This window comes from Larimichthys crocea, chromosome XII (assembly GCF_000972845.2).
Source record: "Larimichthys crocea isolate SSNF chromosome XII, L_crocea_2.0, whole genome shotgun sequence".
NCBI classification, from domain to species: Eukaryota; Metazoa; Chordata; class Actinopteri; family Sciaenidae; genus Larimichthys; species Larimichthys crocea.
Genome location: NC_040022.1, coordinates 6,908,255 through 7,192,080, shown reverse-complemented (window position 1 = coordinate 7,192,080; position 283,826 = coordinate 6,908,255). Strand labels below are relative to the sequence as shown.

General features: G+C 41.0%; 20 protein-coding genes and 1 long non-coding RNA gene across 39 annotated transcripts in view; 14 read left to right on the top strand and 7 right to left on the bottom strand.

Annotated features, from left to right (window-relative positions):
* LOC104926098 (kelch-like protein 11) overlaps positions 1–2,819 on the top strand; it is a 4,386-nt gene extending 1,567 nt beyond the window's left edge. For all 3 annotated transcript variants that reach the window (XM_019258645.2, XM_019258646.2, XM_010739878.3), the window contains one exon: positions 1–2,819. This exon is cut by the window's left edge and continues 375 nt beyond it. In XM_019258645.2, the coding sequence (XP_019114190.1) occupies positions 1–1,210 (1,210 nt within the window). In that variant the 3' untranslated portion in view covers positions 1,211–2,819.
* Positions 2,820–3,337: 518 nt separating this feature from the next.
* On the top strand, positions 3,338–6,057 carry LOC104926108 (cytosolic 5'-nucleotidase 3). The gene is made up of 9 exons (XM_019258647.2): positions 3,338–3,490; positions 3,837–3,935; positions 4,020–4,089; positions 4,191–4,237; positions 4,611–4,696; positions 4,784–4,873; positions 4,955–5,117; positions 5,203–5,403; positions 5,584–6,057. Exons 1-9 carry the CDS (start codon positions 3,488–3,490, stop codon positions 5,704–5,706), a joined length of 882 nt encoding a protein of 293 aa, XP_019114192.1. The 5' UTR covers positions 3,338–3,487; the 3' UTR covers positions 5,707–6,057.
* A 201-nt stretch (positions 6,058–6,258) lies between these two features.
* On the bottom strand, positions 6,259–10,812 carry fkbp10a (FKBP prolyl isomerase 10a). Its single transcript, XM_010739901.3, has 10 exons — positions 10,469–10,812; positions 9,823–9,968; positions 9,553–9,742; positions 9,315–9,460; positions 8,642–8,831; positions 8,419–8,564; positions 8,137–8,326; positions 7,765–7,907; positions 7,507–7,670; positions 6,259–7,403 (listed from the first exon to the last, which is right to left on the bottom strand). The coding sequence occupies exons 1-10, from the start codon at positions 10,663–10,665 to the stop codon at positions 7,215–7,217; spliced, it is 1,701 nt and encodes a 566-aa protein (XP_010738203.3). The 5' UTR covers positions 10,666–10,812; the 3' UTR covers positions 6,259–7,214.
* A 2,658-nt stretch (positions 10,813–13,470) lies between these two features.
* Positions 13,471–18,433, top strand: p3h4 (prolyl 3-hydroxylase family member 4 (inactive)). Its single transcript, XM_010739912.3, has 7 exons — positions 13,471–14,016; positions 14,901–15,050; positions 15,128–15,299; positions 15,388–15,516; positions 15,631–15,776; positions 16,269–16,352; positions 17,850–18,433. Exons 1-7 carry the CDS (start codon positions 13,573–13,575, stop codon positions 17,997–17,999), a joined length of 1,275 nt encoding a protein of 424 aa, XP_010738214.1. The 5' UTR covers positions 13,471–13,572; the 3' UTR covers positions 18,000–18,433.
* Positions 18,434–18,963: 530 nt separating this feature from the next.
* LOC104926489 (disintegrin and metalloproteinase domain-containing protein 11) lies at positions 18,964–38,457 on the bottom strand. 5 transcript variants are annotated; one of them, XM_019258735.2, is made up of 26 exons: positions 37,809–38,457; positions 36,894–37,084; positions 33,832–33,908; positions 33,373–33,439; positions 31,343–31,425; positions 31,148–31,211; positions 30,961–31,021; positions 30,183–30,364; positions 28,627–28,698; positions 28,250–28,416; positions 28,053–28,137; positions 27,684–27,774; positions 27,094–27,145; positions 26,434–26,533; positions 26,069–26,140; positions 25,835–25,927; positions 25,567–25,647; positions 25,418–25,468; positions 25,273–25,336; positions 24,659–24,764; positions 24,289–24,408; positions 24,006–24,174; positions 23,479–23,590; positions 22,519–22,609; positions 21,318–21,335; positions 18,964–20,987 (listed from the first exon to the last, which is right to left on the bottom strand). In XM_019258735.2, the coding sequence occupies exons 1-26, from the start codon at positions 38,005–38,007 to the stop codon at positions 20,972–20,974; spliced, it is 2,484 nt and encodes an 827-aa protein (XP_019114280.2). In that variant the 5' UTR covers positions 38,008–38,457; the 3' UTR covers positions 18,964–20,971. The 5 variants fall into 5 exon arrangements, 3 of the variants coding, with proteins under 3 accessions (XP_019114280.2, XP_019114281.2, XP_019114282.2); XR_002041948.2 differs by lacking the exons at positions 18,964–20,987; positions 21,318–21,335 and adding an exon at positions 22,972–23,084 and having other exon boundaries at positions 22,566–22,609; XR_002041947.2 differs by lacking the exons at positions 18,964–20,987; positions 21,318–21,335; positions 22,519–22,609 and adding exons at positions 22,797–22,818; positions 22,972–23,084.
* Positions 38,458–40,500: 2,043 nt separating this feature from the next.
* Positions 40,501–43,485, top strand: 42sp43 (P43 5S RNA-binding protein). Its single transcript, XM_010740372.3, has 9 exons — positions 40,501–40,790; positions 40,888–40,988; positions 41,061–41,157; positions 41,308–41,396; positions 41,633–41,706; positions 41,943–42,023; positions 42,114–42,343; positions 42,572–42,625; positions 42,937–43,485. Exons 1-9 carry the CDS (start codon positions 40,656–40,658, stop codon positions 43,198–43,200), a joined length of 1,125 nt encoding a protein of 374 aa, XP_010738674.2. The 5' UTR covers positions 40,501–40,655; the 3' UTR covers positions 43,201–43,485.
* Positions 43,486–59,923: 16,438 nt separating this feature from the next.
* Positions 59,924–82,098, bottom strand: LOC104926510 (SH3 and cysteine-rich domain-containing protein 2). Of its 2 annotated transcripts, XM_010740383.3 has the most exons (11): positions 81,447–82,098; positions 73,132–73,480; positions 71,290–71,384; positions 69,186–69,270; positions 67,187–67,302; positions 66,286–66,355; positions 65,978–66,066; positions 65,785–65,873; positions 63,073–63,124; positions 61,941–62,078; positions 59,924–61,075 (listed from the first exon to the last, which is right to left on the bottom strand). In XM_010740383.3, the coding sequence occupies exons 1-11, from the start codon at positions 81,531–81,533 to the stop codon at positions 60,977–60,979; spliced, it is 1,269 nt and encodes a 422-aa protein (XP_010738685.2). In that variant the 5' UTR covers positions 81,534–82,098; the 3' UTR covers positions 59,924–60,976. The 2 variants fall into 2 exon arrangements, with proteins under 2 accessions (XP_010738685.2, XP_019114291.1); XM_019258746.2 differs by lacking the exons at positions 66,286–66,355; positions 67,187–67,302 and having other exon boundaries at positions 81,447–82,095.
* A 3,595-nt stretch (positions 82,099–85,693) lies between these two features.
* On the bottom strand, positions 85,694–99,033 carry fbxl20 (F-box and leucine-rich repeat protein 20). Of its 4 annotated transcripts, none has more exons than XM_027285602.1 (16): positions 98,197–99,033; positions 97,729–97,918; positions 93,794–93,855; positions 92,953–93,007; positions 92,733–92,807; positions 92,478–92,572; positions 92,266–92,334; positions 92,086–92,181; positions 91,761–91,887; positions 91,080–91,163; positions 90,523–90,653; positions 90,157–90,217; positions 89,926–89,970; positions 89,779–89,835; positions 89,448–89,660; positions 85,694–88,218 (listed from the first exon to the last, which is right to left on the bottom strand). In XM_027285602.1, the coding sequence occupies exons 2-16, from the start codon at positions 97,768–97,770 to the stop codon at positions 88,111–88,113; spliced, it is 1,320 nt and encodes a 439-aa protein (XP_027141403.1). In that variant the 5' UTR covers positions 97,771–97,918; positions 98,197–99,033; the 3' UTR covers positions 85,694–88,110. The 4 variants fall into 4 exon arrangements, with proteins under 4 accessions (XP_027141403.1, XP_027141404.1, XP_027141402.1 ...); XM_027285603.1 differs by lacking the exon at positions 98,197–99,033 and adding an exon at positions 98,019–98,167; XM_027285601.1 differs by lacking the exon at positions 98,197–99,033 and having other exon boundaries at positions 97,729–98,012.
* Positions 99,034–99,974: 941 nt separating this feature from the next.
* On the top strand, positions 99,975–113,186 carry cdk12 (cyclin dependent kinase 12). Its single transcript, XM_010739933.3, has 14 exons — positions 99,975–102,087; positions 103,235–103,921; positions 104,436–104,615; positions 104,709–104,848; positions 104,960–105,130; positions 105,957–106,146; positions 106,982–107,038; positions 107,329–107,430; positions 108,285–108,362; positions 108,475–108,591; positions 108,682–108,813; positions 108,993–109,216; positions 109,318–109,740; positions 111,421–113,186. The coding sequence occupies exons 1-14, from the start codon at positions 100,907–100,909 to the stop codon at positions 111,834–111,836; spliced, it is 4,098 nt and encodes a 1,365-aa protein (XP_010738235.3). The 5' UTR covers positions 99,975–100,906; the 3' UTR covers positions 111,837–113,186.
* A 26,571-nt stretch (positions 113,187–139,757) lies between these two features.
* On the bottom strand, positions 139,758–144,009 carry LOC104926148 (neurogenic differentiation factor 2). Of its 2 annotated transcripts, none has more exons than XM_010739944.3 (2): positions 143,515–144,009; positions 139,758–141,122 (listed from the first exon to the last, which is right to left on the bottom strand). In XM_010739944.3, exons 1-2 carry the CDS (start codon positions 143,793–143,795, stop codon positions 140,051–140,053), a joined length of 1,353 nt encoding a protein of 450 aa, XP_010738246.3. In that variant the 5' UTR covers positions 143,796–144,009; the 3' UTR covers positions 139,758–140,050. The 2 variants fall into 2 exon arrangements, with proteins under 2 accessions (XP_010738246.3, XP_019114254.2); XM_019258709.2 differs by lacking the exon at positions 143,515–144,009 and adding an exon at positions 142,666–143,436.
* An 81-nt stretch (positions 144,010–144,090) lies between these two features.
* Positions 144,091–149,425, top strand: LOC113746993 (uncharacterized). Of its 3 annotated transcripts, none has more exons than XR_003463272.1 (4): positions 144,091–144,391; positions 147,286–147,387; positions 147,748–147,853; positions 148,988–149,425. It is a non-coding gene; the product is annotated as an uncharacterized LOC113746993 (long non-coding RNA). The 3 variants fall into 3 exon arrangements; XR_003463271.1 differs by lacking the exon at positions 144,091–144,391 and adding an exon at positions 144,927–146,821; XR_003463273.1 differs by lacking the exons at positions 144,091–144,391; positions 147,748–147,853 and adding an exon at positions 144,927–146,821.
* A 4,332-nt stretch (positions 149,426–153,757) lies between these two features.
* ppp1r1b (protein phosphatase 1, regulatory (inhibitor) subunit 1B) lies at positions 153,758–174,535 on the top strand. 4 transcript variants are annotated; one of them, XM_010739957.3, is made up of 5 exons: positions 153,761–154,244; positions 166,896–166,979; positions 168,163–168,238; positions 169,454–169,582; positions 172,191–174,535. In XM_010739957.3, exons 1-5 carry the CDS (start codon positions 154,131–154,133, stop codon positions 172,352–172,354), a joined length of 567 nt encoding a protein of 188 aa, XP_010738259.1. In that variant the 5' UTR covers positions 153,761–154,130; the 3' UTR covers positions 172,355–174,535. The 4 variants fall into 4 exon arrangements, with proteins under 4 accessions (XP_010738275.1, XP_010738267.1, XP_010738259.1 ...); XM_010739947.3 differs by having other exon boundaries at positions 166,896–166,985; XM_010739973.3 differs by lacking the exon at positions 169,454–169,582 and having other exon boundaries at positions 153,758–154,244.
* A 2,068-nt stretch (positions 174,536–176,603) lies between these two features.
* stard3 (StAR related lipid transfer domain containing 3) lies at positions 176,604–184,080 on the top strand. Its single transcript, XM_027285673.1, has 15 exons — positions 176,604–176,750; positions 177,743–177,981; positions 178,091–178,168; positions 178,429–178,506; positions 178,607–178,660; positions 178,980–179,097; positions 179,188–179,289; positions 179,417–179,472; positions 179,562–179,654; positions 179,902–179,964; positions 181,134–181,229; positions 181,318–181,397; positions 181,521–181,625; positions 181,765–181,858; positions 182,262–184,080. Exons 2-15 carry the CDS (start codon positions 177,769–177,771, stop codon positions 182,382–182,384), a joined length of 1,353 nt encoding a protein of 450 aa, XP_027141474.1. The 5' UTR covers positions 176,604–176,750; positions 177,743–177,768; the 3' UTR covers positions 182,385–184,080.
* Positions 184,081–184,754: 674 nt separating this feature from the next.
* LOC104926187 (melanoregulin) lies at positions 184,755–187,729 on the top strand. Its single transcript, XM_027284894.1, has 6 exons — positions 184,755–184,963; positions 185,122–185,420; positions 185,640–185,802; positions 186,101–186,191; positions 186,277–186,440; positions 186,854–187,729. Exons 2-6 carry the CDS (start codon positions 185,323–185,325, stop codon positions 187,058–187,060), a joined length of 723 nt encoding a protein of 240 aa, XP_027140695.1. The 5' UTR covers positions 184,755–184,963; positions 185,122–185,322; the 3' UTR covers positions 187,061–187,729.
* Positions 187,730–190,113: 2,384 nt separating this feature from the next.
* On the top strand, positions 190,114–192,080 carry tcap (titin-cap (telethonin)). The gene is made up of 2 exons (XM_010740007.3): positions 190,114–190,441; positions 190,675–192,080. The coding sequence occupies exons 1-2, from the start codon at positions 190,290–190,292 to the stop codon at positions 191,063–191,065; spliced, it is 543 nt and encodes a 180-aa protein (XP_010738309.1). The 5' UTR covers positions 190,114–190,289; the 3' UTR covers positions 191,066–192,080.
* A 1,571-nt stretch (positions 192,081–193,651) lies between these two features.
* On the bottom strand, positions 193,652–205,443 carry LOC109138486 (proline-rich protein 29-like). Its single transcript, XM_027285791.1, has 6 exons — positions 205,364–205,443; positions 197,018–197,117; positions 195,994–196,109; positions 195,265–195,437; positions 194,433–194,506; positions 193,652–194,180 (listed from the first exon to the last, which is right to left on the bottom strand). The coding sequence occupies exons 1-6, from the start codon at positions 205,403–205,405 to the stop codon at positions 194,134–194,136; spliced, it is 552 nt and encodes a 183-aa protein (XP_027141592.1). The 5' UTR covers positions 205,406–205,443; the 3' UTR covers positions 193,652–194,133.
* Positions 205,444–208,953: 3,510 nt separating this feature from the next.
* Positions 208,954–210,493, bottom strand: rprml (reprimo-like). Its single transcript, XM_019258678.2, has one exon. The coding sequence runs from the start codon at positions 210,019–210,021 to the stop codon at positions 209,686–209,688; it is 336 nt and encodes a 111-aa protein (XP_019114223.1). The 5' UTR covers positions 210,022–210,493; the 3' UTR covers positions 208,954–209,685.
* Positions 210,494–216,500: 6,007 nt separating this feature from the next.
* On the top strand, positions 216,501–227,750 carry itgb3a (integrin beta 3a). Its single transcript, XM_010740030.3, has 15 exons — positions 216,501–216,683; positions 217,665–217,750; positions 218,105–218,309; positions 218,516–218,768; positions 218,896–219,058; positions 219,188–219,349; positions 219,462–219,557; positions 219,677–219,766; positions 219,889–220,023; positions 220,108–220,537; positions 224,125–224,347; positions 225,106–225,206; positions 225,448–225,567; positions 225,846–226,012; positions 226,184–227,750. The coding sequence occupies exons 1-15, from the start codon at positions 216,527–216,529 to the stop codon at positions 226,247–226,249; spliced, it is 2,454 nt and encodes an 817-aa protein (XP_010738332.3). The 5' UTR covers positions 216,501–216,526; the 3' UTR covers positions 226,250–227,750.
* A 1,429-nt stretch (positions 227,751–229,179) lies between these two features.
* mettl2a (methyltransferase 2A, methylcytidine) lies at positions 229,180–233,061 on the top strand. The gene is made up of 9 exons (XM_010740049.3): positions 229,180–229,411; positions 230,222–230,310; positions 230,723–230,991; positions 231,527–231,576; positions 231,661–231,721; positions 231,823–231,962; positions 232,054–232,160; positions 232,309–232,374; positions 232,469–233,061. Exons 1-9 carry the CDS (start codon positions 229,260–229,262, stop codon positions 232,630–232,632), a joined length of 1,098 nt encoding a protein of 365 aa, XP_010738351.2. The 5' UTR covers positions 229,180–229,259; the 3' UTR covers positions 232,633–233,061.
* Positions 233,062–233,290: 229 nt separating this feature from the next.
* On the top strand, positions 233,291–244,993 carry tlk2 (tousled-like kinase 2). Of its 3 annotated transcripts, none has more exons than XM_019258742.2 (21): positions 233,291–234,000; positions 235,087–235,169; positions 236,662–236,739; positions 236,826–236,895; positions 236,981–237,024; positions 237,190–237,288; positions 237,823–237,924; positions 238,153–238,245; positions 238,441–238,551; positions 238,691–238,827; positions 239,162–239,314; positions 239,436–239,502; positions 239,601–239,698; positions 239,792–239,873; positions 240,377–240,468; positions 240,609–240,698; positions 240,849–241,018; positions 241,229–241,367; positions 243,026–243,137; positions 243,366–243,473; positions 243,714–244,993. In XM_019258742.2, the coding sequence occupies exons 2-21, from the start codon at positions 235,089–235,091 to the stop codon at positions 243,885–243,887; spliced, it is 2,100 nt and encodes a 699-aa protein (XP_019114287.1). In that variant the 5' UTR covers positions 233,291–234,000; positions 235,087–235,088; the 3' UTR covers positions 243,888–244,993. The 3 variants fall into 3 exon arrangements, with proteins under 3 accessions (XP_019114287.1, XP_027141083.1, XP_027141084.1); XM_027285282.1 differs by lacking the exon at positions 233,291–234,000 and adding an exon at positions 234,431–234,449; XM_027285283.1 differs by lacking the exons at positions 233,291–234,000; positions 237,190–237,288 and adding an exon at positions 234,431–234,449.
* Positions 244,994–247,310: 2,317 nt separating this feature from the next.
* On the top strand, positions 247,311–271,347 carry mrc2 (mannose receptor, C-type 2). Its single transcript, XM_027285444.1, has 29 exons — positions 247,311–247,623; positions 252,857–253,264; positions 254,953–255,126; positions 255,302–255,466; positions 256,209–256,322; positions 256,606–256,749; positions 256,861–257,052; positions 257,520–257,674; positions 257,829–257,933; positions 261,232–261,347; positions 261,472–261,620; positions 263,206–263,423; positions 263,640–263,782; positions 263,894–263,990; positions 264,068–264,197; positions 264,394–264,426; positions 264,555–264,721; positions 265,027–265,195; positions 265,275–265,417; positions 265,658–265,766; positions 266,101–266,267; positions 266,357–266,465; positions 266,579–266,817; positions 266,912–267,074; positions 267,262–267,411; positions 267,683–267,796; positions 268,216–268,395; positions 268,624–268,647; positions 268,779–271,347. The coding sequence occupies exons 1-29, from the start codon at positions 247,497–247,499 to the stop codon at positions 268,997–268,999; spliced, it is 4,425 nt and encodes a 1,474-aa protein (XP_027141245.1). The 5' UTR covers positions 247,311–247,496; the 3' UTR covers positions 269,000–271,347.
* Positions 271,348–283,826: the final 12,479 nt, after the last annotated feature.

Genomic DNA, 283,826 nt, shown 5'->3' with positions numbered 1-283,826 from the left:
AAATGAACGGCTGGTGGCCGCCAACGAGGCCTGTCTCCGGCTGGTGTCGGAGGCAGTGGAGGGTCACGCTATCCGCTTTGAGAACCTCAAGTCAGCTGATATGGAGTTCTGGTCTTCGCACATGGCCTCCTTTCAGCCACGCTTTGGCCAGAACATGGACGTTATCATGGTTGTAGGCGGTGTGTCAGAGGGTGGGGACTACCTGAGTGAGTGTGTGGGCTACTTCATTTACGAGGACCGTTGGGTCAACCTGCCGCACATCCACAACCACCTGGACGGCCATGCCATCGCAGCTACAGAGTCTCACGTCTACGTGGCCGGCTCTATGGAGCCAGGCTTTGCAAAGACGGTGGAACGTTACAATCCTAATCGCAACACCTGGGAGCAGGTGAGCAACCTGACCACACGCAAGCACTCCTTTGGCCTCACTTGCATTAAGGATATACTATATAGCATCGGTGGCCATGGAAACTTCAGCCCAGGTTTCAAAGATGTAAGTGTATACGAGCCTGAGCAGGATAAGTGGCACAATCTGGAGTCTGCACCCAAAATCCTGCGGGATGTGAAGGCAGTGAGTGTGGAGGACCGCTATGTGTACGTGACGGCACGCACGCCTGTCGATACAGATAATGAGGATGGACTGAAGACAGTGACCACTCGCTATGACACAGAGAGCCGCCAGTGGCAAGATGTTGACTCCCTGCCCCTTATTGACAACTATTGCATCTTCCAGATGGCCGTGGCTTCTACTAACTTCTACCACACAGCCTCCTGCTGCCCCAAGAGCTACACAGTGAGGGATGAAGTTGCCAAGCAGAAAATAAGTGTGCGCATCTCTGATGAGATCCTGGAGAGCCTGCCACCAGAGGTTACCAGCATCGAGGGTGCTGCGATCTGCCACTTTGATGAGGACGTCTTCATCATCGGAGGGTGGAAGAACAGTGATGATGTGGACAAGCAGTACCGCAAGGAGGCCTACCGCTACTGTGCTGAGAGGAAGCGCTGGATGCTGCTGCCGCCCATGCCTCAGCCTCGCTGCAGAGCTACCGCCTGCCACGTCCGCATCCCCTACCGTTTCCTGTATGGCTGCCAGCGCTACCCCATGCCCCAGAACCTGGCTCGACAGCGAGATCGCATGCAGCAGATGCAGCAGCTTCACCGGCGCACGCTCACCCTGCGCCGGCAGCTCCAATCACAGATAGAGTGTTGAGCAAGTCGGAGTTGGCTCCATCAAAGAACTACGTGGCTCTACGTGAGGCCACCATTCCATTTCAGCCACCATCATCGACCCCCCCACTCATACATAACACGCTGCAGCGGGTCTTGTGTTGCTCCCATACTGGATTTCATTCATCTGAACCCTGTGCCATCGGCTCTCATGCTGTGTTGTGTTAATGGCTGATTTGTTGAAAGCCATGAAAAGTGTTGGCAGATGTGTGCTGTCCAGCTGGTGGTCTGTGAGGACGGAATATGGCGAATGTAAACATGTGAATAAGAGTGTTATATAGCAGCCAACAACTGAATATCCTTTTGTCTGTTGGTATGTTGGTATAGATGCTGTTTATCTGTTTGTACATAATAAGTATAAAGCTGTATATGTAAACATTTATATGGATATTTTACATTCCTTTATTGTATGCCCGTACTGAGATGGCATTATTAATAACTGCATTCCTCAATCCAGCTCGCTTAATGAAATCTCATTCCATTGTAACACTGTGACAATCTCCTCATAAAAGTTTGACATCGGTCCACCCACAAAGCACTTATAACATAGTTGCTCTATTAGGATGGCTCTCCTTGTTAATGTGCAGCCTTAACAAGTAAATATGAAATTAATCAGAGAGGCTGTTAATCTTAAAACCTTGTAGACTAGTTTGCTTTTAGATTGCAGTTTCCCTTCAACAGCTGTACTGAGTATATTTCTGTCATTTTTGTTGTTCATGTAACATTTGAAAAGTAGTAACCTTCCTCCGGGTTTCTGAAGAGGTGAAATGTTCAGAGAATGGTCACGTCGATAAGATGAAAACATTCCTTTTGAGTTATTTTTACAATTGAAACGTTCTATATGGCCACCGCATTAAGCACCGATCGTTGGCAGTGGCTCAATCATTCCTTTCTTTTGCACTTTGCTCAATGTTTTCCCATTCATTCGAGAATACATAGAAAATGTGTATGTGTGTGAGTGTGTATGATTTGTGTTTGCAAAGCAGAGCTTCTCTACAACTGCACTTTTTTTGACATCGATTTGGAAAGTCTTACATAAACGTAGGGATTTTATTTTGCTACTGCACTTTGCTTATTTCATTAGCTCCATATCAGACAAGATGATTGTATTTTGGAAATGCTTTGTTTTAGCCAGATTCCAGCCAGTAAGTTATGATCCTCTTTGGAAAAAAAAAACTAACATGTTATCATTATTTGTGGATTTGTTTCCAGCATTAAATGTCTTGTAAAACCTTGTGTTATCGTACTTCACTTCCAGCTGGGTGTATTTTAGAGATCTGCTATGTTGTGCTGTGGTCTCCTTTCACCCTCCGAAGAGACTTAGAAATACAATGAAAAGGTAAAACAAGAGGGATTGTTATATGAATGTGATGTGACTGACATTCAGATATTGTCCATGCAGCGCCTATTCCAGCATAAAGGTTACAGAGCGCAGAAATGATATTCATTTCCACTTTCTAACAAAAATACGTTGCAAATATTAGGTGGAATAAGCTATGTAATTTGCTTTGCATGTGACATTGTGTGCTTATATTGGATGTTAAGAAATGCTAATGTCGTCACTTGAAATTAAAGCTGTTTTGTAAGACGGATGGTTGCACACATAGTGTATTATTGCTTAACAAAAGAAGTCAATGTAACCTGCATCTACTAACTGATAGGTTAAACATCATGCTCCGGTGGTTACTGGTGACAAAACTACACTCTTATGTAATGAAGTTTTGACTTTTATGATTTAATATTTTTATATTTTATATTTTAGGCTCCTGCAGAGAAGCACTGAGGGGTAGAGGCAGGCTTGGAACCTTTAACCAGGGGCTTTGCCTCTTTGCCTTGGTGGGGGGAGAGTTTACACCGTCCCACCTCAAGTTATGCAAGTAGCAGTGCTGCTTTCAGGTGTTCCTCGTAGGCTCGTACTTGTGGACATCGCGAGTGAGCCTCATGCCAGAGAAAATATGATATCTAAGTATCTTTAGCTTTATCATAATTAGTTTCCACTCGATTTCTAATGGACGTTACAGCTCAGTCACTAGGATATGATCATAATGTGCACTCCGCCACTTCTGTTTTGTCATTAAACTAACGACTTCTTAAAAAAACATAAAAAAATCCGTCACTTTCGACAGCCCCTGAAGGCAGCAGAACCGTTCCAGCTTGAATAGCAACATCAACGTTAGCTACACGTCAACGGAGGCTGACACCCGATGACAAGCCTGTTGTCCTAAATAATCTGAACGAAGTGGCAACAGATTTCAAGAAAATGGTAATCTTGTTCGGCGAGTTTTTAACGGGAATAACAAACAGTAAAATAAAAAAAAAGAGTTGCACAGGAAGAAGTGGTCTACGAGCTAGCCGAGCGCAGCTAGCTTGCCTTGCCTGCAGTGTGGCTAACGTTAGCTCACGTTAACTGGTTTCTCTTTGTTAGTTGAAGCCTCTCGGTAAATCACAGCACAGGGGACTGGTTATTATTGTTATTATGGTCGTGTCAGTGTGTTGGTGCTTGCAAATGCGCAGGTCGAGAGCTGAAAGGTGTTAGTCAAACCTGACTGCTTAGCTAAAAATCGCTGTCACTGCCTCTCGTTAACACAAACACATGCTTCAATGTTCAGCTTGCAGAGTTGTCCAACCCGTCAGTGTGTATGAGGGACCCTCAGAGGGTGCAGGACATCCTGCAGTCCATGGTGAAGGCTGGCTCCAACACCGTGCAGGTAAACATCCACGTCTGCATGATTCACTGTCTCCACGTGTGTGTGTGTGTGTGTGTGTTTATTGTTTGCTGTGTTTTCATTCAGGTGATCTCAGATTTTGACATGACCCTGACGAGATTTGCACACAATGGCAAAAGGTGTCCCACCTGTCACAGTAAGTTCACTGACAAGTTAGCAGCAGTTTGTGGTTGTCATGCATATAATGGTTAATTTCATGGCTGTGTGTTTGTGTGTGTTTTATTTTTTATTATTAAGATATTCTCGATGACAGCAAACTTATCTCCAGCGACTGCAGACAAAAGGTAGGAATGAAGCTTTGCTCAAAAGCAGCTTTTCTATAGTGTTTTTCTCCACGTGTATGCCACAGTATGAATACAAAACATTTCAACTTTAAGAGATCTTTATGTACAAATCTGAAGCAGTAGAATACCTACAAACTTTTAATTTGGTGAACCATCTATCATCTGTATGCCCTCATTCATTCTGTCACTCATATGTAGTTTGTCTGCCCTCTAGTGGGCGATAGTAAATATCAAAACAGACTAAAAAAACAGAAACCGTACTATGATCTGTGGCTTGAATTCTTTCAGCAGAAATGTGAAGCCTCCTTGTTGTAGTCTTCTTGTTGTTAAATTTGTTTTTCCTGTATCTGAATATTGTCCCTGTCTCCGTCAGCTGAAGGAGCTGCTCAACACATACTACCCCATAGAGATCGACTCCTCGCGGTCAGTCGAGGAAAAGCTGCCCCTTATGGTGGAGTGGTGAGTATCTAATGCGGCTTCTACTAAATATATGATAACCTGTACTTAAACGTGTTCATAAAACTGTGCTGCACTGATATTTCACAGGTGGACTAAAGCCCATGAAATACTGGTAGAGCAGAAGATTAGGAAGGACCTGCTGGCCAGTGTGGTGCAGGAGTCTGATGCCATGCTGAGGTCAGAAAACCTGCTGCCTCTGAAGACCATTTAACAGATTGAATTAAAAAAAAGATAACTTAATGAGTTGATGTTTAACAGGGAGGGCTACCAGCTCCTCTTTGACCACCTGCATGAGCACAGCATCCCTCTGCTCATCTTCTCTGCTGGAATAGGAGACATCCTGGAAGAGGTTATTCGTCAGGCCGGGGTCTTCCATCCCAATGTCAAAGTCTTCTCCAACTACATGGACTTTGATGAGTCTGTGAGTAGCCACACAACAAACTACAATTTGATCCCCGCAGAGAGGGTTTGATATAATGTATTTAACTCTTAATGTGTTGGTACAGGGAGTGTTGAAAGCTTTCAAGGGAGAGCTGATCCACATCTACAATAAAAGGGAAGGTGCGCTGCTCAACACCGGCCATTTTCAAGAGCTGCGGACGCGGCCTAACGTGCTACTGCTGGGAGACTCTCTGGGAGATCTGACTATGGCTGATGGGGTGCAGGACATGGAAAACATTCTCAAGATTGGATTCCTCAATGACAAGGTGAATAAAAAGCACACATGCAGCTTGTGTTCATCAAAATAATTGGATAATGTCCAGCACTGGCTGCCCTGAGATGAATATTTATCCTCTAAGAAAATAATATGTTCCCATTTTTTTCTCCTGTTAAATAGTCACAATGTTAACACACTTCTTGTGTTTTTTTTTTAATTGTTTTCTTAGGTGGAGGAGAGGAAGCAGTCTTACTTGGACTCATATGACATTGTGTTGGTAAAGGATGAGACCCTGGAAGTCCCTAATGCTATACTGCTCTACCTCACTGGCAATAAGGGAACTGAGAATTGAAAATACCACAACCATTGGTATTGGGCATTCAAGGGCATCAGCTGAGGAGCCCCCTGCTCAGAAACTGCCAATTGAAGGCTTACTGACAACCAGCTAAGAATGTGTCATTATTTTTTATTCCACAAAACTGTTCACCAGTCCAGTTGACAGCCGCAGGCCTCGCACATCTCACCCTTTTATATCTCTGTCCACTGGCCTTCTTCTCTTGTTTATTGTTTAAACTATACTGTATGTGATAGAGGCCAGATTTGCACTGCTCATCTTCTGTGCATCATGTCAAGTTTTTGTTTATTTGGGGGAATATTGGTGTTCTCAAACGGTTTTGGTATTCATTAAGGATGTAATGGTAAAGGGAACGAAAAAACGCACAACACAAATGGCAACACTTGACTCTGCATTTGGTTTGAAAGTGATTTCCAGCCTCTTACATGCTCATTTTAACCCGAAGTGTTTAAAAAGGTTTAACTTTTCTATTACAGTGTCAAGTCTTCCAGTTTCTGGTTACACTGTCAAGCGTAACACTGTCAAACGGTACAGATCGTATTTTTTTAAAATCAGTGCAACTTGATTTTAAGAGTTAAATAACTAGCTGAGCAAAAACAAAACTTCATAGATATAATTTGTAAGAACTAACTGCTACCTCAGAAGTTTTACTAAAACTAACAGGATGTTGGTGATTTTACCTTCAGTCATTCTAGCAGTATGGTTTCAAAAAAGAGATTAAAGTTAGTTAGTTTCTAGACTGCAACAAATACATTTCCAAAAGTGTAATAACTGAGTCTTAACACAAAGTCATCCAAATGACTTTTCTTTTTTTGCTCTGTTATCTGTAGAGTTTGCCACGTACAGTCAGTTCATTTTTTTGTCCAAACTCATTTCCTCTTCATGTTCCAACCTGAAATAAAATGTGTTTTCATCTCTTCCCTATCACTTTTCATTCAAACATTTTGCAGTTTTTTTTTCATTAAAATTCAGGCCACTGAATTAATGTCTGTCAAACTAATTTTAGAAATATGTGTATGTACATGTCCATTGTGGAAGAAATAAAGTAAATGATCTCTTCATTTTATTATAAAACAGTTTATTTTATGTTTCACAACACACTAGTAATATAACTTTTTTTCACTCAGAAATATGCTGTACAACCAGTGGTTTTCATCATTTTTATGAGGCACTTTATTCATAACTAATTTCTGTAAAATGTATTCTGGATGAAGGGCCCAGCCCAAATGTTTGAGACAGTTTCAGTACTGACCAGTTTTCACATTTTCAAACACCTGTTCCTTGTACACGTCATACTGACCCCTCAAACACAGATGTTTTCTTAGACTGTTGTTATTCAGCTCCATTACAATGACTGACTGGTTCAACTAGCTGTGAGATGGCATTGATATATTTGAACAGAATCTTGCAAAGCCAATTATCTGACTGTCTAAAGGCTCAACAATGTTTAAATCTACACAGATGCTAAGATGACCATCACAACAACAACACAGCATGCGTCCCCTTTACAACTCATCTCGTTTTACTTGTTCAGAGTCCTCAACCACTTTAGATGTCAGTTCATCTTCTACGATTTTCCCATCTTTATTGTGGTCCTGGTTATTGAATATATCCTTAATGATGCTGTCACTATCGATCCCCGGACGAAGACGACCATTGCCCTGTTCAACTTGGAGCATGATGAAGGCTGAAAACTGGAGTAAACATGACACGGTTGCACTGTTAAAAACTTTTTTGTTGCTTTAAAAAATACATTTAGCAGAGGAAAAAAATACTGGGCCAAGCTTGTCTGCTTACCTCCTCTAGAGGGACCTCTTTGTCACCGTTGAGGTCCATAGCAGGAAAGAGGGGATCAGGACTGTCTCCTAACCACACAAACATGAAGCCTTCAGGCACACCCTTCTGCAGCTCCACTAATTCCAGCTCAAAGAAGAGCACTGCACTGCTGGGAACTCCTCCAGCTGCAGACACCAAGACAGGGGAGTGGAAACATGATTCTGGGTCGAAAGAAAGTGTGTGCAGTGTTGTGTAATCTAAGTTGTTCCAGTGACTGACCTCCACTTTCACCATGTCCCCAGTGTGGTGGAATGACCACCTCCCTCCTCTCGCCCACACACATGCCGATCAAACCTGTCTCCAGACCCGAGATCACCATGTTTGCTCCGAGGGTCGTAGTGGATGGTGAGTTCTGATTGTCCCTGGAAATGAACACATACCCTGTCACCACTCTTAATTTAAGTAAATAAATAAATTAAAGCTAAATAAAACTTTCTCATGTTTAAAATACCAGGCCATGCAGGAATGCGTGCTGTCTCATGGATACGTAAACATTATGTTTCAAGCTGACAAGTATCCGGCAATGATTACATGCATGAACCGGGAGGAGGAAGATGCAGTGCAGCAGAGTGAACAGCAGAGGGTGCTCACGAGGAGTACAGCAGGGTGCCATCCATCAAGGAACAATTATATCGATACAGAATCAAGTCGTCAGCTTCACTGGTCATTTTGCATTCCTCAGGCTTGTGGGTAACTTTGATGTCGACCGGGTCTTTAGGGTTGTGGAAATCAATGACGTGAATGTCAAAGATCAGAACAGCAGAGCCAGGAATAAGGTCTCCTACAAAAAAAAAGAAAGTTAACAGGAAAGCATGGTGGTTTGTTGGTCCATTCCAAGTGTCCTTTGAATGTTCCTGAATGTGTCAAACTCACCAACTCCATCTTCGCCATACGCCAAGTGAGGAGGGACGGTAATCCTTCTCTTCTCTCCTATGCACAATCCTATCAGGGCTTTGTCCATCCCTCGGATCACATATCCCATGCCGATGTAAGTGTTATAGGTGCTGTTTCGCTGGTAGCTGACAAAGCAAGTGTTAAACTCAGAGTTAATACCACTTACATTTATTTATTGAGAAGGGAGAACTTTCTATTTTACCTTGAGTCGAAGGCCGTGCCATCCTGGAAGGTCCCGTTGTAGTGGTAGCGAATATAATCTCCGGTCACTGTCCTGCGGGTGCAACCTTCAGGCACCTCTTTTACCTCCACGATCAGATCATCCTTAGGGTTGAATATATCAACCATCAGCACCTCGAACACCAGCGTAGCCTGAGGAGGGATCCGAGTTCCTGTTAGGAAAAAGGTAAGACGCACGGTTTCAGGGTCCGCACCAATTACATATTGTTCACCTGAAAGGATTGGTTTGAATGTTTGAAGTGGGGCCATATGAAGTACTTCCATGGTCAGTGTCTGGTGGTCAGCGAATCAGTATCAGTTCAGGCTTATATTTAGAGCTTTTTCTCCACCTTACCTTGCGGTCCAGACAGCCTTTTCTGAGGGGATACTGTAGCGTTTATATCACTCTCTCCAATCACTTTGAAGAGAGTATAGATTGATATAAATGCTTCAGTTTCTCTTCGGAAAGGGCTGACAACAAGCTAAAACGGACGCGCCCACTGTTGTTGACTGCAGGTAACACACTGACCTGAACTAACTCTCTAACTCTTTTACCTTTTTAAGCACACTTTTAGGATTAGTTCTGAACCTTCTGGGCAGACCTTTGACAATAAAAGTGTAAATTATTACAGTCATCTTGAACATTATGTTAGTACCAGAGCCGCTCTCTCCATATGCCAGGAAGGGTGGGACGATGATGACCCTTCTCTCCCCAACACACATGCCTAGAAGACCCTTATCCATGCCTCTGATGAGGTGGCCTTTTCCCACGTAGGTGTCATAGGTTTCATTCCTCGAGTAACTAAATTACAGAAACAGAGAAGACATACTTGAATGTTCATCATCAATGTTCAACTTCCCAGCTGAAAACACTACACCAGACTGCAGCCTCACCTGGAGTCAAAGGGTGCACCCGACAGCAGGGTGCCGTTATAGTGGTAACGGGCAAAATCTGATGCCACAATGGTGCGGTTGCACCTCGTGGGTTTACTCAGTGTGCGGATCTGGACCTTGTCCTCTGTGCTCCATATGTCCAGCAGGACAACGTCATACACCAGCACAGCATCAGGAGGAATTACCTCACCTATCAGACAAACACCAGTTCACATAAACCAGCACTGATAATGCATCCAACAAAATGCCTTTACATGCGCTTAGGTGCACCTGTTCCGACGCTTCCGTAGGCCAGGTGTGGAGGGATTATTATCCTCCTCCGCTCATTGACACACATGCCCTGAAGACCTCGGTCCATCCCTGTGATAAGTCTGCCCAGGCCCACCTGGCTGATGAACGCCTTGCCTCGGTCATGACTGTTGGAGGATTGGTGGATGAGGGAGTATAATCAATGAAAACCACAGAAAGTTGTAATAAAACCAACATTCAATGTTCCATCCACATCAGCAGTGTTATAGAAATGGACCTCATCTCCTTCTTTTAAGTACCTAAGTGGTTGCTTGAGGCATGGCAACAGATATTCATCACCACAACTACAGAAAAACTACTGCAAAAATATATAAGGCGTGCATATTGCATAATGCTCAGTGTGACACAGGGAGTTTACTTTGACAAGAGATGTTGACATATTTGCAGTTGTTATTTCAGCTGCAGTAAAACGAGCCTGCATGCATGCATCAGTTTCTCCATTATATCAAATAACTCGTTTGGAGAGGTCTTACTGCACCATTTTAATCACCACTGGAAACATTTTCTGATAATTACATGCTGCATGCCAACGTTATAATTTCGCCATTTGCACATGAGAACATTAATGTAGAAAAACATTAAACAGTGTGTGTCGCTGTAACTTCACCTGGAGTCAAACTTTTTCCCGTCTGCATGTAAAGAGCCGTTAAAGTGATACCGGATGAAATCTTCTGTTTGCACCTCTCGAGGACAAACTTTGGGCACGTCGTACCGATCAACAATAACATCCACAAACGGCTCCGTGCTGCACTTCACAGTAACTACATGAAGGAGAAATAAAACCAAACATACTGTCGGATCCATTCCAAAAGTCGTTACAACAACTGCGGAAGCTCGCACAGTAGAAAGACCCGTCTGCCAGCAGGGAGATGCGGCTGAAGTGGAGAGAGAAGTACCGCAAGAAATCTGGGACCATGGTGGAGCTGTGTGAAGAGTGCTGGATTAAGATAGACTGCTTCCGGTTACTATTACAAAATAAATGCCTTCTCAGAAATATGTAGAAGGTTAAAACGACTCTTAATGTTTAAATAAATAAATAAACAAATGCATGCATATAAATTGATTTCTTAAAACCTCTTCTAGAAATGCTGGATGTGATGTGTTTTTATTCAGTTATACTGGGCTCTTGGTTTCCTTCAGATGAGCCACAAAGTAGCTTCAAGGACTTGTCAGCTGATGCAGAAACTAAAGGGGTAAACTTATTTTAAGGGATTAAAGTTGCATACCTAATGCATAAAAGTAAACTGTTGTGGAGAAATTGCTGAAGTCAAAGGTCAAAGGTGAGGTCAGGAGGGAAGAAAGTGTTCAGGAGCCTCTCATGTCTTATGCTGTATTATTTATTGAGGCTTGGCCAAGGAGAATTAGAGACACTTTCAAAGTACATCGTCTCGCATTCTGACGAACTCGTGATGGTGAATAAACTTTAAACCCAAAGATCACACCCCAAATACTACACGCCCAGAATTAGTCAAAGAGAATGTCTTTACACATGGAGGTGTTATTGTCAGCATATTCTAGTCTGGAGACACAGATGTCTGTTTACACAGATTGGAACGGCAACAACAAGCTATCTATTATGTCTAGGAAGGCAGCAACAGGTCTCTTCAACCCCAGCCACCACAGTGTTGAGATATGGTGGCACCTAGTCAAAGACAAACAATTAATACTGCAGAGGACCTCAAGGCCCACACGTGACCTCAAGTAACCTAAGGATAGAAAATTCCATAACATAAACGATAGATGATTAGATTCAAAATGTTGTTCAGATGTCTAAAATAAGATTTATAACTCCCCCTTTCTGGTCACCAACCCAATTTTTGATCCTAATGTTACATTATTTTGAATTAGACTAGGGTGTCTTTTAATTTATTTTCAGCAACACCAGTATGCCTTTGAAAGTAGAAATATAATAGGCCTTTATCAAACAGTTACTGTGTTAACCAGTAATTTCCTGTATATACAAATCATACAGAAATACAGTCACAAGCACACACACACACACACAAGTCTCATAGACATGCATATGCTGAGAGATGGTGGAATGATGGGCAGCCACACAGAGCAGCACCCTGAGAGCAGTTAGCAGTGCCCTGGAGGTGAACTGGCACCTCTCCAGCTACTAGTCCACCCTCCATACTTCCCCTCCAGTTCCCAAGCCAAATCCCTGCAGACTGAGTCACTGCCAACAATATAATAAATAAACAATCATAGGTATACTGCAGAAAAACAATGACAACAAATATAATGTAATTGCAATTCAATTCGAAAATTACTTGAAGACTGTGCATTTGTTTTGTGCTTTTATTCTCAAAGGAGATTCGACAAAACTTCCGGCCTGGTTCAGTCTGTGTCTGTCTTACTTAACGCATCTTTCAGGTCATGGACTCCAAAGAGCAGCAGCAGGAGGAGGAGGAGGAGGAGGAGGAGGAGGAGGAGCAGTGGCCCGCGGGCCCCCACCCATTTTTTAAAAGAATTCTGCAAACGTGTAAAGCCTGGCTCAGAGGCCTGGCCCCATGATTTCACTCACGTATGACATGAGCTGAAAATAATAAAGTGCGGCAGGTTTGCACTGCTTGAGTGTGTCTACCTCAGGAAAAATGACATTGAGCTGCAGGGCTGCATGGTTTCTAACATTATGAATGTGCAAAGTTGCAGATTTTTCCTATGGGGGGTTAGATTTGCCCAAATGTGATGTGTCAACTATGTGAATGGATGTTTAAGCTCATGTCCCAGCTTGTCAGTTTGCTCGGAATGTAGATGCAAATCACAACCACGCTGAAAATACAAGAATCCCTCAAACTATTCTGTTTTATAAAGATATTATCCTACAGCCTGACAGCTGGACACAAAATTTACCAATTTATTAAATTATAAAAACAACAAGATCCTTATATAATATAGATAATAATATTATTAAATTATTTTTGGTTCGTGAGTCTGGTCGGTGCTTTGACCCTGGAAACTGAAGGAAACCTGGACCCTCTTCTAATTTTTGAAGCCCAAACTCAGACTGTGACGTTTCTGTCAAGCAAGCAAGAGTTACCACAACTTATACCGGAAATTCACACGTATTTCTTCAAAGTAAACGTTTGTCAGCTAAAGAGTTCATCACGTATTTCTTCAAAGTAAACGTTTGTCAGCTAAAGAGTTCATTCATTTTATACATACAGTACACATTTATTTGTATTTTTTATACATTTGACATGCTTAAAGTTACCAGAGCCAGTAGTTTTATTGGTCTAACATGCAGCCACAATATAAATTTAATCATTATAGTTTTGAAGAGTTTTTTTTTTTAGATAAATCAGCAAAGTAAACACAATATGTGCATTTTTTTTTTGTGTGTGTGTGTGTGTGAAATAGGTGTACAATGCACCACAGAAGAAAATCAATTCATTTAATTTAACAATTAAATTTGTGATTTATCTTAAGAGGTATCTCTAGTATACATGTGGAAAATAATAAAGGGACACATTACTTTACTTTACTTTAAAGGATGCCTGGCTGTAACATTAAATATCTATGAAATTTGGTTTAAATATCAGTGGGGCTTTTATTTTGAAATCCTTGACAAGAAGCTCTTGTTTTCAGCCTGTAGGTTTCTCGGTTTCCAGCCTACGTGCAGACAGGCATGAGCATTCCCTGGTAAAAGAGGAAGTTTCTTGATCCATTCAAAACAAGACCAGTCTCCAGCCGGATCCGGTGGAGGTGATGATGCTCCTAAAGAGCCTGTGTCTGGCCTTGCTCCTCTCGGCCCTGGTGGATGCTCAGTATGAGAAGTACAGCTTTAAAAGTTTCCCCCAGAAGGACATCATGCCTCTGGACTCCACGTACGGATACGCGCTGGAGCAGTACGCGGCGCAGAACTGGGCAGAAAGCATCAAGTTCCTGGAGCTCAGCCTGCGTCTCCACCGGCTGCTGCGGGACAGCGAGGCGTACTGTAGCCGCAACTGCAGCTCCGTTAGCCGGGACAACGACACCCAGCTCGTGGATAACACTCTCCGCGTCGTGCGCCATATCCTGCTGAGAGCTGCGTGCCTTAAAAAGTGCAAAGCGGAGTTTCCAGTGTTTAAACTCTCCTACCCAAACAGAGACACACTGGAAACTTTCGAGAAAAGGGTGCCGTATCGGTACATACAGTATGCGCACTACCAGGTGAGACCAGGGGCTTCTGGAGCACAAAATAAACGCAGGCCTTTACCACGAAATCCTAAAGTTACACTGAATACAGTCACATTTAATGCAAGTTCTAGTTTGAAACCAAAGTGGGGCTTATAGAAATGTAATATAAAGTTACTGCAGGACATTTGTTGCTGTTAAAAGCTGGCACAGGAACAGATTTAACTACTATAACCGTGCGTAACGGGTCACTCCATAAATTCTGCGATCGGTTCCTCGACGCAGACTGACTCGGTTTGACTCACCGAAAGGAAATTTCTAGTCGGCTTCATGTGCAGTATAATTTCCCCTGCTGCTTTGTTGCGCCCTCCAGCCGCCCTCCTGGAGTTGAGTATGTGCCACGTCTCTTCCAGTGTTCCCCTCAAACAATCCCCTTATTCTTCTGTCAGACGGGGTGATGAGGACCGGGTTTGCTTCTGCAGCGAAAACACTCGTCTCATTTTTCCCCCCGTTTCTAGAGGCGTTAGTGACACTCACCACATCAAAGGACTTTGTCTGAAAGCTTTAAACTGGACTTTATGGTTTTGTCTGTTGAATAAAGTTCTACATCTAAGCTGACATTGATCCTACTTAGTGTTTTATGACACCGGACTGTCTGTCCACCTCTCTGTGAGTTAATCTTTTTATTCAAGGCTTCCATATAAACCTGCAATTGTCTCTTATTTTTACATTTCTGCATCACAGCACCACACTGGTTTTCCATTCATTCATTCAACTTCCAGTGATCCACATCTGTTAGTAGTTGTAGGAGCAAAGGGGTCAAAGGTCATGTTATCCTGTAAAAATTAACAGAAGCTGCTGAGAGTGATTTTGAGAAAATCCTGAAAATATTATCCAATCAAATTTCTATTCTTCCTCAGCTCAACAACCTAGAGAAGGCTGTAGCAGCAGCCCACACCTTCCTGAAGAAGAACCCGACTGATCCATCGCTGACCAAGAACATGAACTACTACAAGACGCTATTTGATGTGGAAGAATATCTCATCGACCACGAGGAGCAGCCCTATGAGGTTCGTAGATGATCATCCTGATCCATTGTGCAAATTCAAACACATGCTCAACTCTAATCAATCTCTTTGTTGTCCAGAGTATTTTCCTGAAGAGTGTGATGCTTTACAATAACGGAGACTTCAGCAGCAGCGCTCGAAACATGGAGCAGGCCATCACACAGTACTTTGAAATATACAGTAGCTGCTTGGCAGGCTGTGAGGGCTCATATGAGATTGTAGAGTTCAAAGACTTCTATCCCACCCTGGCAGGTAAGAAAAAAACAGATTGGGTTCAGTATGCTTTAGATGAGAAAATAACAGCTTGTGTTACTCACGTTCTCCCTCCTGCTTCCCTCAGATCTCTACGTTGAAGTGCTGAAATGTAAGGTCAAATGTGAAGAGCACCTGACACCAAGCGTCGGAGGCTTTTTTGTGGAGAAGTTTGTAGCCACCATGTATCACTACCTCCAGTTTTCCTATTATAAATGTAAGAACTACAATAACTATGAGAAATCTGTGTAAGATCCTTATCCGGGGCTAAAGAGAGCCTTGGGTTAATGCTTTGGAACTCACACATGTATTCATTTATGATCCTTTACAGTGAATGATGTAAAGAACGCTGCTCCGTGTGCAGCCAGCTACATGCTGTTTGACAAAAAAGACCAGGTGATGCAACAAAACGTAGCGTACTATCGCTTCTACCGGGAGCAGTGGGGACTCGAAGAAAGTGACTTTCAGCCTCGGCCTGTGAGTGAAACTTTATTACTCTTCTCATTGGGTCCTTCCAGAGACTTGGTGGTTGAAGCAGTGGCTTTGATGATGTAGTTTGGATTGTTTAGAGGCAGCAGAAAATTCACACTGGCTGTATTTAACCAAAGCTATAGAATGAAGCGGTCTTGGCGTGAACATTGACACAATCTCGGGGTGGTAATTAGAAACCCATATACTCTCTCATAAAGACAGACTTGTTTTTTTCACTTCTTCACTTGATGTTTTTTGGTAGCAGCTGCAGTGTGCCCGCTCTGTATAATTGAACCTGGCTATAAACATCTTTGTCTTCTGAAGGTACTGCTGTAAATACTTTAAGGCTTTCAAACTGAGAGGCAAAAAAAAAGCAGTAAACAGAAGAACAGGCCAAATTTGTTGTTGAGCACAGAGCTATAAACCAGTCAGAAGCTGGTTTGTACTCGCCTGCTGCTCGGGTCAACAGGAGAGCTGATGTCGCTTTTATTTTTTCAGGAGGCTCTGAGGTATTTTAACGAGACAACCAAGCAGAAGGAGATGCTGGAGTTTGCACTGAACTACCTGCAAACAGAAGATGAGGTATGTTGCTACTGTTCTGCCAAGCAGAGGGATATTGTGAGGAAAGCTGCGATGCTTAAAGTCCAACTGAAACGACCCGCTGGAAGGGTTGTGTCTGTGTTTGACAGTTCAGTTCAGTTTGAATTTATATCATATTATTTAAGGAGACCCAACAATTCCAACCATGAAGCACTCTGTGTCAGTGGCAAGGAAAAACTTCCTCTTACAGAGGGGGATAGTTGGACACTTGATGAAAAAAGCTGCCACCATACCTTACCTTCCTCCAAAATCAGCCAGTCGCAAAATACAAATTCAATAGCAAAGTTCCAACCAGTAGAGGGAGGTAGCTATTCATATTTATCACACAATCTGTGTAATTGAAATACTTTGTGCTCAAGATTTGGACCTGAATCGATCAAAAACACTACTAAATACCTGTATACACTGGTTTTCATAAAAAAAAAAGTGGTTTAAGGGTTTAGTTACACTTTAAGAGGGAGAAACCAAGAACAGAACCTGACTCAAGGTCTGCGGCCATCTGTCATGAATGGTTGACAGCAGTTGGCATTTGATTGACTATAGAAATAAGTTCGCTCTCTATAGGAGGTCTTAGAGGTCTATGTAGACAGACAACTGATGGTACAACTGATGGTTTTTAAGTTAGTTGAGCTGAGTATCCACTCTGTGAGTGTCGGTGCACAGAGATTTCCGTAAAGAAACAAATCGCATCGCTATACTCTATACTATAATCTGTTCAGTAGTAAAATTATACATTCAGACAGAAGAAACGACCCAAATTACAGGTGTGTTTTTCTTTCCACTTACTTCAAGTAGTAGTGTCTAGCTGTGCTGATGTTATCTAATCAGGTTTTTAGCATGCATGCCCTGACATCTTTTTTTAAACTGCACAAACAAAATTCCATCAAACTCCATTGTTGCTGTGGTAGCGGTGGAGGTTTCAGAGACAGACATCTCAAAACCTCAGCAGATAAAACTCAAACCGTCTGCATGACTAGACAACCCTAGGGGTACTTCAGTATGAAAATATGTTGTGACACTTTGAGTTTGGAGTTTGCCTCCTTTCCAAAGTACAAAATAAACATTTTCAGTATTATTTTTTATAAGTCAGGAATATTGAAATATTAAAATATTATGTTGAGGTTATGAAAAGGGAGCATGAAATCTGAGGATGAAAGGGACAGAAAGAGGGAATGAAGACTGCGGAAGAGAGAACAGGAGGGGGGCTGTGTTTTCCTTCACCGGTGTGTGGTATGTGGCCGGGAGGTGTTGGCCACTGAGGCTGTGCCACATAACTCAGGTCAGCTCCTCCCAGCTCTACACACTGCCTGGACCTGAGAGATGGGGAGGAGGACTAGGCTTGAATTACAGGGTACACATGTGACAGATTTATAGATATAAAAAAGGAAAAAAATCTGAGTTCCGCCAGATAGAATGGAAAAAGGTAGCAAAATGCTTGCTTGCTGTTGACTGAGAGTATTTTGTGTTCACTTTTTTAAGGGTGTGGTAAGTCCAGAAGAAATTGGCATCTCTCAATCAGAGAATCCTGACTCTGAGTTCGAGGGCTTAGGGGACTACGAGGAGTCTTTCGTGGCTGAGTGGTGGCAAGAACCCAAAACGAAATGGGACACCGGAGAGGTCACAGACTGACATCTGTCATTGTCTCCTGTGCAGAACGCTTCCTCATCCAGTTCTGTCCCACCACGACAACATACCAAAGGATGTTGACCACCCTACAGACAGACATTCCCAACAGTATTTAGCAGAAAAAGCACAACTCACAGCTGTGTATTTTCAACAAGCAACTTATCCATCATGTTGATCGAGATCAGAGATTGACATATTCTGTCTTGGCTGTCATCAGCCTTTTAAAACTTTGCTTTTTTTATAGTCATTGGCCTTTATGCCAATACTCGTTAATGACTTTTCTACAGTTTCTATTTAATGAAAGCCTCTGTGCCATGGTATGAGGAAGCTGACATGTAGCTTTTCTTATGTTCAGCGATTTGTCAGCCACCAGTTGGGTTGTTGTTGTTGTTGTTGTTGTAATAATGTGCTCATGATTAAAGTAATATTTTAATATACTTTTTCTTGTTTTTGTGACTTAATATCAATGAAATCATCAGAAAATGGAGGATGTGCAACAACCAATGTGATTGCAGTAGTGATGAAATAAAAAGTTGATTCATTTTGATGTAATTTTATAATGAAAAATATGTCCAAAAAACCTTTGCATTGGTTTGTTTTACTGTGTTTTTTTGTTTGTTTGTTTGTTTCTTTATTATGAATTGAATAACTCTGGGTTTTGGACTGATTCAGTGACAAAATTATCAAGAGTCAGTCTGTGATGGTGATTTTATAGAACTAGTTAATCAGCTAATCAGAAATATAAAAAAAACAGATACAGTAATTGATAATAAAATAACCCAGATTGTCGTACCTCTACATAATTTATGAAAACAATATTGACGTATAGTTTGACGCAATTTCAGCCTTAACATGTCCCAAACATGAAGATGATTATAGTATTTTTTTTAAAAGTCAGACTACTCCTAACCAGCTATTACAACCAAGAAATTTCCAAAACAGTGAGATGTGAGAGTAGGAGGTGTTGTTTCGTGTTTTAGTACTTTATTTTCCTTCCATTTCAAATCAACTACAAGCTTTAGTTTGTTTCATTCTTTTTGTCTCAATTCAAAAAGATAGTGTCTAAAAATATGGGATAAGATGCATCTTATTTTCTTTTTTCCCCCCCGTAAACTTCAAAATCAAACAGATTGTACTCGATACCAACTCTGTACATATTGTCATAATAACAATAGTGCATCTGCCATAGTGCAAAGCTCAAATGAACCAAACTGACCTCATACACGCGTACAGTTTCAGACAAGCTGCCTCTACACCCCAGACTAGATCTCTTTAATCTCATTTACAGCAGGGGATCATTACAGAGCCTCTGGGCTGAGGCGTTCGCCCAGAGCTCGGGGCTATCAACAAATGTACAAAAGATCCATGACTTCAAGTGATAGCTGGAATGATAGGAGAGATGTGAGACAGCTAGCCTTGCGGCTACGCCACATTTAAAGATGTGTGGACAGTAGTGACCATGTCAAGAGACTGACGGCTGTATGTTTGCAGAAACAGATACAACTCTTTTTTTTTTAAACATAGCTTTTAAATAAATCTTCATACAATGCATTTAACATTCATTATATCTTGCACATATTTACAAATAGGTGTGCATACAGTTGGCTAGTGCTCATTTTCTGTAGTTACATAACATAAAAACTGTTGAATTCTTTATTAATGTGCTGCCTTTATGGTACCATGGCTGCAGCACACAACAGTTTGTAGAAAGAGATGATATTCTAGAGGTAAAAACCTGCCTATCTACCTGTGATAGGAGGAGTGTTAAGGTGTACATGGACACAAAGTGCCCCTAACACTAATGTAAACACGCAAGCATTCTTCCTTTCTTTTAAAAATCTCATACATTCACTCGTGAACAGACATACAGATTAAACCTCCTATGCGTACAAACTTTTGGCCTGAAAGTAGTGAGCACTCACACAGGCAGATATCATGGAATGTATGTTGGTCAGTCTGTGGTTGAAAACACTAAGTTACGGTCTCTGCTGCTTCAAAGTTCAGTGGTTTAAAGTGATCCCAAAACCATTACACCTAACTTCCCTTTTTGTACCTGAAAATGTGTGGGTGGGGGTGAAGAGGGGGTGGCAGGTAAGATGCCTTAAAGTTAAAGACAAATAACAAAGAACATAAAGTCAGTTTTCAGTCTGGGCACTGGCTAAAGGTTTTTTTTTTGTTTTGTTTTTTTGAGCCATTCCTTCATGTGATCAAGAGTTCTTCTTCTTCTTTGGAAAACATGCTAACAACAGTCCAATGTATGGTATCTTTTTTTTTTCAGTTTTCTCCATGTTGCCAAACTTTGTATATTAAAAACACAAATTGTCCACTTTGAGATTCAAGGCCAGGCCTTAGAGGCTCTGCCTTAGGTCCTTCTCCCTTTTAATAAAAAGGTGACTATTCAGATCCTTTTACATATGTGCTAATCCAACACTTTACTGTGGACTCATTTGGTGGCCAGTTTAGTTTTCTGTGCAGGCAGGCAGGCATTGGAAAGACGTGTCTCTTATTAAATTGGCCCACCGTTGATATGTTCTTCATCAGACTGTCACAAAATGTGAGAAAAGGAGGTGCACAAACACTGAAGCACATTCTTAGAGCCACCGGACTGGAGGAAGACCCTGGTGGCTCCCACAGGGACAGCCACCTGCTCGCTCTAGGCGTGGCCCGGACACAATCCTCATTGGCTTGCTGGCAGCAGCCACACGAGTATGATCTGGCTGGTATGGTGAGAGAAGCTCCGCAGGCCTAGAAGAGGACGGAGCCAGGCAGGAGGACAGACGGAAGGGGCAGACGGGAGCGTGGAGGAAATAATAATCGGAAGAAGGTTTGGAGAGATTTTGGGACGGGAGTGGAAGACTTTTTTTTTTTTTTTTTTTTTTTTTTTGCTCCCCTCTTCTCCGATGTGGAAACGACACAGTGTGAGGAGGAAGACAGGAGTAGACAGGACACAGAGACAGAAAGACATGACAGGCATCTTATCCTCCACCAGATCTGAAAGGGAAGTGAAAACAGAGTCAAAACAGAGTGTCAGCAGAAATATAAACAAATAGACTGTTGCAGAGATGAAAATTCCTGATAAATGGAAGATGATTTACAATGTTAAAGGGAATTATATGGGATTTGGGATTTAGCAGGAATTGAAATGGGATGAAGTATTAAAGCAAAAATAGGGAGTGAGACACATGGTGCTCTGTGGGGATGAACTTCAGATGGTGGATGAAGGAGTACATAGCCATGCTGGGGGAATTAGGGATGAGACGGGATGTTCTGATATGCCACCCCACCGACAGCATAGTTCCCAATATTCCTGCAAGGTCATACCTTCCTCTTCGAATGTTCCTGCATCCCATGAGCACGCATTGGGAGAAAAGACGAAATGTCAAAACAGATCAATGACGATAACAAGCCTAACTATTTTTTAGAAGCATGTTATGATGCTGAACATCTTGCATTACAACTTATATTTAAACAGTATTACTGTACAAACAGGCTTTAATGTGAAACCAGTATTTGAATTTTCTTTCGTGTTGGACTGGCTATATAGTTGGGATTTATCCACAACAAAAACATAAATCAAACAATGACAATGTCATATATAATCGATTATTCATCCACCAATCCTCTCCAAATTCTTTCTTGCCAGATTATAGTGATGACACCACATGCAGCAGGTCTACAGTAGTCATGGCACTGACCCTCTCAGCCCCAAAGAGTTTGACAAGGCGCTACACCAAAGAATATTACATCCACCCTCTAAGTCAGAGGTCTGACTAGGAAGAGAAAGCTTCCTGCTTACAGCTCATGCACACATGCACAGACACTTATCTCTGGCCCTAAAAGGACTGACAAAATGCCATGTGCTTGCAATTGATTTTCAACTAACTGTTTGTTTTTTCATCAGCCACAATGATCTTCTGAATTTAACTGTGAGCAAAGCAGGATCTGTCCTTTCAGGTCAGAGTATAAGGAGTGAACAATAGCAAGCATGCACGGGTGGAACAGTGCAGAAGAAGCACTTCAAGTGAGGGCATTTGGGGTTAGGATGCTGCCAACAGGATAATGCAGGCTAAAAGAGCACCAAGAGTAAAATATATTAAAATAAAGGATGTTTGTGTAAATCCACTGTAAATATTACACTTTTTCCACAAAAGGCTAATAAATCTAGTGGAGCTGAAAGTCCTGCAGAGGTTCCTGGCAGATAAACATCTCGGTCCTGCCCTGTCATTACAATAAAAGGCTGGGTGGGGTTTGTAGTAGAGGAAGGAGGAGGAAAGGTGCAGGATGGACGTAAGGGGGTGATTAATATTCGATCAAAGAAAGCAACCAGTTCGCACGGATTTTAACGCCAGGAGTTGTTTGAGCATTCAGGCTCAGACTCGGTTCCCCGTCTCCCCTCCCCCGAGCTGCAAACGGGCATATATATATGTATATATCTATATATCAGAGGGGTGAGAGTGGCAAGGGCAGGGGTTCCTTTTAGGTAGAAGCAGACAGGTACACAAAGGCATGCCAGAACTCTTACTTAAATCCCCATCCTGTTCCCCCTAGGACTATAGCTGCCAGGAGAATAGCACCTGCGATGGACCCTATTATGATATTGGTGCCACTGGGACCTGCGCAGAGGAAGGAGGAGGGAGGAAGGGTGCGGAGGAGGAGGAGGAGGAGGAGGAGGAGGAAGGGGGGGAGGAGGGGCAGAAACAAAAACAACACCACTAAAAAAACACACGTCAGAGGACAGCATCAACACCGTACATCAACAACATCAACTAGAAAGAGAGAGAGAGAGAGAGATAGAAAGAGATAGAGGCAGATGGTAAGATACCTGCAGACAGAAAGAAAGAGAGAGATGGAGGGAAAGAGGAGGAACACGTGGGGTGGAGGTGGGAGAACGGGCAGGTGAGCGAGGGAGGTCAGGGAGACAACAGTTACAAAAAAACAAAACAAAAAAAAAACAAAGGAGAGAGAGTTTTATTACTTTTTTTTTCTCATTCCCCCTCTCCTGCTCTTTCAGCTGGACACCCTCTTGCTCAGGGTGGCTTTTTTGGCCCTATGAGAGCAGCTGCTCAATTGCTCTGTGTCATTGGCAGACTGCAAGAAAGTAAGGAAGACACTTGAAGGTGACAGGGCCTGCAAGACACACAGTACCACCAAACAGACACTCATACGCACACACACACACACACACACAGAAAACAAACTGTACATGCACATATGCTCTAATGGATAAACGTGTCTCAACACACACCCACACTCTTCCGACATAAAAACCAAGACTCAGCAGGAAGGAAAAAACACTGTGCGTTCTAAATATCGATGTTCTCACAATAATCAGGTGAACTACTCTTTGTGTTTGAGGACAAGACATGTGTGCTCCTCTTCAGTACACAGAGATGCTACAGTGATGATGGGAAGAGACTATGAGGGGGATATGAGAGGCAGACAGAAAAGAGAGACATGGGCAGTTTGAGGGGATGCTATGGACCTTTCTTCTCTGGGCCCGTCGGGACTGTCGGCTCAGGGATGGGATCAAAGACACTGCAGTCCTTCCCTGTGTAGTCCCTGTCACAGATACACTTCACCTCATTACTGCAGGTCTACAAGAGAGAAAGATGAAAATCAAGTGCAACAGCTGCTACAAGAAAGAGATGAGCAGAGAAAGATGTTAAACCCACCGTGTAGCTTGGAGGTCAAAAGATGTCTATGAATCCAGGTTAAAACTGGGAATTAGAATTTAAGTCTATTTTTTTCTGTCTGTCGTCTTTCAATGACAGTGTTTTAACATGTGATTTAAACCTGTTTCACATTGAAAGATAGTCATTTAGATGCTGTTGAAACAAGCTCATTACATTACATTATTTTACATTACTTTTGACCCATTTTCTTCACCTGTGTGTCACCTATATTCAAATGTAAGACAGGAATGAACTTGAACTCTATACATCTTTTGACCTGCAACTCACCAAATCAATGCTTGCTGGAAAATTGTGAGTTCAGGTTTTTTTTGTTTACCCCGTGGTCGGAACAGATGCGTCCAAAGTTAGATCCTGAACAGCTGCTGAGGTTGAATGCCGCCACAGGGAGGCAGCGTCGCTCCAAACACATCATGTTGGGGCCACAGGGAGTGCCGTCCTCCACATAGCCCAAGTCTGAGCCGTCCTCCAGCAGAGCATGGCCACCTCTGAGTGAAGCATCAAAACATGTCAGACAGAGGAAGGGAAGAACTAGAGACACCTTATTCTAACTTTCTCACTCTTGTTAGTTGTAGCAGATCAGATGGATGTGACCCACTTACCTGCAATCCAGGTACTTGTTCTGGTGGTAGAGGGTGAAGCTGGTGACCTCACCCTGCAGGTCTCCAAACTTTGGCTTCACAGTCACGTTGGCACAGAAGAGGAAGCCACATAAAACATCCCTAAGCAGGAAAAAGTGAAGTATGGCCCAGAGGTGTAAGCTATGCAGACATACAGCACTTAATAATAGAAAGAACGAATTGTTAGTTTTGGTCGTTTTGTAATATTTGTTGAAAATTATAAAATAAATTCAGCTTTATCTTTTAATTCAGTGACGCATTAAACCTGAGCACTGTAATACCTTCGCAAAATTCACTGAGGTACAACTATATTTGCATATCAGCAAGGAGAAATCAGGATGGTGTTACTCACGGCTTGTTGCACTGCAGCCAGCCCTGGCCTTCAGGTCCTGGACCACAGTTGCCTTTCTCTGTCCCCTCAGCATTTAGCTTCTCGTAACAAAACCTGTCTGCTGAGTCTGCAAGAGCAAACAAAGATTACAAATTAGACTCTCGCAAGGAGAAAGAGATTACGAAGCCAGGCACGAGTACGCTTAGTGATGAAGTGGTGCCTGGAGAAGCAATACTTTTAATTTATGCCGCAGTATTTTTTTAAAGCGGCCTGTCCAGCAAAAGATAAATGCCCTGTGTTATAAGCAATGAAATGTTAGACTACTCTTGCATATTTAGCTCTCCCCAAAACAGTATTTGCATATTGCATATATACACTTAACTTCTGCTGCTTGACTTTAGGGAGTAAGGAGCATTATGACATTAATACTCCATCCACTCATTAAAATTGAACAAATATGTCATGCCTTCATCATTTTAGAAGACTTAAAAGTGGGTATACCCAATGCCAAGTAAACAATAAGTAGGGATACTCTGTGTAAATACCCTGTATAAGTATACTGTGTATATATACACAGTAATATGACTATATAATATATAATTTCTAGGTACAAGGAGCATGTGTACTATACTTACTATAACCCCAGAGTCCCCTACACTGTCCATCACGAGTCCTGCATCGTCCACTGTAACAGCGGCCCTGAAGGCATGACACGAGAATAATTAAGTACACATCACAGCGAGCTGCAGACTAGAAAACATGCCACAAACCAGCACTTACCTGACTGTTATCACACATGTAGCCGTCCAGCTTGTGGACATTATGAGGACACTGCAAAAAAAAAAAGAGAGAGAGAGAGAAAAGTACATAATGTTTTTGATACTCTGATTGATCTTGCATTTTTTTCACAGTGTTACAGTCGACTCTACCTGGCTGGAGTCTCCGGTGCAGGTCTCTGGGATATCACAGTCGTTTACAGCGTCTCGACATACCACGCCTCTCCGCTCATACTAGATCATAGGATGAAAATGTATCAGGTAAACACTGGATAAGTCACATCAGTAATCATATTTCTAATACATGTCAATGCACTGTATAATCTCTTTGAAAATTTCGATATAAGCAGCATAACATCTGCTTTCATTGCTTTCAGTTTAACAGTTTCATGCCCTATATTTGTGATATAGGTGGACTCACCTTGCACCCACTGCAGCACAGTCCATTACTGCACATGGCATCATGGGTCAGTGTGCACTTTTTACAGCAGGTTCCTCCGCTACGGGCACACTCCTGCAGCCACAGACGTGAAAACAAATCCATCAGCTCTCTGTTCCAGGACACACCACACCCTCCGGTGCTCACAAAAATACAGACCATCTGCAGAAGGTTAAACAGTTGGCTTTCATGCATAATGTCCAACTGGATACTCACCACCTGGGATCCACAATCACACTCTTCCCCTGGCTCCACGAAGCCATTCCCACACTCTGGAGGGTCCAACAGCTGAGAGAAACAGAGAGGGACATATATGAGGACATATATAAGTAGGAGACAGATGGACAAAACAGAGGGAGGGACTGAGGGATAAAATCTGCCAGTAATATCAGAGACTGTTGGCTGGAAGTACACAGATATGAAGACAGAGGTAGTACTTAAAGGAAGAAAACAAATATAAACATGATCCTGTAAGTAGATATGTGTTACGGTAGAAATAAGAATAATTAATTAGTCTGTAAATAATGATACTCAGATGCAGCTTCTTTCACACACATCCTACATCACCACATGGCCCTCACCTTGTTGGGCTTGTTGAAGAGGCAGCTTCCACCCCCCTGGAGCAAGAACTGGATGTACTCATCAACACTGCAGCGAGAAAACTTTCTGGGCAGATAGTATCTATGTTCACACACGCACACACACACACACACACAAGGATCGAGACCAGGACATGACCAAAAAATAAAATCTTCTTTAATACTGCCAGTAAGGAAAGCCAGATCTACTGTGGGTGTCTGTGCCACCTTGCAATCTGACAGAAATGTTACCATCTGTACTAAGATATTACTCAAATTAATAATCTGTATTGTTCCATCTGGTAAGGAGAGCCAAATCCAAATCACTCATACTGTATAGTAAATCCTTTTAGTTCAATTTTTAATTCGTACACAGTGGTCGGAAACACTGATGTCTGATGTTCCAAACAAATTTGCTTAAAGCATCAAACACAAGCTGGCTTGGCTCATTAAAGAGTGAGTAAAAGTCACGGCACCCCTCTGTTACAGGTGTTTAATTGTCTAATGGAGTGAAATGAACAGAAAGAATTGCAGCTTAGAGGAAGAGCGACAGGGAAAGAGTCCTGCTGTTATATCATGTCAACAAACAGAGAGAAGATGAATATTACAGGTGTGTGTGTGTGTGTTTTGTTCACTTCTGTGTGCTGTGATGTGGATCTTTACCCGGTGTCTTCCATGATGCAGCCGAGCCAGGCATCCGGGCACCTGCAGTCTCCTGTAAAGATGAGAGAGGCAAAATTGACACAGGTAAATAATAGAAAAAAAATAATGTGGTGCTCAGCATTCAAAACTGGAGCTGTGACACTTCACATGTTGCAGAAAGTCGAGGGAAAAAGATTTACGAACAACAAAGAAGGAAAGACTTCATAGACCTGCTGGTGACAGAGGTATGGTAGCTTATAGTGTGTGCACTGAGCTCTTGTCCTGGCATTGAATAATGGACCTGATGGCTCTTCAACATTAATCACTGGGCCCATTGTTCAGTGGCAGCAATGCTCTAACCACCACCCCCTCCTTCATGGATGCAGGTGACTAATCACCTAATGGAGAAGTCTAATTAGAGAAAAGAACTGCTGGACAGGGACACCAACAGCTAACCCTCTCTCTAACACCCCCCCTCCCCCAGCTATCAATCTCATCCCTTACTAGTCCTCTGCTTCGATCCTTCCCACACTCACTCACACTCATCTCGCTTTTTTCCTTTAAAATGTGTATTCAGTATTGAATTATAAGGCTTTCATGATGTCTTTTACCTGCAGAGTTGCGTGCGTTGTTCCACCTCATGCCAATGTTCTGGCCAAGACTCTGGCACAAAGTGATGGCCATTGCACCAACATTCCCATACTGAAACAAATACACACCAGAGAGCTTTGTTGTGAGATGAGAATAACATAAAATCCTACGGGTAATTTGGGTTGAACCAGGACATACACAAAACCAGGAATAAAGGAATAGTTTGACATTTTGGGAAATATGCTATTCATTTTCTGGAGTTAAATGAGAAGATCTTTAACACTCTCACGTTTTTACAACAAATATAAAGTTTGCAGCCAGTTAGTTTAGCTTAGAACAGCTAGTCTCTGTTGGTGCTAAAACATACAACCACTTTAGATTTTCCTCACCTCATTGATACCTCCTCCCCTTGTTAGAGAGCACACTCCTCCTGTGTAGGCTGTCCCGCTGCGGCTACTGTGAAATGTTCGTCCTCTGAAGTGCACAGGAAAGATGCCATCATTTAAAATAAAACCTCAACTAGCCAAACCTCAAATAAACCTTTATTCTACAGTTATTAGATTTTTTTGATTTTCAGTCCTCTTACGAGAAAAGATGGACGACATCACTCTGCTCTTTGATGTTGTCCTTCCTGTATTTCATGAAGTTTTGCAGCGTTATCAATGGATCTTCCACGACTGGTATCATATTTTGAGAGCTCCAGGTCTCCATGGCAACCAGCACGATCCTCGTGTTCAGCTGTTCCTTGTAGATCTGGGGACCAAAAACGCCCATCAGTCGACTGCTTATTTGGCATACAACCTGTGCTGTGAACTGTGTGCTATCTGGGATAAATCATTTCCAAATGTGGAAGTAAGCACACACAGACACACAAACACACACACACACTTCTTGGTAGGTGGCACTGTGTGTATGCCGAGTTTAGGAGTAGGAGGATTATAATGCTACAAACAAAGCTCTTACCGCATCTGCCATGTTGACCACGGCTTTGGCAAAGTTCTTGGTTTGGCTGCTCGAGCGACGCAGCTGTACAAACTGTGGAGACACAGAGATACACAGATGGTGTAAGAGACGAATCGATCTCTCTCTCACACACATACAATTGTACTTCTAGTAGTAAGTTTATAGGAATGTTTTACTGAATTTGTTTCCATGAATTACGCAAAGCTAACTTAGAAAACAACTTTCTTTATTTTAGTTTGAACAGGATTACATAATAGAAATCTGTACTGTGTGTACTGCATGGATCTTTGATAATCCATTCATCTTTTCTCTTGAATAAAAAGTTAGACAGGGCAGTCATGATGAAATAAAAATGAATAAGCATTTATCCACATACTTCACTTCCTATAAAGTCTGTAAGTTGGAGAAACTGTTTCTGGTCTCTGATTGTGCTTGAACAGTAAAACCTTACTTAAAAGTTTACTGGCAATTGGCACATAAACCTCTTTAATACTAAGAAACGAGATAAACACTCATTTAGTTTGACTGTGCATATACTGCCTCGCTTAAGTCTCAAGTCAATTTCAGTGAACTTTACGCCATTAGACCAGGAGAGATAATGAGATTATTTATTAGGCATTCAGTCACCATGTTATTTTAAAATGGCAAAGGAAGCTTGTTTTTTGTTTTGACAGTAATTTTATTGATCTCATTAATTACTGATTTTGGGGCGCCACATGCAGTTAATAGGTTTACTCTAAATTGTCTGTGGTGTGTGTGAGTGTTTTTTTTCTTTCTGGGCCTTTTGAACCTTTATTTAATAGTGACAGGAAATTAGAGAGAGAGAGTGGTAATTGCATGCAGCATGCCACAGGTTTCAGTCAAACCCTGGTACACTGCAGCAAAGCCTAAACCATTTTACCCCAAATGGGTTGTTGTGTGTCAGCCTTGTGATGAACTAGTGCTCAGGGTCTACCTTGCTCAGTGCCAGCTGGGATCAGAAAATGCATGGATGGACATAGTACACATAGTTATAGACACTTGTATAGTTACAGATTGCAACCCCCTCACATTACCATGTCCTTTCTAGCGTTTCTAGCTCAAACACAATGCGACCTTTGGGTTCATCGCACTCTGCACTAATCGAAGCTGCTCATTTATGGTTTGGATCCATTTTAAAACTTTTGTTTATTTCCAGCTATGTTTTGTCTGACATCTATACATGTATACCTCTGTGGACAGCTGTAACAGTACAGTTATATCAATGAATCCATAATGAAATTAGTCTGTGATACACAGGCAGACTGCAGCCTTTGCAACACACTAATTATGTTATATAACTTATTATGTTTGTATATGGACAACTGTGTAATAACATCTTATCTGGTGAGGTGAATATGGCTGGCATTTAGTGTAGCATGTTGGTGCCCGTATGGAGCTGTAAAGTGTCTTTCCCATCTTAAGCAGTCCAAATGTAGTCTTTAATTTCATGTGTTGACATTTGTAAGGCAAGACAAAACTCAGACTCAGGATGACAGTACCACCATAATTAGCAGCAAAATGTGCTTTGAACTCACCATTTCATTGTCGTTGACCACCATCAACTCAATATATTTGGTCTCAGTCTGGACAGAGGGCTTGCGAACAAATCTCTTGGATCGCCTCAGCCCCCCAGACACCTGCTGCTCCCTCATTTGGTCCAATCTATTGTCATCTACGTCATCTCCTCTGCTTTCCCACTCACTGTCCTCTGTACAGTCTGGACACACAGAGAAACATAGTTGCAGGAAGTTAGAGCACTCATTTCTTGCACTGGTAAGGTGCAACAGTACAGTACCACTGCTTTATGTGATTATGTTTTTTTATGATAAATGTGTTGGTATAACTGGCTTCAACCAAATATTTCATTATTATTATTATTATAGTTTGGCTTGATCTTAATTTCAGCCAAACATTAAAGTTCCTAATAAAAAAAAGCTGTGACTGTTATTATCACCCTATCTGGACTAACTAAAAATGACGGCCCATTTAATTTTCACATTTGAATTGTCTTCTCTTACTGTTGTGAAGAAATTCCATCTTTTTGGTTTCATTGAGAAGAGAAAAGAGTTTCATGAACATGAGAGAAACTACAATTCCCAGTGTGAGGTTTATATGATGAGGTTTATATGATGACGTAGAATATTATGTTACGTTTATTTTGAAATTATTACAACAATGGACAGGAGGTTGGATTTAATTTATCTAACTGAAGTCATTATATTAATATGTGATAAAGATAATAAGGTAAGAAAAGACTTAAGGGCAGTTTAATCTAATATGTCAATAGCTTGTGCTTTAAATCCACTTATGTACCTGGGCAGTGGGAGGAAAGTCTGATATCAGGCATCCTGCGGATTAAGTGAGCACCATCATCCTATAACAGAATACACCCAGATCACATTAAAGACATTAGGACCTAAAAACAATAAAATCATCATCCAGGCTCCATTAAATTCTCTATAAAGCTGGTCAACAACAAAAAATATCCACTAACTATTACCTGATCACTCCCATTGTGAACAGGCTCAATCCCGTAAGAGAAGAAGCCGTCAGAGAACATGCCGCTAAGAACCAACAACCAGAGAAAAACAGTGAGATGCAAAGCAGTAATTATGTGTGCAGAAAATGTAAGCATAGCATCATCAGCATGCACAGGTATGTCATTTTATGAATAGAAGTTTACTGTCACACTCACCACAGGCCGTGGCAGGTGGAGAGAGCTGCCCAGGACTCTGGTAAACCTCTTAACCTTCCCTGATAGTAGCAGTGCTCCCCTCCCTGTGGACACAATGCACCACAGTTTCATGATACATAACTCTACTAACACACTTAAAGCTTTGCTGGCACGCTTTCATACTTCATTGGGCATCAGCTCTGAGGAAAAAACCTCTCACAACCTCTGTATGTATGACTCCCCTCTCCATCTTTCCCCATGATTGCATTTATGGCACAGTTTGTGACCTACTTGTGTCCTGTACTCTTCTCTACCCTACAATGCTTCACTGACAATAGAGGTGGAGGTAGACTCTTGACAAGGATCTCTTGAATAAATCAACACTCATGTTGCCCACACAGTTAAATGTGAGAATTTAACATGGAACGGCTGTGCAGTAGGCAGGCTGCAACTCAAAAAGATGAGAGTAAAAAGGTAATTGTGCTCTGTTCTGTCCTGCCCTCACAACAACCTTGACTACTACAAAGGAGCCCTAGCTTTCATCCCCAGCTGACACTCCTTCAAAGGTGAGCACGCTGCTTCACGAGGTCACAGTGGCGGTGATGAACCACCAGGAAAAGTGAGAAAAGTGAGAAGCCTGGATCAAATTGAGTTCAGCATAGTGTCTCAGCCTTGCTGCAACAGCTCAGGCAAACGGCACCTTAGCACATCGAATGGTAATGAAAGAGTTTTGACGGCAGAGATCGATCTGGTGACGTGCCGCCTTGAACGCATCGCACTGTCCAGCAGCAGCATCAGAGGCATCACGTGAGTCCTCCATCCAGCTGAGCGACAATCTGGCTTGACTACAGGTCTTCATCCCCGACCCTGCAGGCCTCCACTCCCTCTCACCACTCTGGGAACAAACGGATACTCTAGGAACACTCCCTCCTGAAATTTCTCCTCCTCGTTGCCAAATGTCATCATGCCTTTGTATTAAGTGGCATTTTACTCCTCATATTCTCTCCTCCTCCTCCTTTCGTCAGCTCTTCCCTCCCTCTTGGTCTTCTTTCATTCTCTTTGCTGCCAAGAACTTAATGACACAGCTGAGCTAACTCGTTGCTATGGAAACAGGCTTGTGATTGGTCGGGAGGACTAAGGGAGAGTTTGGAACGATTGTGGGTGGGGACATGGAGTGCTAGCTGGATGGGTGGGTGGGTGGCTGCTTGGGGAGGGGGGTACAGAAAAAAAAAAAAAGAAGCCATCCCTTATGGCTAGCAGAACACAGTGACATTCCTCTGGTCTGTCATGGCAAATACACGTCACATTAGATGTCAAGGCTTTCATCCATTTTCCCGTTATCTCTTAATTCTCTCTGTGAGCTTGTGGTTTGACACCACAGGAATCCACTGGCTTTTTTTAAACTAACTGTCAGAGAAAGGCCACAGCAGAGCGGCATGCACGCACGCACGCCGCTGACAGGCGAACTCATTTATGTAGAGCACGGTAACATACTACATACTCTTAATAGCTGCATGGCAGCCTACGTGCGAAGCAGGGAGCACACGATGCACGTTCCATAAATAGATAAAACAGGAGGACGACATCGAACTTCAAAACATTACAGTCACATAAATAAATAAATCAGCCTTAAAAGATAGAAACAAACAAAATCATGTCTTATGTTTATAAAATTTGATTTTACTAACTGATCTAAATATATATATATATATACACACACACACACACACACACACACACACACAAACACACACACACACACACACACACACACACACACACATATATATATATATATGAGACATAAGAATTATGTTATATAATGAGCTCTAGACCTTGTGAGGCATCGCATATGACAAACTTTGATTTCATTTTAAGGCTTCACTGGCAACAGCACTGGTGTAAAATGTGACAAAGTCTCAGTCTCTACAGCCAACGAACTGAATGCTCCACCACCGCTCTGGTCATCTCATCAATATGCTGCCTTCTGTGTGCCAAAAGACAAGTTCGCTCAGTCAGTACAAAACCCCACCCCACGCAAACAGTCTTACCACAGACTGTGAGGGTCTGCCATCCTGGTTAAAGTGCCGTTCCACGTATTCTGAAGACAGGAGGTGACTGCAGACAGAAGAAGAAGAAGAAGACAGAAGAAATGCCATAAATATCTCTCACAGCATTAACGCTATCACCATGTAATCATAATTGATTTCATCAGGGATATTTTTTCCTCCGCCAAATGAATTTCACAAAGAATAAGTGACCATATTTACGTATTTATGTAGTGTTAATAAAATCAGTGGAACCTCATACAAGTGCAGGGGTGTGCGTATGTGTGTGTGCCACATTGGTGTTCCCCATCTCGTCATGTAACATAATAGAGCTGCTAAGTGCATTTGCTTAAGTGCGGGAAAATGCTAATGAGAGCAGCTGCAGTAAATTAAGTGCATCTACTGATACAAGCGTGTGCAAAAAAAAAAGTAGATCTGATGATTTTGGACGGTTTCACTCACTGGTTTAGCTCCAGGTCCAGAGTGAAGGTTTGTCCAAAGGCTTCCACTTGGAAACAGCTCTGTGCCAAGTGGACTGGCTGGAAAAAGAAAAAAACAACAACACAGTGACAGAGACAGATTTGATAGTTGATAAATTGAAGTGTAACAAAACAATTGTGGTTAAGTGTGGCGCTCTGTAAATGCCACAGAGTGATTTTGCCCCATGAATAACTCAACAGAATCAATAGTGTGTATGCACTAAAAGCATCCAGCAGCTGAAATATTATGATTGATAAAGTCTCCATTGATCGACATCAGGCCAGACTGCAGAGAGCTACAACTGTTTAAGAGGTAAGCTAGAATTTCGTGATTGAGATGGATGGAGAGGGGCTTCACTAAAGAAGGGGGAAAACTTTACTGGTGTCCTCTATATTCAGCCATGCTGTGCCAGTGTTTCTAATGGACAGCTGCCAGAGCTGGGGAGGTGAGGAGACAGCAGAAAACAGAGAGAGAGAATGAAATTTAGTGCAGACTAAACATTGCGTCTCTTCAGCAGCTCTGGTTGTGCCAGCATGGCTTTGATGTCAGTCTGGAGGAACCAGGCTGCAGTGAATCACTGGGCTTTTACAATAAACATGCATCACTATCCAGGAATTATTCCCTCCAGTGAATACGGACAACAGATTTCTTACTACTGTCTAGAAGAGGCTGAAGCATGGCGCCCATCAGTGCTCGGCCTCTGTACAGTAACATTGTTCCCCAGATTTATGTCAGTAGCATTTGTGTTCTGATCATTATGTTTGACTCTCATCTAACAGACCTGTTGTCTGTTATAGAATATTGCCATTGAGCAATACCTGAAGTTGCTCATTATCCTCTTATTCTTCACATATAATCTTGTATCTTGTATAAAAATAGAAGAAAGATGGCTCCTTCTGAGGTTTAAATGGTTTATTTGGGGTGGTGTGTTCCTTACCTTAATTGATACAGATTCCTGAAGTCCCCTGAGGTGAATTGTGATTTGTGATTCTGGCCTATTTAAAGTCTGTGTAAAGTAAGAATAAATATGTGTTTCTGAAATTAGCGGTCAAAATCCGGTAAAAATAAATTCTCAGCTCCAGGACTGTAGGGGCTTGTCCACAGAATTAGCTGAAGCCACACCCACTCATGGGAGACGTCAAGCAGCAATTTTGAAGCGACTGAAACATGTCAAATGAGTTCAGGAAAATTACATGACTAACTTTGAAACACTCTGAGCGAAATGAATTAATCTCTATCTCTCTGCTAGGGGTGTAGGGATATGCTCAGGGTGGCCTTGGCGTGTCATCGAGCCACTCTTTAGGACCGCCCAAAAAACCTTTATCTCCACATTTCAGTAATATATCGTTCAGTCGTTTCACATGTTTTCAGAAACTTTTTTCCAACATATTTAATGTAATTTGAAATAAATATCAGTATTGTCTTTACACAGACTTTAAACAAAATGTGACTTATGTGACTTTCTTTATATGAAACAATAAACTCTATGGAAACGGGTCTTACAGTGAGCTTTTTCTGTATCATTGCTTTATACTTAGTATTGCTTCTTCCATGGCATGAGAAATTAAGGCCATTATTCAATAAATAAAATAAATTTATCAATGACATCCATGCACCAACTAATATTATCAATATTCTGGTACAGCAATAGCCTTAAAGTCTCTCAGTGTCAACTGAACACAACAGCATACATCACAACAGATAAAAAACATAACGCAGCATGATGTGACAGAAAAAAAAGAAAAAGCTCAGCTCATCCTTTCTGATTCTAAATTTATGATGTCCTTCTAGCATCTTAAATATTTAAAAAAACAAAACACAGCACGGCTAGACAGCCCTGACAGCTGAAATGGGGACATCTGTTTACTCCAACAGTGTCTTCATTTGTAACTTTTAAATGTGAATTATGTTAACTGTTGTTTATTTATTCACCCAAATAGTTTCATTCTTGTTTAAGACAGCTTCTACTCCAGCGGCAATAACATTCATCTTAACTATAGTCCTTAAACATGTGACTGTGTGTGTGTGTAAGGAGTCTAATGTACTTTATTATAATACTTATATGTACTACATCATATCAGTATGACAGAGGGGGGGCAGGGATGTGGAGTGCTCAAGCCTCTTGGACCATGCAGCACTTCTCACACAGGCCTGTTTCATAATTAATGGGGACATACTTCAACACACCACTGAATAATGAAGAAGTCGGGAGCTCAGTGCGATACCCGGGTGATTGGACATGATGACTGTATATTTCAGGTGGGGCTAAGCTTTGTCATGTGGAGATGAGGGCCACTACAAAACACACACACACACACACACACACGCACACACACACACACACACACAAACAAATGAACAGCTCTCTGATAAACTGTGTATTTGCATAGTATACAAAGCAGGTCTGAGGGTTTTAGTTTCAGAACTTGTTGCCAGATGTTACAGTTTGAGTTTAGGCAAGAATAAACAGCTGGAAATCCAAAACATGTCTGTCTTGGTTTCATCTAGCCGACGTTACTTCACTGTGGACATTCGAAGGGCTTTGCGGTGACTAACTGGGTCAAAATCACAAGGAGCCGAGACTGCTGCAAAGATACTACCCTGCACTGTCATTCCTGTTAAGCAGGAGCCGCATGAGCAGCAGAGAGCTACACACACAGGAAAAATGAGGTTCCCATCAGCACAAAATCTGTCTTGGTGCTGTCACGCCCATATATGCCCACACAGACCTGCTAAAACGCCACCAGTAGTGAATCCTCCATAAGGATGCATGCTGAGCACTATACTTATACCTGAACTTATTGATCTGCACATTCAGCTGCAAACCCCAGTTCATATGAGAAAAAAAGACCCATGTGAGACAATAATAAACCCTCTGATTACAAAAACAATATTATCCAGCTGGGATACTTTTTCTCAGCTGGCCAGTGTATGAGGTCATTCTGAGAGCAGAGTGGTGCAATGTGAAAATAAACAGCATTTGGTATATGAGAGTGAAACCTGTGGGGAAAAAGAGGAGGGTGCTGTTGTTGGTTGCAACTTACCAAGATGTCCCCAGTGCTGTTCTTCACTCTGGTATCCAGGTGGTCATGAGCCATTTCCTCCTCTGACTTGATCTGCTGCACCAGCCGCTTTGGATAGGTGATCTTAGTGACAGTGTCCCCGCTGTCCGGCTGCCCTGCTGGGGTAAACCAGTCCCACATGCCTCCATCCTGCACTGGGCTCCTGTCCACACCTGCGTGGAGCACAACAGGGACACTCATTATAGGCTCACAGGCTTAACAAGGCAGGGACACGCCTGAGGCTCCCTAAATTGCACCTGGCAGTGGTGGAGAGAGCAGAGCAGAAAAAATTGATTTGAAAATTATATATTCTTATTAAGTCACACTGTGTGAGCATCAGTGTTTTTTTTCTGTACGCTGATGGTTTGGTGACCTAATTTAATCACACTGAGCAGTCAATAACGTTTCATCAGTCACTGCTCTGTCTGCAGAGATTTAGTGGATATAGTTAGGTTTTGGTGGGAAATAATCAATGCATTCATATATCATGGTTTATATAGTAGAGTGACGCCCATTCTGACAGGTACACAGCGTTTATAAATCATAGAATCAACAACCATCAATCAAACATATTGCCATGGTGATTGACAAGTTATAACGTTACATTTTTATTAAATAAAGCGGCTGGAAATGGTTATGGGTACGTTGGATATAGGCAATGGGGCTGCGATGGAAATGTGTTGATGAAGCAAATTTACCGCATCGTAGAGTGCTCTCGGGCCAGAGGGATGCTTGGCACCGAGTTCCCGTTACAATAAAATCAAAGTGTACACTGGGGTTAGAAAAGTGCTGGTGCAAGTGGAAAAAAATTGTGGATGCAAAGCAAAAGAAAAGGGTACTCCCGCTCTGTGTCCAAACCCCGTCTCTCTCCCTCTCTTCTCTCTCTCTCTCTCTTACCTGAGACTGCAAGCCTCTCGCCCACTGCAGCAAAGACCATGAAGCACCACACCGCCAGCATGATCTTCACATATTCCCCCGGATTACAACATCGAGAGCCGCAAGCTGTCACGAACCCAGCCGATGGAGGGGAGGAAAAAGACCCAAAAAACGCACAGCAGAAATGGTGGCGAAGCTCGAAAGGGAATCTGCTAAACATCTGATGATGCGCGTCCTCTCATCTCTCCCTCTCTCTCTCGCCCTCTCAGCTCCGGCCAACAACGCTATTGAGAATTTGGATTTGCATATCAGTATTGTGAAAAAATGAATCCTGACCTATATGGAGGAGACAATCAATACAGGCGTTAAGATTGATCAGTGAGAAAATGACGGGTGAGTGCGCACCGCGGATGCATAGCTCCGCAAGGCTGCGCGGGTGCGTATGGATGAGGTTGTATGTGTGCGTATATGCGAATCTGCGGTATGCGGAAACGAAGGGATGGGAAAGCGAAGAGAAATGCTTTGGGTCTGCAGTGAGGAGGACACGTGGGACCGTGGTACCCTCCCTCATCTCGAGTAGCCTCCTCCTCCCGTTGCCATGCAGCTCTGTGCAGGAAGAGGATGCGACAGCCCGGCTGCTGAAGAGCACGAATACATAGAGGAGACCAGGGTTTCACAGTTTATTCATTTTCTCAATGTAGGGGCGTGAATGGCGGAGAATCATAAAGATCACAGGGCTGCAGAGGATGAAGGTGTGTCCCGGCTGAAGACAGCTGAACGCAAAAAACACATCAGACTCCTTCATTAATGTTCCAACAGATACTCTGTTTCTGTGGTAACCGACTCAAACAGTTTAGGATATTTCTTTGCAATAAAACTGCAATTTTGCTGTTACACTTGCAGACAAGTCGCTACCATTCTCTGCTGTAAAAATATAAAGTCAAATACCATAAAAATGAACCTTTATAATAACAAATCATCTTCGCTGAGATCAAATAAAAACTGTGACTGCTGCAGTAATATCAAAATGGCTATAGTTTGATATCTGTTCAAATACAAATTTAAAACATGTGCATTCCTAAAACCTTTGTGATGATTGAATAGAGGTACATTTCCCCTGTTAATATTTACAAAAGGAAGCTTTAAAGGATGTAAAGGCTGTAGGAAAAAGTGCATCAAGAATGTTCGACGTCTTGACAAAATATTTGTGTCTCATGAGCAAATCCAGAGTGTGTTTAGTAATAAAGCAGCACAATATAACCATATTACTGTGTAAATCCACACTGACAACACATTTAGTGATATTGTAGTAAAAGACCATACAATCAATATTGGGAACCATACATATAGTACGCTGAAACTGGAGACCCGCAGTGCACTGCTGTCTCAGCCCTGTGACCTGTGTGTGAGGTTATAGCTTCCTTGATGCGGTTTGGTCTTTCTGCAGCCATCCTACAACACATCCCACTAATGGAGGCACATTGTGCATTGACAGCCGCTTCTAAATATTTCATCCCCCCCTTTGAGACTAACAGGGATCCAGAGATAGTGGGTAAAATATGGAGGGGAAAGCAGCATTAGGAGGAGTGCAGCATCAAGGGCCAAATATGAGCTCGTCCTGTCCCTCCTCCATAAAAATATGAAGGCTGACATCGAACAGACACCAGTTCAGTACGGACACCACCTTTCTACCGTCAGTCTGCATTCAACACATCATCACCATTAACGTCTTCACTGTTTCTTTGAGTGGCTTTCATTTCAAAAACATAGAATGGCTGCTGACCACAGTGCTGATGCAGTCAATTAAGTATTCAGCAGTGGTAGAGCTGAGCAACAAAAACTGAGAGGAGAACTACAAAGAGTCAGGGCTGCAGAGAGTGGCCTGTGTACCTAACTTTCAGGATCAGTGATTCCAGTAAGAGAGATTCCATAAAGAGAATGACTACTTTAATCCAAATAACTTTCGCTATTTACAGCAGCAAAAAACTTTGATCACACAGGTTTGATGTCTGTACTGTCTTTGAATGGGCGTCCTTCCATTTCCTGATTAAATCCTATTTTTAAATCAAACATAGATGCTGTGTAAGAGGGGATTGATAATCTCAGATAAATATTATTAAACAAATGTGAACAGTGGACAGTCAACCAGATGGCAGAGCCTTGTGAGGCAGAGACACAGCACTCTCTACTGTGCGGAGAGCTGTATCACACTTCCAACTAAGTGTACTGATCGCTTATAAAAACAGACTTTCCATTGTTTGGGCCTAAGGTATCATTTTACTTTTACTAAGACTGAAGACTGCATGACTTTAAGTCGTTATATGAAGTCAGTTGTGCCAGAAATATCCAAGCTTGGGATAAATAAAGTTGATCTATCTATCTATCTATCTATCTATCTATCTATCTATCTATCTATTTTGAATTAAAGGTGGAGGGCTTATTTTGTAGACTAATTATCACTATTATGATTAATTTCTATCATGATGTTTTGTATAGCATATAGTGTCCACGCCCTGACTTCTGTAAACTATCCAACATTGTATCACTCCAGTAAAAAACAAATTATTTAACAGTGACAGGTAACAGCTGTCTTACTTTGAGTGGTTGGTACATGTCTTGACTTGTCCACTTGCACACAGCTGAGCTTAACAGGGCAATTAAGACAATTAGTTTCAGCTTTACTTCTTGAGAATCTCAACGTGTTGAACGTGTGGACACACTGTGCGCATAGCCTGACTCAACACCTGGTGACGCGACGCTGCCAGTTAACCAATTAAAATCTCACCTGAGGCTATAAGACAGGCTGACAAAAGCGGCGGCCTTCCCATTAAATATTTGGTTGGAGAAGTGTTCGAGTTATCGAGGAGAATGAATGGTGTGCGCAGCGGGAAGGCTGCTGGCGGTTCACCGCTGCAGCTGTTCAGCTGCACCCATGCGAACTGTGGAGCGACTTTTAACAGACAGTGGAGACTGAAAGACCACCAGACTGTGCACACCGGAGCGGTAGGTTGATATTTAAATATGAAATAAGGAAAGCTTGCGCCTTATTTTGACTTCTACAACACTTGAAAGTTGTAAAACTATTATCAAATGTCCACAGCGCCCGCATCCGTGCGCAATTACTGGCTGTGACCGTCGTTTCTCCAGAAAGTCCCACCTGAGCCGCCACATGCTTCAGCACAGAGGAGTGAAGCAATTCCAGTAAGTCACAAGTCTCAGAAGTACAGTCGCATCTCTCAGCCATGACCTCGTTTTTAACTTTGTTTTCTGCAGATGCAACAAGGCAGGCTGTGCGCAGAGCTTCCTCCACGCAGCCAAACTGAAGAGACACGTGCTCTACGCCCACGGAGACAAAACCCAGTATTTCAAGGTGTGTAGTAAAGAAATCTGGCCACGAGATGGCGTCAAAATGCCACATTGTAACAAACGGCAATCCCCCCTGAAAGCCACTGCTCTTGATGTTAAATAACCAATTTTCTTTAGTGTCACTTTAAGCACTTGAATGTCTCTTCTCCCACAGTGCAGCCAGTCAAACTGCCCATTGACCTTCAAGAAACGCAGACTGTTTAAACTGCACTTAAAGGAGCATAACATGCCTGCCAAGTTCAGGTATGTGTAAAAATCTTGTGGTGTATAGTAGCCACGTACTGTGAGTTAATGAAATGCCTGAGATCAGATGGGTCTAAACTGTTGAAAGATTATGCACTCGTTTTAATTAATCAGATTGATTCCTGGAGTACAGACTGTAGCAGATGAATTAGTGGTTACTGGCTGAGTGGGTGTGGCCCCAGTGAATTAGTTAAATTTATTTTTTTACCTCTGCCTGTCCCCGGTGGGCTACTTAGATGTTCGAAGGATCGCTGCACTGCCACGTTTGACTCCCACATTGCCCGCAAAGCCCATGAGAAGAAGCATGCAGGTTAGTCTATTTTAGTCTTAGTAGGGGTCCTTTTATCTTCATCCCTATAAAAAGTCTTTATTAAAATTGGGTTGTGGTACCATTTGCATGTAACCTTTCCTTGTGTAAAAAAAAAAAAACTTCGACAAATGACATGCATGGTATATGGTTCTTCAAAGACTCCCAGAAGGGACCCAACTAGTGATGATAATCCTTTAATTTCCTGACTAACTGGTCATCTTGTTTGGTCCCTGCAGGTTACCGCTGCCCCCATGCTAACTGCCAGGTGCTTGAACACACCTGGGGGAAACTTCAGAAGCACATGGCCAAACATCCAGGTACATAAGTTGTGATCATAGTACAAAATCCCTGAAATGTAACCCTTTTTTAAAAAAAATTGGTTTGCTTTTGTTCTTTGTGTGATGTAGCCACATTCACATGCCAAGCATGTAAGAAGGTGTTCAAGAAAGCAGACACTCTGCGGAGGCACAAACGGATCCATGCCTCCCATAAGCCTGTGCTGGTTTGTCCCAGAGACGACTGCCAGGCCTACTTCTCCACAACCTTTAACCTGCAGCACCACATTCGCAAGGTGCACCTTGAGCTCCTCAAGTACAAGTGCTCCTTCCCTGACTGTCCACGCATGTTTGCTATGAGGGTAAGTAACAAAACTTGGTCCTTGTGTGGAGATATTGGAATTGTTTCTTTGAAATGTGACTTGCATCATGTAGAACATTTTTAGTGGTATTATTCCAAATAACACTCATGCAAATCTGTAATTTCTTAAATAATTCTAAGCATTGAGTGATTTGATTCTGCATATCTTACTGCTGTTGTAAAAAGTTCAAAATTGTGTATGATTTTCTGGCTCTGCTCTCTTCCACAGGAGAGTATGACCAGACACCTGCTTCGTCATGACACAAGCGCCACCATTCTGAAGGTAAGGCCGGTGTCTGTACCCCACAGTGCAGATGTGGACTAAAGCTGCCACACAGCAGTGAGCTCAAAGCTATCTGGCCAGGGGTACTATTGATTTTGGAGTTCTCTTTAAACCTTTTTAAAAGCAGACTCCTTTGTGCTTCTGGCCAACTGGCGCGAATGGCTTGATGGAACTGGAGGTTTACGTGATTTCATACCTACTCATATCAAATTTCTAGTTTTTTTTTCAAGGTTTGTTTTTTTTTTTTTCCAATCAGTGGCTACACAGCCAGTTCAAGCTTGTCTCCAACAAAGTTTTTGTAATGCCAACAGAGACATCAGCGGCCTAAGAAGTTCTGGCAGAAGCGTTTGGATGGACACCATCTGCCCCTTGTGGAAGAAAATTTGGGCCGCCTCTTCGCCTTGCGTATGCGGATCTCTCGACGTGTAAAAATAGAGACCAACCTCTCAGGCCTCTTCAATGAACGCAAGATCCCTCATTACGTCGACCCAGAAGTCAACCTGCGCAACCTGTTTGGTATCAAAAGGCCCCGTCCTTTGGACGAGAAGCCTGAGGTTTTGCCACTAAAAGATTAAATTTAAAAACCTATTCATGCTAGCTGTGCATGCTTTTAAGTTGGTTTCTTTCATTTTTGGAAAAGAAATTGGAAGTTGGGTCTCTTTGGTTGTTTTAATGTAGCTGACATACATTAAAATATTTATATTTCAAAGTAATTATTTGAATGCTGTTCAACTCATTGACTAGGATGTCAAGCTTGAGAAGTGACTGAATTCTAGTTCTTGAAGACAGCACATTGTAGAAATGCTTGTTTTGTAAAATGACACTTGTGGACCCAATAAAATAAGTTACATTTTGATCAAGTGGTGCATTTTGTTTTTGTGTTGACTATTTCACATTCCATTGAGTGTTCATCTCAACACTGCTGGAGGTCTGCCCTTCAGTAACAGCTGCTGCAGAAGTGTGATCTCCAGAACTAAGATTGGTTTAGTCATTTAATTGCACTGGACAGAGCATCTTACTCGGACAGCTGTTCTCCTGCAGCGCCTATTATTTTGCTTGTTTTGGCTTCGCATATTGGTTGACATTTTCTGGACATGTTGGAGCTCATTAAATATGAACAAAGGACAACACATGAGTAAGAGCTGAGTCACAGAAAGCATGTCAGTTTGGGGGTGGGTGAGACTTTGAACACAAAGTAGATGAGTATCTGTTCATCTGAGGTTGAGCTGTTGCAGTTTATATTATATTTTAGCCTTATGAACACTTACACAAAAGACAGTGATGCATGCTACTGTGTAAATGTGAGTATTTCACCACTTAATCTAGTGTTATTTCTTTATCATTAAGCCAGTCATTTACCCTGTAGGGCTTCTGTTGTAATGAAGCCATAACACTGAAAGCTCTCTGGTGTTTATCTCTTATTTGTGTTTTCTTGTAATGAAATGGCCTATTGGGCATGTACTATAACCTCATAAAGCCTACAAAAATGTACTTGACAGGATGAATAATGAAGCAGGATCTCCATGTAAATAAATCCGCTGCAGCTTTTTCGTAACAGTTGTCCCTAGCTTAATTTACCAGAACTTTAAACTAGCAGTTTAGCTGTTGATGCAATAGGTCAATAAAGATGAACTTTAAATATCTACTTATATCTACAGGTAAAGACTGGCCTGATAGTGTGAGGAACAAAATATAAATGTAACTACAATAGTATGGGACTAATGAGGTAATGGTTAAACTACACCCACCTCTCTTCGTTCTCTATTTGTTTATTGGATGCCCGCTAAGAGGTGAAGGGGTCAAATGGAATTCATGGACGTAGCAGAAGATGACCTGAAACAGTTAGGGCTTTGCTTTGAATATTGTATACAAGCTTGGGGGCCTTTCCAGATAGATATTAATTATATTCTGAGAGATTTTGTGTAATTGTGTAGGAAACAGTATGTGACCTGATTACAGAAAATAGTGAAAAACGTCCAAGGTGACCTCTTCAAATGATTTTTTACTTTAAAAATGACCTTAATAATTAATTAGCTTTTATAGTTTTAGCTTTTGTAGTGTGTAGCCAGGAGCAAACATTGAACAAGGTTGTAAGAGTAAGGCTAGATGTGTTACATTTGCTGACATTTAGATACAGGTTGAAAAAATGTATTACGGACGCTTTGGTATTATCAGAAGATTCTTACGTGACCCTGTATACAATATACATTTTAAAATGAAAACGTTTGGAATACAAAACATTTGTTTTTGTTTCATATTCTGTTAAATGGCTCCTTTTTGTGTATAAGATTTCTTATTTTTTCCAGTCCAGTGGAGCAAAGCAAGTACCGTAGTCAATTTCATATCTTCCGCTAAGCTCCGTAACACATTGTCAGTTTGAGTCCGGACAGTATCTTTACTGCTGTGGTCTGCTCTAAAGGTCATTCTCTTGGCTTTGCAGCCTCAGGCTTCATTCCTTTCATCGCTGGCTGCTGCTCTGCCTCTTTACGTCCCATACATTAACCTGTCCTACAACAGCTGACCTGCAAGCTCCATCAAACTGGGCATGTTGCACACAACTGAAGCAGTGTCTTTTACACAACCATAATTACCTGCAGTTATCATATATTGTATTTTATCTACAAAGCGCAGATGAAAGCAACAATCAGACAGTAAGTGCCTCTTAAGATTGTGATGTTGCTTTAGATGTGTAGCAAGGCTTTCAAAATAAGCACGTCTCTGCCAAGCAGGAATTTTAAAGAATGGTCTTGTTTCTATGGTGAAGCAATACAGTAAACAAGATTTTCTTAACTGTTTATTATGTTCCTTGTCCGTGCCAGTGCAGTTTCTAGAACAAATGAGACTGTGCTCGCAGGTGTTCAGCAGGTGTGGAAAGTACTTGAATGATTAGAGGTTCCTTGTTGACTGTTTTCCAGTGGTGCCACAAAGTCCCATAAGAGTGCTGACGCAGCCCGGTGTCATAGGACCCAGTTGCTGGACTTATACCAGCAACAATATCAAACTGAATCACATACAGTTAACCACAACCTCACCATCACCCTGTGGCTCTCTGGAAAGGTCATGCCAATTATCCACATGGAGAGCATGACCTTTGGTGTGACGGGATGAGCTTGATTTTTGCAGCGTGTGCATCACAGAGCAGGACAAAGGCAAACTCACAACGTTACCATCCCAACAAGAGAAGCTGGGACATTCATTCCACATTCATGGATGCCTGGTTAGCGCCAAGGAAACATTTAATAGGTAAAAGATATATATATAAGATATACGTTTTTATAGCCCCATTAAAACAAGTCTTCAATCAGAAGATAATGACAGGTCAAAAACACAGTTAATTCTGTGTCTGCCAATTCACCTTATTTTATACATATTTCTAAAAAGAGGAGTTCATCATCATCATCATTTAATAATTTTCACTCTACCCTCATTCCAATAGTCTCATGTATGTGGACTCACATTCAGGATCAAATGTGAGATGTTTAGCTCCTGTGTTATAAACGGTCCTAATGACCTTCAGTAAAGTTTGACAGGGCTGGAGGGTTATTAATCCAAATCTCAATCTTCCCCACAAATCAACAGTGAACATCTGTGATGTCAAATCTGCAGCGAGCTTTGGCTGCTGCTGACGACAGTTTATCTACAGGATTTGATAGTTTGTTTCTAAAATAAAAACCCTTTGTGACTCACGCAGAATAAATACGAGTCTCTTTACATAAATCTTACCTTTGTGGCTTTAGTTGCGGGTGGTATACATTCCCTGGATGTTTTGCCCACTCAAGGGCAAAAAAAGCACCAATGAAACATCTGAATCACCTTAATCCTGTTGTGAATCATTTTTATCCCAATGACGACAGCTTCTCAATAAAAGTGTCAGGACCAGCAGGAACAAGTACCGCACTGAGTGCCTTGACAGGCAACAAAATGATTAAACGTCTCAACTACAGTGAATAACAACACTTTTTTTTGTTTTTACCACAAACACAATAAATACTAAAATGGGAGTTCTGTTTGTCATACTTTTATAGATATGCCAGGAAACAGTGTAGATGGTTTGTGCTTTGCAGTGGTTCAACAAAAAAAACCAGTTATTATGTTTATTTGGCAGATTTCATGCAAAAGAGTTAAAATAGCCTCCATAGGAGGCTATTTTAACTAGATGTAGAGACTATTTTGCTAGATGCCATCAAAAATTGTAAATGCATCACTCCAAATCAGAAAAACAAGAGGACATATTTAATTACTCCAATCACAGGAAAGCAGATCCAGTAACATGATTTATTATTGTAGCATTACAATAAATACTACACCTCTAATGTCATTTCTGGGATAATTTTCGTTTGTGTGTTTTTCACCTTTTTAAGAATTAAATGGAGCCTTCATTCCACAAATTTCTAAATTGAGTAGTAACCCTTATTTATCTTTGCCTCTCTCATTCAAAAACATGCAGGCAGTCACAGAAAGAGCAAACTGTGCTTCAGAAAATCCCGAAACAAGGAGATAAATCGAAGTAGGTTAACCATACAGTCGTCATGCCCTGATTTAGCCGGCTTCCTCCAGAATAGATGACCCAAAACCTCTACTCCCCTCCCTTTTTCTCCCTTTTCCCATGGCCCTATTTGCAGTGAGCTTTTCATAGCTTTAACACAACTACATGCCTGATAAACTGACAGGGTTAGCAACATAAGCATAAAATAAGGGGCCTTCTGCACAGGTGTAAACATACTCGGCTCTTATGCCTGCATCAGTGCATGACACTGCAGCCCTTGGACAAATTGCACCATGGAAGAAGGCTTTTACAACTGTTGTGCCAAAAATAAACCAAGCACCACCAACTTTGGGCACAAATTCTCTAAAATGAGGTCAGATCTGACATATGACCATTTCTTACTTGAGTGGATTATTTAAAAATGCTGGAACAAAAATTCTTTGCTACTTTAATTTTACAGAGGCTAGCAAGGCCAGACTGATCTAGATGTAAATGGTGGATTTCAAATCAATTTCTGAATAATTAACCTTACGTGCTTGTGTTTTGAATACCTTTGACGCTATTGCCTCAAGGATGAATTAAAAATAATATTTAAAAAAAAGACTCTACAGCCATGCAAACAGCTCTGATATCACCAAAGTTATTACAAATAACCCTGAGGGAAAATGATAGTATAAAAATGTGATGGCAATCAATAGATAGCTGTGGGTGGCTGTGTGTGTGTGTGAATGGATGAATGAGATATGTAGTGTAAAAAGGCCTTGATTGGTTGGAAGACTAGAAAGGCACTATGTAAGTACAGAAAATTTAACAGTTTTTATATTTCAGTCTGGACTAAAGTGGTGGACCGACCAACTGACCGACTGACATTGCCATCCCTGGAGCCGTGCTGCTAAAATAGTAGAATGTGACTTTGGGGATGAAATTTTAGCTTTTAACCTGAAGCTTTTCTTACACACAGATGATAAACCTGAGATCCAGTTTTATTTTTTAACAGGGAAATAAACCGTTGAACACAAGATACAACCTGTTGCATTATTCTGTAGGGGCATTTGCTCCAATCTGCCAAGAGATTAACGTAAACTTATAGTTTTTCAAATTAATCCAACATTTCCCACAGTCCTCAACACAGACCTTTGCTTGAGCATAATCATGCATTAAGTTTTTCCATCATGTGATTGCTTTTTACCTCACTTAGCGTTTACTTTAATTTTATATTCCTTCATAAATGCTTGAACAGGGAAATTGGCTGTAGGGGCCAAAACCGCCAACATTTTAATATTAGCGCTTGTTTAGATTGACTCACTTCTGCAGCCTGTGTCATGTGGCCATTTATTATTACAGTTTTTAGCACTTTGCATTGGCTTTATTTCCCAGCCATGGAGGTTGCTGATTGGACACAGTGCATCTTTTGTTAATGCAGACAAAATTTGATGACACAAATTCATTTGGGTTACAAAATTGGAGGCAGGAGGTCCCAGTTCCTAAGAAACTGGAACAGACACAGCATTGTCCAGGATGTTCAAAGTCATCCAAAAGGGCGTAGATTGATAGTGTTTGTTCTGAGGCTGCTTTGAAGTTGTGAATTCAGAGGACAAGCTATTCCCTAAGCTGGACCTGCTTAATTGACTATTTTGTCAGCGGCATGGCAGGGGAGATCTTGTTTTTCCTCGCATCGTCTTATTGTGAACGCCCCCCTGTGACCTACCATCAGCAGTAGGCTGTTTATCATCTTTTCTTGATCATTAAATCATGTCACATCATACATCAAAGCTTTCCTTTGCCTCTCTGTTAATCTTCACAGTCTCTATTTGTCTTCTGTTAGGGTAATTTTCATGGCAAAATATTCACTTGCAAATTTTCCACTGCTTCCTTTGTCTGCATCTGCAATTTGTCCTCGCAGTTTCTCTTCTTGTCATGAAAAATTGTGCAAACATAAATTCATTGAGAAGGCATAATAATAAGGTGATCGTATTTCTCTGTCTGAGACACAGGCGGTGACACTGGTCATTTGTCTTTTTTGCTTAACAAATCACTTGGTTGTGGTGTAGATTATATATTATGCTTCCTGCAGCACCAGACTGAAGTGACTCTGAATTGCATTACATGAGTCACATGTCCACAGGCTGCATGGTAAGAAAACCCACATTGGTTCCCTTCGCTGTGACAAGGATTTGCATATGAGAACACAAAACGAGTCTCTCAAAATGAGACACTGACATGATTTATCTTGGCAGACTATCAGATGTGTTGCCTGAAATGAGACTTGATAACCAGAGATGACAATTTAGGGTTGATTACACTTCCTTTTGTTGACATCAACATGAAAACATCCAATGCTGTCCTTATTTCCTCATCTTCACCATGTTCGCCGCTTCATCAATCAAACCCTGGCTTCCGATAAGTGCCTCATCGTGCGTGCTCCCGTCAAGCTCCACCACTAATTAAAAATGCTGCAAGCGAGCAATCAGGAAATGCAACAGCTACCTAGTATTACAAGCTTGTTTTATAATGACCTGCCAAACTGTATGGCTTTTATAGTTGTTTATCAGAGCTGCCAAACAGTGAGAACCTGATTAAAATCGTTCTTGATATACTCCACATTTCTATACTTTTTTTTTTTGTTCTTCAGTTGAAGTTTGTTTGTCTGCGTGTTTGTCTTGTGAGACATTCAACCTGTCACTGATTGATTTTGACCTGCTGTTTAATTATTTTAAAGGAAAATACACACAGAACAGTGGGTGGGCCAGTGTTCAATTAACAGCCCTGTAATCCTGAATGATTAGTTTACATGAGCTCAACAGCATGAGAAAAGGAAAAGGTTACAGAAACGTGAACCAGCAGAATGAGAGAAATATGTTTTATATGCAGTTCTCCATGAACAAAATTTTATTGATCCCTCTGGGGAAATTGAGTCATCGTGGTGGCAAAAGTAATTCAGCAGGGATCAAATGAAGTGGGAGTTAAGCACAGAACAGAGTACAAAAACAGACAGAAGAAAATAAATAAATCAGTTTTTAGCTCTGCTGCAGCAAATATCCATATTGTTATGTCAATATAAGTATTGTTTAATTATTATTATTATTATTTCAGAAATATCAGGGCTCAGATGAATACAATGTTGCCCATAAAGTTGGAATAATTTGGTCTTTCTCTTCCTATTTATACACATCAGGTTAATTGTAGTTTAGTTTTCATTGTAAAGTTTAAACACTTTAACAATTGTTAAAGTGTAAATTATAGAGATTAAATGGCCTCCTAATATATAGTGATTTAACACGCTGCTGATTGCAACCCCCTCACCTGATCTTCCTCCTCCTTCCTAGTGTGAAAAAGAAACTACAATGGCTGTGAGCCGGTCTTTAGCATGTCCATTCTGGGGTAGTCTGTAGATAAAATGTTCATTCTAAGGTAACGAAAACATGAGGATTCTTATGTCCAGGGGATTATACACCAATGAATGGTTATGCATATTCCATTAATGCCACATTCTGTATATAGAGCACCTTAAATCTGACACACTGGACCTTTAATGTAAATGATACAAAGGCATTTAGATTGTGTATGTGAGAAACAGAGTGCTTCTTGTTCTTCATCACCAGGCTCTCACAGTTTCATTTCATCTATCTGCTGACTAAAATAAAGGTCAGCTGTGTAGAGAGAAAGATGACGTGAGTTGTTCTCTATAACAGTTCATCTGTGTGTGTTGGTCTGGGTGTGTGTGCTGCAGCAGCTCCAGCTCATAGAGCGGCGCTTCACCACTAGCGATGCCTCTGGCTCCAACTTCTTAGAGAAAGAGAGAGCGAGAAAGTGTGTGTGTGAGATAGAGAGAGAGAGAGAGAGAGAGAGAGAGAGAGCTCAGTGGGCATGGTGAAGTTCATGTTTTATTAATAAAGCATATCATGTAAAGTCTGTGTATGCATGGGGGATGCAGGGTCACAGTTGACTTTAATTAGAGGGAAAAATGTTTTAAACAAATGTAGGGCAATCACTGATTCACAGGAGCATGGCGTCCATGTTAGTCTACCTCTAATCAGTGCTGATCAGGGGCAGAGCACACTGGGTGAGATGAGCCCTGCTAACTGCATGAGACACTGAAGAAGACTGATGAGTCAGTAGCCTGTTTGAACCATCAGTCATCATTACTGACTGAGTGCTGCATCACAGTCAGACCAGCATCTCCGGGTATTATTTTCCACAGAGGGACGCTGAAGCTATCAGCTGCCGCGCTGCCTATCTCCCTCCTCGCCTGTCACTAACTTCTTATCATCAGATCTGTAATAACCCCTGACTTCTGTCTGGTCATGGAGTGACCAACCTCCCTGGACACTTGTCTATCTGCCTGTCCACCCTGTCTCTCTACCCACGGGATTTACTATTGACAACTGCAGCCTTTGCTCTGCTGCTAAGAAACATTCACAGCCTCCACAGAGATGACAGAAAACAACAACCTGTTAGCCAGATTGATATGTTGATTGATATGTTGATGTGGTTTGTATTTTCCAAAGCAAGAAAGCTTATTTTTTAGCCATCTTAGCGGCATGGCTCCAGGGATGGCAATGTTGGTCTGTCAGTCCAGACTGAAATATCTTGACAACCATTGGATTGATTGACATGAAATTTTGAACATTTGTGGTCCCTTGAAAATGAATCCTACTGACTTTGGTGAACCATTGAATTGTCCTCTAGCACCACCATGAGTTTAACATTTGTGGTTTACAGTGAAATGACATAAAAACTTATGGATGGCTTGTCATGAAATTTCCTACAGACATTCCAGGGCCCGTGGTGACCAAACGTCCAGCTTTGTCTTTGTCCCACTTTCAAACTGGGTGTCCTGACATCCGAAAAATATCTGTAAAACACTAGAAAATGCACCGCACATCTGAATTCATCGCTGAAATGTCTGTAATGCTGTGTTATGCCATCCATTTTGTTAAGTTGTTACAGTCCCAGTCTAGTGTGGCTGTGGCTCAGGAGTTAGAGGGGGTCAGCCACTAACTCGATGATTGGTGGTTTGATCCCCAGCTCCTCCAGCCTGCATGTTGAAGTGTCCTTGGGCAAGATACTAAACCCCAAATTGCATATGAATGGTTAGCTCCCAAAAAACTGATGAGCAGTTGGCACCTTGCATGGAAGACTAGAAGTCCAGTCCATTTACCATCTACTTGATTTATTGGCATACAAAACTTTGTGCAGACATTCAAGGCTCCTAGTTTCTACTGACTTTGGTGATCTCCCTTTCCTTTTGTGCCAAAAGAAACACAGTTGTTTTTGCTGAAATATCTCGGTATTGGAGAGACTTTCATGGAATTTGGTTTAGATTGGTACACATTCATTGCAAGTCTCTCTCTGGATGAATTGTGATGACTTTGGTCACCCTTTAATGTTTTATCTAGCCATCATAAGAGCAAAACCTTAGTTTGTCCAATACCAATAGTTTATGACTAAATACCTGCAGAACATGACATGTAATTATTACTTTCTGTTTAGCGCTGTTTGGCATGATGATGTTATTTCTCTCTAAAACAAACATCATGTCATCATAGAACCACTAAACTGCTTGTTGCATGCTTGTTTTCAAAAGAATGTGAAGAATTATTTTTTAATCAATATCAGGCAAAGAACCATCTGTGTTCATGTGCATTCTCTCACCTTCAAAGCTGGTGATTGTCATATTTTCTGAATTCTTTCATTATTCTTTTGTCAGCTTACCGCATCGTATAGTCAATATGTTTGAAATAACGAGTATCCAACGACAATGTGAATACAATTTGACAATGTGAACCAATCTGCAGTGTTATAGTGAGCTTCAGCTCATTGTTTAGCTGTTCGGTCACTGTTTTGTTTCTCTATGCTCTCAGTGTTGTGTTCGGTCACAGCAGGCAGCTGTTTTCAGCAAAAACGCTCAGAAAACCTACTGTAAACTACCTGCTCAGCACCCAATGTCAGACAGACACTGTTCATGACGGGCTGGTAAACATAGTAAAGCATTTAGCAGCTGAAGAGCTAGATAAGCTTAAATAAAGTGAGCTAGACTTGCATTTACCAGGTGGACACAAACATGACTCCAAATGAATGATGATGTCGCTCTAATGCTGCTCTTTTTTTACCCTTCCCCTGAGTTTAAACATTGAACACTGAACATTGAAATAAATTTGTATCAGTCTTGCCTATCTCACTGGGTTCAGGCTCCTCAAATGTCAGGATGAAATGTTTAACACTGCACTTCAATTCAGAGTGCATGCATGTTGAAATGTCAGAATAAAATAGACCTGAAATATGGTGTCATCGCCAAACTTCAGGGCTGCTAAATTTCAAATCTCATTTTCTCATTTTTCTCATTATCACTCATTATAATGTATGCTCAACTGTAAGCACTGAGAGCACCAGAGCAAACAATCTACTGAACGCATGAACGATGATGTTTATATTCTCCTTCTTTCTTAAAAGCGAAGTTGACCCGTGATTCAATCTCGCCCAAAATTTTGTTAATCCTTCTGATGAATCTCTGCCGCATAGTCACACAGCACTCTTAATCCCTGATTTATATGCCCATGCTGCTGGAAAGACAGAAGTATCTTGTCTTCTACAAGCGAGTGAGAGAAAAAAGACAGCCAGTCGTCCCATTAAAAGGATTTTGTTGTCTCTCCAAATTTGTTCTTTATGGACTGTATGCACTCGATGCACCTCAGCCTCTGTCTTGTCATTGTGTGCACAGTGTTGGCATTTGTCATCACGTTTTTTCATCTGTTCTGTGCATAATGTGAGAGGAAATGGGAATGTAACTGGAATAGTGTGGATGTAAAGCAAGAATGAGATGATAAACTTCAACCCCACCCCTGTGCCATCTATAAACTACATAAAAGTGACAGGATTATAAATTGCTTTTTTGTCTTTATTTCTCTCTGTCTGCCCATGCTTTCTTTTGTGTGTGTGGTAGCTCGATGTCAAAGACAGATTATTGCACTGCATTTGTTCCTGAGTGGGTGAAGTAGAAAGGCTAATGGTATGTTGTAGCCTACTCACAGCTGAAGAAATAATTCGTTATGCTTCTGTCAGCTAGTCTCAGTGATAGGTCTGTGTGTGTGTGTGTGTGTGTGTGTGTGTGTGTGTTTATATTTTAGCAACCTGTGATTACAGGTTATTCTTGGAATGACTATTCATTTAATCAGCTCTATTTTTACATTTGGATTCCCCTGACAGCTGCTTTTATCATTATTTGCATTGCTCCGGTAATCACTCGCTTCCTCCCTCTCAAAACAGAAAGTGTGAACTGAAAACTGAAAATACTTAAAGAAACACCAAGGAGGGGAGAGCCTCTGTGTATGTGTGTGGGGTGGTGGCTGAGAGGGGTGATATTAATATAATAATAATAATTTGTCATATTAACATAATTTATCATAGATTAGAGGATGTTTCGTGATGCTTTGTAAACATGTAAAAGAAGAATTAGCTGATTCTGGGGTATTGTGACGATATGTCTGCAATCTCAAATGTACTCTGTGTAAGCAATTATTATTTTTATGTGAGATTACTTGCTTAGCCACACTTCTGAGTGTCAGTTCTGGTTTGCCGTAGTGCTTATGATAAATGCTTGAGCAGTGAGAGGGATATTAAATTGCTCTAGAGAACCATTTTGTATCAACGCTTTCAGGGAAAGGTTGACATTTTGAGAAATATGCCTGTTCACTTTCTTACTGAGATTTATTTATCCATAATTTCTCCCAGCCAGGAAACATTTTTACATTTTGTATAAATTGGATATACTGTATGTGTTGATAAGGTGCTCCTCAGCAGATTTTGTGGATTTGTTGACTGAGTCAGGCTTGCTCTTTCCCTGTCTTTGCACTAAGCCAAAGATAACTGGCTGCATACTTGCCAACCCTCCCAAATTTCCCTCCCAAATTTCTCACCTTTTATGATACATTTTCAGTATCACAACCTGTTTCTGGCACTGTACAATGTGAATAAGCCCTTTTTTCTATGCTGCACCAAATATAATTTCCTGGACTCTACGAATAAATGAAAGCTGATAAATATTAATTTAGGTTAGAGATTTGTGTAAAAAAAAAAAGTATTTAACAGAAAAATTCTGTTGCATTGTACTACTCTATTATTGGATTATTGGATTGAAAATTGGAGTTCTTTATGCTAGCCGGCTGCTCACAGTATAGCTTCATATTAACTGTAGAGATGAATTTTCTTAGAAAGCAAATGGTATTTCCCAAATATGACATTTTTTCTTGAACACGAATGTCTAAAATGTCTATTGCTGTGCACATTATGTCATCATGATTACATGTACCTGTTAAAGTGTTTCGCTATTTAGAAATGTTCCTGATTTCTACCTGAACACTAGTAATTTACAACAAAGCCGGAAACTTAGATTTAATCCTTTGGCTCTTGCTGTCTTTGTGGTTGCTGAAATGTATGTTAGTCAGCCTCTGAGCAGCGTGATCAGTGAGTCACTTTGAAATCCATTTATTCCCGATGGAGGGGACCGGGCACTTGGCTACAGTGGATGTTCAGCTGATGGTTATAGAATTGTGGCTGTATCACCTTGAGGATCACTAGCTCCGAGATAAGATTAAATACTTTTTTTCTCTTCACTTTCTATTAATGCTGCATGATTCTTTGTCAGCTGCCTATGACTCAACATACATATATACGATTTTGGACACCACTGTAACCTACAGCACGAACAGTTTGATGTTAATAACTAAAGAAAACCACGTGGATGAACGATAAAAGAGGAGGAACGCAATGTTCAGAACAACAGCTGATGCTCTGTCTATAGCTCTTGTTCTTTCGTCTCTCTCGCTCTCTTCCTCTCTCTTTGTGTTTCTATTAATGTTATGGCTCTCTGTTCATTCACCTGGACCAGGACAGAAGGCGCAGAGGCTGTTAGTTGTGACACTTGCTTGGAGGCACCTCGAAAGGTCATGAGACGTAATAATAACAGCAGGGGACATTCTAAATAATGATAGTGGACATTTATTATACAGGGGCACAAGCAAACCCCTGCAGGGTCTGTGCAGGGTCAGCCACATATGACACTGAGCCAGATTTCAGAAATAGCCACATTTACACCAAGCCTGAACTGTACCCCTCCTGTCACTTTACTACCTTAGAAAGTTGACATTATGGCCAAGCTGAGCTGCAGCAGCCAGCTGAAATGAGGCGTTATTAAATGCAATTTCACTTTCAGCAGCTTCCCCACCTCCTCAGATATTACTCCATAATAAAATCAGGAGAGGTGAGTGCGGATAGAGCCTCCTTACAATAACTTTAATCATAAGTAATGTCAAAACAGGAGCCAGGTAAAAGAAGAAAGAAAATAGACTGTCATTCCCTGGTTTGCTTCTCTCAAGTGTAACTCTGAGCCAGGCTGATGCAAGAAAGAGAGACATCGGCATGAAGGGAGTGACGGAAACTGATAGAAAGAGAGGGACAGAGAGAACGACTGAGTTTAAGATTACAAGACAGTGAATGTAAGGAGAGAGTGTTTGTGGTGTGAGGGTCTAAAAGTAAGAAAGGAGGCAGGGAGTGATTGGGAGAGGCAGATCAAGCCAGAAAAATGAAATGAGTGTATTAGAGGAGACTGTTCAACGACACTCTCCCACACTGGCAAAGTTTCATCAGCTTGAGAGGACTCGCAGTGCTCTGAGTCACAGCAGATGGTCAGCACTTTTAAGTGTTAATAGAGGTATAGCAGCCACTATTGGTACAGTAGCAAAACTCGCACCACTGTTTAACTGGTGTTAAACAAAAGCCAAATTTACACCCCCCAAAAAAGTTGGCCTTAAAAATAAAATAAAATACTCAGCCAAAAATCTAAATGGTTGCCATTGTTTATCTAGAATTATGTCAAAACATTAGCAAGTCAGAACGTGGACTAATTCCTCAGAACTCCAGAAAAGACCCAAAAACAACATCTGTCAGCAGCCTAGTCCAAATATCCTCATGCCATATACGGAGTTTCTGATTAGACTCCAAGATTAATTCTGTACTTTACACACTATGTGTGAATATGTGTTTACACATGGTGCAAAACAGTGACAGCTCTTCTCCAAATGTGACTGTTATAATGCAAAACACACACATTAACACTAAACTGACTTTCAAACAGGGACGAAATCTTAACAGTACTCAGTGTTAGGATTTGGAGGAGAAGGTAACATGCAGGCAATAAACAGTTAGCTGTATCTAACAAACTTGTATAGACACCGTACAGTCTGCAGAGTTGTTACTGTTGGCAGCTTGAGGCGAGTAAAGACAGAAAGACACAAATGGGTCATCATCCAAATTTGTGCAAATGATCCGAGTCATGAATTTGCTTCACTTTCTGCATGAACACACTTATAACATATTTAAGTCTACTTCAGTGTGCTGTCTTCCAGGGAAAATATTTTGATAGGTACAGTATGCACTATGTGCAGTATGGAGAGCAAAAAGGGTCAAATTAGTCTTGATTGAGAATGTTGTTTGAGCTCTTTCAGTTTGGGTGATGTACATCTCTGCACATACAAGTTGAGCCATCATTTACATCAACTATAATGAACAGGTGCATGCCACTTTTGAAAACAGCTTAGAAGATGCTTTTGCTTGCGCTATATGACCTTAGACTGCATAAATAAAAACATAGTCACCACAGGTTTTCTGAAGAGCCATTGTGAAGCTCAGAGTGTCGCTTGCTGTCGCCATCTTGGCAGTCCTGTCTCTACTGGCTCCTGGCTAATCCAAAAATTGGCAAAAAGTGTGCTGTCCCCAGCCATGCTCTTAACTATACATAACTGTAAGCGTTAATATAATTTGAATGGGTGAGTTATAGTTGGACATTGACGCATTTTGCAGCCAGCCTCAAGTGGAATGAGGAGCCGGAGTTTTTTTGGCACTTCAGCATTAAAGAAGTTGCCCCTTGTACATACACTTGACAAAAGGGCATTCTCTAATCAGATTTTTTATTTTTTGCATCCATGGCTATTCATTCCAATTGCTTCGTGAGCTCTTATCACATGAGCGACAGTCGCCCTTTTCCCTCCAGTTTTATGTCCCTGTTCAGCTGTTCAGCTAACACCAAGACTGATCTAGCTAATTTGCTGTGCCGACAAACAAATTTTACCGTTGAGTGAGTGAATAAGGCCAGAATTTTCATTTTTGGTACAAATCAAACCAAATAAATGAAAACCAGATTGTGTAAGTGGTTTGATCTCTGTTCATTTGCTAAAAATGCAATTACTTTTTCTTTCTTTTTTGTGACTGCATGTGATTAAATAAAAAGCTCTGAATTACTTTCCTTCCAGCAGTGCCATTACGTGACACATTATGTGTTTTGAGCATCCTTTTGGTCTTTGTCTGTACACAGCAGTGTGTGCTTAGAGGATGGTGCATTATGCATGGATGCCGTTAAATGTGCCATTAAAGCCTTGCTATATAGGCTAAATAGGCTGGACTACGTTCACAGCTTTGCTCAACAGCATTCACACATACAGGACTATCTTCAGTGTACCAGTTTACATATCATGTCACATTATGCACACATGAAAAAGGCAGAGACTGTTTTGTAAAATCTTTTATTGAGGTATGCGACCAACCAATGACTCTGGACTCAGGATACGACCAAACACATACTTTACATTTTGATTTCTCAAAGGTGTGAACACATGATGCTACATAAAACTAGGCACAATGCAAGATAAGTGTTTGCATGGGTAAAATCATGAATCCAGTTCTGCTTTGTTTTTCTCCAAGATAGTTGCTGCTGTGTAAATTCTCAGTTTTTTCCATTTTTGATATTTTTTGGAAACATCTGACACACAAAGACAAGACAAACCAAAGAGCTCCACGGTGAAATGAAAGTGAAGTCGCAGGTAAAATACGATCACTATGAAGGGGATACCTCAACAAAAAATAAAGTGCTATTCTCGTTTCCACAAGAAGAGAAGTTTATCTCTCACAGTCTCTTAATGCTTTCGCATATATTGAAATGTAGACTAAAGAAGGATCATATTAGCTAAAACTCTGTGCTTTGAAAGAAGACATGAGTTATATGCGTGCCATCGATTTACTGTTGTATTCTGTGCTGACATTTTCTTCATGTTCATGTGTGTGTATCCTCTCTCTGAATCAAAAATTAAATAAAGCTTCACTGTTGTTTAATAAGAAATGGATGAATAAATTTGACAGCAAAATCAAATGTATACCAACATCCAAGAAAAAAAAAATGCCTTCAGTGCTTTGTCATAACTGACTAGTCACATCAATGAAGTGACAAGGAGAGAGGCAAAACGGGGAGCGGAAAATGAAGATGACAGGCTGACATTTGATCAATGATGACTCGTGGGTACAACACTACCTGCATGCACAGCGCATACACTGACTCATAACGGTTCAGCACTGATGTCATTCCTCTCACTGCACCTCCTACTCCCTGTGTTTTCCTGTGTCCTCCTCTGTGCTGTCAGTGGAACTTAGACTCGTTGTCATGGTCAGAAAGATCCCGATTGTGTTCTTGGTTTTTCTGGCAGACTGGCTTCGGTTTATTTCCCGCTGTTCCAGCTCGAGTGAAGTCATGTTAAAATGCTGTGCAACTCTTGCAACACCCGCTGTAGTTTGTCTATGCAGAAGCCAACCTTTTTATGCTCACCAGTCCTTTATAGGAAAACACGGGAACAGCTCCTGCGATATATAACTTACTCTGGAGATTTTGACACTTCTTCTTGCTCAGCACCACCATTCGTAGTTTTCCTAGAGCAAGTTTCATCTACCTTTCTAGTTTTTCTGTGTCGTCTTTAAAAAAAAAAAAAACCAAGACAACAAAATATAGACCCTAGACAACCACTGCTGTTTCTGTTACCTCAAAATACATTACACCAAAATGTATTCCCGGAAGTTTAAGTTCTTGTCTTGTGGATTGTTGAAAAGGGAAACTTTGTTTTGCAAAACATTTCTCTTAGCGCAAATGCTGAAAAAAACATATTCTGACACATTTTCGTATCATATTTTCAGTTATTTTATAATGAAAAAGTCAGGAAAAAAAGTTTTTGAGTTTCCCCTGAAAAGATCTTCAGAGCCTCCAATTTTCTTTGAAAATCTTCTCATTTCTGCACTCTGAAGGTGGCGAGCGCAGTTATAACTCAGCTTGACACTGCTGAGGATTTACGGATCGTGTGCACTCCTTTCATCTGAGTCTCTGGGCTGTCTGAGTGGCAGTAGCTTTTTCTGGCTGGCAGTGTCTTGTCCTTGGCGAGTGCCTCATGTCATGCACCAGCCTATATGAAGCTGATATCAGTCCCCAGGCTAGAGACCCTGACATGAGCAGATAGGGATGAGACATACGCAGTGGGTAGAAACAAGAAAAGGACACTGACAGAAGCATCATGTTCCTATTATAGGCCTCGTCTCACGTTGTAGATATTGTTTGATGTGGAAAAACTAAATTTGCACCATCATCCAGCAAGCATATTTATATACTTATATATACATATAAAGCATTTCCAACTTGTGCACCCTAAACATTTATTTTTGTATTAGAAAGATAAAACTACAGTAACGCTAGACTACTGAGAAACAGTTCCTTTCTAAAAGCAGGATTACTGCATAACTGTACACCTGTATTAAAGGCAGTAAACCAATTCAACCAGAGACCATGTGTTCATCAGGGGCTGTGGTTCCAGCTCTTTACAGAGGTGTGTGTCCAGTTTCTCTGTGTTTGGTTTAAGTCAGTAAGGACTGGGCGGAGAGGCTTTGGCTGTCTTTGTGCCAAGGGGAAGATGGGGGAGGAGTGATGGTGCTAGTTTAAAGATGTATGCGTCCGAGGGGGGGAAGTAGAAGTGGAAGGGGGGTGGTGTATGCACAGAGGCTCAGATCTCCTCTATGGAGTCAGCAGGGACCAGCCCTCTCTTCTTCCCACTGCTCAGCTTCAGAAACACCTCGCCGTCTTCGAGCTTCCCCACACAGATCTAAAAGGAGCAGACGGAAAGTGAGTTGCTCTATTTTCTGTCAAGTAACAGATGTTGGAATATAGAAAAAAAAACTTTTTTCTACATTTAAGGAATTTGACAGTAATAGATTTTCAAGAACATTGGTGTTACTAGGGGAATTGCCTACAGGTGTATCCATTTTGGCAGCAAAATGATGTGACTTAATATCATAATCTTTCTCTTAATATTACAGTTAATACCAGTTGCATGCGGTTATTTAATGTAATTTATGCGAAGAATAGCTTAATTTGTCAGAATTCATTAGTATAAATGTTAAAAAAGCACTCTACTACATAATTTAAAAATACTAATTCATAACACAGGCTCGTATTTTGACTTACTGAGGGTGCATAAACAGCAGCTCATTTGTGTTTTTTCAACATTTTAATTTTAATGTTGTAATTACAAGAAGATTTAAGGACTTCTGCTAAAGGAAAACTCTTAATGGAAACTACAGTATAGTGTCAGTGCACAGCTTCTTGCAGCAGGAAACTTTTTGTATTGTGGAGATTTAAATCATGGATGAAAATTTGTTTAAAATGGTATATAGTCTTTACAAAGAATCCGTGTATTTTCTTGTAAAAACTAAAGATTATGAGAGTTGACACACAGACAGAGATCATTTTGGTGCCAATCTTTTGATCATGTCCTGACCAGAATGTGCCCCGTCTCTCACCCAGTGTGTGCTGGGAAAGGCGCCCAGCCCCTTGCAACTCTGCACCAGATAAAGTCGGACCCACAAACAGATACATAGAGTAGATGGAACCTTATGATCAGGGTAAGGGTAGGGTATAAGCATATATGAGATGAAGAAAGCAGAAAATAGAATATAATATTTGGATACCTGGGATTCCTTCACGGCCATGTGTCCTCTCTCTCGGTTGCCGGGAAGACCCTGGACAACCCGCCATACTCTCTCTCCTGGCCGCACCCTCTGCACAAAGTTGGCAGGGAAGAAGCCCACTTTGTCACCACTCTTGCCCTTAAAAACACAGTTAGTCATCATTTAGAATATATCTGGATTATTTAGTCACATATTTAATATTAAAGAAGCACTAAATTTGTGTTAAAGCCGGTTTAAATATGTGATTCACTTTGTCTGCACCTATATATTAGTTTTTTATGGTTGTTTCAAAGCTGGCCACATGTGGTGCAGGGCTGCTGATGAGCCAGATGAATGTTCTGACTGGCTCCCAGACTGGCTGAACCTTTCTGAACTTGTTTCGCTGTTGTCATCTTCTGTTAAGTCAGTAGAAACAAAGAGGCAATTTGTCACCCTTTATTCTGAATAATAATGGGAAATTACAGACAAAGTGAGTCAGGTAGTAACACATTTCCTCACATTTCTGTGTGTGCTGTAACAAATCATTGTAGAGAAATGCTTAAAGATGGGACACTTCAGTGATTAGAGTAATAAGGTAATAATTGTTTTCAAACGCAAACAAAAAATTGCTCCACTCTACTGTCACATTTGTTTAATGTCTATTTGATAAAAGACAGATTCTGGTCTTTACTTAAGTTACATGCAAGGTACACCTTCCTTTTTCTGTGACTGAAACACCCACACACACACACACTCACACACACACACACACACACACACACACACACACACGCACACACACACAGATGCACGTTTATTTCTTTTGGGAGTGAGTGAAGCTCATTACACACTCAATAAAGACCTCTTTGAGGTTGCAACACTATTCATTATGTTAAAATCGGTAATTTTCAGAGAAAATTATGTTCTATTTCTGTCTGTGCCTGCGTGCATGTTTATGACAGGCACGAGTGGAGCAGGTGTAATGCATTAAAGGCTTGATTTAAAGACTCGATTTAACACATGCGCACAGTGAATGCACGCACACCTACTTCTGTACACTCAAATACACAATATGCACCCAAGAACACGGGTAATACACACCAACTAGCACACGCGTATGCATGCTGATGTTAGCAAATGATTTATTACCCACCTTCCACCACTCTTCATTAGAGTCGTCAGTGACCTGCACCCGATCACCGGGACTAGAGGAGATAAGACAAGAGAGAAGATGGAAAAAAAAAAAGGCGCATGAAAGGGAAGGTGATTGAGGTGGAGAGGAAAAGGGGATGGGGAGATGAAGAGGAGGGGGGGTGAGGGAGTGAGAGCGGCAGGCAAGAAAAGAAGGAAAAAAAGAGCTGAGTGTGAGCACAAAAGATAACATTATCAAACTGCCACAGAAAGCTGTTGTACCCACAGTTACAAAGCTGTGGAGGTTAAGATGTGGATGAGTCTTTGTGTGCAGCTGACACCAAGGTCTACGACTCTGTAGAGTCTGCAGTGGTGCAAGGCTGGACCTGATCCGCAGCCAACATGGCCTGCATGCCAATGATGCTCCCAGTTTTTCATGTTACTTTTCTACACACACACACACACACCACACACACACACCATGTACCCTCTGTCCCAGATACACAGGGAGAAACTGCTGTCCCAATTGCACTTCTGTACGTTGCGTCTCCTGGGTGTCTGCTCTCACTACTGCCCTATATGATTATCCATGAGAAATGCAGACACATACAGTAAGTTTGCACATAGTTACATAAACTTACCAACTAGGATGAGACCCATATATCTCAAGTGATACTGGCAATTTATTTAATATGAAACAAATTATTCTGCTCACTGAGGTTTCTCCCAGGTGCACAGCTACTTAAAGCCTAAATGACAAACTCGTCGATGCCTTTTTTTAGGTCTCTGCATGCAATTTGAAGGTGTATGTTCAACAGCGGTATTAGCCTAGTTTAACTTACGTCTAACAGCAGCTTTGTTCATACATCTTTATAATCCTCCAAGAATGGATAGTAGGTACAACTTAACAACATGTTATAATAGATATTCACGCTTTGACCTATATAAAATGCTGCTCCAGTATTTACTGTTTCCGTGCACCAACAGCCAGGGAGGCAGAAACAAAAGCTGCTCCAGATGAGAGTGGGTGGGTTTAGATTTTGCAAGTTTCCTCTGAGAGAAAGACAAAAGAGAAAAAAGCATTTCCTACTTTTGAAAGCAGCTGCTACACGATTATATCAAACCTATAAATAAAGCTAAACTAAGCTGCTCTTATTTCACCTTCAAACTTCAGGTTTAAACATAAGCAAGGTCCCTAGGAGACGTATCAAAATTCACCCCAAAACATCACACCCATGTACCTTTTTTTCCACAGCTATCATTGTCATAAGCTATTATTATGTTATTTTGACTCATCAGAGCAGGAAAAACACAGACAAATTTATTTAACGATGGCTCAGTTCCCATCCCAGTAAGCCATGACAGTGAGCCAGCATGAATAATACCAGGAGCTCAGTCATTTTTAATGCGTTCAATTTGTTTTTCCGGCTATGACAAGACACCATGTCTGCTGGAAAAACCTTGTACATGCACACCAACTGCACAACCAGGTATTTTCACATAACCTGCCTGATTAGACGTCTGCTCCAGACTGTGGTGTAAAGTCTCCTGTTCGTTTTGTTGTAGCTATTACGGGCCATATTCAACTTTACTTTAACTCTTAATAGTACATGTGATGTGTCTGAAATCACTCCCCTGTTCAGTCTGTCACGACTCCATATACAATAGACAGAAATTTACTCTATAGTGAGCAAGAAACCGAGATTCTGGACACTTATAAATTCTCATTATACTGGTGCCTGACTGTTAAATTGCAGCGTGGGATTGTTAGCAGAAAGAGTTTCTTGTTCCACTGTTTTAGTTAATGAATTTCACACATACGCACAGACAATGCCGACACTCAAACATTATGACAGTATGAAGAAAATGTAATTCACTCTAGGGCTTTACACTGTAAGTGTTTTCATGATGCAATGGAGATTTGGTGACCTTGATTACTAGCGTACCTAGTAACTGCAGAATAACTGAAAATACATGTGTGGGTGTGCAGAGCTTTTAAATTCAAGTCAAGTGCTTATATTTTCTGTAACTCTGTCACGTAGAATTAACGTATCAAGAATTTTCCTCACAAATGAATCCCTACAAATGAATGCAGTCCATCCCAGTCCCACCCTGACGGAGGCACATAGACACATAATGCTTTCATCAGTTCAGATACATCGTGCAGTCATGCACACACCTGCAGCACAGATGGCCGCTAACAATCGCATGGATCTTCTACCTTTGTGAAAACTGTCCCCTAACCATCCATACACACACCTCTCTCTCACACACACATACACATCCTGCCCTAATTTTACTTAGTCCTCCTTCATCTTATAGAGTTTTTACTTCTATATTTGTGCTTTTCCCTGTTTCTCCCACCCTCTCAAACTCTCTCTCTTCATATGGTAATCTTCAGCACTATGCCATCTCGTCTTAGGCCCTTTCATCTCTCAGTTGTTCAGTGTCTCTCCTCTCTCCTGCTGGGAACATAGCTCAGTTGCTAGCTCTACAAAAGAACAGTGATGGGCTCTGAGTTTATAATTAGTCGTCCTTAAGGGCGCCCCTGCACCGTCCTTTGCAGATGGTAGGGACATTTTCATCCTGCAGGAACAAAAGCCGGGGCAAAACAGAGGGAGGGACAAAAAAACACAAAGTACTCACACACTCACACAATTGGAAAAACACAATACGACATAAGTACTCCTGCATGTGTACACACATGTAGGCAGTCTGTTTGGCTTTTACTCACTGTAGTTCCAGGTCATTCTGTTCCTGAGGCAGAAACTTGTAGAGCGCTACATAGGTGTGGATGGAATGAACTTCAATGCGTTTGGGCACCTGGACACAGGGAGACACGGGGAAGGGAGGTAGTGACCCAGAAATATGTGCTTGTTGAGGAAAACAACTACAGTCTGCATAGGAGGATTACAAAGAGGGGGTACCTTCACACTGTTATCCTCTGCAGGAGTCTGAACTTGGCCGCTGCTCTCTTCTTCTTCCTTCTCGATCTCTGTGTCGGGGACAGGAGTGTCTGGAGGTGGTGAGACTTTTATTTAGAAGGTGCCAGGGAAGCACGTAACCACACATATGCAATCAGAGCATGTCATTTTTCCAGACACAGTAAGTCTCTCTCACGCAGCAGACATGCACAGGTAAACACAACTTATGCACAGACACATATAAGCATGGACATACAGCATAATGGACATAATGCACATTCAAAAAGACACAGACACACAGTGATGTTTACCCCCTGTCTCCTGAGTTATCTCTTCCTCCATGCTGCACTGTCTCTGCTGACTCTCCTCACCTCCCTCCCCCTTATCAAAGGTGGAAATGAAGAGAAAAAAATAATAATCAAATGTTAGTGCCCGATGTCAAAGAGGATTCATTTTACAAGACTTTTATTCAGCCTACACGCCACATAGATCAGAAGTTCTCAGTGTCAGAAAAAGACCTGTATATATGACCTATATACATGTACTGTTAGGCCATGTATGAGAAAGTTTTGGGGAGGTTAAGCGAGACTTGCACACTACTTCAACTACATGTTTAATAAGAGGAACACACAGACCAGTGTCATGAGTTATGCTCCTCGTAGATGATACTCCTGTGTTTAATTAAAGCACTTCACCATATGCCAAGTTGGATTTAATTGGGGGCTGACATAACCTCAGAAGAGAGAACATGTTTAAAAAGAGGATTCTCAAGCAGGAGTTTGACGTGGAGAATTGTATTCACTTTCTGGTGAACAGCAGCAAGAAGATTGGTACCACTCTGTCATGTTAGGCTACCATCTGGTTAGCTTTACTTTAATAATCCAGCACATAACCACATATAAAATGGCAAAATGTCTTTTGTGTTTTGTATAGAACAATAAACAGGGTATAACATACAAATTAGTAATTAGAGTTTCTCTATTCACTGTACAGACCCAAGAGTGGTATCGATCTTCTTAACTTACTGTCAGCTATAAAGTGAATAGACATATTTTTCCAAAACAATTTCTTTAAAACTTAAACTCTATTTTAATTGTTTAGGGTTAGGCTGCTGTATCTATAGTCAATACTTAACCAACATGTTGACCAATGGATCAGCACTGTAAAAACCATCTGTCCTCTGCCCCCAACCACTTGGTGATGATGTCATACCAGGCTGCGTGTTGGTGACTCTGACAAACTGCCAAAACTGGAGCGGCTCATCTGCGCCAAGGACGTCCCGTAGCGCAAGGCAGCATACACAGGGTCTACACGCATCCGCGCAGCCTCTGAAACCACACACACACACATTCATGAACTCATGCGCGCACACACTTCTGTTCACTTTATTTGCAAACACGCAGGTAAAGTATTCACGCAAAGACACAGTTCCACACACAATACAATTTGGATTATGCACTGTACATCATTATTATTATTGTGCCTGTGCCAATCTAGGAGAACCAGAGGGTCTAAATATAACCATAGTACCACAGTCAGTCTTGGACCAAAGTGACCCACTTCAGATCTAAGAGAGGACAGCAGCCAAAAATTAAGGAGACATCGAAATATTCCAATAAATCTACAGCCTTTGATTTATTTATACGTTTTCTTATTGGCAAGAGATGTGTCTTAGTTTTAATAGCTGTAATATCTGGAGCTTGCTAGCTGACTAGAAAGAGAATATAAGATGAGATTTAAAATATGGAAATCCTTAGAACGCCTTCATTGCTGCATTTCATGGAGATGGCAGCGCTTAGTGCTATCAGAGTATTTCTGAAGTTAGGAATTAGAGTTTCCAGCTCGAATGTGCTGTGTGTGTCAGTGCAGGGTGAAGTCGAAATGGTTTCATATTGAAGTCAATGCCTCTGTGGAAGAAGGAATTCAGCAGCAAGAATATCTTTAGTTGACCGATGTAAGTATTTCAAAGTGATAAAGACTTAACTTTAGGCTAACACAAATCTTTGTATGCATCATTTCAATAGGTAATAAAATTGTAACTGTCATTTCAAGATTACAACTGAGGGCATTAAGTGGTATATACTTCAACCTCAGCAGCTACTAGACTCCAAACCCTAATAAATAAGCTTTAATAAACAATAAACTGATTTGCCAAAAGGCATGATGTGAAATTATAGGGTCTGTAAGTGAATCCATCATAAAAATTGCTATCTAATATAAATTTGTGTAAACATATCTTCCAAGCCTTTTGTTAGCAATAATTATGAGGACACTTTGCAATGTGTAAATGTGAGTTTGGCAGGTTGCAGTCTCAGCTGGATCTGGCAGAATCCCAGGCGTCATGGTGCTGAGCTCGGAGAGATGACTGAGCCGTAGGTTAATTGTACCCTGATTCATGGGTAGTACAAGGAAGTGACAGCATGAGGTGCTAACCCCGATTCAACGAGGCATACAGTATGTGAGATGAAGGACGGTATCACCTACATATGTTTATCTTATTAACAGTATGGCAAAGAAAAAACAAGCTCCCATTCAGAGACAAAAAAAAAGGAAGAACAAATTCAGGTGCTTTCAGATCAGTGAGTCGATAAAAACAGTCTGTAATCCTATGATTACCTTCAGCGAGTTAAAGTGACAGAAACAATTAAGTGAAAAATGTTTGTTTCCATAATTGTATAGCTCTAAATAAAAATGTGATTGTTATTCAGAATTGTTCTATGTGAATATGCATAGGTGTAATTTATGATACAGAGAGTTGGTCGGGACCAAAAGGAAGCATTTAAATATTTATCAGGCTTTAAACATTGAAGCTGCAGTGCCAGACATTAAATTCATACCCTGCATCAGTCCAAGGATACACAGAACAAATCATAAACAGAGATATAAAAACATAAACATTAGAACTTATAAATATTTATTCACATACTTTCGGGGTGCAGACCGTCCATCAGCCTCCAAGAGAAGCTGAATTTGTTCTTCCTCTTTATATTTTTCCACTTCATGCTCCTCGGTTGTCAGGTGAGATGGAGACAGTTCTGGTTTTATTACAGTACGCGCACAAGCACACACAAAATCTAAAAATAAATCAAAAGGCTAGACAAGAGCAACATCACAAAACAAAAGCACATGGGACACATACATAACAATGCACACATGCACTCACTCATAAACGCGCACACATACACACACTCTCTCGCTCGGCTATGCTCACCTTGGCTCGGTTGAACCTCCTTGACGACAGTCAATTGGTCATTGACAAGCATCGGCGAGCTGAAGTTTCGCTTGAACGCTCCAGACTAATGGAGGAGAGCAGAAAGCAGAATTCTTTTCAGTTACCGTCCTGTTTATAGGCCGAGCCGATGGGGGAACAGGCTCCATGTTGTGACTTTTACGACAATAATAGAGTCATTTGAAAATTGCTGAATCAGAAATACATCAAGGCACACTGACAGGCATGAGAGGCATACACGCTGCAGGGAAAGAGCTCATTTCTGCCATTAGGTCACAAACTGAAGGCAAAGTGCTAGCTCTCTTTGATGCCAATTATGAACAATGAATACACTCGTGTGCATATGGCTTACATGCAGACATGGATGTGTGTGTCTGCACGACTGCAATTTCACACTGAATTAAGCTGTTTCAGCTGAGATGTTGTTTTTTCTTTGCCTTGACTTGCAAATGAGCCACTCACTTTGTCATATTCTTTTGAAGAGAGAAACATTGTTGATGATTTTTTACCTTTCCTTTGACCTCATCATTCCCCTCCCCACTCTCCCTCTATCTTTCTGCCTCCTTTGAACCATCTTGAACACAGTGCTCTTAAAATTTTCCAAGTGGCTCGTTTGTTGCATGCTAATATCCTCTGCCCTACACTGGAGGATGAACACAAAATCCCTGCCTGAAATCAACCCAATCTATTCCAGTGTGAATTATAATCACCTTCTACCATTGTCCTTAACCCACCATCCAAATTTAAGATGCACACATTTCCACCAAATCCACAATGCAAAATCTTTCCTGAAGTATGAAAACTTGATATCAAAGGGAGCAACAATAAAGTGTTCAAGCTAAAGATCGAGTTTGGTTATAAATGTAGATATTTTAGTCTTTTTGGCCTCAAAGGTAAGGTGTGATTAATGACTTTGTTTCAGCTACATCAGCACTTTACATCTCTTAATAAACTGAAAACAGCATCATGCTCTTTATCACAATGCATCTGTGTCCTCTCAGCATTCTAACACCATATGGTTGGTATATTGAGACGGAGTCTGCCCTCAGGTCAAGAGTGTTTACACAGTGTGTGACTGTGTTTGTGCATGTGTGTTGATGAAATGGATGGCTGTGTGCAGTGATGTAGTGATAAAAAATGAAGCAACGTGTAAATGCATGACTTGTGGCTGTCCCAGACTGCTATGAAACAATAATGATTAAACAGATTTTTGCATTTTCTGTTCTGCGTCCAATCACATGATTGCAGGTAAGATTCTGAGTGGTCCAGCAGTCCAGATATTATGGTAAAATTACCATGGCAACAGTCTCTTCAGGTTATTCAAATCATGATTGCAGCCCAAACTTATTATTGTTATTGGTGTTTTTATAATGTGGCTATTAAAAATGTCTGGGTAAAATCAGAGAAATGGCCAGTCAGACTGGGTTGAGGAAGAGAAGAGAGTACATTTCTTTTTTTCTACATAAATGTAAAAACAATTTGACTTTTTGTTTAGTTGAGATCACTTGTGTCTTGTATCTTATGTAGTTCCCCTTGTTTTAATATACTTTTACATGTAGAAAAAAAATGTACTTCAAATTAAAACCACTCTCATATGTCATTATTTGTATTATTCATTAAATATAAAGCTACAGCCAGCTGAAGCTCTTCTGTCTGAAGGTAACCAAATCTGAATAATAATTTATAGGTTGTTCCATTAATCCTTAAATTCATCCAGGGGTTATATGCTGAGCCGTTGCCAGGCAACCAGCACTAAAGACTCCAGGTAGCCAGGAAGTAACTTCCACCCTAAATTAGTGAACTTGTTGTTTTAACTTCAGATTTTGTACAGTAACTGGGTACTGGGACGATAGAAAATTTTCATCAGAAATTGGAAGTGTCTGTTTTTTTAACAGAGTAAAAACTGGGTAGTTATGACCACCATGCCTCAACAGTCAAAGACAGGTTCACCACACTCAAACAAGAAGAAAAGACAGTTGATACACAAATAAAAGCTGAGAAAACAAGATTCAACATTTAGTCAGTGACAATGTTGAGGAAAACTGCCAGTGCTATAAGACAAATCAAATTCAGAGTGTATTCGCACCTTCCCATGACATGGCTGCTGCGATAGTTCTGAGGTGCACCACAGGTGAGCAGCCATCTTGCACGTTTTACACCGCAGAGCCTGTTTGGAGTTTCCTGCAGAGAGGGACAGAGACGAGAGAATGAGAACAGGGGACGGAGACATGGAGGCAGCCACAAAAAGAAATACGCAGCAGGCTGCAGATCCGCAAAGGGCGGAAAGAGCTAACAAACCAAAGTGGTCTTCAGATCATATGAGCAGGTTTCTCTCTGCTCAGAGAGGGAGTGTAATCAAGAGCAGTCCCAGGTTTATCAAGCTGGCACTGCTTGCAGAGCTTCATAATCAACAGCTCCTCTTCCAAAACAACCTGTAGAGATTGGAAACCAGCTGGAGATATTTCAATCATAATCGATTTGGAATTGAGTCATCTTATTTTTTCATCTTTGTTTTAAAGTGCATCAGCAATATAAAACCACTGAGTATTGAGATATTTTCCCCTTATTTGTTAGGTTTGGAAAAAAATCCTGTGTTGTTGCTGAATGTTTTTATTTATTATTTTTATCTTACCAAAGATAAGATGGGGATCACATCGACAGGTCTGTTATGGAGCAGATGTCCTAATAAAAGTGCTGCTTTTACATTGAAGAGAAAAAATGGATTTTACTTAAGCGGCTTAACAAGGAGACAAAGGCTGGACTGTGTTTGGGGACTGCAGAGAAGTACAGCTAAAATGAAGTGATGCATTACATAAATAAACTCACAATGCATGCAAAAACCCAGCACAGACTCAAAAGCAGAGGAGCAGGTTGCAGTCTGTAATCAATCATAGTGACAGGAAGTAGATTTAGCAGAAATACTAAGAGTGGCCAGTAGTTCATGGAAGCAGAAAATTAGGAATAAAAGCACTCACACATCTGCACCACAGCAAGCCCTGTTAATAATCTATGGTTTCTTCACAGTTAGAAACACTGAGAGCGATACGCTGAAGACATAAAGTTCAGTTCTCAATCTAATTTTCTCAAAAGGAGTAGAAGAAACATCAGTGACATGAGATCATTTATAAAATTTCTGTTTCAAGTGACATTTTGGGAAATATGCATATTCACTCTCTGGCAGATAGATGATATGATTGATACCGCTCTCACATCTGCATGATAAAGACAGCTAGTGGCTTAGGGCTTATATTTAGCTTAGGGAAAAAATATTGGGGAAAACAGATAGCCAAAGATAACAAAATCTGCCAACCAGCACCTCTTAAGCTGTGTTGTTTTAGGTGTGGACCCCTGGAGGATTAACTGATTGCCATGGCATCAGCCAATTGGTACCCTTTACATAAACGAATAAACATTATATTTTGTTTGTAAAAAAAACAGTTTATAGATTATTGTGTAACAAACACTCACAGTCCAGATCACTCACCTCATAAATATTTTATATACAGGATTTTGTTATGGATGAACAGAGCCATGTTTTCAGTCTTTGTGCTAAGATAAGCTCAACTAAGCTAAGCTCAACTAAACTAAGCTTATCTAAGCTAAACTAAGCTAAGATAACCAAGTGCAGCCTTGAACTGAACTGGTAAAATACTAAAAAACTGGAGTGCTATTGATCTTCTCATCCACCAGAAAGCCAATAAGCGTATTTCCCAAAATGTTGAACTTTTGCTTTAAGACTCATAAATCCTACTGTGATGATAAAACATTGTTCCTGTATAACAGTTTTAAATGTCTTTTACATAAGAGGCGATGTTTTTTCCATGAAATGTTTGACCTAGATTGGAAGCCACATAAACAGAGACAGGTAGAAATCCTGTGAAAATTGCTCCCAAAAATGGTAGAGAATCCAGGGAGTTGAACACCTTACCGACTATCATGTGCTTGCAGTGCTGGCAGTTGGTGGGCTTGCGAAAGACGTGGTCCTGGAAACAGTGGGTAATCTGAGGTCGGAGAGGCTTGGTGGGCAGTGATGGGGAAAGGCTGAGAGAGGGGGAGTGGGAGGAGATGGAGGGGTTGGGGCTGAGAGATGGTGAAATGCATGGTGAGCAGTCGCTGACGAGAGGAGAACCAGGTAGTAGTGGAGGAGAAGGAGGTGGCGGGTCAGTGATGAAATCCGGGGGCAGGCGAGCGTCGCTGTAGGACCTTTGGAAGAAGTTCTCCACGCTTTTGCTACGCATGATGGTCTTGAAGGACAGAGAGCGTTTTAGTCTCTGGAGCTGCACACATTGACAGAGACACAGAGAAAGAAGACACACTAAGAATAAACACAAGATAAGCAAGAATACTGTGCCACATTTGGGAGCAATAACAAATGTCTAATACGCCTTCAGGACAGCACAAGCAATATCCCGGCATCCATAAACACAACACTCTGCACCATGGAGGGGTGACTCATGAAATGCAATATCACCTCATAAGGAAACGACACATTAATAGCAAAGCTATCTGAGACTAAGCATATTATTTGCACAGGCACATTTAACGGAACAGCTTGTGCATTTGGCCCATTATTAAACAAGATAGGGCTTTTCTCTTTTAAAACACCCACGGCCATACATCGAGGAGCACTGTGAGTAAATGGAAATTCCTTGGTATTGGTGGCAGGGGGGCTATTTTGACCGAAACAAGACAGTTTGCTCAGAATCTTCATTTATCAGCAGCCTCTCCTCAAGGCTCTTAATCTGATGGAGTCTGTACATTGGACCAATTGATCCCACCACTGGTTTGCAATAAAAATACAGGATCCCTCCACACAGGGCCAAACTCTGAGCCCACAACATGAAACTATATCAAATTGCATTTACCTTCTCTCACGTATATTGACATAGACAGCTGTGCTCGTATCTTGAAAGCTGTATTGACCAAAGACTCTTAAAAGAATTGATGGTTGCTGCATTTCAAAAGCCAAACAGACGACAAAACGTAACATCAGCGGCTGTCGTGTCTGTAAAGCTCTGCTCTCCACAGCCATCTAGCATTGATTGGCTAGATAAATGCACGTTTCCTGACATTTCCCTCCGGCTCTGTGTACAGATGATGATGCTAGTTTATCCTGGGGGATGTTGACCATTTGTTACCCTGACATGCAGTGGCAGTGGGTGAGCGGTGTGAGGGCGTGGTCGTGTCGCAGGGGAAGAATGGATCAACAGACAGACATGCAGACAGATAATCAGTAGGCCACAGACACTCTGTGCACACATGCTCCGTCTGTCTGCTTGTCAGTGCTCACTCTGCTCAGTGCCAAACATAATCACTTTACAGGGACACGCTGTTTACAGCTCCGTGCGTCTGGGAATAAGATATGAAAACAGTTTGTCTATTTGAGTTTGTGTGTATGTGTGTTTGTAAGGGACACATGGAGGTAGAGCAAGAGGAACAAAGGCCTGTGTCAGTGTGTGACTGAGTGCAGGTTTGTGCAGTCCATATGCTTCCTGTAAAAATCTCTATTAGTAAATTCATCAGATTACACCAGCAAGCTAGAGTAGACTAATACAACACATTATACTGCTATTATAGATGTTGTTACACAGAATAGTGCTATTCTCTCTGTATATATGTAATGTGAACCGTATAAAGGGTTTATAAGTTGTAAGTTTATCAATAATTTAAAAGGGACAAGAAAATATTGTGGTCTAACTCTGGTAGCAGATTCAGAATCAGAAGCACTATCAGCATTCATTCATATCTATGGCAGTTAACTGAAAAGATGTTGTTACCCGCAGACGATGTGCAGCATGCCTTCGATGCTCCTTGTGCATGTACTGTAGATGTCTGGGACAAGTGTACTAGAGACTGTTTAGTGTGTTGTGTGGATGTATTTGTGGTTTCAGTACGTTTTGCACATGTCTCTGGTTCTTGAATTTGTTTGTGCTTAATATTTCTTCTGTAATTAGAGCTGATATGCAGCACAGTGAAGCCCAGACAAATTTCCTAATAGGGATAATAAATTAAGTCATTACTTTGCATCACAATTTAAGACTACAATTTAATTCTCACCACAAGGACCATTTCTGGAGTTTGCTTTAACATAGTACTTAGCAGATTTAGCATTGCACTTCGATAATATTGTGGAACTCACTTTTCCTCCTTGTCAAAACCTGGTGCCTTCACAACCCACAATGCAACTCAACCGCCAACGGTTAAGTTGGGGTAGGTCGTGCCAGGAGCAGGTAATGTAGCTTCGAGCCACTAGCCGCAGGCAAAGGACTGAGGTACAGAGATCTGATAACCTTGCTTTTTTCTAACCACACACCTCAAGATTTTTTTTCATTTTAAAACTTGTGGTCTTCAGTCCCAACGGACACTGACTCAAGTCAGTCAGCCAGTCAAGAATTTATTAGATTCCCCAGAGTTCTATTTGGCACAAAAGGCTTTATACAACTTTTCCCCCAACACTCTCCACCCACGTGTTTCCCCTTAAGGTGCTCAGAAAAATTCAAATTTGAACATCTACATTTTTATGACAGCCGTGCAAAGTCCAACTACTGAAACATTACCAAGCAATGCTTAACACATCTAATCATTACAACTTATAAACTCTTTATGTGGAATGCCTTATTAGAAGGTGGTAACCATGTTTGTTAATGGTACTGTACAATGCTTTGACACATCTCCACATATTGTTTGTAGTATCACAGTCCTGAGCTAAGCTCTCTTAACCAGAGCAGATGAGTGCGTAACAGCTCCGGCTAGAGCACATGTCTCAATTACAGCTAATCAAATCATCTGTCAGTGTGCTAAAAAGCATTCCCGTTAGCTTCCACGTGAGCATTAGCTGAGAGCGTCATACTTCTGAGTCAAAGCCAGTGTGATAACACGTTCAATTCAGGTCATCAGTACACACAGTCTATTTATGTGCATGAATTTGTGACAGGTGAGATGCAGACATCGATAAAGAAGATTCAGTCAACCATGCCTTGCCACAGATGGGCGTGATGTATGATAGTCCCTTATGTATTATTGATGATCTCCTGGAATTTCATGACAATGCCTGTTCCGTAGAGCAGGACATATGTCAACTGTACATCAAGTACTAAATAAAGCCTTTCAGCTGCAGAAAAGAATGATTCTCCCAAAAGGAATATTTGGGTTTGGTTTAACCTTGATGTTTCTGTCTCCACAAATTATTCATGTAATTCACAAATGACTCACAGTGCCATGCAAAATGCAAAACTTTGCCCAGATATACATGCACCTGCGCAGTCAATATTCTTCAAGCGGCAACAAACACACTGCTGCAGATTTTCACTGAGCTGTCTCAGCGGAGCTATAAAAGCCCATCATTTTCACATCTTCGATCCATATACTAACACACAGTCATTCGCACAAAGGGTCACATAAATGTCCAAAGTCAGTGCTCCACAGAGCGACAGCAGGATTTCAGCAGACATAATTCAATGATAAAGCTTTGGCTTTATCCGAATATGTAGCTCTCCTTCCCTCCATCAGAATTTAATGGGGCCAGAGGCCAGGCTGAGATATATATGGGCTGCTCAAGCCGGTCCAGAGGTCAAGACTGAACAACAAAGGCTTGGTCCCAATGGAGATGTGACCATAAATACAGCGTGTAGCCATAATGTACTTTAGTGTGCATTATTTTCACCCAGTAGAAAACATTTCAAATGGAAAAGCTTAAACACGTACTCTAGCTCTGCCTTTAGAGGCTGTAAAGGTCAAAATATACAGTCTCTCAAGCTTCAAGAGTCTGAAATTTTGAGAAAAGGTCCTGGTGGTGGGGTCTGCATCACCTAAGGTTTTGCTTCTCTCTAAAACCAACAGTCAAAAAGCCATATCACTTGATGTAGAGAGTGGCCAGGTGTTATAACAGATAGATTTGTGTGTTATTTGTTTTCCAATTCCCTCTTTTTCCTCTTCTACCACTATCCATGTTCAATTCTAAGAAAAGAAGAGAAAAAACAACCACCACAGTTGATACACCCCTTCACTCCACGGCTTTATATCACAGTGTTAAAGCAAGTGCATGTATGTGACTTAAACATGTAATCATTTATTTTCTGTAGCCTGTCATTTCTATTTTAAAATTCTCCAAGGCCTCTATAAAAATTTCATATCATAGTGTTCAACCTTGTTGGTAGTGAGGATATTTCATACTTCAGAAGGATAACCGTGCTGTGAGAGGCACAGTTTCCTGGTTCAATTCAATTCTAGGTCATCAGCCGAATATGTGGTTTCAGAGGAAATTATCATCCTCAGGTACATGATGTATTTAGGGGTATAATTATTTACACCTACACAATTGTTTTGGGCAGGTGATGTAAAACAGAAAGAAGGGGGCAGGAAACAGCTGGAATTGAACAAGGATGACAGAGCAACCTGAGGGCTTTATTTCAGAGAAATATAAAACAGCAAAAATCGCAGGGAGAGAAAGAGAGAGACAATTTACACATATCATAAAATCTCTGAACAAAACAGCTTATCAAGCTTACAAGGAACCAGTTTCATGTCCAAACAATTCCCCTCTTGGCTAAAGTTATGCACGGCAGCCTGACAGAATCCAGCTTTGAATACCAGATAAGGGATGCATAATCACAGGCTGCTACCATCATTCTGTCCATATAATTCATGCATGTACACACACATAGTCATTCATGCGCTTGCTCACACACCGAGACTTCTTTGCCCCTCTCGCTATGATTGTTTAATGGAGGAGAAACTCTGTGTGAGCGTGGATTACAACCATTCCCCTCACTGGAGTGCAGTGCTGTGTCTACATTTAGCTAAACTCACCATGCCGCTTTGCCCTGGCAGCTCATCATCCACCCATTTTCACTCACCCAACCCTTGTGATACACAGCACCCCAAGCACAACACAAATGCTGCCAGACTGCGACCCCTGAATGAGCATCAGTGGTGACGAACAAATCTCCCTAGCAGATACTTTTCTTCCCCTCATCATTGATCCACAAATAGATACACAAATCTAGTTATATTTTTAGTTACTTGTAGCCTCCTAGTGTCCGGTAATTCAACAGCTCACACCTTTGTCAGTGGTGTCACATCAATAAACACCACAGCAGTGAAGGTGTTACATTAATTAATAAAGACCTTGGCCCACTTCAGCCTCCATCTTTGACTTACTTCCTTGCTCACGCCACTCAAATCTGTGTCATAGAAAGAGAGGTGACAGTGTGGGTTCAAAGAGATGTTGGGATATTAACTCAGTGGTAAGTTTTGTAGTTTATAAATAACAGCACACACGTCAGATATCATCCACCTGTACCCTGTAGATCATTAGCAGCACCTATTCGTATTCATGACGATGAGTGACTGCAGATGACTATAATTAACGCTGTCCTGTGTAAACAGGTGCGTGTGTGTGTGTGTGTGTGTGTGTGTGTGTGTGTGTGTGTGTGTGTGTGTGTGTGTGTATGTGTGTGTGTGTGTGTGATAAAACCAAACCACTTGCAATATAAAAGATGAGTCTAACTAATCCAGTCATGAATGTTTCAAATGCATTTTGTTTCCTAAAGCGCTGATGCATTATGTCAGGCAAAACTGTTCAAACATGTAAAAACTTCACTATTCATTTTGTTACTTACTTATAAGTTATAACACAATATGATCATACCAAAAGACTACAAATGATTATATAAAATTTTTGCTCAGCCCTAAAAGAATATCATTACAACTTTAATGGTTAATTTCCAGTCAGGGACCTCTCTCTATCTTCCTAATATCTGCGTATACCTTGTGTAAATTTCATAAAAATGCCATAAACAGTACAAAATACCAAGAGTTTTTTGCTAAAGCCATTTTATGCGGGACATGGCTACACTCACTCTGTGTTCACATGTTGATGTGAAGCACCAGAGTGAAATCATCTTCACGAAACAGCTGGTCTTGGCTACAAACTGTATGATGCATGATTACTTGTCATTTAGCATTACAGCTGCAACAAGTATTCATTTTCACACTGTGGGCAATGCCAGTCACCTCTCATCACTCAACTGGCTGTGTGCATGCTCACATTGAGCGAAAAAGATTGAGTGACGAGTCCAAGTGGGGGATGTAGATAAATTGTGATGTTCTTGTCACACTATGGGGAAGCTGACAAATGGGCCTATCTCCCAAAAACATGGAGTAGGGTTATTATTTCAAGTCTTTATATCTCGGCACTCTGACAGTATACTCAATTTGGAGAAAGAAGTGGTTCACCTCTGCACTTCTATCACAAAGAAAAGACTCCCAAGGCATCAACAGCCCCAAGAAATCAAACAGCTCTCAACCGAAAGGGCCACTATTGGCTGATGATTGCTGCTCAGGCATCTCGTCTGCTCCACCACTCACGTTTCTGCCAGCCTTGGCAGTAGACCACAAGTACATTGTTGGGAGCAAGGGAGAAAGTCCATGCTTCCTTTCCTTCTAATCCTTTGGCACTGTTTTCCTCTGTTCCCGCGTTCTGATATTCATCTTTGTGGGAAATTTGCTGCTGGTGGATTTCAAGGAGCATCTGTTATCAGAACGAGTCACTCCCTCCCTTTCTCCCTGTCATCCTTATCTAATTAAAAACACCATGGACTCATGACTATGTGTCTGATTAGATTCCTTCAAAAATTACACCCTGTGGCAGATTTTTATTTTATTTTAGGAATGGTCTTGATTGAGTCTTTAAAATAGATACGGGTGGAATATTGATGTGCAGGATTTTCAGGTCTCCTAAGACAAAACCTGACATCAACTTCAATACACTATTCTTTTGCAAATTCTATTGAATCCTGAGCATTTAAAGGAAGTTCAAAAGATGTTAATTCATTCGTTGTTAGTTGACATTACACCTGAATACTAAACATCTATGAGCTTTAGAAGGAGCATGGGGGCTGAAGGTTAAAGTGAAATCTATTCCAGCACAGAGCCCTGTAATTTAAGCAGTGCAACCTCAATTGATTGGAAGAGCAGAGGGAGATGAAGAACCAGACTCGTGATAGATTGGCCAGCTCAGTTAGTTAGTGGTATAAATGGTTGTGATGTGGTGAAGCCAGAACACCCAATGAATCGTATGAATACCAACCAGTCTGGCTTGAATATCAATATCTTTGGTAACAGCTGGTGAGTAGTGTTGAGCCACAGTGGAAAGAGAGTAGTGATAAAACAGCTCGCAACAATGCCGGCTTTTATGCTACTGACAGAGGACATCAAATATTTAGATGAAGCTCAGAGGCAATCAGCTGGTGAAGTATCTGACTGTGCTGAGTGTCGCTTTGCTTCAGACATGTCTATGGCATGTGTGTTTTTGTGTGTGGGTGGCGAGAGGACACATGAGACGGAGACAGCTTAGGGGAAAGTTGTACCAAGTGTCTAGGCGTAATGAATCAAGTGTCCTATAAGCCTTCCATTAAAAAGCAGACATTGCGAAAGCTTTCACAGCTCCTGCACTTGGAGGCGAGCCCTTGAAACCTTTGTTTATACAGTCATGTCAACAAATTAAATGGAATCATAAGGACACTTTGTAAGGACACTTGAGGGTAAGACAGGCCTACACTACACTACAGCAGAAGGACCTAGTTCTGCACATTAGGTACAAAATGAACATATAAATAAACATGCCCATTTTTGCTTATTGAAATATAAACTTCCTTTCAGCACAGAATAAAATCTTATTTGACATAGTGTGGGAGTGCAGCAGTGTGGAAAAAGGGAGACATGACTGAGTCAGTAGTAGTCATCAAATAAAAAAGAAAATAGAAAATAAAATCACAATAAACACATTTCTAAAAAAGTATTCACCAAAATCATTCTTCTATTTAAATTCACAGTGTGAATAAATCCTCTTTTATGTGTGTCTGTTTGTGTGTGAGTGTGTGTGTGCGCGCAGGAAATGGGTTTGGACAGGCAGAAGAGAAAGGGGGAGAGAATGACATCAGACCTTACGTGTGAGGTTACATCTAGTGACGCAGTCATTACGAACTGCAATTGTGAAGTGTTGTTATCAATGTTCCATAAAGCAGTGGAATAATACAGAAATAACAAGCTGCAAAATCGCAGTTAAAGAACGTGGAAGAAACGCTCTCCTTAAACAAGTCTGCGATCATTTTGTTTTTCAGTATGTGGAGGAAAGTTCACAGCTTGAATCTGAGTGAATCTGGGTGCCTTATTTCTCCTCGTTTCAGAGATTACGAGTATGAACTGTAGGGCAGGTCATTAGAGAAAACTCTGGGTACTTGCCTTGGATGTCATCGGTTGGATGGACATGGTGCTTGGAGAGCGCTGGAGCTGCGTCTCGCTCTCCATCTCATTGTTCTCAGTCATCATTGATACCGTGATGGAAAAAGTCGTTGAAGACACACACACACACACACAAAAAAAAAAAAACTTTTATCTCCTCAAACTGTGTCCGGTCGGTAGGAAATCTCCGGCTTTAGTCATACAAAAGCTTGACAAAGTGTAACAGATCCACATCACAGGGACTTGTGCGCGCTGGGAGGTGGACGCCTTATGGCCATTTACTCTCCACACACCAGTTGCAAAGATTGAAAAGATTGATTGAACAGTTACAAAACACACATGCACACATACATACATCAGCTGTTTATATTTGACTCATGCCATGCAAGGACAACAAGCATTCAGGAAAAGGTTGAACCACGCGTATGGATAGCATGTATCGTCCCTTGAAGCGCAACAGAAAGCTCCAATGTGGCACAATTCCGTCCAACAGTTGCAAAAAAAAAGAAGAAAAAAAAGGTTCAAAAGAGCAAAACATCGATGTGAAAATATCAGCTTGATATGATTACATCCAAAAAGAGGTTGTGCTCTAGAAGGCACTGGCTGGGTATAAATCCAAAGCGAACTGTGCGTTTCGCCACTGCACAGACTTAAATTTAAGCGCAATCTGAGGCACGCCTTCCCGTGCGTCTGAGGCGCATGATTGGGGCAATTTTTACAACTCTGCCAGGATTCATTTAGCTTTAATAAGGATTTACGGTCGTGGGCGGGGGCTCATTTGAAGACCAAACATAGAATAGCGCAAATAGAAAGCTGATTTTCTCTTTGAGGTAATGAGTTTGTAATAAAAGCAGGATGTTCTCTTGTTACTATCCCGCCGGGTCCCTGCATTGTTCTGTTCTTTTCTTTCTTTTTCGGAGACTATATATTTTTCTATGATTGATGGTTGAGCCTTTGATGGACTGTGAGTCAGAACAGTCATCTTCTTTATCTGAAAAATGGCTCATTTGGACTGAGCTGGACTATTTTTAGATCAGATTATATTCTGAGTTTTGAACAAAATAGTTTTTAGCCACATTTGTAGTCTGCTATCTTTCACTCCTTTTTAGTCATTTGCAACCTGCTCTCTGAAGCATGAAATACAGGAGCTGTGGCTGCCATACATGTGCTGCCTTCAGAATTAGAGCCACATCAGGGTCAGTATAATTTGTGTAAAGCACTTACAATAAGGCCAGAGCATTGGTACCTCTGATTTCAAATGTAATCTCGTTTCCTGCCTGTTTTACCAGCCTCCTGGGGTTAGTTTCTATGGACTCCCTCCTTTAGAACACATGTACTACACCTGATAAAAGAGAATGAAGCAATAAGGTTGTGGTCCCAACCACTGATTCCTGTATTAACCAGATGAAAGCAAAAGACAGGGAGAGTTAAGGTAATAAGCGGTATGTTAAATTGAGTTCTATGCTTATAATGCACAATTCACAGTGTGATACAGGGAGCAAAGACGTCTAACTGTGACTAAAGTGGTTTTTCTATCTGCACTGCATTATTTCACCTAAGCCTGACATGAAAGTTTCCTCTAAGCTGTCAGAAAGTCTTTGGGCGTGGGTGGTGTTAGAGAAAAAAGGGTAGACAAAGGGAGAGGACCTCTGTTATCACAATAATTATTGCTTCACTCAAGAACCAGGGCACAGCAGATAGCAGAGTGACTACTGAAAGGAACACTCTGCGAACACAAGCAAAGTCAAAAGTTGTTTAGTGTGTAGCTGTGGTTTGCTGTCAAAAATAAACAGAAACACAATGTCTTGGTGGGGCGGTGTGCAGTGAGCTGTGATCTGATCCGTCTGTGTTCACACACAGAAAACACAGAACAGTTGAGAGTATTTCTGTGGGAAGGAAACACACACACACACACACATTTTCTCCCATCCTTCATCCTCCATGTGATACCCTAGGTGCCGGAACTGGGCTGCTAAAAATGAACATTAAAACAGGGCTAAAAAACGCAGTGATCTCTCAGTGGTTTAGAGACATGGGAAACATAAGGAGGATGCGAGAAACAAAATGAGTCCCATGTGGCAGGAGACAGATCCCAGCCTTGACAGTGGTCGTCATGGTGCAGTCACAGGACCAGAACTGTTGCTCTTCCTACTGGGATAAATGGATACTGATTGCTCATATGTGGTTTTCACCTCAGACATGTACGCAAGCACAAGACCTGACTCTGCATGCAGTATGAGCTCCAAGTCTACCATGTCTCAAGCCCTGAAAGAGTCACAGTTTAATTCACAGACACCAACTGATAAAGGTTGTGCTCTTACAATTTGTTGGTAGTGAGCTTTGTAAATTCACAATTTTGCAAGTCTGTCAGAGGACTGTAATTCTGGAAGATTTCTTTAAATCAGACTTCTTTTTGCACAGAGTACTGTGGATTTCACCCCCCTCATCGTTTACATTAAAAGTATACTATAAAAAGATATTTTAATGGCCAGAATGAGCATGAGGATTAATTACAGCAAGCAAAACCTGTTTCACATGCATATGAGCACCTGAGACAGACTTGAAAGATTCTTTAAATTCATCATTCATTCACCGATTGCCAGTTTTAGTCTTGCAAGAGCCTCAAACATACACCAAATGAGCATCTACAGTTTAATCTAAATTACTGTCGGAAACCTCTTCCCACAGTTCCAGTAGAAGTAAATGCATGTCCATGAGTGTGTATTGATGCTACTTTCATGACCAGGTCACTCTTGACCGCACCTGAGGGGAAAATAAATTGTAACATCTAATTCACAACACATACAGCAATTTTTACAAACACGACAAAGAAGTGGTTTGGAAAAATGGCTATATTTACAAGCAGCTATAATAAAACACAAACAGTAGTAATGTTAGGACTGACCATGCACATAAGAGAAAAATAAGTTTTTCTACCGATCATTTCCACAGACAGGCAGCTGTCGAATGTTTCCCTTTAGTTGTAGGCAATTTGTTTTTAGTAGAAAAACAGTGTGTTAATATTAAAGTTAGGGATGACTTAATTGCTGCATCAGTTTCAGCATCCCGTCATCATGCATTGTAGCTCACTATCACACTTGAATACAACAGAGCAATCATGAGTTACACTTGTGCTTTTCCTGCAGTGACCCCAATTTTCTTAAACTGTTTAGAAAATGGCTAATATGGTATATATATATATAGTTTGTTCTGATAAAGTTTTATTTTTCTGATTTATACAACCTGAGAGCTCAGCAGTGATGGAAAAATCATTGAAACTGGCTCATTGCTGCCATCTGCTGCTCCGACAATGCTAAAGAACCATTACCCTTAAAAGTTCAACATCAGAGAGAAAATCAGACAAGTCTTAATAATATAGGTATATATTTATTCATACGTACATATTCATTTATATCGGTTAATTGTAAAAAAAAAAAAAAAAAAAAAAAAGGAAAAAATTTACAGTAATTATATGAACTACAGTCATTGTCAAAATTGTTTTTGAAATTTCTCAGGTGTCAATCTAGCATGAACACACACTGTAGATTCACCTCTTGCCCTCTAATCCTCAACCTTACTCCAGTGTTTGGGACCAAACGTGCACAAAACAAACCGATCCAGAGTGTAGTAGTTCAACTTCTGTGTAAACTGGTGGGAGGTGACAGAAAGACACAGAGATGTGTGAGGAAAAACAAGTCTGGCGTTTTGCTTTGTATAGCCTGTAGTGTATTTTGTACCATGAAAAGACTGATGACAGGTTGTTTCTTTTGCGCATATAAAACCACCAGGAGCGTGAAAGCCTTAAAAATCCCATGTTGATGATGACTCAGCCTGTGCCACATACAGTGTGTGAAGAGGGCAAGCAGGTGTTACAACTGCGCTTACTTAAGACATTTCCTTTTTCCTCAAGTTAACGGTCTTAACCCTGAAGCACAGTGACAGAGTACATTAGATATCTCTGCCATTTGACTCTTAGTTGTTGCCTAATCCCCTGTAAAGCACCAGTCAAAATAAAACAGATCAGACTGGATTACACTGGATTCATCTCAGCTTGTATTATCCTGCATGCCGGAGTTGGCAAATTAAAAGTGAATAGAATCATTGCCAGCGTTTTGTTTGCCTGCTGGCGTACATCTTAAACCAGAACGGGGACATCTGAGAGTGATCAACATTCTATACTGGGTTTACCCATTTCTGTCTTCTTTGATGTATTCGGGCAGGGTGCATTATGGATACGGGGCATTTGAAAAAGCAAGGCATAAAACTTAGGTAGAGGAAAGTACGCTTATGGGAGAAAAATCTGCTAAAGCGGCACACGATGCCTGAACAGCCATCCTGTGGACTTCTCCTTGATGGAAACATTCAATAAGTAAAACCTACATCATACATACATGTCATCATGAACTCCTCCTCAACTCACATTTAAAAAAAAAATCCAACTTAAATTTGAACATTTATTACAATTGCACTGGCGCCAACACTTCCCCTCAACAAAGGCTACACTCTGGACATTTAGTAACAATAAACTCTTAATAAAAACACAAACACCATCAGACCAAAACTGAGGACTGGAAGAGGACTCAAACTCAACTTGGAGACACTGAACTCATGACTTCAAACACAAAGCAGGCGCAATCCAAACCACACCAAAAACAGAAATGCTAAAGAAGAGAAAAGGTAGAGATCCAGAGGAAATCAGACAGAAAAGCAGTAAAAGACACAATTATAAAATTAAATGAGAAGAGACACAGAATAAAGCAGGTGCAAGTGCAGGAGAAGATAATCCATAAGAAAAGGCTTCAATACTTCATAGGGCGAAGGGCTGAAGTCCATTATAGCCCTCCGTTGTGACAAAAATGTCCATCATATCTGTCAGTAGGCCAGAATTGTGCACTCAAGATTCAGTTGACTTCCTCTTGCAGTGACTGCACCAGTCTGCTTAGGACTTTACCTCGGGCAGTGGTCCCAGACAGACCGGGGAGGTCACAGGTGGCAGGGTGCAACATGCTGTCACTCCATCCCCTGCAAGGCCTCATAGTAGTTGAGGAGTCACCGCTGTCGCTCCGACATCAGGCACATCCACTCACTGCTGCGCGTGGTTCACCAGTTCCTTGTCATCAGAACCGTCACCGATGCGAAAACGAGAGTAACTAAATGAAACCAAACTAACTGAAAAATAGATGCACTTTGATTGTTTTCAGTTGGCTTTTTCTTTCCATTGTCCTGGTCTGACAGCATGAATTCATGTAGTGATGTCAGACTTTTTTTTTTTTCCTGTCATATGAATGTCTTAAGAACTTTTCTGTGTTGACATGAGTTTTCACAGGCCAGCACCAGTTCTTCTGTCAAACTCCAGATTAAGTACCAGTACATTTTGACTGTCCAAAGCTCCAGCAAGTATTCTAATACACATCTGTACTTAAACAGGCATGTGTGAGCTTCGCCATAGTTCCCTCAGAAAGACCAGTCGACAGCGGTCTCATCTCATGTTCTGTTGTTTAGCTGGCTTCGACTCTCAGACTCCACAGTCATATATTTACAATTAGATTTTAAAAAACTAGAGTTGTTACATGCAACATTTGGCATCTTCTCGAGTCCCCACTTGAGTCTTAATTGGTGTCCACTTTTAGAAAAATATTAAACTTTGTCTTTTTTTTTTCCTCTTCAGTATATTGAAGCTTCTGATTGTAACAGAGAGACAGAGAGAGGTGAGGGTACAGGTGTAGCAAGCTCAGTGTGTGCATGTAAGTGAAGATTTGTATTTGTGTCGTTAGTAAAATGCCAGCCTTAAATTCTGAGATGGCCATCTTTGTAAAGTGTCTCATCATTGCTTTACTGTAAGTGCAAATAGCTGCAAGTATGCTTAAAAAAAAAAAGATAAAAAATAGGCTTCCTGCTGCTTTCTACGTGTGTTGGGGGTATCGGCAGTTTATCGGCTGCAATGCTGTCCCCTTTTTTTGAAATAAGCAGCCTGCAGAACAAAGCTAACACAGGTCTTACTCAAGTGCAGTTCCCATCTAGAGGTAGCTGTTAAGTGACCTTCAATATGGAGGGAAGTATGTGTGAGAGGTTAAGAGGGATTTTTCAACCTTTTCAATATTTTGTTGAGAAGCTATAGCTGTTTTTGTCTCAAAGTGCTAAATAAGTAAGGAGTATAGCTCCACTCAAATAGAGAAATACAGTTATTTGACATGACTGCGGATGCATTTCCACTTTTTTAATTCTTTTGTACTTATTGAAGACTTAAATCCCTTAACAGTTGTGATCACATTTCATTTTTTTTTACATAACCCTCTTTGTAATACTGGTTTGTTCACTGAACACAGACCAGGAATGTTCTGACATTCATCTCAGAGTTCATCTGTGAGTGTGTCTGCATATCAGCTTGTGTCAAAGCCTGTTGTACATGTACTGTATTTGTGTGGTTGAGAGATTCGGGAATGTTTTTTGGAAAAGTTACCCGAGACCCTGTAGCGTTATTTGGCTCTCTCCCTCTCTCTGCAGCTCCAAAAGGGGGTGGGGGAGGGGGATGGGACACACCAGCATGTACAGCATGACAGGGGGCCGGGAGGGGGACAGCAGGTCAGGGTTCAAGTGACGGGCTGCGGGAAGCGTGTACGAGGGACACGGGGAGAGGAAAGGGGGGGGGGCTGGTGTCGTTACATCATAGCAAAACACAGCAGCGACAAAACCTCTGACGACTGCCCCCGACAGAGGGGGGCGGAGTGACGGGAGCGAAGTATGCATGCACTTTGATGTTGGGCAGATGGGTCTGCGGAGAGAAGACAGAGATGGAAATATGTTAATAGTTCATACAAACACCTGCAATACATCTATGACTGTAATTAGCTGCAACACATAAGTTACTTAAATGTTACTTCAACGCCCAGAAATTGTATCAGGTGTCAATAAATGATGTTGAGTTATTGACGGCATGTGTTTTCCAATCAATTCCAGTCAGGCTGTGATTGATTATATGTACCACACTAATTTATGTTCAAATTGAAGACAGGCATGAGATCTAATGCTGATGAGACCAATTCTCTCTGTTCACTCACTGCTGTTGAGCAGACAGTTATAGTTGTATTTCATCCCTTAGTTCTGATGCATCACTTCTTGTGAGTGGAGCAGTGAGAGGTGAATGAACATGAACATTCACAAACACATGTGGCTGTGTCGGACTGATCCACAGCTGTCACACTGCTTATCACGGTCCACTCTTTCTTCCTTACTACGAGACTGTTGGGCTGAAACTACAACGCACCAGTCTGTGGTTGTACATCGGTATTGTTGACTTCTCAAAAAGTTTGTTGTAAGTCTGTATCTTACTCTTCTGACAGGTTGTGGTAAAAAAAAATGTTTTATTTATTTTCATTAACCAAACACACTGTGTATCCTTGGGCGTCTAACAAACAAGTTGAACAAATTTCCTCCCTTGTAACATTTGCACGAACTATTTTTTGAAAACCGCACTGTTTATATCCATGTTTACTCGCTTGCAGTCTTCTGTATTTGTTGGTGCAGTGTTAATCTACTGGAACAAATGACATGTAAAACAAAATGGAAGATTGTAGTCAAAAGTGAGGTCAAAAGGTCCAGAAGGAAACACTGTGATATCTAGCATGACAGCCTGGATCGGAGATATTGTTTTGCACAGCGAGATACATTCACCAACGTGCAGTGGTTGCACACCAGATGTGATTTTATGAGAGTTGACTTGTACTAATCATCTATGAGCAGTGAGAAGCTGTTTTGTGGTAAAGACCTGTTCTGCTTTAATTAATACCATTTCCCAATACCAAACACAACCTGGGCCAAGGATAGAGAGCATTATAGACGTAGGGGTTAACTTAATTGTATACATTTGTGATGTTTATCCATGAATACATTTTTGCACCAAAATGGCGTATATTGAGTTCAAAGACAATCAATATTTAAAAAGGATGCTGTACGTATGAATCAGTGCTTGCTTACTCACTGGTGTTAGCCCACACAACTCACCCTTAGTCTCTTGATGCCTGCGCGGGTGATCTGCTGGCAGTCATAGAGCTCAATGCGATCCAGACTATGGCAGCTCTTCAAGTGCTCCAGTGAGGCGTCTGTGATCAGGGGGCAGTTGTCCAGCTCGATCACCTCCAGACGGTCGTGAGCACAGGGGCCGCTGCCGAGGTGTCTGATGCCATCATCAGTGATCAGCTCACAGTGAGACAGGCTCTACAGGAACACAGTAGTAGTAGCTCCATTAGTCAACTGTCTGCTCGAACAAGCTGCCGCATTGTACTTATAAATGCTACAGGAGCAAAATATGCTTAAGTGGCAGGCACACACTCACCAGGACTTGCAAACGAGGGCAGTGGATAGACAGCTGGATGAGCGTTCCATCTGTGATCTGATGCAAAAATAAAGAGAGAGAAATGTCCAAACTGTAATCTCCACACAACAGCAGTGGAATCTGTATTTATGTAGCTCGTTTATTTACCTGCACACATTCTTCTAAATCCATCTTCTCGAGTTCATGACAATTCTGCAGCAGAGACAGAGAAAATAAACAGAGAGAAAGTGTGTCATCTAATGTGGGTTTGTGGACAAGGGTTTTGTTTTTTTTAACATGTTTTGAGAACAAAAACAAACATGACCTGACATTAAAATATGTGAAACTGTAAGCAGAGTGTGTGTTTGCATGTGATCAGGAGGCAGTTGACACACTCACCCTTGCTAATGTAGTGAAGCCCACGTCTGTAAGCTGAGAGCAGCGAGCCACTTCTAATATTCTGAGAGGAGGAGGAGAGAGTTATACAATGGCATCACTTACAGCCAGCCTGTCACTCTTTGGGACTTGGAACTGGATATACAGAAGCAAGACTGGAGATAACATTTATTCATTCCTTGCCCCAATCTTCATCATTAACTCCATGTTTAATGTAGGCTTAAATCATTAAATTCATTTATCAACCTATAAGTCTAAAAAATTAGCCATAGTAATTAGAAATTTTTAAAAAATGTGTGACAATAGCACATTTCAGAAAAGCCTGTCAATCAATCAATCAATCAATCATTCTTCAAAAGGTGTAGGTACCTGAGGCGAGGACAGTTCTGTCCCAGAGCGTGCAGGATGGCGTCTGTGATATTGGCACAGCCCGACACACAAAGAGACTGCAGACGGTGACAGCCTCTGCAAATTGTGATGAGTCCCTCGTCTGTGATCTGCTGCTCACAGAAAAGAGAGTGAAAAATGTTTTGGGTATTGTTCAAGCAAACTTTGTGCAGATAGAGAACAGGTGAGAAAAAAGTCAGGGAGAGCTAAGGAAGAGCAGACAAAAGTAGTGTAACAAAGATAAGGAACAACTGGGACAAGATGAGATGATGAGTTCCTGAGGTGTGAGATGAGACGGAAAAATTTGGAGACAGAGAAAAAAATGTCCATTGTGTGAGCAGGCTTCACAGGCTATTGCCTATCTCTGCGGATGTTTACAATGGGCTGTGAGTTGAAGAGCACAATGTGTACTTTGTGTCCATCAGTCTAGTAACTAACAGTGTTCTCACACTTTTGTACTTTTGCCAAAGTCCAGGTTCAGGTAATTTGGTAATTAACATCAGGTAATTCAGGTAATATGGTTCATCTTCAAACCTTACTGGACTTACTGAACATGTCTGTAGGTTGAGTGTGACCAGTTCTGGACAGTGAGCCCCGATATGTTTCAGAGCCTCATCCTCAAGCTGTGGAAGAGATGTCAGAGGAAAGCTAGTTAGCTAAACATCAAACTACACTTATCAAATGTATAATAAGATTTTCCCATCAAACAACTCTATTGTCACTGACAGCATAATGGAAACACCTCACAAACTACAGACTTTCACTCAAGAGCCTCGAATGACAGTGTATGCTGTGATTTGTTTTGTTCTTTAAATTCACAACCCAAAGCATCATGACTTGATAGAAATACATGGTTGTCTTTTCACACTGTACTGTTGACTGTTTATATAACAGGATGGTGCTATAAGAAGGCCTGTCTTTCTTCAGTTAACATCCTCTGTTGCAAAGGAAGTGATGCATTTTATGTTTGCGGTTTGCAGCAGCTGAAGAGGAACTTGGTAGTTAGAATGAAAAGTGACGGTCGTCAGGCTGTCACTCTATGAATGCTGTGTTGAGCAAGTATGACTGTGCACTTAAGAAGTCACTAGTGGTGGTTTGTTCTATAAAATCAAGTTATTTTCAGGTTTATCTATGTATGTTTTATTCTGACTATACATTATGCTCCAAACAACTTCAGCCCTGGTCTGCCTCTCCAGCTCATACTAAGCCCTTCACCATACCTGTGTGCATCCCTTGAGGAAAAGGCCTTTGAGTCCAGGGCAGGAACGCACCAGGGCCTGGATACCATCCTTGGTGACCTGATCACACCAGGAGATGTTTAGCTGCTCCAGCAGGGGACAACCCTCACTGACAGGAGGAAAATAGAAATAGATGAGTGAGAAGTGGGAAAAAAAGCAAGTTAAAAAAAGAAATTATTCACTGAAAGTCAGTTTTTTTCCTGATTTGGATCAAATATTTAATATAATAAATCAATGAGGGTTAACAGATGGTATTTGGCGGTGTTGAATAAGGATACCAAATATGTTCTAAATTCATCCTACATACCTGAGAGCTTTGAGTGACAGGTTGGTGATTGAGGTACAGGAGGAGAGGTCCAGGTGCTTCAACTTTGGACAGAACTTACTAAGGCTATTACATGTGCTGTAGAAGAGAAAGACAGTCAGGGTTTTTGAAGGTTTTCAAGTGGGGTTTTGATAGACTAGCATCCCTGAAAAATAGATGTACCTGTCAGTGATCTTGGTGCAGCCGTTCAGACTAAGTAACTCGATGTTCCTGCAGTTCTGCGAGAAAGTCCTGCAGAGAAAAAAAACATTTATGCAATGGTGATCAAACTCAACTTGCAGGTCTGGTCCTTCTACAGGGTCTGAACTAGAACTAAATTTTATATAATCATTTTAATAATTATTTCTAACAGGTTAAATCCTCGCCAAACTCACCTCAGAGCGCTGTCACCCACACCTAGGCAACCCCGCAGACTTAACTTCCTAAGGAACCCCCCACATCGCTTTGAGATGTTCTCCACCACTCGGCCCTGCAACAAAAACAATCCACTGAGTCTGCTGTATTTGCCTCTACATTTACAATTTGGAGTAAAGATGGATTAAGAGTGAAATGTGCATAATGTGGAAGAATTATGCAGCAAAGACTGAAGTTACAGGAAAGATAAATACATGGAGATCAGATTTACTGACCTCAATGTCCCTCTGAAAGTCAAAGAGGTCGATTCTTTGCCAGTTGCTGCCATCCAAGGCCAGAACATTCCAGGACTGAGGGCAAGGAGGGAGAACAGACATTTAGGGTCAAGATTTTGCTCAGATATATAACAGGCACACACTAAAAAACATAGACAAACACGCACTGTCACACACACATGCACGCACACATACACACACCTTGTGAACACAGACTCACCCGTGAGACCTGGGCACAGCGACACAGTGTCACCACATCCAGAAAGGAGAAGATTCTGGAAGACAGACAGGGACGGTTTAGAGACCCTGATCCCCGCTGCCAGAAGCTTCCTCTTTACATTAAACTTTGCCCTCAACTGCTCCCACTCGCAGCACAGGGGTGTGAGTAAATCAACTAATACTGTCTTTGACTGTCAGCAGGATAGATGTGTTTACTCGGTTTGCAGGATAGACTTGTTTACTCAAAGTGAGGTCTTGGTGAGGAAGCCACGCAATCTGCTTCTAAGAACCAGCGCTGGAAACGTACTATAAAAAACCCTCAATGCAGCAAAAACTGTATCAGGGGTGGACCGGGGTGCAGTGAGTCCCAGCATAGCCTGCCAAGCAGCACAGAGTCAGCAGCCGCAGCACAGGCAACTTGGCTGGCAAGGCTGAGGCTTGAGTTATGGCCTTCATTTTCTGTTTGCTCAGGGGCTGGAGTTTCTTTTTTTTGCCTGAAATCAATTTAAATGCTTTATAACCTCAAGCATCTGTTTTTAATTACAGTTTTAGCATTGGGGGGTGGGGAATGAGGAGAAATTGGCATCCTAGTGGTTAGTTTAGTTGAAATATTTGCTAAAGGGCAAGAGAACACACAGTATATGATCATGAGATGCACAATGTGTGTGTGCCTGTGTTGGCAGCAAGGCCAAGTGTACCTTTGTGAATGATTGGGTGTGCTGATCGGGACAAAGGCAGGAAGGTGAGTGTGAAGTATGAAACATGCCATTTTCACTCGCAAATGGAAAAAAAACCCCAAACCTGCAGACAATCTGACTGAAGTGTTTTGAAATGTCACTCACCGTAGCAACAGCTCCTTAGGCAGCTTCTTATTGATGACTGCCTCATCACTGTTTGTGAACATCTGAAAGGATGCAGAGGATAATATTAGTCCCGGCAGTCTGTTTCAACATAGCAGAGGCCCCCACCTCCATCCACTCACCTCACTCAAGGACAGCCCTAGCATATCAGCAAGGATAAATGATCGTAATCTCATCAGCTGAGATAGATTCAATGTCAAGCCTTGGAAAACTAAGGGTGACAGAAGATAAAGCAGCACAGGAGAGCGGATTTTGTGCCTTCTGAGCAAAATCGGCAGAGTAGGACTTTGCACTGTTGACTACAGGCCTGCGATGGCCTCTGCTTTCTTGTTATCTTTTCTGCGAGCATATCCTCGCCTTGCTTCCTGTGTTGTTTGCACTGTTCAATTAATATCAGCATGTACTGGAATTAGTTACAATGTATCTTTTGTGATGAACTGCTCCGGCTTCTGCAAATAGCTAATGGGTTTTCACACAAACACTTGCAAGCTGTGTGAACGCAAATACTTGCCTATAATCCACAGAAAATGCCTCAGTCAGTACACATAGGAACAATAAATAAGCATTTATTATGATCCAGCTACTTAGATACAGACACACCTACTTACTGAGGACTCCAGGGTTCCTGTAATTTGCAGGAAATCGTACTCTGCTAGATTGTAAAATTCAAGATGTTGAGATGATGACATTTGGGAGTATCTCACAACAAAGAAAATAAAGCAAATCTGGCCCAATTATTTTCCTTCATAGATTTAAAAAGAAATCTAAACCAGGAACAGGTTAGCTGAGGAGTGGGGGGTTAGTGTGTAAATAGAAAGTGTGTAAATAGAAATGTTATTTAAAAAGAGGCAAACATCTGTGAAAAGATCAACAAGGAATTTGCAAATCCTTATTTGTGCTTCCTTGCAGGAACAAATGTGCTATCTAAAATCTAAAAATACGTTATATTTTTATTTGTTGTGTTTAAACAAAAGAAATAATGAATGGGTCCTCACGGAGTATACTCTGTGCTATTTTGATTATGAGTTTCCATCCTAAAACCACATTCACAATAGCTTTTTAGCTCAATAGATTTTGAGGGACTTACACACTTAAGCAAACCTATTCATCAGCTCACAAAAACAAACTGACAGGTCTGCCTGTTTAAAAATCCAGTCAGCTCCAGGTCAAAGCTTCTCTATGTCTGTCTGATAAACATACAAACTCCACACACACACACACACACACACACACACACACACACACACACACACACACACACACACACACACACACACACACGCCTATGCAAGAGCTGCCTGCCAGTGCAGACATGTAAAATTTTGGGGGAGTAAGAAGGGACAGACATTTTGCATTTGGATTTAGGACAAAATGACTCCGACAGCTCGCCTTCCATGGTGTTACTTTTTGGCCAAATAATCCAGGGCCATTTCCAAAGAACCAGATGCGCATGGTCAATGAGAATACACTGTCCCCTTTTGTACTCCAACATAAAATGAACCTGATGCTGCATGAATGTGAGCATTATGTTTTCTCCACTGGTCAGCTATAGTCAGTGAAGCAGGCATGGCGGGAGGTAAAAAGCCGGTTGAGCTGTAACCTCCAGCTAGAGATAATTAGAAAGAAAAAGAGGTATTATTTTTAGAAAAAATTTATGTTGTTTCCTGAAAAGACATGATCCTCTAATTAAAATTAGATCAGTTTTAACATTATATAACATAACTAAATTGTTTCAGTTTTTAACTGATATGAGATACTCTTTACCCAAGAGACAAGACAACAATTAACTTGAACGTTTTCTTGCCTACAGTTTAAATTGCTTCAACAACTCTTAGACCAATACAGCACGTTATGCACAACATAGTGGTCATGACAACCACAATATGATTATTATTTATATATTCCTTTTAACTTGGAAATAGAAATAAGGGTCATTAATGCCTATCTAGTTCTCAGAGTGCTGTAGCCTTTTGTTAGGGGCTGCTACACAACAGATCAGTATCTACTGCAGAGCAGTAAAGCCAGACAGAGTATAAGAGAACATTTCTGGCAAAGACTGTCAAAATAAAACTCTCACTGGCAGACAAGTAGCGATTGGGTTTGACCGCTGTGCATTTTTTAATTACCTCCAGTAACCTTTTTGTGTCTGATCTCTTACAATTAGCCTTCTTGGCCAATTCTGAGCTCAGTTTTTAATGGACTTCAATATATTAACAAATGAAGTACGCTAATAGATTGTATGGTGCTTTTATCCTATACAATTCCCATTATAACCATTGAAGGGCATAGAGAGACTCTATTTATAGTCAATATTAATTTTGGTTTATCTGTTCCTGACAAACTTAAAACAAAATTAAATGTTAATGTTAATGTTACAAACAAGCTAAAAATGTGCAAGTCATTCTCTATATAGGGACACAACCTGCTACACTTACTCATTACCATTTGTATGGAATCTTCACTCTACCAGAGATTGGTTTACAATAACAGCTTCTTGTGGACTGCCAGCATAGTGATTTAAATATAATACTGTACATACACCAGAAGGTAAACCAAACTGTATCCTAGGCGTGAATTTCACTGACTGGATGGATTTTTCAGACAAATAGCAAATGTAACGGTTTAGGATAAGCAATATTTATCATAGTATTGTCATAACTGATGTCCCAATTTGGGCTTCCACAATGAAAATTCGGAATATAAACTAACAGACTGTGGATTTAAACAACCCTAAAGAGATTGTGCGGTGAAAAAGGCTGTGGCTCTGCAACTCTATACACAATGTCACCCTCTTCACCGTAAAAATAAATAAATAAATCATACTAGACAACTTGAAATGATGACTGGAAATGATCCAAGTTTTACTTAAAAGCTAGAGTGACTCAACAGGAGGCCACCCCCAAAACAAATCTTCAATTTTATTTTGAAGGCAATGGTACGCAATTTCCGGCATTCTCCCAAATCCGGGTAACTTGACCAGCAGCTCTCCCGCAGCTGTTGGGCCAGAAGGTATCGGCCTGAATCTTCTGAGTCGTCAGCTGTTGCACCGTTAAAAATAAATAAAACCACACACAAATCCCACGCTAGCTAGGGATTAAACAGCACCCAAGTGCTCTGGCTACACGGCCCAATGTCACCGTCCGGATACACAAACATTTGAGAACAAGTTTTCACCAAAATACTCAACTACGCTCGCGGCTGCGACACAAAGTTTATGGTAAATGCTGCAAAGCAACACTGTAATGTGTGTGTGTACATGTGGCCCTTCTGCTATCAGTAAGGGTTATGGTGTGTGTGTTACGTTGTGTCAGCTTGGGCCTATTTGTTGATATTTTTGTGCTAATTCGGGGTACATGTAGCAGCAGTCACAACCCGAGGCCCCCACAACCGCAGCGGCCATGGGTATGCACAACAACCCGGCTCGTCAAACAAGTCGTATAAAAACAAAATCCACATCCAAGCAGACATGAAGGCACATTTAAAAACAGCTTCTTCGTAAAGTGAAGTCGACACATTCATCATGATAAACATGTTAACGTGTGTCGGAGCTGTCCTCGGCGTGCACCATGTAGCCTCCGTGTCTTTGTTTTGACGGCGCAAAAGGAAACGAGGACAACAGTTGAGGACCTTTAAAAACTCAATTTATTGATTAACAGCACAACACACTTGGAAAATACCGATATGTCTCCTGAACGAAACAATTGCCAGACTACAGGCCATATTCTGCTTGAACAAAACAACAGCGTTTGACCTAATCCCAAACATTGACTGCGGAAGCTGCATCAACAGCCTCACCATAAGCGCAGTTTTACATTAAATACAGCGACAGTCATCACGTAGGCCCATATCGTAACGCTTTAAACAGCTACGTTGAATGTGTGGCAGTAGCTGTCAGCTGATACCGATAGTCAACTCACCTCAAACCGGCTCCGTGAAACACCATTTCCCTCCTTCCCCATGTCGGACGCAGGTTACCGACTCAATGAATTCGTTGTAGGCGAAGTAAAATGCAGATAAGGGCCCTCTTCCTGCCGCTTCCCCTCCACGACTATCATGCTACCGTCCTCTCGGTAGCTCCTGGGGGGTGATATGTCGTTGTTTTTCGCCCTGTAACACAAGCGACAAGACCCCTTGTTTCTAATAAAATGAGCTACAGGCAGCAGCCAGCCAATAAGCCAGTTCTCTTATCTGCTCGGTTCGCCCTCACCTCCTCCTCCCCCTGTACAGCTTTCCATCCATGCACACAATAGCCCGACAGGAATAGGAGCTGGCAACCTAAAATGGTGCTGTTCTACGCCTACATCACTTAGAAATAATAAATATCACAAAATTGCGCCGAGGTATGTATTGCCCAAACAGAAAAAAACAAAAAACAAATACCTTACCAACTTGTTGGCTGGTCCTTTAACTGAAGCTCGCAGTGCGGCCCTGTGCAAGCTTAGGAGCAAAGATAAAATCAAAGTGGGTTGTCAGTCTGTCGACTGCCCACGTAGCCTAAATGACACAGGATTCAAGGCTGGAAAGACATTTAATTTTTTAAAAGTTTGATCTCAGGTGATGATACATTCCAGCATACATACCAGCTATGTATGATAGTGAGTGTACATATATGGTAGCTGACGCTTCTCCACATATAGCCTACCTAAAATAACAAATAGTCTCTCTGAAGTGCATGTTTAATAAGAGTTATTTCTACTTGAAGGCCCTGTCATTGAAGAGTGGACAAAAGCGTTAATGTTGTTGTTTTTTGTCACAACAGGGTTGGTGTACTACGACCACAGAAACTGAGGGTTTGTCGTCGTATGACATATGAACAATTTAAATGCGCATTGGCTTTATTTAATTGTACTTATTTTTTTTTGTCAAACATACATTGCACCTTTGTTAGTATTGTAGGGAAACGCCACTTCCTCGTTTCTTGCTGAACACGCCCCAGATAGACAGCGCATCCAATCAGCATCCACGGCGGCTGCACGTCACACGACGTAATCATACCGGGGGAATATACACGCTTGACAACAACAGTTCAACGTCTGGAGTGACATAATAAAATGTAACCGAGGGTACTTCTTACTTTCTGATGTGTTTCCTATGTTTCGGTCCACCCCTTAAAAAAAATCTGAGGTAGACCTGAAGTGTTTTTAAATGCTTTTTCATTAAAACATCACCTACAGTAATTATAATTCCTACTGCAGTCTTTGGAAATGTTTGTCAGAATAACAATACATGCTATAAATGCAGGATTAAAGTTTCAGTGAGATTTTATTATCATGGATTGTGGGGGTTCTGTTGACAGAGCAGACACTTGTTATTGTAATCCACCTGGTTCTGTTGACAGAGCAGACACTTGTTATTGTAATCCACCTAAGGACAAATGTAAATGTATTTATTTATTTTAATTTTTTAATCATTAAAATTAGTTTCTCCACTAGTCAGCAATTAGTTCAGTGAGTTCGGTGTCTTGTAATATGAGGCCAAACTAAAATTCAGAGAAACAGGTGTGACTCTAGTTATTATCGTACTGACATTTGGCTCACTTTCTATGCAGCAAAACTTTACAATGAGTTCTAGTAAAGAGGAAGTGGGCCTACAGAATCTAGAGAAAAGGTGCCAGACTGGATAAAAGTAGCACTTCTGCCTGTGTTTGTGTGGTTGAATATTCAGATCCATTGATCATCAACCATAATTTTAAGATTTCATATTCCGGTGTTTTTATACAGTCTACTAGATCTAACACCTAATCAGGCTAATTTAAATAATATAATATGCATTCCATTGTGCAACATCAAGACTGGATTAACCTGAAATTAATTAAAGTCTTAAAACTAGACTTTGACACAAGGGGTCACCCCAAGATATGGTTTTAAAATTAAGTAGTAAAGCAGAAACTAGTGTAAAGGCTCTTGTTGGGCCACTTGATATTGTTCTTGGTATTGCATATTCCTAAACAAATCTGTAATGAAATTAACCAGATGACTGATGACACACAGAAAACCTTGGGCTTTCAGGGCCCTGGGGCAGTTGCCCACTTTGCCTGTTGGTAATCCAGCTTTGCCTCTGTTTCCTCCTGCATGTTTAAAATTCAAAACACAACATGTACCAGCGTTGTGTGTTCTCCATTAATCTGAAATGTGTCATCTATAATATCTGACTAGTTAAAACAAATGTTCCCCCTCGTGCAGACCGCTCTCTGAACAGTCTGCGTCGCTGGCGCGCGACCACGAGTACAGTAGGCGGGCTCTGTGTTGTGATAGGCCGTTGCTAAGATACGCCCAAGATTGACAGCGTTCCTGTTTCCGGTTCATTCCGCTGTGCGCAGAAGTTGCTAGTCACAGGAGCCACAATGGCGTTTGTAGTCTCCTTCAGATAGGGCTGTGGATGATATTAAATCCACTAGCATCGCCCTAAATATAGGCCTGGTTGATTCCCAGAGCCATTGATAATAAACTGGAACATCTACTGCACACGAAAATACTATGATTTCTAATCAATATTGAATTTATAGGGGATAAAACTTACATTAAAGGGAACATGTAAACAGTACCAACCGGGTCAAGTTTTCATTTTGTTCGAGAAACGAGCGTCTTTTAATGAAGGCGTTTGCTTGTTTCTGAATGCTAAGACCGTAATTCTGTGGAATAAAAACACCTTTACTTAACTTGGCACCGGACAAGGACACCTTTCACAAAGGGACTTTTTTTCTTTTTTACGAGTCAGCTCGCTAGCCGCCGAGCATTAGCTAGCAGTGCTAGCTAAATTGAGACGGAGACGACACCACAATGCTCCGATGTTTGGTTGGGATCTTTTTCATTCACTGACTAACTCAAAGTACATACTTTACAGCACTGGGAAACCACCTTGGCATTTTTCTTCTTTGACGAGCTATGCTGGAGATCTCAATGGAATGAATTGGCACTGAGGAGGACTGGACGTGAGCGGCCTGGTGTGTTTATTTTGTGTATGTTCCTGCCCTGTTTCTGCTTAGTAACACTTTTTTTTATTTTGGCATTTGGAGTAGCTACTGTTTTCCTGTTAATGAATTGCCTGGACCACCGAGGCCCAGTAGCAGGAGAGGAAAAGACGCCGGCGTGAGGGATGCCTGGGTCGGACCGACACCATGGGACCAAGAGGAAGCCGGAATCTAGCAACAGCGGTGTACCACACCAGACCCAGGCCCCGAGTCATACCTCTGCGGGAGACAAGACGAGCAAAGACGGCAAGGTGCAGTTAAAATCTTCAATGTCCTCTTCCTCTTCAAAACGCAAACGGCATAAATCAACCAAACATAATCGGGAATCCTCGGCGGCACCAGGACCCGAATATTTTGCCCTCGGCGATACGGCGCCACCTGGTGTCAACACGGTGAAGCCTCTCGTGGAGTACGATGATATCAGCTCCGACTCGGACACTTTCTCGGACCCGCCGTCCTCCAGGCCTTCTGAGAGGGGGGTCGGGGAGCGACTGGAGCCCTCACCAGACTACGACAGGGACGATATCGACAGAGAAGACGGGGGTAGAGAGAACACGGGGCACAGGCACCCCCGGAAAAAGTCCAAGGATCCTAACAAAGTTAGAGACTCTGGGAATGGAGAACGTGGGTACAAGAAAAAGAGCAGCAAAGACCGTGAGAAGGGGAGCTCCGGAAAGAGCAAGGAGAAGGCGGCCTCATCGGGCCTATCATCCAAACGCCAGGTCCAGCCAGAGGGAGAGTCTAAACGCGGGGAGCTGATGCTCTCCTCCCAGGTACAGCCTGCAGCTAGTGTAGGTAGCACTACTTCCTCCACATCCTCATCTCGCAGCAAGGAGAGCAGCCGCTCAGGGAAGTCTCGCAAAGACAGGCAGCAGCGGAGAGAAGGCCGAGGGGAGGGCAGCCGCAGCTCCTCCCAGAGGAGCCGAGCAGATAGGAGCCACCGCAAGTCCTCCAAGAGCCACAAGTCAAGCCCTAAGGGCAAGTCCTCGGGTAGAGGTAGCCCCCGCAGGAAGGGCACCGGCTCTGCTCTTTCGCCAAGTCCCAGAAGAGGGGCCGGCAGCGAGAGTCCGCAGGGCAGTGGGTATGGCCAGCAGGGGGACGACAGCTACTCCAGGCGAAGGGCGGCCCAGCAGAGCCCCAGTCCGTACGGGGACATGTCTCGCCGCAGCAGACAGAGATCAGACAGCCCTTACGGCAGCAGACACAGGTCCTCCAGCTATGAGCGGGACAGCAGCCCTTACTCAAGGAGACGCTCCATCAGCCCCTATGGGAACCGCAGGTCCTCCAGCACCAGCCCCATGTCTCGGTGAGTATGTGCTGTATAGGGCACCCTGAAAATATTTGGAATTTTTAAAATATCTTCTGAGAAGTAAAATAGCTTACACCCACATTTAGACACCCATGCTGACAGGTGGAAGTGTAGAGGCCATGGTGAGTGTTCATGGAGCTTTGGTAGGAACATATTTGGTAGTATTTCTGTGTTCTTATTCGTCTATTAAATTAGACAAACCTGAGCAACGTGCATTGTAAGTTTTAAGTCAGGCACACCTGTTGAACTTGCAGAGACCTTCTCCCACCATCAGAAAGATTTTTCCTCTTCATGACATGGACAATAGACCGAGGGTGAGAAAATTTAGGTGGGAGGATGTGTCAAGACAGGCTGGTGCTATCACCGTTTGCCATTGAATTTTGCTGTGCACCATGTCCGTAAAACATGAGCTCAGACGATGGCTCAGCATTTGTGCCTTTCGTGTGATCGTCCGAGACTTGAACGTTGATCTTTACATCTGAGTCGCACAGCAGATACAAGCCACTGTTTTCTTCAAAGCCAAATTAAAGGCAACTTAAAATAAAACCTGGCGGCTGGTGCTGAGAACATGACATTGTTTTATAGTTAACAGGATAAAAGTTATATATCAATGCCATGTTTTGTTGAAGGAATAGAGCTCCGTCATGTGAGTTCAAAAGTTTGTTTTGCAGTGGAGAGATTATTATTTGGAGTAGCAGAATACCACAGACTTGAGAAATGTGGACATGTCTTAAGAACTGCTTAAATGTTCTTTACCAATTTAGCTAGTTTTCACTGACTCAGAGAACAGCGCTGTACATCTGTGACTGGAATGGGATTTCAAACAAATGTGGACTAGGATAGACAAACAAAATGAGGATCAAACTCAGTCTATCAGACGTGTAAATCCAATATGCCCTTTAGTTCTGCAACAGTTGTTTCGCAGTTCTGCTCTCAGATTTCACATCTAAAGATCCACATGGTTTTGTTTTCATTATGACGTGATCAGCGGCCATTTTATTTTTCTTTTCTTCTTGTACCCTCTCTGTTTTTTTAAACATGTTTATCCTCTTCTCAAGCATCGAGAAGAGGCAGCAGAAAAAAAGTGTTTGACATTTTAAAAAAATGTTATTGACATTTTAAAAAATGTATTTGTTTTATCTAGACGGTCCGGCCGTTCCAGGAGTCGCTCCCCTCTGCACTACTCTTCTTCTCGTCGCTCCTCCTCTCGGTCCCGTAGTAAGAGGCATACTTCCTCCGGTGTTGCTGGTGGCAGCTCCCACAGCAGCCGGCCAGCTAGCCGCTCCCCTCCCTCCTCTCGTCTGCCACTTAACTCCAGCCTTGGAGCAGAGCTAAGCCGAAGGAAGAAGGAACGGCAGGCTGCTGAGGCTGCTGCTCGTGCCAGTGGTGGTGCTTCCCCACTTCCACCAGCACGTAAATCCACAGGTCCCTCTTTTTCACGGTCCACTAAAGCTGAGGCTTCACAGCCAGAAAGAGACTCTGCAGCAGTAGCAGAACCTCTGCCCCCACCACCTGTGTTGTTACCCCAGGGCGCGCCCAGTGGCGAAGATCAGGTTACTGCCCCTCTAGCTGCCTCTTCCACCTCCTCTCCGGCACCTCCTCCTCCTCAGCCTTCTCCTCCTGTGCCACCCGGTCCAGCCACCCAGATTCCACCACCGCCTCCTCAGGCAGAAACAGGTGTTCAGCCTCCTGCACCCTCCAACACATCCCAGGCCAAATCGCCAGCTCCTGTTCCTCCACGAAGCCCCGCCCGCCAGACTCCGCTCCACAAGACCTCGACTCTGCCTCCCCTGCCTTTACCGCCTGCACTGCTGGGAAACGCTCAGGGCAGGTGAGAATCCTCAGACAATGCACACATCTGGAATTCCCTCTGTGGTTAAAAACTGCAGGAAAAGCTGATGATTGTTGATGTTTTCTGCAACTACATACTCTAGCTACAGTTCTGGCTGAATTACTTCTCATACCAGCAAGACAAACATTTCCAAATGGGAGTTAATGTTGTCAGTTTACTTACATTCTATAATTGGCACATGTTTTTGGTTTTACTGTATGGCAAGCCCTTATGGTCAACATTACTAAACAGAGAGTAAATAAGAGGCACCTGATAAATTTGATGATGTGCTGAACTCCCGTTGATTTAAGGTTGAAGGATAACATTCTTTTCTGCCCTACCCATAGAATTGCATGACTTCTCGTGCATAGTGTGAGCTTGGTGAAAATATGGTGATCTCTGGCACGCAATCAAAGAATGCATGTTTTGCATATATATCTAGTTCTTGCTTCTTCTCAGTCTTTCATCAGTTACACTTTTCTCTAAAACTCTATTTGGTATTTTCCACTGTCAGTCCAAAGAAGTCCACCCCTCCTCAGAGGCTATCAAGGAAGGACAAGGAAATTCGCAGTCGGCCATCACTCATTGACCTTCCTTTACCACCTACTCTGCCCGGAGGTGACTCCTCACCCCCACAGTCCCCCATCCGCCAGGCTCCACCGCTACCCCAGCCAGCCCTTAAGAAGAGACCAAAGTCAGTTTCTTTTATAACTCACCCACGTCCAATCTTCCTTTTCCTGACCCCCACATCAAATCTCATTTGTTTTATTTTTTTGATGGTTTACAGGATTTGCTGCCCGCGATATGGCGAGCGCAAACATACCCAGAGTGACTGGGGCAAACGCTGTGTAGATAAATTTGATATAATTGGCATCATAGGGGAAGGCACCTACGGCCAGGTGTATAAGGCCAAGGACAAAGACACAGGTAAGGAAATATGACCTGGACTTTAGTCAATGCTCATGTCTTTCAAGTTAAAGAGAGCAGAGAGAATTCACATTTTGACCGGTTCTCTAAATACTCTTTTCAACTTTCCAGGTGAACTGGTGGCTCTGAAGAAAGTGCGCTTGGACAATGAAAAGGAGGGTTTCCCTATCACCGCCATTAGAGAAATCAAGATTTTGCGGCAGCTCAAACACCGCAGTGTTGTCAACATGAAGGAGATTGTCACTGACAAGCAGGATGCACTCGACTTTAAGAAGGACAAAGGTAAGAGGGTGGAAAGACTTGCCAGGGCTGCAGGAATCTGCTGCTTCACTGCTGTCTTTAGACAAATTATACTTCAGGCTATAATCAGTGACACAGGAAATGTTTCCCATCAGCTGTGCATAGCATTCATTTAGATACTGTCAACATTTAAATTAATCTACAGTAAAACCATCTAAGCTGAATTAAAGGAAATTTGAGGTGAATTGAATCAGATTAACTTTAAATCAGCGTATCAGGTTGTAGATCTTGTTTGAAAATATATATTAAATTATCTGAGTGTGGTAAATATACACCTGTTGTAGTACATACAAGTAATAGACATAGTTTTACAAATATTACTAATGTAAAAAAAAAAGTTTGGCACCGTCAGAATACATATTTAAAGCAGTAAAACATAGAAAATCAGAAATGATGTAACATTTTCTTGCTTTTAATACGCACACAATAATTTAAGAAAAAAAAACACAAACAGAAATGTTGGTTTGGTTATCTGGGAGCACAGTGATAATTCATTTTAGCAGACCTCCTTTAATGTTTCAACCCAGAAATAGCAATGCTGCAGGAGTTTTATGCCCTATGTGGAGATGATTTACACTCTCAAATTCATCACAGTGCTGGTTGTGCAGCTGTGGCAAAGCACAATATTTGCACAGTTTCAGTATAGCACTTGCTGTTTTCTAACTTACTGAGGAGCTAGGTTCAATTCTCTGTGTTGGTCTTGAGTACGTATCAGCCCATCCATCGCATGCCTACTTCTCTAACATCCAGACACGTGGTTCATTTTTGTAGATGTGTTTCTGAATTCTGTATGTACATTTGTTTTCAGGTGCTTTTTATCTGGTGTTTGAGTACATGGACCACGACCTGATGGGCCTGCTGGAGTCGGGCCTGGTCCAGTTCTCCCATGAGCACATTCGCAGCTTCATGCGCCAGCTGATGGAGGGTCTGGACTACTGCCATAAGAACAACTTTCTTCACAGAGACATCAAATGCTCTAACATCCTACTCAACAACAGGTAAGGAACAGAAGAAATGAACACCAGGAGTGAAATATTGTGAAGACTGTGAAGGCTTTACCAATCACAGTTGTTTAGCTGTAACATCTGTTTAAAGTTTATTTTTAAGCGTCAGTGACACCCACAGGTTGTTGATCTACTGACAAACATCAACTATAATGCAGCATTATCCACAGCAACAGCTTGGAACATCACTGCAGCTGGTTAAAATGCAGCTGTAGTCTGTAAACACTGTCTCAAGACCAAAAGCAGGCTAACTTTGTGTGTCCAAAGTGTTTTTTTAGGTGCATCAGAAGCAAAGCGAATTACTTTACTACTAATTTAATTGGCCACTTCAAACAGCAATGAAGGGGTACAGCAACATCTCACCCATGGTGCAATTTCTGCACTACAGGATCGAAGGGAAAACTCTGCTAAAAACAAGCTGCAATACCTAAAATGCTACTATAGCTGAAAATGTGGACTCACTCACTGCCCACCTACAGTACAACTGACTGCTAATAGACTCGGAGTTTATACATTTGTTAACCCCACCTATGCTGACAGGCTGAGTATGACAAAGCACTTTATGATTTGGCTTTTGTGTTCTCAATGTGCAGTGCCCATTTTTCATTTTTTAAGTAAAGTGATGGTTTTTATCAGTATTCCTAACTTTCAGAAGTTTGTCTTGTTTAAATGAAAACTAGTTCTCAGGCAGATGTATGGTTAGATTTTGTGAATCCGGGTTAGATACTATAGTTCTGAGTAATTTTCAGTTGTTGGCAGAGCATGTTTTCTTATGCTTAGTGTTGTGCCTAATCATTGGATTTTCGTTATCTGCTTTTCATTCGTACAGAGGTCAGATCAAACTGGCTGACTTTGGTTTGGCCCGGCTTTACAATTCAGAGGAAAGGTAAGACAAGAATGTTTGTCATCTACATATTTTTCTCTTAAATGTATGCAATATATGGGGACCGCATCTGGTTGCCTCTGTTATTCAAATGTATGATTAGATGTGTTTTATGATGATTGAAGCAGTAATTAAACCTCACAGTGAGTATGAAGTGAGTATGACTCTCCACAAGGTGGCAGTGTCTGTTAGGTTGTTGTCCCTCAGAGAGCTCTGAGTTAGTGAAAGCTGAAATGTTTGTGTTTGGGCCCTGTGCGTCTCACCGTCCTCTCTCTTTCCTTCCTTTCCCCCAGTCGGCCGTACACTAATAAAGTAATCACACTATGGTACCGCCCTCCTGAACTCCTGCTGGGAGAAGAGAGATACTCTCCAGCCATTGATGTATGGAGCTGTGGGTGAGTATGGCATAGACATGATAGCACATCAATCTGTTTTTCTACCTTTTTTTTTATTTCCATAACCCTTTATTTTATAGTATAGATAATGTAGTATAGGCCTCATGAACTCATGTAGATTTAGACTAATATTTTATTAGGTGACCTTAAATATTATTAAGGTAACCTTGAATAAACACATTTTCATCCAGATATGACCTAATAAATCTCTAAACATTAAATACTATAAAAAACTGCAGCACCTTTTAAAAAAAAAGAAGTGATTTATCAATCTCTTAGTAGATTACAGCTTCCCTCCCACCATGGTAAACTGTACCAAGGTAGATACCATAGTTGTGCTTGGAGATATTTTTATGTAATTGGAGGAAGACTTGCCAAGAAGATATAAATAAGATGTATTATAAGTATCTTTTTTTCTTGCCATGTAAGCAAATGTGCTTCCAGCATTATGAGTGGACTGGATGTTTTCAGCACACTCTGTCTGTTACATTTTAATCCTGCTGCACCAAAAGGCAAATTCAACTCAGTGAGGCGAGAATTTCTTTTTTCTCCTGTGCTCTGCTGCCAGATTTTAACTTGGTTTATCACATCAGTGCAAATTGTTTGTTGTTTTTCTAGCAGTATGTAAAAAAATAACATTAATTCTGAACCTTTGCACAAGCCATGAAATTCCACACATTTATATTCACACACGCTTCTTTGTCTATCTGATTACTGATGTCAGAATCAGAGGGAAAGTCTTATGGGATGTGAATTGTTGGAAATGTATCTTATTCAAAAAGTTTTAACTTAGTTCAAGTTTAATCTGTGTAAATTTATCCTCTTACCCCTACACATTCTCTGTCGTGACTCAGGTGTATTCTGGGAGAGCTGTTTACCAAGAAGCCCATCTTCCAGGCTAACCAGGAGCTTCTGCAGCTGGAGCTGATCAGGTAGGCTTCCCTTTCCTGAACACAACACCGAAGTAATAACCTCTGCATCGACCTTCACACATTTATCTGTTTTTTTTCATTACTCTATGCCTCCCTCTGCCATGTCCTTCAGCCGTCTGTGCGGGAGTCCCTGTCCTGCAGTCTGGCCTGACGTCATTAAACTTCCCCTCTTCAACACCATGAAACCCAAGAAGCAGTACAGACGACGGCTGCGGGAAGAGTTTGCCTTGTATGTAGCCATGCTGCACTGCCTTAAAGTAGCTGTGGTCAACCCTCCATCTGTTCCTACAGTTGAAAAATCTCTCTCTCTTCTATGCAGTTTACCTACTACTGCTCTAGACTTGCTGGACCGAATGCTGACCCTCGACCCTGCCCGACGCTGCACATCGGAGCAGGCTCTCAATAGTGACTTCCTGTGTGACATTGAGCCCAGCAAGATGCCGCCGCCAGAGTCAGTAGCCCTGAAGCTTCAGCTTGAACCTTTCATCTATTATAGTATCGGATACATTATATATTTTTTTCTCATTGTGAGAGATCTGTAAAAATGTTTTAAATGCACACTGTGAATACTTTTTATTTCACATAGATCTTATATTAATTGATTAATTAATCTACCTGCTGTGCCTCCAGTCTTCCTCATCACCAGGATTGCCACGAGCTGTGGAGTAAGAAGAGACGGCGTGCACGTCAGAGTGGGCTGCCTGAGGATGTGCCTGTGCCCAAAGTGCCCCGTAAGGATGCGACAGGGACCTCCACTGGAGAGAATAGCCGGCCCCAATCCAGCCCGGCTGCAGCCCCGCCGCCTCCACCAGGAAAACCTCCTTCCACCGCCAATTTAGAGCGTGACTTGTCAGGTAACAGCTGCTATCACAAGCATTTTAGCAGCAACACACATGGACATACAGCATGTTTTGTGTTAAATGTTCTAATATTGTGGGTGAATGTGTGTGTTCAGGCCTGGGAGCTGCTGCAGAACAGTTGAACCAGACAGAACTGGCAGTGCTGCTGAACCTCCTCCAGGGACAGACGGACCTCAGCCTACCCCAGGTGGCTCAGCTCCTCAACCTGTCCAACCCAGAGGCTCTCAGCCAGTCGCTGTCCGCACTCAGTGAGACCTCTGACCAGCAGGGGGCTTCGGAGGACCAGGCTCCGTCTGCTGCCAGGTCCCAGCCCCCAGAGCCTCCTCCTGAACCCCAGGAACTCTCACCAACATCCGGAGACCCGCCACTCAGCCAGGAAGACCAGGCCAATCTGCTGGCTCTCATTTTAGGTCACATCATCAAGCCACAAACCGAGGAGCAAGGCGATGAGAGCAATGGCGTCCAATCAGAGGAGGCACTAACGCGCGATTCGTCCGCCTCTACTACTGATCGCAAGGGCAAGTCTGGGTTTAGTCTCTAGAGGGTGGAAAAAGGGGGAACCAGATTTTGATGGAAATCACTGGGGACTGCAAGAACGAGGAGAGCAGGGCAGAGAACAAACAAAAAAGCTGACTTGAGTTTTGGTACTCAAAATTACTGTATACTCTATCAAATTAATTACACTTTAGACTACCTGATGAAATCAAAATGATCAGTTAACCAAATAAATTTGGCTATTAGGCTTATCGTGCATCCCCCACCCTTTCTTTTGTCCCCGACATTCCTTAAAATGCACACACTCAACCATTGTCCCCTTTTACCACCTCGCACATTGAAAAATGCAGAAAAAAACCCCCCAAAACGTCTGTTGAGCTTTTGTCGTCATGTGATCCTGGTAACCAGGCGAAGGTTTGTTGCACTTGGACATCTCTCACTGGTGTACTCAATAAACCAGAAAGAAGTGTAGTATTATTCATTTGAGTGAAAGGTTCACGCTGTATTGTTCCCTTCTACGTTTCTTCCTCTTCCTTGTTTCTTTCTCACAGTCTTTGTTACTATATCTGTCCCATCTCCACACGTGTTTTTTCCTTCCTCACATCATTTTCATTATAAAGCAGGTGTCATGGATACTTCACAGGAAGCTATGTTGCTTTAAACAGTCTGTAATGTCAGCCTTTTTATGAAGTCTAATAAATTATCAAATGAAAATAAATGTTTTGAATCTTTAGACTTCACCTGCATGTGTTTCTTTTCATTTTGGTTTGTCACACATTTTTTTTTTGTTTTTTTTGGTTTTTATTTTTAACTGTTCACTCTGACTCAGATATTAGTTAAAATGTGATTAGCAAGTTGAATAAAACCGTTGACTATGCTGCTGACACTGGAATGGTAACAGTCCTGTTTTCTTCTGGTTATTTCTTGTCAAGGCCACTGAAAGCTTTATAGCATTGGACATTGGAGAACAAAAAGACTAACCTGGTTTAGTAATCTTGTCCTTACCTTTTTTTTTTATACTTATAATGCTTAAATTTCTCCTGCATAATTCACCCTTTCTGTTCATTTAGCTGTACATGCCCTTCCTAATGTTTTCTCACCTAGTTCCTGCATTTTTCTTTTTTATTTAAGGTGGTTGCATGGAGGAAAAGCAAATACAGCTGTATCTGTTTTACTTACATTAATGCAATTATATTGCCTGGTTAAAGTTTGCACACATATAGTAAAAAATAAACATTCTTTAATGGCGATGAGCAGTCACATTAACACTTTTAAACTTTTTTCTTCCATTAAGATTTCCGATACTAGCTGCCTGATTGTATATTTCTTATAGTCCAAACATATCTTTGTTTTGAGGTCTGAATATTTGTAGTATTTATTGTACCATATCTATGCAATGACCTTATACAAAGTTAAGTTTTTGCAACAATACCGACACGGTACTGGGATAGACTTGATGTGAAGATTAACTTAGAGTACTCTGCCTCCCTCTTGTGGTGAAGGTAGGAATGTCAACATAGTGTAACTCCATGTCCGGTCACTTTAACCAAAATACATTTTTACTTCCTGTAATAGCAAATTAGATCAAGATATAAGACTAGACATTATTGTACAGATAGCTCAGGTATTTAAGTTCAGTGTTCTATATCCCATAGACCTTATGATCTAATGTTTTGTCCTCTTTCTTCGTCTGGCCCCTTCAGATGGTGCAGCATCAAAAAGGAAACCGCTTGGGGCCAACCAGATACCTCCATCTGGTGAGCAGCGTCCACCGTCTCCACCAGGGCCACCTCCATCAGCTCTTCTTGGAAATGCCCAGCAGGCTGGGTCTGAAACCCAATCCAGTCAGGACATCAGCCCTGCCGTGGCAGCCGCCTTGCTCCAGCTCATCTCTCAGCAAGACTCAGAATCTGCGGCCCCTCAGCGCAGTAAGGACCCCTCGCCTGCTGTGGATGCTCCGGCCCGGGGACAGCCACCTCCACCCTGGGTTGCAGATTCTTCACCTAAACCCTCAGCTGCAGCTGAGGCCCCAGCAGCACTGCTGACTACTGCTGCTACCACTGCAGCACAATTCCCTAAGGACCAGGACCTCCGCTTTTCCCATGGAGCCGCCCGCTGACCTTCAATCCCCCGGTAAGACAGACCTAGGTATCTTGGGATGGCTCCAGCTCCCTGGCCTGAAAGGAAAGGCAGAGGGACACCTACAGATTATGACTCACTGGACCATGAGCAGGTAGCTAAAGTTGTATCAAAGATGTTGAAAATGAATGTCTGAAAGAAAGAGATTAAAAGCCTTTTTAGGTCGTGGAGATCACTGCCCACTGAACAAGCTGTCATGTTGTGTTGGAGGGAGTGTTTGGACCTGCGGTCGGTCTGACCTTTAACAATCTAATTCGTTACAGTCGCCACCTGCAATTCCTTGCTCTTTCTTGTCCCCTGAAGGTCCTGACTTGAATGAAGTTTAGCTTCCAAATTGACACTCAACTTAAAAAGCAGCTGTGATTTTTCTTTTTTCCTTTCTTTACTTTCAAAACAAATGATTGTCATGTCCACTGCAGTGCCCACAAGAAAGAAAGGTATCATTGTTTTGGAGAATTGAAGTCACTGTCCTCCACTCTGTCATGAAGTGGTGTCTGTGACAAAGTGGAAGATTAGCTGGAGCTAAAAGACAGTATATGGGTATATTTAAGGGAATGAGTGTACCGTGAAAAGCACTAGAAGACCACAAACCCTAAATGCTGGCTCGCTTCCCTGTTTTCAGCCTTGTGCCTCCTTTGTGACTCCCAACAACCCCCGAATGATCTCAGCCAAGTGGGGAAGTGTGGATTAAGTTTCTGTTTGGATGGCACCTACAACCGTGTACATCTGCAGGACTGTATTTTTCTTTTCATATTACCTAAAGGCTGTTCCATATTGCATTCTGTTTGTCATTAACCCAACTGAACTGCAATGTGCTCTCGGCCACATTAAGATTTCCTTCCTTTTACATGCGGCAAACCTCTGTGTCGTAACAAGCCTAAGCCTGTAGTTCTCACTTTCCTGTCTCAAATATGGATTAAACCACTACATAATGATCAACTGCTCCATAACACACATGCAATTCTGCTAGTCGAAGTATAAAGCTCTAAACATATATACACAAACACACTCATACAGAAACTGACTTCTCAAGCTTTTCCTGGTGGGCTCTCAAAGCCTCCTCTAATACATCGTCGCCTCCCTGCCAACTTGTGCAACAGAAGCTTTTTTTTTTTTTTTGGTGCAATTATTTTCTACATAAAGAAAATGATACATGCTTAAAAAAATGGTCCATGGTTCTGTTTCCTTTTTTTTTTTTTTTTTTTTTTTTTTTGGAAAAGGAAAGGAAAGAGAAAAATGGTTTCAAGTGTCTGTAAAAAGGAAAAAAAATATTTTGTAATATGTGTTTTCTTGGTTCAGTTTATTAAAGGAAGTTATGCGACCAGTTGAATTGTCTCTTCCAGCGTTTCTAAATGTTTCTCTAAATTGGCCACTAGATGGTAGGCGTTCACTCATGGTACAGTTCAAACTACAGGAAGTCCTCACAGTCGGGCCTTGGCAAAGCCTGACTGAAGTTGAAAACTGCAGCATGGGCCAAGTGCTGGTTTATTTTTCATTTATTTATTTTCTTTATTTATATTAATAGCACAATCCATTAGATTACAAAGACTTATCTTATCTGAATACTTGTGGATTAGTATAAAATCAAACACTGAAAATGTTGTACATTATATTAAAAAATGGACACACAAAGTTTTAAATTCCCAAGAACCCCTCTTTAAACATCTATTTTTCAATGGAAATAAAACACATTTTGCATATTCAGCATTTACAGTTCAAATCATCAAATCAAATCACCTTTATAAAAACGGTACAGGTGACACTACAGGTGTACTGTGTGTATTTTACAACAGGTTTTTGTTGCTGCTTTTTTCTTTTTAAATAAAAGGCCACCTGGAGGAATTTTCTCTCGTAAGAAAAGAAGCACAGCATGAGATTTACACTGTCCCCCTGTCGAGCTATAGATCCTAGAGGGTTGAAAAGCATTGGTTATCATGAAGGTAATCACTGACTATAATCTATAATCTACACATTTTTACATATATAATCTGGTGATTATGTAATTGTCATTACAGGTAATCACTTACAATCCAACACTGTTGATCACAAAAGGACACAGGTAAAATGACTAAAAGTGAAAGAAAAGCACCAATAATTCATAATTTCAAAACACAAGATCTATCTAAAAATCTAAAACTAAATAAAACACATGCACAATGACTACATCTTAAACATGGAATATATTTTATTTAAGGTTAGACATGTCTTTTGTTAGTTGTGTTTCAGTCCTGTTTAATCATTTTGTTACATTAATTTATATTCATTTTCATTATTTAAGATTTTGTCATTGTTGGTAATTTCTAACATAATATGCACATGTTTTTTATTTTTTAACAGATACATAATCTGTTTGCTATCACGGTTAGAGGTAAACAGTATGAAACTAGATATTTGTGGCAGTTGTATGTAGTTTAATTTTCAGAGTAAAGTGCAGTGAAGTCTTTACAATTAATTGTTTCCCATACACTGACCCAGTCAGACAGTGACGTGAAGTGCTCCCTATGCATCAATCTTATTTATATGCTGATTCCTTTACCACTTGGGTTGATCTCTTTATGAAGATCCTGACAGCCAGACAAGGATCATAAACTGCAGATTGGCAAAGACAGAAGCCTGCAAGGTTCATGCAGACTGGCTGTGTGTGCACACTCTTGCACGTGTGTGTGTGTGTGTGTGTATTAGGATTGGCTTCATGCATACCCAGACCAGTTCCTCACTTGGCAGGCTTACAGAGCCGCTTACCCCTCTGGCCCACCAAGCAGCTGAGCCCTCTGGGTGAGAGATCCTTTCAGAGTGGAGGCAGTGGGAGGCTCACCTGCCCTCTAGCACAGGCCCAGTGTGAGTGAGATGAGATGGTGCGGTGTGTGCACGTGTGTGTATGGGGGTGTGTACGTGTATGTTTCTGTCTGATGCTTTTGCCCATCGGGACTCCAAATAATAGTGAATGTGCCCACAGGGAGTTTCCACAGGAGAAGTAGTGGGCAATGCCAGTGCCAAGTCACAGAGACTAGACGAATAAATCAGGACTGAGGACTGAAGAGAGGGAGGTGCACGAGGCTGTGCCATCAATCAGAAAGGCACCTTATGGGGAATGCCCATAAATGTGCCATGCTGCCAGTCTGAAGCACGTACTCGCCATGGCAGAGACAGGCGGTGGCGGCGGCATTCAAAATGGAGGCTCCATTTTGGATGCCGTCGCTTCACTGTCGGCTACAGTGATTTTGGTGGACTTCCAGACAAATAGTGAATTGATGGACAGTCCATTTTAGTCAATTCATACCAAAATTTTATTCATGCCGTTGTATTTTTTGCATCACTGCTTGGTCCAACTTTCTCAGTTCCTGAGCACAAATTTAGACTGTACAACATACTATAATCTCTGCAGTAAGACACCCTCTGTCCTCTATAAGAAATCTGGCAGCCTTTAAAAAATAGTAGCTCCCTCTAAAATTATGTAAAATGACAAACCCAGCTCTCAAATCACACATCTGCCTCGGAGCACAACCGTCTACAAAGAGTGCTTTGGGATGTGTATCCTTCTGCTTAAATGCACACCAGCCACTACACAAAATGATGATGTATTTTGGGCAATGGCAATATATCTACTCTACCAGGCACGATTGCCAGCAGTCAATCATATTTTTATAAAGTTTGAGTTAAAGCTGTGAAAGAGGATAGTGACCTTTCAGATGCTGATTTCAACCTGAAACTTTCTTAGCCACAAAGTTTATCATTTTTTCAGCTTACCAAAATAATGTAAAAATCTAAAATGCCTAGAATATCACTCTGTCTGTCTGAACTGGTGCTACATTTTAATTTGGCAGCAAACTCATTCAGCATGCAAGAAAAAGAAGAAAGAGGGCAAACTGAGATGGAGAAGATGAGATTGATGGACATGGAAGGAGGGCAAACACTGGCTCTGGAGGAAAGAAGTAAGCAGTTCTGCATTTCATTTTTCTGTTGAACACTAAGGGATATTTTACACACATATATATTTCCATACATATATTTTATACATTTATACAGCATTTAGAAGACTTGTGGCTGCTTTTCAAATTCACATTGAGATTTATTAACTCAAGTCCATGTTAACCACCACATAACCACCACTGAGATCTCCACATTACTATGAATTCTGCAGCTGAAGCATCCATAAATGCAATCACTCATTTTTATCGCTTTTACTCGTAATAAATTCTAGATTAAATTTGTAGGTAAAAAACAGGAACTGTACCCGTAAACGTCTCTTAACTGACTCTTAAAAACAAGTTAATTTCTGTGGCTCCAAATGCAGGTATTCTATGTGCGTGTCTTTCTAATGTGTGTGTGTGTGTGTGCAGCAGTGAATTCTTGCATGCATACATGTGTGTGGTAGCTCCTTTGTGTAGTAGAAATCTGGGCCGCTGTTGTCTCTCTGAGCCATGCTATGGTTTGATGTTGAGTTTGATGACTGAGGCTGTTTGATCAGTGACTATGTGTAAACTCAGTGAAGGGAGAAAGGGAGTCCCACATCTAAGACACACACACACACACACACACACACACAGTGAGTGATCAGCTAATGTGAAGCAAGAAGAGCAAACTGAACATGTAGTTATATCAACAGTTTTTAAAAAAATGTGTTTTTGAATGGATATTTACACCTTTTCACTCTTATAGTTGAGCAACAGGAAAAAAAAACATGTAATTATGAATGCATCTTGGGTAGTGAACGAATTGTGCTGTCTTCATCAGATCCCTTCTTTGTCTTCTATCAAACAAAATTTAATGTCAGTCATTTCGTTTATGGCTACATCTTTATTTATGTGATATTTCGAAAATTGATTGACTTTATCCCAGCAGTGATATATGTTTTAGTGCTGCAACAGCATGCTTTATTGATGCCATAACACCATCTCCATTTCTTCTCAGTTTATAGTTTTGTGAGAAAATGCTGTCACACACACTCATTATTTCTTTATCGCTCAACAGCAGTGAGACCAACCAAAGAGAGTTTTTAGGAGGCTTTTGGATTGGCCAGATGATTCAGATGTGTGTTGATTTTATGTAAAGTCACTGGTGCCAGGTCATAAACCCATAATAACCTGGACTCACATTGACTCCTTTGGTATAAATTCCACCTGCACTGAAGTATTTGTTTTTATCTGCTCTATCAAAAAACGTTAATAGAAAAAAAAGCTCAAAGGAAGAAGGCACTAGCTTTTTAAAAATCTTTCTCTGACCTTTTTACAGTGATCTCCACTTCAGCCAAAGACACATCACCCTCTCTGCATGATGCTGCACTTCTGCGAACCAAAGTGCTTTTGCAAGGTCTCAGCATCTCATTACCAGTTTCAATTCAAAGAGCTTCATGAGCAAGGCAAGATTATTGTCTCTCTCTCTCTCTGTCTATGTAGATGCTGCCGCTTTAAGGGCAGAGGGGCTGCTGGGAAAGCAGTCAGTGAGGGTGGTGAGAAAGGAGGAGGAGGAGGAGGGTGGTGGTGTAGGGGGGGAGTTTAGAAGGGGGTGTGGGGAGGTGGGGGGGTGGACGGGCCCTGCAGGACCATTTGTGCTGAAGCTCATTTGCGCAGCGACACTTAATTGGCTACAACAATTAATTAATGTGTTGGAAAGTTGGCACAAAAAGTTCATTTAAGAGGGTTTTAATAAGCAATTAGAGGAAAAGCAGTGAAGAGGGGGAATTACTGGAGAGGAAAGAGAAAAGCAGAGATGGAGTAAATGTCTGGCCAGTAGTAGTGTGTACGCCCTACTGTAGCTGGTTGCAGTGCTTTGTCTCCATCACTGACCCTTCAGTTTTGAAGAGCTGATGAAGGATGAGGCATCATTATAATGCCATTATATGTCTTTCTGAGGCTCTTACTGCTGTTCTTAAGTGGACTTGAAACCCATGGTGCCCTTATATTGTATACATATCAACCCCGGTGGCCCCTACTGCCCCTCCCTTCCCTACCTCTTGTCCCAGCGCCCAGTGTAAAATATCGCATGACTAATGAGTGGAGCAGGTTGGAATCCTGGGGAAGATGTCCTTGGAAGACGAATGCATTTTCAGCAGAATAATTAACTTAATTAACAAATTCACATGCATATTCATCAGCCTATTAATGTCTGCTCCGCACTGCTTGATGAGCAATGCAATAATAACCGTTTCATTTGCATATTTGCATTCACACTCACACCCTTCTCCAAATAATTAAAAAAAAAAAAAGACACAGAGTGTAGGAAACTCAAAAGACAAGCGAGTCACTTGGTCTCACGCTGTGTTTTGGAGGCACTCTCCACCTGCAGCTCACACACAACTGCACACACATCCACACATATCTTTGGAGTGTGTTTCCATCTTTGCCAGTTTAACTTAAATGAGATCAGAAGTGTGTGTGTGTGTGTGTGTGTGTGTGTGTGTCTGTTTCTCCCTGCCTCCACCTCCAGCCTCCTTCCAAGTATCACTGCATCTCCCTCTCTGCTTCCTGTCTTACTGCTGCACACTCCGTATCTCCTTCCTGTTTTCGTCTCCCTCTCCTCTTGTTATTTATTCATCCCTATCAGACTCGTCTTTAATTTATTTCTTGCTTTTGAAGTTAGGCTCGTCTGCCTGTCAGTGTATGTTTTGCTGGAGAACTTGTATGCATGCGGCTGGCTGTGTGAGCACTGCTGACAGTTATGTTATTATGCCGGTTTTGAAACTTAAGAAGCAGCTACTGGGGTTCGAAATAAACAAATAAATGTGGAATGTTCATGTCCTTTTATTTCTGTTCATGTTTTAAGGGCTCATCAAGTATGTGTGTGTGTTTTCTTTCACACTAGATTTGTATTCTGAGTGGCAGAGATGCTGTCTCTGTGTCTCTCAGCTACTGTCAGTGATGAAATGTGTGTGTCTGGGAGTGAGTACATATTTCCTGGGAGGCTGTAAGCATCTCAGTCTTTCATCACTGTGTGTGTGTTTGTATTTTTCTCTATGAATTCAACGTGTACTATGCCACTGATGTCCCTCGTATGTGTTTGTGAATTCCTATCCAATATTTCAGATGACAGTGATGTGAAAGACAAACGTGTGTGTTGCATTTAAACTGGACATGGGGCGGTTGTGTGGGTGTCTTTCATTGCCTATTTGATAGGGGGTTCACCGTTGCATTTGTGTGCGTGTGTGTGTGCGTGTGTGTGTGTGTGTGCGTGCGTGCGCGCATGTATATGCTGCCAGCTTGTGTTCAGACAGCAGCAGTTTGCAGAGCGAGAATTAAAAGTAGGGAGAGTGCCAAGTGAGTCCCTGGAGACAGATACAGGGGACAGAGAGAAGAAAGAGGAAATAAAAAGGATTTCTCTTTCTTTCTCTCTCTCTTGCTCTCTCTCTCTCACACACACACACAAACACACACACACATATAAAGAAACCTTGCCTACTAGTAGCCTGTTACAAAGCAACACACTCACACATTAAGAACGTTTTTTCATTATGTTTGATGTCAGTTTTCTTATCAGTTACATCATCTGGTACCTTCATTAGCTTCATCACAAACATATTGCACTCCCAAAACATATTCTAAATCTAATTCTGGCCTAAACTCTTAACCTTATAAATAAGGCCTCGCTTTTCCCCTAAAGGTCTAAAGGTCTAAGTCCTCACAAAGATAGAAATACAAGATCTCTCTCACACACACACACACACACACACACACACACACACACACATACAGCTTGAGATAGCTCTCTCAAGCTATCTCTCTCTCTCTCCCAGCCTGGTGAGGTGACACCCTGTGTGCAGTGTGACACTGTGCTGTCACCTCCCACTCTCTGCATCACACCTCTGCCCCCTGCTGGGCCAACCCCGTCACAACACCCGGACACCCAACTAGCCTCTCCTCCTCCACTGGCATGAAAACTGGCAGAAGTGAACATCACTTTTCCATTTTCTCACTCATTCACTTCAACTTTTCTATATGGAACTATGTTTTCTTCCATCTTTTCTTTTCATACAATTTATCTAAGGAGCCTTCTACAGGAATTTCTCAGAAGACGGTCATACTCTAGGTTTAAAAAAAGACCCAACAGACCTATCAGCATGAAGCCAATTGTAATATAGATTAGCAATTCACACTTTTTTGGCTTGTGACCTCTTAAAAAAGGCGATGTCTACTTGCTAGCAACCCTACTCACACCCAGTCTAATAATCTAATTTACCATAATGTACATTTTAGGGCTTAAAGAGTTAAACCACCCAGTATATCACAAAAAAATTAAATAAATAATAATAAATAACCCATTGACATTTTTTTTCATTTTCCTAACCACCATGTGGGAAACATGGATATAGGGTGTAAAGTAAAAAGAGGGCAATTGTGAAGAAATCATGATGAAAACAAGTGTAAATTTGCAATAGCTGCAACCTTGTGCAAGCATGCCTTTACACATTTATATACTCACATATACAACCTGACAAACACTTGATTTCTATGGCAAATTTCAGCCTCATAGATAGAAAACTGTGGTTGCTATAGGGTGGGCACATCTTTGTAACTGATGGTCCAACAGAACAAGATACAGAGTTGCTGGTTGTTGTAGCTAAAAAGATTATTCTCCTCATAGGCATCATATGTTATTATAAACCTACAACCACATCTTACTTGCACTTGTATTTGAACTCCCTTGGCCACAACCCCTTTTTCCCATTTGACATGAACAGTTAATCAGCTGTCCTTTTCACAAAATATTGTGCAAGTCTGTGAATCCATTTGTAAATTATGAGCCTTATGCACCATTGTCATTGCCACGCCCCCTTTTAACAAATTGGCATGAACAAAAACACACATGTGCAACTACCTGATGCCTCAACCAAACACTCCATGCCAAGTTTCAGCCCAGGCTGAATACTATGGGCACCAAAGGGTGGGGATTTTTTTGTAAATGAACTGTAAAGCTGCTGGCTCAGCTAAAAAGGCAGCTCCAGCAACAACAGCACCCCAAAGTGCTATATCTAAGACAAAACTTGGAAAAGACCTGCATTAAAAACTGTTTTGACTTCCAAACATGATGATATTGCTCCAATGCAACATATATTCAACAAACCTTGTTATACACTTCTTGGTGTCTGTGCTTCAGCTTTGACATCATAGTTTTTAACCTTTATAATTTGAACAAAGATCATTGATAAAGCCAGAAAGAAAAACACATATTTTCAGAATCTAATCTCTTTTTGTGTCAGATACTGGATAATGAAAATAACTTTTTGGACGTACATTATGCATTATAAACAACAATTGGACTAGAAAAAAATTACTCTGATAACTTAGAACCTGTGACTAAGGATCTAAAGTAGACAGATTTATTTTATCACGTTACAAGTGGCTAGATATGCTGCTCTGCTGGAGTGTTTTAATCATTGTTTTTTTTCCCTCACATGTCATTTTGGAGTATAACCTAACAACCTAACCTAAACATTTTCTGTGGCAATGGTTTTGCATACAGCAATATGCAGGTTATGGTATTTTAAAGCATCTCACTTGATTCTTCAGGGCTCTCTTTAGACCTTTTGTGGAGACGTCTGACCATGATATGCTAAGGTGATACCAGAAGAGGACTTCATGGCTATTTGTCATGCTCAGTTCTGTGTACATGTGTGTGCTTTTATACCTGCATGTCTCTTAGCCTTCTGAGTCACTAGGTGTATGTGTCCAGCCAGGAAGGCCAGTGGAGAGCAGGGACGGAGCGATTGAGATATAGAGCATTAGTTGGTGTCAGGAGTAAATTAGAGGCCAGATCTGTTTTCTAATCAGAGCACAAGCACCGTGTTAGAGGAATTAGGGCGACAGCTGCTGGGAGCTTTTTATTCCTCTCTCTCTCAGCCAGAGACAGGCAGACCCCAGCTCAGGGACCACCTCTTTACCACAGCCACCTGTCAACACCGGTGTGTGTATATGTGTGTGTGCACATGCATGTTTCCATCCCCCCATTGACATGCAGCCTCACATACATGTGAGCACACATCTACTGCCACGCGAGCCTGCACACATGCTTGCACATAGACACACAAACACCGTCTGGTACACTGACCTCCCTCCATCTCTGAAATTAATGACAGTGCAGGTTCTGTGTGCATGCAGCCATTCATGGTGTGTTTATGTTTTCCAGCAAGTGTGAAAGGCCCTTATGAGATATCAAATTTAGATAAGGTGGAGCAGTGGGCGGCCTTGCATATGTCTGTTTACTATAAATCCCAGCGAAGGCCTTAACACCACATCAACCCATTCATTCACCACACCAGCTTTGCATTAGTGGTGAACAAAACAAGTAAAAAGTCACGTTAAATTTTATTTATACAGTCTAATATCACAAATCACAAATTCGCCTCATCAGGCTTCACAATCTGTAAAGCATATGACACCTGCTATCTTTTTATCCTCGGTTCAGATAAGGAATAAATGAAAACACCAACAGGGGAAGGATCCCAACATAGTAAATTGACATTAAGGACAGAAATTATAAATAAACATGTAATGTAAGCATGTATGAAGACTATGGATCCTAGAAAAAGTCAGGTGTGGCAAACAATCCTTATTTGATGGTTAGACTTTAGAGAAAACACCAACAGATAAAATTAAATGTAAAAGCAGTGTGTAAAGAATGATAACGTCAGGGCCAATTATATCTGAAAAAGTCTACAATTCTCAAGCAGAAGTTCAAGAAAAAGCCCTGAAGAAATGCACTTTCAACTGTAGTTAATGTTTCAACTGATGTTAGGATGACTGCTGATTCTAACGATGATTGATGATACCAGGAATGAATAAGTGAATGTCGTGAGCTGCTTGCGCTGATTTTACCCAGCAGAGATCTCTTGTGGGCAGAACTGTAGGAGGGTGAGAGGTGTGGGAGGTGGCATGGAGATTCACACCGTGTCACACACTTGCCTCGGAAATGTCACCTATTTTTTACAGATCAGCTGAATCCATAATGTATTTTAAGGTAACGTGGGGGAACAGATCTCGGAAAGTTGTTGTTGTTGTTGAGATCATCACGGTGAGTCTGTATGAAGTGATGCATAGGTTCTTATATGTGGTAAAATTAGAAACAAGTTGCATCTCTACACAATTTTCCAACCTCTTTTAGAGTTGAGCAGGATTATTTTGTAGATAAAGCAGAACAATAGTGTTTTATGAATAAACCATACAGTAATATTCTGATTATGAGAAAAACAGCTGTTTAAAATATTTATTCATGTAAACCAAAAAAAAAAGATTGCATTCATTAGTTTCCTCAAATTACACAACACCACTGTCCACTTTTTATATTGAAGTACTAGATTTTGCACATTTGTACATGTCATGGGAAAATCGTACTTGTCCTTGGAGGTGACTTAGCTTCTTCTCCGCTCTGTTTCTCCTTAAATCAGAGGTTGTTCTTTTTTTTGTGTGGCTTCTGACCTTAAGTCTGTGCCTTCTTCTACCACTCCTCTCCCTCTCCCTTCCTTCTCTAATCTCTCTTTCTATCCATTTTCTCTCGTTTGTGATTACTGTGTCCTGTATATTCGATGAAGATGTGAGCTACCACTTCAATTGACCTATGAGGGGGTGAGTACAGATTTGAATATAATTTACATCACATTTTCACACAGTAACATTATTTAAGAGGGACATTTAGATTGTAAAAGAGATGATTGACAGTTGTCAGCCCCATTATTTGAAATCAATAAACCATTTTCAGCATACTTGGACATAATTGAGACAAAATATCATCACACCCACGACTATTACATCACATTAAACATGACATGAAAGTGCATAAGACATTCAGATAATAACACAATGATATTATTCTAATTGGCTACTGGCTGAGTGTCCAACTCACCACACTACTACAAATTGTGTTGAGTGAATAGTAAGTTAAATATTTCAGTATTACATTGGGAAATCTGGGGGAAGAATCATGATTTGTAACTAACTTCAATTTAGGTGACAGTCTTGTGGCTTTCGAGGCTAATTTGCTATTGGCTGAAGTCTAATAGGGAAACACATGCACATACTCACTCACTGACAAGCACACACACACACACACACACACACACACACACACACACACACACACACACACACACACACAGTCCTCCTCTCACTCTTGCACATCCCACACATGTGCACCGCCACACAGTGTCATAAATAGACAGACAGTGCCAATCTGAGCCCTGGATTGGAGCCAGCTCTGCAGCAGCTCAGTAGTTAAATTATTAACACCAACTGGGAGAGAGACAAAGAGAGAAGCAGATCAGGCAGCTCAGCGGAGAGGAGATCTGGAGAGGAGAAAAGAGGAGGTGAATCGAGACAAGCTAGACATCAGAGGGACTGGAGGTTAGCCGTTTAAATGGTGAAGGTGTGTAAAGATGGAGAAAGAGAGAAGAGAGAGAACAAGCATGTAAAAAAGTAAAATATAAAAATATCTTTTAGATTATCAACAAAGTATGAGAGTTTGGGGTGAATAAAGAAAACGGGATCTTGGTATGAGTGAGAGGAAGGTAGAGAGGTGGATGTTGAGGTTTTTCATGGATGGCAGTGGAATACTAATGGTGTGTGTATCTGTGTGTGTTGGTGTATGTATTTAGCAGAGTGAGGGGAGGGGAAGAGAGATGGAGAGAGATCTGGGGATGTTGGTTCTGATCCAGAGAGTTAATGTTGCGCTCATTGATGGATAGAGTGCCAGCCATGAGGCTCCATACCCACACAAGATGGATGGAGCAGTGCTCTCTCTCTTTCATATTCCTGCTATATTTTGATGTCTCTCGTATTATTTCTCTCTCTTTTTCAAAGCTAAACGGTGATCAGAGAGCTCCGCCACAAAGCTACTATCAGATCCCTAACAGTAGCTGCTCCTGTGTGTGTGTGTGTATCCATGGGAAGGGTTTATAGTTTGCCGCCATGTCCGCTACCTCTGTAGCAAGGAGTCTTGTGTTCAACACAGCAATAATCTAGATTTTAAACATAAAGAAAGTGTGGCCCGACAAGTTGATTCACTTTGTTTTTAGTTTTAGTTGAGTTTTCTCATTCTAAAAAATATCAGTTTGAAATAAAAAAACAGCTGTAAAGCAAACCAATATTTTCGATTTTTTAAATTTCTATATCAGTAATCTTAATATATGAACGAATATGAATCTGAAGTTTAAGAAAAGCCCCTAATTGACCCTTTAAGTAGGAAGCCAAAAACATGTGTGTGTGTATGTCTATGTATGTGAGACAGACATATGTGTGTGAGTGTGTGTGTGAGAGAGAGAATGAATGCAAATGCATGTTCAGCAAAAAAACTAAAAATGAAGTGTGTTTTATAGTGTGCGAGTGTGCATGCATGTACAGTATGTGAGTTGTTTTTATTTATACACAGAACTTAAAGCTTGACTACTTTGTCTGTAAGGCCCCCGTCGCCTCCATCACACACATACACACACACACACACACACACACAAACAAACACACACTTTCCCCAGCTTCCTCCTTACTGGCGGGGGCATCGGGGGGTGAAGTGATCTGTGCGAAAGCCTCCTGTTCTATGCGCTGCACGGCTGAGGCAGAGGGGGATTGTGGGTAGCTGCTGTCTGCAGGGGTGGGGTAGGGGGGCTAGAGTTAGCAAGGAGGGGAGGGGTGGATGGGTTGCCGGGGCGGGCGGCAGCAGATGGCGTGCCACACTGTGAGGGCCGTCGGCTGGCATCCAGAGGAGGAGGGGGGAGGGGTGGTAGGAGAGTTGGGGGTGGGGGGGGCACTTCTCCCAAAGTGCCAGCAGGCATCAGGAGAGAGCGAGCGAGAGAGAGAGAGACAGAGGTGAGGGGCTTTGGTGGGAGACAGACTGGTAGACAGGCAGACTGGAAGGAACCCACAGACTCTGAGATTAGAGCTTAAGCGGGGCTTGGGAGCAGGATTTTGCTGCTAATTGCATCCACTGAAGAAGAACCAAAACGACAGATTTGTCTTTGAACCCTAATTCACTAGTGACTTTTGACCTTTTCCACTTCCATACAGTGTCTCCCGGTGCTCGCAGCCGAGGGATTAGCACACTGGGCCAAGCAGAGGTCCACCGTTGGCATATTGTTGTCTGAGGATTGCCACCGATGTAGCATGAGGTTGGCATGTGGAGGGCATTGGGTTGGCATATGTACTGTGAAGAGTTGACACAGGGTCTGCTCTGATCTGACATAAGTTTGGCAGGCTTGGCATCAAGGTGGCATAAGACTGGCACCGGGTTAGTGAGGGGTGCTGAATGGATAGTGTCTGTCAAAGGGGTCGCGGATGTGTGTGTGTGCAGTTTCTGTGCTTACCTCTGATACAGACAAGTAGTGCTAGAAGAAGTGTTTACATCCCTGACTTAAATAAACTCAATCAACTTTCCTTTCCGTAAGTAAAATACAACTCCTGCATTCAAAGTTTTAATGAAGTAAAAGCAAACAAGTATCGTCAGGAAAATGTGTGTGTGCATATATATGCCACATTTTTAGGTTATAGGTTGAGGTAGAGCAAATTTGATCTAATTTAGATATTTTTAAAACAAAAACATCATATTTTATGGATAATGTAATGTTTTATATGTAAAATCTCTGCAAAGTAATTAGTACATTTAGCTGCAGTGTAGAAGTACATTAGTGTAAAGAAGCATTGTATAAGTATCTCAAATTTGTAACATACTTGAGAAAACATACTTTTCCCCACTGACAAGTCCCAGAGCGGTATATATTTGCACTTTGAAACTCTTGTTGCTCTTGCTCAGGATATGGCACACAGGACATAAATATTTAATTAAAAAAATCTTTGTCATTCCACATTCATAAGTACACATGGCATGCTAATGCTAACCCACATCTCTGACAAATCTGTGCTAGAAGACTGTGCTTAAAGCACTCGGGCAAATCAACACACTCCTGGGCCATTTCAGTTGACCTACTTGGTTCATGTGTTGCCCTGCTTCAGCCACACTACTTATTCTTTCCTCTTTGTTTGATAAGTGTTGTTATAGCTCTGACAGGGCGACCTGCTACATGCATCATGATTTTGATCAAAGGCATTGAACTTGAGATGTAATTTGGGTCACAGTCCTGGGAGCAGAGGAGACGTTCCAGCTTTTGGAGGTGAATGGGTATCTTTATGTATTCACTGCGTGTGCTTCACATTACCTGCAAGTATTGTTGAAAATGAGTCTCTGTCTCCTTCTAATTAAGGTGCGGGTAACAACCAGCACCTTCAGCAGAGCATGCACATATGCAGACAGACACAAACGCTCAAAACACACAGATACACACATACACAAACATGTACGCACACATACACACAGACATCACAACCCGCTGCTGCTACCACAGAGAAGGGTTGAACAGATGTTGAGGAATTTAAGATGCAAAAGGGAACTGGGACTCCCCCCTCCGCCTACCCCCCCACATCACATACACACACACACACACACAAACGCAAACCAACCCTGTGCCCCACCTCTCAGTGCCCCCCCCCCATTCACATACACACATGCACTCACACAACCAGTTTTACACTCTAACACACACATTAATCTACATATATTACACCCAAAACTTGAAGATCCATCTTTCTTGTCTCTCCACCTTTAGATATGGTTTGTGTGGATGGTCATGCATACGCGTACGTACACATGCATGCACAAAAGCCGACACAAATACACACGCGTACATGCATTGTGGCCCACATCCCCCTCCAGGCTGGCCCTGCTCATAAGGGGCACCATGTGGCACTCTATTCCCTCTGGCACGAGGCACCGACTCTGCCAGCTCTGCATTGTCCTCTGCCCGCTGGAGAGCACGCGCCCAAAACCACGGTCCCTCTCTTCCTCTGTCTTTATCCCTCTCTTTCTCTCTCTTTCATTGCCTTCCCACTTGTTTACCGTACATGAACTGAGATGGATGTCGTTTGCTTGCTTTTGGTCTCTAAAGTGCACCGAAACTTAAGATGAATGGGTGTGTGTTTGTGAAGGAACACTGTTGGGAAATCTTGTTCCTGCGCCTCATTGTCTGCCTTTGTGTCCCGCCAAATTTCCAACCTTTGTCCAACTGAAGTAGAAAATATTGTTGTAGAGCGCTGGTCTAAATGGTTGATAGTGTGGATGTCTGTCAAACTGACACCCCAAATCAGTAACCAACAGCCTCTTTAATGTCTAAATACAATATATATTCTGTTTGGTTTGGTTCTTCATTTTCATGTTTACTTTCATTTTGACTAATTCATTCAAGAGTATTATATACCTCTCACAGCAGCAAAGATCCTGCAAAAACACAGTGTGAACGGTTTGACAGTCAAGATCAAGACATGACAGATGCAGCTTTGCTTTACTGGAGAGCTGTCAACAGTGAGGTAGAGGGAAAAATAAGAAGGTAACACAAAATATATTTTAAGATAAAATATTAATGTAGGTTCTTTTTAGTATCCAACTGCACTTTACATCAGTTTGTTACAACTTGATGTCTTTATATATTCTATCTATATCACTGACCAAATTATATCAAAAAAGTGAAAAAAAAAAAGCTTTATATATTAGTGTTTGACATTGCTATATTTGGTAAATCAGTGTGAACTAGTGCAGATATGAGATGGACTACAGGAATAGTACTGTATTCTGTACAACCACTTTAATTTAATTTGATTAGATTCATCTCAATTGAACTTTGATGATAGATGATAATTGAAACTAGGTCATTTTTTAGCAGCAAATAATAATAAGATACATACAAAAAATATATATTTAAGACAGAAACTGAATTCTGAAGAAGAAAGATATTTCAACACTTTCAACAAAAAATAAAACACAGATAAACCATGCGTAAAAACAGAAGTAGTAATGTTTTTATGCTGCAAATCTCCTGCTATGGTTATGAAGTAGAGAACACTACAAAAGTGCAGTAATAAAACCATTAAATGTGAAATTCACAGAAAGAGGAATGGAGGGAAGTGTGTGTGAATCATTAATGTCTGTACTAACTGACAAAAAGTCACCAATGCCATAGGGAGAAAACTGTGAGTGATGCCCTGAATTCTCACTCTTTTTCTCCGGTTCCTCAGAGAGAACCAGCTCCGTCCCTGCCTCCATCACACAGCTGCTCTGAGGAGAGAGGGGCTCCGCGGGGCTCTGGGTAGCCTTAGCTCTCTGTGCTAGGGTGAGAATTAGCCAGCTTTAGCGCTCGCCTTGCCTGGTAATCCCTTAATCTGGCGAGGCTGAGGAGGAAGGCTTTGGAGAAGAGATGGTGTGTCAATCCATGTCTTCACATCTCTCTTGGCACAGTGAGGCACTCAGAAAACATGACAAAGTTTGCAGTAGAGAGTTGTGCCTTGCTTTCATGAATTAAGCGTTCTTTAAAAAGGTGTTGTATTCTTTATGCAGTTTTGAAATTAAATTGAAAAATTAATTAATATTTTATCTCTGTTTGTGTCTCTCTCATTTTTTAGCTGCAAATTGTTCAACTATTTTCACCAGCTAGTCGACCCGTGTTGGACTAGAGAGTGTACAGAAGGTTTTTATATTTCTTTCCTCAAGAAAGCTCCCAGCTGTGGCTGAAAACAGCACTATAAGAACAATGAGCTGAAACTCAAAGCTTATTAAAGCTTAGGGTAGCTCCAAGTGACCCCTTTGACATTATCATATTGAATGTTATTTTAAGAATATTGATTATAGCTTTAAGTTATGGAGTTCCCTTAAGCATCACTGGAGATGAAATGTTTAAAGAGGAATTTTTGTTTTTCATTTTTCTTGCTTGCATTTTGGTTTAGTTTAATTTCATTTTTAGTAGCTGTCATAAAGAAAAGTTAAGAAGGATAACACAAGAATGTCATCCATTGTGGAAGGAAGAAGAAATCAGGAGCTTAGTGAAAACAGACATCTACAGTATACAGAGGCATGCTTTAATTTTCAACTCAGTTTTTCTTTGGCTCACTATATTTGTAATTGGCAATGGTGACTTCTTCGATTCCAATGTTCATTTATATAATCACAAATATTTGCCCAAACAAGTCTTAAACCATGTTACATGCACAGATTTCTTTTGCTGGCTCTGGTGTGCTGTTGCTGTGCAAAATATACCTAAAAAACACACAAATAACATGTAGCACAATACGAGCAGCCTTTTAACCTCCAGCCCTAAACCTACACTGACCAATTTATGATACCTGGATGTGTGTTGGTGCAACAGAGCAATTCTGACATCATGCTACACAAAGTTCACTGCAGTGTAGAGACCAGCTGTGGCTCACAAGCTTTTTGGCTTTTACTGTGTTTGTTTAAAGCAATCAAATTTGATATGATAATGGTCAATTGGATCTAAAAAGCTCTAAAAATGGAGGACAGTTGTTTACCAGAAGTCAGACATTTTTGATTCAGTTATGTGATTTGGCACTACTGTCCATCCATCTATTGCAGATTGTAAATACACAATGATGAAGTGACAGTGCATACACTTTTTCCATTCCTGAAAATGTTTTAGAAATAAAGGACAAGTGACAACTGCCTGATGATAAGTGATAGTTAAACTATACTCCTGCTAATGGTCTATGAATAACAAATCATCCCGACGTGTTAACATTGTCATGAATGCAATAACACAGAGGGGAATGAGGGGCGGCCTGATACTGATTGTGCAACCACATGGTAATGAATGGCTAATGTGCTGGTGCAGAGGAGACGTTAATGCCATCCTAATTCCCTTTTGCTCAGAGCGGGGCCCTGTGTCCTGAGCCTGTTAATCTGAACCCTTTAAACCTTTAATCTGAGAATCTGTCACACACAATCACACACGCATAAAGACATAGACACAGACAACCTGTCATTCCCTTAGAGAAGTATATACACCATACCTGCCACACCTCTCTCTGTCTTTTTCTTTTTTTCTCTGAGAAATGTGTGACATATTGTGCGCCTACAGCGAGATTCTTCCCCATGAGCGGCATTCCAGAGCAGGCCGTCCCAAGGGAGCATGGGAGTGGGGCTGGGCAGTGGTGGGTCTCGGGGTGGTCGGGAGAATAGAGAAGGGGGGTGCATGGGGCTTGTTGATGCAAAGGTCTGGTTGCTTTGGATGATTGGAGGGGTGTTTTCTGTCTGTTACTGTTCACTCTATTGGTCAAGAGTTGAGGATTGCAACAAGATTGATCTTAGTTGAACTGTGGCTTCAGCATCTTGGCTGCACTTTTTCCAGACACTTTCTGTTCCAATAGATAGATAGATAACTTTATAGATCCCCTAAGAGGAAAATAGTTTGTCATCCATACACATGAGAAAACCAAAGACTAAAACGCTGTGTTAAAACCCATCACAGAAGGACGTTATGCTCAGGAGCCAAATTTAAGAACAAAAACAATATTAGTACAATTTGATCCACTAATGAAAGCCCAATCACAAGTGTTACACTTGAAACAAGACCAATAGAATAAATAAAACAAGATCAAATCAGGATGTCAAATACCACGTTCCATAATAAGCCTTTAAACAAAGGACCTTTTAAAATGTTCTGTGGACCATCTGGGCACCCTAAACCAGTCACTCAACAATTTTTAAGCTGCTAAATACCCCAAACAGGGAGTGACCTTCATAATAAAGCATGGTTTGAACTCCTTCTGGTTCTTTCCTACCTTATTCCTGCTTTGCTGCATAGCGTGAACAGATCTTCCATTGCTTTTGCAGTAGATGTTGCACATTTGCTGTTCTGATTTTGGTTTAAAGAGGATCAGCAAAGAAACATCCTCATGTATGGCAACCTTCTTCCATAAAGCATCACCTGTGTTGGACATACATTTTTCATGTTCCTTTTCTATCTGGCAGCAACACATGTAGAGTGCAGTTTTTCTACGATGAGCTGTTGATTGTGCCTCTCTCCTTAATTAGATCAGAATGGGGACTTTGTGTGCGTGAGTGGAGACACTGTGTGTGCGCATTTTTGTCACATATTATCTTATCATTTTTCCTCTTTCCTCTCCCTTTGTCCTCGCTCCTCTCCCCATTCTTTCTGTCTGCCTCTAAATATTTCATTTGCTTTGCCGTCGTAGCGGGCTGGTACATTAACCAGCGGTGCCAGTCGAGCTCTCTGCTTGTGGCTGGCTGTATAAAAATAAACACACTCTAGTTGTAATGAACAGATGTCACAGAATTTAAACGTGCCCCCCCACCCCACCCCTCCTCCTCCTCCTCATCCTCCTCCTCCTCCTCCACCTCCACACACACACACACAAACACACTTCACCCTCCACTCCCACCTCTCCTCCTCCTTCTCATTCTTGCTCACGCGTAAAAGCGCACATGCATGCATGCATGCACACACAACATGCAGTTACACTCCTGCATCCATGCATCCACATGTATTCAGAAACACAGATAACGAAGGAGCAGTAAGATCAAAACACTTGAGTGTATATTGAACATAGGCAGAAACTGTTGTACGTGTATTCCCATGTGAGCTTACCCTGGCAGAAGCATGCATGGCAGACATTGTGCTGCTTTAGTCTCTTTCTGTCTTTATCTGTATCTACTTTCCTCTTTCCCATCCCTCCCACTCTCTGTTGTTCTGTCTGTTAGTCTGACAGCAGGCTAACACTGTGGTCATTTTACAGACTATTTTCATCAGGTCCTCCCATCCACTTTGCAAAAACCAGCCTGTCATCCCACAATTCCCAACGGTATCATCAGAACCCATTTTGGTACTGTGAGGAAGAGATGGGCATAAGTGCACAGGAGTGTGTGTGTGTGTGTGTGTGTGTGTGTGTGTCCATCCCCCTTGTCACTCCCGCTCTTTTCCCACTGAGCGTTTGCCAGCTCTCTGTGTTTGCTGGCTGACAGGACCGAAGGAGAGACAATTGTTCTCTACGTACCCAGAGACCCTCCCCTGCCAAGTCTGGGATGAAATCCTTTCTATAGCGCTAACTCCTCACAGTCGGGCATCTCACAGCAAAACACACACCATTACTGCTCTGGGTGGGAGGGTGATACCACGCTAAAAGTCAGTCAGACACACAAAGGTCTGTTTTACACTGCAAAAAAAAAATTCTATTTAAAAAAAACCCACTTTTAGCAAGTCATAAAGTCCTGTTTTGGACTACAAATGTTTTGCTTCAAATATGTCCACCAATTCAATGAGCTTATTCAAAACAAATTCTTGTTTTAGAATTTCCTGAAATTAAAATACATTGTATTGATACTGTTGGAATTATCTGCCCTTCTTTCAACATAGCCAGTATGTCTTAAAGATGATCTGCTTCATTTCAAGATGAAGACATCCAAAAAAAGTTAATCAACCCAAAACTGCATCAGACTTTTTGCTTTTAACCTTTCACCAACCAATTAATTCATCACCAGCTTCAGGTCTATCAAAAGAAACAGAACAGGAAAATATTTAATAATTTCACTGGTTAATATCCCAGCTTTGTTCAAAGTCAAGGTTCATGATTTCATTTTCATTCATCCATAAAAACATGCTCCCATTCTAATCAATCGATTACCAAAGTCGAGTCAGTGTTTCAAGTTTTGAGGAGCTGTAGACAGTGATGGACAGAGTAGGTCATCCCTGTGATGGCAGAAGAGGCGGGCAACTGGAGATTAAAGGTGACAGAGAGAAGGCGAGATGAAGGGATGAAGGAGAAGGGAGAGATGAAAGGAAAGGGGGGAGAGGTGCGGAGGTCGTCCGGGGGGTGATCAGTGAGGTGGATGCGATGCCATCTGACAGGTCCAGCTGGGATACTGCCCGCCCCCCAGCGCTGCAAACTGGTCAATATGGAGGCCAATTACTGCTGCCCATGTGACCAGGGCATCATCCAACCCTATCATGACACATGCGCACGCACACACGCACGCACACATGCCATCTGTGCAGACCAGCACCGACCCCCCTCTGATCCAGTTGTGTGCCCGTGCACGCTCCTACTTAACCTCCTAAACAGGGGCCAGCCACGCCCCGCCGCCGGACCCTCCTGAGCATACCGCAACTGGACCTCAGTGAGGGTCGTAGAGCTGTCGGACAGGTCAAGAAGACTTTCAGCACACACTCTGATGTTAAACTCTCTGAACAAACACTTCTCCCCCCGCACACGTCAACATCTGGCACCACCCAAACCCCTGGCCACCCGCCAAAGGCCTGAAACCTACCTGGCGCTCACCCGGATCTCCACCTCAGTCTCTCTAACCCCCCCTACCCGTTTCTTCCCTGCCCCCTTTACCTCCAACCTCCTGCCCCATCTTCCTCCTCCTCCTCCTCCTCCTCCTCCTCCTCCTCACGAAGCCCTTGTTTCTCCCTTGGCAGGACCTCCAGCAGTAGCGCACTCAGTTTAGCTTCTGCCTCGTCTTCTGCCCCACTGCCCGTGCTGCACCGTGCCCCATTGTGTGATAACAAACAGATGTTGTGGAATTTCCTCTGAATGGACTGCCAGTGACAGGCCCCGCTCCCTTGTCTGGCAATGCGGGGGCACTGGCATACAGTCTGGCAAAGAGGTTGGCCGAAAACTGCGCGATTGTTTCCTCTGTACACATGTTTAACATTTTACTTTTCAGTGTGTGTGTGCAGGTGCCAGAGAGGGCAACAATAGCAGTTTATGTGTGTATAAATTATTGAAATGCAGGTGCATGTGTCGTATTTTTAAAAAGTCAAATGTGTCAACTGCGTTACCTCGTTGTTTGTGTTTTAATCACTGACAGATTGCAAATTCTCAGTCTCCCGATCAGATTAGCTTCCCCCCATCTCCATTGCATACATGCCTTTATCGCCACACATATTTTCTATCCATATCATGATCTGATATCTGCATTTCGCATAAAAAAAAACACACCCGGTTATTATTTTAGCTAGACGTTAATTGGAATTCACACCATAGTACTTGTGACATTTTGATAATCGCACTATTGACTGTTATGTCGGACAAACACTCTTTTCCCACCAAGTTGAGTGAGAAAAAGAGTGGGCATGAACATGATAATTTAAACAGCGAGATTCATTCACTCACTTTTCATCCTGAGTGGAGCACAGAGTGTCACTGGAAGTTTTTTTTTTTTTCTTGTCTTAAGATTGACTGCACATTCAAGTTACAAGTTAGACTTTTATTTGCAAAATTGAGAAATTGTGAAAAATAAATGATTCATTCATAAAATGAAAATAATTATCTATAGGCCTAAATTAAGTTTGAGGAAATGGATTCAATCAAAGCATTGAGCTCATGGTGTCATTTGGAGAACACCTGTGAGTACTTTCATATTTTATTTTTCTGATACAACATAAGATGACACTTTTCTTTATTTGTTAAAGGTGCAACATATCTTTGTAATTACTGTTTTTAGTTGATCTGAATCTGATGATATGACACAACCTCTCTCTCTCTCTCCCTCTCCCTCTTAGTGTCCAGACCTGCTAAAAACTATGTGGTGAAGTCCTCTGCGTAACCAAAAATATAAAGCTGAGCAAACAAGAAGTTGTCCAGTGAACAAATTTAGCCATTTACTGAACATTTGTTTCCTTTCACTGCTAAAAACATTTTGCAAACTTGCAGTTTTGATAACAACATCATTTTAATTACACTCAATCCAAATTCTGGCATTTTTTCTTCAAGATTTGGCTTCTCTGGCTGTGTGTGTGTGTGTGTGTGTGTGTGTGTGTGTGTGTGTGTGTGTGTGTGTGTGTGTGTGTGTGTGTGTGTGTGTTTTGTTGCAAGGTTACCACATGTAAGAATCTGGATACAACACGGCTTTCTTTCAATGAGTTCCTGTACAACATAACATTAGAGGGGAAATATGCAAATATGCATATTCATAGACCAACTCTTCACAAAAAAAGCCCTGCTGTTGTGTATCATGTGTGTTTGTTTGTTTGTTTGTGTGTGAGTGTGTGCGTGAGGCAAAGGGTTACTCGGGATGAGCGCTCTCGTTTTTAAACGTCCTGGATAATGAACAGATGCTGCAAAAATTAGGAAAGAAACATCGACTCCTCCCAGCAGTGCCACTTTGGCCCGGTGAACTGGCACACTGGCGCACACACTGGGTTGTCCTCTCCGGAGCTCCTGGTGCTGCTGCTGGGGAACATTAAGGGACTTGGCATGGCTCTCCTCCGCCAGCCTGCCAGCCTCACTCTCTCTCTCTCACTCTCTCCGGACTGAGGAGGAAGAGGAGGTGGTGGTGTGGGAGGGCCGGGGAGTATTTTGATAGATGCCCTCTCCCACTGCTTGCTGGCTTCACTTTTGGGCTGGCTCCTAGAGAAATGCATGCAACTTTTTTATCTTTGCTGATAAAGCCAAAAAAGAATATAGAGGCCTTAAACTAACACAAAGTGAAACACAAGTCATTGGTTTGTTCAGTGCTGCAGTGGTCGGTTTGAAACTAGCCTGAACTGCAGAACTGCGCGTTAGACACCCACCCGGGACACTCTCACTAAATTAAAGCGCTCACAGGTATCGCCTGCCAAATGGAACATGTTGTATGTAATCTAACTTAGTGGTCTTATATTTAACCTAAAGGACTGAGATTGATTTAAAAAAAATAACAAAAATGAAACTGCACTTGAGTCAATCACAAGTTATTTCTTGATTAAGAAGAATACGCACTCTACTGCAAAAGGTCGCTGCATATCGCATCTCTACAGAATAATATTTAAGATATTTCAATATTGCAGCTGATATTTTTCCATCTTTAAATGAAAGACACACAACAAAGTCTCCGACATAAACCCACAGGTGCTAAGTGCTCTTTCAACCTTCACAAATCAGATCAATTAAATTAAAAATCAGGATATCTTTCTATATTATTATTGTTATAATAATATTTTTTTTTAACTCAAGTTACTTGTATGTGGATTAACAGGCGATACATGGACATGCTGCAGTGTAGTTTTTACGTGATTAGATAATCCAAAAACTGTCCAAAATATGTTCAAACGTTGGTTAAAATTAATTTGTACTTAGTACTTTGTCTTGCACTCTAATTGTGTGGAAGTGTTGTTTTTTTAACTTACACTGAAACTAATGCAAAAATGTAACTATTTTCTCTCAGTGTGACTTTTTGCTAAGTAGTCCTTCCTTTACATCCAAACTTTTACATATTTAAAGAGATTAAATTCCTGGGGACAAGGTGGTGGACGCACGAACGACTGACTGGAAATCTTTAGCAAATTCTTTAGTCAGACATTGCTTCTCTTTTTCACATTTTTAATTCATTAATGATGAAAACCACAAGACACAGCCCTCCCTCAACTCACAGCTGACGTCCACGCAGTTTTATTTTTTAAAAAAAAGAAAAGACGCAGGGCTTGTAGATATATTGATATATGTATTAATATTGCCCATCACCACTTGCCACCCAAAGCCTGTGTGTATCCTTACAGCAGAGAGCACCCAGGACATTTTGGGGAACATATGGGTCCCGGGGCAGCGCTCCAAACCCAGCCGGGGTGGCAACGGCTGCCCCTTGCACTGTGTGTGTGTGTGTGTGTGTGTGTGTGTGTGTGTGTGTGTGTGTGTGTGTGTGTGTGTGTTTGGTCACCAGTTTGAGAAAAAAAAAAAATCATATTTCTCCATATGTGGAAAGTTTAAGTGTGCACATATATTGAATATTAATATTTATTGATTTAATTAGCCCGGGATAAATAAATTCATATATTTATATTGCCATAGGATTCCGTGTTTAAAATGTATGACATAAATATGAGATGTGTGTTTAAAGTAACAAGAAGTGAAACTACGAAAAGGGGGTCACTTCATAATTTATATCTGATGTTTAATGCATTGAAGACGGAAATTAAAGATGTTTCTAAAAAAACAACAACGAATATTTACATTTTTTCAGACACTTCAATGCCGCAAAGTTCATTGTTATATTTACAGAAATAAGAAGATAAAGATAAAGCTTGTGAAGCAGGCCCACTGTGAAATTCAACACTGATCTCGGGAATATGAGGCATCGAAAAAGAATTATGTTTATGTTTATCTGTTTGTGTCGATGTGACATTGGTTTTCTTTTTCTCATAGCCGCCAGGGCTCTGTCATTGCTTAAGCACTGACAAAGTGTGAAACCAAGAGAGCTGCAAAACGTGTGTGGAACTCTGAAAATGTTTTCAGTTTAGCCTCTATAGCACTGTGACATGAATGACAAGTTCACAATTTGTTACAATATTATCATATTGCCCACAATATGTTTGGATTGTTTGGATTTTTACCAAATTTACAGATCAACACGCATGAATCAAACGGCAGGTGCAGGAGCTCTCCGCGGTGCTGAAACACATTTTTTCCTCATATCTTGTCATAATGGTCAAGAGAATATGAAACAGACCTCCATTATTATCCCGATGACCTTGAATGCCGCGCTTGGCATCAGTTAACGCAGTTAACACTGTTAACTGGTGCACTGTTTGCATTTGGTAATCTGTCCAGACTCCAATCAGCCTTTATTCCCTAGTCACTGAATCAAAAAATGACACTAAATCTGTTTTTAACCTAGGGTTTGCAATTTGAATAATTTCCTATATTTTTTAAAGACTGCTTTGTAAATTTGAGTTGTCTGCCAAGTAATAAAGGCGCACTGGCACCGGTTTACTTCATGGGGAAGAAACGCAACACTGCCCTCTCCCTCCTGTCCCAGTTTATGAGATAAAGGCCCTGAGGCTCTCTGAGGAACTCCTGCAGGTTGTGGCACCAGGCATGATCAGCCTCATGCTATTCAAGAACAAGGCTGGTGCAGCAGTAAAAGTATTAAACTGCACCTTTTTATTTTTTGCAGTATCCTTTAAATGTCTGAGCTATTTAAATTCGACATGAGGGGGGGAAAAAAAGAAATTATAAATCCCCCATTGAGTGTGAAGAGTAAATGCATATTGGAAAGTTATTTAATGTTCCATGTTAAATGATGCCAAGGTTGTCGGATATGTGTAAAAAAAAATAATAATCATCGAATTGCACAGTATCATTTATTGTCATTTTATTTTACCACACAGTTGGTTGAATACAAAGTTGAAAGACTTAAAGATTTTATGAAAAAATGCTCAGCAACACATGGGATCCCTTCATTTCCATAGACTATTAACATTAATTACAAAAAACAACACAATAAATACGTGCAGCAATAATAATAATAATAATAATTAATAATAATAATAATAATATAATAATAATAATAATAATAATAATAATGTAGTCAACATAGCATTACAAATGAAAAAGAAAATATTAAACCAAAATTTTATTTCAAATCAAAATACAGTGCAATGACTCAGTTAGAATAAAAAAGCAATATGAATAAATAATAGTAAAAAAGAAAATATGAAAAATGTCTGATTTCATTGTATTTTGATGATTGTTTTGGAAGTCAAACCATTTCATTGGCCAGCCTAGCCATGTCGCTAGGTGTTAATTCCAAAGTGTGTGTCCAATGTGTGTGTATGTGTGTGTGTGTGTGTGTGTGTGTGTGTGTGTGTGTGTGTATGTGTGTGTGTGTGTGTGTGTGTGTGTGTGTGTAGGTGTGTGTTTGTGCGCACCTGTGTGTGCAGCAACAGTGCTGATGAAACATACAGTGTCTTCCTGGGCCTTGTTGCCTCTCTCTCCCTCTGCGGTCTCGTTGGGTTTTGCATAGACGCGAAACGACTGATTTGCTGGAGAACAGCTTTTCTTTTTTCTTTTCTTTTAAACATCCCAACTAGCACATTTTTTTTTAATCGGTTCAGCATTTCCCTCTGTATTTCTTTAGATTAATTTATTTCCGTACGTACAGGCGAGTAAATGTGATTTGCATTAGCTTGTTCATTGATTTATTTCTAATTTCATATGATTAGAAAATCAAGTTGTAGCTGTAGCCAGTGATGTAGTGGTAAATAAATAAGTGGGTAAACTTTGACTTTCAGCCATCAAAATGCAAACAACCACCGATACAAACACAAATAACACTTTAAAAACATTAATATTTTGAAATTCTCTTATTGTCATAGGTCTTGATATGATTTGTTTAATCAAATTTCTTTTTAGAGAATTCAGCTTAAAAAGCTGCCAGATTGCGCGACATAGGATTGTGGGTTAGGTGGATTGTCTTCCACTACATCCCTGACTAGAGCAAAAGAAAAAAGAAATAAATAAGACGGAATAAATGAAAGAAAAACACTAATTACGACGAGTGATTAACATCTCTCTAGAATGCCTAAATTCTGGCAGGTACGCTTGTCAAAAAGTGTGCCGTTCGATTGTTGATTGCAAGGGGACGCACGATAGGTTTCTAATTTTAATTGTGAAAAAACGCATTCAGTTCATCATACACGGGGGCCCGTTCGTGGTGTAAGTGCATGTCGTGGTAAGGCAGGACGTTTTCAGAGTGAATGCCGCTCCGGGCCCCCGAGGAGCCAAACACCAGGTTGTGGGCCCCGGTGGGTCTTGAGCCAGGCAGGCCGGAGTAATGCATAGAGTAGTGATACCCCTTCTCATTTTCGGGGGATGCAGAGCCTTGGTGCTTCAGGGAAAAGTTGCCATTGATGCACAGGGGCGGGCTGAGGGGCCCCTCATACTCGGGGCTGTTATACTCAGGGGATCCGCTCCCACCGTACAGAGAGTCGTAAGTCGAGCAGTAGCCGTGCGTCCTCAGCGGATGCGAGTTCGAACCCGGCTGGCAGTGGGGGCTGGAGAGGCGCGCACACTGGTATGGGTAGGAATGCATGGAAAAGGAGCCAGAGCCGTACCTTCCCCCATCCTGACACTGCTGCTCGGTTAAGAAGTTACGGGAGTTAAGCTGCAGGCATCCCGCCACCAGGTTTGTTGTGGGCTGGGAGAGCCCCTTGCACAGCGTCTGGACGTAGGACACAAGATCGGGCCTTTTTCCATTGCGCAATATCTCCGACAGGGCCCAGATATAGTTTTTGGCCAACCGCAGCGTTTCAATTTTGGACAGTTTTTGCGTTTTGGAGTAGCAGGGCACAACTTTACGCAAATTGTCGAGCGCAGAGTTCAGGTCATGCATGCGGGTCCGCTCCCGTGCGTTGGCCTTTACCCGCCGCAACTTTGAGCGCTCGATTCGAGCCGGAGTCATTTTGCGCTTCTTGGGGCCCCTTTTCTTGGGCCTGTCTCCCTCTGTATCCTCTCCGTCGTCGTCCTCCTCATCTACCCCTTCGTCCTCATCGTCTTCTCCGGCATGCTCAGATTGCGTCCGGCTGTCCCCTCTCAGTTCAGATTCATCCATATCATCCTGTTCATCCTCTTTCATCTTGGAATCCTCCCCATCGCTTTCCTCCGCCCAGCCGGAGTATTTCTGCACATCGGGAAGCAGTGAGGGGTCACTGAAAAGCCTCGTCAACATTGTGGCTCTGGAGGGAAGAGAAAGGGAAATCGAAAATGAGGCCTTACAAGCACAGGACACACACACACACACACACACACATAGTGTCTGTGTGGATGTAGAACAAGAAAACATTTCTATCATGTTTTCATAGAAGAAAAAAAACTCGAGGTTAAACGCACCATTGCGCACGTCACCATAAACATCAAAATATTGAGCCTATATTCGAGGTTCAGCTGAAGACATATTGATACCAAGGCTGATTTTGTTATAAAATGCACCTGAGTCGTCATTATCACCTAAAGAACAAATAGTGTAAATTTTGTGGAAATAATAAAAAGAGAGAAATCAGCGTTCAAAGCTTCGCGCTGGGTTACAGCCAGACGGATCCCCATTTAATTCCCTGCTGTCATCCTTGTGCCCTGTCGCGTCCTCTCGCAGCGGGTCCCAGCGGCAGGGGCCACATTACAGGTCCCATGGGGGCCCCCACTTTCACTCCTCCTGACGCCCATATACACTCCTGGCTGCATTCCAGCACTATTCATCCACACCATACACCTCTCCACAGAGGAGGCAAAGGAGATTTTATTTAATTGTTAGGCTGTAGCTCCGTTTAAAAGTCACGCTGATTATTAAATTAAGGCTTGGAGACATATCCTAACTCAAGCTGTAAAAAGGCTTTGAGAGCAGTCATTTTAATATCATGGCCTGTTAAAAAGAAACAAGAGGAATTATGGAAAAAAACAAAACAAAGTATGATATAAAAACTTTTTGAAAAATATAATAACAATAATAATAATAATTTTCTGATAAAACTGCCCGTAAAATATTTCAAAAAATAACGAACTACAATTTAACTATTATTAAAAAGCTGAAAAAAAATATTATGTGACCAAATTGAGAAAAAATAATTCATCTAAAATAAAGAAATTAACTGATCAGCCTACCACTTGATTAGTAAGTGCAGTCCCATCCCAGAAAAAAAAGGGCTACAGAGAGACGAGCTGATCTTTGACAGCTTCAATAAGCCTCCATTGGCTTACTCCCTAACATGTTTCACTTCCCTTCTATTATTATAGTGCAGCAGCAGATAGACTTGCAGCCCCTGGTAAGGTAGGCTGTGATGGTTGGTTAATTATCTCGGGGGGTGTGCCAGGGGCAAAATCTAGTTTTTAAATCTCAGGCTCAGGAGGTTTGCTCAATTAGAAGAAGAAAAAACACAACAACGTTTAATTAACAGACCATGCAGCTTACACGAAATAGATTTCACACATAATTCAGTATGCACGAGTGCTTGATTTCAAAGCACTTTTTTTGTAGTCGGCGATAACCCTTTGCAGATGGAAATCGCTTGTATCCTTTTAGACCTCGTTAAATATAAAAACACAACTCGCGAAACACAATTATCCAATTACGCAAAAATAAAAAATAAAAAACCCCCTCAGCAATAGCCCCGCTGTTACTGTGCTTTAAACAATGTTATGTAGAGATGGATTGTTGAAGATAAAACTAGACAAACAGAGATAAATCATGTTGCACACTGCCTGTCACAGTCAATGGCGTTGTCCCACCCTTTCATTTGCTCCGAGATTGAACGTGAAAATCATCGACAAAATCATCAATAAATCTTCCATTAATCTCGAGGACGTCCTTCGCTGGGGGGAAACTGTACTGATTTCAAAATCTCCCACAAATATTATTATCTTGCACACACATTGTCTTTTGTTTCTCTGATTCAGGGTCCAGACGCAGGAATCTCTAAATCGAATTAGTGTCCGATATGATCTATTTACAGCACTGCTGTAAAGGGGGGGGTACTCCAAATCCTCAGGACTGCTCCTCGTAAATGATCCTGGAGGAGCGAAATCGGGAGACGGGAGAGACGTTTGCCTTTTTTTTTTTTTTTTTTGACTCGATCTTGGTATTTGATCTTAGCTCTTTATAATCCAGGTAGATTTGGATGTCAAAAGTTGAAGGGCACGCAGAGGGAGAACGGGGCGGTGAGGAGGTATTTGTGCAAGCGCGCTCATACGGAAATCTAATCAAACGACAGACATGGAAATGCCTGGTTTACCCTTTTATGACATTTTTCTTTTTTTGTTAGGATAGATGTCATCGCCAGATTTAATAGCGTACATGCCAGAGCAAAGTCACAGACACAGAGGGCGACTATACATGAGATTATCATATGGATTCATGCCAGTAGATTAAAAACTGTAAGCGGTAATGGTGCTTTAAATCACTAAAATACTCCAATGACAGCACATTAGAACTATATAACATCTTACATTAATATACATCTGTTCATCTTTTTTTTTGATTAGATTAATTTTCTCCTCCATTTTGCGCGGACACTTCAGCATCCAGCTATTTTTTATTTTTTTATATTCCGCTATGTTGTTGTTTATGTTCCAACTTACCTCTGCTCGAGCTCTTCACAAGGGGTGGGAAGAAGGAAAAAAAAAAGGCGCTTGAGTTTCAGACCATCTTCAGGGACCGCACGAGTGAGCGGACCAACGCTCCCTGTCAGTGTATGGGTGCAGGCAGCGCGCGGCTTTCTTCCTCTGGCACGGACGGGTTGTTTAGGGGTGCTTCTCTCCCTGCGCGCGCACTCCAATAACCGGAGCTTGTGAACGAACGTGCGTCTTGGCGTCTCTGTGTGTATATGTGTGAGTGATTGAGCATGTATGCATGCATGCATGCATGTGTGCGTGCGTGTGTGTGTGTGAGAGAGAGAGAGAGAGAGAGTGTGTGTGTGTGAGTGAGTGCGCGTGTGGCAACCGTGAGCTACCGGGGACGGGGTTACATACCAGTTAAGGCTGTGATGCCAGCGCCCATATGGCTGGCACGTCACCGGCAAGAGCCATCACATGAGAGCCCGGTGATTGACATGCGCCCGCATTCGGAGAGATTTGCCCGCGGGGGAGAGAGACACGGGGAGAGAGAGGGAGAGAGAGAGAGAGAGAGAGAGAGAGAAGGAGGAGGTAGGAGGTGGTGGTGGAGGAGGAGGAGGAGGTGGAGGAGGGCTTCGCCATCTGTCACCGCGCTAGAGCTCACACAGCCAGAAAAAAAAGAAGGAGCAAAAACAGAAGAGAGAGGGAGAAAAAATAAAATGGTGGAACAACAAAACCCATCATTGTTGACCTGTGCTGCTGCTGCTTCAAGGGATGTAGGCTATCCTTTGTAATCAAACCTGAGAATTCTTCTCATTCACCTGCCAACTCACTAGTCATTGTTTAAAGCAATTGAGAAGGAGCTGCACAGATATGCCAGCAGTCACCACGATGAAGAAAGGAGGTAAATATACAATTAAGTATAGTCAGGTCAACATATATGTTAACTCCCAATAAGAATGTTATTTTGATTATCCCTCAGGGTCACCCATGAAGTGTCTGAGCCATGATATTATAGTGAAGTGACAATACAGTGATGATCCCAAGAATAATTTTAATTATTCTTTTTAACAATTACCCTTTTTAAAAGACTTTATTCTAATGTAGAAGTTTTCAGATTAAACAATGATACTGTTTGGACAATATTCAAAAATAACATCAATGAACTCTTCAGCTAATGGAAGGTGGGTAAACTGGGTTTAGTTCCAGGGTCTACCCTCCATCACATCTTTGGTTCAGAAGCAGGGCAGGGGTAGGAGGATGGGGCTGCATTATAAGTGCATTAAGGCGGTGGAACAGAAGGCATATTGTTTATTTATTTACCTAATTGGATCAAATTATGCTTCAATGTATTCAGAGGAACGACAACCAAAACCAGTTGTGATTTGTTCTGACTCTTGTGGGTACAACCCGGGCACAGATGACCCACTTGCCAAAGCTGCAAATGAGTATGATTAAAAGGTATAATATTACATAGACTTCTGCTGCATACATAGTGTGTGTGTGTGTGTGTGTGTGTGTGTGTGTGTGTGTGTGGAGACTGGTGCTCATGTTGTTAAATGACAAGATCAAATGCTTACTGGTTGCTGTGTCCGAATGTGTGAGGTTTGCCAGAGCTGCTGCTGGTGTTTCCAGCATTCAGTGCTGATCGAGGGGCGCCTGCAGGGGTGAGCATCAGAGAGAGGGAAAGAGACATATAGACACAGTGAGAGAGAAAGAGTGAGACCCAGGTGTGCGGGCCCACTAGGGATGTATGAAAAATGAGCAGGAAGGGGGGTGTAGCTGTAGATGACAGGGAATTGGTGCTGGTAGAAGCTGGCAGCGGTGCCCAAGATTTAGGAGGAGGCATGTTGGCACATCAGCAGCATTGATGCAAGAATTCCTTGCCACCAGCATCCTGGTCCCTTTAGCATGTTTGCTTTCCTGCATTGTGTCCATCCCAAATCTGAGATCTCTCTATTTAGCAGACATTAGTGGAGTTAATGTGGGAGAAATGAGCTCTATGACCACCAAGTCCAACTTGGCACAAAGACACCCACCGGACTGAGGAAACAGGGACTTGGAAGCTGAGAAATAGCTGATAGAAGCTCATCATGTCCTTGGGCCGAGATCACCCCTACATCTCCTCCGCAGCCACAACCGAGGGAGTGTTTTGGGGGTTTCGGGGTCATCCCTGGGGTCACTAGTAGTGTGGCAGCTGTGGCTAGGGAGTCGTGATGCCGCACATTCACTAATGTGTCTCATCCCTTATGGGATGAGGGGATGGTAACCTGGCACTACCCCAAACCATGGTGGGGTGATTGTGACAGTGTGTGTTTGTGTGTGTAAAGGGGGAGTAGAGGGGCATCTAGCTTCACTGCCAGCCAAATCGGTGCCCTATCATACCTCAGCTGTGCTGAGCAGGGAGGAGATGCAAGGGCTACGGCCACAGGGTGGTTGAAGGGGGTGGGGGCTGATGCTTCTCAACAAGTCCAAAACAACCTTCAGGTCACCTTGCCAAAATAAATGCTAAATGTCAACAATGTGGCTTTAGCCAGCACCGGGTTAGAGGCATCTCCAATCATGCAGGCTTTGATCTGATATTGAAACCCCAGAGTAGAGCTTGTTTGGAATTATGATATTTTAGAGTGACTTTGCCAGCCATTTGTTTATGGATTAGTCTTAAGTAAGGGCCACCTGCTATGCTTTTTCATAGGCTAAATGCATGTAATCAAAATGCAATATTAAAGCCCTTTCCCTTTAAGATATCAAATTCTCCATCACTCTTTTTCCTCTATGGTCAAATGACATCCAATAGCCTTTCAAAGTCATCAAGCCACACCTCCCTCCATACCTTTGTCATTCTCCCCCTCCCTTCCTCCTTTTCTCACTGTCAGACATGTGAGGTGATGACCTGCACTTCACTTGTCTTTCTGGAAGAAGTGCAAACTTCTGCTGGCACAAATATGAAATACAGCACACACACACACACACACACACACACACAGACCCTTCCACCCCCACCAGACTCCCGAACCCCATCTGCACTCTCCTCTCTCCAGCCCCCTAATTGCATATGCACAAATGCAAATGCCTATTAATTAATTACTTGACTAATTAGTGCAGTGGTATTTTAGAGCGATAAATCAAGTGGAGATGGGGCCGAGGACGGTGGGGCAGGAGGAGGGCTGCACGGAGCATCAACAATGAACCCACACCAGAGGGAGTGCTCCTATTGTACAAGTCCTGTGTGTGACTGGGAGTGTGCGGTGAAGAGGATGTGCACACTGCTGGAGCTTCTGAAGTGAAGCACTGTTTAAAAATGCTGAAGAGCCTGAAGAGGTGACTGAGTGAGGTGAGTGATCTTTGCCCAAGGAAGTGAGAAAGGTAGAGAGAGAGAGCAGAAGAAATTTAGGTTGCATGTGAGATATGACCTCTGCTCTACCAACTGTGTTGTTTCCTGGCACGTGGCCAAGTTTGGAGGCTCGTTGCACCTATTTTCACAAAGGAGAAAGCATCAGCTGCATATGACTGCTCCTACTGATGCATATTTATACTGATATTGTAAACCTTGTATAATAGTTCAATGAGCATAACAGTTGGCATCGTTTACGCAGTGATACTGATGTGATAATTGTGGCATCTGTGATTGGGAGGTGAATAATTCTGGCAGCCGTGGTAAATTGTGTATCTGCCTATGGGTGTGTGGGTGTTTGTATGTGTGTGTGTGTGTGTGTGGCTGTAGGTGTGCCAGGCCCCCACCATAGGTACCCATGGAGATCTCCGGACTGAAATATTCATTCTTGTTTGCTCGCCCAGACAGTGTGGTCCTAATTGCAGCATCAGAAAGCTCCACCTCTCCCTCTCGTCTGACTTGGCTGCAGTGGAGACAAACCTCATCTGGGAGCAGGATGCCTCTGTGTAAGTATGTGTATGTAGGTGTGTGTGTGCGTGTGTGTGCACTTGTACATCCATCCTCCTTACTAAGGAGTGGAACTGGGGTTTTTTTAGATTTGTGCTTGGCTCACGCTTCCCTCACTTTCTCACTCATTCACAAACACGATGCACAAAAGCACATTTTCGAAAAGGGGTTTGTGTCATCAGTCTGTCAAATTCATTCAATTTAATTTGGCTGCATGTCACATTTTCCACTTATTTCAGCTTCCCTTCATGCCACATTCACTCTGCTTGTGTTGAAGTTGGTTGACTATTGATCTGTCTGTCTGTCTGTCTGTCTGTCTGTCTGTCTGTCTGTCTGTCTGTCTGTCTGTCTGTCCACAGGGTGTGTGTGTGTGAAGCTCTGGAGTTTTTCATCAGTTCCCGTGCCAACCCAACCCGTGCCTGGCCAAGCTGAACCATCTTGTGGGATTTTTGGCTTTTAATTATAGTAAGAGAGGATTAATTATGGCAGTGGAAACAAGGGGCCATGCATTATTGATGCTATGAGTGAAGGGCTGGAGGGGGTAGAGGGTGCTAATTAAATCACTGCCCTACTGCCATGTCCTCCTCTGTCTCTGCCTCCACCATGTCTTCCACCTGCTACATCTCCAACACCCCACTCCACTTTACTCTTCACACCCACCCACACGTATACACTCACATTAATTGTCCCTTACACAAACACTCATATCTCTCTGTTGTCATTTTTAATGTTTATATTTGTTTTTCTCTCTGTCTGGCTCTTAATTTTTTTACACAGGTCTAACTCCCTGAAATCTCCAAATGAAAGTCTAAAAAGTCTTTCACCCATCAAACTATCCTTACTCTTTTTTCTTTTTTTTGCACATCAATTTAGTTTTTCCTACACCTTCTTGTTTCTCAGTCATGTATCAGAAGATTTTCTCTCTTGGCTTGCATCCTGCCACATCTTGTCTACTGGTATTATTCAATGTTCCTCATTGGTGACACATTTTCTTTCATCCGAAATGAGCACCTTAGTTTTAATTTCAACCCTCTCTTGGAAAGCTCTTTGCAGCCAATCAAGGATGAGCCTTTATAAGAGCCAAATGTAACAAAAGGCTGCCATCTACTGGAATGTATTTATAATTATCACTTTTATCATGTCCATACAGCCAATGACCAGGTATATACTCAAAAATGCAATTCTGGTTAACATTAAACTGACCAAAATAAATTGTAAAATATAAAAAGAAGAAGAAAAAGAAAAAAAGGCAAGCAAACAATTTATAGGAAGTTAATAAACTGTTTAAAAAAAAGAATGAAGAAAGTGAGGATAAGCGGTTACAGATAATGTATGTATGTGTGTGTGTATATTTTATAGTGTCCTTTCACAAGTTCAGTGTTTACTTCTTCCTGATGCTATATGTACTTTTCTAATTTCAGGTCTGGCTTTTAAACAGGACTGTGAATGTAGCTTGTGCTCATTTCTTTACTGTGCCCTTATCCTGTGAGATATTAATATTATAAAGTTTATATCTTTTTTATTTTTATCTCCCATCCCTCCTTTTTTTCTTATATCTCTTTGTTCCTTATTCCTATTATTCTCTCTCTAAATTCTCAGGGATTATCCCATCACGCGCTGTGTTGTTCCAACACATTCCAGATGGATATTGATTCCCTGGTGTCTGACGTTGCAATGATACAACAAGCTGAGGAGGTAATCCTCTTTCTCTCCCTCTGTTTTCTGTCATATTTTGTATGTACAGTGCTCAGTGCACCATTTTTAGCCAGTATCACAGAGGGGACCTAGTGGTTTAAAAACCCTCATTTGATCAGACAATCTGCAATCTGGCTTCAAGTGAAACATCCACCATGCAAAAATAGTATTTCAAAACGTTACAGTCCTAGATTGCAAAGTTCTTGTTTAAATACAACAACAACAACAAAGTATGTACATGAAAGATAAAATAAGAGAAATAAACACAAGTAAGAGTATTAAAAAGCCCAGGAACAAACTAAAACAACAGGAAGATAGTAAAATTCCTTCAAGAAAAAAAAAAATCTGACAAATTTTATGAATTTTTATAGCTGTGTCTGACCTCTGGATGGGGGCAAAAAGAACATAATAATAAATCGTAATTACACCAACAGGACAGCAGATGGTGCACATACATCCTTCATCACCACCACAGTGCAAAACAACTTTAGCTGGGACTGAAAATGCTGGCCAGTGCAGCTTTTCCAGGTGTATGTGAGAATGACTATTCATGTGAACAGGACCTGTTTATTGTGTGATGGTATGTTATATAACTGAATGGAGGGGGATGAGTGCAGAGTCAAGTGAGGTGTTGACTGACAGGCAGCGCCTCTCTGCGCCCCTCAACAGAATTACTGGGACACCTGCTACGCCAGTACAAAGCCTCTCTGTGATCCTGATTAATGGAATATCTCACCTTTTACAGTGAGGTTTGTCCCTGAAATCCCATGTGAAGGTATCAGCTTATTACTGCCAGAGCACCTGGCAGGTAGAGAGAATTAGGTAGAATGAATAGAGGGGTCTGGGAGGAGACTCTAATAATAATATCTTTAAGATTTATCTCTCCTTCTGTTTCTTTTTTAATACCATTGCCTTATTTTGTTTTCTAGCTTTAATTCATTCAGAATACATACCCAATTTGATCTTTGTAGCACATCGGATATCATCTGTAGGACGTCTGTGGTACTTACTTTTATAACACAGAGGTTTTTGTCAGCTCTTGCTCCAGTCACATGGTGCAGGATGCCCTCTTTAGGAGATAGAATTACACACTTTTTCTAATCTGTCTTCGGAGCTGACTTGGAGTCTTTCCAGTATGTGTGTGTGTGTATGTGTGTACAGTGCACATGTCACACATTTTGTACAGCACGTCCCTACTTGCTATGGGAGTTATTATCACTCTATATCACTTTGTATTTCCTGGCTGCAAGTGTGATCTGTCTTCCAGAGGTTTTTCCTTTGGTTCTGCCAGCACAGTGATTTAATGACATGCCTGAGACAAAGTGTATAAACACAGTGAAGCGCAATAAAAAATAGAAGCAGACACATGTGAGCCTACATATAGATGGGTTTAGTCGATGTCTGTAAATACACATAGCAGCATCACGAGTAGAACAAGTGACATATCAGGCATAATTAGAGGTACAAACAAATACAGACACCCCCAGGGGTATTCAAGCCCACAAACACTGTAGAGAGGCAAGCAGGTGTTACATAACAATGTACAAATAACAGATCAAATGTTAACAAATGAATTAAAGAGGCAAAACATCAGGATGTAGGAAGAATTAAGATCAGCTACACACAGAAAAGAAAAAGTGAGAAAACAGGTGATTTTCTTTATTAATCCGTTTATGCGTGAATTAGTTCACATGCTGAAGAATAACCATGTGGTTTCCAATTAAAGCAATTTGGTCTACTTGTCAGTGTGTCAGCAATGTGGAGTAATTTTGTTAATATGACAGACGGCCCGTGGATTTTACGATGCCTGGCTGCTCTGACACTTCTGTGTTCACTGATTTGAAAGCTTACCTGACAATTTGCCTATCTAGTAATCCATACAGCAGAGGGGGGGAGGCTGCTCGTGTTTGTGGAGCAACATTTTAAACATTTTAAATGTTTATTGTTTTGACATGTTGATGTTTATGTGTTCACCTTCTCCATTTAACACAAAGCCAATCAGCTTCACATTTTAATCTAACCCTAACCCCAACTTATCTTGTGGAGTTGTAGCTGACGAGCTGACATGGCAGAGTAACCCCCGGAGTAAATATTGCTGGATTTTCCAAGAACAGAATGCAAGAAAAAAAAATCTAGTGCCCCAAATCAGATTTTCTAGTGCTATAATCCAGCCTGTATTATTAAGCATGAATGTCTCTGTTGTGTCAGCCTATAGTGAAATATAATAAATGATTATAATCATTTGCAACTTTAATTATTCACACGCTAATATCCTTTTCTATGAACCATTTTATATTCTTTAAACCAGGTTTAAGTTAAATATTTTCTTATGTGTAAACAACAGTGCATAGCCTACCATCCTCTTTTCTGACCAGTTGTAATTAAGTCACTGATTTGATTTTTATTTGATTTTTTGTAATTATGCTCTTACTTGATTCATCTTTTTTTCTAAATAAATATCTCACTAAATCGGCAAACCAAGTCTGAAAGATACATTTTATTTTGCCAAAGAGCCGTGATTATTTTTGGAGATTAGATGCCTCATCTTTTATTGGAGCACAGCTGATCATCCTATTTTTGTTTACTGCCAGCATTGCACTTGCTTGTTTAGTCTGTGTTTGACTATTTTCATCTTCTTTCTAGTCACTTGGCTTGTCCTCTTAGGTATGCTCACTGAAGTTGTGCAGCAAACTCTTTCTATAGAGCGATGCAAGCAAAGTTGGGTATAATAGAGTAGGAACCTTATCGTCCATCATGGAAGTTTTCTATTGACAAACAGCACACAGAGGCGATATACAGTCATCACATGCCAATGAAATAGTTAAAAATATATTGGGAAAAGGAAGTTTGCAGTTGGCACAAATGATTAACACTCGCTTAAAAGCAAGTTTAACTTCTAATCTTGCTTCAGTGATGTAAAAGAGTACTCCAGGGCACTGTGACCTCACTGTTATGTGTGTTCAGGTGTAACAGATCACACCCATAACTGTTGCTGGGTTTAGTTTCAGCCTCACAGATAATACTGTATTTGCAGTTTTGGCTTGCCCAGTTGCTGAATTTGTTTTTACAATTGTAAATATGTGGAATCTTTTGTGAACCAGTTCTTAAAGTGCCCCCAAACCAAAAACTAATCAGCATATTTGTACAGAACAAATTCGGTCCGGACTGGATTTTATTTGTTTAGAGGGATGCTTATTGCTTATTACATCCTGCTCAGACACAGTGCAACCAAGACCTTGAGGCCTCTCTGATTCATAGAAAGACTTCACTTCACTCTCTTCACTTTTCAATAAAAAAACATTCCTCAGTTTATTAGTTAATTATCTGATAATAATTAAATCATTGTTTCATTAAATGTTGAAATTCTGTGGCTTGTAGTGAGTCAGTCTCTACAAAGCATATTACACATTTCTCATGAAATATTGTACAATTATTTATGTTGTGCAACCACTCTGAAGAAAAAAAAACAAAAACAAATGGTAGCCGGTGACTGAAAAGGGTTACATGTCTTCAGCAACTGTCTGTATTTCGTCTAGCTGTCAAACTTGTCAAAAACATATACTACATCCTTTCAGACGAGATGCAGTGATGAGACGCAATAATGTGTTGCCACCTGCAGCCATGTGGAGGTGGTGCTTGTCTTTAGACAGGAGCGGCTTTGAAGCAGAGTCAAACATCCAGACACCCAGAATAACCCCAACCCCCCTCGTTCACCCCTGCACGGAAACAGTGAATAAATAACGTGCTGGCATGTTAGGCTTACTCTGACCGGCGGGATAAACACACAGTTGACTGTTTAATGAGTTTCTAGACTCTTTAGACAACGCTTGCTCTCCCAGAGTGCCATATATACCTTGACCCTCTTCTCTATTCTGCCCACCAAGCCCCTCCAGCCACCTCACTTTACCTCCTCCTCCTCCTGCTCAGCCCATGCCAAAGCTCAATTCTGCCCTGAAGCCAAATCCACTTCTCTTCACTGTCCAAATCCCTCTGCCATGTGAGTGAAATAACAGCAAGGCCATGAAAATAGCACTGGACCTGCCCTTCTCGCTCTGTTCCCTTTACATTGCGATCAACAATCTGCCTCCCGCCTCGCACAGGCTGTTTTTATATCCCCATGTCGTCAAGGTTCTCACATCATTTGTGCCCCTTTGTTACTCCATTGTTTCTTTCAATATCTCATTCGATTTATATATGTTGTTGATAGATTGATAAACATTTTAATGGAACTTATCTCAGTTATTAATGAATCTCTGCAGGATGGAAGACAAATGGACAGCCCCACTGTAACTGTGATGGGGTTTCATTGGAAATTATTGGTCACAGCATCACTCATAACGCCTCCCAGTCTAATAAATCTAGTGATGTCAGTAGCATTGGCTTATCTGCTGCATCCCCATGTATATTCCCCCCTGCATACCACATGCATTTCTCTTCTTGTTTATCCCTCCTTGCACTCCCTGCTCCCTCCCTCTCTCGGGATAAATCTCTCATTCACAAATAGAGGCCAAAAGAGGCTCAGCTGATGTGATGAGATTATTATTTTTTTTCTGATTACAAATCAACTTCAGCTTAGATAGAGAGAAAAAAACACAACCCCATTACATCCTCTTTTCCCTCCTCCCCTAGTTGTTCTGGCCCTTCCCCTCTCTACTAATATCTCCACCTTCTTTTGGACCTTGGCCCCTCCCCTCCACCCTCTAACCACTCACTTCTCTCTCTCACGGCCACATCTAAAGACTTGTCTCATTCACTCCAGCTGCACAGGTTGTGAGGGAGGGGAGAAAGAGGGAGAACGGGAGAGGTAGAGGAGAATATTAGCAACTGCTGGAGAGGAAAAGAGGACAGGAGGTGAAAAAGAGACAGAGAGTCTGTTCAGTTTACTGTTTTTCTAAGAGAAGAGTGGAAGAGTGAGGCAGGAGAGAGAAGACAAGTCTTCAGGAGTGGGACTATCCAGCAGTGGGCGGTTCCTCCAGGGGAGGTTAAAGTGATCTACAGAAGTGACCTCTCCGTTCCGTTGGGAGTCAGACCCCCAGGATCCAGAGCCATGGATCCCTCTGTGTCGACGGAGGTCGAGGGGGAACCCAAGGAGAGGAAGAAGATCCAATTTGCTGTGCCAGCCTCTGCGCCCACCAACCTGGACCCTCGGCAAGTGGAGATGGTGAGCAGGCAGTGGACCGATTGGTGTTTGACAGAAGGAAAAAATCTATTTTGTGTTTCTTAGGATTACATTTTAGTTTCTCCTCTGACTTGTTTTGTTGTCTGACTGTTTTTTTACCAGAAGTGTTTCACAGCTGAATTTCTTATTTACTGATTGCTTCACTTCCTTCCACCTATTCGTGAGGGGTAGCATTAAGTACAATGAAATGCTGTACCATTATTGGCCAATTGTCTCCACGTTAGAACATCTTCACTTTGCATCACCTTTTCCATCTGCTTTATTTAATTATTGACAAGTTCCTCATACAGGGCTGAATTTGTTGGTTTTGTCTGTCACATGTTTGAGAAATTATGATGACATTTCTCTCTCCGTTTCCTCATGAGATAAGTATTTTGCTGTTGCATCTAATCTTGGCCTGTTTAACAATGTAACATTGGTGCTGAAGTCATTATCTTGCATATGAAGCCGTTCCACTATTTCATAACTCAGAGGCAACAAAAAGTATTTGATAGTTTGTAGCGGCCACTGTTAATAATTACTGTTATTTTTCATCTTTGGTTGCTTATCACTCTCTGCATGTGAGTGTCATATGAACATTTGAAGACGATCCTTCACTCTTATTTCGTCACAGAAATGTCTTATGTGGCCTCTATCATTCTGTGAAATGTTTATGCTCATTTCTGACAGGGCAACTCTGATCTTCCTTTTTTGGCTCATATGCTGGTGGCTCTTATTTTAGAGCAGTGGAAAGTGGGCCAAAGCCGGAACCGTTTAGTGCTGAGGTAGATCGAGGCCAATGGCTCATCCCTCCTGAGAGCTTGAGGAGAGCAGGCAAAGCAAGAAAGAGATGTACTATATGAAGGAAAGCAGAGGGAGAAAGACACACAACCTAATCTCTGAGTTCACCTGTCTGGGGTCACCTCCCTCAGTAACTGTCCTTCTTTCACACTTGCATAAAATCTTTTAGTGAACTAGAGTGACACATAATCATGCTCCATCTTTCTCTTGACTGATCAGCATATACTCTCAAACAGTAAGTTTGTTTATAATTAGTGCAAGAAAGTGTGATAATTGCACTTTTCCAAATCAGGTGTGATTTTTCTTGTCTTACACTACCTGCTTTCAAAACATTTATCACAAACCAAGTTGTATCATCTCACATTCTCATGCGAGACACTAATACTGAATTCTTGACTAAATCACTTAAATGTTTTGAGCTCATTCACAAGACTTACTCTCACGTTTACCCATAAACACTTGCTCCACCCTCCTCTTATTTGCTGTAGTGCTCATGTCCTCACACTCTGATCTCTAGCATCTCTTCCAAGAAACCACAGGATATCAATCTACCATATGTGAGTTTCTCCATCAATAAAAAAAACCCTCACTTCCTTCTGTTTAGGGAAGGACCTTATTGCTCAATCACCTTATGGTCAAACAGTGATCAGCTATATTTAGCTCTCCTCTAGCAGGCCAGCCCTGGCCTTTTACCTTCAGATAGGTTGTGTATACTGAAGCTTCTGTGTCAACTTTGTGCTTCTGTTCGGGACACCGGCTTAGTCATGTAGATGTTTCAAGAGCATGAACAATATAAAGCCTTGGTTGTTTATGATACTCTATGTTAAGGAATTTGAAGTTTTGTGTGCAGGTGGATGAGTGCTGATTGTTACAACAAAGCAACAATTGAAGGGGAGTATGGGAAATCCAAGGGCGTTCGGGGGAGGATGTGTTTAAAGGAGATAGCATCTACCCGAGGCTGATGGGAGTCTCAAGGGACTGGTGGTGGGGGGGCAGGAGTAACATTTAATGACAATCATTTCATTCCCTTCCCCTCCCACAGCAATTACTGTCGCCCACAAGTCTGTCTTTGCTAACAAGTTGCAATGACTATACCATTCTTCCAAACTCGTTACACAACCGGCAACTCCTTACTGTTCTTTGCGATGGCATTTAAACCCCAAAACCACTATCGACTGCTGGGGCCTTGTTACTATGGAGATCGGCTGCACAACTATGTCGTCCAAAGCTCCCCCACAGTTGCCATCTAAAAGGTCGACTTTAATGGACAGCTCTGCCTGTCTAATAAGTTGTTTACGTTAGTGCTGTTGTGGATATGCATGTGTGAATGCTCTTTGATAGGTCGAGTATTAATGCCAGAGTCACTTCCATACCTCCCACTCACTGAAATATTGCACACTGTGGGAGAAAGCAGCAGCTATTTAAATATGCCTCAAAGGTGTAAGATACTGGACCTGTTAGCAGGAATATATTTTATTTCAGTTTCTGCAACGTTCATAAATTAGATTACGATAACAACAGGAAAAACTCTTTCTTATTTAGCCATGTCATGGTTTGGTTGACGTGTTGCTTCCATCTTCAGTACATTGAATGTGAATTGAATTTTGTTTGTGGTGCACAAATCTTTGCAAATTTACCTAAAAATTAAAAAGTCTTGTTTAAAAGTATTGTTAAGTTACCAAATAACAATGTCCAGGTTTCTGCTGACCTCTGAAAACTGTCCTCAGTACATTCTGTACATTATCCAGTGCAACCCGAGGGTCACTTGAATAAAATTTGGACAGAGGTGAAGTTATCTCACTTCTTTTAGTTGACAGAAGTTAGTATTACTCACTAATAGCCCTCACTATTAGCCCTTACAGTTAAAGGACTTCTTTTTGAAGCTCAAGTGCATACACCAGACTTTTTCAGGAATGCATCTATCTTGTTTTCCATGGCATCGATCAGTACATTTACAGTTAAGTTCTGCCCTTCTTCTTAAAATATTCCTCAAAAAATAACAAACAAATCAGTTAAAAAGACCACTCTTCAAATTGAGAGGGACACACTGATTGTCTGCAGCAACATAGAGAAAGCACATGGCTGTGTTTACCATCCCTACCCCCACTACACACACACCCACACACACACCAATACTGCGTGCTTTGCAAGTGTTGTAGGGTAATGTGCATAATGGACAGAGATTAGGGTCATGGTGCAGACACCGCATCCCTGATTCCCTCCAAGTCTGCCTTCCTGTGGACCCAATAAGCAGACAAGTCTCTGTCTCTCCTCTCTTAACTCAACCCGAACTGATCAGCTCATGTTGATCTTTTGAATTGAGAGGAAACGCAGAATATGAAAGAGAATTTCAAAGGGCAGGAAAGGGCATCAGTCCAAGGCCTTCCAATGGTAAATGCGTCCACGTTAATCTATATAAAACCTAAAGGGGTTATGGAGGGCATGATTTTAGGTTCCCCTGATTTACCTAATCTGCCAACCCTATCCCTCATCCCCCCTAGTCCAGTCTCTGGGTTAAACTTCAAACAGCGACCTTTGATTGTGTGTTTGTGGGTAAACATTAGCAGTCTGGGGGACTGTCAACATGCACTCCCAGAAAGAACATCTTGTTGGATAGTACAAAGCATGCTGGGACTGGGCAAGAGGGTCCAGTGATCTTTCTCTTGCATGTGGACAGTTAGAAATGTCACTGTAGTGGCATGACTCAGTTTGCCCAATGACGTGGTTGGCTTTATGACAATCCATTTTTGTGTTCTTTTCAAAGCTGCCTGCCCACTGCAGTTTGTTGTTTTGTAGTGGCAAAAACTAATTGGGAAAGAAATTATTTCAAAAAAGATGAATTGCCTTGCTGGAACCCACAGATTGTAATTACAGCTTGGACACAATCAATGGGTCTCTGTCTCTTGTAGGTTGCGTATGTGTTTGTTCCTCCCTGTTTTTGACAGCCCGGGCGTTTTGATTAGTTAATGACTACAGAAACATTTTCATGGCCTGTGTCTGTCAACTGTAGCACAAAGTTTCATTTCATGGTCCTTTTTCTACTTTGTTTTTGCACCATAGCTTCTGTGTACCAAATTCTGTTTATTCAATTAGATCATTTATATTTGATTTTGAACATCATGTTGTCTTAATGATAATACTAACTGAACAATCTATCATCCTCTGTGCACATGCATGTGTGTAATGTGTACACAGTTAAAAAACATAAATATTGAGCCTGGGTAGAGTGGTTTGTCGCCTGATGACACTGTACACAGTGAGTTGAAAATGTGCCATAATGCCCGCTGCACCTCAGGCACACATGGGCACTATACAGGACCTGATGGAGGCCTACGATGCTGCAACACGCCCTCCTCTTAGGCTTTCTCGTTGTGGTCAACAAATCCTCTGTTGTCAGTTGGTGTCATTATCCCACTCTGTCACTCACTTGTCGCTTCAGGGATGATCGTTAATCAAATGTCATGCTGTCGTCAGAGCATGAAGAGAAACGGCTCCCTAATGTGCGTTCATTCATCTCTAACTGCACTTTCACTTCTTTTTTTCTAGCTGTGACGGTGCAGAGACATCACAGTGCATCAGAAGCACTTTTCTCTTCTTTATCCCTGGTTATAGCAACAACAGCAGAAATCATATCTGTGATGAGAGGGGAAGGATTAGAAAGGCAACAGTGGTACAGCAGGGAGAGAAATGAGGATGGGGGATAAGGGCTGGACAGGATGTGGAGCTGACTTGTTACCAAATATTATCAGACATCAGTATGTTCATTGGATATGTGTCAGGATCTGGACCCTAAACTGTACCTTTGAGCTGCCTTGCCCCCTCTTGATTTTACAGCGTCAGGAGCTGGAGTCCCTATCTCTCACCAAAGACTGATGTAGGCATATTGAGAGGAGCACTGAGGCGTGAATCAAAACAAATGGGATTGGTCTTGATCCCTGTTTCATCAACACAGAGAAGACATGGCATTATATTATTGCTGCTGTGCCTGTTGTAATCTCTGATTTTCGTCACAACAGTTGAGAATTTTTTTTTGTCATGTCCATCAGATTGCGACTTAATGAGCTTGCACTGGGGCACACTAGGTCATTTTCAGTATGTTTAAGGGGGCACGACCAAAACAAGAAACAAGGTTATGCACAAATATCACAATAACAGACAAAAAACTAAGATTCACGCAATCAGATGATAAATTAAGGTCTTTTAGATTTGAACCATTTCAACTTAATGCTAACAGATCTTGGTAACAGTCCTAAGTGATGTTGAAATTTTACACTTAATTGAGTTCATTCATGCCTTCTGCATCCCAGCAATGACCTGTACACTGCATAGCAACCATCAGCAGTACCTTTTTTCATTTATCACCAGTGGGTCCATATGACGTTGCAGATGAGTAACTATAGCTACTTTGTTTGTACCTGCCTGTTGACCTCTGGAACTGGTCTTTGTCAACTGCACAATGTGACACCACTGAATTTGAGTGCATGAAAAAGAAAAGGAGAATTATCTGAGTGTTTGCAGGGTGCTAGTCCTGCCATAGTCTCCTCCGTGAAAGCTTTGATTGGCATCTCCCCTGTTGTTGCCTCGCCCTGTCTGTTGCCCCAGCGTACGCTTTGGCCTGGCGGGTGGCTTCCTGTCACTCATCATCCATTGGCACATTATCCCTGTTATGTTGTGATGGTAAACCTTTATGCGAATAGTCTCTAGAACATCAGACCAAACAGCTACCAGCAGCTAATTATGTGAATGCTGGAGGTATACTGTGTTACACAGGAGAAAGAGAGACAGGGAGGGGGGTGGTTGTCTGAGTATGATATCATTCTGCCGGTGGGTGCAGCATAATTACATTTCCTATTCTGGGGTCATTGGAGAGCCCCTCCAGATGCTATCTCTAGTCCATCTGTTTATTCAGTTAGCCAGTGGCGGGGCTAAAGGTCACTGCCAAAGTGTTACGTGAATGTTCAGAAGTAACATGCAGCAGTCTCTCAGACTTATGGAAATCAATTCTACCATTAATATGAATAGGACTGAGCGCAACATGCATATCTGACAGACCTTAGACCTTACTGAGCTATGGTTGTGGCTGTGATTTGCATAGCCACGTCCTTGACCCTCTTTGAAACAGCTGGAAACTCAACAAGAGGGTGTTACTCAGTGAAGCCTTGTTGAAACTGTCTGGCCTGGAGGGCTCCCTGTCACATAATATATATGATCACTTGCCTTTGGTTGTGTATTATAGAAGCATTTTGTCTGCCAACGGGGTAGAGTGGCCTGGTATTTAGGTTTATGTTTAATCCTGACAACAGTGGTCAAAGTCTTCAAGCAAAACTGGAAAAATCCAATTCTTTGAATTCCAGTTTGAATATGTTCTCATACAAATAGAAGACAGAGATGATGGTGTCAATAAGCCATTTGTATATTTTCCATTTTGGAGCTTAAAAACTGTTTGGCATGTTTTCTTTTAGCCTCCAACCAACAAAATATAAATAGATATGCTCCTATTTACCCATATCAGATAAGATACAGGCAACAACACCTTTTATCTTTTTATTTCTGTCCTTTTGCCAGAAATAAAAATACCTGTTTGAAGATCTGTTTAAATGTCCAATTAACTCCTACTCATTGCACTCTTGCATTATTAGCAAAAATGCATTGTTTTTAGAGTATAAATGTTTTGGGAATGGTTAAACCTGCAAAGTTGATACAATTTTTATCACCACCAACTGAACTCAAAATGCATCCAACAAATATATCCAGAAAAAAGCCACTGAGCTCATGCTGATAGGGATAATTTTTCACCTTATTGTGTTATTGAACTCATTGCTAGATTGCACTTAGAGCACCACATGGGGTTCTGCCACTTTACTTTTAAAAGGCTAACCGTTGGGGGGCATGGCTCAGAAAAAACGTCCGACGTTGTTTAATTGAGTTGCTCTTCAGAGTTCAAACAGAATAAAGATCATGACAGCAGAGACTGGGAATAAAACTGCAGCAGAGCACCTCTCACCCAGAGCTGAAATGAGTGATCTCAAGAGGAGAGGGGGAACTTTGTATTCAGGAGACATACCTGAGGAGGTTTAAAGACAGAAAAGCTGAAGGTGATGGAAATTCTTGGGGTGAGTGATGAATGTGTATGTGGTGTTAGTTCACTGCAGTTAAATAACTGAAAAGAAATAAATGAACACAAACCAAAGATATCGTCTATTTTCTCTGGGAACAGAAGTTCGGAAGCGTATTGCTGCCATGCCTGACAAATTTTTTAAAATATTTATGCTGGTTCAGAATTATGTTAAACAAATGTCTGAGATCACGCGTTAAACAAGAGGATGCTTAGCATGTTAAATAGTGGTATGGTGCAACCCCAAGTGTTACGGGAATTTTAAAGAAAAACCCTTAAATAAGGAGGATCGCATTCAAGGCATTAAAGTTTAAGTTGAATTTATTGTTCTTGTACAAGAGGAGCGTTTCACAGTGCAACCCCCTAAAGGGGTTAGAGAGAAAAAGGCTCCCAGAGGAGCATTAACAGTTGGTTCTTATACATTTTCCTGAAGATGGGCTGTCTCAACCCCTGTGAATTGTTAACAGTCAATTTGCATATAATGCCTTTAAACAGCTTATCACCTAATGAGTAGCCAGGATGTCCCCAATCTTGATGTCATCTCCCCGACTCATTCTGTTCTCAAATTCCTCTATTTATACGTTAACCTGGACTTTACCTTACCCTGCCAGTCTGAGTAAAACATCAATAAAGGGAAGTGCCCTAAGGACATGTAATAAACAGGAACAAACATTGTATAAGTGAAAACATCTAACTAACTGTGTAACCCTAATTTTTATAACACCAAGGTTTACAGAAATGGTTTAACTGCTCATCAGCCAATGGGAACTTCTGACACTCACCCATTTGAACTGGACAAGTGGCTCGAAATTATGTGACATTAATGTCTGAGATCATGCATTGTTAATGTGTTGTTTACATTGCATTGTTTATACATCGTTAACACAAAAACAAAACAACATGTAAACAATGTGTTGAAATTCATGTATATTTGAACTAACTGGCTTTTCATAACACAACGTGAAACTTATCACATTAAAATGTGAAAACTGCTAAACAAAGTTGTCTTGCATGGCAGCAATATGCTTTCGTATAGTGTAGCTACACCACTCAAAGTTACTGTTTAAAGACACAAGATCTAAATTTCTTTACATTGCAAATTTACTCTATATGTCTTCCCACAGTTTCTGCCTGAACATTTTGAGTGTGTCCCCATTAGTTTACTGTATGCCATGCACATATGCTTATTTCTGAGTGATGTAGTGGCATGCGCCTGTGGACAGATGCCATAACTGTAAATCAATCTTGTATAAATCCATATCTGTCCATCCGGAGCTGGGTTACAGCTGGGCCATGAGAGATAGAGCGAGAGTCAGAAAAGCTTTATGGACATGAGTGATGCTCCCACCTCTATCAGAGAGAGCTGACACACACTGCTTAATAGGACGACCCGATGTAATGCAGCTATTGGACACGAGATGTAAGCTGACAGGGAAAGAGATCTGAGGTGTGTTTCTCTCTGTGTTGAGGCCAGATCTGCACAGTTGACTCCCTCTCAAGATGCCTGACTGTTCGTGCTGGTGCAGGGCAGAGTTTTCAAGCCTCATCCCACAGAGTCCCCAAAGACCCCTCCGATCTAGTTTATGCTGTCCTACTGCTGCTGCTTTTTATAGGTCTGGCCACGAGAGCACCAGCTTAGAGGACGGCCTCTGGGGAGCAGACCCATATCAGCCGATCTGCACCCATGTTGCTACGCAAGACTCTGCTGAGACAAAACACACATACCTGTGCACATTAACACACATGTGCAAAGTCAACATTTACCAATGACTCATGTACCCCACACAGAGTGAGGTACTGAACTGTCATATGGAGGTCTTTCCTGGCTGCCGCCTTAATTCAAATTGCACTTTATAGGTGACTTCATATTTGACTATATTTGACTTTATGAAAGAAAATATAACATCAAATGTTTATTTATACATGACGTGTTTCAGAACATACCTCTAAAGGGCTTTATGGAGTTTTGAGTCTGCCATGCCACCCTTCAATGAAACTAGAGGTTTCTTTCTCTTGCTAACACCTCTATCTGACACACATTGTGGAGTCAGCACATCTGCCCATAGCTTTAGATACATCTCCTTTCTATGCTATGATCCATCCGCCAGTGTCATTGAGACCAAAGTGCTGTGTGAGACCTTGAGGTGCTGCTGCCTCTCGGGGAAGCCTGCAGGCGTACACCTGTGGTGCTGCTGAAAGGCCACCGCAGCAGCCTGCTTAGAGCCCATTAGTGCACAAGTCCACAGAAGCTCAACTGATCTTGGTACAAAAACAATGGCTGCCAACGAAAGAGAGGGTTTGGGACATTGGTGGCAGGAGGTTTAGAGAAGCAGAGGAGGGGGAGGAGGGATAAAACCCAGCAGCAATAATTTTACACGCTTGTGCCCCATTGTATTGGTGTAAACGAGGAAGTCACACATACTATGTAACTCAGGGAGTGTGGTGGATTTAAGGCTGGAAAATTACTAGAGTTACTATATGTGTTTATGTCATCTCGTATTGCCAATGTCATACAGCTGCAAATCACAGCACCGACACCACCACCACCACTACAACATGCGATAAGATATGTGTTTACACAATATCTATCTATGAATGTTGATAACTAAATTGGTTTGATTATCTCCTTTTTAAACAAGTTTTACAATTTACCTGGGGAGATTGGTGTCTTTTTTTTCCCAGTTTATGGGGTCATATTTTGGCATTTCACAAGAGTACCATGATGAGTACAAGAGGACATTAGGACAGTCATCTACACACACACACACACACACACGTGAACACAGGTTAGGATAAATAGATCATCAGAATCAGATTATGCTTCTCGGTGACCTCAATTATCCCACACAATCATTTCACCTTCCGTTTATCTCACCGCTCCTATTTTTATCTCCATCTCAATAAATGAAACTACACTCTGCAATTTATAATCTTTTTTTCTGCTTTCACTCTGGACCTGTCTCTTTCAATGACATCTTATTAGGAAAGACTTTGACCACTTTTCAGACTTTTGGTTTTCTATTATAGTTTTCACTACAGAAACAGCAGAAATAATAGATAAAGGTACACGTCCTGGGGCATCACTGCATCACTTCTGAAATGTTGGCTGAGAAATGTTTCACATATTTAGATTATATTTAAAATTTAAGGAGCTCTGGTTTTTAGACACTTCACTTTAACCATAATGATAACATAACCACAACTAAAAGAAAAACTCAAAGAGGAGCTGTGACAGTTGTGTTGTACTTATTAGACTAAACTAGAATTTTTTGGTAAAGTAAAACAGGGAAGCAAAAGCAGAAGATCTTAACAAATGAGAGGTTATAACTTGGGGATAGCCTTGGTCATGGCAGCATCCGGTGTTTGCTGTCACTTGTGGGTCTCTGTGTGTGCCACCTCAGGCTGCCCTGCTAGGTGGGTAGCAGGTGTTAGGCAGGCAGAAGCAGCAGGGTTCACAGCAGCATTGAGCCCCAGGCCTGCACACCTTGCCAGGGGGAGAGACGAGAGAGACAGAGAAGAATTAAAGAAGCCTTGTGGATGTTCTCCTGCCAGTAAAGAGAGAAGGAAATAGATTATTTGAATAAGGGGAAAAAACAGACAAGTCAGCAAACAAGAGAATAATAATAACATGATTTCAGTCATGACGCATTCTGGTGATGGAGAGCGGGAAAGAAGTGAGGCTAATGTCACTGTCAAGGAATGAATGATGAACATGGAAGTAAACAGGATAGAGGAAGCAGAGGATCAAGTGAGATGGAAATGAAAGGTGAATGAGACAGTGCTGAGAGATTCAGAGAAGACAGGAAATCTGGAAGTTGCGTGACGGGATTAAAATGTGTCTGGTGTCATAAGGATGAAATCCACGCTCGATTACTCTGTGTTGTCGTGTTTGACAGGGGCAAGCTTTCCACCACACGGCCCAGCAAGCCTCTGCTTTGGCAACATGTGCCTCACAGTGATGACGCACACCTCGCTTTACAAGACGGAGGGGAACTGAACACAAACACGTCTCTCCGTATGGAGCAGTTTTACGCAAAATAGAGTCAGGCTACTTAGCTCTCTTCCTGTGATGTTATGTGCTGCGTAAACAGCAGTGCCAAGGTTCATGTCGTGGCCAAGGTTGGCTTGCTCCACAGAGGACACTTTTCAATACCTTGCTTGTCTGACCTGCCAAGTCTAATTAACTGAACTGCATTTTCCCAAAAGGTAGTTTTATAGATCTCAGTTAATAATTTTGTAGAGTTGTGGGAGAGCGAGCTCTGCATGTAGATACTTCTTTATAAAACAAAATGCTCACACAGGATGCTTATAGTGTAGGATGTTTATTTAAGTGATATACCACACCTTAAGCTTATCTTTTGAGTATCGGTATCACACTTCCTGTTTGCTTGAAGTGTGGCTAAAAACTTGCTCTTTCATAGATAGGCAGTTTTAAATTGGTGTTGGTTGCAATGTGTTACGATTCTGACGGTATTTTCACAGTGGAAAAATGGTGCAAAACATCCACAGAAACTTCTCAGACTGATATTTTCATCCCTGCTAAATTTGTGATAATGGATTTGCCAGTGTGAGACAACAATCATAAAAATGCTATAAGCGATTTCTAAAAGCAAGCTCTAATGGTCCTAAACCAAAATATATTAAAATTTACAATGCTTTAAATCAGAGAAAAGCAGCATTTTGGTATTTTATTAATGACTTCAGTGATGAATCAATCATCAGTGTAATAAAGTAAATAGATGTTGATTAACTTTTTGGATCCCTGGACTGTTCTGTACACAATTTTTTTTTTACCAAAATATATCTATGAACAAGCCTCCTGAGCATGTTAGTGAGCTTTACACAGCTTTTACACCCTCCTTTTAACGATACAGTTGATACTCAAGATTTTTCGTGAAGCATGGCCTTAAAATGACCGAAGTGAATTTCATCAACAATGTTGCTGTCAAAAGAAACGTAGAGGGAAGTCCCACAGGAAAGGTACAACATTAGTGAGCTGAAGGGGCATTTGTTCCTATAACACAGAGAGTTTACTGTATACAATGACATCTACTAGAGGCAAAGTGCAGATTTGCAGTCTCTCTGGCTGTCTGCTCTCAGACCAACTAGGACCTGGCTTAACTTGGGCCTCCAGGAAACAGTGTGTGGGGTTGGAGAGGGAGTGCCTGGGTTGATTGCTGGGCCTCATTTAGTCAGAAACCCTCTTTTCTATGGTCCCTCTGTTTGTGAGGGTGTATACGACCGTATAAAGTGCACTCTGCACTTTGATCACACACTTACTACGTTGTGTGATATATATGAAGGCTTTAGGTCCAATAAATCCTGTATCAAATGCTTTAACACGTCTTAAATGCTGGATAATTTTTAAACTGGAGCAACAAGCATCAATTCTGCTTCTGTTCTACATCATGTGCCTCTCACTGCTCACTGCATCTGTTTATTAAATCAGAAAGTTACATAATGAGCTTCCTCTGCTCTATTGCACGTGCCATGTGCTTTGACCTTACCAGTATTGAGTGCTGAAACTTGCTGTTGGCTGTTGACCCATCAGCAAACTGGGCAGCAGCACTAATGAAGTTAGCGAGGCTCCAGTATGCCCTTCACTAGCATGAACTGTCAACATTTTCCATCTGATTGATAAGGCTTTGTGCTAAGCCATATTAATAACCGTGTCGGCCAGTTTAATTCTTCATGTATTTGCGGCTGCCCTTTATGTTTGTGTGTCTGTTTGTTTACAGATCCGGCGCAGGAGGCCCACACCTGCCACGCTGTTTAGAGTAGCTGACCAATCATCTCCCGAGGATGATCAGTCCACCCACCAGGTAAAGGTGAAGTCAAAACACTTTTCTATAATAAGTGTCCCATCCGCCCTCCTACAGTTTGTTCCACCCTCCCTCAAACTCCACAAAGTATCGCTGTGAAGTTTGCCATTTCATTGTGAAACAACATTGTACAGTGTTTTTTCTATCATCTGCCTCGTAAATATCAGCTCCTAACTGATATTTACTTTGTAATATTTTAACTTTTTTCAGCCCTGGTAAATCCTTCAATGTGTCCATCATCACGAACTCACATTTTAATTCAAACTTTTGAATATTTTGAATTCCCTGAGCTTGAAGGTTCAATAGCCCTAAAAAAAACAATTTGAGAAAAAAAACATTATCCCTTGAGGAAAAACACAAGATGTGGCTGAAAGATTCAGAAAACTGAACCATGTGATTGAAGAATCAAGTGTCAAAAAATAAAAGATGCGAAACAGTACTTAAACAAATACTGACATCTATTTTTCATAGATTAATTTTCCATCCATCCATTTTGTAATCACTATGACAGTCACAGGGACTGTAACCTATCCCAACTCACTTAGGGCAAGAGGCAGGGTACACCCAGGACAAGTCGCCAGTTCACCTGGCAAACAAACATTCACATATACGGGCGATTTAGAGTTGCCAAGTAATCTATTAAGTGGGAAGAAGCCAGAGTGTACCCGAGGGAACCCCGCAGACATGGGAGATCATGCAAACTCCACAATGCTGAGGTTTGAACCAGAAACCTCCTTGTTGTGAGGCAACAGTGCTAACCACTGCACCATCGTGCTGCAGAAAATTGAGAATGAAAAACATAGCATCTTGGGTTTGAATATGTCTCCTAATGTTGTCACCATAAACCATAACATCATCTTGGTGTATAATTAGATTGCCACACTTTACCTTCTTCTGTGAACTGTTGGAACAAAGATATATATATTTTAATTTGTGCTGCTATATACAAGGATTTCTTTGTGACAACCAGTTTGGAGACAATAATGGTCCAATATGCAACGTATGATGTGATGTGGAAACATGAAGTCTCCAGCACACACACTGATAACTGACTTGACATCTAAGTAGGAGACTTGTTTTGTTCAGTAGTAAAACATTTTTTTTAAAGCCAGGAGAAATTAAATGGGTTGAGTGAAATTTCTGAGAAATACCAGGGGTAATGTTTCTCTCTCTTTGTTCCTAGTGGGTCGTAGGAGAGAACGGAGTGCTCAAGCCAAAACGTGTCAATCCAAACGTCTATCAGCCTCCATCACTCAGAGGTAGGTGTGATAAGTGTGGATACTACAGGTGGCGGTTGTGTGTTGTGATCCATCCTTGTGTTTTGGTCCTTTTTTGTTCTACCGTGCTTCGCTGCAGTCAATTGCCTCCTTGCTTCTCATGCGTCATGATAGCTGACAAAGCAAAAACAATGCATGTGACGGATGGATATATATGCGTTGAAATTCCTTTTTTTCTTCTGTGCATGCACATGTGTAACATACATATGTGTGTTTCTATATGTTTCTGCTCTTAGTTTACAACAGTGTCTGTATATTTGTGTGTGACAGAGAGATTAGAGTGTGACAGCTGTGAGACAGTGAGTGTGAGTCTAGGAAAGTCTGGATCATCCAGGATTACAGTCAGTTGTGTATACAGCTGTGGCACACACACATACACAGACATGAACACTCACATATAGGCAAAATAGAAATGCATACAATCATGTTCAATCTTTTGTGGCTTTATGCATGTGGCTTCCTGTGACATGCATGTGGTCGTTAAACGAGAAAAAAAGTCTACATTTCGGAGTTTGTCAGCGGAGCTTCATTTCATGGGTATTTCTGAGTGTGTGTTGCATGTCGAGTGATGACATAATGAGCCAGGAAGCTCCTGCGAGAGAAATCTGCCCTTCATCCGCTCAGATACAGAGAGCCAAAGAGAGAGAGCCACCTCCGAATAGTTTCTAATTGCATAACCTACCTCAAGCTAGAATAAGTGACCTGCATCAGTGCCGCATTGTGTATCTGAGGGTGTGAAAGTGAGAGAAGCCAAGGTGACCCAGAGGAAGTGAGAGGGGGAGTAGAGGTAATATCACTAAAGAGAGGAGAGTGTATAGGGAGGGAGAGGGAAGAGTGTGAGTCAGCATACGAGAGTGCTGAGGAGGGAGTGCAGTCCAGGAAAGAAGAAGGTACAAACAAACAGATGGGAGGGAGCAGGGTGAGAGAAGGGATACAAAACAACAGTGAAGACTGTACTGTAAAAAATCAGTGTGGGATACCGTTTTGCAGTTTTCTGTCTGTCAGTGCATGTGTTTAATTGGATTCCTGGCATGTATTAAAAACCCCTGCAAGGCTTGATTTAAAAACTGACAGTGTTGAAGCATGGTAAAACCAAAACAAAATATCCCTTTATCCCTGTGTCCATGTGTTTGAATGGCTGTCTCCCTGTGTGTGCGCGTGTGTGTTTGTGTTTGTGCTGTGTTTACCTGTGTGTAGCTGTGCAGAAGATGGCTGAAGCGCACATGCAGAACCTAGGTGTCTACCCCGCTTTTGAAGACCCTTGTGAAGGGGAGGAGGATGAGGACCAATGGCAGGGAGAGGACACATCTCCCACCAAAGTTGCTGGTGAGAGTGAGGCTCTCTGTCAACCGGCAGCAACACTGCACACAGTGGCAGCAAAGACAACATTGTTATCATTGTTGATTTTAGAAAAATACACCCTGAGGCACTTAAACACTGCTGAGAACATAACTGCTGGCCTTGTGCCTTCATTTCTTCTAGATCTGGTTTGGTGTTGTGTGTTTTTATGTTATACGCTTAGGACAAGATAAGTTAGATGGTGTGATGTTCCAACACAGCAATCAGTACACTCAAGTTTAAAGTTTATGTAACTCTTCCTGTTGCTCACACTCGATCTCTGTTGGGGCGAGCAACAGGAAATTGATTATCGGCCAAATTATTTAGATCATTGGTCCCATGATAGTAATTAGCCTGCCATTTGTAAATCACCCCATCAGCCAACACCACAAAGCAATCAACACCAGACTCACACTTCGTAGCCAAGCCAAAGCCAGCGGGCCAACCACAGCTTAGCTTAGGTTACAGTTAGTTAGTGATCGCTAGTTACACCTTTTGCTTTGTAAAAACTGTAAACACTGTTTGTCTTAATATATTAGTTAGATCATCATTTCATGGATCGTGTAGCTGAAGTCATCGAACATATCCACTAGCATTTTGCTAGTGTTTCACACTATAGAGAAGTGGAGCTCCTCATGAGCCTGCATAAACAAACTGTTCAGAGATTAACATGACAAAGTGAATAATACGAGAAATTAGTATGTTAAATGCTTCAGAAACGTACATATAGCATAATCAGACTTTAATGTAACAAATCAGATTTATCTTTTACTTTAAATCTTAAAAATCAAGGATGGGTTGCCTGTACTAAAAATGAAAATGACAGTCCTTTATAAGAAACAATGAAGTTGATGATGTATGCAGTGTAAGAGTATCTAAAGGTGTATTTTTCCCTCAGGTTTGTGTGAATGGTCCAGTTTGCCCTCTTCCTTTTATAATTATCCTGGTGTCTGTATGCAGATTTCATACTAAACAATTATCATTGATAATCCTCCTAACCGTGTGAACTTTAAAGTTTCTGTGTTTTCATTCTTCCACCGTGCATAAGTTGAGGTTACTGATCATCTGACAATCACTTGAGAGAACACCCGACCAGAAACCAAACAAGATTATTGTCAAATTCACTCTTATATTTGGTGTCTTGCATAATCTGACAAGGTACTAGTGTCAATATAACATGAAAATACAGGGCAAGTAAGGGCAACAAATCACACCAAGATTCTAGGGGACCACAATATGATGACACTCTGTGGTGTTTTTTTGGTTTTTTTTTTGCTCCTAGCTTTAACATTTATACTATTTAACTTTCCCTGGAAACTGCTCCCATGCCAGTTGTATAAATAAAACCCAGATTTGTTCCCAGTAGACCAGAGCTGCCCTCCTAACAGGAAAAGTCTACAGTAGTGATTGTATAAGCTCCTCTGTGGGCCGACTGGCAGCACAGGTGAAGCCCGGTGCATTGAGAGACCGCACCAGTGTCATATTAGCTCTCATTATCTCTTGCCCCAAATATGTCCGAGGGTAAACCGCAGATGAGTAAAGGCCTGGACCCAACACCTATACCAGTCGGACAGGCCAGACAGGATTAATAAGCACAGAGGGCACGCTGTCTGTGCTGATCCTGCTCTTCTATTATTTTATACTTTAGTGCAGAGAATAAAAGCTTTGACTGAGTTTGAGTTACGTGCTGCAGCAAAATACCCAAGTTTGATCTCCAGCGAAACAAGTGAACAAAGTGAACTTTTTGCATATACACTGGCTTCTTATTTTGTTTTATAGTGGAAAAATATCGGTTTAATCTCCATTATATCACATGAGAACAGTGGCATTTCATTCAGAATTATTGCTCTGTCAGCCAAGATGACAGACGCTTACAATAAATCCCTTTGTGGAAGCCCGGTGAAACACAGTGTACTTCAAACAGGATGTCGAAGGATCCTGATTAGATTTTTTGATCGCTGTTTATCTGTCAGGCTGTGTTATCACAAGAAGAAGCACAAACAGTCTCATCCAGTGTGTTTCTCAATTTCTGAAGTGGGTTTGTATCTTACAAATGAACAAATAAACTATTACTAAAACATTTCTATATTATACAACCTATCCTTAAATTTATAAATCAACATATAATCAAGATATGCATCTCAATAACACTAAATAAACAAAAAGAGAGTATGACACAATCTTTGTTTTTATGAATACCTGTCAATTAGAGACTAAGGTGTATTTTCTTTGAATAACGGGCCAATCATTTGGTCAGAAAGTAGTGTCTACATCTGAATCACAGTCCAAAACTCAAAGATATTCCATTTATTATCATAGAAGACTAAGAAAACTAGCACAAAGATATTCCATTTATTATCATAGAAGACTAAGAAAACTAGCAAATCACACATGGAGCAGCAAACTGTTTTTGCCAATTAATGAACTAATTGTTTCAATTTTACTTTCAGTACTAGTGTCTTCCTGCCCACCAGGCATCTCGTTCACCATAATAAACCTACAACCATCTAAATCCAAACCAAAGTCAGAGTTACGACGTATTGATCAACTGTCACAGTTTCACTGCTTCCTTTCACGTCAGCCTTTTTCTCCTCAGATCACCAAGAGACAGCCACCACTGAGCAGTCCGTCAAGTTTTCCAACGTGAGAGAGACGGCCAAGCAGATCCAAGCAGCACAGGAGGAAGAGGAAGAAGAGGATGAAGAAGAGGGGGACAAAATCAAGGAAACGACAGAGGAGAACAGCCGGGGGAGTAACTGAGAAAGAGAAAGAGAGCAGGGAAAATGTTTGTAGGGGAGAGTGAAGGTGTTTTGTCAAAGGGTTAAAATCTGAAGAACTCAAAAGAGATGAAGGTGTATTGTTTTGTGGATGTCAGTGTGTGGAGACTGAATGCGCAAATGAGGATGCGAGTTGTGGGTCGACTGAGTGAAAGATACTTCCGTGAAATCAATGAAATACGTGAGTGAGCAAAGATTTCTGTATGATTTGACCTGTTAAGGGTGAGGTGGATTAAAGAGAGGACAGACATGGAGTTTGCGTATCAGGAATCAGCCCTTATGAGCAGGTGAGGAATGATCTACTGACAGAGCAGACTACAGACGCCATTTTGGTCCCTTTGTTTATAATGAGAGTTGAGGGGCCAAGGTCAACATGACCAAATACCTTTCAGACCAGAACTCCCTCCACCTTAATGCAAAATGTTCCTTTAAAGAGGTTAATAATGACCACAATAATCACAAGATACAAACATAAAAACTCCAATGGGCTCATTTTAACTAGGACTTTCAAACGTCCTTTAAATGTGTGTGGACAAGGTTCCACTTTATTTTGAAATGGCCTGTCTCTGTTGCTGATATGCAGCATTTTTAATGTTTAGCCCTGTGATTAAATGTGCACATGCAGCCACCTTGTGGTGGAGATGGCAACAACAGGTTTAAAGTGATACTCTGACCCAACATTTCAATTGTGCTTAAAGTTATGATCCTTAATATTTTCATTTTAATTCTATTTATGATTGATGTTAACCATTCATTGTGTTCACTTTGTGTAATTGTAATTGTTAGTGGCGGACTCTGCCGTTCCCATGTGGGATTCAAATTGAATCTCAGCACAGTTCATGGGAAACTATAAAGCATGTAATCATGAGTACTGTTTTTCAATTTGATCTCACTGATAAATTACTTTTCATAAGTTTCACTTAACCAGGGCTGAAATCTTGATTATAACTTTAACCTCTTGAAAGTCTGTTTTTTAATTACATAAGTAGAACTTTATTCCAAGTTAATTATAAGCCAAGAAGTAAGACTTCTCTATGATGATCTACTTCTGTTCTGTCCACCATGTGCTTAGTACTATCTGGCTTAAAGAGTTAAAATATAGATATTGAAAATATTTGGGGTGGAGTATCACTTTATTCTTGACTCAGTAAGTATAACTGTGTTAAATCCACGAGAAAATGAGTGTATGTGTGTGTGTTTTTTCACGCCGCACTTTTCGTATTTGAGCATACTTAAAATGAATCTTTGAAGGGCAAAGCTACCTCTGATTAGTTTAAAAATGCAGAAGCCAGACGTTCCCTCCACGCATTGCACATTTGAACTTGACTTATTGTGAACTGACACCATGTTTAAGAAATGACACAAAAAGTAATTTCAAATCTTTTCCAGTGCTGTTGACTTATTTGGGATTTCTCAGTGTCACAGATTCCCTTTTGTATGTTAACACTTGAATTGTTCACTCATGGATCTGTTGTAAAAGCTATTTTTCTAATCTAACATCCAGTGTATGAGTAGCTCGGCTTTCTCCTGTTTCTACTGTGTATTCAACTTATAAGCCTGCATAAAGCACGCAACACAGAAAGCCTAAAATCAGGCACTGCAGTTACTGTATGACTGACATTTGAGCAAAATGATCACGGCACAAACTTTCTGTAGCCTTTTTACCACAGAAATTGACTTGGCCTCTCTTTTCTTGGCGTCAGCAACTTTTAAATGTTTTTAGTCTGCATCTATATTAATTTCCAGTTTAACTGAAGATTCAGCATCTGCTGTATAAAGAGGTTCCTAGTTGTGCCACGGGATGATTAAATCTTGCTGTTTCTATCATCTGGGCTGCGGTTTGTATATAAAAAAAAAACTGTGTGAAACTTTTTTAACCTCTGACCTGCCCAAATTGTGGAATGACTGGACGAGCAGGTTGTGTGTGTTGAGGCTCTGCAGCCGACGCTGTCCTCCGCTCTTTGTCCACCTCCCCTCTCCTCCCGGGTCAGAAGAAAACAACAATGGAAAGACATGTATGAACTCTTATGCTTAATTCTGTCTTTATTTTTGTTTTATTTTATTTTTTCCATTCTCTTGTTTCTCAATGTGATGTGGTTGTTTTAAAGTGAGCAACAATATGATATCAAAATAAACAGTTTTTCCCTTTTCTCCTTTAAATTAAGCTGTGTGAAATCTGAATTCATCCAAGGAAATGTTCATTTTGCTTCCTGAACAAATTTCTTTCCAGTTTCTGTTCTCTATAAAACACAAACACTGAAACATTTTTTATTTAGCATTTAAAAAAACAGCCATGAAATATAAAATAAATGGTCTATGTAAAAAGTGGCATCAAAGTGTATATTTAATATATGTATATATCAATATTACATCCTACTAATTTAATTAGACCCTTACTGCTGACAGATATGACATGACCTTATTTCTATATAACTAGCTCAGAGTAAACTATGAAGCAAATTAGTGATTTTTTTCTTTTTTGTACTTTGTAAAAACACAACAAACAAAATATTTAATACTATATTCAGATTTATATGAGTACCTCAGTAACTATGATGTCCATTTATTCAACAATATGAAATAAATGAATACTGTAAAGCAGATTATAAACATAAATATATGATATATCTATATATATATTAGTATTATAATATTTATGTTGTTTAATAATGTTTTATTCTTTGTAATTCATAGATGTAAAAACAAACGCATATCTTCTAAAAAAATATTTAAAAAATTTAAAGTAAAAAGGTTACAACACACACACAGAACCAAAACATGTCATAAAATCTGTATTAAAATCTTTATTAAGTTTATTATAACATGTAAAACCAGGTTTTTAGAACAGGCTGTGAATCACATCATTTGGTTTGTTTGTTTCTTTTGACCACTAATTAGGACATAATGCCTTTCTTCAATCAACTGATGTAATCATTAGTGTAATCAATCAATTTGTTGGTGATTAATAAGAAGTTTATATTTTCATATTCTGTTTTCCAACGAAACCGGAAGTAGATTACAGTTTATGCTCTCGCGCTGTTTGAAAGGTCCCGTGATGATTTTCGACGTGTTTTCATTTGAGGCTTTGAATCAGTTCACTGAGAAACTTTCGGCTTTGAAATGACGATGGCGCTTCGAGTAGTCTGTTTGTGAAATGTTTTGTTAACAGGGCACGTCTGTATGTTTTGAAAGCTTTATTTTGAATGTCCTTACCGGAGGTTTATCTGGAGGTTTTTGTAGCTGTTTTTACTCTGAGACCATCAATTATAAAAGTTTTATTTAGAAAATAATATTTTTACTGTCTGACTTGATGGTATTAAAGTCAAAATGTTTATAAATACTGCTCTAAAGTAGGCTTCTTTCCAATAAACGTAATTTAAGGTCATCTACTTTTAGAATTAAATTTAATTTATGCGTTTACAACTGAGTTTTCCTTATGCAACTGCAGCACGTTTAAATAAAACTATTTCTCTACTGTTAAATCACTTTATTACAGTATCGTCAGTCTAGTGGCGTCTCAAATAATCTAAAATCAACAACAAACCCAGCAGAAAACTCACCGTCTTCCTACCTGAACATTTCTACGTTGCGTAACTTTTTTCAGATGAGTTTTCCCGCCCTCTTGTGGCCACATCAGGTAACTACAGTTTTTTTGGTCAAGTTAGCCATAATAGGATAATGATACTTCCGGTTGTACATTCAAAATAAAATATACAACGGTCGTCTTGTAGTTATGCGCCGTGTCCACCAGATGGCAGTGCACTCAACCTTAAATTTGATTAAACGTTCAAATCAGACGTGTTAGTTTATTTAATTAACATCAACAGTTGCTTTATTTGCGTGGCAATAGGCAAATGAAGAAAACATATTAAATATTATTTATTTATTTTATTTTATAAAATATTGTCCATACAGGTTGTACGAGATTTCTAACGTAAGAATAATAATTTCTAAATGTACGAGACAAGGAGAACTGATGGTTCAAACCTTTTACACTTAATTACATACTAATATACACTATAAGACAATATGCAGCTTCACTACTACACTACATTTATTTATTTAATTAATTATTTATTCCACCCAAACTACATTTAAAACAGATGGAGGTGTAGTTACTGGCTGTGGCCGCTGGAGGGCACTACACATGGCCGACCGTCAACGCCACAAACGTCAAATTAGTCTAAATAGTTGAGCAAGACATCCGGTTAATGTTTTCAAAATAAAACTTTTCAGCTCGGTGTGAAAGCTGTCACGTGGTTTTCGGCGCGCTTGGAGCGTGTCGGTGATTCATCTCGCCGCGACATGTACTCTTTGAGAGGTCAGCCCGGAAGACTTGGTCGGCGGCGATGATGATGATGATGATGCGGTAAACTAAAGTGAGTTTCAGCCTAAATGTTGTTTTATAGAGAATGAAACATGCTCAGGCTGTGTTTGTCTCTTTGTGTCGCGGCGCTACTTCCTGTAGCTGCTCGCTCTTCTCAGTTAGAAACAAGTTGCTGACAAACGGAGCTGAGCTAAACATCAGCGGCTGCTTAGCTAGCTTCTCTCGGTGTGTTCGTGTCCTGAAGTTTCCTGACAGACTGAGACCAAAGAGTCTCTGCTGGTTTCTGTCTGTCCTGGATGTTTTTTTAACACTCTTAGCCTGCTGGCTCACCTCACAGACCCTGAAGCGCCGTCAGACACTTTCTGGTGTTTTAGCAGAAGTGAGGGGCGGGGGGAGTCACGGGGTCACAGCACTCATCACATTTAAACAAACTGTGCTAACAATGGTCTCTTCCTGTTACAAGACAGAAATCTGATCACAAGTTCAAGCAGCCTGCACTAAATGTTCCAGCACTAATAAATATGAGTTTGAGTCTTAAGGATCAAACTTACATCATGAGGCAGCAGCACAACAAGTTTGTTTTCCCACACAGAGACACTTCTTCATCATCATCATCATCATCATCCTGTGCAGTCCTCTGTCATTGAGTTAGTTGTGTTATGGCAACGTCTCCAATGGGACAAACATGAAATGTAGAAAAAAACACAATTAGATTGTGGTAATAAGATGTCAGTGATACTTTTAATACCGCGTCGGTTTATCTAAACCACATCTATGTAGATGATGTAATGTAGGGAAGAAATACGCGTTCAGATATGACAGTGTGTGTTTTTGGCTCATAAATCTGATGATCCGTCCTGTGGTGAGGTGGTTAAAGTCATTTTACTGCTCTTATCTATTCACGGATGTTAGACAAGTCTGTCAAATGATGTTGTATAACTCCTTTAAAGTATCTTGCCTTCATCAGGAGCGTTTTAATCCGGATTTCCTGCTGTGTCTGACTCTCAATCATGAGTCTGTACTAACTTTGTCTCCTTGTTTCAGGGGGAGTTTCCTGTCTCGCCGCAGGAATGCCAGGTGGAGAGTACGGGGAGCTCGGGGGTAGCCTCCCTGCCATCGCCTCCTTGAATGCTTCCTACTCTACGTCGCTGTCGCTCCCTTCCCCGTACCTGTTGGTGCCACCCGCCGAGCGCAGAGCCATCTCCGACGTGCGGCGCACCTTCCTCCTCTTTGTGACGTTCGATCTGCTCTTCATCTCCCTTCTGTGGATTATTGAGCTGAACGTGAGTGTCCATTCAGGTTCAACAGACCTGAAGACTTGAGTGTCATGTGTTTTTGCTGTGATGAGACAGTTTGAGTCTGATGTGGACTCTACGCTCTGTTCTCCTGCAGATCAAAAGCTCCATCAAGGACAGCTTAGAGAATGAGGTCATCCATTATAACTACAGCTCCTCCTTCTTCGACATCTTTGTAAGTCTGTACATGCTTGATTTTAAGGTAGAATAGAGGCAGAAGAAACGACCAAACCTCTTGTATTTCATCCTGCCCGTGTTTCAAAGAGGCCAGACTTCTATTGTTTTATAGCCTGATTCAGAGAATCTGATTCTGGGTTATCAAGCTTGATCACGTGTCTGCGTTTATTGACACAACAGGAGAGAAAAGTCTGCGACACATGCCAATTAAATGCTGTGAGGTCATTTGCCTGTTCTCTTCCTTCCTCCTTATCTCAGCTCCTCGCTGTGTTTCGTTTCCTGTGTCTACAAGTGGGTTACGCCGCTTTTCGGTTGAAGCACTGGTGGGTTATCGCGGTGAGTGAGTACAGTCACGGTCGAACACGCACGATGATTAAATAATAAATAATTTATTAGGAGATCTGGACCTGAATCATAACACAAATCTCCTCCACAGGTTACAACTCTAGTGACCAGCGTCTTCCTCGTTGTTAAGGTCATCATATCTAATGTGAGTGGCCTCACCTCTGCGTTTTCACAAGTAACCACTGAAACTTTTTGACTTCTGCATTTATGCCAGGAATTTTCTGTCTGCCTGGATGATGAGCTTGTTTTTTTTTATGATTTGACTGTTTTATGAAGCACGCAGCGATCCAAGCCATCTGTGTTTGGCATCAAGCTGTTTGTGTGTTTTTTTACAGCTCTCTTAACTTTGTTCGTTCAGCGACGAGGAAGTAAACCAACATAACATAAAACCCAGCTTCTCTTATGGAAGTTGTAATAATAGCTCTGTGCAGCTTCATGGTGAAATGATTTCTGTCTCTTCGCAGATCCTCTCCCAGAATGCCTTTGGCTACGTGTTACCTATCACTTCGTTTGTGGTGGCCTGGCTGGAGACCTGGTTCCTTGATTTCAAGGTGTTCACTCAGGAGGCCGATGATGAGAGAGGTGAGAGAAACATTCCTGACAAGTTTGAGCAAGACTCAATGAAAAAAGTTTTTCCTTTTTTTTGAAATATCGTTCCTCTTTCGGCCTCAGCCTACCTGGCAGTGGTGAACGCAGCCTGCGAACGAGCCCCCATGATCTATCCCCGTGCTGTTTCAGACGGACAGTTCTACTCTCCGCCTGAATCCATCGCAGGTGATGTCTGCTGGGCAGCCTAAAGTCCAGTCCGTGTGTGTGTGTGTGTGTGTGTGTGTCTCAGTGGGTTAAATCTCTCTAGTGTGTTTCTACAAACCATAACTTGGATCTAAACTTGTGTCTGAAGGCTCTGAGGAGGATCTGGATGAGGAGGGTCTTGGACGCAGAGCTGTCACTGCACAGGTACCTGCATCACTCTGAGCAGTCTTTATAATCGGCCCCTGCTCCTCCTCACAAGCTCACGTCTGATGATTTTCTGCTTTGTCCTCCAGGAGAAGGAGTATGTCCAACAGGGCCGAGAGGCCATGTCTGTGGTGGAACAGATCCTAGCCCAGGAGGACAACTGGAAATTTGAAAAAAACAACGTGAGTGTGTGATTGAGCTTCAGTATATTTCACATAGAGAAGTGTCTCCTCTTCCCCTTTCGTTGGGCGCAGGGTTAAGGACACTTTCAAACTCAAGCCTGACGCTCTTCAGCTTTAATAGATACAGCTGTGTGCATGTTGGCATGCAGCAGCTTTTGTTTCAGCAGGATGTAAAGTGACACTCAGATACACTGAAAGAGAAAGTGAAACCGTCATGATATTAACCGCGCTTTTGTTTCATGTTCAGGACATGGGGGACTCTGTCTACACTCTGGAGATTCCCTTCCACGGAAAGACTTTCATTCTCAAGGTACAGCGGCCCCGTGTGTATTCATTGTGAAACTATGTCTCACCAAAACACACTGACCCAAATGAATCATATTTAGACCAACGATACTGTATTCATGGACACAGGCGTGTTTTTTTAAGCAGTTTTCATTCTGTCTTGTCACATTATGTTAGCTGTAACAGTAAAGAATAAAAGCTGTATATCAGTGTAGCTGTCATAATCCGTTCTAGTACACTTTGCAGCATGCATGTGTTTGAAGAACCTCTAAAGGGCACAGCGATGAAATAATCGAGACTAATGGGCTGTTAAATTAAATCCGATATAAGAGACTTCCTGGTGTTGTTCACGAGCACCAGAGCAGCTCAAGCCTTTGTAAGAGACTGAGTCCCTCAAATGTATCTGATTTCCCAGAGAGAAAGTTAATGATTCCTGTTATTTACAGGATGCTCCATAACTGAAGCCTGGTTGCTTTGTTTTCTCCGATGGCCCGTGTCTAGATAAGTTATTATCAGCTTGACCTGTGGACTAATTTTGGTGACTGTAGAATATATTGTTGTTTTTTCTGCGTAGGACAGCCGGCACTTCAACACACATAAATATGAACAAGAGAAACAAACTGCCTTCACTGCCCACGACGGCGCATTGTTACATATCTTGGCGTGTTGCCACAGACAAAGTCAACAGAATTGTGACATCATTTATTGTTCTTTGATCATATAAACTTTTAATTATGCCTCCAGTTAGTTAGTGTCTGACAGCTAGAGCAGCACCAAAACAATCCCATGACAAACTCTCTCTCTCACACACACACACACACACACACACACACACACACACACACATTGCTTCTATGTAAATGAGTCTAACACAAGTGTAGATATATATTACAAGTATGTAATGTCCAGTATGCTTTATTAAGGGAAGAAAACATGACATGAAGGTATTTTCCCACAGGAAGAATGATCGTAAACACACATGGTGGCTGGTTTTAAAAATCATTACTAGAGGCTTAAAATACCATAGTGCTGACCTCGGCCTCAGTATCATCATGTGATACAGAAAAGACGAGATTGTGCCAGAACCATTGTGCTTCGGTTGGGATTTTACAGCCTTACCACAAAACTGAAATGAAGCCACATTTCTTGTAGACGTGACTCACAGCTGTCGACATACTCGTTGTTTTTGTTCAGGCCTTCATGCAGTGTCCAGCTGAGCTCGTGTATCAGGAGGTGATTCTCCAACCGGAGAAGATGGTCCAGTGGAACAGAACTGTGTCCGTCTGCCAGGTGTCTTATCTTTACTCACTTTTTTTTTCCTTTTGAACATTTTTTTTTATTATTTAGTGGTGTCTAACGTTGCTTTCTGACTTCTCAGATCCTTCAGAGGGTTGATGACAACACTCTGGTATCATACGATGTCTCCGCTGGAGCAGCAGGGGGAGTTGTGTCTGCGAGGTACATCAGCACAGGCTTCTTCTTCTCCTTTTTTTTTACCTGCTATCTTCTCTTCGTCTTTATTTTATTCTGCAGGTCTTAAATAAAGCAAATTGATGGACTGATTGATTTTTCTCCCTTCAGGGACTTTGTTAATGTTCGGCGAGTGGAACGCAAACGAGATTGCTACCTGTCTGCTGGCATGGCAACCGACCACGAAGCGAAACCTCCAATCGGTCGCTATGTCAGGTCAGACCATGTCTCTATGCCTCCTGGCTCCTCGTCACTGATCCAGTAAATTAGAGCACAGCATCGATTTGATAAAAGAGCAGTTGTGTGAGTTTCATTTCTTTAACTTCTCTTCTACCTTTTTTATTGTCGGCCTCAGGGGAGAGAACGGTCCAGGAGGATTTGTGGTCCTCAAATCCAGCAGTAACCCGTCCGTCTGCACCTTCATCTGGGTCCTCAACACAGACTTGAAGGTGAGGAGATGCTCACTGGAGTTATTCCACCTTTTTCTGTTATTTGATGCAAGATAGGATGATCTTTGTATCGTCTGCATTTAGAAAAGGGGCTGTTGCAGCAGCAAATAGTGACAGGATGCAGAAAAATAGAATGGGAATGGAGCAAATATGGGTTTAGACGTGACTCAGTCTGTAATTATACAAGAATTTATTAACAGAAACATAAAAATAGCAAGCATGAACATTTGAATTACAGAACACACTGAGACAAAGAAAAAATGTAACCATGGTAACCATGTTTGCTGTCTGAGTTTAGCTTGTTAGTATGCTGACGTTTGCCAATTAGCACAAAGCTGCATCATTGTGACATCTATGCCGCTCACATGGCCTAATATTAAATACACTTTTTGTGTCTCCTCAGGGCCGACTGCCCCGCTACCTCATCCACCAGAGTCTGGCTGCCACCATGTTTGAATTCATGACCCATTTACGTCAACGTATCGCTGAGGTGCGGCCTTCTCTCCGCTCCCATCACCACACTTAAAACCGGAGATTCCTACAACTGTGCCACAGCCGGTTTGAGAGGTGTCACTACTGTTTTTTTTCTTTGACCGGTGCAGCAGTACCCTTGTGCTGCATCGAAGCGGAACGGAAAGACTGAACTTCTAAGCATAGGACTTGTCGGACCCGTGACCACACATATTCACCACGCGTCAGTCACAGAAGAAGAGGAATAGTTTGGTTATCAATGACGATGTTCCTCCGCATCCTGAAACGTCGATGTTGTTTTTGAAGCGTGATCACACACTTTCATGTGGACCTGTGACTGTCTTGCTGCGTCCCTCACTGTGCAATGAGACATGATGTTTCCTGAACCTGCCAAGTGATCTTGTGGCAGGGTGGACTTTACTGAAACAAGACAACCTGAATGAGGATGTTTAATGATTCTCACTGTCTCTCATGTTACACATGAACTGATGCAAAGGCATGAAGCAGCTGTCTCTGAGCCTTATCTTTCTTTTACACGTTGTTAGCCTTTGATTTGCTGTTTAAGTTTTTGTGTCACTGCACCTTCATAACCAAATATATTTCTGTGCTGTGCCTGCCCCAAAACAAATCCACACTTCATAGCCATAATTATCACCTAATTTGAGTGGGTAAAAGCTATTTCCACACAGTTAATTCTCCTTAAATACACTGTGATCGATGGGGAAAGACATCACTTACTGTATCACCACCAGAGGGAGACACCACTGATCCACATAGTAAAAGCCTCTTGGTTTCATCGTCCTCTATCCCAGGGTGCTAACATCTATCAACTAACATTTAATCAACGATTACTGCTATGATTTTACTGCTTTTGTTTTGCACTTTGGGATTGTTTAGGAGGTCAAACCAGGAGTCAGATCGGGAGGCTGTTCAAACAAATGATAACGTTCATATATAAGGATGCTGTATACCTCCTAAAGCCATCCTTTGTGCCAATAACCTCAAGTGGCCTTGTGGTAAAATAGCTGAACACATTATTTGTCATCCCCTCAGGCACCAATCAATGTTTTTCTATACTTTATGAAGCATTATAATGTTTTTAATTATTTAGAAATATAGCTTCTAGCTTGTTAAGTTTTACTTTTGTTTTCAAAAAACGCATTTCAGAAAATTTGTCCTTGCATATGTAACGAAAACTGGCAAAAAACGGTTCAAATTACTGTGGAGTTGAACCAAAGAGAGTCAGGTGTTCTTCTTACGAAGGAGCATGTTTATTATGGGTGTAACTGTGATGTTTCCACTATGGTGTGGCCTATTACCACATCACACTCACAGCATGACCACATGACCTTGAGGCATTGTGCTAAAAGTCCAAAACAAGTGGTTATTGATATTTACCTGGTTGATGTGTCAGGACTGATTTTAGCTACATACTGTAAAGAGGAATGTCAGATGAAAGTAATGATATCAATAATTTGGTGCCTTTATCATAGTAATATTACATGTCAGCCATTTCTTTTGCTTTACTTATTTTAAGCTGTTTACTCGATGCTTAATACCTTCAGCAAAGGTTCACTGTATGCATATACGTCCAGCCTGAGTACTTTTCTTTAATAACAGTCTTTGAATGTATGTGTCTATGGATCATTCATCAAAAATGTTAATTTAAAGCCATCACAGTAATACTGACCAACAGATTTTGAGTCTTAACCAGTGTCTTATGTGTAATAAAATATAAACTCATGACAGTGTTTCGGCTTCAGAACATCATTTAACTTGAAAACCAGCTGTAATTATACACTTCTTAGTTCTTAATATCTAAAATGTCTTTGTCTGGTAATCATTTACCTAATGATACAAATATTTTCTGTGAGTGCATGAGAGCAGGTGATACTTAACATTTAGCACGGTAGATTTTAGCCGCATATTTTCCACCATTGGGTCCCAGGGGTGTTTATGTCATGAACAATAATATCCTGTGACTTGAATCTGTCACATGTGTGACGGTCTTACTGTTGTTAAAAGGCCACAACTGTACTCTAAAATTAGATTAGCTTCTTGACATTGGGGCACCCTTTGCATCATCGTCATTAATATCCCATCACAATGCTTTAAAAGAGTTCTGTGTTTTCTCTGACAGACTTTTCAAAAATGAGATGATCCATGGCCATAAAGCCTCTGAATTCTTTACTCAAAGGTTCTTATTTAACCACATTTATGTAGTTGTATGGTTACATGATCTTTGTAGCCAAATGAAATGAAATGATCCTTAAATCAATGCAGCCATGGTAGATTAAATACAGTGTGTGCAGTCAGACCTTCTATTGAAAAGGAGATGTGTTGTCCTTGGGGCATAACACAATGCTCAGGCCAAGAGATGGAGCAGCTCACATGATTTTGCTGTGACTGTCTTCTGAGGAAATGGGTGTGTGAATATGTGTGTTTTTATGAAATGAATGACCGTATCACTGCTCTCATTGTCTCCCATGTAAGGCTGATGAGAAGCACCAGTCCTTGGGCTGCCATCTGCTTGAGCTTATTCAGGGAAGCTGGACAGGCTCTGCCCAGTGATCTGGAGGACAAATCTCTACTGGACGTGGAGCGGGGCCTTGACAATGGGAAGCTGAAAATTAGGTTAGGTTTGGGCATCAGTGTTTTGCAACTTTTTGTTCTGTCTGATCAGTTTTACAGACACTCGTCCTCTGAGAGAGACACCAGTTAAATAAGATTCATTCTAGTAGACCAGAGGTGCCTTTTCTTACTTTGCCAAATCTTTTTTTTTATATATATAGGCTGTGAAAAAGGTCCACTTTCTAAGGAATGTACAGAGCATCTACAAGAACAGCAACATTGTGGAGCTAAAGAAAACCAGCTGAGTTCATACATATCAGACCAGACTCATCACTGGACTCAACTATTGCTTGAAGAACCAAGTTCATCTGGAGTATCTGCCATTGTCAACACCGATTACCCATTGACTTTGTTCGTAACAGATGGGTTCAGCCTTTAACAGGTTCTGCATGCAGTTCTGCTGCTGCTGCTGCTGCATTGGTGACGAAGAAGATGAAGATGAAAAGCAGCCTTTAGTACCGTAAGAAGACGTTAGACAGAAAAGTTCTTCACCACATACCACTTTGTTTTGTTTCATCCACGTATCAGTTAACACTTCTCACCTAGAGAAGAATAAAATCCACTGAAAATGTATTTTAATGTGTCAGGAAGTGATTGTCATCTGTGTGATTAATGCATGCACAATCACTGTATTAATTGTGTAATAACTTTGCTTGTGTGTATTGGCCCGACAACACAGTCAGGATCCGTTGGAGTACTTTAGCCGTGAAGTCCAGAAGCGTCGCGATGAGGAAACAAACCTGTGGAGTACGCCAGGAGACCCCAGCCACTCGGAGAGAGACGATGACCGAGTTCTTTACAGCCTGCTGCAGGCCAGGAACAAGACCCGCATGGGATCTACGGTATGTGAGGGAGGGAGTCTTGAAACTTCATTTAGTCATGTTAACCTGAAGGTGAAAAGAACTACAGTATTGCAAATTGCCAAGTAGTGAACTCTAGGTGATGCTAACTGGTGCAAAAATGGTCTGAAATGTATGTTAGGTCCAAGGGTCCAACATTTTAAGATGTATAAAATGATGTTATGCAAACCAGGTATGAGTCAGCAGGACAATGATCAAGTTATCTAATTACTTGAGTGTGACCTCCTATGTGAGGCTGAAAGAAAATGTTTTTTAAAAACTCTGTCCTTTTCTTTTTTAGGGCTATCGTCGTTTGAGTGTTGACATCGAGGCTATGAGAGACACCCGTCGAGAAGTCAGAGACAAATGGCAGACAATCCTGGAGAATTTAGGTAATGCCGGACAGATGCGATGTGGGACAGATTATCATCTCTACATTACAGAGTAACCAGAAATGGTTTGCCTCCTTTTCTCCAGGTTTCATGGCAGAGGCAGAGTCATTGCTGACAGTGTCTGCTGGAGCTTCACATGACCGCATGCGTGATGCCGCAGCATCACGTGCCATGCTTAACACACTCCACTCTGAAACCTCCATCTTCAACAGCAGAGAACCACCACCAGAAAGATATCTCTTCATCCTGGTGAGAGCGAGAGTTTGTCAGAGGGGATCGCAGTGAGAATGAACTGTGAACTCATACTGATAAGAGTGTCAGTGTCAGTGTCAGATAAATATTAGTCATGCTATCGAATCCAAAACGACCCATTGAAGTAGGTTTGAGTTCCAGTAGTATGTGTGTTGGTGTGTGGGACAGATTAGGGTTCAGGACATCATGAAGATACTACCACTTAAGTATGGTTAATTTATCTGTTATCTTTCTGCGCTTATTTAAAAAATAAATAAATAATAATAATCAATGTTCTGCAGACCCGACAGGACATATTCAATCCATCTGGTTAATGAGAAAACACTGCCCCTTTAATACCCACATTAACACAGTAATCAGGTTCAGCTTCCCTGCTTTTACCACTTCTCCTTTTTTACTTTTCTTCATAGGATCGTCTCCTGTACCTCGATATAGCTGAAGATTTCCTGGCAAAGGCAATGCGCTTCTATCCTCCGAGGGATGACTCCGACGAAGAGACCCCGGGTCTTGCCATAAACCTGCCGCTGTTGCTGGCCAGGGTAGAGGCTATGAACGGAGGAGGCATTGAAGATGATGAGAGTGGAAAAGAAGATGGAAACTTGAGTGACAGATCCTAAGATCTACTGGCTGCAATGATAATAGACACAAGGCAGGGGGCAGTAGTCATCAACCCTGGAGACCTGGATGACAGAATTGCATAGCTCATACCTTTAAATGTCGCCTCATACAGTGTCATACGCTGCTGCTTCTTGGAAATTTTAGGCTGAACAACTTCTTTTTTCCTCCCCCATCTGCACATCTCGAGTCTGTTTCTGTTTGTATCTGGTTAGTATAAAAGGGTTTATCAGACTTTCAGGTAAATGTTACAGAGGTATTAGTCTTTTTTCTGTCCACCAGAGTGTCTTATGCTTTTCTTTGTTCAGCTGTTGTGAACCTTCAGGGTAGCAATGTTCCTTTGAGCAGATCCTCTTCATATTTTGCCCTATGATTATCACATGATCAGTAAGAGCACTGAATAAATAACCCAGAAATCTGATGTCAGATTTCTTCTTAGTATCACAAAAATGTGTGTTTGTATAATTGATTTTAGTGTGCAATTCATTTCAAACATTTTGGAAACTGTATGTTGAACTTTTAAATTGGTCGTGTGGGTGACTGAGGTGTCTTTCAGGTGATGCATGATGGTGTTTTTCCTTCTAGCAATTTACTGAAAATGTGGAAGATTTTCTAAACTCAAGTGGCAGTTGGTGTTTGTGTGTTCATGATGAAATAAAGCTGCAGTCTGAAGCCTCTTATGTGTGTACAGCGTCACATGTTGGTATGATGCCTTCCCGACAGCTGCCTCGAGTGAAGTAATAATTCCAGTTATTCAAAAATTATACAACTGATAATGAATACAAAGAATTTGCTACATGAAAGTCAAGTGAGTATTGAGTGAGTCCATGGAAACAGTGACACCACTGACGTGAAACACAAAGGTCTTGTCTGTTCCTATGCAGACAGTCGGCTGTGTACCCATGGCTGGCTTTGACTCTGATCTGCAGACATGGTGTCTGACTGTCCTGCTGGGACCAGACCAGGTTGAAAGATGGATGGTGATGATGGTGTTTTGGTGGTCAGCTGCTTCTTCTTGTTGTTGTTATCGTTATGTAAGAGGGACACTGAGGACACATGTTTGAACACGGCACCAGCCTGCTGGCACACTGGCACAGACACAAATAGCTGGTAACGCTTGACTCTGTGGTACTAGTTTGAAGAGTCAAGTTGAAGATTGTGTGCAGGAATCAATACAAAGTTAACTTTGCTTCATATTATTCTTACTGCCACGCAAGCACACAGTGTCAGAGTGACCTGTGTAGGAGGCTCCTCTCTGCCCTGTCAAATTCATTCCTCTGTCACAAAAAACCTCTTACTCAAACTTCCACTCACAATATTTTGCCATATTTACCACCTCCTGACAGGCCCAAGCCTTATCCTGCAATTGCCCTTCTCCTCCCTCTCTCCCTCCCACTCCTCGTCTCTTTCCCGTTGACAGCTCATTTAAATGTCACTTCCCAGCAGCTGTGGCAGTGTTGTTACGCAACACAAAGTTCTTCCCGGCGAGGCCTGGCGTGGTGCAGGTGGACGGATGAGGGCGAAGGGGGGGGAGGGGGGTGATCACTGTGACAGGGCTCACCTCATCACTGTTCACCTTTACAGATTCCCCACACCCCTGGCTTCATTAGCATAGCATGAGTCACCGGGAAACAGCAAAGAGGTGAAAGTCATCTGATGTGCTCTTGCAGTTTTGGCAGAGAACCAAATTATAACACAAACCACAAATTATGAGCATCACTCTGTGTACTATCTACACTAGTTTACAATCTCAAGTTGATTCTAAAAAGGTATGATCTCAACGCTGAAGGACTTTGCATAGTGACTTGCCAGGTTTCTGAAATGGCATTTCATAGTTGCTATGGTGTCATAACATGACTGAATGCATGACCCCAGGGATGCCTGCAGTGTTCTTGCTGTCTTTTCTTTCTGTGACCCTGAGCAATAATTTACATATGCGATGTCACCACGCTGAGAAGTTACCGAAAGACAATTGAAATATTGCCATACTTGACAGGTAAAAGGAAAAATACTATTTAACTGCTGTATTAGATATTCAGGACACGAGTAGTCAGTAGAAAGGAATGGCAGTCATTTAGAACAGCTATAAATTTAACGTCATAATTTGGCACAAATTTGGCAGGCTGCATTTTTTTTTATTCATTACTACACGTGAAACTAATACAAAGCCATTTCAAGGAAGCATGATTGATCAGGCTTCGGGTCATCAGAAACTGTAAGCTGTGTGTGTGATATCTGATATCCGTTATGTGATGATATCAGTACCTGATGTGGATGAATGAGTCAGAGACAGGGACCGTTCGAAACATCATACCAGTGGGCAACTGTCAAAGGCGAGTGTGAGTGTGTGTGTTTCACAGTCTGTAACCTGAGTTGATTATGGCTTGCGTGACGCTCTGTCACCGAGGTAATGAATCACTGGGGATGGAGCTCTCAGTGCTACTGTGAAACAGCGCACTTTAATGGCATTTAATGAGGAGGTTTGATGTTATCACAAGCCACAGCTGTTGTATAAACTCCTTTTGAACTGCATTATGATTGAAAATTCAGCAGGATGCTCCATAAAGTTCTCCAAGTGACAGATGTGTTATTTCTGGTCCATATTTAACCTCCACGCCTGAAGTGTCGCCTGTGTATGAAAAACTGCTGCACCATTGTTATCTTTCCACATTAGCACCGCGTCTTCGTGTACGTCAAGACCTAAACCTTATTAAGATTCCTCTTTGTAGACTAAACCTGTTGTGTGTGTCTGTCTACATGTTTATATAATCTCCATAAAGAGAGTCCCCATGATACTCTCTCTGCTAAGACCCCACAATCCCTGCTGAAGCGGAAAGTGTTGGGGCTGAGTGATCATGGAGGTGACTGGGCATACAATTTGAGAATCAGGGGATTTTCAGCCCAATTACCCATAGCCCCTTCTCAGAGTGGCTTCCAGCTCCCTGGGATGAGACGTGGAACACTTGGTGTCGGATGTCAGTGCACACTGATTGTAGAGTGACAACATAGATCAGAAATAGCAACAGAACGTCTATAAAAGTCGTGGACAAACCCGAGCCCAGACATAGACGGCACAAAGAGAGAGAGAGAGAGACACTGGAAGCCAGGAGATACAGCCAGCTGGAGCATCACTGTTTCCTTGAACAAACAGCTTCATCACCAGATCTTAAGACTGATCAACAAGACCCACCGGAGCCGATAAACCTGAGACAAAATCTTCCAACAGCAGAGATGATGCCAATCTGTACTGTCCTGGAGAAGCGTAATGGCGTGGTGATGGGAGCTGAGCTGACCTGCAATGTACGGGAGGAGAACAAGGCTCAGAGGGAGAGCTACAGTGCTGACTGGCATAGTGTCAGTCTCAAGACTCGACCTCAGGACAGGTAAGAGCTCACAGACTTCCAGGTCCTTAATCTGAGTCTGTGTCATGGGGGGGAAAGTTTCTATTTTTACGAATAACTGTGATTTAAAATCTTCCAAAATCATTAGATGAGATATTAATTCTCATTTATTGGCAGTTCTTGGTAGAACTGTTCATATTGGGAGACAGTTATAGTCTAATTAAGCAGGTGGGTGAGTGCTCCCACAAAGTCTGACTTTTCTCTGATGCCCCCAGGCAGACAATGAACATGAATGACAGCTCTCGTAGGGAGACTCTGTCCCGGCAGTGGCAGGCCCGTTCGCTGATGCAGACATGCCCCTCAGGTGTCTTCAGAGTGGGCACTGTGGAAAGAGGGGTGAGGGAGCACCAGCTGCTGCCAAAGAGAAACACCCTCCCCTTGCCCATCTTCACCCCAGCAGAGTTGGGTGTCAGGCTTGGACGTGGAGCCCCACACACCGAGGAGGACCTACAGCCCTTCGCCACCCCAGATGGAGTCTGTCCCAGCAAGAGGACGGTGGATGAGATCACAAGAGACCTCCCCCCAGTCAAGCCAACTCTCATGGAATTCAGCAAAGCGCCCAGAGACCTGGGTCGCTCCATGTCCCAAGAAGCCCAGAGAGGGTGAAAAAAAAAGGGACAAAAAGAGGCGATTTTCTGGCGAGACGAAGCGGGTGACAGCTGGGAAAGGATAGTCATTGAGCAGAATGCGTCAAAAAAAAGAATGACAAAGTGTATATAGATTTATCTGTAGTGACATACACAAACCAAATACTGTAGATCTTTAGCACTATCTGTGTTTCTTGGCGAGCACAGCTCCAGGTAAATGTCACGTTTTGTCATTGTTGGAATTTGGTGGTTAGTGGTATTAGAAGAGTTTAAATGAAGGCATTGTGATGGAGAGGCAGGGTGTGTGTTCTCAGCTGTGCCTGCGTTGGCCAGCTGTCCACACAATATAACCACGACCCGACTATTACATGCGATTTCTTTTGCCTTTATTTTGTATTGAAAAGTGCAAATTTCCTCATAAGCTAAATGAAAGTCTTCTTGCGGTTTATCAGTATCATGGATTGTATGAATCCATGTAACAGACGGTAAAGGCATGCAATGACACAGAAAGTAACAGATGGAAAATGACATGCAAAGGGAAGAGACTAGTTTCAAACCGTAATGAGGGAGAAAGAGAGAGAGTCAGAGAGGAAAGGGAGGGGTGAGAGATCGGCAAACATGCCTGGAGTTGGTCAACTTCCAGGCCTCCAAAAGCTCTTGTCAGTCTCTGATCTCTGTGAAGAGTACAGAATACTCCGACTGGCGTAATCACGTACTGCAGCTGTACATATGTGTGTGTGTGTTTGTGTTTGTGTGTGTGTTTATCCCTCTTGTGTGTGTGCCGGCTGTCACCTCTAATCAAGAGGACTTAGGAAACGAATAAACTGTTCTTTACTGTTCTTTACTGTGTATTAACTGATCTGCCTTGCTAGTTGAGTGGCACCTCGAAATGTCTGATAGAGGAACGGATCGTGTATTAAATGAGAATACATAGTGGTGTAAATGAATTTGAAATGTGTGCAATGATTTTGAAATATTTTTCTTAGATATTTATTATTTTTACTAATAAAAGCTGAGCTGCTCTCACTCCTCGATCACTGTGTTTTCTTTCGGATGCAACATTTACATTCTCTGATCATATTTAATAGTGGATGGAAAAGGTCTCGTAGCACAACCAGGATTTGGTGAGTCAAACAATACAAGAAAACAAGAAAAATGAAGATGAATATAAACTTGAGTGAGTAATCTGAGCATAATGCAACCTTGTTTACAAGGATTCTGACCAGGCAGTAACAGCCGAGTTAAGTGGCAAGGACAGTGTTATAACTCTAATAATACTATCTTGCAGCTTGAGGCAGGTTCATCACTATATAACACTGTGTAAAAGATTGCATTACAGCCTGTATTGATCCCTGGGGATATTGGCTTGTGGACAGAACAAGATGGAATGAAGATCACAACACCAAAAAGTGGGATATAACCTAAACAATGATATGATATGATAACCATCTACATATAAATTAATAAAAACGACAGCAGTAAAGCGTAGTGAAAAAGAAAAACATGAAAACATTGAAAGAAACAGATCAGAAATGGAAACAAAATGCATTTTATGAGGCACTATGATAAAGAAAAGCTGCCAGACTGGCTGAAATAAATAGCTGGGTGTCTGTTGCCCATAATCTGGAAACATACATACTGTGACAGTGTCCTCCACCCTCTGAACAATCCCCACTTCACCACTTTACATCCCTCATTAATCTTGCATGTTCCACCTCCCGTGTTTGTTCTCAACACAGAGCACACTGTGCCGTTGTTAGTGTGCAGAGCTTTAATGGATGCACTGCATCACCTCCGCTTATTCATTTACTCAATAAATCTACAATTTACTCGACCTAACTTACTAATATTTTCCACTGTTGTTCTCTAATCTCATTCCTTTTATAAATATATTTTGCTCTTCAACCTTTCCTGACCTACTGTCTCCCTCTCACTATCTCATCACGCTCTCTTGTGTCTCTATGATAGGCAGCGTGTGGTGGTTTGATATTAATAGATGGGTAAACATTGGCATTGCCCTGGAGACAGTGGAGAGACGGCACGTTCTCCCCATCTGAGCTCTTAATCCTGGTGTTTTATGAGAGATTTGGGTGCTGCCTTCACTCCCTATCTTTAAAATTACCCTCCCACACTGCAGCTGAAACCCCTGCGCTTTCCATCCTGCACACAGAACAATTCAGTTTTCAAACTCCAAATGAACCTCCAAACCCTGAAACTATTTTCAGTTGGATGCCAAGGAATGTGGAAATTGAGATGGCGTGTGTTGTCACAGACAAATCTAGTAAATTGACACAGAAATTCTTTCCTATGCCTCAGCTGTCTCAGCTACATGGTGCTCTCTGTATTATAACATTTGGCAAAGTCCACCTGTCTGCTATTGCAAGCAAGTTAATGCAAACCTAAAGAACTGGGTCCTACTGTACATTAGCTCAACACCTTTCCCTTTACCTGAGTCGGAACCAGTGAGGAACTCACTCAAATACCTGTGATTGAAACATTTAAACATATCCAAAATATTCAGTTTATTTTGTAAACCACATGGTTTTCATGCATTTTATTATTTACACAATTGAACTGCTTTTATTGTAATCACTTGTAGGGACTGAGTAACCTGCTTCCTGTTATCCTTCTAACTGCTCATCACAGTGTATTTAAAGAGAAGGTCACATAGTGTTACATGGCCATAGATCTTGTGTAGTGTCACACTCTTGCTATGTAATCCACAGTGCTATGTAATGGTCTACATCAGCAGAATAGCATACAGAGTTACTGTGACTGCTTGTCAATAAAGCAATACATCTTGTATTCTTGGGTATATTGCTTGTGGTCTACAGTATTTGCCACTTCACCTAACAGCTGCTGCTGCTCCCTACTGGATGATTTGGGTAATGTAGGTTTAATGAAGGGATAAAAATGCCCAATATCATATTCATTTGCCTGTTTCATCTATTGGACATGAAACACATTTAATTCTAAAAACAAAACATATGTATGAAATTACGAACTTTGAGATAAGGTGAATCCATTCGAGGTTGTTTGTCCCCACTAGTGCCCATTAAAAAAAACATTTGGTGAGTGACGGACTAATCACTCTCTCTTCTTCTCTGCTTCTGCATCAGCAGCACTGTTGTTCTCTATGAAAAACGAAAAAAAACAAAAGATAAAACATTACACAAAGCTCATGTGATGAACTCATCTCAACAGCCATTCACAATCAACAGCACCATAATCACTAGTAACATCTCCAATCAGTACCCTACTCATCATAATTACTGTGAAGCTTGCTGTTGTCACCTCTCTTGTCACCCCGGAGGCACCTATGACATCACGAGAGCAGACTGTGTTAATCGGGTATTGGCTGGGTGTTGATGTGTGGTTGGTCTTACCTGCTGCGGGAATGACGTCGGCTCCCACAGTCCCAGTGGTGTTGGGCGAGGGAGGAGGAGGAGGGACAGCAGGCCTGATCACACAAGACATAAAAGATTCATGAGTAATTTACTTCTTCTGGATCTATCTGATATGAATAAGAAGTGTAAAAAAAGGTGCAGTGATATATATATTTATTTACAATACAGTTTAAATAAATGGATGGTGGATCCATAATTTATATTGTTGAACCTTCTGTAGAGCTTTGGAACAACTTGTCAAGATTTTTAAGGCTACAATGTACAATTCTTTCTTTCCAGTAACCTTTTCTACTTTTATAATCTAATAGCGCTGACAGTTACTAAAAAGGTGAGAACAGGATCTTCAAGCACAGTCCAGACATGATGATTATTCTACTCCCTTACTCAACCAAAATATCTGAAAATGTCTCATAGGTTTTTGTACTGATAGTGAATGTGTTGTTATGAGTTACATGAGTTGGCATGACTAATATCCAAGTTTCTAAATACTGAAACATTTAACATCACCGTCAAAATATTATCTCATCAAAGTGATAAAAGGTTTTTATGGAGGAATCCACAAAGAATCCATCACACAGAAAAAGTCTGGTCTATTTTGATTGAAAGCTCATAGAATTGCTCTGTCTGTCCAGATTAAATTCTGGTGCCTGCTATAAAAACAACTCAGCCTGCCAGCAGGTGACGATTTCATAGAGGAAAATCTGATTAGTTTTCAGTTTGTTTCGATTAATGTGCATTTGAGTTTTTACTTAATCTGGCAGTTAATGAGTTGTCACATGAAATGCAATAGACCTGCAGGAGCTCTGATCACCTGTCTCTGTGCGGCGGAGAACATGTGGCTTTGTTGGGGTCTTGGTGGACTAGTGTGGCCTGACTAAGGAGCCATCCAGGGTGGGATAGGTACAGGGCAGGCTGGTAATAGTGGTGATATATCTCCGGGTCAGCCTCATTCTCTTCAATAATAACCAGGTCTCTGGAAGCCTGCTGTAGTGAAGGAGAGAAACAACTCAGCTTTATTTCTTAGTGCAAGATAACTATATAACTATAAGTTTTCACTGCTAAAGTTTTAGTAAGTAAGTAACACTCTGTGAGGAATTACAAGAAAAAACTTGCTTGTTTGTTTATTTTAAGAATTTTGGAGGAATGACAATAAGGTGGATTTTTGACTTCTTTAAAAATGTCAGCTGAAATGAAAATAGATGAAACTGTTTTACCCGACAGGTAGATTTGTTTCCAAATTTAAAGACACTGTATTATATCAATAGTTTCCGAGTTCCATTCAACAAATATGAGTTATATACCTATATTTTGTTATAACACCCAACAGGTCCTACAAATCCCAGCAATCCCCTGCAATTCAGTATTGATGTCTTGAAACGCAAGGCAACTATGAGCAAGGAGGAAACCTACAATAAAAATATAAAACTGTACAGGTAGAGTGCAAGAATTTGATATTGTGTTGTTGTGTTTTTTATTCCACTTCAAAATTTAAGACCCATTTTTGACTCAATCTATTGACTGAGTTAACCGTGATACCCACCACAGGGCCCGATGAAGCATTGGTGTATCCGAATGAGCTGAGAGCTGACATGGTCATGTTGTTCATGATGACCTGGTGCATCTGGGCATTCTGGATCATCATCAGCTCTACAAGGTCTGCATATTGAAGATTTAACACACACACTCAATACTATCAGCACTATCTGAGGCTCCTCTGATTGTCTTATGTATTTTATCAGCCTGTTATTCTGTCCTCTTCCCTCAGGTGACTAGGTGATTAACCCACATTGTGTCAAACTGAGGTGGTGAATGTGAAGTGCCAAATTCAATTTTCTCTCCTCCTTGTCAGTCAACATTTGTTCAGCAATGACTCATCTCACTAAATTATTTAACATCTTCCCAGCAACATAAATACGCTTTCAGACCAAGATTTAGGAAAGTCTATTCAAGTTAATATAATTCCACTGTCATCTGAAAACAAATTTTATAGATGTGGCTGACTATAGTTTTATTTTTTTTACTTGTCACACTGATAAATTATTAAAAGCTTTCCAGGCATATAAAATGAATTATATCAGTTGTTTGTGGGCTCAGTGATGCAACATTCTGTAAACTTTGTGATATTTCACCATCTTGAGGTTAAGTCACTTTTAAAACCTAGAGTTAAGTCAAAAAGACAAGGTGCCTGGGCTTAGGCAGCTATTAAAACTGTTTTCCAAAATCCACATGAACAGTTACAGTTGTTTGACATTTTTAACCTTTGAATCTCTGAACTTCATGTCACTGACTTACAAAACTTTCTTTTCAATAATTGGATGATACCTTTAGAAGTTGCAAACAGGGCTGACTAAAACCTGCTGCAGCATTTGAACATGAATTTAAAACATACTCTTACACACAAAGTAATGCACATACATTTTATGTAATTGTCCAAGCTCTAGAGGAGACCATAAATAATATATCTGAGTGCTTGCTAGCAAGCCGGTAATGTGACAGACAGGCAAGAACAGCTATGAGTGTGAAATCCTGAGATTTAGTTTGTTTGCGGTGACAGTCTGCCATACCCTCCTTGACGTGACCACCAGGCCTAATGGAAGCAGCGGAGCCAGGAGGCATCATGGTTGCTGGGAGCTGCTGCAGGATAGTGGGGGGCTGCTGAGGAGCCTGGGAAGAAGAGATGGGACTGTAATGAGGCTCTCTGCCTAGAGGCGCAGTGGCTGAGAATAAACTGCAGTATCTACCTGAACTGGAGTGAAGCTCCACTCAGGGATGGTAAAAACTGAAGGATTATCTACCCATATGCAAACAATATTAAAAACATCACTTCTTCTAATACTAGAAATGATAATATCATGATGCAGGACTCTGGATCAGTGATAGGTTTTGTGTTTGAGCAACACAGACAGCACTAGGTTTGTTGTTGCTAAGATAAACAGCTTCAGCTGACAGCCTAATAACCACAGAGGAAAATGAGTTAAAATAATTCACACTTACATGAAATAGCTGAAAAGCATGTGGCTCGTACGGCTCAAAGTGTGGATAAATATCTTCTGTCCACGCCATATGTGAGAGCTTCAGCTGATATTATTTACAAGATACTCAGTATGTAATTCTAACCTGTTTGCTGAAATGCAGAGGCACACAGTAGCAGGTTGCCAAGGTGTCAAAACACAAGCAACAGTCTGCACACACATATGCACACACACACACTCACCCACACAACACATACACACACCAAACCACCCTCCGTCTGTGATCACTACATTGACCTGCAGTATGCAGACTCTTAGTGTAATTAAACTTGCTTTGGAAGCCAAAGCAGAGCAGCTGCTAACTCAAAGAACCATAACTAAAATAGATTGCTTATAAAAGTATCCACCCGCTTTAGACTTTTTTATGTTTTACTGTTTTATATTAGTGAATCACAGTGGATATAATTAGTTTTATGACGCTGAACAAACAGGAAAAAAACCTCTCTCTTAAATGTCAAAGTAAAAAATACCTTTCATTTAAATTTAACCCTAGGTAGGTATTTCAGATATTAGTTTTCTTTGTTGCAGTTAATAACACACATTTCTCAATTTTGAGTTCACTTTTTTAAAACTCAGTCACACAGTCAGCACAGTCAACAGTTAAGGTGGACTAAACTGTGCATCACTTTTCCTCCCACCTTACTCACTGAATGACTTCATTTTGTACACTTGGAATTACTCTCTGCAAAAATGGAAAATGATAAAGCCTATCAAAGCATATTACCCATGTGTATTAATGAGCTGCAGTAGTGTATCCATATTCATTTGTAGTACTTTAAGTTAGTTTTTCCACTAAGGGGATGGCATTAATCTTCATACTGGCACTTATAAGGATATTATCTTATCTTTGGTGTGCCACTGGGACACTGAAACATGTTTATAGTGGTTTTCATTCAGTATGAAAAAAATGTAAAACAAAATCATTTTCTATTTTTCTGTCTAAGTATGTGAACACAAACAGGCTCATGTTGCTCAGTTACATAATAAAATATTAATATTGTTCCTAATGGCTGCAATATTACAACAGGTGATAACATAGACCACAACCTTAATCAACAACCTAGAGATTATACAAATATGTTTAGACTAGATCTAAATTAGGAAGCACTAGTTAACAACAGTTAATAAAAGGTTTACAGAACATGTGTGTTTGTATTTGTATTTGTTAAAAACTACTACTTACAACACTGATTACTGGTGTAATGTTAATGAATGCTTAATAACACAATATAATATGTCTGAAAACATACAGTGTGTTTATTCATAACTTTTATTTGAAATTGTCATAATCTAATTTCATTAATTCATTTAATCTATACCTCTAAAGATGTGTGCATGTAATCACTTAATAAATTATTTATTTACACAATACAATTACACATAAAATTGTAGCAAGCAATCACAAGAATGTGTTTTTTAGAGCCGCTAATGAACACTAAGCCACAGTGTTGTGTCTTATAGGGTCATAAAACGTTTGATTATAATCCTAATAAATGCTAATTGTTATGTTTTTGTTACCTCAGAATGAGCCTTTTATATCTACAGACAGCACTGGTCCTCTACTGTTTCTACAGTAGCCCAGAATGGACAAACCGTGGTGCAAGATATAGTATGTGCATTTCACAGCCACTGTAGTTTCTCTACGATGCTAGGAAAGAATGGGTGAGACAAAGAGGTTACAATCAGCAACTACACCACTAGATGCCACTAAAGCCTACACACTAGTCCTTTAAGTCTTTTTCTGGGGTTGACTGAAAACACTAGTGAGCACGTAAAAGTCATCACTCTGATTGTAGGAATTGAGTGTGACAAAGTTGTTCTTGTTTTAAATTGCCCCCAGTGTCCCCACAGGTGATTTTTCTAGCATTAATATTTAAAATAACTGTGATGTGGCCACAGGTGTGTGTTTATGGACTGCTCAGAATGCGACACAGCCAACAATGCATGTATAATAGATGGTTGCAGCCTGAGCATCATGATGGCAGACGACACTAATTAGCACACAGTTTACATTCACTGTACCACTCTGCCTTCCAGCTCTCCTTCCCTCCTCAACCCTCCCCACTCCCTGTCAGTGAAAGGGGCCTCTACACCCCCATCGCATCTCCAGCTCTGTAATTAAAACGCTGTAATCTGGGTGGATCGTCTCTATTTTTAAAAGCCCCCTGTCATCGTGTGGGTAAAGTGACACAAAGGGAGGCATCAAGCGGTGAAAAAGGAGGAGGAGGAAAAGGAGGAAGGGGGGGGGAAATAGGAACAACCACAGCAGCAGGTGATGACCAACTCTGTGAGAGATGAAGAAACTAACAAACTATGTTTAATTGGCAGAGTGGCCTAAAGATAATTCTCATCGTGTTATCCAGTACTGCCCACACACCTCACATCAACTCCTTTGGAATAACTGAATGCTTTTTTTATAAGAACAAAAAGAAAAAAAGACAAAGTGGTTAATAAACACCACCACAGAAATGCAATCCAGATATCATTTATACTTGATATATAATATTTATAAATAAAATCCTCCCTGGACACTTTAACAGCATGAAGTAAGTTCTGGGCAATACTTCAATCTCATGATTTATCATTTTCAGTGGAATCATATTGTCATGATGTAATTTATTGTGTTGCCATTTTGCATAGTTAAAAGCTAATAAAATGTGTCATTACGGGTTTTTTTCCCAGTTAAAGAAAAAAAGTATTTATCAGTAACAAAGGGGTACATTGTTCTGGTTCATTTCATCATTACTGTTGATGTATTGATATGCAAGCAGTACTTTAATGTTGTAGTTGGTCGATGTGAAGCAGAATTTAACTCCTACGTACACTGCTAGATGGTTTAATTGATATCAATTAATTATATTTAATTAATCTTATGTTTTGTACATATTATAATCTTAAATGTAGCTTACTAAATATAGCTTGTATACAGTGGCATGAAGAGAAAATACTCATACTAAGCAAAGTACAAGTACCCCAAAACTGTGCTTAAGTACAGTACTTAAAGTAGTCACAAGTAACATGTGTCAAATATGAATGAGACCCTGGAGCTTGCTGACACAGCTCTCTATCTGGACTGAGTTGCTGAGTTATGATTAAATTATTTGCACTTCTCAGTAATATTTAATCACACACACACACACACACACACACAGAAAGAAATAGTCATCAGTGTTGGTTAAAGTGTTACCTCATTGCATTAGAGATAATTTATTCATACCCCAGGGGTGGAGAGGGACAGCGATGCATGGAGATGCCCAGCAGTTCTCTCTGCATCAAAGTTAACAGTATTAACCACATTAGCTGGATGTTCTGCTGAACACATTAAAAACAAATAGCGTGGCATCACTGTTGCCCAGAACTTGAACTGTATTTCTTCAGTTTTATTCTATTAGTACTCTTGTGTTTTCTAGAGTTGTCGCAGGCATTGGTTGTTGGATAGTGACAGTAAGATGGAAGATTTGAAATTAAAGCTCTTATCATTAGTCCATGACTCTGACTCACTCTCGCCCCCCCACACACACACCCCTCTTTTGCCCCTCACCCCCTGCGGCATCAGCTCAAGAACATGGCCATTACCTTTCCCCGTTTCTATGGCAACACCACCCTGCAGCCCTTATGTGGTGGTAGCAGTGTGTCTATGTGTGCGTTCGCAATCATGTGTGTGTGTGTGTGTGTGTGTGTGTATGTGCATGTGTATGGCATGCTGAGTTTGTTTAGATAATGTCAGTATAGAGTACAATTCATTTTTTAAGGTTTAATGTTGTCTTCTTCCGCTCGCTATCACTGACAGCCTCGTGTTTGTGTGTTTGTAATAAGTTTCCGTATGTGTTGTAATTCTTTCTGGATGATCCCTGCGGCAAATGATTAGTGATTTTTTGATTATAACGACTGGACAGTCAGAAAGGCTCAGTGCTTTCTCATCAGGGGCCATCCAGTGTCACCATATGCGTCAGGGAGGTTTTGCTGCCACCGCAGAAGCAATATTCTGTAATTATATAATAATATTCTGAATGGATGAAAAAAGAAGAGATAAAAAGAGATGATCTCTAGAGACGACGGGAGCACAAGCGTGACATGACATAGCCAAAGTAGAGTGAAGGACAGGCCAGAGAGGGTGGATGTTATTCTCTCTTTGGCGGTCCACTGTCTGGCATGTAGGGATGAGTTAGAAAGAGAAGCGGAGAAGCAATGTGAGATAAGGTTTTGAATATATCTCCTCTCACTCTTTTCTTTTTCTCTTCTCCCTAAGGAGGAGGGCTGACTGACAGACGCTCCCCACCACCACAACCACCTCCTCCCCCGACTGTGGGCAAGCTTTGTATAGTGCCTACCACCAACTCGAGCCAATTAACACATCTCCATGCACACTCTGAGTTTATTAATATATAATAAACTAGTTAGCCACAGACACTAATTATCTTACATTCTGCCATTTAAATGTAATTGGTTGCGGGTGTTGTGTCGTAGGCGATGGAAAGGGATTGTAATGATGCTTTAGAAGAGTGCACCAGTTTATGGTCAATGTAAGTGATTTTCAGTGGAAATCAATGGAATGAGACATCCACCACCCCCTTGAGAGGACACGGTCATTAGAGAAAAGCATATTAATGCCATTTGCCTTAGACAGAATAAGCTTTGTGTTCTGTTGTATGTTTGCTTTTTGTTTATGGGCTTGATTAGTCCCGTGATGATTGTCTCCATCTAAAGCAGCCAAGCTGGTGTCATTATGTCTCAGCTCCCCTCTCTCCAGAGCTCTTATTTGAACGCTGACTTAATCAGACACAACCTGTGCCAAGCTTCCTTCTTGTGTTTTGATCTGACATCCCCAGTGCCAAGCTGTCTCCTCGCTTTGACTGAGTCTGTGTGTGCGTATCCAGATGCAAGATTGACCTGGACATGATCCTCGGTTAAATACAGAAACCGAAATGAAAGATGGCTCAGTGCAATGTATGACTTGCCATCCCTCATGAGAATTAGATTTAACCTTACAGCCGAAAGGCCTGCACAGACAATGAGCCTTTGCGGTATTATACTCCATCTAAAACTTTCCGTTAGGATGATAATTTAATTTAGAATAGTTTATGATTTCCTCAATGAGAGCTTGGCACAGTGGAAAGAACATGTCATTCTCAATGACAGTGAGTCACAGACTGAGGTACCTGTTCTGCCTCTTTTTCTCTCTGCATAAAAGTTGCAGTGCAGAATCAGATTGTGGGGCCACCTGTGCAGCTAAAGATCATGCTACCACTGGCTTTCTCTCTGTTGTTTCATTTTATTGCAGACATCTGTTCCTTCTGAATATGATTAAGCCCTTAACACAAAATAGCACATGTGAGAGCTAAACCTGTGAATACTAAGTATTAATTTGCATATTGTTTGTAATGGCTCATACAAAATGAACTGGGCTTTTGGATTTAAGGCCCCATTTGAGTCCCACCTTTTAAAAGAAAAATAAAACCACTACTTCCTTGAGATTATCGGAGCAATTAATATTGTGTCTTAAAATGTACACAAACAAAGTGTCCTCATATGAAGAAGTTAATAAGAAGGGGAATAATTCATTTCTTTTAACTATAAAGCTTTTGTTGTTTCCTCTTTTCACTTGCAAATTCCTTTTCCTTTTATGTCTCAGAGCCACATTTCCACTTAATTTATTTTTTAACGCACTAAACACAAGGGTATTATCATCATCAGCTTCTTGTTGCTCTTTATTAACTACTCAATTCTTCCATTATTATATGACAGCATGTGTTTGTAAGAACTGAACAGCATTGCTGGTTTATGTCTGAGAGAGGGAAGTATGTGTGAGTTCAGGCAGATAGGAAGCATTAGAAAAGGAAGGGACAGAGCTGCAGTAGTGAGAACACACTGACAGGTGAAGTTCAGGTAGGTAAAAAAGCACAGTGACACGTCACATCATCGAAAAAATGAAAATGCCTTGGGGTTATGGCTGACAGCACAGTATTAATATGAAATCAACAACAGTTACATTGGCAAACGATGCTCACATTCATGCAGAGAATATGTGCAGCATAGAAACACATTTGTGAGTGTGAAATGATGTAGGTGTATCATTTTGTGGATAGTTCGAAATGCGTTAATTGAGTTAAGTGTTTGTGTGTGTGTGTGTGTGTGTGTGTGTGTGTGTGTGTGTGTGTGTGTGTGTGTGTGTGTGTGTGTGTGTGTGTGTAATCGACAACTTTTCAACTTCATGGTGTTGTGGGTAATGGAAAGAATGAGGTAATTTTATTGTTTGCTGTTCATTTGCCTGCACATAATAGATTTAACATTTCATGAGTTTGAATGCAAGGACTATTGGTTCCCAGCTGAATTGGATTCGGCACATTTTGCCTAGGGCAATGTGGAGAAAAGGTGTGTGTTTGTCTGTGTGTGTTTGTACTTATGGGCTGTATCTTTACAGTGTTTAGTTTTAATGTTTTTTGAAAATTCCACCAGTTTCAATGATCCAATGGCTCAAGCCAGTGAGAGCTCTGACAACAACTACAAAAATTAATAGAATAGCTTTAAGAAAATAAGACATTTTGATGAAAATTGTACAGCGGCAAAATAAATCATTCAACGTAAACAGTCCAAATATCTGAGAATATTTTCACGTAAACCTGGAAATAATGAAAAAACTTGAAGATTCTGAAAGTAAGTTAAAGCATCAGAAGTCAAATTGTTATCCTTAGCTAAAGGGGGCTCTCTCAGCATTAAATCATGGCTAAACTCAAGGTTTTGTAAGGGGGCAGTGCATGGAACTCGAAAACGCTTTGCAGAAACTGGATCAGTTGTATCCAAAGCACGATCAGACAGACCAAAAGTGACCACACAATGAGAAGATCAATAAATCAAGCGTAGTTCCCTAAGAGAAAGAAAAGCAACTTCATCACAGATACAAAATTCTCTATATAAATGCAAGACTCGTCCTGTTAAAAGAAGGTTATCGCTTGTGGTCGTAGCAGTTTCTAAACCACTTCTCAGCAGGGGAAATGCTTGGGGTGGACTAAGCAATACCAGCATTTCACAGTGGGTGACCAAAAAGTCACATCTAAGTTTGAGAATTATAAGAAGAACAGAGGGGTGTATTTAAGCAGAAGACCAGCAGAGAGAATAATACTGCTGTGTATCAAACCCCGCAGTGAAACATGGTGGTTGGAATAATCAGGTCTGGAAATGTCTTTGTGGAGCTGGAGTGAATTGACTACACCCTGACCAATCAAAAGACCACTCTATTCTTCAGGATGAAACATGCTACAACGTTTGGGTGTACATCTATTTGGGACTTTCACCTCACCTCAACCTGGACATTTAAGGGGGCACTTGAAGACTGAGAAGGCCAAGCACTGTGTGACATCGCATGAAGCTCCTTACAATATTCTCAATTAATGCTGATCAGGTTTTACAAGAACTTGTGGAGTCCATGCCAGTTTGAGTGCAAAGCCATAAAAAACAGACATAACAAATACTGAGAATATATCAAATATATGTTGTTGTTTTTTCAAAATATGAAATTGCTGATTATGAAACCTGAAATTGAAAAATAATGAGAGAAAAAAAAACAGCAGTACACTTACATAAAATAGAAGTATCTTGACTAGTGGCCTCATATTTTTGGATTCCAATGAACGGTATATACTATGATTTCAGTGTTGATGTCTTGGTGATACTGTTCAAAATGATTGCCAAGTCATGCCACTTTCTATTGTGTTATTGTGTGTGTGTGTGTGTGTGTGTGTGTGTGTGTGTGTGTGTGTGTGTGTGTGTGTGTGTGTGTGTGCGTGTGAGAGAGAGGAGAGAGAGAGAGAGAGAGAGAGGGGGTAGGAGGTGCAAGTGTGGATCAAAGGGCGAAAAAGGAAAGTGTTTACATCCACTGACCTGTGTGAGATATGAGATACCGCTTCCATTCCTCAACTTCATCACACGTATTGTTATTGCTTCCTCCTTTGAATGCAACACATCCCATTAGAAACAGAGTGATTGGGGGGCTGGGAAAGGCCACTTCATTCTTACAGGACCTGCAGCGGCATAGAAAACACATCTTTTGTGTATCTTGCCCTCTAATCAAAAATTCTGAGGGAATTAAAAATGGCTTTCCCCACCGTGTCGCCTACGCAGACAAATCTGTATTGTGTCAAACTTCTTAGATGAAAAGCAAAGAACTGCAAGAGACCCTCACTATGATTTATCCGCTCAAAGCCAAGCTTCTTGGGAGAGCTATCTTTACTACAGTTAATGCTGAATGCCACTGCTGGTTTAATCACCATTATTTTTGTCATGATTTCATGGCCAGTGCATGGTTCATTATTTTCTGTGAGATCTCTGTTGTAAAAGGTCAGTGGTGACACTTCCTGACGAGAAAATGTACAGTAGCTCTATGGGGAGAGAGCTTGAAACACACCAAACCTGCACAACTGCACACATATGGATTAGGGTGAAGGGTTAACGTGTTAACGTGTTGTTCCTACACTTCCCCTGTAACATTGTAACAACATGCATTTATTATAAGTAATCATTTCAACCTTTGCTGGTGTGAGCTGACTCATCGTAACAATGACTCCTTGTCAAGCAGTCCAACTTGTAGGCTCACAACATTACTGGTACATGCTTTCATCTCAAATTATTGCAGATCATTCATTTGGTGAAGAGAAGCACCATAATGATTCATGTGCCCTCAATCTGTTGCGGACACATGGTTGGTGCTTCATGTTAACTCTTTAGCATATGCTCAGTGGCACTAAGTGACTCATAGTGCCTTCAGAAGAAAGAAAAACAGTAAGATATTTGGCAGGATGGTAAGTAATTTTAATTGAGGTTTAGTCAAGTCAAGAGACGAGTGTGAGAAAGTGACACAGAAGACTAAAAAAAAAAATGTTTTCTGCTACTTCAATCAGACTTATGAGAATATTTTTGATAATGATCTTCAATTTTTTGCTTTCATTTTAATGAAATCCTGCAGCCTTCGGAACGCTTTCATGATTCATGCATTAGCGATGTTTGTTCAAGTGCAACGTTCAGTGCCAACGCTAATAATAGTTGTGTGATGTTTGTCTAGTGCAGTATAAAGTAAGGGTGTGAATGTTTTTCAGATCAGATTTTTGCTTCAGTAGTCTGTGTCTCTGTCCCAAATTTAGTTCATGCAAAATGAATTGTAATCAATTGTTTCATGCAGACTATGCTATTTTCTTATTATGTATTAAAAATGGCATTTTAGTTACACACTGACTTCATAGAAACTAGTTTTACTTTAAGGAGTTTTGGAGAGCACAACATGCTTGAGTGCTTGTTAAAGGCTAAATATCAATCTTACCAGATTTGTTTACATTCATGTAGTCAGTGTTCTGCTACAGAGTATGTCAGTGATGGATCTTGGCTGCTATGTTTGTATGCAGTGTTGCTGAAATCTCAATGAGAGACAAATTCACCCATGTCACAATCATTTCCAGTAAATACAAATGTAGTCATTGGTTATTTGGAGCTATGTTGATTTTCTTTGACTTGTCAGTATTTTCCTGAGCATATTTCTGGTTCTGGGACAGAAAGGTGATAAAAAAGCTTTGCAAAAGCTTGGGTTGACTCAGTTGTTTTCTTCAGAGTTCTGGATCAAGTCAAACTTTAGGCAGGGGCACTGATAACAGCAAAATAACACACATCTATAAAGCTATGATCCAGGACCAGTAGGCTCTCTGAATCATTCAGACTCCCACAAGTGTTGTACTGCTGTCTTAACGCTGTGTCTGAACTTAACCTGTGGGAACTGGCTGACTGTACATTATCTTTTTAAGTTTCATTAACAAGTTAATACCTTAACAATTAACTATTCAAAACATTATCCAAAATAAGCAAGCATATTCATTCATTCATTCAGCATTCATTCTTACACAGGAACACTATAGACATGCATTTATTTTTCCCCCTGAACATTATATTACAGGGTATGGAAGAACACAGACCTATATAAATAGTCTCAATAGAAGTTATCTTCTCCAAAATGATTGTATTTACTGTAGTAGATAATTTAGCTTGACCCTTTAACACATTATCTCTATATAAGGATGGTATATACAGTTTATATTTGGATGAAATCACAGACCTACTGTAAAAATGCTTATAGTGTCCTGTTTAAAAAAAAACATATTCTGTCTTCAACTAATAATCAGTTATCCTTTCATATTAATTGTACTTTGATGATGCAACAATAATTAATTTTACACCAGATTGCAATAATTACTACATCAACAAATTCAAACAAGCATGCTTTCATGCTATGTGTTGTGTCTGAGATATAGAGTTGTTCGGTCGTTAAAGTCTAATTATCTAATAAGTTTTATTTATTCATGTTGCTTTTCTGAGATACTTTTGCTTGAGGTCAGAATTTGCTGGTCTGTTGCACGCCAGTGTCCAATGTGTGCATGATGAATGGACATGTGTGGATGCATGGGTGTGTTTGTAAGAATTCATCTACCCCAGCTCTCCTAACAAGTACTGAAATAATAATGAGAACATTGGTTGCTTCTGAGTGGGGCACATGAGAGAGAAGGAGGAGGGGGTGCAGATGGAAATAGAGAAGAAGAAATAGAAGTGAAATTGAACCAAAATGCTGAGCTCGATACAATGGAAACCTAATATCAGACACCCAGAGTGAAACTGTCTGTGGGTTTTCTGCCTGTCTGAAATAGGAATAGTTTTCTTTTCTTGAAAAAGGAAAGAGGTGTGTAATGTGCAGGCAGACACTAAGGGACAGGCAGAGTAATGACATCTTAAAGCACAATGACAGTTGGATGTCCCAATGTTCTCTGTGTGAAATCCTTTAAAGCTGCAGAGAGGTACATTCACTTTTAGCTTATTCATATTTACGGTTTCTTTTACAGTAGCACAAAAGAAAATGAACATGGATGTCATGCATGTGCAGTGCAGTGTGGGCTACTGGAAAGTTAAGTAGTCATGGTGAGGGTGAATGTCTCTTGATTGTAGCTGGTCACTCTTCAGAGAGATCAGATTAAATGCTCGGCATATTGTCCCCAAGATGAACAACTCAGCCTGGCCCCTGATCACCTCTTCACACTGCAACTGTGTGTGTTTGTGCCATGTGATCTTACCACACCATTTTTTGTGTGTTTTTTATGTAAAATATCATTTTGTGTGTATTTTCCTTCCAATTAAATTTAAAAGTAAATTTACTGTGTTGATATATCCACTTAATGCTTTCATCTTGTGAAGGCAGCAGCACACCAGAGAACATTTCACAAGTCTGATTTGATTAGTTTCAAATGAAAAAGTGTTTTTTTTAGAGATTGGTATTGTGATGACTCAGTTCTAGGATGAAAGAACACAGTATTGGAAGCAAGATATATCTGTAAACATAATTTGCTGAAACCTAATCTATCAAAAAAAAAACAACTAATACACAACAAATCTGAAAAATATTGATCATGTTAATTAACAGATGACAAAGCTTAATATGGTCATTCAGTGTTTTAATTGCATGCTGCAATTTCAAGTTTTTTTTGTTTGTTTGTTTTTTTGATACAAAATAATTCATGCAGCATCAGTCAGTGATTTCAAAAGTGCAAAAACGGGTCCAAAAATCACTTTACAGATCAATTAGCGAGCATGCCAAACAGGACCAGAATCACTCCATAAAGCTGTGACTGAGTTTCTTTTTTAAAAACGTGCAAGATTTCAGTATTTAGAGTGTATGTACCAAACGAGACCAAGAAAAATACTTTGTTTAGAGAATACCCACATATCCACCACGTCCACACAGTACACTGGCAGAGGTGGAACTATAAGAGTTCACAATCATGCTTTTCACTAACAATCATTTCAAATTTACAAAAAAGAAAGAAATAACTTAACAAAAAATGAGGTAACAGCGTGTAAACATTTTCGTCACTTTGTTCAAGTTGGCAACATTTAATTTACTCAAAAGATTCAACAGATCGGCCCACGTGTAAACAATTTCCCCTGTTTTACGCACAAACTTTACGCACAAACATTGGTCGCTGGACTACTGTCCTGTAGTAGTTTTTCGGAAGGAAATGTGAAGTTTTTGCATATCTTTCCTCACTAGGACACAGAGAGAGCGTCTTTGACATGCAGATGTCGATCTTGACCTGCGGTAGGAAACGCGGTCCACATCTTCATACCGGAGCGGATCTTTGCTCCAGTTCTCCACAGTATGTACTACTCTCTATGTTCTAGCTGAGCCCGATCATGACCGTCTCCACGTCTTTGGAGGGTCTCCGGTCCTTCACCAAGAAGTTAATCATGCTCTCCGATTTGATCATCAAGTTGCACCCGAGGAAAAATATACCGAACACGACGGTGAGCGACAATACGCACAGCACAGCGATTTGCACCACACGCATGACGAAGAGTTTGCGCTCATCTTGCGCCAACACCAGGTTCCCTCCGCCGTCGCCGGTCACCACGTTGTCGGTGCCATTCCCGGAGTAAGTCGCAAGAGTCCCAGCGAGGGTCTGACTCCCGTTAAACAGCGCGCCCTGGGTCACGTCGAAGAAAGATACGTTCATGTTTCCTTGCAGGTTATCGGTAAATAGACACGCGACTCCACTCCACTTGACAGACACAGTCTTACCACAAAATCTGAACTCCAAGCAACAGTTTGCGTCATGTGACTGTTCATACAAAAAAAGAGAAAGAAAACAAAAAAATAATACGCCTTTCAAAGTCCAGATCTACAGGCAAACCTCGAGTTCGTGCGTAATGACCACATCCACATCACTGTTGCTGCATTTAAACAGCGTCGCATCAGGTGCAGCCAAAAGTAAGTTTTTAAACTCAAAGTCTACGTTTTTATGACTTTAAGTGAGTCTTCTTCGACAGTGCGCAAGGTGCAAAACGTGTTTCCCTTCAGTGTAATAAGAGACAGTCCCTTTGCGCCTGTGCTCGCCTGCGAGCGTTTCTTTTGTGCCAAGTCTCTGGTGCGTTTTAAAGTGATGATGAGTTCCCTGTGGACTACACCACCACTCCTCACCAGGGGAGGTAGTCAGATGGTCTCAGATAACGCGCTGCTCCTCTGATGTACAAACAAGACAAGCAAATAAATAATCATTTCAATTAGAACAAATCTTAATCTGGCACTCTACTTATTTCTTATATATCACAGTGTTCCTTGTATCTTTTGGTGAATAGCTGTCACAAGAGTAAAGTGAGATCTTTAACATTAGATACACATTTTACTCTACCAGATTTCCTTTTCCGTTCGTCTTGAGTAATGTTTCCTAAAAACCCTTCAACAAGTGAGTGTATTTCAGACAAGTGGTACTTCCTGTTAGTCCCTTGATTCAGGAAGTTAAATGACTCATAACCAAGGTTTTTTGGTTAGTGTCTTCTTCTGAAACTTGACATAGTGTTCATTTATGCACATCAATAACGCCAGAAACCCATACCAATATTGATTCAGACATAGATAAACTTTGAAGGCTTCTCATGAATTGTTAAAAAAAAATCCCTTAAAACCTGAAAGCATTAGGTCAGTTAGAATCAAAACGAGTTATTCATATGGAATTTAATGCTTATTCCTGAGGAAACTGTCGGTGCAGCTTGGGGTCTCAAGAGAGAGCCCAATATAGGCACAGCATGCTATAACTTAGAAATGAAGTCATGAATTAATAAACTATGATTGAACCATGGCAAATATTTATCAGAAATATTGGCTCCCATGCTTTCACTATTACTGCTGTTTCCTTAGACAAGCAGCTGAAATGAAATCCCTGAACAGCAGACAGCTCTCTGCTTTTATTGGAATGTGTTATTAAAATAACATTTTGTCTTTCAAGTGTTGTGTGTAACTAGTGCAACTGCCTGGGATACCAGTGTACTAAAGTGGAGGTGAAAGCTCAGCAGCATGATGTGTAAAGAAATAGGAGCCTTGGGAAAACATGTTTGAGTGCAAATACACAATTTAACTGAAATTTGAAATCATTATTGATTCCGTTCACAATAATGGAGTATTCTTCTATCTATATGTAGCTGATATTATTCTCCCTCATCACTCACCTCCTTCAGCATCCATAATGTAACGTCTCATTTCACAAGGTCAATACTGTATCGACATGCTGAAATTTTATTTTGTGGAGGAAAAACTGTAAATACGTAGTGTCATAATTTAGTATTCCCCTTTGAATTACCTTTTGTTTTGTTGTTGGTTTGACAGTTTACATTACCCCATATTATCTCTCTAACCAATAAATTATTTAACTTTAAAGAAATATGAATGCGTTTGGAACAAATTGATCAAAGATAGTATTCCCTCTTCAGGTCAGCAGTAACATTAGTCCTAATGTCATTCTGCTTGTAATTTTTAAATAACTCACGTGATTTTATTATTAGAATACTCATGCATATTTCAGCTGATTTTCAACCATGCATAAAACTTAAGTTTGCAAGATTCTCCCCTTTTCTGATGCCTGTGATGAAGTAGATATGTACTGGACATCAACACAGATTACTTTATGGATGGATACTCGCCCAGGAGGTTTGAACGTTTGAGCAGAGAGAAAATAATCTGATCAGATTTCCACCTAGTCTGTATTTACATTTCAGAGTTAGTAATTTAGCTGACAAAAACAGTGCTATGAAATTTCAAACATTTGAAATTCATGTGTGAATGAAAAAAACTTAACCTAAACTTTATCACTGAATTAAGGTACTAAAACCAAATTAGAAGCTATTAAACTACCAATAAAATGTGTTATAATAATAATAATAATAATAATAATAATAATAATAATAATAATAATAATTAAACTATCTTGGTTAAATGATCTTGGGTACCAATTTAATATGTATTTACTAATTGCTTCCCAACAGGATTGCAGGTGCTACAACTCCCCCAAATAATGGAATTATATTGTATGCAAACATACTCAAATGTTCTTTAAAAGATACAGCAGAAAAAGTTTTTTCTTTTTATCATAATATCTCAGTTTTCACTGTGAAACTGAACTGTTCCAGTGACAACAACTTCGACAAGTTAATAAAAAAAAACTGCCTCAAACTTTTTGAAACGACTGCTCAAGACTTGCCTGCCAAGCCTGTCAAATTAATCTACTGTTTGTCTAAAAACAAAGGCCATGAAATTCAATTTGGGATGCTCCTGATATCTGGGTAAGCAGCTTTCAGCCACCAACTGACAAGCATATGTACAAACAATGATTAGCTTCTTTCACAAGTACATTTCATAAGCCTGGTGATGGTTTACTTTCAGATAATTTACTAACAGCCAACAACAGGAGGTGAACAATGAGTATTTTTCATGTACAATAAGATCAAATAATCTCATTAGCTCTTGGATTTGGTTACAGCAAATTAATTGACAGCATGTAAATCAATGCTGCGCACTTTGGTTCTGTTCTATTATCCATTGCAGTGTGATTATGGAAAGTAGTTTGTACTTACACTTCATCTCTCTGTCAATATGTAAATCCTCTTCCTCAGTTAAAACCTAGCGATGCCTGTTTGAGGGTTTAAACTGGAAAAACTTGAAAGAATTTACAAATGAAAAGAAAGTTTATGGAAAGTCATGGAGGACAGTTCAAATGAATATGTTGCCCCTTTGAAGTAATTATCAAATTCTTTTGAAAAATTTTCACAACATTATTAAATGTCTTTCAAGAAGTTTTTGTCCTCTAAAAGTTCATGAACACAAGAACCTGTAGCTGATTTATAACTTTAAACTCTCAGACTGACGCATCAGACTGAGGATTCCCAGTGAATGCAGCACATTTTATTGATGTACCGGGTTAGGGACAGAGATATATTTCTAACTAGTGGTTATTGTTTGTATAACTGTATATGAAGATATATTCATATGAGGATGCATATAGACATGAATGTGAGTGTCTGACTTGTTCCTAAGCAACAGTAGACCTGTGAGCCCAGTGACAGATGGTTGGTGAAGTTATTTTGGTTTAGAGGAAAAGGAGAGGGAGGGAGCGATGAGGTGCCTGGACGGAGGAGAGGGGGGGGGGGGCATTTCCACTTAACATGAGGGAATTGGCAGCCTAGCAACACAAACTAAGTGAAGACATCCCTAGCAACAAGGATGTTGTGTTTGACCCCACCCACCTCCCCTCTCCTCCTTACCCCTACATCATTTTTGTTCATAGTGCTGCCACAGGGCCTGACATGACTCAGGACTCAAAATGGACACACCCTCTCAAGTCTCTCCACCCCACAGGGAACAGACTTCCCTCTTTTCAATTAACAGATTCCTCCTACGATGCCCCTTTATTAGCTGATCAAAGCACACACAGGGCTGTGCAGAAGCCGCTCTGTCCCTGTGTGTGCTGGAGAGAGTGTGCGTGCAATTAAATGCCAGGAAACACCAAGGTGAGCAGAGTATGCATTGTGTTTTGGAGATTAAATATGGATAGAAAATGAATCATAAGAGCCATGGAAGGTGTTGGGGGCAATGTTTTGATATTCAGGGTGGCAAACCCACCTTTGAGACTGTTAATCACGCAGACATAAATACAGTCATTAATTACAAACTGATGTAGATTGCAGGGACACAGTGCTACAGAGTGGTGCCCCACATCAACCCCACACTAAGTAACCATCAGTCATTAAAGTTATTTTAAGGTGATAATGACTTCATTGGTTTGATTTGCAGGGGAATATTAGACTCTCTGAGAGTGTGTGTGTGTGTTCCTTGTGTACCTACTGCAGCCTGTCCATTTAAATGGCTGGTGTTAAACTGTTTGTTTGAGAAACAGATTACAGATTTCATGAATCTAATTGAAGAAAACCCTGCTCTGTCTCTCCAACGCAGACATCTCATGCACTCCTCCAGCCCCTACCTATTAACCTCATTTCCATTTAGACACATCTCCACAACTCAGTAATGCAGGCTACATTTCTTTGTCACATTCAGTCAGGTTGTCTTTATTTTCAGCTGTCTCTCTTATATTTAACAGTATTGTATAGATTAGACTTCCCACTGTTGTGATGTTGTGATACAAAAAAACAAGAACATGGACTCTTTCCATTTCTCCTTTCGTCATATCTCAGTGATTTCTTATCTATTTATTTTTACTTTCTCCCCATATAAGCTGTCATCCCCTGAGATTGAAATGTAAGCTGCAGATCCAGAGGGGCTGGAAGAGTCTGAGGCACATCAGATAGTACAGCATCACAACACAAACACACATTGTCCCTTGTCAGTGACTTCAGGGCATATTTCATAAGCTGGTGAACACTTCATCTGAGAAAAACTCATATCCCCCTACTTGACCCTCCCACTCACTAGTTAACCCAGCACAGCAGAAAAGGGTAAGCCGATTGTGGTTAACCAAACACATTTTTTTTCTGAGAGCGATTGTGTTTTTGATATTGGTTCTCTGTGACAGCGTTCAGAGACTCAGTGAAAAACTTAAAAGGCTCCAGATAGATCTGTAACAAAGGTCAGGACCCTTCCATCCCCCTTTTCCACTCCCCCTCCTCCCTCGCTTCTTGTTCAGTCTTAATTGGCTGCCTTCTGACCCAGTCTCCTGCTTTTTACTAAGGACAACTGGTGCTGTGCTCTTCCCAAAATACCATTCATCTGTGGGGGTGGTCACCACAAAAGGCTTTGGTGCCAATAGATCCAAATCAGTCAATAGTGGAGATGGAGTTTGATTGCCCACAGTGTATTACCTGCACCATCCACCCACACAGAGAGCTTAATGCCAGCAGAACAGTTGACTATTATAGCTTTTCTACTTATTTCTCTATTTCTGTCATTTCTTCTAGCGGCAATTCTTGGACACGGGTGGCAGTAACTTAGCAACCAGCCGGAGAATAAGAGCAGGGCACAGGGATAAAGATTCAATAAATGGACAAGTACAGAGATAAGAAGCATTGTCTGCCTCTACAAACCCCACCACACACACCACCATCACATGCCTCCCAAAGTTCATTTCTAGAAGGCAATCCTAGCTTTTATCCCATTTTCTGCCTCATTTTCTCTTTATTTCTTTTTTTTTCTTGTTTTAGAAGCTGGCAAATTCCCACATGCTCCATCATTCAGTGGAATGGGAAGAGGTTTTCCGAGGCAGCCACTTATCAGAATAGATTAGTGAGAAAGAGCTCGGATAAACCGTTTAGGGAATGCATATTACGGCAATAGCTTGTGGCAAAGTCTGTCCTTTTAGAGCCTAAAAGATGAAGAAATGACTTCTGATCACTATCACCTGTATTCACTCTATTACTCCTTTTATATATATTTTCCCACTAGGGGTCGTTCTGCTACAACTTTCAACTGTCGTCTGTCTTTGAGGTGATACATAGATTTTGAGCCTAGAGTTCTAAAAGAACACAACACACATTTCATGACAGGTTCTTGAACTTTGCTTTACATTACATGCACATTTGTGCAGATTATGCATTAACTGTTATATGCTGGACTCTTTTCAATCCAGTATAAGGCAGGGCTTTTATTCTTGTTGAAATACTATTGTAGTAATTTCTCATTATTTCATCATTTATTTGAAGCAACAAATCACAAAGTGCAAAATCCAAACACCTCTGTACATGCAAGTGTCCAAAAGGCTGCCTATCGCCAGTATTTAAAACCGCAGCCCGGTAAATTGAGTTTAAATATTCTACCACTACAGACCCAGTTATAAACTAATTTATAGTGTTACACTCATAAATGACAAAATCATATAATTAATGTTCAATACCACTATTTTGTCCATTGTGCAACTCACAATGGAAAATGAGGAGTTGTTCATAGATGGAAAAAGGTGAAAATCTGTGAATGCAATAGTGAGAGTGCAGAAGATAAAGAAAACGATTCATGTATATGCCGTAAATAGATTTGTTTTATTGTGGCATGATGTTCAAAAAACGTGAGTTTGATCTATGCAGACTGTATCATTTCATAGAAAACTACTTCAATTGTTCAGATGTTACCAAACAGTAAGGAACTAGTGTCAACACGCCATGAACCGAGCCGTTCCGTGATTAGTGGATGGTGAGCTATCCTGGGGCCAGGCTGTATGACCCAACATGTATTTAGTCAAGTGAAGAATGAGGAAAGGCGTTCAAGTTTCGAAGCGAACAAGTCCGCAGGGAACACACGGACGACTCGTGCCTGTTCGGCTCCGACACTCTCCAGCCATGGGAACTTTTTTACACCGTCTGGTGATACTGTTTCTTTGTTTGTCATCGGCACCAAACGTTTTTGGTAAGATCACTTTTATTCCCGTGGCTACTTTGAAAAGTTTCACCTGTTTAGGCGACCTCGGGGTGTTTCCGCCCGACTTGTGGGGTTATCTTTGAGGGTACCACCAACTGTTGATATTCACAGTGCATACACTAATGAGCAGTTAATCAACATAATGTTCTCATATGTTTCTAACATTTATATAAAATATTAATCATTTAATGTTAGCTGACTTGAATGGGGCGATACTGTTGGTTGTATTTGTGCTGCTGCATTGGAGCTTTCACCACCTTTCCTTATATGGGAGTAAAAATAGTCGCGATGCGTTTCCCATGAAGCGATAGGGGTCCTCCTAAGCAAAATCAAGATTCATTTCATCATCAGCAAATGATGGGGGATGTGCTTTGATGGTTTAACATTTCCTCAATTAACTCAAAACTTAAATAAATGAATAAAACACGGGACAGACTTTTCTACAAGTCTATTATTTGTAATATCTTTTTAAAAACTCACTTGAGGAACTCTTGACCATATCCATTAATTTGGATATAAATTGAAAATTTTTGGTATGATTTCAGGCAATCATTCAAGATTTAAAATAAATCTATTACATTTCCTCATATAGTCAAGTATAGTCTCTCTGATGTCTCTGTTTTTTTTTTTTTAAACCCACATTCAGGAAGGTGTCAGAAACGTTGGTCACTGCTGTGTGTAAACTTCTAGTGAGCCACACCCGGAAGTCATATAAGATAACAGTTAGAAAAGGTTTTGAAATTAATACATTTGTTGACTTGAGGATTAGCATCATTTATTATCTGCACCGAATTTTCATCAAACACTTAAATGATTGCACAGTAGGCTACTCATGTGAAAGACTGCCTGTGGTGGCCATGGTGTTCCTGGATGCTAAACAAAGTTGCATGATAGTGATATCATCTATGTCTCTTTAGCTCGGAAAGGAAACATGTTTTCTTACATTGCTTGTTGGTGTAATTGTCACAGGTTCCAACATCTGCACATCACAAGGAGTTGCCACTTGTCAACAGTGCTTGGCTGTTCACCCTAACTGTGCATGGTGCTCTCAGGAGGTAAAAACACCAACAGATACATACACATAGTGTCTCCTCCTAGTCATTACTCAGTGCAGCAAGTTACAACAGAAACCTCATTTCCCAACAACATTCTTTGTGCTGTCATCCACTATAGATAGTTTTTCTTTCACACACTCATACACTGCAGCTTCTGAACTAATGAGATTAAAATTAAGACGAACATGGGTGTTGGCTGTACTTGGGATAGCTGAGTTTGTTATTGGATGGAAAATCAACATCATTTTATAAATGCTAACCTAGGTAGCATTTTTAATAGATTTTTTTTGTAATGCTGATTTATTAACTTGTCATCTGCTTGAGTGCCTAATAGATTGCATGTGATTGTTTCAGGAGTTTGGAATGGGGGGATCCAGTGTATCCCGCTGTGACCTGAAGCAGAATCTGTTGGATGGAGGGTGTAGTAGTGCATCTGTGGAGTTTCCCTCCAGCACCCTGACAATTCAAGAGGACACACCGCTCAGTGCTAAGGCCTCTGGAGCTGCTGATGATGTTACTCAGCTAAGGCCTCAGAAACTCAGTATAACACTAAGACCAGGTACTTTTACATCCAATCAGACATCAACAATGTAAGACCAGATGTGAACAACACTGCTACAAGACCAAATCCATGCATTGGCAACTTTAAGACAATTACTATTGTTGTACATGTACTTTTTCACATGAAAGGTTTAATGACACAAATCTAATTCAATCTACCACGCATTCCTCCATCTCTGGGGCCATCCACTCTTTTCCTCCTAGGTGATGCCAAGCGGTTCAGTGTGTCAGTAAAGCAGGTGGAGGATTACCCAGTGGACCTCTACTATCTGATGGATCTTTCCTATTCAATGAAGGATGATTTAGCTCGCCTTCGCACCTTGGGTAATGAGCTTGCCGCGACCATGGCCAAAAAAACAAGCAAATTACGCATGGGGTTTGGAGCCTTTGTGGACAAGACTACATCCCCTTACATGTACACCTATCCTCCAGAGGCAGTGGAAAACCCTTGTCTACAGTAGGTGTTGTGTGGGGTATATTTGTGTTAGAAATTATAAAAAGGTCAGTCCACTTGTGATTAACAACTTGAAATAAATTTTCTTCTTCAATGGTTTCCTATCCCCATTCACCTATTCAATATACAGAATTCATACTACATGCAAGGCTCAATTCGGATTCAAGAATGTGCTGTCACTGACAGAGAAGGTAGCTCGCTTCACTGAGGAGGTGGGGAAGCAGCAGGTGTCTAGAAATAGAGATGCTCCAGAGGGTGGATTTGATGCTGTCATGCAGGCTGTGGTGTGTAAGGTATGGAAATGTAATCAAATACAGATACACATACACATGCTCACTGACTTAGAAAACTGAGTGTGCGCATACATACATATTAGTCTTTTCTTTACCAGTCATATTTATTTCTGTGTCCATCATCATTAGGAGAAGATTGGATGGCGTGCGGATGCTTCACACCTTTTGGTATTCACAACTGATGCCAAAACTCACATCGCTCTGGATGGACGTATAGCTGGAATTGTCCAACCTAATGATGGACAATGTCATCTTGATAATGACAACAATTATAACAAATCTACTGTCCTGGTAAAGACAGACATTTAAGTACATCAGTAATTCACTTTGATTTTTAATAATTTCTGAGTTGTTGGACAGAACTTACTTCCAATGAAAACATTTTGCTTCCTATGTCTCCCAGGACTATCCCTCATTGGCGCTCATGACAGATAAAATGTCTGAAAACAATATAAATTTAATTTTTGCTGTCACCGCCTATGTGGAGCCACTCTACAAGGTAAACAAACTACACTGCTTGTGCCACAGCATTAATTTGTTTAGGTTATTCATATAAAAAAAAAAAACTAATAAAAAAAAAAACTTTTCATCATTTTGCTGCCATATCTGTCTTTCCAGGCGTACAGTCAGCTCATTCCAGGCACAACTGTGGGAACACTGTCCGATGACTCTGGTAATGTTATTCAGCTCATTAAGGAGGCTTATGAGGTAAGGATTTTAATAGGTTTAACACACAAATTGGTGTAATCTATCTCATCTGTGGAAAAAGTGTGACACAATTAAACTGTAATAATACTGTAATCTCTGATAAATAACTTCATGTTGAGCAGAAAATCCGCTCTAAAATAGAGCTGGAGCTACTTGATGTCCCAGAAGAGTTGAGTCTCTCTTTCAATGCCACCTGCCTAAATGAGGAAGTCATACCTGGGGTTAGGCACTGTTCTGGCCTCAAGATTGGAGACACAGTACGTGTTCAGTTGACAAGCTGACATGCACATTTGATATCTAAACATACAGATTGTCACAAAGACACATTTCCTCCTCTTCAGGTGTCATTCAGCGTGGAGGTTCAGTTGCGTGCTTGCCCCAAAGAGAAGAATCGCACTTTTACCATCAAACCTCGAGGCTTCAAGGATTCGCTGGAGGTCACCGTGGATTTTGCCTGTAGCTGCGACTGTGAGGCAAAAGCTGTAGCCAACAGCTCCATCTGTAGCAACGGCAATGGGACCTATGAGTGTGGCGTGTGTCAGTGTCACCAAGGGCGCCTGGGCCCACGGTGTGAGTGTTCAGTGGAAGATTACAGTTCATCTAATAATGACAACTGCATCGAGAAACCAGGAGGCCCACTCTGTAGCGGGAGAGGTGACTGCTTGTGTGGACAGTGCTCCTGTCATGCAAATGAGTTTGGTGAGGTGTGGGGCAAATACTGCCAATGTGATGACTTCAACTGCTTGCGCTTCAAAGGAGCACTGTGTTCTGGTGAGTAGATACACTTCTTTCTGTCACACAACATTTTGCAAGAAAAAAAAACAAATGAAGACTGCTTAATGGATCTGCCAATAATGAGACACAGTCGCTCCTGTTGCACGATAAGGCAATCAATGTTAATATAAAACAGAAATACACACAAATATTCCTTCTGGATAAAACTATCACACACTCAGACAAGTTAATTAAGTACAAGTTTCAAACATACAGATAAGGACTTCCACAGCCTCATCTGGTTTCTAAATTACAGCTGTGCTTAATATCCAATGAATTGACACTATGTCACACATAAAGGTTAAAAAAACATTAATTATCTTGAAACCATGGCATACACCATAGACATATTTTCTCAGTGGTGTAGTCTCTAGAGGTCTTGTTTAAAAGTAATCTTTCATTACTGTGAGTATACTAAACACTACTACACATCGCAACTAAATCAGTGGGTGGCAGAAATTTCAAAACCTAGATGGCTAGATTTCACTTTCAGTCATTGATAGCAGGAAAGTTAAAGTTTCCTTCCTCTTCTCTTTCCCTGTTCTGAGGCCTCATCTGACTTCACTGGAACATACTCTGGTTGGTTCCACTCAGTCTCAGTCTGTAAACACCTTAGTCAGTTTACATAGTTCTCTGAGACTTAGCTTGACTAATCAAGAATCGACGACCTTTTCAAAAACGAACGTGCAATTCTTGTGACAGACATTGGTTGCCTGTAAAGGACATGTAAATAATTACATTATTTGTCTGCTAAACATAAACAGTAATGCTTACAAATGTTCAGTCCTCTGTCAGGTCTCTAAAAATGTGTCTGTGCACTGAGTTTGATTGATGTTCTTAACACAACGGTGCTGTCTGCACAACTCAGTGCACAGTTACTCTGTCACAGTGATAAAACCTTAATAGGCCTTTTTATTGGGTAATTTAATGTAACAGCAGTTTGGGTCTGTGATTGTAAGGAGAGGGGCTAGCAGAACAGGACACTGCTCTTGTATCTTTATGCACATTAAGCAGAACAAATCTCAGCTATTTATATTAACTCTGATTCAGGTGGTAATAAGAGTCTCATGTTTAACATGTCCTGATTATATAAAAGGAAACTCTTGGAGTACTACTCTCTACTCTAGCCTTTTAACATAATATGCTTCCTGTGGCACTGCTGGAGCTTTGCCAACCCCAGTGATGACATTAGGAATGTCCTCTTGGACGGGTGTTTAGGAAGCTGGGATGAGATGGTCTGATTAAAAGCTGATATGAAGTTGAATTATGGGAAACAAAGAAAGTAGCATTTTTGGAGGTAGAAGTCAGAATATCTCAGCCTCTGCTAGATTTGATCCTTCTTTTTCTGTCTCTTGTAATACCACCAGTATTGTTAAGTATTGAAGTGCATTACTAAATCACAGAAGTGCACTTTTAATGTACAGTAGTCAGTTCAACGATCCACACAGTTCCACAGTGAAGGTTATTTGTTTCCAGAGAACTCAACTGAAAGTGCAAAATTCAGATGATGTAATGGTGGTCCAAAATGGTGTATATACGATATACACTTACCACAGCCTCATAGTTTTACCATCCAGAACTTAAGTAAACATATTCTGGGCTTCCTGTGGGTGCACTATGGGCTACAGAAGATAGAGAAGAGAAGAGAAGATAGAGGGTTATGTGTGTGTTTGCATGCTGGAATTTTCCTGGCATATATAATGTAATATAATATTTTTATAAACAAAGAAGAGTCTTTCTCAAGGGAGGAGAAATGGGCATTAAGACTTTTAATGATGACACCCAGGTCTTGGGTGTAGACACTCACCAATCCTTCCCACCCACACACAGCACACACACAAAGCCATAACTGGTCTAAGACAGTCCACAGAGCTCAGTCTGGGAGTGCTAAGTTGCTGTGTCTCAATAGAGTCATGACGTTATTATCTTTAAAGAATCAGTGACTCTCAGCTCCAGCTCAATTGGAGCTACCATGACCCAAAGCTTTTTGTCTGTGATATTCCCTGTGGCTGTGTATTAATTCCTCTGCCGAGGAGCTGTGGAACTGGTGCAGAGCCAGAGAGCAGAAGTCAGCAAGCATAGCCCCAGGGCCCATAAATATCAGGGAAGAGAGAACAAGAAAGTTTGCATTCCTCTGCTGGAAATTTGCCTTTTAGTATCCAGTATGTCTCTAGTACGACCGTCTGTCTTCTCTCTTCAGAACAGTGTAATGTTATGTTTTACTGTTCTGTGTCTCCCCCTGTTTTTGTTCTTTTATCGGGGATGTCATGTTAACCTTCTCCAAAGCCCAGGCATGTGATTAATGGGCAGGATTACTGTGCAGTCCCACAGAAAGAGTAGAATGATGTAAAGCTTAAAACTTTCTTTTATGTGTGTGAATCAACTTTACAACTAATAAGAACAAGATGACTGCTCACTCTTGTCAAGTTTAAACCAACTATAAATGACCAATGACAAAGTAATCTTGTCATGTTTTTGAGACTAAGGTTGTTCTTGTTTTTAAAATTGTTGTTATCTTGCTCACACAGTTAGAAGGATTATTCAGAGATTTCAGCATTGGCGTCTAAATCTCAAAGTAAAGGCATAGTTTACTGGGTGGAAACTGGGGAATTGTTTCCAACAGTGGATGATTTGTTTGAAGTTCTGGAGTTAGACCCTTGAACCCTTTGTGATATTTCATGGTCAGGCACTCCCCCAGTATGACCCAGCTGGGCTGTGACTCACTAACTTTTCTCTTAGTCATCCACTGCCAAATCCTGTTTGCTTTCCTCTTAAAAACCTTGTTTCTCTGGGACTTTGTCTTTGTTTCTAAGGTAGCATAATGTGCAGATGTGGGGTATCTCTCTGTAATACAGAGAGAAAAGCTCACCTTCAGATTCTGTCAGTAAATATTTGGGCCACTGTAACACTGTTCCTAGAATGACCTAGCCTCTGTGCTTTCTACACCTCAGCACTTGAGCAGAGTCTGAGGAAGTTTGTGTTTGTCTGCGCATGTGTAGGCCTGCTTAGAAGAAGGTGGGGAATAATTTATGTGTGCTTTCCCAAAAGAACATTTCCTACTATTGTCTGAGTAGCGATAATTAAGAAGTATGCGCAATCCCTTGCCTCTTCCTGAGCATGATTAGATTGAAAAACAGTTCATTAGCTATTGTGTTAACAGCGTTTTAAAGAGAAGATGTAAATTGTTATGTAAAGACAAACATCATGTACACAAAGCTTAAGTGTACTCATTATTAAAATCATTAAAATGCAGGCTAGTGCTTGGTTTTCTTAATAAACCAGTAGCAAAATGCAGCAAAAAACAAACTACAACTACATCAATTAAACAGAAGTAACACAGTACACCTAATACTAGTAATAACATAATTGCAGCATCTATAAAAACATCTACAGGTATGCTTGCCCAAGCATGCAACGTGTAAAAAAATCAAATTTTGCAATTGTGCAATTTGTATTTAGTAATTTTGTTTGCCCAGCTCCACCCATGTCATTATAGACTCTAAAAAACATATATGAATGAATATGAATTAAGATGCAATATTTGAACTATGATAGCACATCTTCATCCTTTTTGATTCTTTCAGATCATGGGAGGTGTCGCTGTGGGAAATGCCATTGTGATTCTAATTGGAAAGGACCAAACTGTAACTGCTCCACAGTCACAGACACCTGCACATCCAGCATTGGCATGCTGTGCAGTGGCCGGGGTCACTGCGAGTGCGGGATTTGTCATTGCACTGAAGTTGGAGCCTATGGAGCTACCTGTGAGAAATGCCCCACCTGTCCCGATTCCTGCACTATAAAAAGGCAAGTTCCTAACTTAGTGTTTGAACTGGTAAAAGAAGGAGCTTCTGAGCTTTGTTTAGTGTGCTTCATTGTTCATTAAGCACACTAAACAAAGCCTTCGGCAGAGTGTGTATGCAAACGAACCTATAGACCAACATGTGGTTAAATGATTAATGGTACAATACAGTAGGATTGTCAACTGTTTAACTTCTGGTTTCAAACGTACTCTGCCTTGGCATAAAATATTTTGAACTGATGGTAACAAAAGGTCAAGAAGTCACCAAAATGATTAGAAATCACCCTCTGAATCAAATTTTATTGCAAATTTGTAGCGGTTGAGACATCTTGTTCTTGGTAAAGTGTTCCACTGACTGACCATAATCTTGACCAATAAACTACCTGACCTGACCTGACCAAACTGAACTGAACGACCAACACTAAAGGAAACGACCAACTTCACCATCCCTAGGCTCTGCATCTAGCAATAAATTTAAAAAAATCTTCAGCAAGTAAAAAAAATATGTCCACACACCAGCTGACAACAAACTGCTCCCACACATATTTTGTACAACCTCAGGTGTGGTTTTCATGCACAGCAGAGATACTTGTCTTAAAGTCACAATAAGCAGCTAATAATAGTAAGAAGCTATTCTCTTAAATGTTTATTTTAGTTTATCTACCGCTTGCATATTAAATTGAGCCATACACTGCTACTTACAACCATCAATAGTATACACAGTGTGTACAAAGTGTATAAATGTATGGGACTTTGTTTGCAGGAAGTGTGTTGAGTGTAAACACTTTAAGAGAGGACAGTACATCAAAGACAACACCTGCAATGCCGTCTGCAAAGATGAAATTAAAGTAGTGAATGAACTGGGTGAGAATTTCATCTTTAACCTCCGTCCTACATACTGTGGTCTTAACCTGTTATGTTACTGCTTTGGTTGTCCTACTGTTGGTCAGATTAGCTAAATGTTTGGAAAAGCAGCCTTGATACATGCATGACCTTTGTCAGAAAAATATTTTGCATTGATAAATATTTAAAGTTTATTAAAAATAACATTATATCTAAAATCATTTAACTGTTTCTTCTTCCTCCTATCACCTTCATTCCTCAGTTTTTCATGATAAAAATGCGAGGAATTGCTCGTACAAAGATGAGAATGACTGCCTGGTGCACTTCCAGTATTACGAAGATGACAGTGGCAATTCCATCTTGTTTGTGGTAAAAGAGCCAGGTACTGCAAGAATTTTGTGTATGTAATTTAATAAAAATGTATGATTACGACAGCCTGTGTCTGGCAGGCTACAGCAACAGGGGAAGTGTGCATCTGGTGATGTGTCATTCAACCACAGCTACACACCACAGAAACCCAGATAAACTCTGATGCTGTATTACTGCAACATTGTGCAGTTGCAAAATTGTCTATCATTGAATGTCAGTGGTTGCTTAACTTCATGAGCTGAAATGTACTCTTTATCTCTCTCTGTCCCATTTCCTGTTCTTGTCTCTTAGAGTGTCCTCAGGGTCCAGACATCTTGGTGGTGCTCATGGCAGTGGCGGGAGCCATTCTGCTACTGGGCCTCGTTGGCTTACTCATCTGGAAATTGCTGGTCACCATTCATGACCGTAGAGAGTTTGCCAAGTTTGAGGAGGAGAGAGCCAAAGCCAAATGGGATACGGTGAGAAATAATTATGATTAAAACACTATGGGTATATTACAGTAGGGATCAATGTAGTACTGCCAATAACAGAACATGGCTGCCCTCTAAAGGGGAAAAATAAAAGTGCTTTAAAAAGTTGGATGTCAGTGTGGCACTGAATTTAACAGTACCTCTGTTTTCATTTCCCAGGGGAACAATCCTTTGTATAAAGGAGCCACCTCCACCTTCACCAATGTAGCATACCGAGGCAACTAACAACTAAATGCAATGAGAAAAACTCAGGGGTCGACGACAGAGATGGAATGTAGCAGCGGAGAAATGGATGAGAAGAAGATCCTTTACACTGTCACATGACCAGTTACTGTAGCTGAAAGGTAGTTATAGCTGTCAACAACAAGATGTAATAATTGTACATATTGTAAAAATAACTGAAATGGCTCCTTGCTACTAGGCTTCCTGTTTTTACACTGTGTCATGTCTATAGGGTTTAAGTACTGTACAGTACATGTACAGCAGATGGGAGTTCATTTACATAAACCACTACTGTAAGGGGATCTACTGCTGAAACTTCTGTGGTCTTTTTAGGAGGCTCCTCTGCCATTACAATGTTTGTTGTTTAAGAAATAGGAATAGAAATCATTGAATGGTCATTTTTAGGTCCTCTTCATTGTCTTTCACCATGCTTGATATGTTATTTACACCAAAGCTTTGTTTTTTGTCGTTTTGTTCTTGGAGAGTGCAGCTGCAATCTTTTTCAAAGGTTTCTTTTACTTCATTAATTTGAAATAGGAAATCTCAAACAGATCACAGCAAAGTTTATCAGTATACGTAAATATGTGTACTATAGAATTTTAATAACTTATTAAAATGTGCTTGAAGGGTTCATGTACATGACCAGTCCTGACTGACACAAGTGCAGCACTCTGTGAAGTTACAGTTCACTGTAAAAAAGGAGTAAAAAATCAAGTAAAAAAAATAAAAAATACAGCCTCTAGGCTGCCTTGGTTTACAGTAGCTTGTCTGTTTTTTAAATGCTTAGTAGTAGTACATACTTTGACATGTGTCTTTGTCCCTCCATCATCACCTGTTATTTTATGTTCATTTTTTGCAGAACTGTATGAAAACATTGTGATCTGTTCTGCCATTTCTGAATTGTAAATTGTTTTCTACTGACTCACACTGTGTTACACTGAAATATCATATTCTTTGTTTGTGTATATGAGCAGATTTTATTGCATATCAAATGATATTGGCCATAATGCCCTGTAATTGGTAATAACAAACAGATTTGTTCTTTTACAACCCCATTAGGAGAAAAGACTATAATGTGAGGTGTATTATGATTGTATAGCCCTGCTCGTCTCTCAGGACATAGTCTGCAACCTTATTATATAGATATCTGTTTTTTTGCACAGGTTTTAAAGATACATGGGATTTTGCTCTAGTTTGTTACACAGAAGGAATGTGGAAAGATATAAGCGATCAAGAGATTATACCTGACTTCACCAATTTTGTGTGATTCTTGACATTTAAATTCCTTTAAAGCTTTCTATCCTTTATTAAGATCAGATTTACAAAAGATAAAAAAAAAGACATTTTATTTAAGATTCATTTTTTAGATCCAAAGCAATAAGTTGCCTAACATTTCTGAACTTGAAAAAGTTATTCAACTCTTTCTGTATTCACTCTGGGTGACATTTCGTAGCCTTATCTTTTGGATGAACATTATAATAAATATGACTGATGCACTGTGTGATTTCTGTGAGAATATTTCCTGTTACATGGCCCACATGGCCTAATTTAGCTATCTCACCGATCTGTGCATTTTTTGGTGTCTTATCTGATGCAAATTGCAAAAATGTACCTTCACCTGCCACAACATCAACATAGTACATATATAAAACATATGGTCATTGGTGTGTAGCAGGCAGCTCTGTTTTTCTTCTGCAGAACATCCTAATACACAAGTATTCTTAAACATGACTCTTTTTTGCAGTACCAGGAGGGGGTTTTAGTAAATCTAGCCCACTTCAGATGTTACTCCTCTCCACTACCTTTTGACCTGCAACTTTTTAGAACAACCAGGTCATTGTCCTTAATGTCACTTGAAATATATGCAAAAACTATAATCTGAGATGTGGATGAAAGTGTAGGCACATTTTATTTCCTTACATTTATATAGAACACAATGACGTTTGACACTATGGATTTCAAAAATCAAAAGTACAGAATTTATCAGTAAAAACTTCCAGAAAGCAGGAAAATTAAGGTTCAAACTAGTACATCAGGCATTCATTTAGGAATCAGAAATATGACATGGTCACACATATTAATCAAAATGCATAACGACCTGTTTTGAATGTTATTTTTTGTTTTAATATTTATTATAGTGTATAAAGACTGTCAAACTGTGCAACTTCAGCACAGGCGCTCCCCTCGTACATATACTGTAGGTCAGACTGACGCCAAATAGTCTTGGCATGTGTCTCCCTCTAGTGTATAAACACTGCACTGCACACCTGTGGGGATCAACTTCTCTCCCGCACGCCGGTGCGTTTTTTTGCGGCAACCCCTGCGTTGCGCACGACCCCACTGAAATGAAGGCCTCCGTTTTTGCCGCGGCGCCTGATCCTGTCTGAAACCCCGCTGAGTTTTGTGCAGATCTCTTCTCTATGGAGCTGGATGTCTGATCGTGACTTATGAGTGTCACTTGCATCTATAAAGAAAGCGTGTCTCCTTCACGTGCTCCGCATAATGTGGAAAGCCATCTACTTTAAATATACGTGACTAAACAACGCGTGAACTCAGACATTAATTTCACATAATTGTGAGGCACTTGTCTATGACATCGCTCATATACAGCCTTATGATGCACTCCACACCAAGTCCAACTAGAAGTAGTCCAATTGTCGACGAAACGGTACATGTGCTTCAGGTGAAATTGTGTTTGTGACCAGTTTTATAAGGTGGAAACCAATGGAAACATGTCACTAACCGAAATATAAGATAATAATTACATAATAATTATACATTTGATTTAAAAGCGCTTTTCTAGGTACTCAAAGACACTTTACATAAAAAAGAACATCAAATCAGCAAAACAATAAAACCACCATCGCCATCTTCTCTATGCGTTGCATCCATCGCATCCAAAACATGCGTTGCAACTTTTTATAATGAGTAGTCTCAATCGTACCATGCCCGATAGTCCGTGAACGCAGCACGGTTAAAAGCACTGCCCTTCTTCCGTCGCGTCAGTACGAACATGGCGGCGCCCCATGCCGTGGCCGGAGTGGAGGGAGGCAGCAGTGAAGCTGAGCTGATCCTGTCACATTCATCCACCGGAGATGTGAAGAGACCTCAGTTTGGGACACGTTTCCTCACAGACCCGCGACAGGTTTTCCAACACAACGCATGGTCGGTACCAGAAATCCAAAAGGGCAGACAGACGTTGTCAGAGCAGTGTCTGCTGCATGACTAGTACATTAGTGGCATAGATGGTCTTTTTCTACTTTCATGTAACTAATAATATAATATGAAATATGTATGTATAATAGTAAGAAGCAATAACATGTCACTGATTGATCAGATTTTCTGTGTTGTTTTGATAGGAGGGTTATCAGAGGACTGGTCTTCCAACTTCCATGCAATGTTGTATGGGAAAATATAATGCATTCTTCTGCTATATTATATATTTTATATAAAGAATATTTTATCTTCTAGTATTTGTACACTTTCTAAATTAACAACAAACCTGAGGTTTCTTCTTTTTGGTTACTTTGTTATGTTTTTGGTAGGTGTTTAATCCATATTGATGGTCTAAGAACAGCCTTTACAGGCATTTGCCTACAATGCCTGTAAAGGCATTGTAGGCAAATTTGTAATTTTTGTCATTTTCACATTTGTATATAAATAATAGAGACTTGACAACCAGAGTAAAATGTGCCTCCATATGTAAAATAATTCATCTGAAGACAGATCGAATTGACACACACATATATCTATATTATATATATATATATAATATATATATATATATATATATATATAAGATGTGATAATATATCACCATTCTGAATTTGATATTGTCTCCATTTTTCAGCCCTACTCCAAATATCACATGAAAAGCTTTAACTTTAAACTAATTATTTTTAAGTATATTTGTGTGCTGTTATTCTACACGTTACTTCTCCAACACTGGACTGAATAGTGTTCTGTTGTCAACAGGGACAATGTGGAGTGGACTGAAGAACAAGAAGCATCTGCTAAGAAGAAAGTCTTAGAAAACAGTCAGCCACTACCTTCAGAGAAACAAGGTTGCATTGTTGTTGTTGTTGTTGTTTCGTGGCACATACACAGAAATGTCACAGTATGACTGGTGTCAACTGCTTCTAATCAGATCATCAATCATCATTATTTTTCATTTAAGTTTTATGTAATTAGTGTGAGGAAAACTTGACTGTCTAATTGTTAAAGAATGTTCATATTTATTTTGCATGCAAATGGATCATAAAGTTGTGGCTCTAATTAATTTTTGACAGTTGTTTTTAATAATTGGCTTCAGACAAGCCATTAAAATGACTTTTGCTTTAAAATTGACCATAATCACTTTTATGCTTTGTTTATGCATGTTGCTTATATTATTATGCTGTGTCAGCTTTTCTGCAGTGATTTGTAACCATGGCTACATTCTGACTCTTGCTTTACTGCCTTACCTTTTTTTTTCAGAGGAGTATGACAGTCGGGCAAATGAGTACTGGAATGATTTTTACACAATCCATGAGAATCGTTTCTTCAAAGACCGTCACTGGCTCTTCACAGAGTTCCCAGAGTTGGCCCCACAGTGTAGCCTTAACCATGAGTCCCATAGCGAGGTCTCTGGCACAGATGACAGTCAGCAGGGTAGTCTGGATCAAGAACAAAGAAGGGAGGCTGCCGCTTTGTCTCACACTGATGGTGACATGCCCGGCTCCTCTGCCACATATCGCATTCTGGAGGTGAGATATTCATTTGAAAGCAAGTTAGCTAAACCATAACCATACAGATTTAATGACATTTTGTTGTCTGTTTAGGCTATCTTAAAAAGCGCTCACACATTTCAGTGAAAATTTCATATGCCAGTTAAAATCCATGCTTATCTTCCACTGTGTGTTATTTTGATGCAGTTGAATTCCAGAAGTATTTCTAGTAGTATAGTCTAGTAGTAGTATTTCTAACAGTGAGTGGTCTGACTCAATACATTCTTTAGTTGTTTATTAAAGAGCAAAAGGTAAGCCTTACTTCATCTTACTGATGAAAGCTAGATGGCTGCACCACAAAATGGATGGCCAAAAATATTTAGTGCTGATTTATTGTGTGTGGTAGGTAGTGTGTGTGTACAGCCTCCTATTTCTACTTCCTAGTCCTTTTTACAGTCTCTGTTTTTGTCAGGATTTATTATTTTAAAACAAACATTGCTGCTATGTGTTTGAAATTGAGTGGAAATTGGAGTAAACTAATTAAATGCCATATGAATTCGTGTTTATCGGACAGGTTGGCTGTGGCGTAGGGAATACAGTTTTTCCAATACTGAAGACCAACAAGTAAGTGCAGTCAAGGCATTTGCACGTCATTCAAGCCATGTTTAACAAATAATATCCTCTGCTTCTGTAACTTGTTTTTTGCAGTGACCCGGGACTCTTTGTTTACTGCTGCGATTTCTCCAGTACTGCTGTGGAGTTAGTCAAGGTGAGATGATGGGAATAATTAAAGCATGATGTGTTAATAGATGCATTTATCTCTAGGCTTATGGAATAACCGATGAATTAACATTGCTTTCTTGTCATCAGACAAATCCAGAATACGACCCTGGGCGCTGCTTCGCCTTTGTTCATGACTTGAGTGATGTGGAAGCCAATTACCCCATCCCTGATGGAACCCTTGACGTTATAGTGCTAATCTTTGTTTTATCAGCATTGCATCCTGACAAGTAAGAACTTTCTCTGTCTTTCTTTTTGGTTTCCATCACTATGACTCAATGAATATAGCACAGGTTTTCTTAAAGTTTCACCTCGTCTCAGGATGCAGGCATCCATCAGTAGATTAGCACGGCTGCTGAAGCCTGGGGGAGTGATGCTGCTCAGGGACTATGGACGCTACGACATGGCACAGCTTCGCTTCAAGAAAGGTTAGTCAGGCTTAAGTCCAGTTGGGCTCAAAATGTCCAGTTTCAGAAATGTCCATTATTCATGGGATATTATAGTGTTGTTGATCCTTTGTGTAAAGTTTTATTTGTTGTAGAATTATGGGTAATTGTGTCCCTTTACTTCTTTTAGGAAGGTGTCTGTCAGAAAACTTTTATGTCCGAGGTGATGGAACAAGAGTATATTTCTTTACTCAAGGTAAATATATAAATGCACTAGTAACATTTATTGACATTATTCAGTTCTTTAATTATATAGATGGAAATATATGTGCTTTTTCTATTTATTTCAGACGAGCTCCATGAGATGTTCACTGATTCGGGGCTAGAGAAAGTGCAGAACCTTGTGGACAGACGGCTACAGGTGAACCGAGGCAAACAGCTCACCATGTACAGGGTGTGGATCCAGTGCAAGTATCGCAAGGCTCTAGTTCAGCCACCTGAGACGCAGGACTGAGACACAGGAGAGAATCCGTCTGGCTTGACCTTCAACCACAACTGAAACTAGGAGCTCAAATCCAGGCGGTGCTGGCTTTCTTTTTGAGGATGTATGGAACTGAGAAGCTCTTTTGTGATTGTGATAAAGGGGACGCAACTGGATAGTTATATTCTGTAAAGGCCTTACACTATCTCAGCTGCCATAATGTTGATGGACTCGTTTCATGGCTTGTGTTCCTGATGTTGATGCAGTTTTAGCTACAAGAGTGACAATTTCCTACGTTGTGCTGATGACTTCAGTAATCTGAGAAAGGGCCGGTTACCCCTGTATAAAGTTTTCTATTCTGCCAGATACTGTTTTTTAATGAGCTGATGTTTTGAAATGATTTTTAAGATAACTTTGGAGCATTTTTGTACATGCAAAACGAATAAAAATCTAAACTGTAAATCTGTCATTTACTTTTCTGTATTGTTAAAGAAATCACTTTATGATAACAGTCCTTATACTACTTGTTTTTCATCTTGAATGATTTAATCCTTCTTTGTGCTTGAGTGACTATTTTGGGGGGGGGGCACTGACATTATGTAAGTACAGTATGTAGGTGTGAGCATCATGGTAATGGCCATTTTCTGATAAGTGATCATTTTGATAGTTGCCTGGGTGGGCGCTGTTAAATTGTATTGTGTACAGAGGGATTTGCCATTGGTCCAGACAAGAGATTTGGGGCAGGCGTGGACTGAACGAAGGTGAAAATACTTGAACAATCTCACGAGAAAATATGAGATTTTACTGATTATTGTTTACATTGCAAAAACATGAGAACCGAACCGAATCGATCCGGATTCAACTGAAACGCTCGCAACAGCACAACTTCCGAAACAGATTGGCTCCTCTCCCCTGCGGCGAGGAAGGCGACTGGAGCCGAACTTTGTTTTGATCGAGCTGAAAGCTAGGACCCGAAATTCATCTCACCACCGGGGGAGAAAAAAGATAGTGGGGTAACTAACGCTAGCCTAAAGACATTATTTATACCTGGTGGAAAAACGCAGAATCTCGAGGGTCGCCATTGTGTGGAACGACGTACCCGATATAGGCACGGTATGGTCCCTGGAGAGAGGAATGTGATGGGGATCCCCGCCTAAGGAATACAGCAAGGCGGGTTTGGGATACCCGGAGTTGTCGAGGCCTCCGAGGGAATCCTCCGTCGTCTACCTTGAGCTACACCGCCCGCTCCCGTGTCCTGCTCGTTAACAATCAGCACGCGAGGGACGCGGCTGTTGATGCGGCCTAGCCTGGGAGGGTCTGCCGAGCACCGGGGGAAACAACGGGGACGCTTTCAGGGTTAACAACAGGCCCTCCGGAGGACCGAGACATTATTGAATTACAGTAAGTATGCAAACAAAGGAATATATATATATACGAGGACAGGTCTCTTGTTTCAGTGAGTCCAGGCGTCGTGGCATGAGCACCTGACAACACAGAAGCGAGGAGATGCTTCTTTCTGACAGACGAGTCCACGTTAGCCTGTCGGCTACCCCGATGCTAGTGTGTGTTTTGTACAATAATTCACTGCTGCGGGCAGTAGCTGTGAAGCTCCGAGTCGCTGTATAATCAGTTAAGTGTGAATAGGTCAACATCAAGTACCCTTCGCCTTGTTTGGGTTCGTTACTTGACCAAAATCCGACCTAATGTCACTGTTCACCGTTAGCTCGCAAGGATCGCGATGCTAAGTGATGATGTTAGCTCATTTAACCAGTGTTAGCAGGCTACCTCTGCCGATCATTCACTGATGTCTCATCTCGTTATGCTGCCTCAGTCTAATGTTAGCTGGACAAGTGAGTTAAGTCACACATGGACACAGAATGTACACCCCTAAATGGACACAAAAAAAGCTGCTGGCTCCACTATTCATTTTGATGTATGCAAACCCAAGACGTATCAGTCATTGTTGGGCGTGTAACTTAAACGTTAACCTTTGCACAAAGCTAGCAGCCTGGGCACTTATTGTCTGTAGTGGCCTTTTCCATCGCTGTGAGTATACTTGGCAGCCCCTCCATTAGTGACCTTTCATAACTCCATGCAGCTTTGGCCTATAATGCCAGGGTGTTATCACATGATGCTACAATTTTCTAGACAATGACTCTACACATCTGGCCTAGGTGTGAGATCAATATTTAACAAACGTTATATTGGCTACATTTGAGGCCCACATGGTGCATTTTAGTACTGTGAGTGTTTACCTACTACGAGTACTCGAGTTACATGGCTGATGCTTGTTGAACACACATGATAGTGGAAAACGTTTATTGTCAGGCTTATTGATGACTCAGAACAGGAATTTTCCACATCCATATAGCTAAAAACAGCCATGACTCATCACAACCAATGCTTTTGAAACAGTGATCCGTCACTCCCACTTGAATCTACCAGACCCCACAACGCCTTCCTTAATCTGTCTTCTTGTCTCCGCAGTCATGATGGAAGAACTGCATAGCCTGGACCCCCGACGGCAGGAGCTGTTGGAGGCTCGCTTCACAGGGGTCGGCGTGGCTAAGGTTTGTGTTACACTACATGTCGCTGAGGTGGAGCATGAGGACTGTCTCCTGTCAAAGTGCTGATACTCAAAGATTTTTCGTGATTACACAATTTTTGTGAATCTCTTCCTTTCTTTGTCTCACTCCGCCTCAGTATCATTCTGCTGTTTGGCCTGGACAAGCTTGGCCCCACTCCTTTTCTTTGTCTGTCTCTGGAGAAGGTTGAGCTCTGTCTGTGTTTTTTGGCTGGTGTGATATGGCATCTCTCCCTGGCTCATGATGTAGTGGCTGTATATGCAAGTGGCGATGCCTGCCAAAAAGGCCACAGACAGGACAGGGGTGCTAGGGGGGAGGAGGAGGAGGAGGAGTGAAGGCAGAGGAGGAATGCAGAAATAGTTCTTGACCAGGTGTGAGTGGAGGCAGCATTTAGCCTTCCACCCTCTTGCTTTCTACACGGATGGAGCTGTCTTTGTGGAAGGTGATCTTGGAACAGTTAGGGAGTGAGAGTCAGCGCCAGGAGTGGGCCCTGTGCCAGCCATAGGCAGAGCTGAGCCCAGAGCATGGCATGGCTGCTGCCGCAGAGAAAATGGCGGATCTCGGTAAGGCATTATGCCACAGCCACCCTGTATGACAAGAGATGCAATGTGTGTAGGGGGGGAAGTGAGAGAGAAACATGTCAACAAATTGCTCTGAAGAAATATGGTTGGTGGTTTAAAAGCCCTTCAATGTCACAGAGCAGCATAGAGTTTTTTTCTTGACCTTGAACAGCCCTTTGGCACCGCTGCTCTGTCTCATCACTGAGGTGGTATAAAAGGACATTTTTTATCCTTTTGAGGACAAAGACTTGGACACATTTTAGTAAAGGAACAGAGAGGGCCTACTGAAAATTTTGGAAAATGCATTTCCTTTTGAACAAGTGTGACCAAACAACCAAGATATCTCAGGGAGGAATATCAAGGGGTGGGGGGGGCAATCTGTCATTCTTAGATCAAGCAAAACATATTTTACTGGCTTCCTCCAGAGAGAGGAGAAAAGAACACAGAACACAGCGAACAGGAGAAAAATGGTTGACATTATCTAAAGGTGATGGACAGAGAGGAATACTTCCTCAGCAGCATGCCTAGTGTTCAGCCATTTTAGGAGGGTTCAGTGAGAGAGCTCCAGTGTGCTCTGAATGACTAAGTATCTCTCCCTGATTGGACAGTGCCTGCTGAATTCTGATGTGATTCATTTGACTGACAGGCATCACCTAGGAAACTGGCTTTAGGACTGATGCAGGTCTAGATTCAGTGGGAAGTCAGTGGTGACAGTATTTCGCCAAACCTCTGCATCCTTTCCCTTAGTTTCTCCCTCATGTTTCTAACTCGGTGTGCACTCTCTCTCTCACACACATGTGCATGCGTACATGAATGCATGTGCACACTTACAAGTTTCCACATACACATCTCCTGCATCTTTGTATTCGATTGCTCCTTGTGCTTTATTTTGATGTGTTTTTGCTTCATTTTAACAGGGCTCGGGTCAGAACCAAAATGAGTCATCCAATCAGAGTCTATGCAGTGTGGGCTCACTCAGTGATAAAGAGCTAGAGGTTAGTCTCTGTCACATACGAACAGGATTTTTGTGTGCTACCCATCTTCTTATAAATGTGATTGACTTACATTACCTTCCTGACAGACTCCTGAGAAAAAAGCGAATGACCAGAGAGTGAGGAAACGGAAAGCAGATCATTTTGACAGCAGCCAAGGTAGGACTGTCCCACTGTCCCACTCACATCATGACACATACACATATATCAGCCTCTTTCTGAACGATGTATTTCTTCCTTCTAGGCAAAGCGGGAGCAAGGGGACATAAAATTAGTGACTATTTTGAGGTGAGTGGCAGAAAATGATTTCTTTGTTGTATTGAGTCTGTATCCAGCAGAACTCATGTCCTCTATAATGCTTCAGCATTGGGTAACTTTTCACACTTACTTTCTAACCCCTTGATCTGTCCATTGAACTACTTTCCTCTTCTTCTCTCTTTACGTTACTGTCAGTTTGCGGGAGGTAGCGGTCCTGGTACCAGCCCTGCCAGGGGAATTCCACCAGTGGTCCGCTCTTCCCCACAACACTCCCTCTCCAACCCCCCTGTCATGGTGAGCATGTTTGCTCTATGGTCTGTCTCATTTTTAAATCTCTAACACTCTTTCCTGCCATTCTCTCTTCCACGCTTGTTATTAACATTAATAGGTCAGGTTTGTTCATAAGTGGCAAGAATCTGATGTGGTCTGTAAACACTGTTGTTGTAGATTAGTCGTAAAGTGTGTTTCAACAAATATTATTGGCCAAAGTTCCTAGAAAAGCCAAAACACAACAAAAGCAATGAAAACCTGTTGCACATGCCTTTTGGTGTTTTGATTATTTTAACTTGGGGCCATAGATCTTTCCATGTAAAACAAATGATTCAAAATCCTTGAAATAAATTTGAGAGTTCTAAAATGCTTTTTTAGTGAGAATTTAACCCAGTCTCACATACTTATGTTCATCTTCAGGTAAAAGTTATTTTGCCAGATTGGTCTCATGTTTTATCATGACTGGAATTTATCAGTTCTTTAATACGATGAAACTTCCATTAACACACCCTTTGGTATGTGTAAGCCTTTCATTGGATGAATGTTTCTGCCTCTCAGGTGCAGCAGGGAAGCCCCTCCTCCGTAAGCTCAGCCAACACTGAGCACTCATCATGTTCCCTGAAGCCTGCTTCTCTTCACATGCTCCACAAAGCCACACAGGTACTTGACATGTGATCAAAGCTGACTGGCTGGTTAGTTCCAGTTTAACATTGAACATTGTTCTTATAATTCAAAAGGCAGTTGTTATTTTAATGGATTATGAATTATAAATTCTTATCTTAACTGGAAGAGTTTAAGTGGAACTACTTGTTGTACTACATTTTTCACTGATAAAAAAATGATACACCAGTAACTAAACACTGTTTTTGTGCTCACTGTACCCAATAGTCTGACCTTACTATAGAGAAACTAACAGCAATGGAGAACAACAAGAACTCTGACCTGGAGAAGAAGGAGGGCCGAATAGACGATTTGCTGCGGGTACTAATCTAATTACATTTCATCCTTGCTACTCTGCTTGCCATTTTGAATGGTTTTGAGAATATCGTGTTCTCTGTCTTGGATTTTCATGCCAGGCGTGTTACAATTGACTCTCTAGATGTATGAACACGCTAATATTTTGTTAATACTTTTTATGTGACCTTTTTTCTTGCTTGTTTGTATGTTCTTCTCCAGGCAAACTGTGATCTGAGGAGACAGATTGATGAGCAGCAGAGGATGCTGGAACGATACAAAGAACGTTTAAATAAGTGTGTGACCATGTCCAAGAAGCTGCTGATCGAAAAAGTATGTTCATCTAATAGCGCTATGACTTACTTCTTATTATTATAGCAGCTATTAATATACAAACTCACTTGGGTTTTTTTTTAACGTGGGCTACTTTTAGCACTGATTTAATGCCTGTGTTTGTTTGCCCTTCCTCCAGTCCAAACAGGAGAAGATGGCGTGCCGGGACAAAAGCATGCAGGACCGGCTTCGGCTGGGTCACTTTACCACAGTGAGACATGGAGCGTCTTTCACTGAGCAGTGGACAGATGGATATGCCTTCCAAAATCTTATCAAGTGAGGACTTTCATGTTTTAACTTTAAGCATAATTTTTTTAAGTAATTGTGCTAGTTTAAGAGGTAACATCATACTAACCTGAAAGGACAAAAATACTTTTTTATATGTGATAAGGTATTGGATAGGTCATTTGTGTGAAGTGAAAATTTTACAACTTAAGCAATAACGCAACAATGTGTACATGTAAACCTAGCGATTTACTATAAGCACGTCCTCTGTACGAGATGTAAAGGCACCATCTGTAAACCACAGAGTCAAAGCAGTAATGGATCATACACAAACTGATAAATGCATTAGGTCTGTATGTCATTGCAATGGCTCTTCTGTCCTCAGACAACAAGAAAGGATCAATTCACAGCGAGAAGATATTGAACGACAGAGGAAGTTGCTGGCCAAACGCAAGCCGCCCTCCATGGCTCAGACCCCACCTCCAAGCCTAGAGCAAAACAAACGCAAAAGCAAGACCAATGGAACAGAAAGTGAAGCGTATGATGCTTTTCTTTGTTGTTTTTCTTCTTTTTTCTACCAGCTGGGTTTTTTTTGTTTTGTTTTTTTCCTCTGCACGCATATACTAAGTTGCACTGAGGTTGGCTTTGTATCCTCACAGGTTATCACAGGCAGAGTACCACGAGCAAGAGGAAATCTTTAAGCTAAGACTAGGCCATCTTAAGAAGGTAATAACTGAAGTTTTAGGGGACAACATTCTTAATGTGGTCTTTAATTGTTTAGCCGATTTGTTATTATATATACATTATTTTGTTGTCCTCTGCAGGAGGAGGCAGAGATCCAGGCGGAGCTGGAGAGGTTGGAGCGAGTGCGGAACCTGCACATCCGCGAGCTGAAAAGGATCCACAATGAAGATAATTCTCAGTATGATCTCTTCTTATATGGTCTTTTCCTAGTTAGTCTACTGACTGTGCTCTGTTTAGTTATACAACTTGAATTATTTCTCACCCTGTACAGATTCAAAGATCACCCTACGCTAAATGACCGGTACCTGCTACTCCATTTACTTGGAAGGGGAGGTTTCAGTGAAGTTTACAAGGTGAGAGAAACTTAATGTTTTACTGAACTTAATTTTCCTGTCTATTTTATTTAATTATGTAACAAATCAACATTAGCAGCACTAGAACCCAGTCGTCAAGGTTTTACTACAGACAATATCGTAAAGACATGCACAATTTGGTGCAATTTTATACAGTTGTCTTGTAATAAATTTGGTGGGCTTTTTTCAGGTCAGAGATTGTGGTCTTGCACTGATGAAAACAAACTTATGTAAGGGACTGCAGTGATCGTACTTTACATACTTTGGAAAATATTTGAGGATGTGTGTTTCATTACATTACACTAAGCTGACATCATCAACATTTCAAACTAAACGATTGGGCCAGAATGTAAGAGTTGTTCCAGGAATCTGCTGTCATCACTGTAAAAAGAAATGATGAATGGACACAGCCTTTTAATGTGAAGCAAGAGTCTCAGTGCAGCTAAAACAATGTAATGCTAAGTGGAGTTTCTTAACTAATGGGAGACCTTTTTATTTTCCAGGCCTTTGACTTAACGGAGCAAAGGTATGTTGCGGTCAAAATCCACCAGTTAAACAAGAACTGGAGGGATGAGAAGAAGGAAAATTATCACAAGTGAGTGCACATTTTTAACACAGTACTACGCTATATTTAATATGGCTATATTTATTGTTCACTAACACATCATATTCACTGTGTGTGATATTGCTATTTAAAATGTATAGTGTAAATGTTGACAATACCCTTTGTTTCAGACATGCGTGCAGAGAATATAGAATCCACAAAGAGCTGGACCACCCACGAATAGTTAAACTCTACGACTACTTTTCGCTTGACACTGATTCGTAAGTCACTCCCTTTTTTAACAGATATGTACCTTCTAAAATATTTTCCGTTATTTATGTGGATGGTGTTAATTTTGAGCCAGAACACAGTCTTTTGATTTACCAAATCCTGCTAAGGTGGTTAAATAACTTTCTCTTGTTTTGTAACAGGTTCTGCACAGTCTTGGAATACTGCGAGGGTAATGACTTGGACTTCTACCTGAAACAGCACAAGCTTATGTCAGAGAAAGAGGGCCGCTCCATCATCATGCAGATTGTTAACGCCCTCAAGTATCTCAATGAGATCAGGCCGCCCATTATCCACTACGACCTTAAACCTGGTGGGTCTCCACTCCACAGTGGCAGCTGTTATTCTATTAAGATTGATTTGAGCATGTTTTATTTAGGAAAACCAACAATCACTCAGTATTCAACACTACTGAAACATTCAGAGTATAATTGTTATTTTTGACCCAAATGTGACTGTAATTCTGATTTAGGCATTAGACATTTTCTTTCATGTCTCTGAAACCTTTCTTCTTCTTACTCAGGTAACATCCTCTTGGTGAACGGCACTGCCTGCGGGGAGATCAAGATCACAGACTTCGGCCTGTCGAAGATCATGGATGATGACAGCTACAACTCTGTAGACGGGATGGAGCTGACGTCACAAGGAGCAGGGACATACTGGTAAGATTTGCACTGAAAGATGACACACTGTCATTGGGGAGCCATCACTCTAATATAATGAATTGTGCTGTTTTATTTTTATCCCTGAGCCATGGTCCTCAAGGGTCAAATTTGTCAGTGGTGAAATATTTCTTAATGCCTGAGTAATGCCCTTTTTTTTGTTTGTTTGTTTGTTTTGCTGTTGAAGGGAAACAAAATGGCTGAATTAAGTATGCATTGTGTATTTTTTTTAAAGGCTGTGTTGCAGAAAATGAAAACCTCTATGCAATTGGTTGTGCATATGTTACATTGTCTAGAGGACGTCTAGAGGACATATAGCCTACTGCACTTCTATGTATTGACTCTGCCATCATTGCATAGCCTGCTATACAGCCCAAAATCATCTGTAACCTTAGGCTGATACCAGACAGACATTCTTTACAGCTCAATTATGTTGGATTACAAGTAAACTTATATCAAGAGGGTAATGCATGTACCCTCACACATTCATACCTTCTTCTTTTTTTGCAATTCAGTTTCAATGACGGTGGCAGCTGTGCAGCCATAACTGCTGATGATCTGACACCGAATTGATCAGAGACACAGCTGCCTCTATGAAAACAATAAAACACACGCTCCTATAGCTTACAGTAGGATAATGTTTCAGCATGCAACTTAGCTCTGAGACTGATAGGCTGCTCTCTGCCATCTTGCTACACATACGCTACACATAAGGACTGACACAACTGTGGTATGAAGCAACCCTCCAAGAAATGGGAAAGAAACAGAAACCATACGAATGTATCTGGGATAGGAATGCAGCGATTATAGAATTTGATAGTATGATTATAGTCTGAGGGGAAAAAATTCATTCAAAAATAAGATGAATTGAACACCGGTGTTGTGCCCTTGAGGGATTACATGCCATTTTGGTTGGCAATAAATTTGTGCAGTGCTCATGATTTGTTGCCATTCGAACAGTGAAATTGTTAATCACTGCATCCCTACTCTGTGATTTTCTTTATTTTGTTTTTGGGGGCAGCAGAGGGAAATGTGCTCCCCTTTACCCACAACACTGCTGAAAAAAATCCATCTAGATAGCAATACACCAAAGCTTATAACTTAAAAGAAAGTATTGTGTTAAATAACCAGACACATTTTATGGGGTTTCAGAGTCTTCCTTATTAAACATTCATTCTCACTACACACTGCCAAACTAATGTCTAATGTCTGAAAAGGCTGTCTTGTATCTGTACATGTAAGTTAGTGAAGTCCCTATGAACCACTTGGAAAATACTGCAGCTGTGAGTTTTACACTTGACTTAGAGAAGTGTCCTATATGGTTACTATGTCTGACAGCACATTGGATTAACTCTAGTTTGCCAGAAGCGGCACTCCAGGCTAAACAGTTTCATGGCTCACACACAGGGGACTTCATTGCAACAGCAACGAAAGAGATGATGAATTTATTGCAAAGAGTGTGTGTCATTTCACATGATAATTCAAAAAACATGCAAGTTGCAGACTTGCTCAATGTGGTATCGATATCAAGTGTTATCAAACCATAATTGCACAAAGAGGGAGTCTTCAGACTATAAAATACACATTGAAACTGGACAGTATAATTTTATTGTCGAAACTGATGCATTCTAAACATGGCTGGCTCTCTCTTCTTTTAGGTACCTGCCACCTGAGTGCTTTGTAGTTGGGAAGGAACCACCCAAAATCTCCAACAAGGTGGATGTGTGGTCTGTGGGAGTCATTTTCTACCAGTGTCTGTATGGCCGCAAGGTAGGAGACACACTGAAAAACAGTTCGAACAAGCAATGTTGATTTGTTACATTTATTACAGAAAAGACATTTTAAAAAATGCAATGGGAATACTTTCTCTTGGTTACATGAATTTGATTTTATGCAACATAAATTATATATATATAAATTATTTATCCCTATTACCTTTTTTATTTATTTGATTCTTGTTTTGTTCTGTCAATAACACCTCTTTCCTTTGCTCTCTAGCCCTTTGGCCACAACCAGTCCCAGCAGGACATCCTGCAGGAGAACACCATACTGAAGGCAACAGATGTGCAGTTTCCCCCTAAACCAGTAGTCACACCTGAAGCTAAGGTACTGGACTCTCTCTCACTCCACTGCTTCTCTTTACTGAAATGTTTGCATCACGTCTATGCATTAATTTTCAACTTTCATAATACTCTCCCTGTATTCTCTCATAAGTACTTATGTTCACAGATTTTTTTGGGATGTGTGTATTTAGAAAATCCTTATCTTCTTACTAAATCATTGTTTAAGGCTGATATGTGTGCTATTTATTTTAACAATCATGCCACTCTGACTCTTTGTCTCCAGGCCTTTATAAGGCGTTGTCTAGTCTACCGTAAGGAGGACCGTATCGATGTGCACCAGCTTGCCAGTGACCCCTTCCTTATGCCCCACATCCGTAAGTCGGTGGCCTCCTCAGGCACCTCGGGCATGGCCGTGGCCTCCACATCCAGCTCCTCCAACAGCAGCGCCTCAAACTGAGCCCATGCCGCTTAACTGTTTGACTGAACCATTTGAGAGAGTGGGGTAGAGGCAACACTATAGTGTGCCGACCCCCTCCAAGCAACATCCCACCTTGCCATGAAGAACCCAAGAGAAACTGGTCAGATAATGGCAAGGGGTGGGTGAGATGTCATAGACGGGTTGGTAAGGGAGACCCATGTCACCCTTCATCCCTCTCATGTCCATCCACCCCAGCCTACCTGTCCTCTTTTTTTTTCAAAAGGGTGGCATTGTTCTGGGGGTCAAAGCCCTGGACGACTCACACAGCAAGGGGTGAGATTTGGCACTGTGTTGGTCAAAAGTGGGGTTCAGTGTTTGGGATTTTCTTTTCTGCCTAAAAAAAAAAAAATAAGAAAAAAGGAAAAAAAAGAAAACAAAAAGAAGTATAGAACTGCTTCAGCTTGGCCAGATGGAAAGGACTGCAGAAGGCCTCATACCCATACGCACTCACACATACACCCATGCATGGTCCAAAGTAGTCTGAACTCCACAAGGCCAAACATTTTGTTTGTTCTCGTCTCCTTGAACCGTACTGAGAGAACCAGTCTGGCCTGTTGTTGTATTGAACCCTAAATATCCATGGCACTATGTCATCCAACCCACTGTTCTGGGATCCCCTGCCCTGCTTAAATTCCAGTCCCAGATAGTTTGTGACGAGAAGGGACAGAAGCTACTTATCCCCCTTACCCTACCAGTCTCCTCGTCAAACTCCTGTGACCAAAGCTTATAACTTCCAGCTGGTGGCAGTGTTCCACCTCAGTTTTTATAATGGATGGTTTTAGAGTCATGTTACTTGATATGGAGTGGAAGCTGGTGAGAAATGACCCCTTTTACATTTTTTTAAAAAACTTTTCAATTTAACCAGTTTTATGGAGAGAACTTGTGTTTTTCAAGTTGCCTTTAATTAGGACTGTTATTGTTTTGATTGACCCCCTACCATAAACACACATATTTATTTAGGTATGTTTGAATTTATTTTTGGCCAATAAAATGCAAGGGACTGGTCTACCTAATAGTACTGTTGGGGGGAAGATTGGGCCTTAGCAGAGAGTTGCATAAACCATTAAATACTATTGGTTAAAATGTGTCTGTTGTTCTGGGCTTCTGTCTGACGCTGGGTTTCCATCACTACTTTCTTTGAAGCAGTGCTGATAATGTATTCACGAACATAATATCTCTACTTAGGTTTTTGTTTTTTTCGCTTATTGCTTTACAGACAAATCTAAATCAATCATTACATTTCTAGAGAAAGCTTGCATTTAGCCTCACCAAACTATTGATGGGTTGTATTGTTCATATTTATAGTTCAGGTATATCTGACAAGTGAGTAAATGGAACAAGCAACCTGCCTGTAAACTTGGGCTGTAATGCATGACATTTTTTTTAAATCTAAAAGCTCACTTTATTGTTATTGTAGTGCAGCTATCGAATTAGTAATGCATCATGATGCTATCTCATAACTCCAGTAATGATCTGGAGTCACCATGTTCCTGTCAGGAGATAAAGGACAACATTAACAGAAACTCCATTCAAAAAAACTGATTTTCAGTGACTTCTCATTTGTCCTCTATTTCTGTGGTGACATACTGAATATATTAGACACTATTATGTATTTTAGCAGACAGCCATGCAAATGAAACTACACTAATTGACTAGATTATCTATACAAACTGAATATAATTTTTCCACATATCAGACATTGATTATTTTCCTATAGAGAAACCAAGTAGCTCTTACTGTACCTTGACACACTGTACAAGTTTATGAAACAGGATACACAAGCTTTTGAGAGTTGGATCATGATAACAGCATGCTAAGCTGGGTGGTTTAGATGTCCTTTTGTCCAGCAATGTTTCTTGGTCATCCAGAGGTGTTCCTAATAAGCTTTTCCCGTGGAGGTTGAGCTGTGCGATGCCCCAATGTTTAGAGCACACTCTGGTCCTCTTTTTAAAAATAGAAAAGACCACTCCAGGTTTGCTATTCCACAGGCACTGTCCTTAACCTCCATAGAGCATTGAAAAGACGTGAGTAACTCAGTGGAGGCTTTGAACATGTACCACTCATCTTCCATGTCCTCCTCCTCTATTTAAATTTACTAAATCTGCTCCCCAGTCTCTCCCTCTATCTAATCCAAATCACCACTAGGTCTCGATCATTTGTCAGCTGTACATCCATCGATAGTTCTGATGATACAATTTGTCGACCATCTGTCTTTGGACTAGTGTGTTGTAATGCCAAGTAAAAATCAACCTGTGCTTAATCACAGTGTTTGCTATGGCCAATCCACAGCAAAGAAGTCCAATAGCCAAAGAATAGTCCTTTGGGCAGGATAATCCTCTTAATCACTCCCTTCTAGGTTTTTTCACATTGAAATCTCCCAGCAGAACTAAAGAGACCTTTAGTAGTATATTTTCCAGGACCCAACCTAGAGACTCCCAAGAATGCCAAATACTCTCAGATAACTGCTGTTGAATATCTCACTCTGGGCATCTCAGGAAAAGGAGATGCCCTCCGAAAGTTGGGTTTCAGACCCAGTGCTATGCATAGAGGTGGGACCATTTCTATCTTTTTGATTAACTGTCGACACAGTTGTTCACCAATCATATTTCATATTTCCCACTTTTGCTATGCAGAAGATTGCAAGACATGCTATCAATTGGTTTGTCTTTTAGGACCACATGTTTGGTTAAAAGGTGCCATTTGTTTATTTCTAAAGTTAAAAATGAAAATGAAAAAAAAAGAACGATTCCTGCGCATATCACAAGAGGGAGCTCTTACTACATACCCCCCACCTCCTGCAGGAGCTCTTGTCTTTAACCTCTGCCAAAGAGCTGACACATGCCCCTAGAGACAGTCTGCTATGCAGGGGGTTCAGAACTGTATTGTCAGATCAAGTCTGTATTTATTCTGTTTCAACATCTATCTATCAGATGCTTATTAAGAAGGCTATAATAATCACAGTATTTATGAAACTAAATCAATCACTGCAAGGCTTCAAATATCCTCAGGACTATTAAAGGTATCTATTAAAATGAGTACTGGTAATGGGACTGTAAAGGCATTGACAAGTCTAGGCTGAAATATTCAGGGTGCATGTTGCAATATGGTGGGTTCATATTAAAAATCTACTCTAACAGAATAAAAAGATTTACTGAAGAACATATACCAAAAAGAAAAAAAAATCACACAATCGACAATCAAAAAGTAAAACCCTTAAAATTATGATTTGATATGATGACATCTCAGATTTCCAAATTAGTTTTTTTTGTTTTGTTTTTTTTGTTGTTTTTTTGCGTCATTAGTCCTTTATATGCGCTCCTCGAGCGCCTGGAGGTCCCCGGACCTCATGTTGGGAAACATACAAACACACGCGCATACAGTGATGACGCTGCTCCATTCATTTCAGTCTCATATGACTGAGAGGCAGACGGAGCTCTAGCGGTCAGACTCACCAAATCTGCATCATCCGTCCTGAAAGTAAAGCACTGGGGCAGTTGTTGCTCCGGCTTCACTTTTTTTTTTCCTCGTTTGGTTTTTTTTGCAGCGTGTGTGTGTGTGTGTGCGTGTGTGTGTGTTGTAGTTGTGAGCATGCAAGGAAACGGCCGTCACCGTAACAAGGAATCAAGGAAAACATGGTCAAATCGGCAACTTATATTTTACAAATGCACTTTATATTTATTCGTCTTTAGTCTGGAACTGAAGAGCAGCGTTACGGGTGAGAACAATCTCAACTTTCATTCATGTGAAAAGTCGAAAGAAAAAAAAAACAGGCAGACATTAAACCTATTGTGCATGCTTCTGTTTTGATGATGACTTCCAGTCTAAAAATGCACGATGAAGCAGATACTGAATGATATTTTCTGTGTGTTTTGGTGCTGGTATGCCACGAACCAAAAGTCCGAGTAGTGAGTGGAACCAGATGTGGAGAAAAAAAAGGGGGGGGGGGGGGGAAGGGGCTGCTGGCTTAGTTACTCTATTGTAATTTCTACTAAGTTTATTAAAAGCTGCAAAGACAATTTTCATTTTTGTTTTAGTTTTCTTTGTTCTATTTTTGTACCGGGTGTTTGTTTTTTTTAAAGCTACATTGTAAAACTGACGTGGAGTGACGCTTCATTTGGCACCCTGCGGGCAGATGTGACCTTTACATCCTGTTACAGGCTGCAATTAACACATTCAGTGCAACTACAGCATTACATGTTATGGGATGCCGTGGAGGGTAAACCCACCCATATCTATAGCATTGTTTTTTTGTTGTTTTATAGCCGTAAAATGAACTATTTGTTTTATGCTCAGCATCATTGTTGCAGTGTTTATGCTTGTCAACTAAATCTGAGTTTACCTATTTAACCACTGTCACTGGCAAGTTAAAGTCTCTTGCACAGTCAGTGAATGATATGATGAGGTGGACTGCAACAGGGGTTAAGAAGCCGAATCTCTGTTTAAATGCTCTTTTAGCACAGAGACAGAGGACATAGAACGTACGATTATTTACTGTCTACATCAAGTGATTTAATCGTAAATAGGCTGTCATCTCTGGCCATCATTTACACAATCAGCTACCATAAAGAAAATGAAAATGATCAGAGATATTCTGATAATTTAATGAATTCATTTGATTACAAAAATAAGTTACCACGTTGAGTTTTCTGGTATCATCATGTCAGATTCAGCACATCAGTTTTAATACATTAATGTAAATCAAGATAGATTAAAATACTGAAATAGTGAGTTTACATTCTCCCTCCCTCACTATTATCCCCAAGAATACACTGCTAAACACACATGCTCAATAATCTGGAGCTTTTTTTTTTTTGGCGAGGATTAGTTTCTTAATTTTAAAATGAGTTGTACCCATCTTCCATTAAATTCCCCCGTTGCCAAAGTTGAGAATCCCTTGTCAGTCACGTTTGGATGATAAGCTGCAGAGAGATCTAAGAGGAAAATAATCATTGTTGATTTGCTTAATGAAATGTTGTCTCTTTTTTGTTGTCTCTACTCTCTACTACTAGAGCTAACAGAGTTTAACACTGGAAATATCTTTGAATAGGAACAGCTCAGCATGTCATGAACTTCCATGCAACGTGTAAGAAATTTTTATCCTGCCCCGTGCCATGTATTCTCACCACGACAATATCCAGCTCTGTGGTGGCCGAGCTTTAGAGCAAAGTTTAAAAATTAATTTGTGCATTAGTATATTCCTTTGTATATATCCCTTGTCTAACTATGATTTAACAGATAACCTAAACTGTGATATGAGCTTTGACTGTGTACACCTATTTTCTCATTGGATTCTAAATTTGATACACACTTTCATAGAGGTTTCATTTAGCTCTGTTTCTGAGTGTGGCTGCAAAATGCAAATATGCTTCTCTCTTTTAATTCCCCCTCTCTCTGCTCTCCCATGCTTCTCAGATGAGGTAAAACCTATCCACAGTTTTGGTTGCTTCAGAGGCTAGACCACCATAAAACACCAAAGGAGCAAACACAGCAGCCTGGAATTTCCTGTCTATTTGTTGGTTGCTGTTTTATCACACTGGCCAGTCAAGGCCTGTTTTTGTAATCTCGGACATCTGTCAAAATAAGGATGGTTACAGGAAAAGTATCTTGTTTAAATGTCAGTCCCGATCTTTAGATTAGATATTTGAAATAAACGGATGGGAGAAAAAACAGCCCATTTAGTTGATATAATTTGGCACCATCGATGAGTCATAGTCACACTTCACCAAACAGTGTGACAAGCCAGTTGAACTCATAATACCTCCAGCCAAAACTCACTATTGACTAGTCAGCTACGTTTCAAAGCATTGTCCTCAAAGCTGGTCCAACAGATGACCGTACTGTGGAGGTGTAGGTTCTGGGAATATCTGCCTCTCTTGGCGTGTGTTGCTGGTTGTTCTTGGCCGTTGGTTTTAGCCTTTCTCTTCAGCGGGAAAAACCCCCCCAAAAAACAGGGGGCGACAGGGCAAAGAGGAGGATGAGCTCACAGCAGGAGAGCTGTTGTGGCTTAGCGTTCACAGGGCTCAATGGCTTAAAGTTAATCTGGAATTCTGCACTCTCTCTGAGTGCCTGGGAGTTTTCTCACATCAAACCTCCAGTTGTGTCCCCTCCAGACTGGAATGAAAACTTCTTTTTGATTTGGCTTCTTGCTGTCTGGAACTTCACCTTCAGGTTGTCTAGTGGTTTTAAAGCTTTTGCCAAGAACGTTTCATATTGTCGTTGTGAGCTTATACTAAAGTAAATTCTTGACATGATATCACACTGATATTTACTGGGCTGGTTCTGGTGTGAAAATCTTCCCACAGGCACTGTTGGAGCTGCCTCTGTGGTCTATTTTTAAAAACAGCTTTAATTACCATTGTAAAAATGACAAAATGGCATCAGACTAATTTATTGTCATGTGTTTCTTGCCTCCTTAACAACTCAGTATTGTGTAAAGCTATTCAAGTATCCTTAAGGATTTTACATGCAATGAAAAATGTAACTAAATCTTGAACTAAGATTATAGTGTATCAACATTTGATTGTCTGTTGTGGTAGACATCACACTGTAATTGCAGAGTAGGCATGAATTACAACAGAGAACTTAGGACAACTGGTGTAGAGGGTTTTATATGAACTATCTTGAGGGCAAAATATCCTGTAAGATTTTTCAGATCTGAAATGAGTATTAGATTTATTGATTTATTCACTAACCAAACTATTTCGATAATTGTAATTGTTCTAGTGCGAAAAGCAACAACAACAACTCACCAGTCCTGTCTTCACAAATGTGAATATTTGCTGTTTGTTTTATGATCATATAACTAAATATGTATCGGTTTTGGAGTGCTGAACAGAGAAATTTACCAATAATTAAAACATTTTAAAATATATTTCTTCATCTTGGCTCTTTTGAAAATTGTGATGGGAAATTATTACTACACTTTTCTGGTATTTTATAGTCCACTTATTAATCAATTAATCAAGATTATGATCAGCAGATTATGATCTGATCAAAGTCAGGGATGTTTTTGTCATTTTTAATGCTAGACTCAATGGATACACCAGACAGTGACTTTCCACAGAAACAAGTCTTTGCTAATTTTTTCTTTTACATTTGATCCAGCTCTGGATTATGTTGCATTAATAGGAGGGACTAGAATAACAGCTTCATGGAAAGAAAGTCTTGTCCCAAAAGCAACTTAGATGTTTTGCGTTTGGATACAGTATTTTTTTACCTCCCTGGGAAGATTGAAGTGTTTTGTGTCTCTGTCAGGGATCACATTGACTCTGAATTTGAATCTTCCATGATTTAACCAATGAATTGGCAGTAAACAAGCCTAACGGCTGGGTGTTACTGTAAAATGGATGGCTTTATAAAAAGAGCAGGGTGGTGATTATATGTGATTGCACTGTACAGAGCATTTTCAAACTCACACAGAACCAGCCTGCCTCTGCGTTCTGTTACTGTGTTTGCTACCGACCAAATGAGCTAACACTGCTTCTGAGAAACTCAACCACAAGTCTGAGCACAAGAAGAGGGGCGTGTCAGTCGTCTTCTCCAGATTACAGGGATTTTTATGGAGCTTTTGATGAGACTCCATTGTCTTTGTGTCTATAAAAGCAGCACAGGAGGTTTGGAGTGTTTTAGCTGAGGGGTAGGAAACGAGGGATTGCCGGAGACTAAAGTATCCGCATAGGAGAGTTGTATTTTTCAACCAAATGCCCAGTGATCTTTTCCCACCTACCCCACTTCCTGGCCTCTCACAGGAACCCGCCAAGTAGGAATGCTGTGGATCTCACTTTCTCTCCACTGAATCTCAAGTCTGAGCAGAGTTTATGTGTATTTTGGGGATATTTTCTTTAAGTGATTTCAACAAGACCTTAATTTAGAGTCACTCCTACACGCCTCCTGACTTGTATTTCTTTGTCTTTCTTTCTCCCACATTCACACAGACTCACAACCATACACCAACATATTCACAACACTCATACTGGCTTCTAGGTTTCCAATCTCTAAATCCTTTAAGAGAAAAAAATGGAGGAAAACCACATTTGTTTTTCGAGAAAGGTTGTTGGGTTTTGTTCCCGAAATCCCAGTCACTGATGCTGGCTTCCAGCCACTGCTCTGAATGTGTTAAGTTTAACACTTTTTTTTTTCCCAGTAGCTCTTTCCTTTAAACATTTTATTTATTATTGACAACGTTGTATGCTGTAAGTGTCTATGAGAATATCGCACAGCTCTGTGGGCAGCTATACTACTTCCTCAGAGAATTATACTGAAGTAATGCCAATAAAGGCATCAGTGTACAGCAGTGGAAAGTCTGCAGACTAAAAACAGTCACCCGTTTCAGCTTATTTCATCAAATTAATCAAATTCTGACCTGTTAAAACATTCCGTTATTTGAGTCAACTGTATTTGAATCTCCCTACAGATTCTTATGATAAAGATTTTTATATATTTAACTTCCAAAACCACCAAGTGCTGCTCTCTTAATAGTCAAACCCAGTCAAACAGAAATAGACACCACAAATGTAGTGAACAAGGCGAGAGGTAACTCAAGGTCAGTCTTTGGGAATTGGGTGAATGAGACTTGGTGCATGCTGAAATACTTCAACAGTGATTACTGACATTAAAACTATGTACATGTAAAACATGTGCAACCACTTTTCACAGTTTATTGCATGACACTTTTTGTAATTACTTCCTGCTGAGAGCACTGTCATATAATGTGTCTACGGGATTTTAGGGTTATAACAGTATATTTAGAGGATTAATAACACCGAAGTGCATTATGCAGGGACATCAGAGGCCACAACTCAAACTAGTTCTAACCCAGCACTGCATTCATTAATGGAGATATTGATCCAGCCCCTGACCTGTTCTCTTGCCACATTAGCTGCTAACATGGAATCCTGTTTTCATCAGCATTATTGACTGATGCCATTGTTTTCCTTTCCTCTGCACAGCGCCGCTGGACTCTGATGAGTTTGCTTTCTTCCATGAGGGCGCCCAGGGGTGCCTGGGGGTGCGGGATCACTCCCTCATCCTGTCAACCTCCTGTGAGGATATCAACCAGCGATGGAAGTGGGTGACTCGGGGTCGCCTGTTCAACCTGGGCTCGTCGCTGTGCCTGGGCATGACCACTGGTAACCTCACTTCCAGATGGGAAAGGTCTCCTCTGGGTGTGTACACCTGTGACCGTGAGCCCCCCAGAGTACGCTGGACCTGGAACTGTGGACAGGTGTTAGACAACCTCAACAACTACCTTCCCTCACCCTCATTTTCGAACTCCTCCGCCTCAGTCTCCATTCCTTCTGCGCTCAAATGGACACTGCATGGTGGTGTGCAGGATCTGTGCTCTAAAACATATCGTGGTAAGCATGCTCGTAGTCAAACAAGTTCAGATTTATATGCCAATCATTCTTCAGATTAGCAGTCAATATTTATCTTTGTTTCACCTAAAACAGCACTTAAATTAAGTTTTACGGGATAACTGCAGTTACAGATTCCCTTTAAAAAAAATGTAAACCATTAATCCTGAGCAACATAGAGTATTATATATACAATAAAAAGGACAAAAGATACACACACTTTCCATGATTTTTTATTGAAATTTAAACATAAAAAAATAATAATTGGATTAAAAGTGCGAGTCTAAAGATGAAAGGAATGTCAAAAATTAAATCAAGATACAACATTACATCATTTAAAAAAACGAGATGAGATCACAAATATTGCATCACTGCAACAAGTCTGCAAATTATTCTGAGTGACGGCTGTAGTGATACAGTGACCCAGTGAGCTGCCCCTTCACTGTATGTTGTGATGCCTCAGTGAGGCAGATAGGCTTACTGTTGTAAATACCACAGCTGTATTTGATCAAATGGATATAGCAAAATGTTGCTTTCAGGGAATTGTTGAGGACAAGTGGCTGCCTGCCAGTCAGAAAGCCAAGGAAAACATTGGTGGTGTTTGTAAACTGCAGTAAACACCCAAAGTTGTCCTTGCCCTCAAGAATATTTCTATTTATATATAGTTTTCAATCCAGATTAAATCTAACCATGGTGGTTCACAGCTAAGGCTCATTTCCACTGTCAGTGCCATTCTTACCAATATCATATATCACAGTTATTAATTGACAAACTATACAGTGAGGCTCAGTCTGCCATATGAGTCTACAATTAACTGCTCTCCTGCAATTGAAACCAGATCTACCATAGGCGTTACACTAGAAAATCCTCTCTTCTACCTCGTCCTTCCTCTTTTAACTTTTTCTTCTCTTTTACTTATTTGTCACAAGGGAACTGGGTGCATTGACATTTTTAACTCTTAAGTGTCGATCTTCACAAGATTCTTTGTGAAGTCAGTTCGCTGCTGGAGAGGAATGCCTCTGACATTAGTCAGCCGAGGACCAACTCCACTGTAGCCAGACAGCCAGCCACTGGTGGAGCAGAGAGGGAAGTCAGGGCGGGAGCTTCAGAAATCTTTCCTCCTGCGTTTACCATGTCTGCTCTATTTTCCATTGGCCTAACTTGTTTTGGTAACACTACAGATCCAGCCTTTCTCTCTCCCTCTCTCTCTCTCTCTGTTGCCCTTTTCTTCCCACTGTACTTTTACTTATGGAATGTAGAGACTAGAACGACAACCTCAGGGTATTTTGTCAAACTGCAGAAAGCCATTATAGATTGTCAGTTAAACTGCATGCAATATCTTAAAGAACCTGCTTCGGTATATAAATTTAGGTCAAATATTTTTTTTTATAAATTCTTGATAATTTTGTTTTCACATAGAGTTCAAATACAATATACTTAGTTTTCCTGATAACCTGCCAATTTGTATTTGTTTACTTTTCCTTCTGCTGACCAGTATCTGACTTTACTGTTTTGATTGTAACATCATCCTCTGTTTTGACCATATGTTTGATTATACAAGTCCCTGAGAAAACACATAAGGTATTTCAGTTCAGCACAGTTCACAGTCATAAAGTTAGACAACACAAGCATGGCCCGTCTCCCCTGCCGCATGCAGAGATTTGAAGTCTCTCACTCTCTTTGCTCCTCAGAGATCTATACAATCCAGGGGAACTCTCATGGTCGCCCCTGCTATCTGCCCTTCCTGTATGATGGCCAGTGGTTCCACAACTGCACTAGTATCGGGCGTGAGGACGGTCACCTCTGGTGTGCCACCACCTTTGACTATGGCAAGGACGAGCATTGGGGTTTCTGTCCTGTCAAGAGTGAGTTATCACTTTGCACATTCAGGACTAGTCTTAAATCTCATTTAAGCTCATTCTGCCAAAAACTTGGCGAGCTTCATCACAATTTCCTCTCACCCAACTGTTCATTTTACTGTTATTTCATCCTGGTTTCTCGTGGTCAAACAAACTTCTTATTTCCTTCCCTCACTGTCAGGCAAAGGCTGCGAGACATTCTGGGATACTGACCCACTGACAGACAGCTGTTACCAGTTTAACTTCCAAGCTACGCTCTCATGGAGCGAGGCTCGGATCAGTTGCCAGCAGCAGGGGGCAGACCTGCTAAGCATCACCAAGCTGCACGAGCAGACGTACATCAATGGTAAAGTCAACGTGCACACGTGTACATTTGTGTTTAGAGGCATTCACTGATGTTGTAGGTATTGTAGGAACTATATTGTACACTGACATTTTTACTGAGACACAGTAGTAAGGCTTAAACTGGTTACATGAATGAACCAGTACATGATATACTTTATCACTGTGAATAAACACAGCTACTATTGAAAATAACTGCGTAACTGCATAAACGTTTCCATCCTGGCATGCAAAAAATTGAGATGTAGTCTGAGGTATAGACCTATAGGGGTGCAATATTACTTTTTGTAACCCTGCTCAAAATGGCAAAGATTGGCAATGGCAAAGAACACTGATTTCTTAATCTTTCTCAATAACTTCTAATAACAGTGATCATCATATTGTGCTATTATGTCTTGTCAAGCCTGCCTGAGAAAAACAAAACAAAAAGCACTAAAATATAAATGTGCATTGGCAGTTTAGGGCAATGGCATGTGCTGTTTAGAATATTTACTAGTATTTGTTGTTGCACATTCACTCTCCCAGTCAGAAGTATTGATTTTCTGGCATGCCGTGACCCTGTTACCAATATTCATCTTGCATAACTTCAAGCAATCATTTACCCAATACAGAGCTGGCAATTAAAATCATGCCTTAGGAGAGATTGTTGGGCCTAAGTGGAAGCACACTATTTTCTTCTATTGTGTGCACAGAGAAAACAGATGAGGTTTGCTCTTGACATATACTTTGTTGTCCTGCTATTTTAGGTTTACTGACAGGTTACAGTGCTGCTTTGTGGATTGGCCTCAATGACCTGGACATCCATGGTGGTTGGCAATGGGCCGACTCCTCACCGCTCAAATATCTCAACTGGGAGACAGGTTAGACTGTAAAAACAACTCAACCTTTTCTGTCTTTTTTTAAGCTTGAAATATCTGTGATCTTTTTTTTTAAACATTTTTTTCCCACAGAAGGCTAAATGAGCCTGCTTGCTCATTTTTAGCGACACACTGCACTGAGTTCAAATACACACGGTGGCATGCCAGTGCAACCACAGTATTTTAGTGTGGATTACTCAAGTATTTGGGGATGAAATGCTTTGAAATAGAGCACCTTGGTATCAGTGATGTTCTGAAGATTTTTCTTTTTAATCTCACCATGAAGACCAGCCAAACCACGCCGAGGAGGAGAACTGCGCTGTGATCAGAACTGAGTCATCGGGTCGTTGGCAAAACCGTGATTGTTCTGTTGCTCTGCCATATGTCTGTAAGAAAAGGCCCAATGCCACCCTAGACCCCTTCACAACTGGTGAGCGTATAGACTTTTAAATTAGTCCATTAAAGTGAAATACAGTAGCTACAGTACTACCATGGTGCCAAAGTTCAGAATTTGATGGGTTTTATCTTTTCACACCCACAGACTCGTGGGCAGATGATCAGAAATACGAGTGTGATGTGGGCTGGCAGGCCTTCCAGGCTGGCTGCTACAAGTTGACTTCAGAAAAGCTTGACTGGGATACAGCTCAAAAAACCTGTCAGAAGATGGAGGCCAACCTGGTCAGCATCCACACTTTACCTGAGCTGGAGTTCCTCATGCAAACCGTAAAGAGAGGTGATTATTTATTTTTTTTAATTGTACTATATATGGTTCATTGTCTGAACCATATCACTAATTGCTGATTTTTACATTTTAATATTTTAGATTTACTGTTTCTGTATAAATGTAAAAGAAAAAATAAATGTCAAAGAAGAAACAGTGTTTGTTACTAATGCTGAAGCACTTACAATTAAAAAAGCTAAAATATTAACTCCATTCAGTGGTATTTTCTAGCTGTTTTTCTACATTTTATGCCCACATTCCCAGAGCAAGCTCAAATGTGGAAACCAGTGGCCAGGCAGTTCATTTCTTTCCCTGAGCTGAAAAACAGCACATGAAGTTAGGAATCCATTTTTTAGGTCATGGAATTGCTCCAATGTAGTTACTGAACTTCATGGAAAAATCTGACAGTTTCATATTAAAGTCATAGTTGGAACCATATTCTCATTTTTAACCCTGTTTCTGGGTTCGACCTGTGTCAGATATTGACCAGCTGTGGATAGGACTCCATGACACTGATATGCAAATGGACTTCCAATGGACTGACCACACGCCCGTCATCTTCACCTACTGGCATCCGTTTGAACCCAACAACTTCCGCAACACTCAAGAAGATTGCGTCTCCATCTGGGGAGCTGTGAGTGACCCTCCTGCACCCTCACACTGACCCCCAAAGTCTGGGGTCTTAATCACCTCACCATAATGGACTCTCACTGTCAACGAGTCTCCTCCGTTTGTATATACTGAACAGCTGTGTGTTCTTTCTGTTTGTCTCTTGCTTGCGTGTGCAGGAGGGCCGCTGGGATGACAGCCCTTGTAATCTGACTCTGCCCTCCATCTGTAAGAAACTGGGAACAAAGAATGACGGGAAGCCACAGCACCAAGACTGCAAACAAGTATTTTCTTTTTTCTCTCTCAGCATTCAGTGCTATATATTTAATTTTCCTCTAGTCATTTACTGTTTATGCTTTACATTCAGATTTTTTACCACATTGTGGACTAGGTATGAACTATATTGAGATCTCCCGCAGCATTTCAGCGTTCCAGCTGCTGACAGTAGTGTTAGTGGGAACTTACCTTCTCCTTTGACCCCTTTTCCCAGAGCTCCCCTTCATCTCTCACCCTTCCACTGGTCCACTAGTCCCCCCTCAGTCTCTGGCTGAAATGTAAACCACACCTTTAAATTTGGGAAGTTTACCAGGCACCACAGACAAACTAAACCCTACTGAAACACTTACTCTTCCCATCTGGAAGATCCATCTACATCTGTTTGTGATTTCACAGTCCATAATTCTCTCCATATGAGAGACTTTAAGCCTCTCATACCTGACTTGTCCCTACCTGACCATTGCTGTAAATGTAGTTTTTTTCAGTAACGTGTGACATAGGGGATAATCATTGTGAGAAAAGAGATCATAGTGTGTGTGTTTCTGTATCTTTGTGCCCTCCAGAGAAGTCATATTTTTGCAAAGTGAAGATTTATGATGTAAATGATCCCAAGTCGAGAGTCATGCTGATTTTCAGCTGTTACATTCAACAAAGATCTTTCTACGGATGAACTATTTGTTTGGTGTAATGAATCTTTACCCCTCTCTCTGGGGAGCGACGCATCATGGGTGGTAATGTGGCGGGGGTCATTTGGCATGGCACACTCTGTGGGGCGCTTTGGCGGTCTCACTTTGCACAACATGTGAAACAACAATGACAGAAAGCCTGCTGACCACGTCAGCAACATTACACCACATGATCCCCAAACCATATACCCCATCCAGTGCTGGGCTCATTACTCACAAAATGTAATGGATTGCTCATTACTGTAATGCTGCCATTTTATTTACTCACTGGAGGGTTAGTATTGCATTTCTGCTTTATACTTCCAACAATAGTGATTTTATTATTGCTTCATGTGTGAATAAACAAAGAGATTAGACAACACTGATCTCTAATGTCAGAGGCGGGCAGCCTGGGGCGAAAGCAGCTGCAGAGGGCCTCGCAGTCACCAGGAATAATAATAATGTGAGCCTTTCTGGTGAATTTTTCGGATTATTTAACTGTTATAGCATTTACAACAAATTCTTGAGGCACAACAGCGAGACTGTAATTGATATTTTTATATGAAAGTAATAAACAAGAATGTAAAAACAACGAGACAATGTTAAGAGTCGCTTGTACACTGTGTTCCATATTATTATGCATATACTGTTTTTGTTATTTTTTTTCCTCAATAATCTATATGATTGGCAGTCCTCAACAATCATATCATAATCAGGATTTTATTAAACAAAACTTCTAATAATGCATCATCAGTCAGTCACAGGTTTCATGCATGGGGAAAAAAAAGATCTTCCCATATTGCATAAAACCTGTTTCCAGTTAATCGGGTCACTTGGCAAACAAATTACCAGACCTGTCTGAGATTGACGTCAGTGTCATCTAAACAGACAGGAAAAGACGCCCAATTGAAAACTTTTTTTGTAAAACTAAAAATCTAATGTTTGTTTAATTGAAATCGTATTTGCATATTAATTTGGAACACAGTGTAGTCATGAACATACAGAGAATTATCACCTTAATCTGCTCATTGTTTAGTGTTTTGGTTTGCTCTCACTGCTCTCTTCATTTTAGCTGGCAGCTGTTTTCAGCACAAAAATGCTCTCTTCATTTTAGCTGGCAGCTGTTTTCAGCACAAAAAGCTAGTGGAGCATTTAGCAGCTAAACAACCAGATATTTCTCTCAGAAGTTGGTAGAAACCAAAAACAGATGCATATGACCAGAACCATGACTTCAGTTCTTTACATCAAATCAAAAGGTGATGATATGTCAGTGTTACATTCACAGCTTGTTTTCACTACCCCAAAGTGTCAAAGAAAAAAGGGAAAGCGTAGTAATTGCAGGCTTAAAGATTTAATACCTTATTGGTACACGTTCCATGAAAAACACACAGCTGTTTTGCTGCTTAGGGCCCCCCACTGTCTGTATGTTTTTGTTAGTATTTTATGTGATTTAGTTAAAATAGTTGGAATGTTTGCCCATATAAGAAATTAATATATTGCTTGGTTTTTAGAACATAATGGTTTGGCTATGGTTTGTGTAATTTATAGAAGCGATGACATGAAAACTTAATAGATAATTGGGTAAAATCTGGTGTAGTGTTTCATTACATTACTCCATACTAAATATGTCTTGTTGCTTTTATATATTACCAGGAACATGCTATAAGTCAATGCTGATGTTGTGACAGAGAAAGGAAGGACAGGAAAGAATGTTAAGGGGATGTGAGTTTCAACAGCTCATGCCTCTCCAGCAGTTATAATCTTTGAGGTTTCTGTCTAGATGCCAAACATGGTTGTGCAAAAGGCCTGAGGTTGAGCTTATTCACACAAAGCTGTATACAAGCTGTCTCTCGCTATCAATCTCATGCAAAATGTCACCTCTTCTGACCTTCTGCATGTTGGCTGCGCTCTACGTCTGTACACGTCCACAACTACACTACATGAGCTGGCAGGAGGGACTGGGGCCAGGGAAAAGTTATTTCTGCATGCCTAGACTTGTTCTTTTTATTTTGCATTTGGGATACATTGACTTGTATTAGTGGACACACTTTTGCATAACTGTTAGAATGGCACTTAAAAAGATAATGTCATGAAAGAGAGACACTGTGTGTTTTTGGTTTGTTGTTTGTTAGGTCTTCGCTGCTTTTCTGTCTGTCTGGGATTTTTTTTCTTTTCTTTTTTCCTGAATTTCTTGGTTAAACACTTTTTTTTAAACATATCACTCCAATACTGCCTACACCAGAAAAATAACTGTTATCTGATACTCAATTTTCCTCTGAATGTTCTAATTTGCTGTTGGCCTATAAATGTCTATAGTTCCAAGTAGGTGGTGCTATTATACAATGTAACTCGGTGGCCATGAGTCTGACTCATATGAAATCTTGCACTATCATGGGATTTAGAGATTATCCAAAAATCATTATGATTGTCTGTTTCCATGTGTATTTTTATGTGCATCCAAAAAAAAAGAAGATTGAATTACCCAGTTTAAAGAGTAGCACATGCTTTTGTAGATGTTTGTGCTTGATTATTTTTTATTTTATTCCATAATTTATTTGTTTCATATCCTGCTATATCTCCTTTCCTTTCCTTTCCTTTCCTTTCCTTTCCTTTCCTTTCCTTTCTTTCTCTCTTCTCTCAGGGCTGGAAGTGGCATAGTCCAGCTTGTTACTGGGTGGGAGAAGATCTACTTACTTTTGATGAGGCCAAGAAGTCCTGTGAAGAGCATGGAGCTGCCCTTGTTACCATTACCAATAGGTGCATACAGCAACACACATACAGTATACCCTGACACACACAGACTCCCTTGTAGCAATGAATATACATCAAGATGTGTTTTGTCAGTGCTGCCTTTCTATAAGTCCCTTTTAAATTTTTAAAGGTTTGAGCAGGCCTTCGCCAACAGCCTGGTGTTTGGTCGCTCTGGTGATTCCTTCTGGATAGGCCTCTATGACAAAGCCAGTCCTGGCTCTTTCCACTGGCTCAGCGGGGATGAAGTGTCCTTCACCAACTGGAATCGAGACCAGCCAGGTATATGCTGTGTTTAAATGTGTGGATGATTGACAGAATGAACTACAGATATGAGTTCATCTGATAATGTATTGCAGGATGCAGAATGACCAGATTGTTGAATCTGAATCAAAACACATTTTGAAGATTAACATCATATCTTGCTCAAAATTGTAATAATGCCTGAGGAGCAGCAGGAATTTAAATAACTTAAAATCAAGTGATGTTCAAGATAAATCTGAATTCATGGTACATTGCTAAAAGATGTATCAAAGCTAGGTGGATTTATTTTAGCAGCTCATAATACAAATGTTTTACCAGGTTCTGTACATACAGTATGTACAGTATTTAATAAATTAAATGAATACATTTATTTATTTATTTTTATTCACACGACATTTCTATATGCACTTTTAAACTGAAAAGTTAGTGTTATATTTCCTTTGAAATCTCTTTTATAGAGCTGCAATTTATGATTATTTTTATTATCAATTAATCTGCCAATTATTTTCCTAACTGATTAAGAACATAATTATCCCATTGTAGTAAGGTAATACTTTCAAAAGACTTGTGTGAACAACAGTCTAACCCAAAGACGTCAGTTTATCATGATATGAAATAAAGGCAAGAAGCAAATCTTCACATCTGAGAAACTGGGATTACAGATTTTTAAATTTTTTGTTTAAAACATGACTGGAATGGTTATCAAGATAATTGCAGATTCATTTTCTTTTATTCCAATGATAGATTAATCAACTAATTGTTTTGGCTCTAGTCTTTTATATTCGATGGTGTATTTTCATTGTGATCTATGAGTTCACTTCCCTGGGGAGATCATCAAATTTGCATTTAATCTATAGTTAGAGATTTTTAATTGCACCAGGTTCATTCTCTACCAGAGCCAATTTTGGATTAAATCCACAAAGAAGAAAGAAAAAATGGATCCCAGGTGTTTTTTCTTTGGCCAAAGCACAGATTCAGAACAAGAACATGATATGCTGATCTGGCTGAAAAGCAGCTTTGATTAGGTGACAATCTGCCTATCTAAGACAACTATAAGCAGCAGTCAAAACCAGACAGCATGTTCTGATTTAAATTGACCATTTTGCCACTGCAGCACCATAGGATTGAGACCGAAAAACAGGAGAATTCTCAGTGTAAAGTCCAGCTTAGCATGGATTTTGAGTTCATCATAACATAGTTCATGGTTCATCATCATAGCCATAATTACTAAACCAGACATTGAGGCGCAAAAAACAGGCGTGGGCGAGTCCTCTGGCTTTGGAGTCACTGATGGATCTGAAGATATTAACAGTTTGACCTCAGATTAGAACAGTTTGTTGCTTTAGTCATCTCGATTTATCTACTTTTTCTGTAAGATTTAATGCCTTGAAGAGCCCTGTGTCAGACGCCAGGCAGGGTATAAAGGAAATGTTACCTTATTTAGAATCTAACACTCATAACCTCCTTGACTTATAAGATATATGTAATCATATTTTCCACACATCATTTCTTCACATCATCTCTCTAATTCCAAACGTTTCATCAGTGTAGCCTCTTTTCTCTCCTCGTCACTCACCTACGTTTCACCCTGTATCTATTTCAGTCACTGTCCATGGCGGCTGTGTTTCCATGGCGACGGGTTCCGAAACAGGCCTGTGGGAGGTTAGGGAGTGTGCATCATCTAAGGCAAAATTCATCTGCCGCCAGAACCAGGACACGTCTCTGAGCCCTGAGCCCCCAGCCCCTCAGCCCACCCCGAGCCTCAGCGGCTCCTGTCCCAGTGGCTGGAAGAGCGACAGCAACCTGCGCTACTGTTATAAGGTTCATCTCAACAGTGTTTCACAGTTTCACAGCATCAGTACTCTGTTGGAATGAATTGATTAATTCAATCTTGGACTAAAAAGGAAATATTCAAATAATGATTTATAATTATTAGTAACACTGGGAGTGAAAGTAAAACTATTGCTAATATTACGTTTTACAACAGTATTGCATTTTTAATTGGATTGTAATTACACTTTTATCACCTATGTGCAGGTGTTTCATTCCTCCCAGCTGGAGCAGAAGCTGAGCTGGCTGCAGGCTCACCTGTACTGCCGGAGACACGGAGCCAATCTGCTGAGTATCAGTGGCCCTGATGAGGAGCACTTTGTTCTGCAGGTCCTCCACGAGGCCTTTGGGTGGGTGTGCACCTCTGACCTGGTGACATGTGATGTAATAGGATGATAATAATGATGATGATGATGATGATGATGATGATGATGATGATGATGATGATGTAATCCCCACAGGGAGTCAGAGGACCATGAGCAGCATTGGTTTTGGATTGGACTGAACCGCAGAAACCCCATGGATAATGGCAGCTGGAAGTGGAGTGATGGGCTGGCTGTGAGTAATGACAAGATTCTAACCATGTATCAACAATGTTTAAAAAACAGTCTGTTTACTCTTGGCTTGTGTCTTAGCTCACATACGAGAACTTTGGCCGTTACTACTACAACATTCGGCAGTGTGCTGCAGCAGACTTGGGCACCATGACCTGGTTGGCTATGCACTGTGACTCTGAATTAGACTGGATATGCAAAATCCCCAGAGGTACAAACAGGACCAGACCTTTTGTATTTGTATTTCATGCACATTTTCTATTCATCTTTAGAAATACTGTATTCAACCTACAGCTCCTATTATAAGTGCATAAAGCCCTGATTCCAGTTTCTTTTTTCCATTGCCTTTTGGGCCTCCGACATTATGCATGTCGTGAATAAACTTTTCCCTTGTGTGTGTGTTTTAGGTAGTGTTGAGCAAGAACCAGAAGTTTCTGAAGGTCAGTCTTATTTTCTTAGCTTTGAAATTGTCTCTGCAGACTGAAATTGCTTCCTAGAGCTTATTTCAAAACCTACCTGTTCTGTCCCATAACCATCTTTCCTTCTTGTCTTTTCCCTCATCTGTCAGGCACCAGTTCACCAGAGTGGATTACCTTCCAGGAGGCTGACTATAAATTTTTTGACCACCGCACCACTTGGGACCAGGCCCAGAGGATTTGCTCCTGGTTTGATTCCTCTCTGGCCTCTGTCCACTCAGCTGAGGAAGAGGCTTTCCTGGCCAACACTTTACGAAAGGTACTGCAAACTTTATAAAAAAGTTCATCATGCATGAGCTGATTTTATCCAGGAATGCAATTAAATACTAGTGTTTTAGCAGGAAGTCCAGCTTAGGAATGCAATTAAATACTAGTGTTTTAGCAGGAAGTCCAGCTTTATTAAGGGAAAATCCTTAGAGATAGGTAACAAGTAGAGACCTGTGTAATTATGGTGTCTGTGTTCTGCATGGCATCCTTTTCCACTGGCAAGCCCTGTATGATTAAAAGTCCCTGTATGCTGCATGGTCTCGACACGCCTTTTCACAGTTTCTCTCTTACCTTCAGATGCCGAAGGTGGAGGGTGACAACTGGTGGCTGGGTCTTCACACCTATGAAAATGATGGCCGCTTCCGCTGGTCTGACCACTCTGTGCTCAATTATGTTTCTTGGGCCCTTGGGAGGCCACACCCACTCAGTCGTGATCGCAGATGTGTCCATCTGTCTGCCAGCAAAGGTAAGAACAGCCAGTGTCAGAGAGAGACTAAATTAAATGCAGCACACATACATGAGCTTGTATTTTCCACCTTGAACAGCGGATTGGGCTGATCAGAAGTGCCACTCTGACCTGCCCTACATCTGTAAGAGAGTAAATGTCACAGGCACCATTCCTCCAACTCCGTCATCCCCCCACCCACCTGCAGGCTGCCCTGACGGATGGTCCTCCTATCAGCATAAGGTAGAGCTACAACACAACATGAGTCAGCATAATGCAATTATTACGTTGAGTTGTATAAACAGTGCAGGATGTTTAGAATGTATCAAAAAAGTATACCATACTTAGAAAGGAAGTATAGCAAGTAACCAGGATGTACCTTGTGTTTTTTATCATGCACCTTCTTAACTCAGCCTAACAAAACCTAACCTGAATAATCTTCTTTTTCCTTACTGAGTGCACTGACATCCACTGTTTCTGTAGTGTTTCAGAGTATTTGATCATTCATACAAAGTCACATGGTCTGCAGCCAAGTTGAAATGTGAATCACAGAGAGGTGTACTGGCAGTGGTGTCCAATCATTTGGAGGAAGGTAATTACAGCAGAATACTGCTGGCATAAAGTTACAAGCAGAGAGATGGTGGTTGACCTAATTTGAATTAATCGACTTACTTTCCTACTTGAATGTAGATTACTTACTTTTTCAGATATAAATATGTTAATGAGGAAAATTTGTATGATCCGTCATTGTAGTGTGTTAAAGTATTTTATGAGGATCCAGTTATTTTAATAAGAATTGAATGCCTGTTACTGGATTAGATCATCTTTGCATTTACCTATCCCCATATTTATCACAGTTCACTAATGTCTCCTTAGAGTTTTACTACACATATTCAAACTGATGCAATCGATTCTTCTTCTCACAGCGTTTGTAACCACCCTCCTTAACAATGCAAGTATTGACCTTTGGGTGGGTCTGACCTCAGACTCTAAAGGTCATTTCCAGTGGGCCAAGCCTGGCCTGCTCAGCTACACCAACTGGGCTCCAGGGGAGCCACTCGACAACAGCGGACCACATCACAACAAGACCCCGGTACTTAAACACACTCACCTATTAGCACACATGTCACGGTTTTGTCCTCGACGTCTTCCTGTTCTGAGGATTTCATTATCACCTCTTAGGGAAACTGTGTGGTGATGATTCATGGGAACCCACAGAAGAACACTGGCATGTGGGCTTCCCGAGCCTGTGAGATGGAAAGTAATGGTTACATCTGTCAAAGGCCACAAGGTTTGATACTGAATAATAACCACAACAACGCACTTTAAAATTGCAGAATATATGCTCTACAAACAGAAGTGTGTCAGCTTAAATCATCTTGTATGACTTTGTTGTTTCTTCAGACTCGGAACGCCCTCCGGCCCCGGCTCTTATTCCTGCCACCCTTTCAAAGCCTGTGGAGCTGGGTGGAGTGACTTACCGGGTTGTGGAGAAGCGTCTGGACTGGACTGGTGCTCTTCATCTCTGTGAATCTCTAAATGGGACCCTGGCAAAGGTGAAGGATCCGTACCAACAGGCTTATCTCACTCTGCTGATCAACAGCCTACGCCGGCCTGCCTGGATCTCTCTCTACAACTATGGAGTGAGCTTATTATGAGTCACACAAGTAAAACTTTGTTTTCCAAGCTGAGGGGAACTGCTGTAAATTGAAACTTTGCCTTTCCCCATGTTTTCAGGGACGGAGCTTCACATGGCTCGGTGAAGAAGATGTGACATATTCAAACTGGAAAGATGGGGAGCCCAATCAGATGGCTGGATGCGGTCACATGACCACTACTGGGCAGTGGACTATGTCTCCCTGTGACGATAAACTGGACGCTGCTATCTGTCAGATTAGTGGTATGTGTGTGTAATGTAACAGCAATAAATATCCATGAACATGTCCCACAAATGCACCTGGATGCCTTACACAGTACTGTTGTGTGTACGCACATCTTGTACAAACATACACACCTTAGCTGTAACATATTGTACCATATGTACCAATACCAAGTGAATTAATCTCTGCTGTTTTTTCCATTGCCAGATGAGCCTGCAACTCACCAGTGGATCTACCCCGGCAAGTGCCCACACTCTGTGGGAGAGTGGGCATGGGTGCCTTTCAGAAACCACTGTTACGCCTTCAACCTGCAAAGTCTTAAACTTCAGCAGGATGCACGCATGTCATGTAAAAAAGGTAGGAAATTGTTTCAGATGCACCCTCACACCTCCACCATTCAGACTCCTGCTGTGATATCCATACTGTACAGCTCATGACACTGAACTGAACTGAAAGCCAATTAAGTGCAACTCTTCTGACCTTCACCGCTTCACACATAATTGACAAAATGCATCAATATGTCTAAATTTAGAGGTGTTACCAATGTACCAATGAGCCCCCTCCCACCCTGGCATGATCAATTTTCATTTCCCTTTTTTCCATCTCCATGTATTTTTGTATCTTCCAGTGGGTGCTGAACTTCTCTCAATCTTGGATGAGACAGAGAACGGATTTGTATGGGAACACATTCAGAGCTATGCAGACCAGGCACATGGAGCTTGGCTGGGCATCAGCGTGAGAGGTCGTGCAACATTGCCTCAGACAGTCCCTTTCATCCCTCTCTACTGCTGTGAACTTATTAACCTTCAGATTCAAGTTTTTTAAATCCATGATTATTTATTTAAGGCTACTTTACATCAAATTATCGTACTCTGCTTCCTAATTTAATAAGGATTTTTTTTTAAATGTGATAAAGCTAGGTGCATTATCTCTAGAAAGTTAATTTATTTAAAGTGTATTATTATCTGTCAGTGCAATTGGATTGAGTGAAATGCCCGGAAATATACTTCTATCTAATCTAATAGGAAGAACTGAATCCTGAGATGTCAGGCTGAACATGATATAACAAATTAGCTCTCCTTGAGATAAAACTAACCAAGCACTTCTGCTTGAGTGTGTTTAAACATCCTCTGAGTATGTGTGTATTTGTTCCTGCCGCAGGTAGAGGTCTAGTGTGGAGTGAGGACACAGAGATGTCGTACACCAACTGGGAGGCGCATGACGTCGCCTTCTCTGTTCTGTCTCCAAAGTCTTGCTTCTGGATCCAGAGCAACAGTGGCCTGTGGAAGCCTGGCTCCTGCAGAAATCGCACACATGGGGTCATCTGCAAGCAGCCTCGCAGTAAGCACACAACACACGAAGCCAATTTATCCAAGGGGGATGTCATACTCAGAACCAGGTCTCATTGAGTCAGTTGAATTTTAGAGCAAACTAGCCAACAAAGAAGCTGAGCATGACAGTCCAGTCATCCAGCAGGGGATGAGATCAAGTGCAAATAAAATTATAGAAATAAAAAAAATAGCAGTCAAGCTGTCAAATTTTGCTAACTTTCCCCTCTTCTATCTGTAGGTGCTGAAACTGCAGCTGTAACCTGTAAGTATGATTGTCTGCTGCTATATTCTGTTCACTTAAAACTTAAAAATTTAGCTTTAATATCTGTGTTGTAACATCAGAAAGTGAATTATTTATATTAACCCTGATTTCTTTCTATTACCTCCACCTAGTGGATAGCGACCACCTGCCCACTCTGATTGTTGTCATGGTGACTGGCCTGGTGCTGGTGGTGTTGATTGTTGGAGTGATCTACTTGTACCGTCGGCGAACTGTCGGGTCCCGGGGTTCCTATGAAGGGGCCCGTTATAGCCGCACCAACTCCAGCCTCACAGAGCAGACTGAGAAGAACATCCTGGTGTCTGACATGGAGCTGAATGAGCAGTCAGAGTAGCAGAGCCACTCCGGATCGAACCAAACCAGGACTGGACCCAACCTGACACAGGAGAGGCTGATTTCAATGTGCTGACTCAGATACACTTTGTGGCATTTATGTTTTTTTTTTTTTTTCTTGTCTCTTTTGAAACCAAAAAAGATTTTTAAAGTGCTGAAGGGCTGTGTAGAGCGCAGCAGATGTTTCATTTTTAAATTGAATCCCCGCCTCCCAATCCTCTTTTGCCAAGACTTAACAGTTCTAGAAATTTCTCTCTAGACAAATCAGATAAACATCTTTTACCCAAAAGTGATCATGAAAGCCATAAATGGATCTACTGGGAGTTTAGTTTTATTGCAGCTGGAAAACTTCAACATGAAATCGGCTTTATGAAATGACTCCTTTCCGTCTTCCTTGGTGCCAAAATAAATTTTTGTTCGGTGTATATTTTCTTTCTTGTTCCCATTTTGATCAAAAGACTTTCAAAGCAAAAAAGTGCTATCACGGCCACAGATCGACTTTTAACTCAAACCATCTCTGTCATCTACATGCACAGCCACAGTCTTCTTCAGGACCAAATTCATTTTTGGATTTTAAGTTTGTTTTTTGTTTTTTGTTTTTCTTTTTTGCCATGACAGTATTTACCTGTACTTGAGTTGTGTTTTCATTGTTTCATTGCATTCATGTCCTTTCAATCGTTTTGTCTTTATCTGTGCAGCTGTAGAGAACTGTTACTGATGATGCATGCGTGGTTTTCATGAGCCTGCTCTCTCCTCCTCTCTGATCTGACACGTCAGCACCAGCTGTCAGATGAGCAGAGGAGGAAGTCCAAATGTGAATGTGTGGACGGCGACAGGGACCATTATTTGTGGTGACCTCAAGCCGTCTGAGGGCAGTACACTAGAATTGTGCACATTACTAATGCTAAGTTCTGTAACTTAGAGGACTGAGTATTGAAAGCTGGTCTTTAAATAGACTACATTGTCTTTTTGGTACTGCAGGACTGAAGGTTGTCATCAAATGATCAGACTTTCAGTTTCCATGGCTCCGTGTACATTTAGGCACTTTCTGCTATTATCTTGAGCTAATTCAATAATAGTCATCCACTTGCCTTTAGTCATTATCCTTAAGGTACAGTTGCTGCTCTGTGATGCCAAACTTTTATTTGGTTTGGCTCTTCATGCCACCATCTGGAGCTGATTCAGCAATTTTTAAGGACATGAATTCTCTTTGTATGCGCCACAAAAAAAAGGGTTTCGCAGCTTGATATTTGTTTGTGATTCATCATGTTTATGGACCGCAGTTCACTTTTCTGTATGTTTAATCACTAGGATATTTTTCTCCAATTGTCTTTTAAATGATGCAGGTTTCAATATGTGGTTTGACTGAAATACGACTGGTAAAGACATTTGGAAACTTTCCGTCTTTTATGGGATAATTGCCAACACTTGAACCTCTCATTGCCCCACAAAGGAAAACATCCGTCATGTGAATGACACAGTTGTATATATGAGAGCCAAAGAATGTTTTTAAAAGTGAATTCACTACAAGAGAAAACCTTCTCTTCGTTTCTACGTCTACGTCATTATGAGATTTCACATTTGCGCAGCGTAATGACTACATTTTTCAGAGTTTATTTGCCTCCTCAAACATTTTTCTTTTCCCTTCAGTTCATGCCTCTGAGTGCTTTTCTGTCTTCTTGCTCGGAGGAATGCTTTGGAGCCATTTCAGTCTGAGGCTTTTGGTGTTTCACTGAGCTGCTGTGAAAAAAAAAAAAAAAAAAAAAAAAAAGCAGTTCCATGAAGTTGGACTAAGATAGAGGGGGAAGGGAGGAGGAGAGAGAGTGAGTTGAAGTGTGTGTGTGTATGTGTGTGTGCATATAGGTGTGAGTGTGTGTGTGTGTGTGTGTGTGCAGTCTCCAGCTGTGGAATGTTGAGTTGGCAAGAAGAGCTCAGTGGCACGTCTGGAACCAATCAGAAGAGGAGGGCTCAGGGACATGAAGGGTCAGAAAGAAGAGTGAAAAAAGGAAAACTAGACGAAGGAGAAAAGGGAAAAAGGGGGGGAGTGTGAGGAGGAGTCAGGGATGTAGGAAGAGAGGAAAGCAGGGAAGGAGGAGTGTAAAAGGTGAACCGGTTTGTCCCAGGCCTACCCTGGCCTCTGCTGGTGGCTTACTGTACAGGTTTGTCTGTGTGAACTGATTGAGATGATGATGATGATGACGGTGCAACGACCCCCAATGAGATCAAGTTTATGATGCAGGCTGGCTCTTGTCCCTGTGAAGATTACCTGTTTAACTTTTTTTGAACGTTTTTGTGTCATTTTTATATGAAATGAATAAAGTCTATGTTCTCAAAGCTTCTGCTTTCACAGATATTTGTGGATTATTATTCATTGTAGAGAAAAATTCTCATATGAAATTGTGAGAGCATCTTGTCCATTTATTTGTAACCCATTGGTAATTTTTCCATGTTTTGAGTTTTACAAGTCAGTGAGCTGGGTAATGACTTAAAGAATTGATGTGGATCTGCGATGTTGATGTTTTTCCACAAGAGGGCACACCTTGCTTTCTGTATGGGACACAACCTCCTATTCATCTTTTTGTCATTCCATGTACTTGACCATTTGTCTGTCTCTGCCCAGGGCACTGTGTCTTTTCTCTTGCATCATGCCTCTACAGAGTTACATCTACCACTTTTGTGTCAGTTGTTGTTATTCCACTTATGCCTACAGTTGAACAGTTTTATGCAAATAATCTGTGATAACATGCTGCTGTGGTAGTTGTCTAGCAGCTGTAAGCCATACTCCACCCCCTCCGTCCCCCAGCTGGTGTATGCTGGAACAGGAAGGACAAAGCAGAGAAAGTGGATGTTTTAAACCTAGCACCTGGTGTAATGGGAGCTTGTGGCCTCTTCCTGTCAGAGACGTGTACCTCTGCAGCATCACACCCAAGCCAGCAAATAGCTTGTTATTCAAATCAAACTGGCTCTCTGTAATCCATCTCACTTTGGATGAATGTCACAACTCATCCAACCGCATGCCACAGGCACTCAGTTTAAAGCGTCCAAGGGTTATGCACTCCTGCAGTTATTTAGAAGTTTCACATGTCGTTTTTAATGTGTCTCTAGTGTATGGAAACTGTCCTGAAGGAACTTTTTCTTATTCTTTAAACATTAAACGTTCTGCTCGCCTTGGCCCTACTTGTGTTAAACATATTTACCCGTAGCCCTGTTTGCCTGCTAGTTGCAACCTGTAGTCTAAATCATTTGTTGTGTCGTTTTTATCTTTGGTTTGCAAATGTTTCAGTACTTTTTGTCGCAAAGCTTAGGTACTCAAAATCTTGGGTGCGCTCAAAAGTACCACAATAGCTGAGAAACACATTTAATTGAAATGTTTCCCTGGCAACAACTGAAGGAAATTCACAGTATTATGTCCAGTCTATGTGTGCACAATTTCCATCTCCATCGCCTTACGTCAAGAGATGATTGAATGAAACTCCACCTGAGATGTTTCTTTCCAACACTTCTACTGCCTATTTTTTATTTCCTCTTAACATCTTTACTGCGTTTTTTTTTCTTCACTGGCTTGTCCCTTTTTTCTCATTTGATGACGCAGTAATAGCTCACTTAGACGTCATGCGGGTAATGTAAGAATGTCAGTGTGGGGTGAAAAGGGTTGAATCACGAGAAGGATTTCACGCTGGCTTTTCTCTACATGTGTATAGGAGCCATAGCTAAAGCAGCAGCCATTTTGCCTGAGGCATTTTGAATCCACCTGCTGGGGGGGGTTAAAACAGACAGCGGCAGCAGAGGTCCCTGCTCTGGGAGTAACAAAACAATATCACTGCTTCATTCCTCCTGGCCTCCTCTGAGATACTCAAGTAAAACCCTTCATGATTAATTAAGCAACAAACAAAGAGAGAAGGGAGATTGAAACTCTTCAAATACCTCAGCTCATGCCTAATGAATGTTCTCTTAATTTGAAGTTTTCAAGTTCAGATCCTGCTCTTGCATTGTTCTCAAACTGCTGTTTATTCCCCGTCCTCCCACTCCAAGTTTTCTTCCAATCTGGCAGTGTTGGCACTGCAGGTTAAGGGAGGGAAACCAGAGAGAAAGCGGCGTTAACAAGTGAAATTAAAAACCCATTCACTCTCCTCTGTCATCCATTTGGAGGCTGGCCAAAGGAGAAGCAGCTGTTGGACTGGCAATGGAGGAGAGAAACACAGAGCGAGACACAGAGTGAGTGAGAAAGAAAAGGAGGAGAGGAAAAAAAGTGAATTCAGAGAGAGAAAGAGAGTTTTGAAAGGAAAAGGATCATGCCACTAAACACCAGCAGTGAAATGGGCTCTTTTGAAAAGACTTAGTAAAATCTTGCTCCACACTTACAATTGCTATTGGCTTATATAATCGATTGCGTTCAATGCTTCTTGTCCAAAATGGAATCTATGAGACTGACTATGCAGTTTATCAGCAAATATATCATCCTGACATCCACATGGCACTTTCATCTGGTTTCCATTTACAATACAATAATAGTGATTAAGGTCCAGGATGCAGCAACATGCAGTTAAGTATCAACAAAGAAGTTGGTCATAGATTTAATCTTTTTGTCACTTTGCATGATTTATCTTGTTTGCTATTTAGATTGGTATCATGAGCATTATCTTTGTGACAATAAATAGTCAGGGAACTCTACCCAATGATAAGTCATTCAAGAAAAGCTCCTGGCCATGTGTAGAGTTTCGGTTTAACATGTAATTTTAATTTCAGTTTCAATGTATTATTATTTGTCAACAATAATATGACATCCGGGGTGTTGTTTAGCTCAGTTGGTAGAGCATCCGTCCAACATACAAAGGGTCGTGGTGCCTGTGGTGGCCCAGGGTTCAAATCCAACCTGTGACTCTTTCCTGCATGTTAGTCCCCATCTCTCTCTCCCCATATTTTCTGTCACTCTTCACGCTGTCTCTGTCAAAAAGGCCAAAAAAATACCTTAAAAAACAATAATATGAAATCTCTGATTTCTTACAGTATCCTCTTAATAATGCAGGGGTTTAAAGATATTTACCTATAAAATAGGTAAATATCTCAGGTGGTAGTACCACCTCAGTGCGTTGGCAATATAAAGATCTTTCGCAGTGTATGTCTTTATATCTTAGTATCAATATACAATATATCATTTTCATGGTGATTCAATTGAGAAACAGCCTCAAGGTCAAATAACCAGATTGAAAAGTACGTTTTTGGCTAATTCAGTGAATTAACTACGTACAATGTCAAGGCAATTCATCACATTAATGAGATATTCCTTTAAATCCAATATTTCTATAAGTCAGTCTTGCTCATTGATTTCCAACACCTAACAAGATTAAAGGGAGAGCTTTCTCAGCACAAACTCAAGCAAAAACTCTGAAGGCTGACAAATGTAGTCCATCGTTTCCCAGTCCTGACACCAATTTCAGTATTGTGGAAGTGAATGCAATTTTGGCTTCTGGTGCTCAAAACTGACATTACTCTGAAGTAGAAAACAAAGTCCTGGTTCCTTGCAGTGGAGAGTTTAATTGGTGCTGACCAAACAAATAGTGCCTAAAAAATCAGAGATCAGATATGTCAAAACATCACCAAATAAAACCCAAACTACCTGCATGGCTAGATAGGGGTAAATGAAAAGACCTTTTTGGTGCGTGGTTTGGCTGAACCAGACCTCTATTGCATCTGAACACTGCAATTCTTCTACAAGGAAAACGCTTTAATATTATGCTTTTAAGTGGTTGCAGTGTACTTGCGCTGCACCTGCTTCATTTTATATCAAGGCACCACAGAGATGATGATGTCCCCATCCCTGCTATCTGCACTGGTAAGAGCTCTTGGCTGAGATTGCGTCTCGTGTGTCATCATGCAGTATGACAGCTCTCTATCCACCTGTTGTCGCCACTAGATGCTTGTCACTGGCGAGCCCCTCTGAACTGTAATATGGAGTCAATACAATAATCTCCTTTGCCAGTGGGTTGCCTGATAACACTTTGCAGACATACTGAAATACCCAGAGATGCACTTCACTCCCAGTCAAGAAAGCCTCATCTGGAATCGGCCATTGATTTTTAGTCAAAATTATTTTATACGGCCATGAAAACAACACCTGTGTGCCAGTTTCTTTAAAATGGGGATCAAATTCCCTAATCTTTGTCTGAATCAAAGGCTGCGCCGTTCAAAGTGACTGGATCAGTGGAGAGTGCCAATGGCAGAGCAGGAGGAGGAAAAAAAAAAAAAGCTTTGCTTTCACTTTGCTGTTCAAACCCATTTTAACTCCCGTCTTTCTTCTCCCTCCTCATCTTTCTAGTGAGTTTGCAGTAGCATTGTGCTTCAGTTTGAGTGTGTGTGTGTGTGTGTGTGTGTGTGTGTGTGTGTGTGTGTGTGTGTGTGTGTGTGTGTGTGTGCGGGTGTGTGTGTGTGTGCGGGTGTGTGTGTGTGTGCGGGTGTGTGTGTGTGTGTGTGTGTGTGTGTGTGTGTGTGTGTGTGTGTGTGTGTGCATGCTGCAATGGACAGTTGTAAGAGAGACAATTTGGTGATGAGGGGGGGCTGGGTGTGGTGCACTTATCTCCTCTGTGCAGATGAGAACATGCCTTTGCCTGCGGGATGCTGCTCTTTCTCAGGCCAAGGACAGCATCCGTGTGGTGAAAGGGATTATGGGCACACTGTTCAAGTCTCTTGGGGAAGCCAGAATCTGCACTTGGTTGTCTTATTTGTTGGCCATTTTTCAGGTATGTAATTAGCATCCTTAATGGATCTAATTAGGGCCTGCACAGTTATTTCAAAAGCAAACAGATAATAAATTGATAAGGGAGCTGAGATTTGGCCAGAAAAAGTACCTCTCAGAATAACAACCCATATTTTGTAATGGCACATTTTAAGATAGTTAATATTTCATTTTTTATTCCCAGTTTCTGCTCCTGAGACACAAATTTGCTGAACGGTTTTGAAGCTTCAGCAGGAGCACTCTTGTGCTGTAGCCAAAACCAAGTGAAATAGCAGTGACAGGATCTCCACAAGGTACCTGATGATAATTCCTTACTGTAAACCACAAACGTTTCCATTATCACCTGTAACCAGGGACAGGATTAGACATATCCTCATTTGCATGTATTTCCACCCCAAAATCATAATAAGGAGGTACAAATAAGGAAGAAATAGAGACAAAAGGTGAAGTTAATTTATGGAAAGCTCGGGTGCTCCAATGCTTTGATGCTTAATCCGTTATTAAACCCTACGACGTTAGGCATACACACATGAACACGCCTGTACACACACACACTTTCTCATGCACACACACTTTGAGGGTATCTGAGGACTCCTGAGTCAGGGGAACCAGGTACTGAAGACAGTATTACTCCTCTGGGAAATAAAGATAGGCCATGGGTGCAAAAGGAGCGAGATGAGGATACTGTGAAGATGTGCAGCAGAGCACCAACCCAATCCCACTTGTATTTACTCTCGCTGGTTTCCAGGGCAATGGCAGGAGGCTCTGTCTTTCCAATACAAGCAAACCCACTTAGAGGAGAAAATTTTGGCCTTGAAAATAAATTGTGAGGGGGAAAATGTTCTATTACTGGAGCCTTTTCTATTTGTGTGCAGATGTGTGTGTTCTAAAATTAGAGACATAAAACAAGAGTCACAAGTTTCTAGGCTTAATCTTGTTATTGACCTACCTTTTAGCAAAACATGAAGTCGTCTCTCAGTAACTCAGCAGATTTCTGCAATTTCTGATAGATTTCTTAGTAAATTTGCTCAAAATAAGCTCTGTGGATGTGTGTGTGTGTGTGTGTGTGTGTGTGTGTGTGTGTGTGTGTGTGTGTGTGTGTGTCTGCTGCTGAGTGTTTTCCTCAGTGAAGCAGGCAGGATATGCAGAGATGAGCTCCATTGTTGGCATAAATTGCTTGGCCCAGGCATGCTGCCTCTCCACTGGGCATCTCCCCCCTCATACTGATCGATCTAATCCTTAGCTATAATGAGTTTCTCTGTCTGAGAGAGAGGGCTGGGTCGGGCCATGAAGTCGAGAGAGTAGAGTGAGCTAGAGGAGGCGGAGAAATAAAAAGAAATACCGGTGGTGTTGGCTGTGATTACATTTATTTAATGAAGTCATGATCTAATAACAGATTACCTTCATAATGTGATATTCTCTGAAGTAATTAGTGTTATTTTTATATTGTATTATATTCTAACATTAAGTAATTAAGTTTCTAAATATATTAGAATTTTCTTTACTGATTTCAATTACATTACCAAATCCCAAAGTCAGTGTCATCAACTTATATTGAACAATGAAAGCAAGTATTCATGCACACGAAGCGTTACATTTCAGCATTGTATTTCTAAATTACCTAAATTAATTAATCAATTAACAAACTTTTATCAGAACATTTTGAGTTGATGATGAAAATAGATGATTTTGGCACCAATTTTAATTCGATTATTGGCCCTCCTAATATGCAAAATGATATATTATATTAACAATGCATCACATGACTACTTGTTAAAGGGGTCACTTGCGTTGGAATATGCAGGGAGGGGGCTTTTTGTGCCCCCACTTTCAGGTGTTATGGTAATAATGTGGTAACGTCTAAACCAGGTATTTGGGTCATTGAATGTCCAACAACACCTAAACAGGGCACAGCGTGATGCAGTGTAATGTGATGATGATCTGAAATCAGTAGCAGATCCTCCATTCATTATGCCCATTGGTATTCAATGAGAGGCCGTCACTGTCCAGAGATCAGCGGGTAAGCTTTAACACGTCACACGTCACGTCACTCACGTGAGCACACCTGAGAGGATGCTAGCAGCTTAGTAACTAAGTTTAGTAAGTCTGAAAAGTGTATTCTGGTTGTTTTGTCTCCTCAGACAGAAGAAGTGTCCGCCGTGTTGGCACACATCTTTTTAACAACAAATGCTGCTTTGAAAATGTCAGATGCTGAGTTTAAATCTATATTATTTTTTATTTTGTCGTGATTTGTGTGGCCTCTGCTACTATTCCACCCTCTCTTTCATTGTGGTCTTGGTGGCCTAAGTGGCACATTTTACTCAAGCTGTTGTGGTCTGCAGACTAATGTAAAGTTTAAGGACAAGTCAGGAAATTGTTTGCCTTGGCCCAGTCCAGTCCAAATTGATCTCATCACGTGCTGGATCTGCTGTGTTTACACTGAGATACACCTGAAAACAAGCTCTCTTTTGATTTTTGTTGTTGATAGCCATTGCCATTCTACTGTGTATGTACCACTGCTCTCATAACTTCTGGCCTCATCAGACTGTTTCCAGCATTTAAACTTTACTACTTTCCCAGCACCAAATGGCAGAAATAGTCAGAGACTAACTGATAAATTAAGGGGATCATTCAGCTGCTAAAGAGCCTGATATTTCCCTCAGGAGATAGTGGACAACGAAACAGAGCTAAAATGGGAGTGAATATTGGAATTACATTCATCATGTAGACAGGAAAACAACTACAAATGAATGACAATGCTCTCCGTGTTTACTGAATGTGAAAATAGGTTAAAAAAAAGTTTTCCAGCTATAGGAAAGGAATCTTAAAACCCAGAAATTAGTAAGCACTTTTGCACTTCATGTTCCTTTGTTGTTCTCTGACATAAAATACATCTGTTAACACTCCATGCAGTTGCTAAATGAGGCTAGAAAGGTTGTCTGGGACATTAAACGTCATCACACTGAACACTTACATGTTTAGTTGTGGTGTGGTTGATGTCATGCGACCATGGTGCCGTTTGTTCATAGCCTAACATTAGTAGCTTTTTTGTCTGTCAATCATATAATGGTTTATTTTCCAAGATTATCTTGCTGGACAAAATGTCTAAGTATCATAAACTTTTCGCCACAGAGCTTAATTATTGCAATAATCCAAAATCCAGTGGAAAAATCCCATTGGCTTTTTGCAGAGGGAACCAGGGCGATGCCCTACGGCACACTGCACAATCCAAATAGCTGTAGTCATGCAACAAGCTAGCAATCTGCCTAAAAATGTAGTCACTGTTTGGGCAAAATGTAATGAAAATAGTGGAAAAATACAAATGTATACATAATAAATCTAAGCAAAAACAATCTGAATTTCTGGATGCTCCAGAACAAATCGAGAGCAACCCCCAAAATGAATTCTGCATGCTCAACTGGATCCAGGGAAGGAGTTAACAATGAAAGGCTCTGAGACCAGAGAGCTGAAAAGACGAATAACAAAACCAAGAAGCTGAGACAGAGCAGAAAGGACTGCCTGTAGTTCACAGACTGACTGTCCATCATCTCCCAGAGAGCTGGCACTCTGCACATCAAGGTAGAAGACATGAAGATTTCTCACTACATAAAAAGGCTTTAGAGGAGCAATAAGTTACACTGAGCCAACATCCTGGTGAATATACAGTATATCTCCCCTCTCTGAACCATCACACGCTGTGTCCAACAGGCGTCTTGATGTCTGGTCGTCTTCTTCTCATCCCTTTTTTTTTCAAGGAACTTTGAGACAAAGGGAGAGCGTGAACTGTCTACTAAGTTTCAACATGATGTATGAAAACTTTCCCCTTTCTAAAAATAGGCATCAAGTCTCTTCCATCTGTTATAGGAAAATCATTTCCATTATGAATGTTGAGTTACTGATTAATCTGTTGATGATTCATTCTCATGTCAGAAAGTAAAGTAAAACGAAAGCCTTCAGAACGTCCCAGAAAACATTGTCACATTATAAAATTGCTTGTTGCAAGCTGATCAACGGCACAAAGCAAAAATATATTTAATTTACAAAGATTTTAAGTTGCATGCAGCAAATCTGCCTTCTGGAAAATAAAGAACAAGCAAATGTTTGACATTTTTGCATAATAAGTCCTGCAAAGTCAGGCAAGATTTTTCTTGATTAAATTTGTGTCAGTCAACAAATCGATTCTTTCACTGATAGTTTCATCACCGAAGGCAGTGCTGCTGTGTCTTTACATGCTCTGTGTATCTTTGCATGGTCGAGCATCTCTTAGTGGTTTAGCAGGTTCAAGTGTGGCTAATCTGACCACCACGTGCCTTCAATCCAGCGCTTGGCGTGACAGAGGAGTCCGTGTGAAAGGCTTCTTTGTTGGGCTGTGTCATCATTTGTATTCAGCAGGATCAAAGTCTCCTCGGCTGCTTTAAAATTTGTCCTGTGGCTAGTGTTGCCAGAGCAGTGAATGACAATGTCAAGGGATGCAGGAGAGCTGTGAATTTACATAGAAATGGCCTCAGATATGAATGTGTAAGGAATCAAATCAGTCCACAATTTGGGATTATGTGGGCATGTATCTGTTTCTGCCTACACTCTCATGCCTCTGAGTGTTTGTGTGTGAGTTGGTATTGAATATGTGTTTTTGTGGCACACATGTGGGTGCATTTATGAGAAAATATGGCTACTTTTCTCACAACATCACCCCTCTCTTTTTTGTTGTTGTTGTATTTTTATGTTCACTGGATTGTCTGTCAGTGAAGTTAAAGACAGGAAATATCTGTGTTAGTCCTAGTCCCATGATCCTTTGCTTCAGTGGGATAATGTGATCATCATATCTGTCCTCTACTGTCAAAGGATGAGAGGACAACCTGAAGAACAGGTCTCAAATGTCAGTAAAATCTAAGTAAACTTAGTGTTATCCAAATGATGTGGTGATGTAGGGCTCTGAGGCTCTGACTTTTTCAGATTGTTTAGTAATGGTAATAGTTTAGTAATAAAGCAGCTAAATACACTACTGTCCTCCCATCCCTCTGTCATAGGCAGGTATTAGTATGAGCACATTGTCCTGTTTTATGTGTGACAGGTTGTTTCCCTAAGAGAAGGGAAGACACCTGGAGCTTAGCTCTCGCAGACACTGTTTCTCTGAAAGGGATAAATTGACCATAATTCACTCATGGTATCATGAGGTAAGAAAAACAACTTGGATAGAAAGAGCAAAGGGGAAATAACATGCAACACCAACCGCCCTCCTTTCCCTGCCGAACCAGTATCTGATTTTATTCAAACTTTTAATAGTTTTGGCCCTCATTCCTATTACTTATGACAATGGACTAACTAATTAATGCAAAACAGAACAAGGGCCAAAAACATGACCAGACGATCAAACTGGTTTTAAACAAACCCCTAAGGCAGACCAACTTATTTGGAAAAGAAAACAAAGATGAAAACTAATATTATGACTCAAACTGTGTGGCACCATAGTTCGCAGACTGAATCCCTGGTTGAACTTTCTCCTGCACCAATGGTAGTTGTTCCTGTCCTCATGGTCATGGTCATGGTGTTGCTCTTTTTTTTCTTTTCTTTTTTTACCATCAAATGAAGTGGTTTAGACAATCTGGATAAACTGTTTGCTTGTTCACAGCAGAATTTTGTGTTGTGTTAAGCAATTATCTTATGAGTAAAATGTTTTCATAGTTTCATAAAAGAAAATATCATGTTTGTAAAGCTGTTGAAGGTTTGTTTACATCAAGTGAAACAAGCCTATATTTACAGTCATGATTAGCTTAGAAACATACAAAATATTGATTATAAATCAAAGAAAGTTCTTTAATCATATAATATATAATATAAAGATTGGGCTTTAAGCCTTCAACAACACTGAAAGCAGATGCTGTGTATTTGTTAAAACGTACACTTGAAAGATTGATGGCATCTTGATCTGTATTTTCACATTAAAAACTAATTTGTTTCACTCAGTGGTAAAATCAGTGGTAATCTGGCAGGCCTGCCAGGCAGCTACATGTCACAGCATACACTTATTACATTGTGGCTGCACTGACATCCGCCGTCTTCATTATTATTGCAGACACACAACAGAAAATCAATAGGGTCGTTGTAGACTTAATAAAGGTAATTTTTCCACAGTCCTGCCTCATGCGGCAACAAAGTACCAGGCCTTTTTCCCCCTGACTTGTTTTATCCTTCTGCAGGAGGGATCGATTCATGAGCATTAAAACTTTCAAAAGAAGATCGTGAAAGAGAAAGGTGAAGGCTTTATTTCAGGATTTGAATAAAGCGGAAATTTTCAATCAAATAGCTTGTTTAGAGCGGCGGATGGGGCATTTTTAGGAGCTCTTTCTCCCGCCTTTTGAAAAATGAATGGAACTGATCAGGCATTTCACAGTATTCTCCACAGGACCACATCAACATATAATGTTCACTGAGTATTGTTGCTGACACTGTTTTTTACTGATCAATGCATATACACATATACACACTATATGATTGTGTTTTACTTCATGGGTATTGCTACATTTTCTTCATCCACAGTTGATCGTTGATCGCATCAGAGATGATGATACAACACATCAGTGCACACATTGTCGCATTTTTTGTAAATCTGTCTCATACATCAATAGGTTTTTAAACACCAGCGATGCTCATATTCAAATATAAAAACCACATACATTTTATCTACATCTTTACTTTGAATATAAAAGCTTTCACAGCACGCATTTACATGCAGGTCATTTCTGTAGTACAAATTCTTTACATTAGGAGCAGATTGTTGTGAATAATAATAACACTTTGAGGCATTACTTTTATTCGGATGCTATACACATAAGTGTTTACCTGATTCCCTATATTATTTTCTAAACTCCACTGCTCAGACTGTGATGATGATGCTTTCTGACAGACATCCATAATGTTTCATCTTAATCCATTTATTTCTTGACCAAAGCAGGATTCTGCATGCAGAGTGTTCATCTCTGTCCCTATAAATGGAGAGTAATATTTTCCCTGAAGGCAAATGATCAGCCAACAAAAATACAGAAAATTTCTCATGAGAGGAGTAAAAGGAGAGCATTTAAGTGACTGTTGCAGGCTGGACAAGAAGCTGGATAAGACGCTGGTTAAAAAGGATTGTCTAAGCTGGTGTGTAGCCTTTGGCGAGAGATTATATTATAAATAGGAAACTGTGGTGGAGCTTGCCTCGCAGCTATGCATCAGATCAAGGACAGTTTCAGCCTGTACACTATTAAGATAGTTTCCGGATTAAGTTCTTTAAAGTGGGATTTTAGTCTGTTCAAAGTTTCTGTTCCTCTCCACTGGGACACGCAGGTTAATCTTTTGGAGCTGGAGCAAAACAGTCATCAGAAAGAGCTCTCTGCCTTTGTGAGGGAGGATGCAGCTCGACCATCAGAGTCACACAGAACTATACAATCACCCAAATACCCAGGAAAGCTTAAAGGGGCAGAGTGTAAGATTTAGTGGCATCTAGTGCTGATTTCAACCCCCACACCTTAACACCCCCTTCCTAGTATGAAAGAAAAATTGAGGTTGCCGTGAAATGCGCAAAAAAACATATACGCTCTACCCAGAGCCAGTGTTTGTGTGAGCTACTGTAAGAAACATGGTGGTGCAACATGGTATACTTTCTGCCATATTCTGTAAATAGAGCAACCTAAATATTATACACTAGACCTTTAAATGTTGTTGTCATAAATGTCTCATTGTAAGTCTCCCGCAAGGCAGGTCGACTAGTCTGTATGGACATAAATCCCCCCTGGCGAGCCCAGGTGAGAAGACAGTGGCCTTGCTTTGAGCCTGAGGCTTTTTCTCTGTGCATGTCGACCCGAGGCTCGTGTGTTTATGATCTCATGTCATCTGTCGGCTACTGACATGTCTTCTGTATTAAAGCGAGCCTTTATGAATTTTAATGGCCGCTCCTGATCTTGACCCACAGACGACTGAGAATCTCAAACACTAAAATACACTGACATATTTTTCCAGCTTGTACACGGTGTCCCAATAAAACAGACACATGGGAGAATCGGTCGGTGGTGTTCACTAAAAGCGAGGAGTGTGCTCAATTATTTAATGGACA

Bases quoted from the DNA above. Each gene is read 5' to 3' on its own strand.
- LOC104926108 (XM_019258647.2), top strand. The intron at 4,238-4,610 runs GTAGGAATGAAG...TGTCTCCGTCAG, and splicing joins CCAGCGACTGCAGACAAAAG to CTGAAGGAGCTGCTCAACAC. The intron at 5,404-5,583 runs GTGAATAAAAAG...TTGTTTTCTTAG, and splicing joins TTGGATTCCTCAATGACAAG to GTGGAGGAGAGGAAGCAGTC.
- fkbp10a (XM_010739901.3), bottom strand. From the start codon at position 10,665: ATGGATCCGACAGTATGTTTGGTTTTATTTCTCCTTCATGTAGTTACT. The intron at 9,743-9,822 runs GTGCACCTAAGC...TTTGTCTGATAG, and splicing joins CTACGGAAGCGTCGGAACAG to GTGAGGTAATTCCTCCTGAT. The intron at 7,404-7,506 runs GTAAGCAGACAA...TGTTTACTCCAG, and splicing joins AAGAGGTCCCTCTAGAGGAG to TTTTCAGCCTTCATCATGCT.
- p3h4 (XM_010739912.3), top strand. From the start codon at position 13,573: ATGATGCTCCTAAAGAGCCTGTGTCTGGCCTTGCTCCTCTCGGCCCTG. The intron at 14,017-14,900 runs GTGAGACCAGGG...ATTCTTCCTCAG, and splicing joins TACAGTATGCGCACTACCAG to CTCAACAACCTAGAGAAGGC. The intron at 15,051-15,127 runs GTTCGTAGATGA...TTTGTTGTCCAG, and splicing joins ACGAGGAGCAGCCCTATGAG to AGTATTTTCCTGAAGAGTGT.
- LOC104926489 (XM_019258735.2), bottom strand. From the start codon at position 38,007: ATGTTTAGCAGATTCCCTTTCGAGCTTCGCCACCATTTCTGCTGTGCG. The intron at 25,469-25,566 runs GTAGAGTCGACT...TTTTTTTTGCAG, and splicing joins GCACCGGAGACTCCAGCCAG to TGTCCTCATAATGTCCACAA. The intron at 24,765-25,272 runs GTAAGTATAGTA...TTGCTCTTGCAG, and splicing joins TAGGGGACTCTGGGGTTATA to ACTCAGCAGACAGGTTTTGT.
- 42sp43 (XM_010740372.3), top strand. From the start codon at position 40,656: ATGAATGGTGTGCGCAGCGGGAAGGCTGCTGGCGGTTCACCGCTGCAG. The intron at 40,989-41,060 runs GTAAGTCACAAG...TGTTTTCTGCAG, and splicing joins AGAGGAGTGAAGCAATTCCA to ATGCAACAAGGCAGGCTGTG. The intron at 41,397-41,632 runs GTATGTGTAAAA...TGGGCTACTTAG, and splicing joins AACATGCCTGCCAAGTTCAG to ATGTTCGAAGGATCGCTGCA.
- LOC104926510 (XM_010740383.3), bottom strand. From the start codon at position 81,533: ATGATGACTGAGAACAATGAGATGGAGAGCGAGACGCAGCTCCAGCGC. The intron at 66,356-67,186 runs GTATGACATCAT...ACCTTTGATAAG, and splicing joins AGTCACCAACACGCAGCCTG to GGGGAGGGAGGTGAGGAGAG. The intron at 61,076-61,940 runs GTATCCAAATAT...TGCTCCTTTTAG, and splicing joins TGGCCGTGAAGGAATCCCAG to ATCTGTGTGGGGAAGCTCGA.
- fbxl20 (XM_027285602.1), bottom strand. From the start codon at position 97,770: ATGGGGAAGGAGGGAAATGGTGTTTCACGGAGCCGGTTTGAG. The intron at 92,573-92,732 runs GTCAGTAAATCT...TTTTTGTTGCAG, and splicing joins ACTTTCAGAGGGACATTGAG to GGCCGAGTGGTGGAGAACAT. The intron at 90,654-91,079 runs GTAAGGTTTGAA...TTCTGTGAGCAG, and splicing joins AGACATGTTCAGTAAGTCCA to CAGATCACAGACGAGGGACT.
- cdk12 (XM_010739933.3), top strand. From the start codon at position 100,907: ATGCCTGGGTCGGACCGACACCATGGGACCAAGAGGAAGCCGGAATCT. The intron at 103,922-104,435 runs GTGAGAATCCTC...TTCCACTGTCAG, and splicing joins CTGGGAAACGCTCAGGGCAG to TCCAAAGAAGTCCACCCCTC. The intron at 108,814-108,992 runs GTCAGTAGCCCT...CTGTGCCTCCAG, and splicing joins AGCAAGATGCCGCCGCCAGA to TCTTCCTCATCACCAGGATT.
- LOC104926148 (XM_010739944.3), bottom strand. From the start codon at position 143,795: ATGCATGCATGCATACATGCTCAATCACTCACACATATACACACAGAG. The intron at 141,123-143,514 runs GTAAGTTGGAAC...TCTTCCCTCCAG, and splicing joins TGTGAAGAGCTCGAGCAGAG to AGCCACAATGTTGACGAGGC.
- ppp1r1b (XM_010739947.3), top strand. From the start codon at position 154,131: ATGGATCCCTCTGTGTCGACGGAGGTCGAGGGGGAACCCAAGGAGAGG. The intron at 166,986-168,162 runs GTGAAGTCAAAA...CTTTGTTCCTAG, and splicing joins AGTCCACCCACCAGGTAAAG to TGGGTCGTAGGAGAGAACGG. The intron at 168,239-169,453 runs GTAGGTGTGATA...ACCTGTGTGTAG, and splicing joins TCAGCCTCCATCACTCAGAG to CTGTGCAGAAGATGGCTGAA.
- stard3 (XM_027285673.1), top strand. From the start codon at position 177,769: ATGCCAGGTGGAGAGTACGGGGAGCTCGGGGGTAGCCTCCCTGCCATC. The intron at 178,169-178,428 runs GTAAGTCTGTAC...TCCTTATCTCAG, and splicing joins CCTCCTTCTTCGACATCTTT to CTCCTCGCTGTGTTTCGTTT. The intron at 179,655-179,901 runs GTGAGTGTGTGA...TTTCATGTTCAG, and splicing joins GGAAATTTGAAAAAAACAAC to GACATGGGGGACTCTGTCTA.
- LOC104926187 (XM_027284894.1), top strand. From the start codon at position 185,323: ATGGGTTCAGCCTTTAACAGGTTCTGCATGCAGTTCTGCTGCTGCTGC. The intron at 185,421-185,639 runs GTAAGAAGACGT...CCGACAACACAG, and splicing joins GAAAAGCAGCCTTTAGTACC to TCAGGATCCGTTGGAGTACT. The intron at 185,803-186,100 runs GTATGTGAGGGA...TTTCTTTTTTAG, and splicing joins AGACCCGCATGGGATCTACG to GGCTATCGTCGTTTGAGTGT.
- tcap (XM_010740007.3), top strand. From the start codon at position 190,290: ATGATGCCAATCTGTACTGTCCTGGAGAAGCGTAATGGCGTGGTGATG. The intron at 190,442-190,674 runs GTAAGAGCTCAC...TGATGCCCCCAG, and splicing joins AAGACTCGACCTCAGGACAG to GCAGACAATGAACATGAATG.
- LOC109138486 (XM_027285791.1), bottom strand. From the start codon at position 205,405: ATGAAGTTGAGGAATGGAAGCGGTATCTCATATCTCACACAG. The intron at 197,118-205,363 runs GTCAGTGGATGT...TCTTCTTCCCAG, and splicing joins GTATCTCATATCTCACACAG to GCTCCTCAGCAGCCCCCCAC. The intron at 195,438-195,993 runs GTGGGTATCACG...CCTTCACTACAG, and splicing joins ATGCTTCATCGGGCCCTGTG to CAGGCTTCCAGAGACCTGGT.
- rprml (XM_019258678.2), bottom strand. From the start codon at position 210,021: ATGAACGTATCTTTCTTCGACGTGACCCAGGGCGCGCTGTTTAACGGG.
- itgb3a (XM_010740030.3), top strand. From the start codon at position 216,527: ATGAGGAAAGGCGTTCAAGTTTCGAAGCGAACAAGTCCGCAGGGAACA. The intron at 219,767-219,888 runs GTAAGGATTTTA...CATGTTGAGCAG, and splicing joins TCATTAAGGAGGCTTATGAG to AAAATCCGCTCTAAAATAGA. The intron at 226,013-226,183 runs GTGAGAAATAAT...TTCATTTCCCAG, and splicing joins CCAAAGCCAAATGGGATACG to GGGAACAATCCTTTGTATAA.
- mettl2a (XM_010740049.3), top strand. From the start codon at position 229,260: ATGGCGGCGCCCCATGCCGTGGCCGGAGTGGAGGGAGGCAGCAGTGAA. The intron at 231,577-231,660 runs GTAAGTGCAGTC...TGTTTTTTGCAG, and splicing joins CCAATACTGAAGACCAACAA to TGACCCGGGACTCTTTGTTT. The intron at 231,963-232,053 runs GTAAGAACTTTC...ACCTCGTCTCAG, and splicing joins TCAGCATTGCATCCTGACAA to GATGCAGGCATCCATCAGTA.
- tlk2 (XM_019258742.2), top strand. From the start codon at position 235,089: ATGATGGAAGAACTGCATAGCCTGGACCCCCGACGGCAGGAGCTGTTG. The intron at 241,368-243,025 runs GTAAGATTTGCA...CTCTTCTTTTAG, and splicing joins CAAGGAGCAGGGACATACTG to GTACCTGCCACCTGAGTGCT. The intron at 243,474-243,713 runs GTACTGGACTCT...CTTTGTCTCCAG, and splicing joins TAGTCACACCTGAAGCTAAG to GCCTTTATAAGGCGTTGTCT.
- mrc2 (XM_027285444.1), top strand. From the start codon at position 247,497: ATGCAAGGAAACGGCCGTCACCGTAACAAGGAATCAAGGAAAACATGG. The intron at 263,783-263,893 runs GTGGGTGTGCAC...TAATCCCCACAG, and splicing joins GTCCTCCACGAGGCCTTTGG to GGAGTCAGAGGACCATGAGC. The intron at 265,196-265,274 runs GTAAGAACAGCC...CACCTTGAACAG, and splicing joins CCATCTGTCTGCCAGCAAAG to CGGATTGGGCTGATCAGAAG.